Below are 285890 nucleotides of genomic sequence, written 5' to 3' on the forward strand. Positions count from 1 at the left end.
CTTTCACTATAGTATTAAACTTTATTTCAGTTGATGGTTTAAGGTGTGTAAATAGTTTGAGAAAGTTGAAGCAATGAAGGTTGTATGCTTAGACATAATGAAGTGTTAATATGAGGGTTAGGTTCGAGTCATGCACTTCGAGCCACTCTTGCTGAATAATTTTCTTTATTATTTTTATTATCATTCTTAGGCTTTATTTATTTATTTATTTAACTTTCTTTTTTTATTTTCTGTATATTATCTCAAGCTTTATCATGTATCCTCAAGACGTTTAGCTATTAATAAATGTCTTCATTTATCCTAAAAGTGTTTGGTTGTTTCTTTGAGCTGCAGTAAACAGAGGTCACTGTTTGGGACAAGAACTTACAATTATGAGACTGATTCATTGATTAAACTGAACAAGGGTTAGTGCTCCCTCCTGACACTAACAAATCCTAACCAAAAAGGAGGTGGTGCCCCAATAACGAGGTAATTAAATAATAAAGTATTATTACTCCTACAACTGTCATAGACAAGAATTAGCAAGACATACAGATAATTACAAACCCAACGTCATGTTAAATAATCAAAATTTTGCCTTAAAGGTGACATATGATGCTTTTTGTTATTTTGACGTCAGATGTTAAACATGGTCAAAGTTCCAAAACTTGAGGTGAATGTATGTAAAGAAATCCCTTCACGTCAAAAGCCAGGGCTTCAACCTTCTCTTAACACTTAATTTGCGAAGTAACCTCTACTTCCTTATCGTGGTGACATCATATTGTTTGTGCATGCCAGCTGTGTCTGAGGTGATAGAGGGGTCGTCCACCAATCGGAAGATTGGCAATTCGATTCCCAGCTCCTCCAGACTGCATGTCGAAGTATTCTTGGGCAAGATACTGAATCCCAAATTACTCCTGATAGCTGTGCCAGCGGAGTGTGTGTTTGTAAATGAGCATTAGATTAGATAGCGATGAGCCTTGCATGGCAGCCTCTTCCATTAGTGTATGAATGTGTGTGTGAATGGGTGAATGTTGACATGTATTGTAAAAAGTGCTTTGAGTGGTCGGAAGACTAGAAAGTCCATTTACCATAAGCAGCTGTCCATTCTGTGGCCTTTGTTTTTAAGGTTGTTCCACAGGTTGTTGACATTGTCTGCTTGCATATTTTGGATCAGATTTTGGCTCAGACATGTATGGATGTACTTTAGAAGTTTCCTTTTCGAGTAAACAATGAGAAAATCAAGTGAAATTCTACTACTACTGTTTGTTTACATAGCCCCTAGAGCCAGAAGTCTGCAGAGGGGCAGCTTCCGTAAGCTGGCCAATAAGAACAGATTGGGCTCATTGGGAGGGGGGCCTTAAAAAGACAGGAGCTAAAACAGCCTGTTTAGACTTGGGGCTCCTGCAGTATTCTAAAAAAGTCCTATTCTAGGCATACTTTTTGTACTTTGGTGTTAGTGTGTTGAGAGTTAGTTTAACTTTGACTACTTGCTGACCACAAAAGCCAAAACCAGGAGCACTGCATCTGCAGAACCACAGCGGCCTGCTGCATCCCCACCCTGTAGTGACTCCTCTTCGCACTCGGATGTAGCTGCCATGCCAACAGGTGTCACTGACCCCACCAATTTCAAAGACAAGCTGCTTTTTTCCCTTTGCAATGAGATGGCAGTTATTCTCAAGACCGAACTCCAAGCTACCTTGAACGAGAACTTTTCATCCATCAAGACAGAGCTACAGGCAGTGAAATCGGAATTAACCAACAGTATTACAAACATTGATGTGAGTATTTTGAAGCATAATATGGGCGAAATGGAAATCTTGCTCACCACCTGCACCACTGACATCGTCACGCTCCAAGCTAAAATGGAGCATCTGTCAGCTGATCTAGTAAAATTGGAAAATAAATGTGAAGATCTTGAGGCAAGATCATGGTACAGCAATATAAGGATAGTGGGTATTCCCAAGAACTCAACCAACTCCTCCACTGCAGCAACTATCTCCACTCTGCTCAAGGAGGTTTTTAAGCTTGATAAAGAGTACTCTCTTGGACTGCGCTCACAGCAAGACGACCTGAGCCCAGGCTGCCTTCAGTGATATTTGGCACCAGCTCCATGACATACTGGCAGTACAATTTAGACTGTTATATCGTGCCTCTGTGTTACCCATAACAGTGCTGAGAAGGAGTTCAAATTACCAGAGGATGCCAAAGTATTTATTACAATGCTGAACAGGAAAGAGAACTGAGAAAATATAAACAGTATAATGCTGATGATGTACCTCTCAGTTAATATGGTCAATTATTCATTCTTTATTCCACATACCAAGTTAAATGATGTTGAGGTGGATTTGCTTATTTGTGCCTTTTTGTTTATCATTGTTAAATTCGCAGGAGCTTAAACCTAAGCCTAAATATAACAATAGGTCAAAAGCCGTAAGCATGCCTGTAGCACTGGTTTCTACATCATGTGGGGATGGAATTGATGCAAGTGCTATGTTGGGAGGGGCGGGGTTGTTTGATGTTTGGGCTGTTCTGTCCGCTAGTGGTTTCTGTTGGGTGGAGGCATGTTAATTTTGCTCGAAAAAAGTATTATTGGATTTTTCCAGTTTAATGTAGATGTAGTCTTTCTAGCTTTCAACGTCATCTCACAGTCTTCATCAGGGAATGGAGTTGTTTGATCAGTTGTCATCATGTGACAGTATTAGAGGGAGACTGTTACCCTTTTTTTCAACAATGTAACATGTCCAAAGACAGTTCATATATTTTTTCTTATTCTGCACATTTGCCAATTAAATAGAATAACCATGAACTGTCTTTTGTACCACAGTTCTGATTTGTTGTTGATTTTTTGATTATTTTATTTCACTGATCATGTATGATTACGTTCATGCCAATGAGCTTCCTGTTCAAGTGAAAGAGTCTGAGCAAATGGTAGACACCCACTGTGTGCAGGTGGTTAAGGTTAAGTAGACCAGCTGCTGCTGCTCGAAGAGTTTATGTTGACATGAGCATTTAAGTTATATAAACAGATGTCATATTTTCAAATGTAACTTACATGTACAGCAAGACATTCCATTGTCTCAATGGTTGCTTAAGTGATTCAGGTAGAAGTAGACTCACAGGTCAGTCTCTAAATGTTTCGCTCATAGACACTGAGGACAATCTCCCAGGTTTCATTGTTAAAACTGGTTGGAAACAATCATAGAGTTTCTGCATTGCAGAACCAATCCAAATTCTTCATATTGGGGCAGTGACATGCAGTTCACTACAGAGGAGCAGAAGAGCATTATTTCCGGTAAGGAGTGTCCATGACGAAATATAAGGGGCGTAGGTTTGTCAGTGGTTGCTCTCGGCACCATTCAAGCTACTACTGTGCATTTAGAAATCCTTTGGTTGGCTCAGATCTCTGATTGTGAGACTACCTATCAGGTGGCCAATTGCTCCCAAACTTACACACAAAATTCAGCACTGATAGCATTGCTAACATTGTCAAATTGATCTAATAGAAATTTATATCATCAAAATGCCATCAAATTTTAAAGAAATGTTTGGGGTTCATATATGTGCATGTTACCTTGATTTGGTTGCAATTGCAAAATGCATTCAAGTAGTACGTACACAGTAAAATGTGCCAAGCGTTAGGTGAGCATTGCTATGGAAGCTCCGTATTCATGTGAAATGATGTTTTGATCTATCATTAGGCCATGCAGTGGATATCAGGCTGTGCCGTCATAAATCTACAGGGCCTCATGACAAGCGACACCTTTCTCAAGCCCTGACCCAACTTAACTTCACTTACTTTACCGGTTTAAATAACTACAATCTTTTACTGTACCTAGACCTTACCGTAGCAGCCATGCACAGATATTGTAGAACAATATTTAAAAACATTGCCATTGTCACTAAACATAATCAGTGTTTTTTTAGAGTTGTCCTATCATAAAACACTCTGGTAAGAGTGGGGTTGCTGAACAAACATCAGATCCGAGACCTCAATACCAGGTCAGGTATGTACACTACTCGACATTTGTCTAAACAGAAAGTGGTTTCTACTGACAAAACATGAAGAGGAGGAGTTTTTGACTGCAGGAGAACAGCACCTAGTTATTGGTTCAGATGTGTAGGTGACACCTTGGTGGCAAGGCAAGGTTATCCAAGCCAACAACAGAAACATCAAGATACACATCAAAGAGGATAGAAACCTGCATATCAAACCACCCACCAACATCTCTCAGTGTTTGTTTCAGATATACTAGAACAAAGCTAGTAGTTATCAGAACCTTTCACCACCAGGCCAAGATATTGCCAACTAAGGTCTTGAGAGTCCATTGAAACTCAGGAGCCTTTTCATTATACTGTATCCTAATATTTTTAAAAACACTCCTCAGTCATAAAGACCCTAAAGTAAAGCAATGCATCAAAGTGCGCAAAGACCTATACATTAGAGAGACAAACCAAACACCAGTCCATATTCTACCCAATTATTGTCACGGTCACAGGTTATCATTTTGGGTTTTAATTGCTTGCAAACCTCAAGAAAGCAGGTCTTAGCTGTTATGAGCCCTCTAGATGGCATCAGGGACAAGAGTAGAGATGTGGACACATGAGAGTGGCATGCTGCAGAGGAACTTTTTGTTGAGACCATAATGGACACTGAATGATGCCCTCATCCCTGAAGTATTGTGGTTCAGATTCTGTCTATGTCTTTTTGTTAACCTAAATTAACTGAAACCAATGCTGAGGTCAGTGCACGGTTAACAACACAAGAAGAGGACAAGAGAAGCGGACAAACCCACGATGGGTGGGGTGGCTGTGGAAAGCTAGTTGAACTTACCAGGATTCAAGTAAGGCCTGCATTTTTTTCTTGTTGTTGGCAATTGAAGGTATTCAATGTATGTTGTGGCCTGTTAGTAGCTGATACAACTGCTAGGCTTAGTGGTAATTACATCCCCTAGACCTAACAACAAAAAGCCCTAGTAAGTCCCAGAAACTGTAGAGGGGTGAATTAAACTGTGGCAGCACATACATACATGGGAAAACCAGTTGTTGAATCATGTTGGTTCAAAATAAATATGCAAATCAGAACACGTTCCATGGATGTATTCCTTAAATTGATACCATCAGACCAGACTTTTTCTGCAAAGCTGCATTCTTAATCATTCAACCTGTGTTTTTCATCAGATAATGATAACATAAAATCTTATGTGAAATACGTTTGACTAAAGTGACATAAAGTTATTGGTTTTGGCTAGACATTGAGTTGTTCAATGTAATTTGATGGCTAAAAAAGACTAAAATGTCAACAGTTTTCATTGACTAAAACTACACTAAGATAGTTACCATTTTCTTCGGCTAAGATAAGACTAAAATGCTAAAATGACTTTTTTCAACTAAAACTTGACTTAAGAAAACAGGATGAGGTTAACTAAATATGATAAAAACTAACAAGGACATTTGACACACGACTGAGACTAAATAAAAAAATAGCTGAGAAAATTAACACTGGTTCAAATTCTGAAAACTTAACACTTAAACATCTCTATTAGAAAAACATGAAGGTTTTGATTCTTGGAATAAGACTATAGAAAAGGTACAGCGGTCATGTAATTTGCATGCTTACAGTGCATGATTAAAGAAAAAAGCTGAGGTATATGTTAAATTGTTGACATCTCTTTGGTTGACTTAAAAGCTTTGCTGGAGGAAAGCAAGCAGCTTCCTCTCTGATACTTAGCTGTCTTCCTGCATGCATGCTGAGCTAAACTGCTGGAAAACACAATATAGGCTGCATTGAGTAGAACTTCCCATTCTGCACCCTGTACTCATTTAGCTTCTTATGTTCAACCACTAAAAGGAAACAGAAAAAGGCGGGGGAGAAAGATGAAATTGATGATGAAATATTGATGTGCAAGAACTATTTTCCCCCATAGCACTTTGATGCCTAGATTGTATTTCATTTCCTCCTTTGGGTTTGTCCTATGAGTCAAATTGTCTTAAAGTCCCCCAAGCACTTTTCTTCACTGCTTTTTTAATTTCACTGTTGATTGTTTTAAGCTGCACCAGGCAGGGATTTAGTGTTAAAATGTATCTTATCAGTCCTGGATGTCTTGGTGCCATAAGCAAACTCTCAGTCGGCATCTACATCTGCCATGTATGTAGATCTACATCTACATCTACATACACGGCATCCTGTTGCCCTGGGCCTGCTCATCTTATTCCTGCTGCTGTGTGACAGCTGCAGATATTTAATCTACTCAAAGGAAAAAAGGAGACTGTACAATTTGAAGGCAACGCACTCATCAGGAATGACATTTCTGAAAAGCACCACATTACACTGGCATTATTGGTAAGACTCAACTGCCACCTTAATCACATTCATATGTTGATGTGCATATCTATCTACAGTAAATGAGAAATTGCTGAGCAAAGTGATTTTGGAGGGGTGTGTGAGTGTGTGGTGGAGGATCTAATCTATAATGAAATAGCCTGTTTACTGGATGCTCACAAGAGCCAAGTGATTTGTCCTTCTCCATGTGCACCCAGTGCATTGGTGCCCAAGGCAATTCCCGTCTATACAAACGACCGTGACTGTATCTTATTAGCCTAAAGTACAAAGAGGAGCTGTAGCAGAAGAGTGTACCGTCTCCACAAACTGCCACGAGGCACAGTTGATGCATCCTAATTGTGCAAATGTAGTTTAGGTTTTGGTATGGTCACTGAAATCTCCTCCACAGGAAGAGACAGGTCAAAGCTATTGAAACACAGACGGCAAACAGAAATACTGGTGATTTTTTTAAATAGTGAAAATAAAAGAATACAGTAATTGTCATAAAACACAGGTATATAACAAAAAAAATGTCAAAAAGGGAACAACAGAATAAACAGACACATTAAAATAAAATATTAAAATATGGTATGAAGAAATAATACTATAAATGCACAAATAAATTCAGAAATAAATCACAGATAATGTTAAAAGGTAAACAAATCAATTGTATCACAGGGTTCCACCTGTTGCATCAGGGTAAACAAGATAATAATCAGGAGTTCATGATTGTAAAAAAAAAAAAGGAACAAACTATAATGTCTTTCTCCTGATAACAAAATGCCGAAATACCTGCAACATACACATATTTGGAAAAAATGAATGAGCAGGACAAATGTGGTGCAGCAAAAAAGTGATGAATATCTGTATTGTTGTTTGAGTTTTCTCTGAGAAGTTTTCCTGCAGTAAACAGATTGCCATATAAACTGCAGAGAGCTATGATGAGAGACGTTCCAGAGTTGTGCAGTGAACTGTGCAAATTTAAAAAGTGATGGCTGAAACCTAATAAACATCCCAAGAAGGAAAGCTTCCAGCAGAGAGTACTAACTATGTGCATTCAGTGATTTATCAGCACACACTGGGTCCCTGTCAGATGTATTGGGTTGGTTGACTACTTGGATTCACAAAAACATAAATTAAACCTGGCCCATGGGCTTCCAAATGTATGGTTTTCAAATACTAATGCACTGCTTCCTGCATTCTTGCTGAGAATGAGATCATTTCAGTCTCATGGCTATGTGACTAACCTAGCTTCACATATACATTGGAAGCAAAGGCAAACAGCTAGCTTTGATCTGTCCAAAGTGGAAAAAAATAAATACACCCAAAAATACACTCAACACTTCTAAAGCTCACTGATTAATACTGTATTTTGTTCAGTCGCTACACAAACAGAAGATGATTTGTGGTTTTAGGGGGAGTTATGTGCTGAAACTACTTCTTGCTGAACAAAATACATTTTTTTCTTATAAATATAGAATGGTTTATTGGAATAAAAACCACAACCCAGCACATCTGGTTATTTACTGAATAGAAACAGACCACAAATATGTTTTTGTGTGTATTTGTGCAAACCCTCCTTAATCTGTTCATTTCAGCAAGGCCCCAGGCAGTATGCCCAGGAATTTGTCTGAATGTTGTTGGGCATTCAGTGGAGCCAGAGGCACAAAGTCCCATATGGGCTAATTGAGGTGGTACAGTGATGTAATGGACACACAGACCTGTCCTGTCTGACTGTAATAAGGAGCATCAAATCACTAAAATACCTACATACCAACATAATACATACATGTGGAGTTGTCACATTGTAAATAATGCAATTTAATAAGGCACCTTAGGTAACACACCAGCCATGATATACTATATAAACCATTTTACTACTTTATAGAAAATGAAAACTAGACAAAAGTGCCTTTTCATGACTATTCTTAATCTTAATCTAATAATCTAATAAATACCATATTTTTTGGATTAATTTAATCACATTTTGGTTACTGGTCACACATTGTACCTGCTCACAGTCATTCTCATTCACAGATCAAACTGGTACATTTAGCATATAACAGCCCCAATCTAACAAATTGGAATCAGCAGTCTGATAAAGGTCCTTTTTGCAGAGTGAGAGACACAGTTGAAAGCTCTGGAAAAAGCTAGTAATTGGACCTTGAATTAAGATAATGTCATACCTAACATACTGATTGCTTTATGTTGATTTTTCCAAGTATCATTAAAGGTAGAGTCAGTGATTCTGGAGGAAGATTGTTCTGTAAATGGGCATGTAAACACAGTGGCTCAGAGCAAATCACACAAGACTATTCCAGCCAATCAGCAGCAGAGGGCGTTCATGCTTTTGCACAGGACAGGGGGAAGTCATCAGAGCAGCTGTCTGTGAGGACATGACAGTCTCCTGTCTCCAACACCCATTGAATGGTGGGGGAGAGCTGGAGACAGAGAGGCCAATTCACATAGAAAGTGTTTTCTCATGAAACAGATACGCTTCCATTTCATTAAATGTATCAATCCACACTGAATCAGAGACAGTCTCATGAAGATCCCCCGCATTTTTTTATGCTCCGAGTCTGTTTCTGTCACGTTTGGTGAAGTGTAATCGGAGCAGGCAGCTGTTTGAATCACACAAATATCCCACTGTATATGTGTTTTCAACTTATTAACTGCATTGATGAATCAATAAATACAAACACCGTTGTTTTCTCCCCATGGAGCTGACATGCAAACTCTTTTGGTTCAGTAAATTTCTGCTGTCAGTCAGCCTGGTGAAGTCAGTTTGTTCGGCCGCTGTCCTCTCAGCTCCCCAGGAGCTGCAGCTGACAGACGGCTGCTCCTGTGGACAGAGACGCTGAATGCAGGTCGAGTGAGAAGTGGGGAGGCAGCAGAGTGGTCAAGAGTGTGGATGGACTGTTGTGCTCACATGAGATGAAAGATTTTTTCAGCTCATTCTAATGTGTTACGCATTGCTCTGGATTCTGCCATATTTCTGAAGGAGCATGAAGGTAGCAGTGTAATTCTTTGGGTGTTTAGTTCAGAATTCTCCAGAATGACTGACTCTACCTTTAAAATGAGCGAAGAACACAAATTACAATACAAGAAAGAAACTTGGTATAAGAATTGCTGTATCTGTTTGGAAGCATTGAGTTTAAAATGAAGATATGGAACAAAATGGAGCTACCAAAGTTACAAGCTGCTTATGTGATGGGGGGTGGTGCATTTAAAATGTGAGTTAAAATAATAATTAAGTGAATTTAAAATAAGAATGAACAAAACCAACTACACCACCTAGATGTGCTACATTGTACATTTCTCAAAGAACCTCAGTTCAAATTTAAAAGGTTGGGATATGTAGCACAACAAGCTAGCAAAGCTGTAAACGAAACCGTGTTCCCACATATGGACACAGTGGAGAAATAGTTACAAATCATAGTTAGTAGAAGGATTCATATGAGCATTTGTTTTGGGGGGATTTTATGCAGCCTAGTATTCCTATACACACTTGACACCTCATGATTTACATCTAGTGTCAACAGTGTGTCCTTTTTCTAATGAGGTACATAAAAGTAAAGGTAGATTGTGGAATCACTGACTCTTGTAGGAAATGGGAAACAACCAGCGGTCCAACATGTCCATGTCCAACACTTTGACTTATCCACATCCTTCCTAAATTTTGTAGCTCTACATGAATGTCACACTACTTCCTCCTTTGCTCCTGACAGACAAAAATTCATATGTCATAGGACCACTAGAGGTCCTTGTCATGTAAACTACAGGTTATATTAGGCATTTGAACTGACAAACACTGTCATTTTTCTTGTGCATAATGTCTCCAAGATTCACTTTAATGTTTACTAAACATAATTTGTGTTTTTATTGCTGTTGTGGATGTTGTGTATATGCCCTGCAGCACCCGTTACTGAAAACATGTTCCTGCTTTTATTACATGCCGTACTCAGCTGGTGGCCATATAAATACATATATAATCAGCCATCTGCAGCAGCAGTGTAACAGCACAGGTTACCCTTTATATCTGTTTCTGATCTGTTTCTGAATATGACTCTTAACTCCTCTCTCACCCTATCACTTCTCCCCTCCTATCATGTCTCTCTGTTTTGATGCTTTCCGAACACAGTTTCCATCATATCCTCTCCTCCTCTCTAACGCTGTGCATCCTACTCTTCCTCCCACCTCCCATGCTTCCTCTCCTGCTCTCTGGCTCTCCTTCCTGCTGGCTGCTGCTGTCCTGTGCTTTGCTGTGATTAGGATTGACACATTCCCTCGAGTTATGCTGTTTGTCTCTGTGATTGCTAGCTGCTCTGTACTGCAGTCACCCCTACTGCCTTCACCAGACTATTTACACCAGTAAACAACAACCAGTATTACACTTGCTGGTTGCTGCCATGAGGACATTCTCCCCTTATTATTTGAATCACTGAAGTGGGCTTCAATCTATATATATAGGACAATATGACACTCACCTCTTGCCTAATTTAACTTAATTTATTTATTGGTGTATAGTGTTGTTATATACACATACACATATATATAACATACACATGTTATGTTTATTTCATGTCTGTGTGTTTTTATGATGTTTTGCTGCAAAAAGAATTTCCTCTTGTGGAACAATAAAGATCTGCAGTGAACTGTTAAATACTGTAGAAATTAGCTAAAACAGTCTGTTGCTGATAGAGACTGACAAGTCTTTTTAAGGCCCCCCTCCTGAGGAGCCCACTCTGTTCTGATTGGTTAGCTGTTCAGTGAAGCTGTGTCACAGCTGACTTCTGGCCACTTGGGAAGCTATGTCAACAAACTATGAATCAACTATCCATGTCAACTTCTCAAATACATCCATACATGTTCGAACCTAAATCCAATTCAAAACATGAGAGTCCTTTTCCAAACAGTTTCCATGGACAACTTCTCAGATGTGTAACAAACAGTATGGAGAAGAGGAATGATTACAGGGACCAATATATGTACTGAAAATTACATATGTGCATGTGAATGTTGTTTAAAGATATAGACTTGAAAAAAATCTGGACCTAAATTTATCTTGTACCCTATTCACTACTTTTTTTTATTTATTCAGACTGTAAAAATGAAAGAAATGCAAAACATACAATGCAGTTGTGTAATGAGAAAGATAAATTACCCATAATTCATAGGGATTTAATGTTAAAAAATAGGGGTGAAAAACATTAAAATAGTTGGCAAGAACATGTGTACCTGCACATTACTTTTAATATAATATTATTTATTATTATTAATATAATATAATGTGATTCCATCTTTACATAGCATTTTGAGCCCTTGAGCCTTCTTTCTTCCATTTTATTTGCATTTATTTATACTATGGGATGACTAAAAGGCTTTATCATTGTTTGTGCAATAAATAAGAACCTTATCAAATAGGCTTGGTTCCTGTTAGCAGGCTTTGAGATTAGCATCTGCCTGCAGCTGGAATGTAAAGCATCTGGGCCCTGCTGCTTTATCATCACTACTGAATCACCATATCAGTACCTCAGGTCCTGGATCAGAGCCAGACTCTTTTAGAAGTGTCTCTGAATGGGGTCCAAAGACAGTTCTGTGATTTGGGCCATAGCAGGATAGGGTTTCTGGTGGTTATGGCGGGAAAAATATGATGTTGTACAACAAAGAAAATATTTTGGGTTAAAATTTCAGTAGAAGAAATCAGTCACTAACTGATATGTGAAATTGTAGAGTATGTATTCTCTACAATAAGTTACATCCTCACATACATGTTTATGTGTTTGAGGAGAAAGGGAGAGGGAGAGAGAGAGAGAGCTATAGTAGAGATACATACACAAGACTGGTGAACTGTAGATTAATGCACAGAGCAAGACTGTGATGGAGAGGGGTCCACCACGCAGTGGAGAGAGTGGTGTTGTGAGGAATGAGGGGAGTGGCAGCAATAAGCTATTCGAGTTCACTGGGGTTCAGGTAAGGTTTTCATCCTTTCTTGTTGTTGGCTACTGAAGGCATTCCAGTGTATGTTGTCGCCTGTTAGTAGCTGGTACAGCCATGAAGTTCAGTGGTAATTAAATCCCCTGGACCTAAAATAAACCACTTTACCAGCATTACCTGAGGCGTGACACAATATAATTGTCCTCTCACCTGCATTTTCACTTTAAGTCATTATGCTGCACAAGCTTGGCATTTTCTAATCCCACTTCTAATGTGCAATTTGTTGGCAACGTGAAAATGATTGTACTTGTAATATAATAAGGTTTGGAGTACACAATGTTAAATTCTTTATGAACTTTTAGTTATTAATGACAAAACCAATTATTCAATAAAAATATAAGGCAACTCTGATTATAGATTACACCTCCCTTTACATCTGTTTTTAGAAAAATACCTTATTTAAGATACAAAGACACGAGTCCTACTTGGAAAGTTTCCCTGAGATACTATTAGTTCAGGGACAAGAATCCTCAATTTTACAACCTTTGCTCCCATATACAGTGTGACTTGAATGGAAATCTGATCACATTTTAGGTCATATTTATGCAGAAATAGATCAAATTCTAAAGGGTTCACAAACTTTCAAGCAGCACTGTAGGTAAAACATGAGACACTTCCTTTAAAGAATAACATAAATCCAACATTTGTGCAGCTGTCCAGGTATGTTTTCAGGTGTGGCTGATCTTCATTCTGTCAGTGGTTATAATGATTTTCTCTGACTGTTAGCATTTCGTCTGTTTGAGTTCCTCATCATGATATCCTGAGACATGGGTCAATCTTCACTGTTTGACAGATGATTCAGTCCCCAGTCCGATACTGCAGAAAAGGAGACCATTTTGACAAATTTTTTCACTTGTCAGGAATGAACTTCCTCCATGGCAGTAAAACACGTTACACAAGTAATGAGAAACTCCCATGAGTTGGACTAAACAATTTTAGGGCTGAATTGCTCTAAAAGAAACACAGACATCAAGAAACTTACTATCCTAGTAACACTACAGCTAAACAACCCATAATGCAACTGTAACACTTACTGTAGGAGCAGCTGTTACACCAGCACTCTTTCCATTCAAACACAATATCTGACGTTGTGAATATGTCCCAATACAGTATTTTGAGAAGTTGGTGGAAGGGTGTCAAAGGGAAGGTCCAGAGAAAATATTTAATAATGCTGTGGAGGGCCTTACTTTTTTATACTTTTTTATAAATTGGAACAGAGTGTTCAGCCCCCCTCACCACCAGAATAATTTTCCTAAGTACACAGATTGCCAGGGTGACTTTTACAAAAAAAATAAATGCATGTGAAAAAGGTAAAAAAAGAGAGACTTTTAAAATCTCAAAATTATTAAAATTAAAATTTTTATTTGCCAAGTACAGATCATTTTTGTGTGTCTATTTTGGGATCTTAGACATTCTGAGGCCCTGTGCTTAACCACACATGGTGGGGATCATTCTGTATGTAGGAGAAGAAGCTAAGCTTTGTATGTTTTTCCTATTTCCTTGTACTTCATAATGTCATGGTGTCCTGTATGTGCTAATATAATATATAATACACCATGTATGGAATGAGTTGTACAAGAAATATGTTCTTTCGTGCGGTCCTTGGCCCCGCTGTGACTGAGTGCAGCCCAACTCATTCTACTGACTGTGTGGTTGGGGTGATCTGCTCTCGGCGATGACTGTCACAGTGTTGGTCTGGAACAAATGAAGCCCACCATCCTCATGAACCCTTGTCTCTTGTGTCTCATTAACCAAACCCCCTACATACAAGACTCTGCCACCCTCTGTCATTGTCAGGCTTTATCACAGGACACAACAACATTGAAGTAACATTGAGCTCAGGCTCCAGCTGTGAACAGTACTCTGAGGAGAGTTGACATAGAGAGCCTCTGACTCTTGTCGTTCAAACAATAAAGTCTATTTTACATTAAACATCTCCTTCTCATCCTCTTCCTTAATCCAGACTGAAGGATGGAGCAGCTCCACAGGCTTTAAGAACTACACTGTAGGGTAGTGCTGAAAATAGTAACCGCAGGGCATGACAGGATACAGTATGTGACATAATGTGTTGCAGCCTGTACAACTGCCAACAGTCTGTACACAATGTGGATCCACTGGAACAGTATTCCTTTAACATATGATGGATTAAATATACAGAGAGAGTTTATACCCTTAATTCTGTATGGATTCTGGTCATCATCAGCTTTTATTTTTACAATCATTTAGATCAGGAGAGACAAGTGAATGGAGAAAACATAATGTTTATTATACAAGAAATAGAAATGATAGTCATAAGTCTTTGGTGCTTGGACTCCACAAGGACATCATCCCTGAACAGCCATGAGATAGATCCCCCCATGGAATCCAGACACTGGTTGTGGTGCTGATGAAATGATGGGACTGATGAGACTGATGATCCTGCAGAGACTGGGTGAAGATGAGGAGGTGGAGGGGCACGCATAACAGCTGCATGCCAGACTAATGCAGAGACAGATCCATATATAAAAAGACAGTGATCAGATGATAGGTTAACAATGAAAGTGTGTCGCTGTGCTATTGGATAGAAGCGATTAGCTGGTGACTACTGAAACTCAAACTATGTCACTGGGCATTGACAGCCAGGAGGTAGAGTAAGCATGTGTGAGAGATGAGTATGCCAGAGTAGTATGAGCAATAGAACTACACCTGGCATACAAAACATAGTCTTCCTGACTGAACTTCCACTAAGCTCCATTTGTCAGAGGTGGTGGTGGTGGTGGTTGTGATGAGCTGGTTCATTGGTTGAGATAAATTAGGTAGAGCCTGCCAAGCACAGTTTTCCTGGCTAAGAAAAGACAAGAGTTACAGTATAACATTATGAGGGCATGGGGTATTGCTATTAACTGAAACAGGACTCAAAGGGCTCTATTTTCATGACGACCAGCACAAGCAGCACTATGACAGTTTGGTATTTTCCTGATCTGTAACTATAAAAACGCTTCTAGCTGCAGATTTATGGTGATGTCTTCACCATAAAGCTCTGCATCTCAAGACAACAATATCATTTTCTGAAGAAGCCAACTGTTCATTTGTTGAGGTGTTGTGGTCATACTTCATGATTGGCTCAGTTGTTTCAGATCAATCAAACCAGTCACTGGCTGAATCACCACACCCTCCGATCTACAGTATATTCCACCATATTCCATCACTTTTGCACTTTGCACTGCTGCACATACATGAACCTAAGTAGGTATGCCTGCAGATGCCCACACAATCCGTGCGCCCAAGACCTACCACTTTGTGCTTGTCAGTGTGCTTGCGCAATTAAAATAGGGCCTAAAGTGTTACGTTAGTGGCATCAGAAGTCATCAGTTAATTACACCCCATAACACACAATGTTGGAATGAACAAACAATGTACTGATGATTTTTTGTCTAAATCGAGACTATTTCAGCCACGTTTTTCAGTCATCTGTGTCTCGTGCGTTTGATAGAACAGATATGCTTCTATTTTAATCAACACAGCTGTCTGTAGTGGCTGCATACAAGCTTGGGTTTCATTCTCATTATACCTGCGAAACTGCAACTCAAAGTCTATTTTCTTCTGTTTTACATATGGAATTCTAAATCTCAGAACACTGCCAAAACGTGGGCAACCTACACTCAGTAATGTGCTTGAATGCATCCTGTGTGACACTGATGAAGAAATGAAGCTGCTGCTGCTGCTGTTGAGCTGCTAATGTTTTGCTTCCACCAGAGGACAATTTATTGAGTCTTTAAAATCAAAAGGGTTCATCTCTGGGTGGCATTAATATGCTAAACAAATTCCATGGAAATCTGCCTTTTAGAGGATGAGAAAGTTGAGTGTGATAGTTCCTTCTTTACTTTCAGCTACATCTCACAGTCTTCATAAGCAAATGGAGTTTGCTCAATTGTTGATGAGAATGTTGGAGACTGTCCTCCCAAGAACTGCATCAGTCATTTCAGCAAATAAGCAAAAATGACATGTTTACATTCAAGTGACAAAACCTTAGAGTAGTAGCAATATTTCCCTAACTTTAAGCAGGTTGTTTTTGTGACTAAAATGAATCAAACCTAGCTGTATAAGATCAGAAAACTGTTTTATTTTTTGCAGCAATAATTTGTAAGGTTAGTTTTATAAGGCGCAGACAAATCATGTCATCCTGTGTGATAAGGCGTCGGAGCAAAAAAATGTTTTTATATGTTGTTGCAACTGAAGTGCAGATGCAAACTCTGCATTTTGTCGTTTAATTTGGAAGAGTTGTTGAAAAGTTCATATTTAGGCTAGAGTGTGATGTTGGAGGAAATTCCAAAAATGGGGCATCAAAAGGGTTCATCCTCTGTGGTGCATGACTATAAAATCTGCATATCTCATTTTTAGTTATAGTTTTAGGAAAGAGGGTCACCACAATCAATAGGATTTATTAGGATTATTTCTCATCTTTTGCATTCAGAGTTTACCAATTAACTAATTACACTCTGAAAACTGTGTTTTTCTTTTCTCTTTCAGTCTCTGTCTACTGAGGTTTAGCTGAACTATTGTAATTACCTCTGCATCCTGCTCTGTCTCGCAGACATAATTGCAGAATTAAAACTCCAATCTGCACATTATCACCTCTGTTCTCTCTCCCACAGCTGGCTTCTACCCAGAATGTGCTACTGCCAGCTGAATTGTTGACTGAAGGTAATGTGTTGATCATTGCTTAAGATGTCTGCACACATGCTGGCAGCTTAGATTTGTTTCCATCTCTCTTATTCTCTGTCTCTCTGCCTCCAAATGCACCGAACATACACTCCTATTCCTGGCAACCCAATCCCTTGTCTGCACCTGTCTGCTCAGTGGGTGATGCCACATTTTCCCTGAGTGGGGAAAACAACAGAAAGTTAAGGGTAATATTGGTTAATGTTTTTTCTGGAAGAGCTTCTCCACACATGCATCATTTCTTTTCATCCATATTTGCAACTGTACAGAAATCCCTCCACTTTCCTGTCACATTTAACCACAGCAAAACCAGATATGAAGTGGTCACACTCTGCATGTTTTCTGCAATATGAAGCTGCAACTGGCAGAGAAGATACAGTGAGAGCTGACATACCTCTCACCCTCTGCAGAGCTCTTTCTGACTACACTGAATGTACAGTGGCTGAATGTTGTGCGTGTAATCCTCAACTCACTGATTTCATTTAATTATCACATGCCTTTTTGAGTCTTTGCGCGGGTGGAATGCTAAAGTGCCCTGTGTGTGTATGTGTGTGTGTCTCTGCCGCCTGGTGTTTTATTTCCTCTCTGCCTATTGGCAGTGCAGTGGAACAGATTGTCAGCTTTGCATCCCTGCTTTGATAACGCAGCATTTGTGGTATATATTTTTATCAGTAGCGGAACAGACTCTGGCTCTGCAGATCTCATGATGTAAGCAGAGCCTGACAGGACACCAGTGGAGGAAGTTCATGGTTTGAACAACACCATGGTCGAAATTATAGATGAAATTGGCATGACGTGTATCTTAGCCAGTACATAAAAACTGCACTGCGAGAGTGAACGTTCTTTCAAAAGCTCAGTACTCTGTGTGGGTGCTGATTTTGTGCTCTAATCATTTATTTTAAATATGGTTTGAATATGTATCTGCAGGGCCTTCACAACTGTCATACAACATCATTCAACAGTATGATGATAGATGGAAGTCATAAAATGCTGTGGCCAATCAGCAAGAGACAAGGCTTTTTAGCTTGTTAGGTTTTTGAGATGTCAAGGGGAAAAAACTACAAAAAAAAGAAAAAGTTAATAGTATTTACATTTTCTCCCTATTGCTGAAAGAATATTCTGGACTGTGCCCTTTGGCTAATTTCTTCACCCCAAAAGTATATTTCATCAGATTTCCTTTGTGAGATTTATGGTAAAACAAACAACAACAAAAAAAAATCTAATAGTTACACTGAAAACATGGCTTCCATGTGCACCATGGCATGAGTCATATGTACTTTGTGATATGCAGAGGATGACAATTCTGTCTCTGTGTCATAGGTGTACTTTCTCCATCATAGTCTAATGAATAAATGGACCAGTATTTCTGTTTGGACAAACACAAAAAATACAAGGATCTATTTTTTATTTATTAACTTTATGTCTCCACAGAGACATGTAATCTCCAGTCCCTTCCCACATAACCAAAGGTAGAATTAGTGAATTGAACCCCAGTGATTATAAAATTATTATAAGATAAAGGACTTAATACATTCTGCAAACACTTGTGAATGACAAATCAGCCATTCATCTGGCTTAATGTATTCAAAGTTAAGCATTTAAGTTCATTCTGTGCTGCACTACATAAAAATTTATATAGCCCTATCATACATGCATGCCAATCTAAGCATGGCTGTAGGAGGCCAATTAAACTTCACAAACGTGCATCAAAATGTTTGGGTTTTTTCTTTGGGTTTTTAACATTTTTTCCCCCCGGTTTTCTGAGGTGTTTCTGGGGCATTTTACCACCGTCCACAATTTGATTGAGTTTTCTAGCTGTGAGCAGCTCCATTTCCAAAAGCTAGCACAGTTTGATTTTATTTATTGAACAGGACAGTGTGCAGTATTAAGCATAAATGATGCACTGCACCAGAGTTAGCTTGAAGCTAATTTGCATCTGTAGTCCATTACAATCAAAACATACAACAGCACAACAACAAACAGTACAAAGCAAAAAAAAACAAAAACAAAAACAAACAAACAAAAAACCCCCACAAAGTACACACCATACAAAATACAAAGCCATACACAACAGCACATCACATACAGTGAGAGTAATAGAGAAATGGGGTATAAATGAATGGAGAGAAGATGGACAGTTAAAGAATTAAGAAGTTGGAGAGGAAAACACACACACACACATGCACACACGCACACACACACACACACACACACACACACACACACACACACACACACGCACACACATACACACACACTCACATAACAAATGCAGATGCTTCCACATAGTTGCACTGCATGGTACAATTAAGCAATTAACATCAAGTCATGCTCTGTGACATGTATAAAACTACTGAGCAGGCCCAGTTGATTCTGATTTTGTATCAACATGGCAAGAGGAAAAGATCTAAGTGACTCTGAAAGAGGATTCATCGCTGGGCACAGATGGCAGGAGCTTCAGTCACAAAGACTGCTCAACTGGCTAGTGTGTAAAAAAGGAGCTGTGACTAAGGTGACATCTGCATTTAGATCTATAGGAAAGACATCAGTAAATAGGGTTGACAGCACACATTTGATGTCCATGATACTTGTGCATTAGTGCAATATGTCAGGAAAAACAGAAGAGCAACTCTTCCTTAGGTGACTGAGAATGTCAATGCAGGTCATGGTCAGACTGTGTCAGCAAGAACAGTCTGTCTACAATTACATAGAGAGGGATATTATAGTTGGGCTGCAGTGCATAAACCCCTCATTACAAAGATGAATGCACATTTGATAATTCAGTGGTGCAAAAACCAAAGGCACTGGTCTACAGAGATGTGGAAAAAAGTAATATAGTCAGATGAGTCACCCTTTACCATATTCTTGACAAGTGGACGAATGCCTGTGTGGCGTTCACCAATAGAATGGTACAGGCCTGAATGTTTGACCCCTACTGTGAGGGGATCTGGTGGCTCTGTTATGCTTTGGGGGCATTTTGCTGGCGTGGTTTGGGTTCACTTGTCCCCTCAGAGGGAACGGTCACTGCAAATCAACACAAAGTTGTTCTGAGTGATCATTTTATCCTATAATGAAACATTTCTGTCCTGATGGGAGCGGTCTTTTCCAGGATAACAATTTCCCCATCCATAGGGTATGAGGGGTCACAGAATGATTTGATGACTATGAAAATGATGTGAATCATACGTTCATACTGGCCTTTGCAGTCACCACATCTCAACCCAAATGAACACCTATTGGGAGATTTCGGACATGTCAGTCCAAAATCTCACAACAAGAGGGTTATAGGTTCAAACCCAGCGGCCAGCTGGGGCCCTTCTGTGTTGTTCTGTGTTGTTTATGTTCTCCCAGTGCCTGCTTGGGCTCTCTACGGGTACTCCAGCTTATGAGTGTGAATGGTTGTCTGTCTCTATACTAAATTTATTTGTTAGCTCTGTGACTGACTGGTGACCTGTCCAGGGTGTACCCCGCCTTTCACTCAATGTCAGCTGAGATTGGCTCCAGCTCCCCCATGACCCTCTAGAGGACAAGCGGTATAGAAAATGGATATCACAATCTAACAGATACAATTTTCTTCTCCAACTTTTTAATTCTTTAACTGTCCAGCTCTCAAAGCTGTCTGTCTCCTTTCTGATCATTTAAACCCTGTTCCTGTTGTTAGTCTCACTGTTTTGGACAGCTAGCTTTTGCTTCAATGTTCCCAAACTATCCCACAATGCAACCTACTTCCTTTGACTCATCAAAATCCAACATAGAGGTATTTGCAGATTGTGAAACAGCCAATGTTGACATTCTTCCCCAAGCCTCTTCTTTTTTCACCCTGCCAGGCATCTGACCCAGCTCCATCGTTCACAGCTGTCTCTCATTACCTGATTTATCCATACCTGACTGTTGTTTCCCTCAGTTAGCTCCAGCACATGTGCACCAGTCACTCCCCCCACCCCATATGTCAGACTGTGTTTGGTGTGCGTGTTTCTGACCTCATCCTCTGCCTCTTTGCCTTAACCTTCTGGATTTCTTTGCCTGTTTGGACTTCAAAAGCTTGTTTTTGCCCTTTGAATCTAGGAGCACCCCCTGAATTCAACCTTTTCCGCCTACGTGTTTGAAAACTGGATCCTCTTACCTGTTGCCCTGTACCCTTGGTTGTGACAGCTTTTGCCTCTGCAATTGGCATTTTTGCCAGCAGCCATGACCTCATGACCTTTCTTCTAGCACCATCCTTAGGAGAAACTTTTTAAGCCTCACAATGGTAAAGATCAAAGAGGAGCAAACGTGTCAGAGAGTGATTTATTCTGTCCAACACATATTGTGGGCTATAATAAGCCTCCAGGGCTGTTAAGGCTTGTAGTCAAGACTTTGGTTGGACATGCTATGTCTTGGATTTGATGAAACTCAAACAACCAATCTGCTGTCCTTTCCCACAGCTGCTCCCACTTGTAATCCACAAATCTGACATTCAGTGGCTGCGGTTACATGCACACTTTTTTTCATTCTAATTGAAATCATTCCGATTGAAGATTTCAGGTCAACTTTTTACATGGGATGTGATCTAATACGTTCTGGTGTTTACATGTGCTGACGCATTTAATCAGAACAGCTGTGTAACATGCACAAAAGCGATGAATACGTCAGGGCGATATGTTTAAATGTTACTACCGGCCACTGTCAGCCCAACAACATGGGTGGGGGGGGCTCTCTGCTTAGCAGCAGCTGAGATTGTCACTACAATGAGAATAGCTGGTCCACCTTAAGTCAGTCCACTTTAGGCGAACTAGTCAGGTTAGGCTAACCCTTTTTCGCTAGCTTCACTTTAATCAGCTGGTGGCAGGCAAGTCATAGGGACTTGGCTTGGGTCTTGAGGAGCTGTAGCATTTATTCACTGACAAATAGCCTAAACTGTACACACACTGCACTATCAACAGCTATACTGCTAACTTCATACTCACACACACTCTCTCTCTCTCTATCTATCATCACATCGCCTTATGTTACACCTACATGGGGCAAACATGCGTCAAAAGAATATATGTATTCCAACCAAAGCAAAACAATCGGATTAAGCGTTTACATTATTATTAGGTGCTAATATTTTCTTATTGAACAGATTATCAAAAGGTTTACACCACCCCTCTCAACTCCATTGAAATTGGACCAGTCTCCTCTGATTGAGGCGGTTACATGAGGCATTTTTATTCTGATTGGGCTTTTATTCCAATTAACAGTGGAATATTAGGGTCCATGTAAATGCAGCCAGTGTGCAGGGTCCTGATGCCTTTGTTTTTTCACATTAGGGATACATATGTGCTCTTTAGGGATACATATGTGAGCTGAATCTGAAATTCAGAACATCTTATGGCCCAAAATGTCATTTTCAACAGAGCATGCATTTCCTTAACAAAATGATCCGTTGCATTTAGTCTTATTATGAGCTCCCTTCGTGACATGAATAAATGAAAAGCAATAAGTTTCTATTGCCCTCTGGGAAATTAAATGAAGCAGTCAAAGGTGCAATAAATCAGCTGCCTGTTTAGTGGCTGCCCGGTGCTGCAATGGTTTTGACAGGTAATTAGTTAATTGTCAAACCAAAATTGGCTTGAGAGAAACATTTGACTCATGGTAAATGGAGTTTTTATGTGCATCCATTTTTCACCACATCAAGTCAGTTGTATCTGTCTATATTCAGTGTTCTCATGTGTGTGTCTGTGTGGTTACTGTAGATGGGGTGTGTTTTCTCATTTCCTCCCACCCAATAACTCAGGTATCAGCAGGTAGTGTTTTTAAAGTCTAAACAAAAGCATAACTGGCTTGAAACCCAGTCTACACAAGACAGATGGGCTGATTTTGTCTGAGCATGAGGCATATGTGTGCTGGCTTATGAGTTCAAATACTGAATATTTCAAACACTCTATTCTTAGCTGTTGGGGTAAGAAACAGCAGTTTTATACTGTGTGTATTACTGATGGTACAAAAGTTCATGATAAATCCAAGGTGGTGTGTAATGATCAGAACAATGTGAGGAATGAAGAGAGCATGTTTGGTTAGGAAAAGAGCTGAAAAGCATAAAATAGTTAATGTACCTTTATTTTTTTCACTCTTATGTTTTCACTCTTTTATTAATAATCATGTATATTATGCTTTACAGTCCAAACACCAGAGTGTGACAAAATATTCGTAACTAAAGGTCTTCAACCACATATCACAGTCTTTCTCAGTGTCTTACATTTCAAGCCTACAGCATGTGAGTGTGTGATTTCACCAATGAAGATCGTGACATGTGGTTGAAAGCTCTGGAAATGCTAGTAAACTGATGTTGGGTTCAGATTTTTTACTCTTATTTTTGGCAAATTCACTGCACTATACTTTTCTATTTTTGAAAAATGGAATATGTTATTTCCTTCCTCCTGGGCAAACACTAGTTTCCATTCATTGCACTGCATCGGTAAATTGAACTTACAGAGACTTAAGTAATGTATTTTAGTGAACATCATAGCTGCTTTTATTGTTATGTATGTTAATACATATAATTTTCATATGCTGCGTGCTAAAGTAGTGCAGATGTTTATTACACAAGTTTATTACAGTTCTAAACTTTAATATTAGAATGAATGGAAACCAATGACATGCAGCTATACTTCTTGATGTATTGGTTGCAAATTAACAATTGAAGCCGATGGAACCTATGTATTTAGCCTATACACCTGTTTTTCTTTCAAGCCTACAGGAGATGAGTGTTTCATAAAAAAAAAAAGGAATTAAAAAGGATGTTCTGATATTTCTAAAATGACACACTAATATAATGAGATGTGGGGTGTGAAATCTGCTTAAACAATGCAGTGAGTGCACTCCAAACCTCACCTTGCAAGTACAGAATGTTGTTTCCCATGTCACTGACTAAAGAAAAGATTAAAAAAAACAGCACTTGCACATAGGTTTGTGTGGCAAGAAAACAGACTGCCATGTATACCAACAGCATCATACAAAAAACAGTGTTCAACAATAACTTTCATACTCAGGTGTCAATAAAACTCAACACTTCCTGCACAGATTTTTCACATTAAAAGCCTACCAGCCACACAAATAGCATAAACCTTATAGTTCCTGGTAGATTTTTAATTTGAAACATCTGCAGGAAATGTTTAGTGATAGTAGTTTAACAGTGCTAAAAACAGCAAACGTGTAGAAGTGAATGGAAATAATCAGTAAATAAACACACTATTGTGATTATGACATGACTCTGTTGTACTGATGGAATTACTGCTGTGGAAATGAACATTGTATTGAATCTACTATGTGAACTATTAGAGTACAGGTTATTCCTCAGTGTTCTTTAATAGTGGCCAGCCCTCATGTGCCCTTTACTGGCTATTATTTGAGACTTTGTCATTTTTGATACCAGCTTTTATTTGATATTTTACAGTATTTAACTGCAGAGAGCCTTATACCATTGTGTGCAGTGCAAAATAATTTATAAAATATCATATGCCAATAGTAATTACAAACCAATTGTACTGTTGAATTAATATCACAGATCATATAGAATTTTAATGTAGCACTTAGGCTCCATATCACACTCCCTCTCATTTCCACTGTGTTCTCATACAATGGTTAGCAGAAAGTAACAGACAGAGGAAGAATGGTTCAATGAGCTGGGGCTGGAGAGACTGTATATCAAGCCTCATTGCCCATTGTAGTCAGTTGTACTCAGGGGAACTGTGCAATCCAAGCAATTCATTTTTGCTGTAATAAATCAAAGGTATATTTCAGTGGACTAAAATATGTCTGTGTGAGTGTAATCGGTATTGTGCTCTGAGGCCTCCTGGCTTTAGGACACTATGAGCTTACTAGTTACAGCAATTTGCATCTTCTTCCTTGTCGGCATGAGTTATATAAAGCTTTCGCTTGCAATATGCTGATCTCAAACATCTCTCGCTCTCCCTGCTTGCATTTAATTGGCTCTGCAAAGCCCTTTATCATCCCCCATGGCCTTTGTGCTGAATCACCCTTCATAATCATGACACCATGTTTTCGGAGTGCTGTGATTAGCTGGAGCTCACAGGTGCATTTCTGTAAAGGCTAAGACAGATGCTATTTCCTGCACCAGGCCTGGAGCAAACCCCCATGGGTGTTGAGGTAAACATCTGGATTGTCCCCTATGTTTTGTTCCTCACATTAATTCAGTTCAAGTGCAGCCTTGCTCTCTATGAAGATAAATCACCCACCTATCTTATTTCATTATAGAGTGTCAGGTCACTCCTGTCTTCCATCTGTTCCTCTTAGAACCAGCTCCATTTAAAAACTAAACACCAAGACAGCCATTCAAAAAACAGCCTTTGAAGTTTTTAAAGCTTAAATGACTCACTATTCTGTCTCCGCTGAGAGCTTTAGGGAAGACGCGTGGTAATTTATTTTCTGTTGTGTTGACACATGAAACCATCAAACTGTCAGAGTCCTTAACAATGAGTGCAGTTTGTGAACTCCTTAGATTCTTTTGCTTAAATTGATTCATTCAAAACACACACATGCCCACACTTTTCACAGAGTCACTTGGAGGCAGCAATAATCTTATTGGTCTAGTTGGATGTCAGTGGTAACAATGGTTACGCACTGTCACTCTAGCTCCATGAACATGTGAAGCCCTCTGTGCTCTGTGGGAAAGGGCTCTACGGTCTCTGTGGGTTTGACAACTCATCTCATAGGATATCAATACAGTATAGTATAAGTAACAGGGCTATCAATGCAGTAGTGCCTAAAAGTGCAATGCCACTGATTCCCATTTAAAAAGCGTCAACTTCTCTCCAGAAATGCTAAGTCAATCATTTTTTTCAATTAGTCATTATGGTCTCAATCGCTAAATTCAGGCCCTCTAATAAATGTGCTGGTGGTCATTTTGGAAATGACTGCTCCATTAATAAGATTTGAAGACTTATAGTAGCTTTGATGTCTGCCGTGTGGGCATTCATTGACAGCTGTGATTGATAGTTCGCTCACCTGCTGCTCTCCCGGGCTCCAGGACTCACACTGAGTCAGACTATTGTCGCAATATTTCACTAAGTTTAATGTTACGTGATTACGGTACCTGCCCTGTTAGCACAATTTAGCTAAAGTTACTAACGTTAGCTCTAGTGTGCAGCACTCAGTGTTCCCAGTAAGCTTGCATTAGCTTGGGTTGGAGACAGTGGGGCGTGTTACCAGAGCGTGAAAGGCAACACCCTGCAGTCATTATTTAGAAGGTCCTGGCTCCAAAAAGGAAAGATGGCGCTGACCATAAGCTGCAACTCTGGGCTTCACACTGGCTCCAAAGCAAACCAACGGGTGACGTCACATCTCACTACGTCCATCATATACAGTCTATAGGGTTATCCCAATATTAGAACTACACTGACCCAAGTCATCCAGTAGTTTTTGAGAACTAGCAGAACATCAGTGATGTGGGTTATAGGGTTCAACCTGTCTTCATACAATTAGGGTAACTATGTGTGACCTTTACCCTATGCTCTATATTGCCATTGACTTCTCCCCAGTGCCTTTGTACTCTGCCATGTCAGGGCTCGAGGTCACACAAGCATTAAAAATGGTGAAATATTTTGAGAATTTGCTTGGGGCCACAAAATAAATCAATGCAGATTGCTGCATAGAACATGCAAATGCATGCAGTTGACCAATGGCAAACAAAAATCTAGACACTGCTGACCTTTGAGGGAATAAGAGATTTCAAAATAGAGGAAGCTATTGTTCGGTGTACCATCTACTTTTATTTAACCGGATAAGTATATATACTTATCCACAAAAAAGGTATGGTTCACAGACAGTAATGACACAAATATGTCTCTTTAATAAACTGTGTGAACTTATGGCTTGTGAGAACTCTTGTATGATGGTGAGGACTCACAAGCAGGACATAGAGGCAAGGCAGGTCATGTGAAAGGCATTAGCTGTTTAGGCAGAAACAGGTTTGGCAACAGATAAGCAGTCAGCAAAGTAAACAAAAGTCAAGAGAGGGAAAGGAATGTGGGCAGTAGGGAATCAGGTGACAGGGATAAGGCAGGAAGAGTTAGTGCTGGGAAAACCAGATGAAAAATGTTTAAACATGATTTACGAGGAGTCTGAATCTGTAACATTGCCATGTTAGCGACTGACTCAGGGAATGTAGGACACAAAAGATTTACATAGAACAAATGTAATTTTAAAACTAAAGTTAATACAACTAGACAATGGAGTATGTAGATCAGCATTATTAGCCATAAAAGCAATTCATGAATGTGTGGCCAATGGGCTGTGGAGTGTTGAAGGTGCAGAAAAGAAGACAATGCGGAGGATGTCAGCTGAAGGAAGAGAAAGAAAGATTAAACACATGGACCAGCTTTCATAGCCAGGGAGCCCAGGTGAGCTAGATCAGCCGATGACCCTTCACTCTGAGCCAGCCAGAACAGCCTACACACAGTGGGATAGATGTCAAGTGCTAGCATGTTCCCAGCTGGCTAGGCTGTTGGCAGTTAGCTCACCAGCCACATTAATTCACCAAGTAATGCTGCAAGGGCTCCTGAATTAATGTAGCTTGGAATTTTGAATTGCATGGAAAAAATGTGGCTCTCCTTTTCTTATTTATTGTTGAACTCTAACATCCAAACACTTCTTTACCGCTTCCCCCTGCCATGTCCCCCTGGTCAGGTAGTGTACAACTTGGGCCTTACTTTGTTAGTTCTGATCAGCAGTTCTGTTGGTCATAACAACATTGTCCTTATCAAAGTAATTGCTAAGATGTGGCTACATCTCTACAGTGAACACCAACAGGCCAAGAGACATGAGTGGTTAGTCAATCAGACACGTTCTAAGAAGGACAACAGTTTATCTAGACTAAGCACGCATCTACAGTAAGTGTGGTAAGTCAAACTTGAAGGAGGAAGTGAGTAAACTGTGATGGATGTTTACAACAGACAGTTTGGGTTATAACTGTACCATTCACCTTTGTTATCTCTTCCAAGTTTGTCTATCCTGGAGGTTTCCCACCTATGTAATGCTCTTGATTTTGGCCTACTGGACTTCCTTTTAGCTCTTTTTACTTCACTAGGTACAGTCCCAGATTGCAAAATCAGATTCAAACAACACTGAAATGTCGTCAGTGTTGAATCTATGTTGACACCTGACATTGAAACCAAATTAAAATTGCTTGTAGTGATTGATGTTGAATAAACATAGACTTTCAACTATAACTGACACTGAATCGATATTGATTCAACCATCATCTAAAAAAAGTCTGCAGCTAAATTTTAGCTGATTCAATATTGAAACAATGTTAAAATATTCAATTAACTTTTCTGTGCTTCGACATATTTTGCTCAACATATAATTTAAAAAATACTTGAAAAATTACTAGTTATTAGCTATTATCATTAGTTACTAATACTAATTATTAGCTTGTTCGAAATTACCTTTGCAGATGTTTCAATATAAATAATGAAGAAACATGAAACTATATTAAAACACATTTGAACTCCTAAAAAATATGACGGAAAATGTACTTTTAATTTTCAGATTCTTAATTTTGAAAATGTAGACTTCACATTTACAACACAACTACTACAACACTAACAAGTATGTTGTCTAAATGTCCTGTATAAGTAAATATAATACAGATGAATACATTCTTTAAAGTTTGTCTTGCTCTCCTTTTAATGCCACCCTCCCACTCTGGAGCATGACGGAGCCATATTTTGAAAGTGTCAGTGAAGGCCAGATGGGACAGCTTCCTGTCAAATTGCCGAGCTGCAGCTGAAAAAGACAAGATAAAAAAAAAGAGTGATTAAGGTCAAAGACAAAGATAATTGCTAAGTCTGCTGTACTTAAAGAGGCACACCTGTGTGGAGGTCAGTGGCAACCGGTTTATTTTTTTGGCATGCATCTTCCATCTAACACTTAACAAAGTTAAGTGTCTTTTCAGTACAGAGCTGGCTGCAGACATAGGGAGTATGAGCAAATCCTAGGAGTGCATGACGGAGAAAGGAAAAAAGTTGTTAATAGATCATATTTACTAGCATTTCTGTGTTCAGCCAACAATTTTCATGCCTATTTAACCAAAAACAATATCACTCACTCCTATAATATACAGTTGTTTTTAAGTCAGATACCTTTAGCTATGATTAGGAATATGTGCATTGTATCTGCAGCCTCCTGTTTTGATGTACAGCAAGTAATTTTAAACATAGCTCAGAAATTCATTAATTATTCAACTGAAAAATATTCTGATACACCAGGATCCAGTGACATCATTTGTATGCTGATGTTCTTACATTTATAAGGAAAAGTGTGACACTTTGGAAAATATGCTCAGAGTTAGATAAGAAGATAAACACAACCTTATGTCTGTACAGTAAATAAGAAGCTACAGCCAGCAGCCAGTTAGCTGGAAGTTAGCATAAAGACTGGAAAGAGGGAGAAATAGCTAGCTGGCCTCTGTCCGAAGGTAACAAAATGACTTCCAGCACCTCTAAAGTTCACTAATTAATACTTTTTATTTTGTTTGTTTAATCCATACAAAAAGTGTTTTGTAGGGGAACTATTTCAGGACTGTCTCCTGGCTGTAGCTTCAGATATTAGTATCAGACTGTTATTGATCTTCTTGTCTAACTCTTGGCAATAAAAAAAAAATGAGCTGATTTTGTAAAATGTCAAACTATTCCTTTAACACCACAAACAATGACTACAAACAATGACGAAAATGATGAATAAATACCTCAAATAAAAGAAAAAAAAATAACATTGTATGCTTCACCAAACTAGTATTTACTGAAGACCACTCATATTAAGAGATGTCTTTTGCCCATCCCAGTATGATTTTAGGTTTAAAGATCTGACAAGTGAGTTCCATACTCCCTTAACTTAACCTCCTAAATAGTTTACAGGGGAGGAAACTCACCAAACATGTAGTCTTGCACAGTGGTTTCTCTGAATGGCTTCTTCTTTCCCGTGCGAGCCCAAATGAAATAACATGCTAGGCAGTTTGTCAAAGTTGTGGACAGCATCCTTCGAATCACCAAGTCAGATGCGCTGCTTCCTACCAAGGCCAAGCGAGCAACCTAAACAGATGAGAGGGAGAAAATGGTTGTTGGTCATGATGTTGCCTACACTGAGATATGTTTAAGCCACTGCTTATATTGTTGTGTTGAACTACAATATATTGATCTGTGGGACTTTATGCTAGTAACAGCGCAGCAGAGCACTCCAATTCATGAACACACTGACCAACTTCTGTTTCTACAAGCTTAGATATTCCAGCCAGTGGTGGCGGTCAGTGAGGTTCACTCCAGACAGACGTTTAAAAGGCAATAACTGCATTTTTGCTGCTAAATGTAAAAGTCTGTTTTTGGTCATTTATTTTTTAAGTGGCTGTAAAATTATATTGAAAGGGCCATGACCCATATGCAATGCTATTTTAACTGTTTAGTTTTTACTGTGCTGTGACATACAAAAAGCTGCAAGCAGTTTTATCTATAGTTTTTCTATTTTTGTATGAGGAAATGTTAGCAGGGCTGCACTGTTGTCTTAGAGCTACATTTTTTTCATTATTATACACATTTCATTTTTCTCATACACTTGCACACATCCTAAAAATCACTAACATGAAATTAATATTACACTGAATGAAAAGTGGGATTCCACATGGCAGCGAGGGTCTTCGTTGGTTCGTGTGACGTAAATTTGTGTTAGAATTTTATCTTTATCCTATCAATACTCGAACTGTTTGTTTTTTTTTTAAAAATAATTTTATTTTATTCAGTCATTCATCCTGTCCCCCATCCTCCTCCCTCTGCTGCTGATGTGATTCACTACTTGCAAATTCCACTGGTAGAGAGAGGAGGGGCTGGTTTCTTCCAACTGTATGTTTACAAGAATTTGAACTAATTTTAAGATACATGGCAAACTAAGCTAAACAGTTAGACTACATACAGATTTTCTTTTAGTTTGTTCATAACTAGGGTGCTATTAGCTTAACAAGTGTGAAGCCCTTGAAAATATCGCTTTTCTACATGTTTATACTTGTTGAACAGGTGATTTAATTAAGTACTTATTAGCTTTATTTGTTTATTTATGTTTTGACATAGTCAAAGGCCAAATTAACTATTCATCTGTTTACACAGTAACAGCATGCTGGATAGAAAGAACAGGATAATGTCATAGCTCCAAAAGTAGTCTGTGGGGTGAGTTATTAACAGTATTTGGAGCCCAACTGTGGCCACAGATGACTGTGCAGATGTGGAAGTGACTGCAGGGTGGGTTACTGAACAGACTCTCATGGGAGTGGAGGGGGCTGGAAATCATCATCTGTCTGCATCCAAGCTTCTTATCTGTGTCACTCTGAGCCTCTCAGCAAGTCAATGCATCACATATCTCAAATGTTGAATCATGTTTTGTTGTTGTGTCTGCTGGACTTCAGTGCAAATGATGTGAGAGGCTGTAACTACGGTGGCCAAGAGAGTTCAATACACTGTAACCACACAGGCAAATAGACAAACCAGAAGCAAATGATAACAATATCCTCACCACTTTGACAACACATAGCTTATGTCTCATTTATGGTTTAACAGTTTTGGAAAGTTACAGAAATGGTCAGACACAGCACCACCCTCAACCCAGAAAAGGTGTTGGGGTGGGGGATGGGCAGTTTTGATCATCGTACACCAGCCTTACACTAAAACTAAAGGTTTAGTCAATAACCTGCTCAGGAGATCACATCTTCTCAGGAGATGAAAACTGTCTTGGTGTCACACACTGAAGCAGCAAGTGCTGTTACTCCAAGTGCTCCCGATGCTACAATGCAGAGCTATGATTCAGCTTGCCCAAGCTGCAAGTCTCTGAGCCTACAAGTTGCTGCCTTGGAGAAGAGAATCAGCAACTTATATCATATCAAAGAAACTGAGGAAATTATTGACTCTTTTCTGATAGATAACCTTTGTAGCTATTAGCCTGCTCACCCAGTCCACTAAAGCTACAGCGGACGGAAAGATCAAACCAACAAGAGAGCTCAGCGAACCAGCACACTCTTCCCTTGCAAAACACCAATGTGGGTGACTCAGAATTTCCAAATCTTAGTCCCTAGCATGGACAGCATGGGGATGTCAAGGCAGGACAAAGAAACCCACCTCCCTTTTTCTGTAATGTTAGCTTATAAATGAAACTAAACTTTGTTAATCTCACACTTTGCTATATTGTCGGATACATGATGCTCACTTAATATATGTAAGTGGCATGTTGTCAGTTTGTTTTTGCCATGTAGTGGCATTGTGCAAAGAACTTATAGGCATAGCCTTAAAAAAGTATGGTTGTGTGGTTATCCTTGCTATCAGAAAATCTGATGTGATGTAGTTGCATGATTAATGCTGCAGATGATCAGTGAGTAAGTTAGACCATTGCAGTTACCAAAACTCCAGGTTTGACATTGCTTTAATAAAACAGTTGCTGCCTGCTATTGATACAATGAATAGTAGGCAAATACTAATACTTATGAGATCCTAAAACAAGAGTAAAAATCTGTTATGGTTTATGCACAGATGGCTTTGGTTCTTGCATACCTTATATCCCACAGGCACACCTAAATGAATATTTCTGGCTACACTACTGACAGAAACTAAAAGCAGTTTTCTCAAATTCAGTGTTTACATGGGGAACCTCAAGCATTAGCCAATTACTTGAACGAGTTGAATATTGACTGTAGGACCAGTTCAATAATGAGGAAGTACCCTATATGATGGCAAGTTGCCATTATGGGCTTTATAAATAAATAAGAATCAATGCCTGTCACATCTTACTATTAGAAATGCCCACCCAACCTTTTCTTACAAGAGGCAATGATGTGTGGAATAACTGTCAGCAGAGATAAATCGAAGGCAGGGTGATAAAATTAATCTAGGGGTTTAAAAATTAGGCAAAAGCGTGTCTGTAAATAACATCACCATAATCCAAAACAGACAAGGAGACAGCCTCAATTATCCGCTTCCTACTGAACATAGGAAAATTAGCTTTGTTTTTGTACAAATATCCAATTTTTTGTCACAGCTTGCTGACAAGTGTGTCAACGTGAATTTTAAAAGTAACTTTTTGATCCAGCCAGACACCAAGATGTTTATACTCCAAGACCCTCTCAATATTGTGTCTATTCAGGGTGGTAATATGCAAACTATTGTCCAAAATATCTCTGGCTCTAGAGAAAAGCATATATTTAGTCTTTTTTGAATTCAGAACTAGTTTCAAATTAAAAAGTGCTTCTTGCAATTTGTCAAAGGCTTGTTGTAGGATTTCTGTGGCTGAGTGTGCAGTATCAGCAAAGCACTATAGAACTGGATCATCTGCATAAAGATGGGCATTACAATTTGTTATAAAGGTTGTAATATTGTTGATATAAACTGTGAAGAAGATAGGACCCAATATTGAACCTTGGGGAACCCCTTTGACAGTGGTAAAAATACAGTCCGATCATTTCCCAAAATCACACATTGCTGTCTATGAGACAGGTAGTCCTGACACCATTTACAAGACTTATAATCAAAACCAATATCACAATATCACCAATATCTTGTAGCATGGCATGATCAACAGTGTCAGATGCTTTTGTTAGATCGACAAAGAGTGCAGCACAATAGTTCCCTTTGTCAACAGCAGATACAATATCATTTATAACCAGAGTAGTAGCACTGACAGTACTGTGCCTGGCTCTGAAACCAGATTGGTGTGGATTTAACACAGAATTTTTGAGGGGAATTTGAGCTGATTATGAACCACTGACTCCAGGACTTTAGCAAGAAAGGGCAGTTTGGAAATTGGTGGATAGTTATTCATTCTTCATTTTATTGTTCATTCCACATTTCATTTCATATCATTTTTAGCACCACCCTTATGCAGTGGGACCACATGTGCAGATTTCCAGACCTGAGGGACAACACTAGAGACAGAAAGATTAAAAAGATAGGTAATTTGTCCAGCAATAAATGGGACACAGAGCTTTAAAAAATAAGAGTCTAGTTTATCCTCTCCAGTTGCTTTCCTGCAATTGATAGCTTGAAGTGCCTCCTTAACAGCAGAGGGAGTGAAGGCTTGTAGGGTGAACTGAGAGGAGAGCACGTGAACCAAGGGCTTATTATTTAGAGCAGATCCAGAGTTCACTATATCAAATAGATTTTCAGCAGTAACAAAATGTGTGTTTAAAGCATGGCAAATCTCTGATGTCTTACTTATTGAGCAGTCATTAAACGTAATATGAGAAGGATAAGATGTAGAGGATTTCTTTTTATTTATATTTACTGCTTTCCAGAATTTAATTGGAATTGTAGAAGTGCTAGATATTAATTCTATGTAATAATTGGCTTTTGCTTTTCTCAGGGAGGATGTGTATTTATTTCTGAGTTGTCTAAAAATCAGCCAATGGGTTGTTTCACCAGCATACCTTGCTAAAGCCCAGGCTTTGTCCTTTGCCTTGAACATCATTGATATGTTACTGGATATGTCATTGATAATTCTGTGGAGAACCAGGGGCTTGATATATCTTTAAAGGTTCTATATGTGGGAATATGTCAGAAATTCCCTCTTATTAGTGACACCATTAAATAAGCTGTAGTCAACATCCTGGTGCTTGTATTGCAGGTGATGTCTTTTTCCTTGCTTACACTTCTCATAATTACATAAAAGATCTCCAACATTTTGTTTTGCACCATGTTTCAGCAAAGCATTTCTCACTCCCAGTCAGTCAACTTGCAAACCGCAAACTTTTTTTTTTTAATCAACCATGTTTACTAAACATCGGTACATTGAGTGAGCTGTGGCCAGGGAGCAACACACTGTGGTTGGGGAGCAACGCACTGCGGTTTTATTGTGAAATGTGTGGTTATTACAACCTCTGGACTACCAACAGAAAAAACAAAAGGGGTAAGTTATGTTTTGCTATTGTTATGACCCGGCTCCTTAGGCCATGACAAAAAAGGGGAATACAATCGGCTGTACTCAAAAATCAATCAATTATGTTTATTTTTAAAGAAATTACGACAATATTAATCTTAATGTGTGAGATGGTCAGTCAGTAAATCAGTAGTGTTGGTGAGTGGATGTGTGAATGTGTAGTATTGAAGAGTGCAAACCAAAGAGAAATGAAGAACATGACTTCAAATAAATAGGTGCATCACATCCTCTTCCAACTCTGTCTATTCTGTACAAGTTATAGTTATCTAGGGAAACCTCAGAATTATGTATACTCTGTTTAAGCCAGGTTTCTGTCAGAACCAGGATATCAGGGTCAGTCTGTGATACAAGAGTTTCTCAGTGATTTAAATAAAGACTTCTGATGTTTAAATGCATCAACTCAAGGCCATTTCTGGATTTAAAAGCACGTGGATTAAATAAGACTTACCTGGAGTCACAGGAGGGCTTAATCAAAGATGGCAACCTGGAGCTTGTTTGGGGTTTGGGTTTTATGTTTATTCATTTTTCAAGGTTATAATAACTTGTACAGGAAATAGGCAGTGGTTTATGAGGGTTATGTCTAATGTTGATTTTTACTGGAATAATATGTGGGATTTTAATGCTGTTAATTTTTGATGTTGTTGACGCCAACGTGAACATCGACTGCAGAGGCAGAGTTATGTTGTTCAATCAGCTGCAGAGTGGTCAATGTAATGTCCTTTACACAGGCACCTGGATAGCAGTCCAGCTACTGCACACCACCACATGCCGGACCATAGAGGTGTCAACAACAAGCACCAAGGGTGGGCGCCACCCCTAAGTGTGCATACCTCACTACAAATGGGACACAGTGATAGTGAGATGGAGACCGACACCAAGACATCTGTTGCTGGACATGAGCTGCTCCTGGAAGTGCAGATGATAAAGAGGGACCAGGCTAGGGATCCGTGGAAGTTGGGGGCATACCTACAGTAAAGGAAACTCCTGTACACTCAAGATGTTAAAATGGTTGGCCAGTGGGAGGTGCAGAGGTGGAGGAGGGGGAAACGGGCATTTTGCAACATGTTTACCTTTGCGGGCTACAGACCAGTGCTCCGGTTTACATGGAGTTGAGCTCACTGGGGCTTTCACTCCACCCCTGCCAAAGAAACACCTTGCATCTGCTGGGACATGACAGAGAGTAGAGGTGGCCATTGTTTTGGACTTTGCTCCCAGGAGAAACCATGGATCCTCAGTTTGGACTGAAACAGCCTCAGCCCCACTCCTGTGGTGATGGAGCCAGTCACAGTTGCAGCAGCTAGAGGAGCCCAGGACTGCAAGGTGAGTTGCCTGGGCCATGGTGACGGTGAAAAACTCCAGGGTTACCCTTGTCTTTCTCTCTAAGCTTGGCTTCCGGACAAGCAATGCTTTTCTTCAACTTTGAGACAGTAAGGTGATAAGATCCACACTCAGCCATCACACTTGCTTATAGAGCCTGGTTGTGGTCGCAGCACAGGCCCAAAGACTGGGCCTCCTGTGATGAATCAGCCTCTGCTGCAGGTTAATAGCCGTGGTTTCCTGCTGGTTGGTGGTGACAGACAGCTGAAATTCTCCCACGCTGCTCTCAGGGGTACGGCGTCACTTAGGCAGACAGCACTCCACAGTCAGCCTCCCCCAGCCAGATTCTGAATAATAAAGTGTTTTTGTCAGCAATGGATATCAGAAGGCTCCACACTACCCATAATCCTCAGCCGCTGTTGCTATGAGATGGAGATAAAGACAGTCCTGGACGTGAACAGATCCAGAGAACATTCCATATATATCTTAATTATATATTTAAGTTTCTGCCAGCGGTTCAATACTAATAGCAAATAATAGGAGAACTTCACAAAGATTTTTTAGCTTCTTGTTGTCCAGATCACCCATGTTTTCTCCTTGTGTGAGGGAGCCACATAATATCCGGTCATAAATTCCCTTGTGGAGGATGAAAGTTAAAATATTTTAATTTTTGACGGCAATGCTGTCTACCATTACCGTTGCCATTGCCGGCGCATTGTTTGGTGGCCTCACCTAATTTTACCTCCCTGCTCTTGTCCACTAAAATGCTGCTTCCGTCTGCTTGAATCCATGTGAATGCAGCATTAACCCTGTCAAATGTGTTTTGTGCTTCAAGACTGAGCATTGAGGATGGTTTTTTTTTTTTGGGGGGGGGGGGGGGGGGGGGTTGGGCTCAATATGATATTTATAGTTCTTCTTATGTTATTCGTTCCCTGTTTAAATGGAATAAACCCCGTTTCTTCAGGTTTAATCATTTTTGCAACATTTTTCTGAATTCTTTGTGCCAGAATATTAGTTCATATTTTCAAGTCATTGCATAACAGACTGATTGGTCTATATCCCTTGCATTTAGTTGGGTCTTTCCCCTCTTTATGTAACATAGAGATAGTAGCTACCATGTTTGTGGAGGATCCCCTTTTGATAGTGCATAATAAAAGACTTTCACTATTATTGGTGTAATCTGTTCTGCAAAAAGTGTATGAAATTCTCCAAGCAATCTGTCTATTCCTGGTGATTTATTATTTTTAAGATTTTATAGTTTTCAAAGCTTCCTGCTGTGTTATTGGTTTTATCATATCAAGTGTATCTTCCTCCCTCAGTGATGGTAGATATATTATTAAAAAAAAGAAATCTCATTTCATTCCTTATTGAGGGGTTGTCTCAGTCTGCATATAAATCTCTAAAATAGGCTCCAAATGTTTCCACTATATGTTTTGGTGATGTCAAAGATTCCTCTGATTTTGGGTGTATTATCTTTGCATCCATTCTACTTGACTGGGCCTTTCGTAATTGGAATGCTAACAAATGAATTGCTCTTTTACTCATTTCATAATATCTCTGGCTTGAGAAGCGTAAAGCTCCTTCTGCCCTGTATGTTAAAAGTTAATCTAGTCTCTGTCTATTTTCTTTTTTTTCAGTTCCAAGAGGATTTCTTTATTGGAAGTCATTTTGTGTTCCTGAGGCTTTCTGAGTCAACATTCAGGGCCCTATCTTACACCTGGTGCAAAGTGGCACCAAGTGCGACGAGAGTGCCTCTGCAGTCGTCATTCTCCCATCATAGCATTTGCACCCATCTGAGCACCCATGGGCGTGTTGGTAATGAGGTGTGGTCAGGCACGTTGTTGGCGCATTGCTATCTTGAGGCAGCGACAAGTAATTGCGCTATTGACCACCAAAAACCTGGTCTGAAGTCAATGGTGCAGTGTTTCACTGTTATTTTAAGGGCGCATTATCAAGACAGTAATATGCACCTACACCTTCAGGTGGGTAAACAACGCACGTACACTCTGCTTGTTACACACACGTGCAACAGCACACAAATATGCAAAAGATTACAAATAAAAGGATATGAAAGATTATTATTGTGTACATAAACATATTTTTAAAAATACATGTCATAATGGTTAGTCATGATATTGATCAGAATTAACTAATTGCAGTAATGACGGATGAAATTGTCTAATTATTTGATCAAATCGTGGCAATACACATAGCTATTTAAACAGACCCATCGGGTGTCTGTCAAGACCCAGCACATAAATATCAACAACGGATCAGACACGGCTCGACTTTCCTGCTACGTCAATATATGAGGACATGAGGAACACATGGGGAAATAAATGAGGTGAAAACAATGATTAAATTAAAGAAGGAAAGAACTCTGGACAGCTTCTAGCTGCTGCCAGCAGCAGGATCAGCAATCTTGGAGAGCTGATCAAGTCCTCACAACTGTGTTGATGATTCTTTACATGATTAAAATGAATGATTTAATTTTTGAGCAATATTTAACAAATATTCTTCAACAATTTTGAGATTACAATGAGGTTTCCATACTTTCAGCAATTAAAACCCGGCTTATTTTACCTGTTACTTGGGGGGTGGAGGGTCCAGGAGGGGCCAGTGTGCTCATTATGGATCAAGCGCTTTCACTTCGTGCACAAGATCCATTTCCTTTGCAGAGAAGCGCTCCTTCTTATTACTTGGAAAATGTGCCATTATAATAGCAATCCACCAAGGTGCAAGATAACCTGGCTTTTAAAGGGAATGGGATATGACACTCTCACTGGTTTACTGCATGTTACACCCAAAAGACACTCATTAAGAAACTAAGTACAACCCTTTTGAACCATACGTCCTGTTGCTTCAAACCATTTTTCTGCTGTTAAACTACCAAAAGTGGATTTGGACACACCCTAAATGCACTTGAACCATGCACTTCAGACCATGCCATTAAATTGTTGAAATAGGGCCCTCAGAGCCTGGCAACAGAACAGATCCTTCACTGGATAATGCTCGGCTTTTAAAATACAAATATAAAACATCCCTCACTTCAGCCCACACAGCAATGTTATAAGAACGGAGAACAAACTTATGGTTACTTTGGAAAAAAATCGCCAAATTTATATGGGGAAAAGTTGCTGCAACCCAGTCAGTCCACCCTATGGATTCTTTGGCACACTGCCTCCTAGAAAACAGCGTGCATCTCCAGTAGTAAGAGCCAGGTAGGTCCCACTGTTTACTGACGGTGTTTAATTGATTTTGGGCAAAAAAAACTTGACCTCACAATGTCTTTGTTGCTTTTCACAATGCGTGGTGGGTCAGGATCTCTCTTACAAAACAATCTTATGGCTTCCATAAGATTATAAAGACAGGCACGCTTAGCCGGCAGAGCCACTTTTTAGATCTACAAGTGAAAACCGTGTGGAAACCCATGAAAAAAATCTCAGATCTCAACGTCATGATGTATATTTCTGGTTCATCGATGACAACTTAAAGTATCTATAATACAATGCTCATGAATTTATTTCCCTTTTTGATACACTGGATATAATTTTAAAATGACAGGCAATCTGGGATGCTAGAGGGTTATTATCATCACATCGGTGTTTTTATCCAATAACTTTAATAGTTCTCTCTATAATATTCTTTTTATGTTATTTTCTGTAAAGCATTTTGAATTGCCCTGGGTATGAAATGTGCTATATAGAGAAAGTTGTCTTGCCTTGCCTGAAAGGACCAGTGTGTAGGATTTAGTGGCATCTAGCAGTGAGGTTTCAGGTTCCAACAGACTGAATAGTGCTTTTGTTTTCTGTATTTATAGTGCTCCTCTGTATGTTGTGTATGTGTTACTAAATTGCTGAATATGTTTCTTAATTTGCTTGCTATATTCATTTGTAACATTTTTCTTACTGTGTGTTTGACTGTGTTGACCTCTCTCAGCCACCATATATAACAATAATTGCTAGCTAAACAAAATGTAAGTCTTTAATATAATACAATGCAAATACTGTAATAAAATGACAGTAAGAGGAACTATGGAACAGCACTTACACCGATGATGTTATTGACTGGTTATTACATCATGGCACGATAGTCTTTTTTATGTTAATAACTATTATGATGACTTTATTAGTTATTATGTGAATAAGCATAATTACATACTTACATTACTGCCTCGGCATTACTTAAATGCATTATTATATTTTGTTTTATTATATTGTTGGTATTTTCCCATCATATATTTATGCAATGTGTTCATTTAAAAATGTCAAAGTTGAGATTATGCAGGCACTCATTAGACCATGTGGCTCTCTGCCAAACCTACAAAGCTAACTATACATGTGTAGGGCTGCCTCTCTACTGCTCTGCCAGATCTTATAAACCCCCCAACCCCTAACCCTAATAAAACCTTAACAGTGTAGTTATGTCTAAACCGAAGAAAAACTGGTTTGTAGGGCGAACAATGGAGGTTTTGCCTCTTCTTCTCTTTGCTGATATGTAAACAACATTTAAGAGTGTTAATGTGAATCCAGCAATAATAGGGAAGGAAATAGAGGATCAGTTTCTATTCCTAATTCCAAATATTCTGATTCCTGAGAATAGGTTTATCTCTGACAATTTCAGTATTTCTTATGAGTAGATTTCTTAACAGTGTATAGACAATAGTCTGACTGCATGTGTTGTTGCCCCATCTGACTTATTTTTGTTCTCAAATAAAATGAGAGTACAATGTTATTATTACTGATAGAAATTATGACCAAAACAAAATAATCAGATGAAATTTATTACATGGTTATCCATTAACCTTAGTTTGATCATAAAACGCTCATGTGAGTCATTTTTTTAATGGTAATGTACGTCCATAAACAACCACTTTTATAGCCTAGCTTTGGTATGAGGCCGTGTTTGGCCTGCACCACTCCTTTAAGAAATATTGACCAATGCGTAGGTCAGGAAGAATACACTCTAGTTTCAGTGACTCATAACATACACACAAAGCAATACAATATGTTCTTACAATAAGCCTGATGTGACATAAACTGTCACATTCTCCTCAGTATAGAGCTATTAAATCCACTTCATACTGTACCTCCTGTCCCATCCTGGACATGAATAACCTTCCAGCCTCCATCAGCTTCCCCATGGTAGCTGAGTCATCTCAGGCTAGAAAACTGTTCCCCTGCTCATCTGCATTTGTTTCAGGTGTCAGGCTTGTAAAGCCTGCAGAGTGGGGAAGAGGGATTTTTATTTGGAAGGACTGGATGTGAAGCCAGTGCTATGACATGATGTTTCTTGTAATGCTATAGGAAGATTGTGGCTGCTATGTAATCACTGCTAGGCTCTACAATAAATCTGCTTGATTGGGAGGAAAAGAAACAAACATGTAATCCAGCCTGAGTCACTGCCTCAGCATGACCAGATACAGAATTAATTTCGTCTCGTTGTCTGCCATGAGTGCTGTTCAATCAGGGTAAGCCATGATGGCAGCAAGAATATGAGGTTTCATCAAGGCAATCACTGACTGAATCACTAACACTGACTCTAAAACCAATGAGGTTTTGAATGAAATATGTCTCTACCAGGAAAGCTTACAGGGATCAGGCTGTTCTAAACAAGGGCAGTTCAAACAAAACCACAGTTCTGAGTACATTTTTACCATCAGCAGTAATCTGTCATTTTACCAGACCAATGGAAGCTTTGTAACAGCATGATCAGTGGGTCTGATTATACCTTTAGACCTTCCTTGATGCTTTGAGTCATGCAGGGTCCATTTTAAGCACTGTTGCATTCAAATGTCTGTTGTCCAAAATTCTCACCACATTGCATGTCAACATGCAGTTTGTGTTCCAAGCAATGAGGGGCGCCTGATGACTCAGCTGTTTTACCTCCACAGGGACATAAAACCAAACATTCAGTTTATGTGTTTACGTTCTATAATTTTGGTGTTGTTTACATCCACATACTTATGCACAGTATCACTTGGACCTCATAGTATAGTATAATACATTTGCACTCAATTTGAGTTCAATTCCCAACAATTTATTTAGAAAGCGGGTAACTGTTGCCATGCCCCAGACCCTTGAGACCAAAAAGCCCAGCATTCATTGTGTGTCACTGTTGTAACATGATTAATGCCAATTTGTTTGGAATACGCGTAATTAGCCTTAAGACTTAATATTCTGGGTTTTCTTTTTCTTTTTTTAGAATTCTTAAAGTAATTCTGTGGGTTTGAACCATGTTTTGTCAAAGTACATCAGTTGTGTACATGGACCCAGTAGGATTCAAGGTTTAGGGTTTAGAGGGTTAGGCATTAACCCTAATGCCTAACCCTCACATTAACCCTATCCATCCATCCATCTTCCACTGCTAGCTATGTGTGGGTCATGGCAGCAGGCTTAATAAGGTAGACCAGGGGCAGGATGTATAAACGATGCATACACGCAAAAAACACGCACACAAGGTGGAGGTGGAAAATGAGGTAATAGATGGAATTGTTTGTTTAGGTTGATAACCAACTGCACTGATTGTGAGATTTTTATGCATTTACACAGTGATCTGTAAAGTACCAATCAAAGGCGTGTTTATAAACTTAATATTGATTGAATTATTTTTGTTTGAACAATTTTATCATTCTTCTAATGTGCAGGAGGCATCATTTCACTGTTAATATTATTTTTATCCTTAAAGGATAAGTCTGGCGATTATCTATACTTTTCTTATTGTCAACAAAGGCTCATGAGCACAACCAAACCAACAATGAACTCATCACTTACAAGTATTTTGCCTGTCTCATATATATCATATTCCTATGTTCCTTAGACCTCTGCTGTTGACCAAAAACTATTAAAACCACACCAATGACCCACACCGCTGCACTGGTTGAGTGTTGAAGTGTTACCCTCTGCCCTTTATCAGTTCCACTTTTGAGCCCCTTCAGGGAGCCACCATCTTTTCAAAACTGGACCTCAGAAATGCCTACCATCTTGTCAGGATCAAAGAACGAGATGAATAGAAGACTGCCTTTAACTCCCCTTGGCCACTTTGAATATCTTGTCATGCCCTTCGGTCTCACCAACGCCCCCACAGTCTTCCAGGCTCTGGTCAGTGATGTCCTTCGGGACTTTCTCAATCATTCTGTGTTCATTTACCTGGATGACATTCTCATCTTCTCCGGGGACTTGGAGGAACACACTCAGCATGTCAGACAGGTACTCCAAAGACTCTTGGACAAGTTATTCGTTAAGGCAGAGAAGTGTGAATGTCATGTCAACTCTGTGGCTTTCCTGGATTACATCTTGGAGAGTGGGCAAGTGAGGACTGATCCGCTGAAGATTCAGGCAGTGGCAGAGTGGCCAAACGGTCTTCCCTTAAACAGCTTCAGCGGTTCCTGGGGTTTGCTAATTTCTACCGCAGGTTTATTAGGGACTACAGTCGTGTGGCTTCCTCTCTCACTAAACTCACCTCATCTGCATTCCCCTTCACTTGGACCCCTGAGGCGGATGCAGCCTTCACAGAACTTAAGAGACGTTTCACATCTGCACCAGTCCTCATCCAGCCAGACCCGTCTCATCAGTTCATTTTGGAGGTGGATGCCTCAGACACAGGGGTTGGAGCTGTTCTTTCACAATGACCCTCTTCGGACCAAAAACTCCACCGCTGTGCTTTCTTCTCGCACCAGCTGTCCCCTGTCGAGCATAATTATGATGTGGGAAATCGTCAGCTCCTCGCAGTAAAACTCGCCTTGGAGGAATGGAGACATTGGCTGGAGGGGGCTGAGCATACCGTTATAGTCTGGACTGATCACAAAAACCTGTCTTACATTCAAGCTGCCAAGTGCCTTAACTCCCATCAAGCCCAGTGGGTGCTGTTCTTTGGTCAATTCAACTTCACCCTCACCTACTGCCCAGGTTCCAGAAATATTAAGCCCAATGCCCTCTCACGACAATACATCCCAGATGAGGCCCCTACCAATCCTGACACTGGGAGATCAAGTCTCTTGTGAGGTGGGCCCAACAGACTCAACCAGATCCAGGTGCTGGCCCACCAAATCGCCTTCATGTACCAGATTCTGTCTGTTTCCAAGTCCTCTAGTGGGCGCATGCTTCCTGGTTTGCCTGTCACCCTGGAATTAGCCGGACCTTGTCCCTCCTGAAGCGGCATTTCTGGTGGTCTACCATGGATGCAGACACACGTGCCTTTGTGTCTGCTTGCACTGTGTGCGTTCGCAGAAAGGCCACCCACCGACGACCAGCCGGTCTGCTCCGTCCCCTGCCTGTTCCAGGTCGACCATGGTCTCACATAGCCTTAGACTTCGTGACCGGGCTGCCACCTTCCCAAGGTAACTCAGTAATCTTGACCATCATTGATAGATTCTCTAAGGCTGTGCATTTTGCAGCTCTCCCTAAACTCCCCACAGCATTGGAGACTGCGGATCTTCTTGTATAGCATGTGTTCCGTCTCCACGGCATCCCTTTGGACATTGTCTCGGACAGGGGCCCCCAATTCATCTCTCAAGTCTGGAAGGCTTTCTGGACCCATCCCTGGTCTGGGACTTCCACTGTGAGCACCCTGACTGGTCTGGTGGGTCGCCTGGTGGCGCCCGTTGAGGGGGCAGTACTGTTATGGTACCTTAAGAGTCCCTAGTGTTTCCCTGTTTTTTCCCCTTCCCTGTGTTCCCCTGTCTGTCTTCCTCTCTGTGTTTATGCTCGTGTGGGTGTGTGTGTTGGCCTGGGCATGGCTCTCCTGGCTCCCAGCTCTACACTCCTGTCTGCATTCAGCTCATCACCTCTCCCAGTCTGCTCACCTGCCTCTCATCAATTCATTAGCTTGCAGTGTATATATACCCTGGGTCTTCATTCACTCATCGCCAGATCGTTGTTTCTACTCAAGTGGTAGCTTACACTTCTTCTCACCTATATATAGTGATATCTCCAAGTTTGGATTTTTTGCTCTCCAGTGCTCCTGGACCATTGCTCGCTGGCCTGCCTGCCTGCCTGCTTGCCCGCTCTCCAGCCCACTACCACCTGCTCCCTTCTGCCAACCCTTGCCATTCTCCCTCACTCCTCTCAGCCCTCCAGTCCTCTGCCTCAGCCTGCTTCATCCCCACTCCATCCACCTCCATTTCCCCACTTCCCTGGCAATAAAGCCTTATTTCATTCACCGTCACTCTAGTCTGTGTCTACGTTTGGGTCCACATTGCAAACCCTAACATGAAGTTCCCCATGAACATCCCCAAAGAGTGTGATTGCCGTAGTTTGTTTAGAAATGTCTCCAGAGATTAATAACAGCAATCACATTTTCTCAGGAGTTCCTAGTACAGCAGACGCCACTGCGCATGTGTGGGAATGTAGTTCCATTTACTTTGGAGCTTTGTTAGCTTGTTGTGCTACTTATCACAACCACTTCACTTTGTGCTACGTTATAAATTTCAAGAGGTTGTGATATGTAGCACAAGTTAGCAAAGCTCTGTAAACGGAATCACATTCCTGCACATGCTCAGTGGCGTCTGCTATACCAGGAACTTCGTTCACACTTTATTTTACAGTACACTAATAACACATAATAATAATACGTACTTTGCATCAAATTAGACAAAAACTAGAAATAGTATGTTCTTTATTAGACAGTTAACAAACACAGTTATAACCTAGGCACCATACATCTAAATTATGGTGTAATTAGAAACAATGCTGTGTCAGACTCAAAATATACTATACTTAGACACTATTATACCACATTATTATACCACCGCTCTCAGTGTTTTGTCTGACTATTATAAAGTCTATTCCCGATATAAAAGGCTATGGCATTAAATTTCTCTAATTACAGCCTGTTATGTAATTACACTATCGAAGGCCCATGTTGGTAGCATTAAATGTGGTGTCTAATTAAAGCATAATGTGGTAATAAGGGTAGAATTGCATCTAACTATAGCATATTTTGGTTCTGATATGGTATTTTATCTGATTTATAATTGGACTATGATCTTGTAAAATGGTGTCTAATAGTGTATGAGGATCTCCTATTTGGTTCCTAATGAGAGTATAATTTGGTATAATAGTGTCTAAGTAAGTGTCTACGTATATTTTGGGTGTTATACAGTATTGTATGCGGTTTCTAATTACAGCATAATTTTGGTGTATGGTGTCTAATTAGGGTATAACTGTTTATTTACTGTCTAATAAAGAACATATTTCTGGTTTTTGTCTAATTTGATACAAAGTATGGCTTATTATGTCTTATTAGTGTACTGTGAAATAAAGTGCAACCAGAACTTACAATCTTATCACTGTTATTACTCTTTGGAGCTGCTTTGGTTTCTAAACAAACTATGGTAATTACTCTCTTCAGGGACGTAGGAACATGTCACCCAGTGCAGTGGTGTGGCTCATCGACATGCTTTTAATAGTTTTTGGACAACATCAGAAGTCTACGGCACAGAGGAATAAGATGTATCAGGCTTTGGATACACACACAATACTTGTAAGTAGGATGAGTTCATTGTTGGTTTGGCTCTGCACATGAGATTTTTTGACAATAATAAAAATATAGAAAATCGTCATCCAACTCCTTTAAGCTCGACATGTCCGTTTAGATATGAGTGGTACCAACTAACTATTGATTATATTGCTGATGTTTAAAAATAATGAGACATCACTGCTGATAATGGTTTACAGGTCCATGTGATGAATTAACAATATGGATGTTAAAAACAGCCACACAGCTGTGTGTAACAGTGGTGTGTAATGACAGCTATGAACATTGCTGAAACAACAAAGCGAAATTGCACTTCTTTCCTGTTTGTTCATTGACAGGTGTAAAGACTGGTGGAGCAGGGAGCATCTTGATATAAAAACAGTTGATTCAGGGAGTGTCTTCATCTATTTAAGGCTCATGGTGGGAGTGGAAATGAGGCTCCTGCACATGCGCCCAGTTCCACAATGACTGAGATTTATTAAACACAACCATGGGTAAGCACAGCTAAAATAAATCTGATGAAAAGAATGCGTATGCATATTTCATGCTTTGTGCATATACAGTTTTTGTCATGAATATAGAGTTTTATGCATCTGACCCCAGGTGTCCTTCTACCTGATAGGGGTGTGCCTGAATCCAAATATATTATTTGGCAAAGCACAAACAGTGAGTTATTTACAAACATTTATTCTGTACAAATATTTAAAAAATTATTTGTTTTCGAGAAGAAAAAAAAAATCATGTCAAATACCAGCACACAGGTCGCTTACATCACTATCTCAGTCTCTCTGTCCTCTGCTGCGCTGTTACGTCTCTCAGCAGGCTCAACCAGGGGAGTCACATCCACCTGCTACATGACTCACATTTCCTAATTTGGACATCACTCCTGGAGTTGGGGGTGTTCCCAAGAGATAAAGCTGAGCTACTGACAGGAACGAAGTGCTCCCAAAGGACTCTATAACCTGTTGTTCCCCTTCTTCTTTCCATAAATTTAGGTTGTAAAATATAGGCAATAAATGAAAAGTGCAAAGCAATAATCGCCTTTGAAGTTTTGCCCTACATGTTACACGCTGTGCTGTCTCTGTGTTATGGGTGTATAAATACTTATAGGTCTGTCTGTGCAATTGCAATGAGGAGAGTTCTAGCTCAGTAGTCAGTACAGTCATCTATGATCTGGGACACTTGAGTTTGAGACCCAGTGTGGGGACCTTCTTCACAAGTCAGTAGTAGATAGATTAGTTTATTCATAACAATTTATTTTAACACACCATTATCCTACAATTGAAAGTGTAATAAAAACAAAAACAGAATTTTTATGCCTATTTCAACTTTTATTTGAATACAAATACAAATATAAATAATTTTGCCTCAACAAATATAGATACAAATACAAAGGTAACACTTCATTTTACGGGTCCGCAAATTTCAACGTAATTAGGTGGTAATTAGCAAGTAACTTCTTTGAAATTTCTTTGAAATTACCCCCAATTTTACCTCAAATTTCATGGTAATTAGGTGATAATTAGCAAGTAACTTGAAATTACTCCGAAATGACCTCAAAATTTGTCTCAACTTTCATAGTAAGTAGATATAATAAGCAAGTAAGTTATTTGAAATTGTTTTGTTGAAATTACCACAAAATTACCCCAGCATTCACTTTACCTCACACACCCTCAATTTTCATGGTAAATAAGTGAGTTGTTGCAGCTTAATTTCCGAGTAGTGTCTGTCTAATTTCTATTGAGTGGACCCCTAAATTGAAGTAAGTTGTTCCTGTCTAATTTCCAAGTAATTTCTGCTTAACTTCTGTGGAACATACCAGCTTAACTTCCAACTAGTTTCTGTCTAATTTATACTGAGCGGACCCCTAAATTGAAGTGAGTTATTGCAGCTTAATTTCCAAGTAGTTTCTGCTTAACTTCTGCAGGCCAGTAAATTGAAGTATGATTTTTAACCATTTACATTCTCACCAATTTCTGTATAATTTCAGCAGTTCAGTCCAACTTTGTAATAAATTTCCTATATATCTGTTTTTAAAAATTGTAGCCTCCATAAATTGCTAGTTACCAACAAATGCAACTTCATAATCAAGAATCAAGTTACAAATTGCCCATTTTAAAAGTCCTTGCTTCTTTATTGAGGCCTGATAATAATGTCTTCACACTACTCAACAAATGTCACTTTTATATTTTGAGACAGTACATTAACAAAGAAATTAAATTTATACAAGGTTTCTGACATGAAAACACAGCATTTGTGTTGTGCTACTTTTACACATTAAAAAACACTCTGTCTTAAAAAACACTGATGTCTTTAAAAAGGCATCCAACCACTCCATCATGTTTTTTGGCCAACTGGTGGTTCCACTCGATGAATCTGAGGTTCATCTTAAGAGCTGTGGCCATTCACTTCCCCCTGAAGCGGTAGATATTCTCCGTATAAGAACACCAGGCTCTCTCAATATGTTGTGTATGAGACCCTGTCTGTAGATACACAAAGTGTCGCCTATGGTTGACATGATAATGAATGGAACCATCTTGTGACAGACTTTGATAAGCTCTCCAACAATCTGTGATAAAAACAAAACTAATAAAAACAAACTACTGAAAATTAAACTGAAGCTAAACCAAATTCGACATGAAATTCAAAAATAGTATAGAAATAACAGGCTAATTCAAAAGAGAAAAATATAATACCTACAAGGAGAAAAGACCTCCAGGCCACGCAAAACACACACGACTGCTGACTTAGGAAAAATAATAGAAAATATATTTATAAAAGCATTCTGTCTTTTTTCATTTTCCTGATACCTTCTTTTTATACATGCAAAGCATCTCTTTAGAAAAAACATTTCTTTGTTTGATGCAAATCTTTAACTAAATGATACCACAAAAAATGAAATTAATAACAAATGAATGTACAACCAAAACTGCAGAAAATTAGAAATTAAGAAGTATTCAACTCTCAGGGCTTGATACACAAATCAAATGTATCCTCTGTTGGATCAAAATGCACTTATTATCAGTTATCGATTTTTGACAGTCTTTGTTTTCCCTTAAGTTACCTTAACGTTATTAGTCTTATTTGGTCTTGGGTTCCTTCACCTCAAATGTTCCTTTAACGTTGTTTGTCAACTTTGAGTTTCTTTATGACATCAGTTGTGGTCAGTTTTTAAGTCTGTTTTGGGACTAAGAAGAACAAAATAATCTGAGATCTCAGGAAAAATTAAAATAAAATAGAATGCTCCTTAGTTCGGTTCCCTTTGATTTGGTTCCTATTGCCCCCTTGGAACGGCGCAACATCCACATGTCGGCATCCCGCCAAGATGAAGGTATCCACGAGTGTTGGGACCATCTGGATGGCAGACGAAGCAGTTCTACTCACAGATAGAATCGTCCCTCAAGAAAACACAAAACAGCCCGAACACAAGTGTGCAGAGCAGTTATCACACAGTCAGAATTTCCTTGTTTCAGTGTCCATCAAATTAGAATTACAAGAATTAAATCTGCAGACACACAGAATTAACCCTTACAATGACTCAAATAAACATGGTAACAGTTTCTATAACGCCCATGTCTATAATGCATTATAAATATACTTATAATGAGTTATAATCTGTTTATAAGTATTCATAATGCATTATAACAATGATCATAATACATTATGAAGCATTATATCATCACTTATAAAAGTATCATATCTATCATGTTATAATGCATTATCAGTGCTTTTCACTCATCAGGCAACGAGAACCCCTGCCAGGCCAAAAAAGTATTTTTTAATGCCAAAAATAACGCCAAATATCCATTCATTCAGAAATCAACAGCATTTGGGAGCCTCTGTGCAGCGCTGTTCCAAAACGTGACTTAACCTCTGTGTTGTTGCCTGGGAACTCTTGGGAGTGTTGCTCCTTTTAAGGAATATGGCAGTGCATAATATGTGTGCGTAGTGGGTGAGTGAGTAGTTGAGTGAGAGAGCGAGCGGCGGGAAAGTGAATTGAATGCGAGCGGAGCAGAGGAAAAGGTTGGCAATAAGTGGTCAGTCTGATAGTAAATGTACAGTACAGATTACAGTGTGTTAGTTAAGAAATGCTGTAGTTTATCAAGACCAAGAAAAGTAATTTCTGTTGTTTCCCCAACTGCTGGAAAAGTGAAGGGGGTTAGCTCCAAAGTTAGCAACAATGGGTTAGCCTAACCTGAAGACACTAAACAGAGAAATAGAGAGTGGAGAAATGTCTGGCTGTTTACTCTCCTGACTTCTACTCAGCGCACCCCCCATTCCCCCGCCAACATAGGGGAAACACTAGTTACCCTAAGTGCTAGGGGTGCACGATTCAGGAAATCTCATAATTCGATTCACAATCGATTTGCGTTTCAAAATCGATTCGATTTGCGATTCGAAATCAGTTTTCAATTCAATATACTCATAGATTTGATTCTAGATTGATGTTTTGAGTTACATTATTATCAGGCCTCAATCAGGAAGCAAGGACTTTTAAAATGGGCAATTTGTAACTTGATTCTTGATTATGAAGTTGTATTTGTCGGTAACTAGCAATTTATGGTGGCTAAAATTTTTAAAAACAGGTATATAGGAAATTTGTTACAAGGTTGGACTGATCTGCTGAAATTATACAGAAATTGGTGAGAATGTAAATGGTTAAAAATCATACTTCAATTTACTGGCCTGCAGAAGTTAGGCAAAAACTACTTGGAATGCAATAACTCACTCCAATTTAGGGGTCCGCTCAGTATAAATTAGACAGAAACTAGTTGGAAGTTAAGCTGGTATGATCCCCAGAAGTTAAGCAGAAATTACTTGGAAATTAGGCAGCAACAACTCACTTCAATTTAGGGGTCCACTCAGTAGAAATTAGACAGAAACTACTTGGAAATTAAGCTGGTATGATCCACAGAAGTTCAGCAGAAATTACTTGGAAATCAGGCAGCAACAACTCACTTCAATTTAGGGGTCCACTCTGTAGAAATTAGATAGAAACTAGTTGGAAATTAAGCTGCAACAACTCACTTATTTACCATGAAATTTGAGGTAAATGCTGGGGTAATTTTGTGGTAATTTCAACAAAATTTCAAATAACTTAATTGCTTATTATATCTACTTACCATGAAAGTTGAGACAAATTTTGAGGTAATGTCAAAGAAGTTACTTGCTAATTATCACCTAATTACCATGAAATTTGAGGTAAATTGAATGTGAATTTACCCGTACATTGAACGCTTCACCCTCCAGCTTAGTTCTCTATTCAGCATCTGCATTACTGCTGACATTCCACCAGTTCACCTGTCAGTCTCATGTTCCATCTTACTGTCATTTAGGAACAAGAGCTCAAGATACTTGAACTCCTTCACTTAGGGCAACAACTCACTTTCAACTTTGAGCGAACAATCTACTGTTGTTCAGCAGAGTAATATGACCTTCAACTTGGTGGTCCTGACTTTAAACCAACCCTATCCCTACTCTCAAAGTTATTTTTACACTTATCATACAGCTAACTTTTTCATGTCTTGTCAAATAATCCAGTTTGTGGTAAAGGATTTTGATGATCTCAGATTCCATCTCCACATCTGTGTTTCAGAGTTTTGAATCAAATGACCTTATTCTCCCACCCAAGACTAGAATGATTCACTTCCATCAAAATTAAGCAGCAATTTTAGTTCTTCAGGTGATCTGTCCCTGGGATTTGATGGTGAGTGGTATGGGCTTCAGGTTTTATTTGGAGACTGAGTGGGAGGATTGGGGCTCCTGTTGGCACTGAGCACCTCTGCAGAACACTCTTCTATCAGAATTATTGTCAGAATGTTTCAAATGGTTCCTTCATCACCCGCCAGCTACTTTTACTTATTTCCAGTGTCACTTTACCTTTTTCCAGCCAGCACCCTTCAGCTATCACAAACCATTTAGTTTTCTCTGTGTCTCTTACTCTATGTCATTCTCTTTTTGTGTTTCTCCATTTTACTTTTCCTCTTTTACTCTGTTCATCATTCTACATCTGAGTTTGGCATGAGTTTTAACTTGTCTCTTAGTCATCAGGCCAAGAAAACAATGCTATTCCATTCAACTTTTCAGCTTTTCATCTTCCTCCTGACTAGTCCTCAGTACTTCTCTCTGTCTAATAGATCCCACAGGGTGACTTTAAATGTCCTTGGTAATGATGACTCACTGCCCCATCAGAGAGCACTGCTTCTATGCTTTTTATTACAAAACACTGTGATGAATTCTAATAACAACTTTAGGTTAGTGTGGGTTTCTCCTGCTTGTATTTAACCCTTGATGATAACAAATAATTTATTAAATGTAAATTTGATTTTCAAGTATCAACTCAATTAGATTACACATCTTTCTAAACCCCATTTCACAAAGTAACTGTAAAATGTGATGGACAGCTTCAGCATTGAGAGTGAAAGCTGGAAATCCCCACGCAAAAAAAGAAAAAAAGTGTATGAATAGTCTCTCGGCAAAGAAAAAAAAGGAATAATCTGAAATGCTGATGGCTAAAGGCAGTAGATTCATAACTTCTAATCTGTTTGCTGGCTATATTAAATGTTGCTTTTCATGAGTTATTTAGATTAACATTATTTATTCAAACAATTTTTACTCAATCAGCAACTTAGTTCCTACATAAAACGTTAACTAAAGCTAGCCAGCAGCTAAGCAAGCTACAGCTAGTTAGTTGAAACAGATGATTGTTTTTTGCAGGAGGTTACAACATTTACATTAAGACTGATTTTAGATTTGGTCTACAAGAATTCCAAAATCATTCAAAGCTGTGATGGTGTGATACCACAGGAGGGCAAACACAGTGAGGGAGTGGTGAGCTTTAGTTAACATTTTATGTATTCTCAATAAAACTAAATTGCTGATTGAGTAAAAATAGTTTAAATAAATAATGTTAATCTAAATTCTAGCAACATAAAACATCACCAACAAACACATTAAATTGTGAATCTGCTGCCATAAAGCCACCAGCATCTCAGAGAGTACTGCTGTTATTTCAGCTGACTTTTTGTACACTCTGTGGGTGGTGTGTGAATGACGTGTGAGCTGACTTCCAGCATGCAGTGAGGAGCTTCTCATGTAAACAGCCTTCAGTTTGTTCTGTTATTGTTGGAACAAGTGTTGTAGTGTATCTAATGGTTTTCTTGTCTCCAGAAAATATTAATTTTGCTTCAATTCTATCATACTCAAATAATACATAGAAGTACTTAATCAAATAGTAAATGCAGAAACAAATCACAAAAAACAGAAAATCACAAAAAACATAAACTGGTCAAAAGTATGCGGACACCGGGAGCACCGGGGATGTATTCTGGAAAGTGGGTTTGTTATTGAGTTTGTTAACCCTGAGATGAGGGAAGCTCTGGGTTTTCAGTTCCAGAGAGAGAGGTAACTATTTGCTGTGATAACTTACTCTGTTAACCTAACTTACTTCAACAAACGCTGAGTTTGTATGTCTCCTCCTGCAGAGCCTGAAGCAGCTTAGATACAACGTTTCATTTCCTCATTCATTTAGTCCTTATCAAAGCGCATTCATTAGCCGAGGTTTACTGTATGTTAGAAGCAAAATCCCAGTTTGATATTAGTTTGTTACTACAGGACTATCTTCACCAACATTACTGCTTTTATACATCAGACCAGTACATCAGGGAACTCTGGCTTGCAACACATCCCCGACCTTTTTGGGGGGAAACAAATGACACTCGTCATGGACTTTAATGTAAAATAGTAGTACAAAACAAAACCAGTAGGAAACATACATTTGTTTAGAAATGACCCAAAGACACCACGTCGAGTAAACATATGTCCACTCTGCCTGCCATTTTCATTTACCACTGTTATCTTGCAGGGTGAATGCAAAGCAAAGGATAGGCATTGGGTCCAACACAATGACAAACCAGAATAGAATGAGGGATGATTTTTAATTGGATAGATGGTTGTAAGAGTGAATGGACTTGAGATTTGTAAAAAAAAAAAAAAATTGGGCCAATTAATTGTCATATTGTAAATACATTTATGGTCCATCTTACATTCAACCAGAATACTTCTTTACTTATTTAGAAGTGGTGAGGTGACTTCTTATTTAGTCAGTCAAAGGTTTTCTAAATTAACTTCTTAGTTAGTGTGTCCCAAGGCCGAAATAGCACATGTCACTGTGAGAGGCTGAAGAAGAGGCTGTAGAATAATTCATTAGTGAACAGGAAGGAAGATTTTACGGTTTGTTTTGTCTTCGAGGGAGGACAGACTAGAAGTAATTTCAAAATCAAATCAAATTTCAATGGTAGTGAGCTAGGAGGGCCTGGGACTGTTGCTACCCAGAAGGATCATTATACGGTAATTATTTTTACCATGACTGTTCAGTTTGGTGGCTTCACTGTGATGGCTTCATTTTCTGCTATACTGATGCTAAAGTCTAAAGCTATTGACTGTGTCTGTCCATGTGGCAGGCCAAGTGTTTTACATTATTACAAATAATTTTCTGAAGGCAAAGTTTTTTCCAGTAAGCAAGTGCACCGTCAGTGAATATAGATTAATTGTCACCACATTTAGTTTTGGACTGTCCTGTTTCATGGATTGTCAGACCCAAGTACCTCTGCATTATCAGAAACACATCTGTCAATTTGAAGGCATTCCTGACACAACATAGCAGACAATAGTCTAACACAGCCAAGAGAATTTGGATCTGCTTTCACCTGGTATCAAAATCATTCTGGTCATCCAGGTACACTACAGCCCAGTGTAACCAAATAAAAACATATTTTTCCACTTACCATAACACTGAGCTTGGAACCTCCTGTGGTCCCCCTCCGAATGAAGACTCAACAGTAATAATAAAATTATCAATTTCTTGCAAAGATATGGCACTGACATGAAAGGTGGAACAAATGTGCCTCAACATCCTAGTTGGATCCCTTTGATTGGTACACCCCCACTGGCTGGCTGAAGTGCAATTTGAAAGAAAGTAGGCTACCCACCACCTGTCAGCTTTGACCAGAAGCAAAAATCAAAGCTAAACATTGGGAGACTACCACGAAGAATTGAATGTGAGCAAAACTATTTAATTTGTGTAATTGTTACAATAAGACTTCTGGTCAGGAAATAATGCTGTTGACTAGTTAATTTAATAGCAACCAGCGTAAACATCTATAAGTATGCTTTAATACTTGAAAGCCTTGCGTTTGGAAGAAAATTTCTTTCTTCATGAATGGTTAGTCTGAGTTGATGGCATTCTATTCATCTACATCAGTTTTGCTATATAGTTGTGAAATGTAAGTGAGACAGTAAGTGAGACAGTAAGACAAAGGATCCAAGGTGAGGTCCTGTCAGACAATGGACCCCATTGCAAGTGAGGACAATTCACAGAAGATTGGGAATTTAAACACACATCATCAAGCCCACGATTCAGAAAACAGTCAAAGCAAACAAACAATCCAGACTATAAAACCTGCTTAAGGCATGAGAGAGCCAAGGAGACCCATATCTTGCTTTTTTGAGTACAGAAATGCACCTTTGAGTGGAGTGAAACTGTTTCCTGCCCAAATGTTGATGAGTTGAAGACTGAGAACAAAACTGCCTACAACTGTTCAGCTGATAAAAGTTACAGCTGCACAAGAAAGTGCAGAGACAGTTGAAGAGGAGACAATTGAAACAAAAACACAATTTTGACTGTGGAGCAAGAGAACAGCCTAAACTACAGGAGGTTCAGAGGTAATACATAGCAACCAGCCATGTCCAGCTATGGTCTTTTGTGATACAAACACCTGATGACAGTGTCTTTGGGAGAAACACACGACATCTGCCAAAAAGCAGAGAAGAAAGTTTTCCAGAACCGAACAGTACAGATCAGAAAGACCTCTAGTGCGTCCAGTAGTGATCCAGCAGAGACTATCTCGCTTAGGTTTTCCCTGTGAAAGGAACTGTAACACCTGACATGGCTACAGTAGTTCCAGTAAAAGCATCACACAATTAAGCTTCTAAAATGTTATTCACTGTAAAATTTAGAAAGTAGAGAAATGTAAATATGTGCAGTTGAGTTAATGTTGTCACAGTGCTGGTAACATATTTGTTCTGGGTTGAAAGCATCTTTGCAGATATGTTTATTATTGTAGAAAGGAGAAAAATAATACAGAACCTGAAAGTTAATGGTTTAAGTTAAGGAGAAGGATCTCTATGCCGAAGAAAAGAAATGCCATAGTGTTGTTTGACGTTCTGCTTGAAAGAAAGGAGATATAACTAGTGTACTCTTGTGTATATGTGTGTGTGAATGATTAGTTCATACTGATGTACAAGTTGGCACCTTGCATGGCAGCCCCTGCCATCAGCATATGAATATATATGTGTGTTTGTGAATGAGTGAATGGGGCTTGTAGTATTTAAGTGGTTGGTTGTCCACACACATACAGTTTATCGATATACAACAATACGTTACAAACTTAACATTTAATTAGTCTTCCATTCTTTTCTCACTTCTTCTCTCTCCCCTGCAGCATACATGTAATTTCCTGAAGGATAAATGATATAAACTGATATAAAATACCACTGAAGTTGGTAGATGTACATGTGTATAAATCTAATACAATTATTTTATAAATTGAATTTCTGTTTCAGTAGTTTGAGTCATGGAATAATTGCTATGAGTTATTTTCTAATGCTTAACACACTGTCCCACTTTATCTACAGTCAGGTTGTGTTGAACAGTGCTTTGAATCCAGTTTTTCATTAAATCTGTTTAGAATATATACAATGTTTTATATTTATGGCATTAACACTATGAAGATTTTAGTTAAGTATTTTTCTTCATCATTGCTCAGTCAGGAAAAATGAATATTAAAGCCGGAGGCAGGAAAGTAAAATTGTATGAAAATTAAGATGACCTTTTCATTAGTTGTTTGTTGCACTATTCTTCACTGCTGTCAGTGAGGTGTTGTCATTGTCTGAAATAATAGTCATCTTATCACACACCATTTTATCTCATCGTTTGGACCTGACTATAGTCTTTGTCTGTGTGTGTGTGTGTGTGTGTGTGTGTGTGTGTGTGTGTGTGTGTGTGTGTGTGTGTGTGTGTGTGTGAGAGAGATAGAACAGTGCAGCAGATCTGACAACTAATTTTCCAGATGCTATTTCATCTGCCGCAGTATTGGTCAAGACATAATATCAAACTGTCAATGTCTTGTTTTATGTCTTGCACTTCTAGTTTTTGTGCTAAGCAGGCTAAACACATGCTGAATCTATCTCTGTATTGGACACACAGATGAAACTCATATCAGTCTTCTTATCTAACTGTAAGACTGCATATTTCACAAAATATCACACTGTTCCTTTAAAGAGAATTTCTAGTTAGCTGGTTAGATTTTTCATTTTTCATATGAGGCAATCAATTACTGAGAGATGAGTCGTTGAGGCCAAGTATGAAATCCAATCAATGTGTTTCTTCTTTATTGGAGTGTGGGTTCAGAGAGGGCTCTAACTCAAAGAGCATCCATACAAAAAAGCCTGATCAAGGGTAGATTGCATTGTGACTGTGACTGAGCTCATAGGGCACCTATGAGAATAGGAAAAGACATAGATCAGTGTGTGTCACAGATGTGAAAAAGGGTGTTTTATGATCTGTCAAATGTTGTGGGCAGTAAAAGCAGCCATCTTCATGAGATGAAAATGATAAGTGATTCCTGTAAGCAGAGTTGCAGAATAATCAAGCTAATTTTAGATTTTTGTCTTAAAACAAAACTGCATTTAGTGATGCAGCATTTCAAGGTCCCTCAACAGAAAGACATAAACAGGGCAAGAAGTTCATGGCAGTTGGAAATTAGACAAGTTTGTAGATTGTTCCTTCTCAACAATGGCAGCTGTAGTTAACAGCTGTAGTCACACCAAAGAAAACATCAAAATGTCTATAGAAATGTATCACTCTTGGGAAAATGATCAATATAATAATTTATGTAATTATCAAAATGATTTTCAAAGCCACCTTTCAAGCTAGCAAGTGTTTGATACAAACTGTGATTGGAACAAACTAAACTCATGAGCATGTAACAGTTGTATGATATGTGCCATGTAGAACAGCACTTTTTAATTGTAAAACAATGGAATATTCGGTAAAAGTGTTGTGACTATTTTAGTATGACTGTAAGAATACACTGAATGTTACCTTTAATTTGAATGGCTTGACTGTTGGTCCTCTCACTAGTCTCAAGGCTTGATCTCAGCCGGAATGCAATGCAGCTGTGCGCGGTGGAACCAAGGTGTCAAGGCTTGATCCCAACAGGCACGGCTGTGTCACATTCCAGCCACCGGAGCTAACTGTGGCCACTCTAGTCAATGCTTGAGATCTCAACAGATGCGCCACAGCACAGAGGTGACTCCCCACTCTGCTAAACATACGCACCTAGTCTGTTTTTGATGGAAGACACATCAAACTGCAAATAGCAAATGACCCAGGCGCGAAGTCAGACAAAGAAACAGCACAGAGCATGCAGTCAATTTTCAAAATAAATCACTCTGTGCAGATTCACGATCATATGTCAACAATAAACACAATTAAAACAGACAAATAAAGAGACCATTTAACTGTGTAGCCTACTTGCCCCTTGTAGAAGCACGAAAATCAAGAAAAATGACCAGATCAACAAAATCTGAGCCAGTCAACATAATTGGGCAGTTCAGTTGCATTGCTACTACAGTAATTATGGTAGCCTGGCATTAGTTCAGCTGGAGGGGTATGAAGCTGTGCGGAGGACGGAACAAACCTGCATCGCAGCCAAAATGTGACACAGCCATGCCTGGTGGAACCAAGGCGTCAGGCTGTCCAGGAATCAGTGTTGCTGTCAGTGGTGGGATGAGCAGCTGATTGGTGATGCTGACAATAGAATATTTAGTTGGGATGTGTTTTTCTGAGGTGGTGTGGTGACTGAGTGTGTTCTGTTTCTGTCAGTCTGGGATTCATGGCAGTGCTGACTGGTCCTCTCAGCCAGCCTGCAGTCACCTAACCTTGAGCCTCTTTCCAGCCCACCTGTCCTGCCCACTAACACATCCTGACACACACTCAACCACTGAGCCCACTGAAAACACAGAAACTCACCTCCTTCACACACCTGTGGTGCTGTCAGCAGGAAACCAACCTCTGATTTATTCCCATCTGCACAGAAAATCTGTAATTAAAGCTCAAAGTCAAAGTATGGGACTGCTGTCATTTAATGACAGAGCGAGATCAATTTGGTGTTGTCTGCATAATTATACTATTTTGCATAATTTAATGTAAGCATGTAAAAGGTTAAATAAAAGAGGCCCAAGGATTTAGCCTTGGGACATTCCACACTTCATGTTGGTCCGTTCAGATACATAGTTGCCTATGTTAGTTCCTGTCCGGGACAAAACTTAAAGCACTTTAGGACTGAGTCTGAGAGTTTTACCAGTCTGCTCAGCACCGGCATTGTAAAGTCAAGGCTACAATCCAATAGGACTAAAGGTTCTAAAGGTAAAAGTTTTATCTTGATCCAAATACAAATTAAATCCTGACGAGTTCCTTATGCAGTGATATTTTGAGTGGAAAGTTAGACCATTCAAATAAGGCACCTGCTGTGGATTTGGGAGTTTTACCAAAAAAAAATGAATATATGGAGAACAACACAAGGAATGTGAACTAAAACATGAATAGTTAGGAATGATGACAATTATGATTCTTATGTGTTTCTCAGGAGAATCTCACTCATCTTACAATGACCCGGAGTCTGAAAATAAACAAATTATGCTGAATGAATCAGTGGCTTTTTTTGCAGTACCCGTCCAAAACAAATAGGCCTATATATAATAATAAGTAACAATAATAAAAAGAAATAACTACTAACATCACAAAAAAGCTTCTGATATGGTTGGCTGTGTATGTGTTTGCTGACTTTGCTCCTGCCTCTCCTGGTCGACATCCTCCTCTCTGATACTGTGAAAGGAAAATTATGAGGTTTCAGTTATCAGTTTAGTTATCAATGACTGTCAGAAAACAGCAGAGGCTGCACACACAATGTACTAACACACACACACACCTCTATATACTCAAGAGTGCAAGCGGTAGTTTAAATTTACTGACATGGTGACAGACCATTAGTCCAGAAATATTTATTTTAAACGCTAATATAATATATTTTGATGACAGATGACACAGACTGAACGGTAAAGACAGTACTAATACGTGCTATGGTTACATTACATTAGCCTAAGCAAGTAGCCTTTAGTCTTCAGCCATTGCAAACGTCCTATGTAAACATAGTTGGCTACACAGCGGTGCCAGCTGTCTCAAACAAAAATAATGGTAAGGTGTATTTCAGGATAAGGATAACAAAGATAACACTTTGGATACATTGTTAATGTAACATTAACATGAGCTGAAACTCACCCACCTTGAACTCTTCGAATAAATCTGGATGTCTGTCTTTGAGGTGCTTCGCTAAGTTGAAAGTGTTTCCTCCTTTCATCTGAAAAGTTCAACGGCACCGTTTGCATACTGGTTTTTGCAAATTTATTATTAATCCCTGATGATCTGCCTCAAACGCAAAGTACTTCCATGCACGACTCTTACTGTTTTTCTTGTCGAGACGGAGCTGTCACTGCACCTGCACTTGTCACCCTCTTCTACCTGTTGTTGCTCTTCATCCATGTAGGCGTTCTTCTTCTCCCACTGGCATTTAATGGCAGACTAGAACGCTTGTAAGCATATATGCTGCCTCTGTCAGTTCCTGAAGAATTGCATGCCCTGTACCTACGGTACTGTAGAAAAACAAGTATCATCACGTTTTCAGAATTTGGGCATCGACTTGGTACCAAAGTATCGGTTCTTGTGACATCTCTGATTCTGACTATTTAGCACTCCCTTCCCAAAAAATGTGTGAGTTTATTAAATACTTGCAGCAATCCCACCACAGCAGAAACGAAAAGTGCATCTCCCCATAGAGAGAGAGACGCTGCGTGCATTTATGCAGCTTCATTCACAACTTCATTTATTACTTAAATCTCCTGACACGCCGACAGGATTGGTCAGGATCTAATGGTAATTAATGCTGGCACATCAGGACACACTTCAGGTTCTTATTATTGATGCTCACAACCCCCTCCAAGTAAGTGTCTTTATAATTTGTTTAAATGCAAATATGTTTAAGACAATGCACTAAGTAAGCATAGTATTAATTTAAATTAAATTAATTTTCCCCCTTAAGGCCTTTACCATTTCAGTTGATATTGTGCTTTAGTGGTGTGAAATATCAGAAGATAAGATTCATATCATAAGATTTAATGCATTTTAATTTAATCAAATTATCACAAAAGTAGTTGTCACACAGTGAACCTGGTGCTTTTGGGGCCCCTGAAGATCTGAGGTAATTCAACCTTCCTGACTAAAATACTCCATGAGAGTCATAGAGGGGTGGCTGTGACTCAGGAGGTAGAGCAAGTCGTCCACTAATTGGAAGATCGATGGTTCGGTTCCCGGCTCCTCCAGTCCGCATGTCGATGTGTCCTTGGGCAAGATACTTAACCTCTAATTGCTCCTGATGGCTGTGCCATCAGTGTGAGAACGTGTGTGAATGATTAGATTTCCTTTGGTGGGCAGGTTGGGACCTTCAATGGTAGCTCCTGTACCCATTCAGCATGTGAATGTGATTCGTAGTGTAAAGCGCTTTGAGTGGTCGGAAGACTAGAAAGGCTCTACACAAGTACAGTCCATTTACCATTTACCATATAGTTGACTTCTCCCCCAAGATTTTTATGTCAACAGGCTTGAACTTTCAACATTTTATCACCGTTGTTCATCTTGTACAAATGCAGTCGAATTTCATGCTCATACAAGCCTTGAAAAACTGTCAGTGACCTAACAATGTCCATGAGAACTTAAACAGGACTTTAATTTCTGAACCTTGGATGCCTGAAATAACTCCTCCTATTTTGCAACTTTGCAAATCTAGTTTATGACTCAGAGTGTCAGAAATGACACACACATATATATATATATAAATTCAAGATTTAGTTTATTGTCATTTTCTTGTGTATTTGCATACACAAAATACATAATGCTGTTCCTTCCAGCCCACAGTAGTGCAACAACAAGAGAAAAGATAAAAATATACTGTATATCTAAAAATTCCCTTTAAAAAAAATGATAAAAACATATAAATCCCGAGAGAAAAAAACAAAAAAGAATGAGCAGTACAGTTCATAGTTGAGGTAGCACTGGACCTCAGATCCATCAGACAGTGGTTTCGTTTGGTTGCTAGGAAGCTGAGCGGGAGAGGACAGACTATGGGTCTCTGCTGTTGTTTGGCCAGATCCACGAGCGGACACAGTGCAGACTTCAGCAATGATGTAGTGAAGCTTAGGCAGAGGATAAGAGCAACCAGAGGTTTGCATAAAACTGTGTGTATATTCATGACTAAAACTGTGTACACACAAAGCCAGAAATAAGCAGACGCATTCTTTTCATCAGACATTGTTTAGGCATGGCTCTGTTTTATAAATCTCAGTCATTGTGGAACTAGGCGCACATGCATGATTTTGATTTCTACAATTACCCATAAATGGATGTTCAGTCAGAGACACTTACATCAAGGAGTGACATTTTATAGTAAATGGTTATACAGTTAGATTTGGTGGAAAAGGCTCTGCTGTTTGAGGGAGCTCTGAAAGGATCCCAGAAGCAAGAAGATTCTGCTGAACGAGCTAATCCCCCTAACAAGCATATATGAACATTAAGTCTTAGTTAAAATCAACAATATGAAATACTACATAAGGACAAAGTTGGGGTAGTGGAGGAACTAAAACAGCAAATGTTGGCAAGAGCACAATCGGCAGAATTGTGACAGTGTCAGGTTAAAATGTCCGAGCTTTACACCTTGCATTTGCCATCCATGTGCACCCAAACCAGAAAGAACAACCAAAAGCTATACTCTGATTGCTGGCTTATCCGATCACAATCTAAATTTATTTGGGAGAAAATTATTTAAGAATACTGCAATCACTAAGACAAACATCTTTCACAGCAATCCTAAAACTAAGCAAAATGAATTTGAAAATGAAATTTCTAGTTTGGATTTACTATCTCTGATGATCTGGATTGTGGCTGTAACACATTTACTAGTAGAATTAATTCTGTTTGGGAAAGATTTATCGTAAGAGTCCAGAAAAATCTAAAAATAAAAATAATCTACCCTGGTTTAATGAAAACCTGTGGAAACAGATGAGGTCATGAGACGCAGCACTAAGGAAAGCAATGAAATCTGGAAGAGGCACAGATATGCAGATTTATAAACGTCTGAGGAACAAAGTCATCCAAGAGCTGAGATTAGCATTTTTATCTTAACATAATTAATGAGGCAAAAGGAAACATTACACTGATCTGGAACAATACTGATAATCTCACCACGGGGGACCCAAAGTTTTTAGGAGATTTTCAGCTCAAAGTACAGGGGGAGTTAATTGAAGATCATCTTTCTATTGCTTCTGTCTTAAATAATTTTTTCCTTGAGTCTGCATATGAGTTAGGTAAAAAATGTACAAAAAGGAAACTGGATATTGTTCCTATAGATACTAAAGGCCAGGTTTTCGAGCTAGCAGAGAACACTGAGACACAAGTTAACAAAATCAACTCCTTAAAAAGTTCCAGAAGTAGGGATGCTTTCCAATTTGACACAGTGTTTGTTAAATCACACAAAGATACTTTAACTCCTCCCATTGCTCACTTAATTAACTTGGCTTTTCAATACAGCTCCTTCCTTGATGACTGGAAATGTGCCATTGTAACACTTATACTTAAATCTGGAGACCGCCTTGAAGCCAGCAATTATAGACCAATAAGCATACTGCCAGTACTCTCAAAGGTTGCAGAGAAAGTTGCTGTTGAACAATTAACAAATTTTCTTAACACGTTAACAAGTATTACCGGCCTCAGGCATGAGTTACCTTTGAAAAGATGATGTGTCCTGTTTTATACAGGAAAAGCAGAGACAAGAGACGTTAGTCGTGTTCATTCATTCTCTGTCTTTATTAAATAGATTTAATTTTCCTTCTCTCTTTTAAACTTAAACCATAGATTTATTGTTCACAATAATCTTCACATAACAAATTCCACAATTCATACATTCACAATACACCAATGATGAACTGTCACTGGCTACTGCTATAATAACAACGTATAACTTCTACACACCAATCTGTTGTCATACCCTTTTACTCCTGCTGTAACCAGCTTCTAAGATATACTTTACCAGTAACTTTAACACTGTTTTTAAGCTTGTTTTGTTTAGCCTTTTCTGTTTTACTGCATACATGAACACTTCAACAAAATATAAACAATAATATATGCATTATATAAACACCCTTGGTCATTCAACAGTATGAAAATATCACATTTAACCATTTTACAACATTAACATAGTGCATTGACCTGAATGAGCAACCATTAACACTAACCATACAGTAATCATAATGCTCACTCCCTCAAAACCTGCAGTATTCACTTGATTAAATTTTACAATGAACCCTTGGCCAAGCAGCTATTTTGAGGCATATGTCCAGGAGCTACAGTATTAAGTAATGAAAACACAGATATTAAGGCCACCATTTGTGTCATCATTTAGCTAGCAAAATTCTATTTTTTGTTCCATTTGAATTCAAAAAGTTTCTAACACACAGTTTACTACCGTAACTTGGTCCAAACCACATCAGAAAGGCTTAAAAAGTCCTTAGGGATAAATTGTAACAAGTTTATACACATTACTAACCTGTTTGATACAGGAAAAGTATAGACAGGAGAGTTAGTTGTGTTTGTTCAGCTGGCTGTTCTCTGTCTGGAATGGAAGCCTTAAGCTGAAATTATATTTTCCACGTCCGCAAGGGTCTGCTAGGGTCTGGGTGACGTAAAATTCGTCATTAGAGGGTCTACACGTAAGCTCTGTGCGGACATCTGCCTACCTGCGATTTGTTGTGTCTGCGCAGATTTACGCAGCCTACAACTAGCACTTGCTTTGGTGGCTACTCCCTCTTATGGTGGAGCAGAAAAAGTACACTTTACAAAATAGCTTAAACCCATAATAATAAACATATTTAAATCTGGCCTTTTTCATAGAAAAATACATAAAATAGCAATTCCAACTTAACAATTGTGACCACACTAGCAATTTTTGTCTAATTTTTGTCTGCTTTAGAGCAAATCATTCCACCGAAACTGCTACCTTGCACTGAGGAGTGATTGGTGCTCAGTCATGATGTTTTAATCTCGAAACTCTCTAAATTAAATTTTTCATCTAGGATAGGATGCAAGTTTGTGACATTCTGTCCAATAACATAAAGTGTAAAATGGGTGTCCCACAAGGGTCAGTGTTAGGTCCCTTGTTATTTAGCCTGTATATTAATGACCTTTAGCAGTGTCATGATGTAGAACTGCAAATGTATGCTGATGACACTGTTGTGTACACATATTCAAAAACAGCTGAGATAGCGGCTGTCCAGCTAATAAGTGCAATGGAAAGGATCACACAGTGGCTTCATCAATCATGTCTCAGTCTGAATGTTAATAAGACAAAAGGTATGTTTTTCACTAAAAACATGGTACTACCTCAGAATGCAGATATTTTCATCAAAAGTGAATGGATTGACATAGTTACTGATTTTAAGTACCTTGGCGTGTTACTGGATCCAAATTTTAATTTTTAGAAACATGTTTAAAAAATGGTAAAAAACCATAAAGTACAATCTGTCAAACTTAAGACACATCAGAAATGGTCTCTCTGGATGCAGCCAAGATATTTATGCATGCTATGATTCTTTCTCATATGTCTTATGTATTACATGTTGGGGGCAGGCTAGTGAGGCAGCTATAAGATCTCTTGAGTCGATATAAGCAAACTCTAAAAACTCTAAATATAAATTTTAGATTATATTCTAATTTATGCCTTGTTTATAAAATTTTAAATGGTTTGGTCCCTCCTCCATTATGTGACTGGCATTTTCATTCTGTGGACTCTATAAAATCCTCCAGAATATTGTCTATATGAGATTGTACCATACCATATCGTTACACTGCATTTGGACAGTCAGTATTTTCTGTAAAAGTCGCCACTCAGTGGAATGCCCTGCATGATCATGAAGAGCTTCAGCTCCTTTGGTACTTTTAAAACCAAATTAAAATGTTTACTAAAATTTACTCAGCTCTGTATCCACTGATTTTACATTTTAACCTATGGTCTCCCTGTGAACAAAAATATTCTTGATTTTAATTTGACAAGTATTCATTAGTCATTCTAGTTGACATTGTGGCTGTGTGATGTGCTATGATGTGTAATATCTATCCTGTATTATTTTGTATCCTATGTACTATGTTTGTTCCGTATTATTCTTTATCCTTTGTATTATATTTTTTTGACTTGTACTGTGCTGTAATATATTTTATTTGTGACAAGAGACTGCATATGAAAACTAGCTATAAGCTAACTCTGGTACAGTGCATCAAATGGCAACATTTATGTTTAAAACTGGACATGGTCCCTTTCAAATAAAACAAATAAGAAAATGTGGTTGCTAACAGCTAGTGTTGCACTGACTGAGTTACATTTGTAGCCTGTATATAAAGATGAGTATAGCAAGGTGTGATGTCACCCATTGGTTTCATTGGAGCCAGTTTGAAGCCCAGAGTTGCAGCTTATGGTCGGCACCATCTTTTCCATTTGGAGTCAGGTCATTCCAAATAAGGAGTGCAGAGTGTTGCCTTTCATACTCTTGAAGCTTATTGGGAACACCAAGCACTGCACACCTGAGCAAACATTAGCTATTTTAGCAAAATTGTGCCAACGGGGCAGATATAATCAAGTAACATTAAACTTAGTGAAATATTGCAACATTAGTGCAACTCAGTATGAGTCCTGGAGCCGGGGAAAGAAGCAGGTGAGCCAACTGTCAATCACAGCTGTCAGTCAACCTCCACACAACAGACATCAGAGCTACTATAAGTAAATGGTAAATGGTAAATGGACTGTACTTGTATAGCACCTTTCTAGTCTTCCAACCACTCAAAGCGCTTTTACACTACGAATCACATTCACCCATATTCATACGCTGAATGGGTACCAGGGCTACCAAGCAAGGTCCCAACCTGCCCAGCAGAGAAAATCTAATCATTCACATACATTCACACACTGATTGCACTGCCATCAGGAGCCCAAGGACACATCGGCATGCGGACTGGAGGAGCCAGGAATCAAACCACCGATCAGTGGACGACCCACTCTACCTCCTGAGCCATAGCCGCCCAAGTCTTCAAATCTTATTAATGGAGCAATAATTTCCAAAATGACTAGCAAACTTATTAGAGGGCCTGAGTTTAGAGATTGAAACCATATTGACTAATTGAAAAAAAAAAAAAAGATTGACTTATATGATTGACTCTAGGGAGAAGTTGAGGCTTTTTGAATGGGAGTCACAAAGTGAAGGAACATGTCAGCCAGTGCAGCAGTGTGGCTCACTGACATGTTTAGTAGTTTTTGGACAAAAATGGAGGTCTGTAGCACAGAGGAATAACATATGTCAGGCTTTGGATCCACACACAATACTTGTTAGTAGGTCATTGTTGTTTTGACTCTGCACATGAGATTTTTTGACAACAAGAAAAATATAGAAAATCTCCAGTCAAATTATTTAAGTGAGAAAATAACCCTGATGCTGTCTTTGTGACATGTGGGATGGATAGTCGAGATGTGAAAGATTCCCATTGTTACATTTTGCAAGTGTTCACATGAGAGGACAACTGATTACAGAGTTGATTTAATGAGGGTTAAAAACACAGACAACACAATATCCTGTAAACTGATTTAGTCTTCTCAAATGACGGATTTGACTGATGTCGGGTGTCCCTAGTGGATGACACTAGGCACTTGTCGGATGTATCGGAGTGGAAAAATCAGTGTCCTTGTCATAATTATGACCTGTGATGCTGACATGAACACTATTTACATCGGAAACTCATAATTCTGATATGACATCAATGCAGCATTAGCTTGGACTTTACAGTATAACATCACAATATGGGTATGTGTAGTTTGAAGGATTGGGGTGTTTACCAGGCAACAAGGGTGTAATGAAAGATGCTGTAGAGTTACATTGTGGTGCACAGTGTTTATGCAGCTTAGCTCATAGTAAGGACTAAACGTTAGGATATTTCAGTTTCTGGTGGACAGATTTTGATTTTGTTCTTTTTGTTTCTGTCTCTATGTTCCTAAACTATATGGAAGTACAACACCAAATTATGAGAGTCACCCTTTAACCAGGTAAGTTGGAGACCACAATAATAAAAAGGCCAAAAGAGCAAGAAATACAATCACCAGAGAAAATCAACAGAGTTATCAGCTTCCTCAGTGTAATTTCCTTCTGCAGAAAACATAAAGGCTTTCTTTCCCCTCCCTGTATGAGCACTAGCAGAAACATGTTTTGGAATGTGATTGCAGCAGTATGAGATAACAGCTCTTTGAAACTTGCAGATATCCAGTGTGCAGTCAAACGTAAAAAAAAAAAAAAGTGAAAATCTGAATGTCCAGCATGACTAACACATGAGCCTCACGTCTGTTTCCTCTGGCTGTTAGTGAGTAACTCTGCCTGTCAGCCCTGTCTGTGTCAGAATAAATCATGCAGCACACACACACAATGACAGCTGAATCTGTTGATTTAGCATTCTGTCAAACTACAGCAGATGTGCTCGGACCAAGCAAAGCTAAATTACTGAATGGCACAATCTCTGAGAGCCAGTTAGTGCGCAAAGCATTAATATCCCTGTTGTCCAATAAAAGTTCAGAACTTTCGCAATCTGCAGTATTACTTATGTAAGAATAATCTCATTATTGTCTGGGAAACAGCTGCACGGAGGAATAACTTAAATTGAGTGCATCTCAAAGGAGAAGTCGGAGTAACCAAAGGCATAGCTTAATCCTCCACTCCTCTTTTATTGCCTTTTTCCTTCTTTATTCTTCCTGTCAGAAAGGTGGAGGGGTGGGGATACAGTCCAGGAGAGAGGATGTGTGGGACTTCTGAATAGAATTATTGAGCTGTTTTGTAAGTAGCTTAGTGGCTGTGTTTCCTCTGATGGTCTGAGTGCAGCACAGTAGTGAGATCAGGGTTTCAGCTGGGTCCCTGCTCACTACGTGGACTGACTGCTGATCCTTCTCTCTCACTCTGAGTCAGACACATGCAGTCAGACATTTTCGAAGCGTCTGACATTAGCTGAAATGGCTGACATGTAGATTATGTTTACCTGACAAAGACATTTAGAAATTATAAGTGTGAAATATGACTCCTTTCTGCCAGGAGTAAAGGTGGAAGTAGTATGACAGGAGACCATTGTTGGGTTTTAGTCTCCTACCAACAGTCAACATTGGTTTCTTTAAACCCTAAAATAGCCCCAGTTTGAGCCTCTCATGTATTAGCATACAATCAGGTGACAAAGGTATCCATCAGTTTCTCTTAAAGAGAATTTACTGTTGATATTTGAAAAACCCAGAAGGTTGTTTTAAAACACACAGCTATTTTGAAGGTATTTCCGGAATCCCCAAAGACTCCTCTAACCATTTGGATAAAAAAATATTTCACCCACTGAATGAAAAGATTTTCAACCCATTTCCCAAGTTGCACCTCTGTTCTCAAATCAAAACAAATATGTTACCTGGATAGGAAATTTTACTCTTTTTTAGTCTCACTTTTTATTGTGCAAAGGACAGAATATTTTTTCATCTAAATGGTTAGAAGAGTCTTTGAGGATACTGAAAATACTTTCAGAACTGTGCAATCTGTTTCTAAACAACCTTCCGGGTTTTTCAAACATTTCTTACCTCATCTCATCTCATCTCATCTCATCTCATCTCATCTCATCTCATCTCATCTCATCTCATCTCTGTGTGACCTCAATGTATGATAAATACAAGGCACAAACTGGCGCTGAACCTAACCTTGATTCTAACCTTGAAGCTGCCCTGATCAATATTATTTTTATATGAAGGTATACTATAGTGATGAGTCCACAGAGAAATTAACACTAACTCAGTCCCCCCCCCCAAAAAAAATACCTTCAGAGTTCAACTCAAAACTTTGCTATTTATTTTAAAAATTGACATCAAATATAGATATAAATATGAAAATGTATATATTAATTTATAAAACAAATTATCTGCATAGAATAACAATAACAGCAACAACAGCAGCAGCATCATAAAACTTTCCTAAAACTTTCCTGACAGCAGCATTACAATATGATAAAATAATAACAACTGCGGGCTCCAAAGATGAACAAAAAGAACTATGCACATGAAAAAGGAATAAAAGGAAGTAGCATCATCAAAACAAACAAACACACACACACACACACACACACACACACACACAAACTAAAAATATTTTTCACACACCCAAAAAATACCTTAAAGTGCAGTTGTTTCCTTTTCCCCAAACTATATACTGTACACTATGCAGAACTGTATTACTGTTGGATAGTGTGCAATACTAAATTGCGTGTGCATTCTCAGCAGCTGCAGGAGGCTTTACAAAGGGGCACGACGAGATTTCCTGGCAGCAAAATCACTAATCAAGTCATCATAAGACACCCTATGTGCCACTTCAGCAGATATGTTTTAATGAGTTTCAGTTTAGAAAAACTGGACTTGCCAGCAAGGGATGCACAGGCTTCATCTCTCAGTTTTCTCTACTTCCGTTTTTTAGTGCCAGATTCATGTTGTTTCTTATTTGCCATTATGCCTCAGTCAAAAAAAGCTTGATAAAGCAAGCTAATATGGCAAACTTCAAGCGAGAGGCAGGTAGTAGGCTACAAGTGAACCGAAGCAAACTTTTCGAGGAAGGGGTGGGGGGGCTCTTTTTATATATTAAAATGGTAAAAACATCTAATTTTGAATTGAGTGATAGGGTACATACAATGAAAAAACCAACGGTGGGCCTGTCCATAACTAATTTATATATTTTTTCAATTTGTGTTCAAATATAATAATGTGATAATTATTGTGACATTTTTATCAACCTTAATTTTAGGGGCCCCCGCCGAGTACTTGAGGTCCCACGCACTCTGCGTACTCTGCGTATGCGGAGCGGTGGAACTGGTTTTGGTTTAGTCTCACAGCTCTCATCAGCATAATACCCAGCAGAACATAGCTGTTTTCAGTGAAAAAGCTCTGATAAAGCCACTGTACACTACCTGCTCAACACCAATCAGCAAACAGAGACAGTTAAAGACTAGCTGTTGAACATAGTGGATGTGGCTGCATTTAGCAGCTAAAGAGATATTTTTCTCAGGAGATGGTGAAGAGCAAACCAGAGCAAAAAGAAGAGTGAATATTGAACTTATATTTATCAGGTGGACACAAACATGGCTCTAAATGAATGATAATGTTGCTCTGTGTCTGCTGTAAGTGTAAATAACTAATAACAACTGTTTGCTAACATGTTTGCCATACAAACTTTAAAGGTGATAATATGTCAGTGTGGCAAGACAAAACTTTATGCCCATCTTCTATCAACACATTACATGTCCCACCAAAGGGGTAGTACTCTGGACCTTTGTTATTCTGCATACAAGGCAAATTTGCTAATTTTCTTCCACCATTCAGTGTTTCAGATTACACTGCCATCCTCCAAACGCAAGATATTTAGATACTCACACACTCTCCTGCCAGGCTCTTGGAAGCAGTCTAAATTATTTTCTCCAGCAGTCAGCATTAATATGACTGCCTGTTTGTCTTTTTGAGTTCCTTATCATCTGTGACAGTGGTATTTGACTGCTTAACATATTCCGTTTCTGCAGTAGAGACATCAGAAGACGCTTTGGACTCATTTTCACTCGTCATGAATTTATTTCCTCCGTTGCAGAAAAACATGTTACACAAGCCCTCAGAAACTCCTGCAGGTTAAACTGGACTAATGAAACACTTTGAATGTTGACTGACTCTAACATACTCCCTATAAACAGACTTTAAGACACTAGCTAGCATAGCAACATTTAGGCTACAAACAACCCATAATGCTACACTCCATGTATAAGTAGGTTTTACACAGGTACTTTAGCTATTCAGAAAGAATATCTGACAACAACAACGTTCTTTACAAAATGAAAATAAAACTAGATAAAGCAAATAAAAAGAAATTAGAGATAATAAAATGAATAAGATCAAATAAATGAAAACATATATCAGAAATTTCCAAAAGCTTTTACAAAGAGAATAGTTTTATGAAGAGATTTAAAAGAGGCTAGCGAATTAGTGTGTCTGATTTCAGCAGGCAGAGAGTTCCATAGTGTGGGAGCTCTAATAGCAAATGCCCAAGCACCCTTTGTCACTAACCATGACCTGGGAGTAACCAGCCGGGCTCCATCTGTGGATCTTAATGGCCAAGAGGGCACATACCAGGTCAATAAGTCAGAGATGTATTTAGGGGCAAGGCCATTTAAGGCTTTAAAAATGAGCAAACATACACATCACAACACAGGTAGCCTAAACAACTTTTTTTTACCTTGTTTATTATTAATTTATTATTTATTATTGTTTATTTTAACACAACAAAATGTTCTAACTAAATGACAATGTTGAAACTGAGTTTGGACATACAACTGAAATTACCGTTGTTATTACCGTTGGGTACTGGTACGGTATTCCAGGCACCAGTACCGGTTCTGCCATTGGTTCAAATGTGAATGGTACTCAACCCTACTGACATGTTTTTATTATTCATAGTAGTGCATCAGCCTCACTGAGAGTTGCAGACATGAGAAACAAAGCATTTTATGTGACATCAGTGAGAAGCTGCATTTCTACAGCTCTCAGTGCAGTAGTCCTGTTCACAGTTAACAGGTCAGGGTTGAAAATGGGTCATAATCTTTCGGGTCAAATATTTTGCGTGTCTGCTTTGTGCAAAATACATCCAACAAACATCCAACACATGCTGTCAGCAGTAGATGATGTCATATTTGACTTGAATTTCTGTTTCAGTAGACACTGAAACAGTGCTGTGTTGAAGGACATGTACCTGTGCAATGAAATGACAACCACAGAAACATATAGTCCAATAAAATGTGTTTCCATTATTACTTACTTGCCTTGTTTTCTCATTATATAATTAAGTCATTAGAAAGGCTGCATTCAGTTAGTCATAATATGAATATGCTTCCATGTGCACAATAATGCTCCTGTACTGTGATTATGATTGCATATAAGCAGAAAAACTGAATATTACCCTTAACATCCGCCTTGATACAACCAGAAGAAATCATGTTTGTAGTTTTGCTTGTTGTCTTGACAGCTTTGACTTTGCTATTAGAGTGCAATTATTACTGAGCTAAGCTAAATATTTTTGTTTATAATACAGTATATGTAGAATTTAACACATTTACCATCACAATTTACTGTCATATTAACCAGTATTTTACTTTAGGTTTAGTTTTATTGAAGTAGCTGTGGGGGCACAGCCAAAGAATAATCACTTTGTATTCCCAAAGACCTTCAGTGTCAGAGAGTCAGCTTTGAAAGACAGAAGGAAGGGGAAGTGCAGAAAATCAGACAGATTATATGTACATTTAAGAATAGAATGAGGCCTCTGCTTTGGACTTGTAACAGTTTTCCTGCAATTCTTATTCTAAAATTTGCCCCAGCTACTGCCCTGTTCCCAGCATCAGCAGACATTTTGACAAGTCAAAGCAGGAAAGTATCAGGTGCAATTAATATCATTAATGATGGCTGAAACCCATTCAGTTTTTCCAAATGACCCTAGTATAGTGCATGATGGTTTACCAGTAAGCTTGAATGAAACAGAGTCATCGTTATTGTTATCGATTCCACCTGTACTTTTCCTGCTATGACAAATCAAAATGTCTGCTGTGTAAAAAGGTCTGTTGGCTGCAGACCAGGGTACATAATTATGCAAACAAATATTTAGTATTTTATAGAGATGTCAATCCAGGTGTATTTTAATGCATCTGCATCACAGCTAAAATAAAGCCAATCAAATGCAGATCATTTCATTACTGCACTCTACTGTGTTTTGTCTCCCTCAGCCTGCAAGTGTTGCAGCAATGCTCTCTTACTACAGCTTGCAATGCAGCAAGAAAATGAGTGTGTACATGTGAAAAATGATCTGGGTACACTGGTGTGAGTGACTGAGTTTGCAGAGGGAGGCCAAATGCACAGATTTGTTAAACTCAATTGCTAACAAATCCGTTATCTCTCCTCTCTTTTTCTTGTACAAAACATTCAGTTAGTGGCTTCTCATTCATTCAGCGCTGACCGCCACTTTTGCAAGTTAAAATGACAAACCTCATGATGGCAGGTCATATCAGCTGTCAGGAGTATCACTAGAGATTTATGGTTAGGGGGGCTAAGCCGTTATTGGGGGGGCTGGAGGAGGAATTTTTTTTTTCTTTAAATGACCCCAAAATGTCTGTTTGTCATGAATTTTTAGAGTAGCAATAGGTGTAAAATCAACACAATAGATCTGTCTCTTCATAGTTTGTATTTGGCACGGATATAATATGACTTAAATGCTTTCCATCCACTTACAACAGGCACAGATCAAGCAAAGGTACTGAAGTCAAGGAATGCTATCTCCTCTCTCTTAGATATGTTGCAGGTCCTAAATATGTTATTGATACACAGATAGACAGATGTTTAATGTGTGAACCTCTAAAACTAAAAGTTTATGCTTTGTATGAGTAATAGGCCTACATCATAAAATTCTGTCTTAATTTGATCTGAAAGCTTAAACAACTCCCACTCGCTTTCTTCTTGATCACTAACCTCCATTAGACCTGCTCTTTAAGCCCTGTCAGTCTCCTCCATCTTCCTCCTCTTCCTCTCCTTGCCTGTTTTCAGTAACATGTTATTTTATCAAACTCAGATTTACAAGAACTCAAAGCTTAATTAGTGATCAACCAGTTTAAATTTGTATTTGTCTGAACTGGCAAAATCCTCTCAAGTATATCCATCTACATGTTGAGGAATTGAGGGATACAAGTATGTAAAGAGCTGTCAATAACATTATTTATGTCTCTTTTGCTCGTTCACACTTTGGCTGTCAGCTAGTTAGTACGGTGGAAACAGCTTATAGTGATCATGTCCGTCTGGGTCAAAAAAAAAAGTAATGAAATGGCTAGCTTCGCTATTTACTGTAGCTGTTTCAAAATAGAGTACAGCTGTTTCAAACGCTTGTTTCGCTGCTGATGCCTTCCTGACTCATTTTAAGATGAGAGAGAGAGAAAGAGAGAGAGAAGAGAGAGAGAAGCAGTGGTCGAGCGAGCAGTGGTAATGTGAAAGCTGGTGAATGACAGGAAGAAAACGTCATTTTCTGATTGTTTCACAGTGGTTACAAGTAAAAACACCCACACCCCGCACCTCCGCACCCCTGATAATGGTGCAGCAGCCACTAATTACAATATCATATGTGTATCATGGGAATAAGGTCAAAAAATAGAAAATAAAAATAGAGTCACCGTAATTTTAATTTTTCCTCCATGTTTTCATGTATGAAAAGACCTAAAGTGAACACTGTAAGCAGACTATTTGATTACTATCAGCAAATTATTTAAACAGCAGATGTATATGACTGATTCTGTCCTGAGCTTTGTGATACATATAAGAGGTTGATCACTGTAACTGTGATTATATAAGCAGTTTCCACTGTATAACATTAGTGTTATATAGCCTATCCTCTTGTCTTTTCCTCACTTAAACCTAAAGTTAGCTGAAGTTAAGCAAGTAACAAACGAGTAACAACTTGATAGCTCCCTATGTTGACCATCATTTGCCACAAATTCATATTAGAGCCATGTAAGTTCACTCTATAACTACTTACTATTTCACTCTGTATATTATGTTTATCTTGGTAAAGTTTAAGCCAACATCTTGTCACAACTTCAGCAGTTTCTGACTACCGTTCCAGTCTCTACTGTGGGCTCTGAGTGGGCAGCACAGCTAATGGAAATGCTGGATTAGAGCAGTAGCAGCCTCTCCCAGGTCCTAGTGCCTGGCATTTTAGGTACATTGTGAATTTGGAGATGCAATGATCGACTTTAATGAAAAATGAATGAAAAAAAACTATTGATGATTTAAACTAACAATGTATATTTATTTTGGGGGGGCTAAAGAAGATTTTAGGCCTAGCGACGCCCCTGTCAGCTGTCAATAATTAATGTTAAGCCAAGCCTGTGTCTGTACTCGACCAAAGATTGTTTATGAGGTGAAAGAAGCATCACTCTCTAACCTCACTATACAGTCTCGTGTTTCTGCAGTCCAGACAATTCCAACAGATTGATGTGTCTTCTCTCTAGCATCACATCAATATCAGGAGTCCTATTTTCTCATTCATATCATATCAATAATTTCAACTCATAAGTTAATAGTTTTGAATCAGAATTTGCAGTATTTTCATTAAATAGCTTGAGAAAAATATTTTTATTCAAGTCTGTTTATTTCAGTGTGTGAGATACATATTTATTCAACATATTAAATCAAAATATAAGTGTTGGATTGGACTAAGCAGATACCTGTTATTAAAGGACTCAAATCATAATCCGGGCCAAAAAACCTTGAGCGCTGAGGTTTTATATTTATAATGACTTTACATCACATCCGTTTTCACTTTGACATTAAAGGGTATTTTTCTAAAACATAAAATTTATACAAATTATTTATTTTACATTTTATACTGATTTCCTGGAAATTTTCTGAGTATTTTGCAGGTATTTAATGGTTAATTTTTTCTGACATTTTAAAGACAGGGTGGTGCAATTTGGTATAAATTATAAGGGTATCTGTACTGTATGTCTGTATTTCTTCCTGCGTACTTAGTACTTTGTACTTGGTATAAGTATATCAAGAACTACTGAAAACCCAACTCAAAATTCCTTGTATTCGTCAACATACAGTATTTGGTTAACCACGTTGATTCTGATTCTGATATTTGTATGAAAGGCTTGTCTTCATGAGGCATTTTACATATTTATGAAAACCAACCTTTCCTAAAAGCACGTGGTTTAAATGCAGTCACATGTTTTCACATGATTGTTTATGGGTTAGTGTGAATGTGTGTGTGTGTGTGTGTGTGTGTGTGTGTGTGTGTGTGTGTGTTCATGTTCCTCGGGGAGCATGTCTTTGATCATCCGTGCAGCCCTGACACTCACAGATTGTTCTGTTCACTTGCCTTCAGGCTGTTTGCTCTGCCAAATTTTCATCCAGTCTCATAGCATCACTTTGGGCTCAGACAAGATTTCTTGGCTTGAGAGCAGCTATGTCAGGAGGACAAATATAAAGATGCATTGTACAGCTGAGATTAGGCAAACTGGAAGCTAACATCCCACTAAGGAGAAGGATTTCTGTGGCCCTGCACTGCTCTGGAGTGTTTTCTTGCATTACACAATTTCTCAGAGGATTATACAAATTCTAAAACTAGTCACTGCTGGCACATCAATTTCAGCAGTGACCAGTTTCATCAATGGTTGGTGTTTCAGCAATGTTTCAGCAATGGTATTAGCTATACACAAACAAATTTTTAATAAGCAGATATGATCTTAATTAAACATTTATGGGAGATTATATCACAACATCTGAAACAGTGTTTGTAACAGCCATGAGAAAGAAAGAGAAAAGTCTAAGATTTTTTTCCAAAATACCATCATTTCTTCTTTCTTCTTTTAAAATAAACGCTATTGTTTACCAAGTACAGGATGTATTTTTTCATTTTGAATTAAATGTTTTATTTCACCAGGACGTCTCTTGAGATACATTATCTCTTTTACAAGCGAGCCAAAATGGCAGCGTAAGACAGGTGTCAGAGGCACATAAAACACATAATTAATTTGCAAAAATCACATCAAACACAACAAAACAGGACCTGAGATGTGTTAAAGACAAAAATGTGACTATTTAAAACAACAACAACAACAACAGCATTTCCAAACAAAGCCAATCTTGTAAATTTTTCCTAGTCCAGAGTGCAGAGTATGAAGATGCAGTTTTGAGACTGAATGACATTGGCCTTGAAAATTATAGATCTAGAGCAGAAATTCCCAGCCAGAGGTACTGGTACCCCAGGGGGTAAAAATATAATTTACAATTTGATACTCTGATTAAAAACAGATATGTTTATCCACATTTTGAGTCAGTTGAACACCACATGTTTTAATTGAGTATCTCTACAGCAGCAAAAGAGCAAGCAGAGAAATTGAAACAGTTACAGCTAAAAGTAATTTCAGTCAGCCAACTTGCGCGGAGTAGATTATTATTTAAATGTAGAAAATGTACAGCATTAGTATTTGGTGTCTAGGCTCTGACCTCTTCGCTCCCCACAAGGAAACATTGATCTCACACAACAGGGAGTGGGAAGTGATGATATTAACTTCCCTTCAAAACCATAATACATTCAGAGCCCAGTGCCAGCCATTGTGAGGAATCTGCTATGTGTGGGCCAAGGCACCAGCTGCTATGTGGCCATTCCCCTGACCATGAGGGGGAGAATCTAAACCCAGCAATCCACCTGATATGCAGCAAATGGCTGACACTCAGCTATGCAGTGAATAATAAAATCCCAAATTCAAGGCTTGGAGCAGATGTGCAACAATTACCCCCCAAAGTGAAGCAGTACCCAGGAGGAATTACGCTGTAAAACCAATACTCTGCATATCTAAAATGTGAGTAACTGTATCACCACTGAAAGCAACATAAAGCACATGCCAGACGAAGCAGGAAATTAGCCCACTTGCCGCAGGAATTAATTCACAATTAATAGCATGTAGCCAGGAGAAGCATAAGAGCAGAAACCAAATGTTAGCAAGATATGGCCACAAGCAGATTAACAGGACTGTGACTGAGGGAAAGCAGCTATGGGAGAGCCTTCAAGGCTCACTCTTACTTTAGGACCACAGTGATTTTTTTTCTTTTAATTATGTGTTTATTTATTTGTTAACCATTACAATACCTTATAAACAAGATGCAAAAGCACTAAATGTGCCTTGCCTTGCCATAAACACCAACAAGAATGAGGGAATTATTAGAAGCAATGTTGATCTTCAAAACAATACATTCAAAACTTTTAGGCAAGTGCGGAATAGAGACAGAAAAAATAGATATAATGTAGACAGCCACACCACTTCCTCTACCCACCCTGTCAATTCTAAATAAGGTATAGTTATTAATAGCTACCTCTGTATCAGCCTAATGCTTTTCTTTAGCCAGGATTCAGTAAGAACAATGACATCTGGCTCAGTCTGAGATATTAAAATACTTATGTGGTCCATTTTATTTTTTGTAATAAGATTCTTATATTTAAATGCATCAAGCCCAAGCCTTTACTTGACTTAAAGGAATGAAGGTCTGTTTGGTTTGTGGGGAAGCTACGTATACTTGGAGCAGAAAGATGATATACAGATGTGAAAACAGGTGTTACTTGGATTAAATTATTAAGGTTGCTGCAGTTATTCAGACTATTCAGTGCAGACGATGTTCTCTTGGATCTGTCAGTGATTCTGACTTGGATCTCCATGGGTGTGGGAGTGGGAGGTTTAAAAGCAGAAACAGAGACTAGGGGGTGTAATAGTAGGAAGCCCACCTAGCCTGGGGGAAGCTAGTGTGATTTGTAGGGGAGGGGGAGGTTTGCTGGTGGTGACCGGAAATGACCAGGTGAGGATGCAGGATAGTCAGGGCAAGGGAGAGTTCCAGATGGCAGGACATCTCAAGAAGAGGTTAAAATTGCCAATAAAAGCTATGTTGCAAGTTGTACAGGTTAACTGCAGCCAGGTGTGGAGGCTAAGAGCATGGCAAAAATGACCCATGCCACAGTTGTGTGGGGAGGTGGGTCTGCTGATAAAGATCTGTCTACCATGGACCACAAGGGAGTCAATGAGTTTGCTGAAGTCCAGTTTTAGTAATTCAGAAACTGGTTGGAAATGACATTGCAGCCAACGTGATGATGAACATCCTGGGCGAGTGTGTGTTTAGCCAAGATGGTTGGAATCTTTTCCGGAATATCACACACCTTAGTGCCTGAAAAGCAAAAAGTTGCAGCAGTTTTTCTCCTAACGTTCCTCGCGATCGAATCTCCAATAATGAGACTCCAATAACTGGAGGGGGAGCTGTTGGTGGAGAAAACTTCACCCATGGTGATGGAGTGGATGGAGAAGGGTGGACAGACAGGGGGGCAGGAGCCCACTGCAGCCCTGGTGTAAAAAATGGCATGGAGCAGCGAGCCCTGGTATGAGAGGAGTGCTCAGGAATGGCCGATTTAGGGGTTGGAGGCAACAGAGAGCTGTGGGACCCGCGGATCCCTCAGCCAAAGGAGGGAAGTCATGAAGGTCAGGGAAGTCATATTTGTCCTCCAGCTGGATGTTATAGTCAGGAGGAGCACGAGAGGAGCGCCTCCCTCTCCTGCTGTGAGCACTGACTGGTAACCAGGGCTCCTGATGGGATGGAGTAGAGGGCTTTAGGCTTAGCCCCAAGCCGTATCCAGAAGACATCAGGGACAGTGACCGAAGCAGGGGCATGAGCAGCAGGACAGTGAGCATTGACATCAGACTCTGGAGGAGAAGCAACTTCAGTAGCAGGACAGGGAGCAGTGGCATCAGGCACTCGGGCACAGGTTGTGTCTGTTTGTGCTGGACCGAAAGTGATGGTGTTCATGACCTTCTCGGCTTCCTGGATCTGGCAAACTGTGGATATTCTTTCCTCCAACTCCGCTATCTTATTGGTCAGGTTGCAGCTGACACAGCTGGATGGGGAGGTGAGTGGAGCCATGCATTGTAAATGGGGTGGCAGGGGAGCAGAAATAAAAGGAAGCCAGTACATGCCTAAAAGTGCATAAAAATTTAGCAACCAGTTGTAGATGGAAGCAGCCGCTGACAGGGAAGGCACAGGTACTTACACACAGGAACTCTGACCCAAAACCCACAGCCTTGGTATTGTTTTAGCAGAAGTGACAGAGGTGATCCGCAGAAAAGACATCAAGCAGCAAGCAGCAAAACTTACAGAGATTAGGCTTCAGTTTGCAGTTTGTAGCTCGTCTTGACACCCAGTATCTGCAGTCCTCGTTGCTTAGTTAGCTCCCTCGTTGCTTAGTTAGGTCCCAGTGATAAAAATGCTAAAAACAAGTCAGCTTGTGCTAGTCTCAGCAGGCTGTCCCGACCGGGAAATGTAAAACTTAGAATCCAAGTGTCTGATAACTAAAATCTTTTGCTTTGTTAAAATATGTAGATAAAAACAACCAAGACCTAAAAGTATAGCACAAAGTGTGACTTAAAAACTGGATAAAAATGCCGAGTTATGACAGAGCTTAGAGATACATCAGACAGAAAAGGCTGGGAACCACCGATTTAGAGGATTTGGTCTGATAGCTGTTAGAAAATAGAGAAAGCATTTCACAAAGGTAAACAGGTAAATGTTTACCAAGGATGTCTTTAAAAATAAAAGGTTCATCATATGTTAGAAATTTGGATTGAACAAGATTTTTTCTTTATGCAATGGGAAAACATTTCTTTAAAAACCTAATTTGGGTTTCAGTTCCAAGATTGTCAATGTGAGTATAGAATGATAATTTGTCCTCCAGCCATATTCCAAGATATTTGTATGTAGAGACTTTTTTCAATTCAATTCTTTCTTAAATTTTAAGATTGATGTCTTCTACTTTATGCACAGAATGTGCATGATTTCTGGAGAAAGTTATGCATTTATGTTTAACTGCATACATAACCGTGTCATCTGCATACAAATGCATCTTTCTTGGCTGTACGCTCTTTCCAATATTGTTTATAGAGATAGAAAAAAACAGCTTGAAATGATATTGTTTACTGAACAGGACCATACTAGTGTTTTGCATGTTTTAGATGTTTTAGCCATTACTACAAATGACCTGGGGTCTCATTCATAAAACAGTGTGTAGGATCTATACATAAAGTGTATGTGTGCACAAAAGCCTAAAATGGCATCAATCAATCAATCAATCAATTTTTATTTATATAGCGCCATATCACAACAAAAGTCATCTCAAGGCACTTTTCACATAGAGCAGGTCAAGACCGTACTCTTTAATTTACAGAGACCCAACAATTCCCCCATGAGCAAGCACTTGGTGATAGCGGTAAGGAAAAACTCCCCTTTAACGGGTAGAAACCTCAAGCAGACCCCGGCTCTTGGTGGGCGGCCATCTGCTTTGGCCGGTTGGGTTGAGAGAGAGAAAGAGAGAGGGAAAGGGGGAGGGGGGACAGAAGAACAACAATCATAACAACAACAATAAGTATAAGTATCAATAGACAGGGAAGGATGCCATCAGGACTGTGAAGGACCGCGAAGGCTCGGCCCAGGACCTGGGGTTCCTGTGAGATGAGAAAGCACAAAAAAACTCCGGGGAAGAAGCAAAGTTAGTGACATGCATTGATGTTACATGAATGCATACAGATGGAGAGGAGGAGGAGGAGAGAGGAGCTCAGTGCATCATGGGAAGTCCCCCAGCAGTCTAGGCCTATAGCAGCATAACTAAGGGCTGATCCAAGGCGAGCCTGGTCGGCCCTAACTATAAGCTTTATCAAAAAGGAAAGTTTTAAGCCTACTCTTAAACATAGAGAGGGTGTCTGCACCCCGGACCGAATCTGGTAGATGGTTCCATAGAAGAGGAGCCTGATAGCTGAAGGCTCTGCCTCCCATTCTACTTTTAAAGACTGTAGGGACCACCAGTAGGCCTGCATTCTGGGAGTGCAGTGTTCTAGAGGGATAATACGGTATTATGAGCTCTTCAAGATATAATGGTGCCTGACCATTAAGGGCTTTGTAAGTTAGGAGAAGGATTTTAAATTCTATTCTAGATTTTACAGGAAGCCAATGTAGCGAAGCTAAAATGGGAGAAGTGTGGTCTCTTTTTCTAGTTTTAGTCAGAACACATGCAGCTGCATTCTGGACCAGCTGGAGAGTCTTTAGAGACTTGTTAGGACAGCCTGATAATAAGGAATTGCAATAATCCAGCCTAGAAGTAACAAATGCGTGAACTAGTTTTTCTGCATCTTTTAGGGACAGGATGTGCCTGATTTTTGCGATATTACGTAATTGAAAAAAGGCAGTCCTTGAGATTTGATTTATGTGGGAGTTAAAGGACATATCCTGATCAAAGATAACTCCCAGATTCCTTACGGTGGTGCTGGAGGCCAGGGTAATGCCATCCAGAGTAGCTATATCATTAGATCATGTGTTTCTAAGGTGTTTAGGGCCAAGCACAATAACTTCAGTTTTATCTGAATTTAGTAGTAGAAAAATGCAGGTCATCCAGGTCTTTATGTCGTTATGGCATGCTTGGAGTTTGTTTAACTGATTGGGTTCATCTGGCTTCATTGATAAATATAATTGGGTGTCATCTGCATAACAATGAAAATTTATGGAGTGTTTCTTAATAATATTACCTAAAGGAAGCATATACAGGGTGAATAGAATTGGTCCAAGTACGGAACCTTGTGGAACTCCGTGTCTAACCCTTGCCTTCACGGAGGATTCATCATTAAATAATCATAAGTATCTGTGTTGATATAATGTGAAGGCTCCAAGTCCATACAGTCTAATATACTCTATGTCAATGCCAAGGTCACCACTCCACACTGTAACACCAAGCATAAATGTAACCATGGAAACCAATCAAAGTGGTGGAAGAAGTACTCATTTCCTTTATGTCAGTAAAAGTAAATATTGGTGAAATATTGGATCATTTGAACATTTATTGAAATTAAACCATGTGAGAAGTTTAGAGGGAAAAATCACTATTTGGTGGAGTTGTCAACAACTCACAGACATCTGAAATGTGACCACAACTACACACTGCTTTTTGTAAGACATCAAAAGCCAAAAATGTTGGAAACCACTGGTTTCATCTTTAACAGTGTGTTGTATTTTAAAAGCTTGTTGGATTATCCATTGTGTCAAATCTTCATCTGAAAGCTAAAGCTGTCAAATAAATGGAGTAGAATGTAGTGGAGTGTAAGTATAATATAATTGTTGCCCTGGAATAGTTTCAAAGTTTTGAATTTTGAATCCGATATAATGTCTGATCTGTAGATAGTGAAAGAAATGCAAGTTGTCAATCTCATCCATGGGCTCTAGGGTTATTTTTTCACTTTTGATGTCCCTTTTTAGCTCAGCTAAACACAATCCTGTACCTACAGTATGTTTCGCAGATGAAACTGATACTGACTCCAAACATACAGTATTTTCTCTGTTCCAATACAAGTGGTGATGACCCCTGGTGTCATCTTTTGTTTGGCCTTGTAATTTACCTGTCTGTGCTGTCTCTGCAGGTGTTCATTAGGGCAACTGGTGACACCTGAGGGCCCACAGGGTTGCTGGGTTGTTTAAGTCTGGGCTGCAGCTGCGGCAGTCTCTCTCCCTCATCTGACTGCTTGTTGCTGCTGCTTGCAGCACTCTGTTTTTCCCTTCAGGCACCAGTTTGCTTTGGTTTATTTGTGTTGTCTTAGTTTTGTTATGCTTTATTTTCTTACACCTTATAACACACACATCTTACACTCTGCACACCATACACCATTGATGCGACTGATATTCACACCTCATGCCTTTATATATTTAATTCTTTAATTTGGGTTTAATAAAATGTATTTTGTTTAAACTTTAATGTGGTGTGTCTCCCTTTTGTTATGGCCACTTAAGCCAGGTCATAACACATGTACAGTAGCACTTTATACAGCTATATATCTCCTTATTTGTAGTAAGATGGACTGCCATGTTTAGTTTTTGGATATTCAATTTTCAGTAATTATAGTCACATTACTGTACATTAATGCACAAGTACAAAAATGTTGTGTTTTCCATTGGAAAATGAAAGCATTGATGAACTGTCATCATAATAATACTAACTATGCGGGTGTATTGTATTGTGAAGTCAGGATTTGATGGTGATGAGAATAAGTTGGTGTGAGTTGACAGAGTGTGTTGTCTCCTGACTCATCTCCGCGGCACTGTTCAGCTCCACTCCTCCTCAGCCACGCAGGAGACGAGCTGCACTGCATGACAGGCCACTCGGCACAGTCAGAACTCACGCCCTCATAAAGACCATTAGCTCAACATTGCTCTGACACTTGGATTACACTGGTGTTGAATTTTTGACAGCAGCGATACTATACTGCAGCAGGTTTACTGTCAGATCGTCAAGAGCTGCTGCTGTATTATGTATTAAGAGAAATTTTTCAGTCTGTGCAGACATGGAATGAATTTTCCCCCAAATCATGACAGCAGTTTGGATTTACAGTTTGTTGTATTAGGAGTAGTCATTCAACCTTGCAACATGCAGAGGCAGTGCTGCCTCCTTACACTGCGCACTCTGCAGTCATCTACAGTAGCAACATGGGAGTGATACTGAGGGGTTTAGTTGTGGTTTGACTGAACAGTAGGATGTGAGAAAGGCTGGCTGTGTGCAGAAGTGGGATTTTTTAACAATAACCACAGCTGAGTTTCCTCTGATCTATCCCCTGCAGGGAAGCTGCTCCACTCACAACATTACAAAGTCATTCAATTACTTTCATCAGGTCCTGCGCCTGCAGCCCCAGCCTAACAGTAGCATCACAGCATTAAATTACACGTGAAAAAATGCTATTTTGATTGATTCTATTGTGCTGCTCCCTGGTAAACAAATAAGTCAACATTCATTTCAGTGAACACACTCCTATTTCCCTAAACTTTCACCAGAGCCTTCATTTAAATCAGTGCTACAAGGTTTTGTTCATGTTTTCTATTCTTCTTCTTTACATATACAGCACTACAGCTGGGAAAGCTTTTTTTTTCTTCTGGCTTTTCATTCAGAATACTAAAATCCAAGTAGTACTTACTGTAGGTATTTTGTGTGTCAGTTAGTTTGCAACAATTTGGTTTTGACATAGGGCCCCTCTACAAGACATGGACACAAAATTAGCTGATGATGCTAGACCCCCTTAAGTTAATTTTGGTGCAACCCCTGCAATTTTGCAGTTACACACTCATTACTGTGATGCAGGGGACCTGAGGCTTTTGGGGCCTCAGGGCAGTTGCCCCCTTTACCTGATTGATAATCTAGTCTTATCCTCCATAACCCTGCAAAAGATAAGCATAATACCTTGGTAATGAATGGATGGATAGATGAATGTATGAAAGTAGTGGTCTAATGACTGTAGAATAAGACCAAGCAGATGTGTGACTGTAGAACAAGACCAACCAGATGTGTTGGTACCACAGTTTTGCCTGAAGAAAGACCTGTGTGTCCATCAACAGCCAACAAGTCCTCCATCCTTGTCAAACAACCTATACAATCTATCTAAAAGTGTTACACCTTGTTGTAGATTCTCAAATTTAAAAAATTCCAGAATAAACAGAAAGTCCAGTTGCCTTTGACTTAAGGTTTCTAGATATCTTATGGCCTGGATGGCTGAGAATCTTTACAGAAACATTGCTCTGCATTTTGAGATGAACATCCTCAGAGCCTCAGAGTGGTGGAACATAAAACAACAGCCAGAAAACAGATTACATTAACCAAATACAGTATGTTTAACTTGAGATGCTGACAACATGGACTCCCCCCAAACCTGGCATGGATGCCTGGGTTCCACAGTAGAAGGCCACAGAGCAGAACATACTCTACAGAAGGCTCAGAAACATACTAAATCAGAATAAATCAGAAGAATTAGACCATTGTACCATTGATGCTTCTGAGTAGAATCTACAGCAAGTTCAGCCTTTGACCTGGGACTTCTAGATATTCTATGACCTGGGTAACTGTCAGTGCCGTCCAGAATAGTTACAAATGACCCTTATAAAATGATTCATCTGCTCTTCTGTCGCCTCTTAAGGTTTGGTTGAAGTTTAGGCAACTTAAACTACTTGGTTAATTTTAGAGAAAGACAGTGGTCCTGGTTACAATAAACCAGCATTGACTGTTGTTAGAAAAAGTTGTGCGGATAGTGGTCTCCAGATGCTTTGTACATCCAACCAGGCAGCCAGACCTCCATAAGTGCTTTTGGTATGTTATAACAATATCACACTACTCATTATGTCCTTGTTATCATTTTACACACTGTGTCTATCCTAAACTTAAATCCTTGCTGTGTAAAATGAGACAGTGGAGTGTTTAACAGTTAGTTTATGTTGTCTGAGCCAGTGGTAGGACAAATTATATTTATGTAGATTTCTATGTCTCTTTAAATGTGTTAATTTGACAAGTCTGTAGAGGTCTTTCCTGTCACAGTCAGATTCTGAAAAGTTGGGCCATATATTCATTTCCAGTCGACTAGATTATTGTAATGGACTCTTTGCTGGACTGGCAAAGCAAGTGCTTAATAAACTCCAGCTTATTCAGAATGCTGCAGCCAGAGTATTAACCAAAACCAAAAGGTGTGAACACAGCACTCCTGTTTTAATTTCTTTTTACGGGCTCCCAGTAAAGCAAAGAATTGATTTTAAAATACTTATTGTTTTTAAAGCTATGAACAGCCTAGCTCCCTCCTACGTTGTTGACATGCTCTCTGAATACACACCAGACAGACCCTTGAGATCATCAAACAAAGGTCTCCTCACTATACCAAGACCACCACATGACTACCACATGAACTCAGGTCTGTTACAACAGTGTCTTCCTTTAAAAGCAGACTAAAAACATATCTTTTTTTCGCAAGCTTTTAGTTAGGTTAATGGGTAAAACCTTAATTTTAGAAACAGTATTATTATTGCTGTTTCTTTTAATAATGATAATAATACCTTCTTACCCTCCTTTCTTATTGTAATACCTTCTCACCCTCTAATTTTAAGTGTTGTCTTATGTGTTTTTATATATGTAACATCTCCTTATTTTATGTTTTATCTTATTTGTTTTATATATGTAATATTAATGTAATGTCATGTATAATCTTTACTTGTTTTTAAGCACACTGAGTTTACGCCTGTCGTATGAAATGTGCTATATAAATAAATTTGACTTGACTTGACTTGAGGGTGGTATGTATCCTTTGTCTCGAGAAATATGATGCATTGTACTTCTGATTGTATAATTTGATTACATTATTTCATAACCTGACAATGGTCTCTTTGTGTGTTTATTGAGTGATCAAGCAATTCTCAACCACATCTTTTGTTTACAGTTGTATACATACAGTTGTACAGTTATCAACTTAGCAACTATACACAGGTTAACAAATTTGCCATATATTTTGCAGTGATATTCATTCTCTTCAGAAAATAAACCATATCAAATTTTAGACATGGCAGCAGCATGGCTCAGGGAGATGACAGTGTTGATCAGTTGCTCCACCACTTTGGGCCAGTGTGAATGATTAAAATAAATATTGAATGGCTATCAAATTGATATCAAATTTTGTACAGAATATTCACAGTATCCAAAAGGATAAATCCTAATGACTTTGGTTTTGCATCTAGCTCCACTACTATTAGATGAATTGGTACAAAATGTGATACCTTCAATCCATAGTTCCCAGATGATAGAAGACTTTGGTGATCCCTGGCTTTTTGTCTAGTGCCACTAGACTAAAACATTTCACTAGCACATTCTTTGGTTTTGAGTGAAATGTCTCAAAAAATGTTACATGGGTTGCAATGAAATTTGATTTTCAGACATTCCACACAGGATGAAATGTAATAACTTAAGTGATTCTCTGACTTTTCATCCAGCGCCATCATCAGGACAAATTTCTAATTTGTTCAATACTTATTGATTTATGACCAAACACCCTCAAGCTAATGTTACTATCAGCAACTGTACCATGTTCAGTGCTAATGCAAGTGATGGAACTCAGTTGGTAACCATATTAAATATTATACAACCAAAAAATTAGCATGTTAGCATTGTCATTGTGAACACGTTGCGTATGCAACAGCGTATGCTGACATTAGCATTTAGCTCAAAGCACCATTAAGCATAAGTGCAGCCTCACAGAGCTGCTAGCATGGCTGTAGACTCTTTCTTGTTATGATCCTGTTAACTTTTCTATTGTGTCACGCTTCCACTAAAAGTTCCACTTGCAAATGTGATTATATACATGTGAAGACTGTTTGCCATAACATCAGCTGAGTGAGCTCATTTATATTGAAGAACAACTTTGAATTTGGTAATTATAACAGCTTCAATGTGACATATCATCCTCAAGTCAAACTTTACAGTTTTGCTCTATACTGGCAATTGTCTATAATACATGTGGACTCTTTTAACTGCTAGTCAAGCTTGTAGTCTTGTTAAAAATGAATGTATGGCATAACTGCTACTCTAATATTTAATGTTAATCCCACTATATACTGTATGTTCTATTTCAGCAAGATCAAAGAGACCATTAAGTGCAAAGAGCCGACACATCAAGAAGTTTGTGCTCTTTAATTAGTAGAAGTTGTTAGAAACATTTGCTTTGCATATCACTTAATATAACAGTCCAATCAGCATTCACTCTGCATTTTTCCTTTTCACACTGATGGGCTTGTAGGATTTAGCACCCCTCTTTGATCCAGCACTGTTTCTTCCAACCAGTGAGATGAGAAGTGAAGGCAAGCAAAGGAAGAAGGCACGCACAGTCATATCTTTTTCCTCTCTAAGGACTTGGCTCTCTAAGGACATGGCTCTCACATTAATAAAGGAACACAAGAAGGAAAGCAGAGGAGATTATGTGTGTCAGAGGCAAGAGGAACGGGGATATTGTTAAAGAGTTGTTGCTGTTGTTACATAGCAATCTGGTGTTGTAGGGGCTAAAAATACTGCCAGACTTCCTCAGTGTCTGCCTAATGTCAGAGTGAGACCATATCTAAATGTTGTGCTTTATTTTAACTGCTGATTGTTTGGCCACAGAGTGTTCAGGCTCCACTGGGACATCTCATTCCTCAGTATCCACAGAGCCTTGTCTCAAACTCTCAAATGATGTGCACACTCCTCTACCATGTACCACTCTAAAGTTTCAGCACTCCAATAGGAATTACAGTACAACCCAGTGATTACGTAGCTTGTATTTGTTGTTCTTGACTGCACATCATCACTGCTAACTGCAGGCTCATCAGGGAGTTAAATCCAATGGACGTTGCCTAGTTGCCACAGTCAAACACAATCTGACATATAGGGTGAGTGTCTATTCACGGGTGAACCTAGTCTGTGTAGATAACAATGCATACACTCATGTATCACATCACACGGTCAGTTGTGTTGTAATGCCTGACTATGAATATCAGGACACTGTTTGGATTTCACCGTAGGAGCTTGTAAAGAAATGCAGCATTGCTACTACCACTGTATGCTCTGAAAAGGGAGATTACAGTTCAGCTGCTGTGCAAGCAAAAAATCAAATACTGTAATAAATGAGTATTAAAGTAACTTGGCACTAAATCATCCTTGACTTTAAGCTGTGTATCTTTGGTCCTCCATTTACCCATGTAAGTGAAGGGGTTTGAGTTGATATTTCCTCCTGTTCAGCAGTTTTATAGCTCTTTCTGCAGAGTTTGCTCAGTGTGCAGAAGCAAGGCAAAAATGGAAGCTATTGTAGATGCCTGAAAATTGAGTCTGTTATTGTAAGAGGAGACGAGGATGTACAAGTTCTCTGGAAATGATTCACAATACAACTGACTGAAAGCTGTGTCCTGAGTCAAGCATCTTCCATCCGTATTTAGGTGAGAGTTTGACCTTATGTGATAGCACTCAAACACAATTTCGCCCTCCCTAATTTTGACACTGCAACACAGCCAATCCCTACTGGTTTTGGATGGATTTGGGTTGCTAATATTTACTATCTCTGTTTTATTGCTTCAAAATTTCATCTCTTTGCATCTCTTAACCAAACCACCTATCTGCTTAATGAGATCAGTATTAGCACTGAGCACAATTTTAATCTGCTGGTGGTGCTATAGGAAAAGTCAGGGGTTCAACCAAGTCAGTAGGTTTAATCTTCTGGTGACCATGAATGTCTGTTCAAAATTTCATGGCAATCCATCCAACAGTTGTTGAGACATTTCTCTCTGGACCAAAGTGGCCGACCAACCAACAAGCATTGCCATCCCTGCTAGATACAACATCCAGCCCTTGGACAAATGTTAATTGTTTAATGTAAACTGTACATTTTGACCAGATTATGAAAGTGGACAAAAAGTCATTATGATTTATCACATGCGGACCATGAGTATCTGTCCCAAATTTCATGGCAACCCATCCCCATCCAATAGTTGTTGAGATATCTCAGTCTGGACCAAAGTGGTAGAAACAGTCTGGTCTGTTAGCAGCTATGTAAACAGAATAGAGTAGAACTAACTACAGTAATTAAGAATTCAATCTGTGAGATGAGAAAAGTTTGTCATGCAACTAAACCCTTTTCCTGGTATAAAAGATGTTCAAGAGTGGGATCCCTCCAATAGAGGGGTTGGAGTGAATCAACAATTGAAGCTTATCTAGCAAAGTTTCAGGAGCAGGACCACACCTCAACTGCACCCCTTCCAACATTCCTATAGATATCCACCTAACCCTCTCCTCCTATTTCGCTCCCGTATTCTGCACTAGAACCAAGAGCATGCAATATCGTCTTGAGCTCACTCAAATAAATGAGATACTACTTATCAGCTGTGACTCAGGAGGTAGAGCGTGTCGTCCACTAATCAGAAGATTGGCGGTTCGATTCCCGGCTCCTCCGGTCCGCATGTCGATGTGTCCTTGGGCAAGATATTTAACCCCAAATTGCTCCTGATGGCTGTGCCATCTGTGTGTGAATGATTAGATTTCCTCTGATGGGCACTTTGAGTGGTTGGAAGACTAGAAAGGCGTTACACAAGTGTAACCGGTGGTTTCTAGCGTTGTGTTATGAGGAAGAAGCTCAGACCAGGGTGTCTTTGGACGTGACCATTTATTCTGGTAACTGACAACAGAAGTAAATAACAAAATCCTCTGGTCAATTGTGACAGCTAACTTGAGCTCCTCTCCCATGGAGTTCAACAAGAAAAAGGGCAGCCATGTTGCAGTAAACACATTAAAACACAGAAAACGTACCTGATGACAGACGTAAATAAAAAAAATCCTCCGGGCAACTGTGACAGCTAACTTGAGCTCCTACACAAATTAAATAACACAGAAATGTGTTAGCATACTGCACAAGAAGTTCAAGCTAATAAACAAACTTACACCCGTAATTCAAAGGGAGTACACAATGTCGCTTACCTCTCCCATGGAGCACAACAAGAAAAAGGGGAGAGGTTACGGCGGGGGACATCATTTATAGGGGGGGCACCCACAGAAGTGAACATAGGGGTACAATGAACTGAGCCTTAAATGCTCAACATATTGACCCTGGGGGAGTAGCACGATGTAACTATTTACAAATTTTGTGTAATTATAATACATATGCTGCATAGTTGATTCTGTTACACAAGTACAGTCCATTTACCATTTATCATACAAGCCACATCCTCCATCTACTCGCCTTATTTTGAGCATGGATTTCATCTCACTATCCACATTGGACAATGATCTATTCAGACGAAATCAGAACGACCAAGTCCAAAGTTTCCACCAGCCCATGCCAACAGATCCAGCAACAGAAGCCAAAAACTTCCCTGCCGCCACCGTGCCTGAGACCCCCCTTTCTGTGGTCCAAAAGTCATCCAGGAAGTGGACGAGTCTGGCAAGCTTGGTCTCTTCCATGGTCTGTATCCCACCCAGTTCATCTCTCCTCAACATTCAAGACTACTATAGTTCACCTGATGAATCCTCCACATCTTTAAACCAACCTCCCCATCAGCAAAGAGAGGACAAGGCAATTCAAGGACCGTCCATCACCAGCGCTGCAGTTCTGCAACTCCTTCGCCTACAAGTATAGGCGAAGGAGTTGAGTCAACCAACAACAATGGCCTCACAACTATTGCAGCCGGCTGCAGCGTCAACACGCTCCAGCAAGGTCCCCCGATGGCCAGCCTTCTTCAAAAATCTCCAACTGGACTATAGGCAGTCTTCAAAAAACACTAAAAGATAAAGGAATTCCATTTCATCGCACAGACAACAAAGCAAAGCTTTTCAACAACCCAATGTCAGCCTGTCATGCCCACCACTCTGTCAACACCAGCTCTCTTCTGGGTGATGTCATAACGCACACCCCAACAACATGCTGTGACATTGGCGCTCACATTAAAGGGACAGTACAACTATATCCTCCAGCTCAAAGACAGCAGAAAGTGAAGCAACAAAAACACAACAAACACATGGATGATCAGCCAGACCAAATAACACCAAGGCTTCAGCAACCACCTCTTGTCAATATTTTACACAATCACACACTTCAGATGGAGTACCCATCACCAGAATTCCAGGACCCTTCACCAGCACCACTAGTTTTCCTCACCAGCACCAGTAGCCTACATCATCCAGGGCAAAACACACGGCACCCTCCGCCATTCAGTTCATTCAGGCAATTACAACAGCCAACCTTAGAAGGGAACCTAGCACCAGGATGCCACTGCTGTTTGCCACCTACTTCCAGCAACCACAGCAGCCTGCCTCAGCCGACATTTGGCACCTGGATTCCAGCGCCCCCAGGTGCCCTCCTCCAGTGCTCTCATCAGCCTGCCTAAGCTGGGGCTTCTGCCACCAGGATGCCAGCACCCCCTGCTGCCCACTCTCAGCAACCATAGCAGCTGGCATAGCAGCAAGTTCCTTCCGCACTTAATTCCACTCTTAAATAACACTTAATTCACTTAATTCTTAATTCACTCAACCCATTCTGGTCAAGCAGGCAACCATTAACTTCACCTTTTCTACAGCTAATCCTCCTGTTTGTCATCCTAACACTTTCATGTTCCATCCTTCTCCAGTCCCTGCCAATCTACGTAAACAAATCATTGATGCTAATTACATAGATTGTGCCCTCCTTCTCATGCCTTCCCTCCACCAACCACCTGTTGATAGATTCCTTGAAGAATATTAAGGGTGCCTCCACCTGAAAGGGAGAACACCCACCCATTCCAGAGAGCTTACACCAACAGAGTTTGCCTATGCCTTCTCTCTCTACAGAGAGGTTCTTTGTTCACAATTTCCCACCCGCTGCCAGGAACTGGATGATAACACGTCCACCATTCTCAATCTGGCCCTCCATTTTGGAGGCAATGGTTTCTATCAGTATTGCATCCACTTTGCCTCTGAAGCTGCAGTCTGCCTTTAGCAATTCAATGAGGCCACATACTGGAGCCCATTCAACACTGAGATTTATTGACGCATCTTGTCTTCAGCAACCCCACCAGCACCCATACCTCCAAAGCCCCATCTGTCATCTTTCCTATAACTTACGGCATAGATTAAAAACTTCACTACGTCACCATTAACCATACCATTGCCCTCAAACTCACCTAGCTGCATCAGCTTCTTCTCCAAACTCATAACCGGCAGTCCAGGCTTAGCCTCTAGCCATCTTCAGATAACTTCACTCCTCAAGGGATCTCTACTTGAAGAGCCAGCTAAAAATTCTCCCCGCCTTCCTCTTCCTGCCGACTTGCCATCCACACCATCAGCTCGGATATGGCACTACTCATGTTGCTCAGACTCCTCGGACCAAATTCACAGCCTCAACCATCCACTTTGATGCACACCGCCATGCTTGCATTTCAGACTTGTCTTATTTCACAGATGACACCATGGTATTCTACTTAAAGCAAACTAAATCCAGTCAGCCCATCTTTTACTTCAAAGTCCAGTTGCCACTGGATCATTTCAAGACCCTTGCAAACTACTTGCTATTCTGGAAATCTCAGAGTACAACATTGACAGATCCTCTTTTCATCTCTGAATTAACCATCACTTCTGCCACATACTCTCGTTGACTGGCATTTCTCCCATTCATTACTCCGGACACTCCTTCAGGATTGGAGCCCCCACTTCAGCTTCCTGCAATGGCATTCCAGAACACTTTATACAACTCAGGTTTTGGGGGTCCATCGCTGCCCAGGTGCTATGGCGCATTCCCTGCAAAGCTTACCCACAATGCAGCCAGCAAGTGGAAGAACCACATATATCAATCATTTTTCTCTAATAAATCTAATAATAAAAAGTCTAATAAATAAATTTAAATGCATCTTGTTTATGGTGTGGTCCTTGCTAGTGAACACTATTTAATAATTTTTTTTTTAATAGACTTTTTTAGCATACACTTTTGGAGCCTGGTGGCAATCAAATGAATGGCATTATGCTTTAAATCTCATATATTCAGTTTAATTATGAGATATAATGAACACTTTATATCTCATCTGTTTAATCTGTACAAAAATTGAGTGTAAACAACAAGTTGTGGTATTACAGTGGTTACCACATATCTACAACTTTAAACCATGAATTTTTTTTGTGACAATGGCTGCATGTTACTGATGTTTCATGCTAATATTTCATCCAGCTCCTGCAGTGAAATGGGGCTATATGAGTACAACAAAGCAGACTTGTGTTGGGTCTTTGTGGGATTAGGTTCATGGCTGCTGAGAGTAGCCTCACAGAGCATTCAAATACAAAGTGAAACTTTGGGCTCACATGAAAAAGAAATCAAGAAGCAGAGAGAAGAGCAAAGAGCAGATAATAATTATCCTTTGCAAGCTGACAACTGTTTAATCCAGAACTGAGGAGAGCACATATGGGAATTACTGATAGTGTCATCTTGGGGCTGCAGTGGCAGCTTCACTGAGAGAAGTTCTCTTTTTTTAACAAAATGATGGAAACAAAATTGGTAATGAGATGATTATGACTGTAAAGATTATTATTGGTGGTAGGGTTTGCATGTCAACAGCCTCAGTTGCAATTAAGGAAAAGTGACCTACACTGAATGAGCACAAGGTCAGAACTACAATGAGGTTTGTGAATTGTGGGGAAAAACACAAATAAAACATCTAAATAAAACACATCTAAAACAGAGTAAAAGTAGCATGATTGGAGACAAGTTATAAAGTCGACAAACTGACTCAATAATGTCAGTTGATATCCATCTTAATTTGCTAACCTTAGCTAACATTAGCCACCCTAAGCTAGTCATACCAGACCGAGTAAAACTGTAGCAACAAACCCCTGCATGTGTTGAACTGAGCAAGAGTTCATTTCATTGCTAATGAATTCAACTTTTCATTTATAAGAGGAAGAATGTGTTATATCATCATGAATGATGCAATATATTTTCAAAAATATTCTGAAAAACAACACACTTTGTACTATTTATTAAACTATTTGTACTATTTTCTTTAACATTTTATTCAACATTTAACATGTCTTGGTGTGACACTGGATCCAAATTTGAACTTTAAGAAACATGTTTAAAAAAATGGTTAAAACTATAAAGTACAACTTAGCAAATTTTAGACATATTAGAAACGCTGTCTGTCTTTGGACGCAGCAAAGATATTTATGCATGCTATGATTCTTTCCAATATGTCTTATTGCATCACATGTTGAGGGCAGGCTGGAAAAACAGCCATACCTCTTGAGTCCTTATACAAACAAACTCAAAAAACTCCGGACAAAAAGCCAATGCATTTCCATCACTGTAGGGTACTGGAGAAATACAATTTACTGATAATTTTAGATTATTCTAAAATTTGTGCCTAGTTTATAAAATTTTCAATGGTTTGGCCCCTCCTCCACTATGTGACTTTGTGTACACTCGCTCAGTAAGTTCTATCAGATCCTCCAGAATATCCTCTATACAAGATTGTACCAATTTTCGTCACACTGCATTTGGGCAGTCAGCTTTCTGTGAAAGCCACAACTCAGTGGAATGCCCTACCTGATGATATGAAGAACTGTAGTTCAATCAATACATTCAAGGCCAAATTAAAAAATCTACTAAAGACCAATGAGCTCTGTGACTGCCGAGTCTAAACTTCATCTATGGTCTTTTCATTAGCGCAGGTGGACTTGCTTTTGATTTGACAAGTTTACATTATTAATTTCTAATTGACATTGTGGGTGTATGTGATGTGCTGCTGTGTGTAGCTTTGTATTTTGTATTGTGCATAATGTGTTCTGTGTGTTTTTTGTTTCGTACTGTTTGTTGTTGTGCTGTTGTGTGTTTTGATTTTGGGGGACTGCGGATATAAATTAGCTTTGAGTTAACTCTGGTGCAGTGCATCTTTTATGTTAAAAACTGTACACTGTCCCAATAAATAAATACAGTCAATCAATTTTTGAGATTACAGTAGTAGTTTCCATACTTTCAGCGATTAAAACCCCATTGATTTTACCTGTTACTGCATGACTGAGCAAAACAATTTTAAAGAGAACCAAAGCTGTAATTAGAAAAATAAACCTTTTCAAAAAACAAATGAAAAGATTTGCAACAAATTAATGAACAGGATCTTAAAATGGTGGTCTGGGGCTGGCTACGGGAGGGTCCAGGAGCAGAGGGGGCCAATGTGCTTGTTATGGATCATGCGCTTCCACTTCATGCAAGAGCAGATCCGTTTCCTCTACAGAGAAGCACTCCTTCTTACTTCTTGGCAAATGCGCCATTATAATAGCATGGTGTAAGTACACCTGGTTTTAAAAGGGAATGGGAGATTACACTGTGATTGGTTTACTGCATGCTATGCCCAAAACACACCCATGATTAATTAAGAGACAACCCTTTAGAACCAATGCACTTGGCGCTGTGACCATTTTTTCTACCGTTAAACTAGCAAAAGTGGATTGTGGACACATCCCACATGCACTTGCACCATGCGCTTTGAATCGTTAAAATAGGGCCCATAGGCTCCTTGAAGCTTATGACGAACTGCCAAAAATGAGCCAATGAGATGCAGCAGCGAAACAACCAGCATTTGAAACAGCATATACATAAATGTCAATTAGATTGTAATCTGCATGAGAAATTAAGAAGAAGAAAAAGGTTGTGTTTAAGGTGGATCTTAAACACAAGCTCAGAACCAACCACCCTCTCCAACAGCTTGGACAGGAAAGGGAGGGTGGAGTTAGGCCTGTAGCAGGCAAGAACTTCTGGGTCCAGGGTGGGCTTCTTGAGGACGGGATGGATGACTGCGACCTTGAGGGCAGAGGGAACACTACCGGTTTGAATGGAGAAGTTGACAATTTGGGTGATCAGGGGGCTGAGAATGGGCATGTATGATTTGTGCAGAGCCCAGAATGTCTGAGGCGTCGTTCCAGGATGTGTCCAGCTGTTTTTGTTTTCCGCAGTTTGTGACTGAACCAGGGAGCAGAGTGTGAAAATTTGACACTGCTCAGAGATGTATTGTAGAGCTCCACTAGTTCATCCACTGATGCAGAAGCTGGGCAGGTGATGTGCTGGAGGTCTGTAGTCATGATGACTGTGTCAATGCTTTTCCAGTTCTGGAAAGTCATGTGACGCTTAGGTTTAGTAGGGGGCAACAGGAATATCAAATCCATTGAGACCACCTTGTGGTCGGACACAGATCGAAGGCCTGTAGGTTACTGATGGGGGCGGAGTCAGTGATGACTAGGTCAAGTGTGTGCACCCTGGTGTGAGTAGGGACATCACCATGCTACTTCATTCCAAGACACTCAATCAGACTCAGGAACTCCACTGAAAAATAACAGTAGGGGTTGTCGACATGTATATTCATTTTACCAACACTGACAGTGTTGATTGACAGAGCAGAGTGAGGTGAGGAGGTCGTGTACCTCGGTGAGGAAAGATGAGTTTGGTTTTGGGGGGCAGTAGAGGAGAAGCACTCATGGAGGTGTCATTTTAGAGCAAGGCATTCAATAGAAGAAAGATCAGGCATTGGCAGGGGAGACAGTTTGAGTTCAGCCCAGTGTATGATTGCTAAACCACCACCATGGCCAGAGCTGCAGGCTTTTTCCATGTAACTATAGCCAGGAGGGCATGTCTCATTAAGCACTGGGTAGTCCCCTGGTTCATGCAAGGTTTCAGTTAGGCACATGAAATCAAGCCTTTTATCCAAGATGTGGTCATGTGTGAGGAGGGATTTATCGGTGAGAGATTGTGTATTAAATAGTTCTATGGTGGCAGGAGACAGAGCTGAGGATGGAAGTCTCTGCAAACTCCACAGTACCATGTGATCCCCTCCATATTTTGCATCTCATCTGGTATAGGGTAGTCCTGTGATGTTTCCAACAATGATGCCCAGGTTTGTTTTGCTTCCACATTCAACATTGAAACCACGGTGCGAGCCTCTATTGATGTAACAAGGTCTTTTTCATAAAATCTCAAACTCCTGGCAGTGAGTTAGAAGCCCTATGTTGGGTGTAGTTGTGAAGCTGTGTAAACTCTGTAGCTGTGGGGCAGTGTAGGACATCATAATTAAAGCAGTTTATAAAAGCAAAATGCGGAGCAAACCACATCGTTTTGGCAGAGTGGCAGCATTGGTAACAGCCACAGTCTGGAGATCATTACAGCAAACATGAGGGGAGCTCAAAGAGAAGAAAAACCCCAGTCACCAGAGCCCATTAATGACAGCCCAGCTCTGGGTAATTTCTGCGTTGAAAGAGTTCAGGGGAGCCGGACAGGGCTTTGTTGCACACCTGAGCCAGCAGGCTGGAGGATGACACAGCCGCTGTCCTCTGGAGAACAGGGATCCCAGTAGAGCAGGTAGGCAGCACTTTACATTGATTAATCCAAAGTCTGCCAGTTTGGTAGAACATATTTCAACTCAGGGAGTGATCAAAACACACAGACAGGAACCTGAAAAGCTTAAGCAAAATGCAGGAAGGCCATGTAAATCAGTCAACTGTCAATTTGGGAAAGAGGAGCGACAGCCAGAATGCACCAGCGCTCCTTTGTGATGCAGAGTAGCCTCTCTCCTACCGCAACACAAGCACCAAAACAACAAACAAACCTTGGAAATCATACACTAGGAAACCAATTGTGCTTTCCTTGACAATCCTCAGTTTCTACTTCAGGCAAATAGCGGTTGCTGTCACACATATTATATAGTGTGACAGCAAATAATAGATTATTTTCAATCAGTTCTTTATGTGGTCAGGTTAAAATATTTAGTCATCTACAGGACATACTGAGAGATATGTACTAAGCCTGTAGCAAATTACCATCAGGGACACAAAATTTTGCATTGCCACAGTTATTTGTGAATGAGCCCAGTGTTGTGCGCTGCAAAACTGCTGGAATATTGTTTGAAAAGAAGATATTTTTGGAACTTCAAGCATGTGTTCATCTCGTAAGGTGAAGGAAATATGAGTTAAATATCCTAATGTTGACAGTTCAACAACAACATCAGTGATTGAATGAGTTATGAAAAATCAGCAGGAGATTTTTGTTAAAACTTCTAAACTCCTTTGACAAGATTATTTAAGATAATATCACCGCTTACTTAACTATAACTGGCTGCTGCAATTTGCACAATTAAAAGTCAGGAAAATTAGGCGGGAGAGATCTGAGGGTAACAAAATGGTAAAGTTTGTTGAAAAATAACTGGTTTCATTTTTGTTTTTTCGTTGTCAAAACTGAGAGCTTCACTAAAGTAACTTCATAATGCACCTTTTAATTTGTGTTTCTTTATTGTTCTCTGTTTCTCCGTCTAATTGTTTCTCTCTATAGTCTCTCACCTTCTGTGTGTGTCCGTTAAAATACTGCAGCAGATTTTACACCTGCTTTCCCCAGATGTTCAATTTCAGAGTTTCCTCTTCTGCTCCATTTATCTATGCTGAAAAATGAGGTGCAGTGGTTATTTGTATATATTTCCACTCAACAGGAATGCCTTAAAATACATATCGCACAAAACTACATAATTTTCAGCGGGGTCATGTTTCTTCCATTTTTCTTCCTTCAGTTGACGAGGACAATTAGGCTTCAGGTTAGGGTTTAACACCTTAGGAGGGCCACAAATCTTTAGTAAATGTGCACCACTGACAACAGTTTTCATAGGAACTATTTTTTCAGTAGAAAGTAGTTGCAGTAAAAAGAGTGAGATTTGTGGATTTTTCCGTGTAGTCAGGACATTGCTCCTGAAATGTTGCTGAGTTAGTCAAAAGTAGTTTTTCAATGTTTTGAGCACCGCAAACAAAAATCCATTCATCTCCATTCTATGAGGGTTGAGGCATACTGTACATCTCAGTAATATATCTCAAAACTTTGGCACATAAATCAAAACTATCTCCATGGCCACATACAAAACAGTTGAAAAATATGTCTGTTAGCAATTTGGTTGAAGTGACCCTTTAAGGTTAGGTTGAGGTTTTGGTCCCTGGTTGATTCCGCACAGTCAACAATCTTTTTTAATACACTGTGGTGTAATAATGGTGTTTAATTTAATGTAAATAAGATAATTTACACACTTGTGGCTACCTCCTCTATCACTCAAGTATTTCTTTTGTAGTCTGTTCCAGATTTGTCTGATGTCATCAACATGCTTAATGTGCTGATGAAGACATTGGAACTGAGGAAAAATTATATTCTTATTTTTCTTAATTTTTAAGCTCTCATGCTATCTTTATATTACCCATCCAAAATTGATAGCCTTATGTAAGGTGGCTGAGGGAGAGACTGCCTGGTGCAGAGATAAAGTGTGGCTTGGAGGGCAAATCAGAGAGAAGATCCAGCTTGATTATTCTGTTAGAATAGCAGAGAGACTGCCTAACCCCCCTCCTGCCTTGGCAGCCTCCAGAGCAGATTCATGACTGCAACCCTGAGATGAGTGGTAAACAAGTCAGGGAATCTGGGGAGCTCCTCACTGCCTTTTCACACTGCCACACACACACACACACACACACACACACACACACACACACACAAACTACAGCCTATAAATGGACAGATATGCTCAGCTGTAAACATCAACTCCAGCTCACCAGTTGCAAACATAAACACAGATCAGCACATAATCTTCCCATTAATAAAACTTCAACATGTTATGAAGAGCTGGATGTTTGTAGCCAGACCCAGAAGAGCTCTTCTGCCACAGGGGACTGATCTGCACGAGGCTAGTATATAAAAGCTAGTGTATAAATATATGAATGAAGTACATAATCAGGGGGAGGACACTGGGCCGACATGCTGGCTCAATGTTTAAAGCCAAGTCACACTCAAACACACACACAAATAGGAACGCAGCCAGTTAATAATCCAGCACAGAGCTGCTTTCAGAATGTTAAAGGGTCGATTCACCCAAATAACGGTATTATCTTGCCATGGAAATGGCTCCAGTTTATTTGTCCAGGTTTTGATATATCCATACCGGTCTAATGGAGGTTAATGGAGTTTGGGTTTTCTTTGGTATTAATTTGTATTAACTCAATGGCAACATCTCAGAAATAGTGTCCCACTTACTCTGGATTATCTACAGATCTCTCTATTACTATATTTAAGACTAAATATTTTAACTTAACCACACAATTAACTGAACCAAAATTATGTGTAGTAACAATTTTGTTGCTGTTTGACAGAAGCAGACATTTGAAGATTGTCAGAGAAAATATGGCTTTCACTGTTTTTTAGTGTATAATATAAAAAAAATGAGTGGCTTGTAAAATACATAGGAAATATGTTGGTGAATTCATGATGATTAACTTACTTTTATTTTATGTTTCAATCTTTTTGGAAGAAAATTGTTTTAGTTTTACAGCCCACAACTTGTACACAACCCGCTCAGCACCAGACAGCAGCCAAACACTAGCTAGTCAGCATATTGCAGCATTTAGCAGCTAAAGAGACATATTTTTCTCAGGGGTTGGTGGAGACCAAAGCAGAGCTGAAAGAGTGAATATTGCAGTTAAATTCATCAAATGAACACAAACATGACTCCAATGAATGCTGATGTTGCTCTGTGTCTGCTGGATGTACGAATAGGCAACATAATTTTTATTAGGTGATAATGTGTCAAGATTGTGTTTACAGTTTGTTGCTTTGCCCCAGAGTGGCCAAAAATAAATTAATGCAGCTTTAAAAACCTGGCAGCACTGATTGTAACAGCTGTAATATTTCCAAACTGCAAACAGTTGTTCTATACATTTTCAACGTACACTGAAAAACCTGATTGGAAGCACAGGAAATGTAAAAAAAAAAAAAAAAAAAGAAAGAAAGAAATATCACAAAAAATTCAAGTCTCGCTCAATGATACGTCTTGTTCTGAAATATGCAAGAGTTGGGTTGTTGCTGAAATCAGTGAAATATTCAGCCATGACTTTGAAAATCTTTTAGAAATCACTAAGCTACTCTTTCTGTACTCAAACACAACCAACTCCTCTCTCTAACTCTGTTGAGAGAAGTGGCTTTTTGGCTTCATGCGCCACTGAGCTACTTTCATGGGAATGTAGACGGGGCCCCGTCTCCTTCGCTGTATCCAGTTCTCTTTATACGTCCATGGTTTGCACCCAAATGGGTATCTGCACCTGCAAACAAGCCTATACAAAGTAACAAATCAAACCCAACAATTACCAGGCAACCAACATAGTGGTTGCCCAACACAGTCCTCCCTGTGGGGGGCAGCTTTCATAGGAGTATATGAAGTACCTTAGCCCCTATTTCACTGATTTGATGGAGTGATTTGGTGGATTTGTTATTCCAAGATGAAAAAGGAGACAGTGAGTTGAAGAGAAGGTATTCGAAGAGGATGACAACATGGAGGAAATGGAGGAAAGGCCCTTGTGACTTCTCTCATACAAAGGCAACACCACCTTCCCCACATACCAGCCACAGCCACCACAGGAGCAGTGGTCCGAGTCTTGCCCTGTTCAATCTGCAGTCCCACAGTTTATTTTCACAAGGGGACAAAAGGGAGGGAAATGCAACATCTGCACAACAAAAAGGGACTGTAAAATTAATATTTCCACAGCTTTGTTTGTTTGAAATTTGTAAACCAGTTGTTTTGTTTTATGACTAATATACTCAATGAAAAGTTGATTGTGTACAATTGACAGAAAAGGAGAGCGTGGGGTTTGCAGGCAGTGCTGAATGATGGTTTTAATTGTTATGAATGAAACCTACTATTCAAAAGTGTTGTTGCATCCTTCACTTTGAACAAAATTCATAGAAATAATTATGGCTGTTCTCCTGTTTTATATAACATGAGATCATAATATAGTGTGATTGTGAAAATGTTTTCTCTATAAAAGAATATCGTCAACCCTAAAGAAAGCACTCTCTCTGCTCTCTGAAACATTAATGAAGGATAAATAACCCATTTATTAATGACTGATAAGAGATCTATGGATGCAAAATATATCTGTGGTTCAAAATTTTGGATAGGGACTAATTATAGAGGGATACTTGAGCTTGAAAATGACCTGTTCCATACTATGAGGGGTCAGAATATGTATGTAAGGGTTAATGGGGGAATGAATGATCTCAGCAAATTTGGCAATGTATCAGATTTTGATACTTCTTGTGTATAAGTGGATATATTGGTGACAATGTTCTCTTGGTTTGGTGTCTTGCATTCAAAGTGGAAAAATACCCGACTCACTTCTCTCTGACAAACACGCATGTGCACACACACTGCTGCATGACCATCATGCAGAATAAACTTTCACCAAGAGAATCTTAAAGATCTCTGCCAGTCACATCCCTCTGAGAGAGGACATTCAAAAACAGCACACAGTGTCCTCTCACTGAGCAGAGACAAACTGCTCCTCAGAGAGTTACACATAGTCTTGATCTGGAAGATTAAAAACTTTACAGCAGTGCTGATCCACGGGAAGAGAGAAGCAGTGTGGTTTCAGACAATGTGGAAGCAAGGACAACCTTCAGTTGTTATCTGTGTCTGACTCTGTAAGAGCTCAGTCATCTGCAGGAGGCTGAACTATCAGCAGTATCAGTCGCAGAGGGATGATATATCTGCTGTGTGGAGGAAGGTTCTGCTGATAAGGTCCCACAGGAATTTGTCAAGTATTAAGTAAGAATTATCGACATTTCATAATAAAGCTGGAGACATACCTGAACAATTTTACAATCCTAAAATGACAAAATACTACGCACACCATCTTACAGTGTTAACATGAGCCCAGAGTCTATGTAATGCTGATCAGTTTAATCTACCTTTTAAAAAAGCAGTCTTGGTACATTAAATTAAGCTCACCAGGTCCAAGTTGACCCAGGTTGTAGAATTTCAAATGTGTAATTGTCACAGTGCTTTGAGTAGTTCTTAAATCTTGGGAGGCTTCTTTCTTGGTTACATTCCATCATATCACATAATGGTGGTTAAAGAATATGTTCTAATACCACTGATGTTACTCACTGTTTAAATCTTAAAGATTAATACTTTGACAATATGAGTAACAGAACACCAAACTATCTTAACTTTTTTTTATGGGAAAATTCTTTATTCACAAACAGGTGTTTTTAGTTTCCCAATCCTCTTTCTCGCTTTTTTTGATTGAGTTTAACTCAATATTTCACTCTCTTGCTCATACAAATAATTTTTAAAAAGCAACAGGCTCTTTGAATATAACAGACATTTGATGAAATTTGACAAAACCCTCTGAGTTCAAATTAATTGCCCTTTTCTTGTGTGTCCTTATTTTTTAAAGATTTAATTCTGATAATTATTTAATTTTTAACTTATTTTGAATATTTTTTGTCTCTTGTTTCATTGATTTTTGCTTTTATCCCTTATTTTATAAATATATATATATATACATATTTGTTGTTGTTGTTGTTGTTGTTGTTATCAGCACTCTCCTGTATTATGATTTGTACTTGTTTTGTGCATAACATCCTTTGTACCATTTTAAAGTTTTGTATTTAAAAAAAAACAGAAAAAAATGTTTTACATGGTAGGAAAACTTTCGGAGAGAACTGGGTGAAAAACAAAATCCTCATGATCTAACTAAATTGGCTTAAGTTCATTCTTTAAACCAAGATGAAGTCCTTTAAGTTGTCAGAAAATGCAATTTGAACATCTATATTTCCTTGAGGTTATATTGTTTTGTCAAGATGTCAAGAATGAACTCTGAACTTGAGTACAGATATTTCTGTCGGAGGGCACATGTGTATGATATGAACCATAGTGCAAACCTGTAATGTATTCAGGCAATACATGCCTCTTATTTACTGTGGGGATTTTTTTTTTTCATTTACACAAAGAAGTCTCCATGATACACATGTATAAAATATGTTATTAATTGATTCATTTTTCTTTTAATTTATCTTAATTTTTTTGTCTATTGATCTTTTTACTGCATATGTTTGGTATGTATGTTAATCAAAGCTTGTCTCCAGAGTATTGCATGAAGTTCGCAAAATCAAAAGCATTTGTAATATTGGCAAATATTCTACACATTAAACTGTTTTTCTTGGTCTTATGCAACATAACAGGATTCTTTATTATTTTATTCTTCAGTTTGCTTTATATTAGGAGAAAGTTAATTATTTATGAGTTTTCCATGAATTTGTTGTCTTTGTACTTAGATTTGTATTCATTTGAATCAAACTCAATTTGACTTTGCCTGTATGCCAAATGTTACAGAATGTAGTACCAAGCATTTGGAAAACAGCTGATCAGTGGCAGGTGGTGTAGCTGATGATGTGGCCAAATTCACTGTTGAGGAGTTGTGCTTGGGTGTAGGGGAAAAAGGTGAACCAATGGTTGTGTGGCTATGCCATCGATATTCAGGCCAAACTGTAAATCCACCATGGGCACCTTGTACTTGTTGACATAGTCATTACAGTATATTTCCCAGTTGGATTCAACCACTTCATGTGAGAGAGAAGGTACTGTGTGTCTCCATTGTTTGCTATGCTGTTGGTGCACATATGCTGTGTCCCAAATGCACACTACAAGCTAACTGTATAAAGTATACACTCACCAGCCACTTCATTAGGTAGACTTGTGCAATCTAATGCAATCCAATAGAACAGCACTGCCATAAGTTCTACATTTACAAAGCTTATACATTTTCAGTTTTCTTGACACTGTCAGAAAGGTGCTAATTCTACTCTATGTTTATTATTGAGGTTGTAGTGGGTGGTGGTGGTTTACTGGAGTCCATTATATTGAAAGGTGTTCCTAATATTTTGTCCACTCCATTGACATACAAGAACAAATACACTGACATACAGGAACACTTGGCCCTCTTGGCCGATGCCAGGGCTAAGAGGAGTGCAGTCTTGAGTGATAGTACTTCCAGGTCCACCTGACCCAGAGATTCAAAAGGAGGACCCGTTAGACCGTCTAGCACCATTTGAAGGTCCCACTGAGGAACAAAGTGTTAAGTAGGGGCCCCACAGGGAAGTGCTTCACCAGTAGATGGCTCCTGGCTGTGAAGCAGTCTAAACTGTAATGGCCCGCCATACTCATTGCTGCAAACACCCCAAAAGTGGATGCAGCATGACCATTATCGAATAAGCCTTGCAGGAAATCTAGGATACTCTGCAGGGGGCACAAACGCGGATTGAGGTTCCTGGCCTTGCACCAGTCTGCAAACACCCACCACCGAGCTGTGTAAGCCCTGGAGGTGGACGGGGCATATGCATTCTGAATAATAGAGACCTCTTCAGCTGGGAAACCCAAGCTGCTCAGTCTCAACCTCTCAACATCCAAACCATGAGGTGTTGTTCCAGAATGGGACGTGAGATGGTGCCTCTCGCTTGATGTAGAGCCATGGGCAGGTCCAGTACCAGCCACGGGCCTGCCACCGCTAGTCAAACCAGGTCCAGGAACCACCTGTTACCCAGATTCTCTGGTGTCACAACTACAACAGATAGATGCTGCGTCTGGACCCTGTGGAGCAGCTGTATCATCAAGCCAGGGGACCAAACTAGGTGGGCTAATGCAGGGGACACTGGGCATTCTTCTTGCTTGCGAACAGGTCCTCCTCCAGTGGACCCCTTTGGACATCCTGTTTGCCCCCATGTTGAGGGACCTTGGAATGTGATGGGCTTTCAGGCAGCAGAGATAACCATCTGCCCAGGTCAGGATGGATACCACCATCCTGTGCAGAGCCAGGGATTTGACACCCCCCTGTCTGTTGAGGTAGGCCACCACAGTGTTGTTGTCTGACCTTATCTGCTGACTCGGCTGCAGGGTGCTCTTGCTGGGGTTGATGGAGAAGCCCAACTGCATGATATGTTGGATGACCAGCACTGTGTGGGCTTCCACCTCCTGTCTGTATGTGGCCAGTTGCCTATGTAGGTCAAGATTCTCATGCCTTTCTCCCTGAGAGGCGCCAGTGCCGTCTCCACACATTTGGAGTACATGTGGACTGAACATGGATTGTATAGGATACTGGTCCAGTTTGAGCAATAACGGTGGCAGGAGGCCAGTTAGGTTCGCCTCAGTAGTTCCTTGTCAACACAGATTCTCCTGAAGTGAAAACTGTCCTTAGCCTGATGTTCTCTGCCATAATCTGTCTCTCCTGTTGATGTTGAACAATGTCCTTCACTGCCAGGGGCTTCAAAAGGTCAAAGGCAGTGCGCAGGTCTCTCTTTAGCATCAGGCTAGCAGGAGATGCCTTGGTGGATGCATGTATACTGCTGCAGTATGTTAGCAGAAAGTTTTGCAGTCTCTGATGTAGTGTTCCTTGCCCTTGTGATGTTTTCAGTGCATGTTTCAGGGTCTGAACAAACCTTTCTGCCAGACCATTGGTTATGGGGTGGTAGGGAGCTGACATAATGTGTTGCACCCTGTTAGCCAGTCATTTCCTGTGAGACAAGTTGAGGTCCATTGTCATAACCTAGCTGTGCAGGAGATCCAAAACAACTAAACATTTCTCCTAGTTTCTCAATTGTCTTCTCTGTGGTGGTTGATCTCATGATAGCCACCTCAGGCCATTTACTGTGTGCATCAACAGCAACAAGGAACATTCTGTCCTCTACTGGTCTTGCAAAATCAATGTGCACACAATGCCATGGCTACTGTGGGAATTATCAGGGGTGAAGAGGAGCCAGTGACCAGGTTGTTTTGGACTTGGTGGCAAGATGAACAGCTGTTGGCCATATCTTCAATCTGTTTGTCCAAGCCTGGCCATCAAAAGTAGCTTCTCACTATTTCCTTCATTCGTACTATTCCACTGTGTAGGAAACCAAGGATGATTCATAGATAATTCATTGGTAAAACAGCCTTTCTTTCATTTCAAACTGAAAGACATGTAGAATGCCTCACCCCAGGACCTTACCCCAAAAACTTAAACACTGTGACAAGATGGAGACTGAACAGACCTGAGAAACCATTTCTGACCAGTAACTGAATTATGGCCTGAACTAAAAGCATAAATGACCTCTGGGGTCATTTGAACCAAGAGAAAGGATCAACAACTCAGTAAACATGGACAGAGAATTCCCCTCTTTTGGGCCTCTTATCTTACCAGACCAGAGCCCTAAACTCTAACTCACATTCCTGAGGACTTTTGTTAAGTCTCCCTGCAAATCTGAGCCAAACCTGAATTTCATGTAAATTAAATGTCTAATCATTATGTAAGTTATGTAATGGTGTTTTTCATGTAAATACATTAAGAATGGTATAACTTTGATAGTTGCGTGATTATCTACTAAGGAGATATTAAACTTTGATTTTATTACCTTTTTACCTCATGTGACCCTACTGCCCTCAACTGACGAATTAAATTCCCTTTTGTTAAGAGTTAATGAATGTTTGGTAACCATGCAATTGTATGTCTAGATATCATGAAGTGCTATTATGAAGGTTAATGTTTTATGTTAATAGAAGAATTGACTTATTACGAAATGAATGTATATTATTTAACTGTTTACAATATATGATACAAGGTGACATGAAACATTCAGATCTAGGGACTCTGAAGTGTGAATTTTTGCGTCAACAGTTATTCGTCGTCTCAAGTCGAAGTCAAACCACACCTTAAAATTCCCTGAAACCAAAAAATTCAATATTCATCAGTAATTCAGCGTGAAAATGTTTAAAACACAACCAATACTCCGCCTGTTTTGTCCAAACTTAGAAAACAGCCTCAGAACTCAAGGAAAATTTTTAAGACATCTTTTTTATTTGTTGCTCAACCAAATATATACATACTTAATCTTTTATTTAAACAAGTTGAAGCTGTTTCTGTTTTTATTTGTAACATTAAGTCTCATGTTTCCATGTACAGTGTTTTATTTTTAAGTGGCCCACTCACTGATCATCACAGGCTCCAAAAATCCATTCTTGACCAGAATGTCCAAGTCAGCTTCCACTTTGGTCTAACTTTCATGAACACAGGCTTGCTACCAGGTTTGACATGCAGCTTCACTGTGATGTCTTTCATGCTGCCTTATTCTTCACAGAAAACCTCTTTGTGTTTCTCCAGTATCTCCTGCAGATGAGTGGAACCGTGTTACAGCTTCCTCGCCAGTCAAGCCATATTTCCTTTAGCTATACATGCCCCATTATAGCAGGATAATTTCCCTTGGTAACGTAAACCAGAAGCCTTGCAGTTCAGCCATTGCACTGAACAGTGAATTTCCTTCTGGATTTTGTGTGACACTAGTGATGCCTTCAATCCAGTGTCTATCTGCATTTTCACCGAATGTCCCCTCCAACTTGGGTTTGGCCCAATAGCCTTCTGAGCTCTCATCCACACTCATAATCTGCACAATATTTACTACAGCAGGCAATTCTCTCTTCTCTCATTACCATGCTTAACTCATTACCATCCTTAACTGTGTTTTCACAATTATGACAGTCCATATCTTTATACCAGCATGCATATGCAAGGTGTCCAGATTTACCACAGCAAAAACATGGGCATTGTGCATTTGGTTTTGCACTGCTGAGTTTGTGCACTCTCCCTGTAGCATTTAGTTGCTGTGCTTCTTTGATGCCATTTCTATTGTTACACTAGTATTAATGGTTTTTTCAAGAGTCAAGTCGCTTTCCGTGAGTAATTTCTTCTGTGCTGCTTTATATCTTAATCCACACACAAGTCTCTCAAAGTGTCATTTAAAGCATCCTTAAATTCATACTTTTCAGCTAATCTGCATAATGCTGCAACAAACATGGTGACAGACTCACCCTCCTCCTGGTTGTGTCTGTGAATTCTGAATCTTTCTGTGATCACCAGGGGCTTGAGTGAAAAATGGTTTGTCAGTGTGTCCACAATGTTTTGTACGCTTTACTGCCTGGTTAAAAGCCTTTGGGCCTATTACACTCAGAAAAGTGGGCGCTATCTTCTCAGCGTCTATTCCATTAGTCGCAACAAAATAGCCAAAGGCGTTTGGTATAAGAACTCCATTGCTCTATGCTCTCATTGAAGGGGCCAACTGAGCCAATAACTTCAGCCATTTTGAAGCTCCTGGTTATATGGCACTGCTTTTCCCTTGCAGAAGGCTCCCTTCTGGACTCTATCTTATGAAGTCCACAGTACTACTCACGGCGTTTTAATTGACAGTTGTCCACTGTTCCACTCCTCCCCTCTTCACCGGCTGTGCTACGACATCCACCTTGAGCACACATGGCGTATGCTCCATAAACCGGCACCATCTATCACCTGGGTCAGCGCGAGATATCAGCAGGGAAAACAGAGAAAAAGTTCACTCTTCCATCAAAGGTTAGGGTTAGGGTTAGGGTCATGTGTCAGACATGCATCAGTTCAGATGTCCTCGTCGCTACTTTTTGTTATATCTTACAATTTCCTGTTACCTGTATAACAATTACAACCTGGACTCTGACTGAACGTTTCATTTTGCAAGCACGTTATAGTGGCATGGCTAACAACAGAACTTAACATAGGCTAGGTTACCCATAATCCCCTTTGTGCTCCTCAACAGGGGAGTCATGCTAGCCCAAAATACACAACAGACAGAAGGAAAAACCAACCCACAGCATCATGTTATCTTACACTAGTTGGTTACTTATCTCTACTTCCTTATGTTAAAGTTATGTTATGTTCTTATGTTCAAATGCAGGGCCATGCAGAGACCTTTAGAAGGGCAGGTGCTCAAAGTTAAAAAAAAAAAGGCACACGGAACAAGATACAAAAATATCATACACCAACATAACTTATAGCATAACTTGTTGAATTATAGCAACCCATATTCAAACAGCATGTAACATGGAATCTCTACAACATACTATATCATTGTCCACCACCTGATGAAATCAGAGGGGGGGACAATTTTATATGCCAACAGAACAATTTTCTTTCAAAAACAAAAATCCCTGAGGCTGCTTCTTTAAAGACATTTAGCATACACATATTTTTTTCTAAATAAAGAAGTGCTCATTTTGGCCCTGGAGTGGTTCAGATGTGTCATTTTACCAACAAAGTTAAACAAAGTCAACTTCAAATTTATAGTATTGTTCTATTGTGACAACAGATTTATGTTCTCATCAAAAACATGCAATACATAAAATACATTCTTATGTATTTTCTTAGTATATAGAAATATATAAATGACCACAAAGCTCATAATCTGATACAGGTACAGATCAGTGCTGAATACTAGAAAGATTGAACACTAAAAACATTCACAGATCTAGGTTGTGTAGATAGGTTCACATCAAAATGCATTAATGCATGTATCAAATATGACTTACATACTCTTATCTTTATGCATGACATACAAATAATAGCCTACAAAGATGATCTCTTTGCTGCATTCTTGTTGAGGAGATAATTTCACACAACCAGAGAGACATAAGAAATTAACTACCAAAGAGACAGAGGGAGAGAAAGTGTATCTGGCTCACCTTCTCTGATGTTTTCTTCTTTCTGTCATGGAGATGAAGTATCCATGACATGACGTCTCACTGCATTTGTGGCTGTTGTTCATCTTGTTTGTTTGTTAACAGAACTTTGTTGTTGTCCCTCACATAGAAATCAGTCAACAGGCTGTTAGAGACAACTGAGAAAGTCAGTGAAGGTCTCATTGTTTACGTTACATTACTACCCATTTACTCATTGGCAATGAAAAATGACTAATATAGTCTAATAATAATAAATAAATTCTATAATATATAAAATTCTATAATAATAAATTCTACATATAGAACCTTTAAAAGTAGTTCGCAATTTGTAGGTCAGAATTTCTTTTAATATATGCTACTGTATGAATCTAAATATCACTTTACTGCATATAGAGTTTTAAAGATGAAATCTGGAAATTATCATTAGACCAACACAATGTCAATATTGTATTCTGGTTGTTGATTGGATTGGTTAGGGAGGACGTCCTCTCTCGGAGCATCATTTTACATGTTTTGGCCAAGAACAGATTAGCATGAAAAAAACACATTTTATTGATATAAGAAATGCCACCCTAAAAATAAAATACTAATTACTAAATGTAGAAGTTCTCAAAACTACGGTTACAGATACAAACATAAATGTACAGTTTACAAAAGTACGGTTACAGATACAAACTTAAATGTACATGTTTGCAAAACATTGGTCACAGACACAAAACCCTGTTTTCAACACATTTTTGAACCAACAAAGCAAAAAGAAAAGGCATAACTTAAATTTTGATTCACATTACCTCTACTGGAAAGTTGGAGTCTGTCTCCCGGTGTTTCACGAAGTCAGACAGCCAGCTCAAGAGGGAAACAATGGGGGAAACAGAAACATTCCCACCTGCTGCACTGCTTCGTCCCTTCAGCCTCTTCTTTGCCTTCACAAATCAGTCCCTTAGATATTTCCTCTTCTGCCGACATATACTTTCTTCTTTTCCCAAACTCTGGGCAATTTTCCTCCACGAGTTATTGCACATTTGGGTGTCTTCATATTGTTTTAAAGACAAACTGTAAAGATGATAGACCTCCTTACACAGCCTCTCTTCAAATTCAGCCTCCATGTTTGCTTTCCAGAGCATGCGCAGATGGTTCCCTTGTAGCGTAGAGTCGCACGGATGTGTCTCTGCGGACACAACAAATTGTAGGTACACAAACGTCCGTACAGAGCCTATGCATACACCCTAGCAGACCCTCGCAGATTTGCAGATGCGCAAAGTATAATTTCAGTTTAAGGAGGATGGGGAAAGAGCTGGGCCTTTAGTCTTTTCTTAAAGATTGAGAGGGACTCTGCGGTTTGAACAGAGTTTGGTAACTCGTTCCACCACTGGGAAACTACAGAACAGAAGAGTCTGGCTAGTGATTAGGGCCTTGTTGTGGTAGTGGTATGTAGTAGAGCATAGGAGGGAGTGTAGACCTGAATGAGGGAGTTCAGGTGGGTGGGAGCTGTTTTAGCTGCTGTTTTAGTTGATTTCATGTTTGTATTATTAACCCATAACATAATAACAGAGTGAGCACTGTGCTGGCTGGATTTTAGAGTATGTGCTGTATTACAGCGTGGTGTGGTAAAAAGACAGCTGACATCTTAGTATTCACCCATAATGAAACACATGACAAGAGCTTTCAGAACAGACAGTGGATCACCAGGAGAAGAGGAAATATTTGATCTGTTTGAAAACTCTTTTATCAGTGACAGAAGAAATTAATGTTGCAGACACTGTTTCATTTGTAACATAAGACATACAGAAACAATATTTCAAAGCAGGAGAATAAGTCTGGCATTATTCTATATTTCTCCTATTGTCAACAATGTCCCATGAAAAGACCAAATCCAAGAATGTGTCAACCCATCTCTTAACACTTGCTGTCTGTTCTTCTCAAATCCAAAGCCCATTGCTCCCTACTGAACATCTAAATCTTTAAAAAACAACTCACAAATACAGACGTGGCTGAAATTATTGGTACCCTTGCATTTTATTAAAATAATGCACCATTCACCCTGAACAGAGTTGAAATTAAAAGATATTTTATTATCAATGCATGTTTATGTTTGGTATGCACTGGAACAAAACAAAAATATTGTGAAAATAATTGAACTCATGCTCTAAAATAGCCTGAGCAAAATAATCGGTACCCTTTAGAAATTGTAATAAATAATTGATTTGTAGTGATACTTTAAGCAGACTATTGTGTTTTAATTAGTATCACAGGTGTTTTCAATCTTCTAATCACTGATGCAGCCAGTTTAAAAGGAGAAAATTACTCACTCTGCTGTTTTGTGCCACTATGTGCATTACTTTGAAAATGGAAAACAGAAGGAAAACTAGAGGGTGGTTTGAAGACATTAGAAAAAAGGTAATAGCCAAGCATGGTCAATGTAAATGTTACAAGACCAAGCTCCAAAGAGCTTGATGTTCCTGTGACCACTGTTGCCAATATTATTAAGAAGTTAAAGGCCAGTGGAACGGCAGCCAACATTTCTGGACATGGTTGCAAGAGGAAAATTAGCCCAAGATGAATTAGCCCAGAAGGATTGCTCAAATGGTTGAGAGAGAACCAAGGAAAACGTCAATACAGATTCAAGTTGATCTTCAAGTTCAAGGTACAATAGTTTCAAGTTGCACCATCCGTCACTCTCTGAATGAAAATGGGCTCCATGGCAGAAGACCCAGGAAGACCCCACTTCTAAGAGAGAGATACAAAAAAGCCAGACTACCCTTTGCCAAAATTAATATTGACAGGCCACAGTCCTTCTGGGAGAATGTGCTTTGGACAGATGAAACAAAATTAGAGCTTTTTGATAAATCACACCTGCCCTATGTTTAAAGAAAAAAAATGAAGCCTTCAAAGAAAAGGACACCATGCCTACTGTGAAACATGGAGGAGGCTCAGTGATGTTTTGGGGTTGCTTTGCTGCCTCAGGCACTGGGTGCCTTGAATCTGTGCAGATCACAATGAAATCAGAGGACTATCAAGGCATTTTGGAGCAAAACATACAGCCCAGTGTCAGAAAGCTGTGTCTTAGTTGCAGGTCACGGGTCTTCCAGCAGGATAATGACCCCAAACATACATCAAAAGGCACCCAAGAGTAGATGAGATGAAAACGTTGGACCATTCTGAAGTGGCCTGCTATGAGTCCTGATCTGAATCCCATTGAGGAGTTATTGACTCCAAAGGTTGTGCTACAAAATATTAAGTTAATGGTGTCAATATTTTTGGCCATGCCGTTTTCATTTGTTTTATTAAATAATATGTTAAGTTGTAAATCAAAAGCAAAGTTTCAGTTATATTCAATGCGAAAGTATTGTATTTCTTGCAGCAGGATGGTGTGTGTGTGTTCATGGTGATGAAGGAACATGTCACCCAGTGCAACAGTGTGACTCATTGATGTATTTTAATCGTTTTTGGACAACAAAGGAGGTCCATCACATAGAGGAATAAGATACTGTATATCAGGCTTTGATACACACACTATACTTGTTAGTAGATCAATTCACTGTTGGTTTGGCTCTGCACATGAGAATTGTTGACAATAAGAAAAATATGGAATATTGCTAGTTTCTCCTTAAAGTGTTCTGGAAGAATAACACAGAATTCTATTCACAAAATGAAAATAAATAGTGGTGCAAGCCAAGTTTCTAAGGAGTTTGTATGCAATGCATGAAGCCCTCTCCCCTCTAATTTGTAGAGAGACTCTAATGATACACGCTAACTCATAGTGTGTGTCATTCCCATCTTGGGAATTAAAGAGAAATCAACCCTTAAGCAGTCCAGAGAAACTTCAATAGAACATGCACATCTGAAAGGTTTCACTACAGGTGCATTCTGTGTCCAATGTTGCAAAATCTGGAATGTGTATGAAATGAACCCAAATTGAGCAAATCTATGTACTAAATGCCATGTTGCTGTAGGTTGTTTTCCACACTGCAAGTGGTGCGGTCCTTATATCTAACAGCTCTGGTCTGAGGTCCATATGCAGTCTTGAGGTTCGGAGGCACTGCATAAGAAAGTGGGAAAAATTACTTAGGGCATCCAAGGTTACAAAGTAAAACTCTTGTTAATTTTCTGTATAGACAATGTTAGATGAGTGACAAGTGTTCAAGGACATGAAACTGTGTCTGAATTAACAGTACAAAGGAATATCAACTGTGTTGTGATCAAAAGTCAAAGAAGTGAATAGAAACTAAACTTTTTTGAAGACTGATAATACAATATCCAGTTTTGATCAATTCACAGGTCAGTTTTGGATAAATTCAGCAGCTATGCCATGTTTTTAATCCACAAAAAGTTTTGAAATTGCAACAACTCTGATTTATGCCTCTGACTGGCTTATTTTCCATAGCAACAGTAGCTGAGACTCATGGGTATTGTAGTATTTACAGCTATCCATAATGCCAAATCGAGGGAAAAATATTTGGGATTCACTGAGAGGGCACTTATTTTATTCATTAAAGTACACTGGTTTGTAGAAGCCAGTGTATCAGGTGTTTTTTTATATATGTTTTTGGACATTTTCACCTTTAGACAGCTTGTAGAGAAGAGGCAGACAAGAAGCCAAGGGAGAGAGAGGGGCACAAGTTGCAACAAAGGTCCACCACCAGAGTCAAAACGAGGACATCGATGTTATGCAGCATGCACTGTAACCATTCAGCTACCAGGGCGCTCCATCTGCTGTATTACATTGGAGATACTTGAAAATGTTTCAAGAGGAACTTTACCTGTAACATTATATGATTCAGTATATGGATGACAAAAAGCTCCCTCATTCCTTTTCATCGTTTTTCCTCTCTATCTCTATTATGCCAAAAATGTTCAAGAAAAATATTACTGAAAACAAATTAAATGTATATAAAACTGTAATAGTGCATTATCTATGTAATAAGTAAATTATTATTCAGTGGAAACAGAAAATCGCTGTTTTTGTGGTGTATTTAATTCATGTATTATAATTCTGGAAGCACTTTGGACATCATGTACAGTATATTCAAATATTCCATTAATAAATATCAGCTTAATACAACAGTAACTCCTGAACATCACTTAAGGTGATATTTACAGTACCAAAGAGAGGAATTAAAGAGTTCTCTCATGCAGGCCAATGAGATTATGCCTGTGAGAGTGACTGCAGTAAAAAACTATTACAACCAGCTTTAAGCAACATTTATCCTGCCCTCATTGCTTCTCATACACTAATTGCATAGTTCAGTTGAGTGACATACCATCCTTTCACCCTCAAGCAATGAATTTAATGTCCCTTGGAGCTCACATTATGAATGTTGCATATGAAGCCAGTGAAGACATGCTGAAAGCTGAGCACCAGAGTGCATTTGGTCAGGACTAGTTACTTTTATCCATAATATATTCATGCTGAGCTGCAGTCATCCCTCATTTGACACTAACAGCAAGGTACACGATATACTGGAGCATTTAAAGGACTATGCTGTTGGTTTATACAATTTTAAAACCTTTCATGACAAATCATGTTCAATGCAAAGTACTTATTTGGAGATTTGCAGGTATACTGTAAATCTGTATTTAGTATTTATCTACTCCTAAATGGTTTTACCAAATATATTATGTTCTCTCTTGAAACAGAGACTGGGGTCAGAGAAGGACGGTGATTTTAGTTGAATTTTGCTAAATTAAACTTGTCCTTACCTTTTTAATATTTAACTAAGACCACCATCTTTCCCTTAAATTAACCAAGTGCCTACAGAGCCATAAACGCTTGAATCATGTTTTAGTTGTCACAGGCTACACTGTATATATAGAAAATCAAATGAAATATGTGGTCAGAGATTATTTTGCAAATACCGTATATTCAGTACACACATTTGGCAAACTTTGCAGACACGTTTTGTAAAAATGTATCCTCATTATGTTGATAAAAAACATAATCCAGACTGCACTGATTTTCCTTAGTAGCAGTGTTAGTAGAATTTAATCTTCATTTTTAAGAGACAGGGTTGATCAAAAGACACTGAGACATTTAGGTTAAAACAGGATTAAAATGTGGTTGAAAAGAGAGATTTTTTTTTCAGTGTTTTTCAGACATTTTAAAACCCCATGGGCAACAAATGTACCCCTCCCCCATTTTCAACAGTTTCAGTGTGATTTAGTCTCTAAAATCTCTCTAAACAGTGTCCTCTGACTGTCCAGCTGTCAAAATCCAGATGAGAGAAGGGAGGAACTGTCAGCAATAAACTGTATGAGCGAACGAGTGCTTTTTTGCCCAGGTTTTTGCCTGAAAGGCTGCACTAACTGAGTGAATGGTGGAGCTTGCTGGAGCTGAAAAACTACTGCATGTTTTTCAGAGAAAAATACATTTCATTTAACTTAATTTACAAGAGACAATTTGTGATCATAATATCCTCCTAAAAAGAGACTAGAACATCAATCGAAGATAAGGCAGTAAAGGACAGTGCTCTTTTTAGCAAAAATCCATATACAACCAGAACCCTGTTTCCCAGTGATTGGTCTTAGAAGTTAAGAGCATTTCTACAAATGCTATTAAATGTTTCCCAAAACAGTACTTTACAGCAAGTGCACACTCTTAAGAGCCTCAAGTTTATTATGTCAAATATCACTTAACAACGAACACCAGTTTTCATGATAAAAGTAGCCTATACAGTAGACTTATCAATGAATAAGGCCCTAAACATGGTCCACACAAGTATGCAAACACTTCAAGCTACATAAGATTGATTTCACGTGTCATTGTATGTGTCTTAGCATCAGGCCTGGACTGGCAATCAGGAGCACTGGGACATTTCCCAGGACATTACCGCCTGGCCTGCTAAATAGCCCGGTAGGCCCACTGCAGGCCGCAGATTTTTTATTTTTTTTTTTTGACCCTGTGACAGCCAGGCGGTAGAGGTAGAGAGAGAGACAGACAGAGAGAATAGTTGGCAGTTACATGTTTCGTTTGGCAGTCAGTGCATTTGGAGCGGCTAAATGACTTAGCAGCAAGATGGAAGGTGGAAAAAAGAGGAAGGGTGGAGCGGAGAGGGAAAGAGAGAAAAAAGAAAGGTAAATGAACATGCTAGCTAGCTAACGATTGCTACCTAGCTAACGCAGCTAATGTTACTGATGCGTCATCATCATCCCCTGTCGATGTTAAAGCATCCAAGAAACTGGACAATCAATAATAAAAGTGGTAGTTCCCTTTCTGATTTCCTCAAAAACATTGAAAGCATAATTGGCATATCTAGTCTAGTTAATGTGGTCAATATTATTTGAAAATTCATCCATTATGGTGAAAATTTCTGTCAGTGAGTTCATACTTTGAGCTCATAATTTAAAATGATTGAGACAACACAACATCTTCTGTCACTATTCAGGCTACTGTAATTTGTTGAAACTTAAAGATCTATGTTATTTAATGTTTGTGTTGGTTAAAGGGCTATTTTAACCTTTGATGGGTAACTGTTAATGTATATCAGTAAACTGAGTAGGGTATTGTTCTCTTGCTCTATTCTTTGAATAGATGGAGGAGAGAGAGTTGTTAATTGTATTATATTGGTACATTAAAAGATACGGTGTGCTGTGCTGTTGCTTTTTTCTTTTTGACGGTGGAGAGAGTAGCACTGGTGTCACAGTAGTACAGAAGCCCACTACTTCATGTCACATGTTAGAAAAATCAAATGTATACAGTTTAGGGTCATTTTATGGAAAAAATAGTTTACAACAGGTGTACTCAAACTTCTGATGGGTGTATATCAGTAAACTGAATAGGGCATTGTGCTCTTGCTCTGTTCTTTGAATAGGTGGAGAGAGTGTTAACTGTATTATAATGGTACGTTAAAAATATGGCGTGCTCTTGCTTTTTTTCTTTTTGAAGGTGGAGAGAGCAGCATTGGTGCCACAGTAGTAGTAGTGGTTTTCTTTGAGGTTCATAGCAGTTGTTGGCTCATTAGTTTGTGATTCACATGCATTAAAATTCACCAGAATGCAGGAAATCAAGTCTTTGTAACTAAAATTTTCCTAGTGGGGGACCCCCTGCTTAAAAAAAATATTATTATAAAAAATATTTCCTGGCCTGAATGATTTTCCCAGTCCGGCCCTGCTTAGCATGAAGATACTTCTGGGAAACAGGGCCCAGGTCTTTTAAGTAGGGTTTGTGCATTTAAGGATACATTCACATTATAATACAATACTCAAGTGGAAATGGTTCTTGGTCGCTCTGACAGTTTCTACACACCATACTGACCCTGAAGCTATTCCCTGTAACCCAACTGCACTGTAAAAGATGGAAGACAAATTGACAACCCTCGTTCTATTGCATTTAATATGCAGCTAAACTGAAGCTTCAGCAGTCTCAGTTATCTACATCGAGTAGGTATCTTCTGAAGTTTAAGTCTGTTTAGCATGAAATTTCATTTTTTTATTTCCCTGGAATGTTGTTCCTTGCCAAGCTGCACCAGAGGGATACATTGTCATTGCTGGTCTTTAGTACTCACGCAGTCTGTGTTTTAATGCCACGATATGAACTGCTGTGTACAGACTGTGCTTGATGACAGCTCCCTCACACCAGCTAAGGTGGGACAACTTACTCCTTTATGATTCTTTTGGTTCATGTAGTTGGATGACCTCACATAATTCCCACAATGCTCCACCCAACTTCAGCCTGAGCTGAGGTCTAATCAGATAGAGTGATTGGAAACACCTGTGAGCATGGCCTTTACTAATAGGACAATTTACAGTCAATAGCATTTTTAATTCTTTTGGTAGACCACTATTATCTTATCCATCCATCATAATGTGCTATTTGCTACATTCATTTAAATAATGCAGCAAATAGCATGGACATAGTTTGAATTTTTTTTCATTTTTTATGTATTTATATGTATCTATTTATTCATGTGGTTGAATAAGCCCCAACTTCATTTAGATCAAATTAACCAAGTGCCTACAGAGCCATAAATGCTTGAATCATGTTTTAGTTGTCACAGGTGGATACACTGTATATATAGAAAATCAAATGAAATACGTTGTCAGATTATTTTGCAAATACTGTATGTTCAGTACAAACATTTGGCAAACTTTGCAGACATGTTTCATAAAAATGTATCCTCATTATGTTGATTAAAAAAACATAATCCAGACTGCACTGAGTTGCTATAGTTTCTTTTTTTTAAAATTTGTTATGTATTTATATGTATCCATTTATTCATGTGGTTGAATAAGCCCCAACGTCATTTAGATCATGTGTGCTTTTACTGTTGTCATTACATTAAATTCTTGTTGTTCTTGCAACTGTACGTTCAGATTGGTTAATAGTTGGGAAGTCTGTATTATATCACCACAATATGATAACTTTGACAAGTTGATTTCCATACTGTGGTGACATAAATAAAAGCAAATGGCTACTAGGACGTTGGAAAACACATTAGAAACTATAAAACACCCACATGTGTTTTTGAGAAGTGTCAGCAGTCATGTACACATGATTTGTAGGAAATGAGCTAAAACATGACAAACGCTGATGCAATGCTTAACTGCTGATGAATGGGGTGAAAATACAACCCTCAGGCGTCATGGTAATAATTACCCCACTCTTACCTCATTTTGCAGATGCCACTGTACTAATCCCTGTCTAATCCCTGCCAAATACTAATGCACTGGGTTTATTAGCTAATGGACAGCAACGGTTTCGTGCCAGTGCATATGATCCTGGCTGCATCTTGAATAAATAGAGCCATTCATTACTGAAACCTCTCTTTCCTAGCTTTTCTATATTTTGGTTGGCAGTGTGGTGAAAGTGACGGATCAGCTGAGAAGATGGAACAAGTGCTGATGTCCAGCACAGAAGCTGTAAATAATTAACCCTGATTTTTTCACATGTGCACCTCTGTGCCCTTTTACAGCCATGTAATCTTCTACCTTCCTGTGCTTTTGCCGCAGAGGGCAGGAGGTCCTGCCTGCTAGCTTTATGAGCTGTTAGAAACCCAGGAGCTAGCTTGTAAACGACCTATTAAATGAAAAGAGATCGCAAGGGACTGCATACCTGCCCGGAAGGAACCATAAAATCTAATAAGAAGGGAAAAATTTGGAGCATGCAGGAGGCTCTGCTGAGGATAATTGCAGCCAGGGAATTCGCTCTTGCCACTCCATCCCATTCCTGCTCAGGACTGCTTCAAAATATAAAGCTCACACCGTGAGCAGGAGAGGAAAAAAATTCTATTTCTCACATTTTCATTCACCAGGCAATAAACTGAACACAGCCTCACTGGTCCAGATCCCGGCTGGACGTGTTCAGCATGAAGAATATGGATGAAATGCTAAGTCTCCTTCGGCATGAGGAATGGGGTCGTCAGTGGTGAGCGAGGAGAGTTGATTATATGTTGCATATATATACAACCAGGTGCCATTACCTTGACAGTTTGAATAAATGAGACGGCCGCAAACGAGATGCTTTTGCTTTGCCTTATATTTGCAACACAGGCATGGCAATGTTGTTTAATGCAATGGTCGACACAGGGCAAGACACAGCCAGTGATTGTTCTGTCAGACCACTCATATTGCTTGGTATACATTTAGAACACAAAGTGTCACACATAGCATACACAACAGGCAGCACAGACAGAAAGAAAACCAGAGTAAGACTGTTGGTTCAAACATGGAGGGTTGCCTCTGCACATCTGCAAGTGGAGTAAAGGGAGGAGGAGGAGGAGGGAGGGGAGCGGGGGGGGGGCACAGGTCTCTGATTCATATTCTCTTCCCTCTATGACACACACCCAGCTGTATGCAGTAACACTGATCACCTCACTAAATCTAACTGGGACTGCGGTCGCGCCTCGTCTGCACAATCCATTCTGTCCATTTGATCAAAGAGGCAGTGAGGGAAGCGGTAGGGGGGAGGGGGAGGAGAGGGAATGTGTGTGTGTGTGTGGGCGGGAGGACCCTCCTCATAAATACTGGGTGCACTCTGAAAGGAGATGATCAACAGGAGACCAGAGGGAGGAGGAGGTCTGCCTGCTTTCAAAACAAGCTAATACTGCCTCAACTGGGAGAGGGACAACAAACAGAGAGGGTTGAAGGATGATTCCATTTCATTACAAATTGGGTTTTATTTGCATGGTTTTGGCCGTCCTTCCTATTAGTAACAACAACATTGTAATCACGGAGTTTATTGCTGCAGTCTGGGAACATGGTGACATCACAAAATGGGACGGTGTTGTAACTGACTGAGAAAACACTCATTCCTCTGATTCACCTCTGATTTGGAATAACGTCTCTGATGATATACACAACATCTTACAGCAGACCCTCCATCAGACACACTCAAAACAATGTCTGATTACAGGGAACATTTCCTAACATGTCCATTTCCTTTGAACCCTTTGAAACCTCGGCTTCTTTTGCTCCATTTTCGGTCACTGTTACAGAGATTAATGTCTTAGCCAGGCTGCCATATATTGTTATTCAGAGTAAGTGGGCAACTCAGAAATGCCATCAATTTGCATGCAAGTTGTGCTGTACTACTATACTGTGTTTTAGAGCTTTAGAGTTTTAGTGTTTTTTATGAAAAAAATAGTTTTGTGCAATTTAATAATGTTTGTGTCCACATGTTTTTAACTTACATCATATCTTTATATGAACGGACAGATGAGAATATCAGTGGTCCAGGATAAATGAACCATGTTAACAAGACATTCTGAGCTTTAGTAATGTCAAAAGAAATACAGTGCAGACTGAAAAAGATAACATTATGGATTTAGTCACTCCTATTGTTATTCTTTGTCTTTTATTGCAGATAATCTAGTGCTAAATTTTGGAACTACCACTGGAGTCAGTGTGAGTTAGCCTATATTGGTTACATTCTGGAAGATTGTCAGCATGACAAGTCCTGCTGACCTGACCTGAGTGTGCTGTCACTTATGGCCACTGAGTCAGACAATATCCAGGCGTTTGGCTTCAATGACTTCTCTTTAAAGAGGGCCAGCCACTGGTCTATAGAACATTTGTCTCTTTGCCATACAGTGCTGTGTTTTGCTGTTTGGTCGCAGCTCTGCAATACCTTTGATTCTTATTTGTATATTATTTCACAGTTAGCAGTGGGGTGATGGTTTATCTACATTATCCATGTGTGGTGTTTGTTTTATCCTTATAAATAATGTATGATGTTGTAAATAGAGTAAACCATTACTAAAATATGGTTAATGTAATATACCAAAATAATCAATATAGGTTAATACATCGTGTGTGTTTGGTTTCTTGGCCCTGTGTTGTGTGCTCTAGTCCTGCATGCTGGGAGAGGGTGTGCTCATAAGGGTCCTTGTCAAACATAAAGCCAAAAGCCCATGGTCCATGCAAACTGTCCATGAGAAAACAAAGGTGAACCGCGAAAATATTACCCAAAATGTCATCATGTTCCCAGATGTCAGTAATTAACTTGAGTGTATTCAGTATTATCATGGCTGATACTGTAGAACTGATGGCCAGAGCTCTGAAAATAAGACCCAAGCTGAAATAAACTAGAATTACCTTTTAACTAGAATTACTTCCTCTACACATAAAACCAACATAGACATTACTCTGCATAAGTATTAAGATGTAACATACTGTATATCACTACCATGCATTGCATTTGGAGTATGGGACTTCAGCTGAGGAAAAAGTCCTATTTTATATACTATTTGCATTTGTCAAGAGCTGTTAGCACTTTATGGGCTCAGGAGTCCAGGTAGTTTGATTCAAAATTGATTGCACAGTGAAAACAATTCCCCGTCCTCCTGCATCCTTCTATCTCTCCTCCACTGAGTTGTACACACTGTGTCCTGGAAACAGGCAAACCCTTTTTAACATTGAGATACGAGTTGATTTCTCGCATTGCTGCCAACCCAAACTGTGGAAGTAAATAGCCTGTCAAATTGCTTCGCTCATCTGTGACAGTGTAGGGTCTGTGTATTGTTCCTCTTTTTCAATTATATAAAACATCTGCCAAATCCACCCGAGCAAAGAGTATAACCTCTGTGTATCAATATTCCACTGAAGATTGAGAACAAGCTCACGTTTTGGAAGATCCTTGCTGTGAAATACTGTAGCTCCAAATGGTCTGGGGATTGGTTTCTGGAAGACAAACTGAATTTAAAACCAAAAATATAGTGCAGTTTTAAAATCCAGGGTAAAGATCATTACTCCTTGGCTGTCAGTGTGTCTGTATCCAGGAGTATTCTCGGGACTGTGAAGCTGAAGCAGCCGTCACTGGAAAGGCCCCGAGCCAAAACTCTTATCCCACTGAGAACACTGCTGCTCTAACTGGTCCAGCAGTTTGTCCACTGAGTCCTCTTTGTTCTCCAGTTTCAGGTACCGTCTCCCGCTGCCCAGGTCTAGCCGAGGCCAGCTTCGATGAGTCTGCTCCTCCACTGCATCCACAACCTGCCCAGGAATGTTCACACAGACCTGTGAACTGGGCTCTCTCCTTGTGACTGCTGACTGATTTGTTCGACCTTCCTGTCCAGGAGTGTGGAGGCCTTTCTCCAGACGTACTGCAGTTTGGGCTATGTAAGGGTTAGTCCTGTAGCTCATGCTGTGGCAGCGCCTTGGCTGAGCAGCTGGGATATCCACCTCATCCACCCCCAGGGTGGACATGGAGCTGGCAGACACCAGGCAGTTGTTGAGATTGATGAGCAGGGCAGGCTGGGGGTTGAAGTTGGCACTGCCCCCATGCTCAGCACCAGACTGTCCGTTAAAGTCTGTCTGGCTGGAGTTACATGAGTTGGTGTGGATGGAAGGCGGAGGCTCTGACTCCTGGTGGTGCAGGGCTTCTGTCTGGAGGACAGCTTGCTGGTAGATGCCCTCCATGCTGTCCTCCTGGTCACTGGGCTGTCTGGTCTGGAGCAGGGGCTCAGAGCTGGCCAGCTGCTGCAAGCAGAGGATGTTGAGGTGGGCAGCTGGTAAACTGCTCACCCACTGGTAGTGTTTGGCCATGGAGTTGGCTGCTGCTATTTCTTTAAGGTCCGCTGAGGGCACAGCGGCGGACACAGAGCAGATAACACTGCGCATCTGAGCCAGCAGCATCTGAGTCTCTCTGTCCCTGTTCTCATACAGGACTGTGTTGGCACAGATGAGGATGAAGAGTCCCACCCCCATGATGACGGGACCCAGCAGCTTCATCCGCTCGCTGTGGATTAGGCTGGCTGTGGACAGGAGGCCTTTAGCACCAAGACTCCAGCCTGAAGATTGCGACTCCCCTCCAGTGGCTCCCAGAATGGACGACCTTGAAATCCGGTAGGGCCAATATCCTGCCACAGCTAGAGCAGTGCCAACAACCACCACAACGACCCCTAGCACCAGGAAGGCTCCAGGCATGGAGCGGATACGAAGCTTGCCTTGAACAACCCCGTCCTTCTTCTTTCTGCCTCGTAAGGTGAAGCGAGACTTCCGCCGGCGGGAGGGTGAAGATGGTGTAACGCCTCGGGTTTTCATGGCACCGATCAGTCCAGAGCTTTTGCTCCTGGTCACACCCTGTCAGAGGACTGTGGGAGTGGAGGAATCTCAGAGTTAATACAAAAATAATGATTTAAGTTTACATCCACTCATTCAAATACATATGAATCAGTTGGCTTACTGGTATAAGGATGATCACAGCAATTATTTCATTTTTTTATCAATAATAATCTATTTCCAATCAAATGAGTCAATTGCAAGCCAGTGTTCAATACATTTGAAGTAATAGTAGAGAAACGCTCCATTTATTGGCTTTTTTTCTGAGTGAGATGTTCAGATGGATATCAATCTCATGTCTGTGTGTTCAGTATCGAGCTGCAGCTCCTCAAGTTATTACCTGTTTTGTGACAAAATCATCTCAATTTAGAAGCTTTCTTTCAACCATCATTTACCATGAGATGCAGTCCACAGACAGACCTGTTATCCTACTGTAATATACTATATGTGAAGTACGTATGTCATACACCATACTGCCTTTGTTTCATTTATGTATTCATTTTAATTTAAGTGTGGCAAGAACTTCTTATGTAAGAAGCCTTATGTCCACTTGTGTGAAACTTAGGGTAGACTGGTATCCCAGCATGCATTTCACAACAAACAGTGGTGATGGGAGAGGACAAACAGCCTAACCCACAACTGTTATATTATTTGAACAGTCTCTGACCTCTGGTGATTAACTGGTGCCACAGGTGTCTCTGTAGCATTACACATATAGTAATATATACAGTATTCGCTTTTGGGAGACAAACTTTGCTCTCAGAGTTGAAATCTATTTGTTGCTGTCAGATTGGTGTGTCTGAAGGTAAAGTTCAGGTTCATGCTTCATAATGAGCAGTGAACAATGATATCCAATAATGCTATTATTATGAAAATGAATGATGAAATAACATTTCTTAATGAGCTGTAATAATGAATCTTATTTATTTCACAAAGTGGTGTATTATTTACACAATGTAATATGAGTATTTCATTTTTATTTATTTAGTATTTCCATATGGAAAAATTTTCCAATTGATAAATGGACTGCACACTTAAAATTTAAATCTTCATTTCTCACCTAAAAATTCTCAAAATTACATTTGGTTGCACACAGTTGTGGACAGTAACTAAGTACATTTACTCAAGTACTGTACTTAAGTACAATTTTGAGGTACTTGTACTTTACTTGAATATTTCCATTTGATGCTACTTTATATTTCCACTCCACTACATTTCAGTCTGGAAATATTGTACTTTCTACTCCACTACATTTATTTGACAGCATTAATAACTTTACAGATGAAGATTTTGATTGTTTTGAAGTTACCTTTCAAGATCAGACATAACTTCTGTTAAAAGGGTAGGCATTATAGGCTGCTGCTTCAGCATTTTTTTCAGACTGCAGAAAAAAAAATTAAGTTGGTTTATTGTGCTGTTTTGAGCTGCTCTATTTAATTATCTGTCTCTTTTTACATGTTTATGTATATATAAAAAACAAATTTGTATGTGCAGAGTATAATCTCTGTGTATCAATAAATTCTAAAGGTTTGACACAATGGATAATATAACAAGCTTTTAAAATACAACACATTGTTAAAGATGAAACCAGTGGTTTCCAACCTTTTTGGCTTTTGACATCTTACAAAAAGCAGTGTGTAGTCGGGGTCACATTTCACATGTCTATGAGTTGTTAACAGCTCCACCAAATAGTGATTTTTCCCTCTAAACTTCTCACATGCTTTCATTTCAATAAATGTTCAAATGATCCAATATTTCAGCAAAAATGAAAGATTAGAGAAAAGTCCAAAAAAAGAAAATTTGAACTTTGTTTTTTCTTCTTTCCTCTCCCATTAATCATCTCACGACCCCTCAGATTTATCTGGTAACCCTTTGGAGGGGCCCGACCCCTAGGTTGGGAACCACTGGACTAAACTAGCTAACTGTATATAACGTAGTTCAAACAGTAATATGCTGCTTACACACTGATGCTTCAGTATTAATACTGTCAATCAATTGAATAATACAATAATATATTTTAATTGTAATATTTATTATATATCAGTCACAAGGGACAATTTTGTGGAAAACAGGTACTTTCAGTAAATTTAGCTGATAATACTTCTGTACTTTTACTTAAATAGGATTTTAAAGGCAGGACTTTTACTTTTAATGAGTATTTTTATATACAGTAGTGGTATTAGTACTTTGTAAAGGATATGAATACTTCCTCCACCACTGGTTGCACAGTAACAGTTGTAAAAGATGATAAAAGTCATACAACACCACTGTTTGTTGCAAAATAAATGTTGGGATATTTGTCTACCCCAAGGTCACATGCACAAGTCAGCTCCAGAGCATCCAAGATGAAATAGGGCAAAGCAAGAACTGATGACGTTTCACAAGAAAAGATGGGAACACAGATTTGAGAAAGGCCTTTTGTGATAGAGATGACAGCGACTTGGAAATGGCTTTGCTAAATCCACAGCATCCTGACACAGAAGCATACTGGCTTTAGTGTAGATACAACCAAATACTTTCCTTCTGAAATGCATTTCATCTGTCATCATGATGGAGACATTACACATGAGTGGACGCCTGGAATCCAGCCTTATTTAGCGCACTTAAAACTTACTTTACTCAGTGGTTGTTTACCATGCACATATAATGTTAATCACTGCTGAAAATAATTAGAGTAAAACTCCTCGAACTGTTCCAAACCTTCAATGTCTGTGGGGAGCTTGTAAATTCAGCAAGGTAGAAAACAAAAGCTGAGAAATACTGTGCTGTTCTTCTTGAGTTCCCACATGGTCATAAACAAAGTGGAGTGAAATGGAAAAACTGCTTCAAAGGCTCTCACTGCAATTACTGTAAGGTCCTGAACATGTAACCACAAGTGTAAAAAGTTCTCACCGTGCTTTCTGACAAATAGCTCACTGCTAGCTCATTTCTCCTTCTTCTTTGTGTAAATATTCATGTATAGATGGGACCAGGCCTCATCACACTTCTTTGTGCTCTTTAAGTTGGACTCATTCATAAAATATTATATGGGACACAACAAATTGAGTGATAGTAAAACTATCTTTAACTAAATAATTTCTTTGGAGACTGACTACCCCAAGAGAAACAACAGGATCAGTCATTAATGCAAGTGCCCCAAAATGACAAATCCAGTATTTAACTGACAGCACCCAAGCAGCTGTAGAAATTATGACAAAGGAGGAAACCAGGTGACGTTATTATCTAACAACAAAGTTCATGCAGGGAGGAGGTCAGGTGGATGGATGGGTCAACAAACCATTAGATCTTAACATGAGAGACCAGTGTTTGTTTCCTGTTTCCAACCACAAGTCAAACCATAACCACAGCGTTGACACATCCTAAAATGATTCATTTTTCCACAGTGATTTTTAATAGTTTTGGAAGGCACAGAGAAAGGATGTCCTGTCAATAATTGCTGATAGAGACATCATGGACCAACCACGTATTTTGTTGTTTAATTTTGAGGGCTTGTTGTTTCTTTGTCATGGTATGTTTTTTTTCCAACAGTGACTAGTTATTTCCCATAAAGACTATAAAAACAACATAAATCTTCCTATTTAAGTACAGCCCTAATGACTAATTAGTTCACTTATCAGTAGAAATCTCAAGAAAACAGTGGAATGAATTGAGCAGATGTTGAAAAAAAAGCTTTGCCTTATGCAGCCAGTGTTGGGCTGGGTGTCTTTCCAAACATTTTTGATACCAGTGCCAATACAATACCTGATACTCAAAAACTGTACTTTTTAAGCACTGTAGTTTGGGCCTGGAAGCCTGTTTTAACTCTTTTTTTATCATGTAACAAAATATGCCAAACTTCATCTAAAACAATATAGTCTTAAAGCTGTACTGTTCAATATTTTTATGTCAACAAATAACTACTGCATAGAAAATGATCACAACTCTGTAGTTCTCCTCAGCTACAAGGAGTATTTTATTCTTTTTAGCAGCAGCAGCTGTTTTCAGTGACAACTCTCTGATAAACCCACTGTACACTACCTGCTCAACACCAGCAGATAGACACAGTTAGAAACTAGCTGGTGAACATAGCATTTAGCAGCTAAAGTGCCAGATATTTCCCTCCGGAGTTGGTGGAGACCAAAACAGAGCTAAAAGAGTGTGGACTTACATTCCCTAGGTGAACAGAAACCCAACTCCAAATGAATAATAATGTCACTCTGTGTGTAAATAAATGTCTTTGAGAAATTGTGTGAACTAATCTGCACATTTTTTTATATTTGTCCAGGCATAAAACTGGCTTTCTAACACATCCACTGGTCACATGATGACAACTGAGCAAATTCAATCTGCTGATGAAGACTGAGAACCTGTTGAAAGCTCCTAAAAAGATGAATAAATCAATCTCAAGTCAAGATTATTTTCTCAAACTACTATTCCCAAATAAACAGTCCAATTTAAATTGCAAAGGTTTAAAGTATATCAGACTTCATTCAAATCATTTTGGACCACCCTCTATGTCCTTGAAAACAGAAAAGCACAGTCAATATATTCAAAAGCCAAACTCAAATTCACTTTGACCAGTGTGTAATGACTGAGCAGGAGCATGTACAGAAAACCATCGAAGTCTGAGTGAATTCTGACCTGCGTGTTGGTCAGAGTCTTATTTCCTTGTTCTTTGATATGAACAGATTTAGTAGTTCACATAGCCTAACTGATGACACTTTACTTTGCATCCCCCTATTTAGTATTTACGCTCACTATATTAACAGCAGATGTAAGCACAGTCAACAACTATGACGTCTCCTGTGGACGCCCTTAAGTGTTGTAACAGATAATGAATGACAATATGAAAAAACACAGTTGTAATGATATAAATAAAATGTCTTCATAGGAGAAGTAATAATTGCTGACAAATATTGCACATTAATAAATGCAAATATGTCCTTTTATCTGCTTATTACTACATTATAGTGAGATATGATCATATATTAAATATTTGAATACTGATTATAAAAACTACATGGTAAAGTAAAGTGTTTTCATTTCATTAAAGTGGGAACAATTGGTTGATTAATCAATTGGTCAATGACAGAAAATTAATTTGCAATAATCATTAGACTCAGTAAAATGATAACAGTCTTTTTTTAAGCTAATTGAGTATTTGCTGCTTTTATTTGTGTTCTATAATAGTAAACTAAATATCTTTGGGTTTTGGACTGTTGGTCAGACAAAATAGGAAAACACTTGATGACATCACCTTGGAATGTGGGACTCTGTGACGGTCATTTCTCACAATTTCCTGACATTTTGTGGACCAAATAATTAATAAAGAAAATAATTTGAAGACTGATCGATAAAATAATCATTTTAGTTGCAGCCCTTAACTTCACACTGAATGTTATTCAGGCAGAGATCCTGTAAAGCTGCTGGTGTTCAAACAAAGCGTGTGCTGAATCTCAAGTACGTCATTGTCACCTGTAACAGTCAAACAGAAAACACCACCATTATTCCTGCAACAGTTCATCATGTGTGTTTGGAATAAGACTGCAGTCACACAAAGAGAGGCTGGTTCACTGTGGATTGTAATCACCAGCTCTGACACAAGTTTCTGTTGGCACAGCAGGACTGCACCTGAGTGTAAACACACATCTGCTACAGAAAATACTCGTCCAGTCACACAAAAATCATGGGATGTGTGCTGGAAAACACTTATAATCGCTTTTAGCTCGAATGAAGCATGCATCCAGTGTGCCATGAATCCATCATCATACTGCTCATCTGCTGGTTTCCAGCAGAGGAAGCTGGATTGCAGCCAGATCACTCCAGGGAAGCCACAAGTTGTGCTTGATGATTGGAGCAGAGAAAGTGCAGGGAGATAACACCGTGTGATAACCTTACAGCAGGGTGTGGAGGGGTGGAACCATGCCAACAAAAATGTCTCATTTTCTGTAATGCCAGTGCACCAGCAACGCGCAGTTATTTAGTATGAAGCGGAGGCAGAATGAATTTTGCTAAAATAACAGCATGTAGCCATTCCAGTCGACAGGAATCAAACGGGTTATCTACCTTAATGTCGGGCAGCCTCCGACTATCTCCCCTAAAACTGTGTCTGCTGTGTGTTTGGCTACAGACAGGAATGTGTCTGACTGACCGTGCTGCTGCATTCCTCCACTTCCACACAACAGTGGCAGTCAGCAAACAGCAGCTTACCAAACACACTGACATTTATTAAACATAAAGTCATAATTATAATCATTCTACTCAGCTGCTCTGACTGCAGCACGACCCTCCACACACTCCTGCCATCTAACTTCTCGTCCAGCAGCTGGCCACTTCTGGAAACTTGCCTGTATTTCTCGGATCCTGTTGTAGCTTGCTCATAGTTTGAGGACACATGAGATCCTGTTCATTTGGGATGACTTGTCCCCGGGTAGTACAAAATCCCAACTGCTATCCCTCTTCCGACACAGCCACACCACGCAGAGGAAAGGAGAAGAACACAGCGCTGTTTCCCACAACTCCTCCGGGCCGTCAGACACTAAGTTCATGTCATCAGGAGGAGACTGAGATCCAGCAGAGTCCAGCCCGCAGCCCCGCAGCCCCGCGCAGCTCTGTAGTCTGTCTGCGGCCGTTTCAGCTGCACCGACACCGTCAAGTGAGCAGCAACCGATCCATCCCTTCACTAGACCCGCTGTGATTTTCAAACTAAAAGTATTCACAAGGTCCAAACACACAACAGGAGGATAATAATGTCTCCATTTCTGGAAAAGTCAGAAATGTATGAAATTATGTTAACTGAACTCAGTGGTGGAAATCCAACCCGCCCTCCTCAGCAAACAGGATCTGGCATCAAACTGAAGATCTTTGTGGACTTTTCACATTTTGTTAATTACGCTTAAAGGACAGTTTCACAGTTTTTCCATCTTAAAACAACAGTCAGGAGCCCAAATGAACACTGAAACATGTTTTTCTTGCTGTAATTATTCTTCCTGATCATGCTGACTATTAGAGGATCTCTTCATAATGTACTTACAATGTAAGTGATGGGGGACACAATCCATCTTCTGTACAAAATGTAGTTTAATATCAGTTTATCGGAAGCTTATATGAAGCTTCAGCATCCAAATGAGTCAAATCAAGTAGATATATTTCAATGTTACAGTCTTTTAGTGCCAAAGTCTCTCTTTTTGTTACTATACCTCCACCAGATTGTGTGCTCACAAGATATTAACTTGTGCAAACAACAGCAACATAAATGTTGAATAAAGAAACCTCCTCTCTGCCTTACATTAAAGTGTTTAATTATCTAAGCTGAGAGAGAAGACTCATACAGCATAAACAACATCAATCGTCTGAGGAAGACACATCACATTTATACAGAGGAGTAAACAAGACACACATGAAGGGAGTCACAGCCAGAAGAATTGAGGGCCTCTCACACTCTCACTTCAACATAGTGTCTGCTGTTTGTTCACAGAGGATGGACAGTTAATTCAGGGTTTAGCTCTCAGTATGTCTTGTAATTGATTTCTTCCTTTGCTCAGACCCTTTCTATCTTCTGTTCTCAGTCAGCACTGAAACAATCTGTCACCTCCACCGCCTTAACCAGGAGAGAGTTCATGATATGATTCTGATGAGTTAATCTGAGTACATAAAGATCATCAGCATATTAAATCCATGCTTCATCTTACATAAGAATTCTTTTCTCTTACTAAGGCTTGTGTGGCAGAAGACATCAGTAAAGTAGAGACACTTTAAGCCAAAACTCGTATCCATACAAACAGCAGATGAGAAGGCAGCTTCAGATACTGGACAGTATATATCAAGTGGGATGTCATAATTAGTGGCTAAAAAGATTATTAGTCTGTTGAAGTGTTTCCTCCACATGTAGTTTCAGTGAGGTCAGGGCACTTCTGTCAGAAGGGAGTGTAATACTAGGACTGGTGCACCTGTAGCAATGTCTATCAAGTACCTTGGTCAGTTTGCTGCCAATATATGTCAAACAAAGCAGTCATTCTGCTGCAAAATGAACACTTTTGCCTTTGCTATTTTAATGATAAACCTTCTCTATTTCTATTACATTTATTCATACACATACTTAAGCAACATTTTTCATGCCATTTGCATTGCTTTTACTGAAGTAAAGGATCTGAAGACTTCTTCCACCACTGTCCATAGTCATAAGTGAGTTTTATGAGTCTCAAAGTTATGTTTCTTCTTGCACACTATTCCTCTGGTGAGAAATCAATCAGGTCAGCAGTTGCTTTAATTTTTCTTTAACAGAATTGATCTTTTTGTAATCCTAACTAGTATTAAAAGGTCTTTAAAACTTAGACTCCCAGAAAAGCTAAATAAAGTATGTGCATCAGTCTGTCTGTGTTTATGTCTGCTTTCATGTATCCAGAATAGGATCATTCATCTCTTGATGAATACTGTTAATTGAGATTGTTTTTACATGTATGTTTATAAATGAACATGATTAAAAAGTACTAGGTATATGCGGGTGGTACGTATGATCATTGTCTAACTTGACTCAGATTGCATTTGTCTAAAGTGAACTTTGCCAGCTTTAGCTGCATTCAGGCTCACCAAAAAGAAGATCTCTAAAGTATTCATTCATTAATTTTTCAGCTAAAATCTCTGGACATTTTGTTTCCCAGGCTGAAGTTCTAAAATGTGTTTCAAAGCCTTTTCTGCACAGCCAGGAATACAATTCTGGGGGAGAAATTATGAATCTATCTATATATTATTTTGTTGCAGTCACCCTTTAACATAGAAAAGTCTAAAAACACTAGAGTCAGCTTTAAAAATACCCACTACATGTGTGTTTTTTAAATTCTCCCCAAGTTCCTAAAACCTCACAAATTCACCACAAAGGAAAATAATGACCTCAATGTCCACATTTTTGGCTGCAGCTCTGACTGAACATGTTCACTGCTGGTTGTTCAACTTCTGATGATAGCACATGGGTAATTTTACACATTTGGTTCAGCGGATGTCCATTTCTTCATCTTTTTGCTGCTGCTTCTTTTCTTCTTCAGCAAGCAAAGGTCCACAGGCTGACAGTACTAGTACAACTTTGCAGTGTCAGTGAAATGTTTTGGTGACTCTTTGCCATTGATGCAGCATAGGGAATGTACATTCATCTCATTTTGTGTTATTTTTGTGTTTTGGGCTCATGCTCTTCATTTCTGTGTTATTTAATATGAGGAGTTTGCCAATATGTGTCTCTGAAGGGGATTTTGATCCAAACATCTGACTCTTTTTACATATAGCTTTAATTTATTCTTTCATTTTATTTTTTTATTTTTATTTGATATAATTAACTGATACAATTAAATATATTCTCAGTGTGGTGAATCAAAAAAGAACACAACTATGAACATTTTAACATCCACACTGACTGATCTCAGTAAGCTATCTCTTGTTATTGTATGTTGCAAATCTATGAATACAATTAAGACCAAAGAGTCAGCAGAAACAGAGATGGCTGTTGGTCTCCACCTAGTGGATGAATTACATTCACTGCTGACTGACTGGATTTAAAGTCAACCAGCTGTGATTCAATTTGGGTTCAATAATTATTTGTTTTCATTTATTGCTGTCCACATCTGATAGTAAACAATAACAAAAGACACTCAAATGAAAATCCAGTTCAAAAAATTTTGAACACAGTTAGAATTGTGTATATATTTAGATCCAAATTGTAGATCCACCTGGATGTTTCTGGAGGGAGGAAAGTTGAGCACCCAGAGAAAACCCACACTGAAAATCACACAGCCAGAACCTGCATGCATTTGTGCAGAAGGATAGAAGCTCTCTAAGTGTTCTCATTATGGCAAGAACTTTTTAATTATGATATGTTAAAAATGATTTAGGTTAGATTAGACCTTTATTGTCATTGTGCTCAGAACAATGAAAATATGTTTAGCAGCTTCTTCAGCAGTGCGCAGCATAAAATAAACAGTAAAGGTTAAATTTGTGATTTGTACTATTTTATTTTGTTATTTCACAAAAATATAATCAAAATGAACCAAATCAACCAACTGTACCTTCTCTCACCTCCTCACACCAACAAACACATGAAGATTGATCTAGGATCATAACCTTATTGGAATAAATATGATTACCTCTGAACATAAAAGAGGCCCTGGATATTGGAAATTTAATCAGTTACTCTTAGAAGATAAGGTTTTATTGAGGCCACTAAGATTTTTATAGAAGATTTTTTTCACCAAAATGTAGGTACAGAAAAGCCTTTGGATGTATGGGACGCTAGTATGTAGTAGTATATAATACAGTTCAAGGAAAAAGAAAATACACCATCTTAAAGAACAGGAGAATAAAACAAATCAAACCATTATCTGAACTTGTAGATGATAATTACAATAAAGAAACATTTATCTCCCTTAAACAAAATGAAAAACTTCTACAAAATTAAGTGGAATGGATGGAAAAGGGAGAACAATGTATTAACCTACATGAACCTACAACACAGGAATGTAGCCATAAAAATCATCACAAAGCTCATAATAAATAACATCACATTTATGGAGCCCAAAGATATTATCAAAGAAGAACAAATATTTTTCTAAAATATTTTCATTTCAAAATCCCCCAGTCCCACTTTTCAGTGCCAGCACAGAACCTTTTTTCCCATCAATGAGGCCACGATTAAAATCTGATCACAGAGGAGGAACTGTCCATGGCTCTTAACTGCTTTAAAATCTTTAAGAGCCCAGGCCTGTATGGAACATCAGTTAAATTCTATCAAACCTTTTATCATCACATTAAAGCTCATATGTTGGCATGTTTTAATAGTGCATATATGGGAAGGAAACTATCAGGAACTAAATAAGAAGTGCTGATTTCACTAATTTCAAAACAGGGACACAATGGACAATATAAAGACCTGACAAATCTCAAAAACTGGAGGTCTATTACATTACAGTGTTATGATGCAAACATTCTGGCCAATCAGATAAAAAGGTATTACCTAGGGTCATTCATCCAGGTCAGTCAGGATTCATGAAAGGAAGAAGTGTAAATGATAACAGACAGATTTTTAGAAATAATAGAGTTTTATGATAGAGTACAAGAACCTGGTATAGTTTTTATTGCAGATCTCGAAAAGGCCTTTGATAATCTACAATCAGACTTTATATACAAATGTCTGCACTATTTCAATTTTGGTCCGTCCATAATTAATTGGAAAATTTAGGACAAAAAGTACAAATAAAAGTAACATCAAGGATCTTTTTATAAATAATATATAATCCAAATTAAAAATCTATGTGGATGACACAAATTTTACAATAATACCGACTGTAAACTCAATACTGGCCTTAACTGAAGACTTGGATTAATTTTCAGAGATGTCAGGCTTGAAACCAAACCATGATAAATGCATAATCAGGTGTACTGGATCCCTGGAAAATATACAGTTACCTACAAATTTTCCTATTAAATGGACAACTGGACCAGTCAACATATTGGGTATATGTATCCCAGAGAAGCAGAGCAATGTTACAAAAATACATTTTGAAAGTAAACTCCAAAAAATAGAAAAATGCTATCTTCCTGGACTGGAAAATCTATGACTCTCCCTAATAAATTAACTTCCTTACCACAGTTGATATATATTAACTTCCTTACTTACCCCTCCAGAAGAATTGTACAAAAAATATCTGTATTTATATAGAATAATGAACCAGATCAAATCAAAAGAGCATATTTATATAATGCAACCTAAAAGGATTAAATTATTACTTAAAAGCATCTATCATATCGAAATTATATCATAACCAACACTGGTTCTCAGCAAGATTACTTAAAAGCTTCCACTCTACATTTGAGAAAGGGTTCTTCCATATGTAAAAATGACCCTCTTCAACCAGTAAAAAAATGACTTATTGTAAACAAACAATTACTAAATAAAAACCTTATATTTGTAAATTATTTAATAGATAGAAATAGCAAGATTACTTTTCATAAAATTTCACAAGTATATGGTCCAGTATGCACACCACTAAAATATCATAAAAATATTGCATCAATATCTAATGTCTGGAAAAATGCCATAGCTAAAAAAAAAAAACCAAAGACAACAAAAAATGTATAAATATAATAAAGTCAAAGACAAGATAGTTATACATCCAATAAATACCTTAAATAAGTGGGAAGACTCAATCAATATAATAATTCCATGTAAAGATATATTTAACATTATCTATAATTCAACCCTAGATGTATCCATACGTATAATACAAATACAGATAATAAATACATTTTTACCCACCAAAAAGATGCTGTCTATTTGGGGCCTAGAACAAACTTGCTTGAGTAGGTTTTGCAATGATGGTGAGGAATCAATCTTGCATTTGATGTGGTATTGTCCTATTGTTGCTTTATTTTGGGATCAAGTCCAAAAGTGGATACTGAACTATAATGGAAAAAAATATATATATATATATATATATATATATATATATATATATATATATATATATATATATATATATATATATATATATATATATATATATACTATCAATTTACAAGCTGTAATTTTAGGAGATTTAAGAAGCAGTAAATCAGATATTAGTAACATTGTAATCCTGTTTGGAAAGGCATTCATAATAAAGCAGAGAATATGCACAATATATGAGATTTCAAAACCTCTTAAAACACACTGGATGATAAAAAGATTAACTTCTAGAAGAAAATTACAAAATCTGAAATCCTAAAGGGATGGGAACAACTAAGCCTTGGGGAAGGATGGGAATAGGAAAAAAAACACAACAAAATAAAATGGCTTATGCCCTCCTTCCCTGCCCTCTGCTGGCATAGTGCTGCGGTTGATAAGGTCATAGAGGACCAAGTGGCTGTTGAGAAGTGTAGGTATTCTTGTGTCACTGTCTACTTCTACACCTCCACACACCTCACCAATCACTGTGTGATTGCCAGATTGTTGGTTTCAGAAAGCTACGAAACGTTGATGGACAAAAATCACAATGGCCACAAACACACACAAAAAAGACATCATCGCCTCCTCCTAGCTGCATCCAGCTGCTTCCCTGATGATCTTGCATGCCTTTGTAGTCTTTTTTCACATTTATTGGTACAAATGCAAATAAGGACACACAGTTTCAAATTGAGTCTTCTCAAAGACATTCATGTAGTTGCACTCGGTTGAATACAATACAAGTGACACAAGTAGTTGTGTTAACAAAACAAGACTAAAGAATGGTGTATACACCATCAGAACTGCTTTTCAGACATTCAAATAGCTTCAGAAACCCTCTCCCTCCACACACCTTTCCAACATTAAATTAGGGGGTGGGGGTGTCCAACCATTTCTGTAACTTTCTGAAACTGCCAATCTGACATTCACACCTGCTTCAGGCTATTTTGGCCAGCTGTGTAGAAGTGAGAAAGGAGCCAAGGTTTAAACTTCTCTCTTGCTCTCTTTTTTCATCCTTTACACAATAGTTTCTGTCAGGTGAACAACTGAATACAGCACTATGAAGAATCTGTGTACCTTCGTCTCAATAGATTTCCTATACTGAAACAAAAATCAGAAAACAAAATACCAGGCTTTTTTTCGCTGCTGAGAATACTGTGAAAGTATTATTGCTGTTTGCTGCTTGTTTGGTTGTGTTTATCACGCTAAATTGATTTGTGCTTGTCCAACTGCTTGGACTGCTCTGTCTTAGCTTGCCATTGTGTGTTAGACCGTGGCTTGCATTTTATTTGTTGAAATCTGTGAAAATAAAAGCAAGAATCACTTCTCCTCACAATCGCTGAGATCTTTTGTTCTTTGGTGTTTTCACCCTCTCCTCTCTACTAACCCACTTGCATGTACACACATGCACGTTTCGATGCTCACACACAACTTTGTTGTCAGACACATATTGCTAAGCAACAGAGACGCTCAGCTTTGTCCAACGCCATTGTAGTGACCAGAGGACCATGGTGAGTGGTGGTCATGGATCCTGGATAGCAACACAAATGACATGACAATTCCAAGTCATACTAAACAATCAATAACAGATAACCGGTAATGTATTTTTGTTAAAAGTGGAAATTTTTTTGAATAGATAGAGACTTTATGTTGTATTACCTTAAAGAATTTATGTTGTATTACCTCGTAAGAAAGGGCAGACTATTTTGGTTATAATGGTAACAACAGCTTTAAGTTCAGAACTAATACAAGCTATTCTTTACGGGATGTAATGAAGTTTAATTATATAAAATGGTGTAATTCTTGTAACTTTGTGCAACATTAATCACAGCATGTTTTTTGTAATATGTATATTTTCATTTTCTTGCCCTTTGTAAAATGTTCACTTTGAGAAAATGAAGACAGTGATAATTAGTCATGTGACTCAATGTATTTATCACACCTGTGAGTACTCAGCAGTTGTACTGAGTGAACCTGAAGAAGCTACAGGAGAAACACGTTGTTCGCTCTTAATAAAGTCACAGTAAAGTCATTACAGTGTGCGGTGGTTAATTTTGATTTTCACAAGCTATTCTTTATTTGAAAAAAAGGGAGATGTATTATATGTTCTGTTGTATACAGTTAACACCACAAGAGGTCAGTCTAATGTAAACAAGCCGGAGCCTGGTAACCAGGGGTGGTATAATGATGCAACTGCCAAGTAAAATCATTCTGACAAGACTACTTGTTGTGTACGTCTCGTTGATACAGCCATGAAGCAAAAACAGACAATCTTTAAAGTTCTTACAGCACATTGAAAGGCACTGAAGGTTATGCCTAATATGAATTGCAATGAAATTTGTCCTTGTATCCATGTGTCCATGTATTTATTTTCCACTCTCAAGACTAGACTAAAGACTAAAGGCAACCGCAGACCACAATAGAAACTCCAGCAATTGATGGCGCTCAGTGGCTTTGGCATTTCAGTGTACACTCTGGAAGTGCCTGACAGGCGAGATCCAGGCATTCTTCTCTGCTCTGTTTGCCTGTGGACTAGTTATTGTATCATCAACATGGCTGTAAATTGCTTAGCCACCCTCCAAGGTACCTGAAGGACTTTGATATTGGATACTAGTTTAGCTGAACACAATTCATAAAAAGTTGAGTTAAAATACTATTCGGCTGAATGTGAAAAAAGAAAGGGTGCTTTTGTTGAAAATGAGATATTGTTTGTTTAAGTTGAGACAAGGTAAAACACTAATAATCTAACAGAAAGGAATGGAAAGAAAATGTAGATATAGAGTGTTAATTAAAACAAACATCTTCCTAAAGACGGCTATTGGACTGTACAGTACAGTACAGCACACAGAAAGGGGAATGTCATGTTATCTGAGTTGTGTTATGGTACATCACGGCCACCTGTGGCGGCTGTGGCTCAGGAGGTAGAGCAGGTTGTCCACTAATTGGAAGATCAGTGGTTCGATTCCCGGTTCCTTCTGTCCCCATGTGGATGTGTCCTTAGGCAAGATACTGAACCCCAAATTGCTCCTGATGGCTGTGCCATCAGTGTATGAATGTGTGTGAATGGTTAGCTCCCTCTGATGGGCAGGTTGCGACCTTGTATGGTAGCCCCTGTACCCATTCAGCATATGAATGGGTGAATGTGATTTGTAGTGTAAAAGCGCTTTGAGTGGTCTGAAGACTAGAAAGGCGCTATACAAGTACAGTCCATTTACCACCTGCTGGACAGATACAGATAGTATCCTGTAATAGGGTTTTTTTCAAATAAAGGTTACTGAGTGAAACACAGGACATGTGGTCCTGGGCTCTCACTTCTACCTTCCTTTCTTTCCATCCTAACATAACAGTGATGAAAAAACTAGGATACATTATCGCCAGTTTACTAATTCTGTGGTCAGGGGTTGATATTTTTAATGGTTGGACCTTTCTGTTTTGGCAGATATGTCTGATGAGATTAAATTAACTATAATCATAGGGCAATTAGGCTATAGTAAGCAAGTATTGGCTGTCGATAGGATCTGTGGCCATGTGAGAACATTTATATTCAGTTAATATTTCCAAAACCATAGCCTATGTTCTGTTAGGCTAATATGTAGGCTACAATGTTTTTTACTTCTTGCAACTAATCATTGTTAGCAGCTTTTATCAGTAGGCATATTTTCAGCCAAATAATCAAAAATGGACTGTGCATTGCCAGACCTATTCCACACTTCTATTAGTGTAACAGTCTCAACTCTCCTATGGAGTCTCAAGCCAACAATATGCCACCATCAACTTTTATAAAAAGGTAGGTAGAGTCCTTGATATGTGCTGTTGTAGTGCAGTAAAAGTGCAGTATAGCTTTAATTATTCATTTGGCCACAGGATTAAGCTACTGTTGACAGATTAGTGGATGTGATATATTAACAGAGGATGCTAATATAGGCAATCATTTTGCAGCCAGTTTAGAGTTTGAGAAATTACATGGGTGTGGGTAGACTATTAAGCGTGATAAAATAGTTGGGAGATGACCCTGCATATTGTAGGCAGACCACTGTTGTCTTGCACTTATTCTGTGCGGGCCATTCTGTGCTTATCTATGGACTAGACACAGCCTTTGTATAAGGGAATTCTCAATGTTGTAGCTGTTGTTAATAATGTTGAAGGGTCAGAGTTAATATTAACCTAGATAAGGGGCTCCTTATCAAGAAAATTAAACTTGTGAATGAAAAAACAGAATTTCAGGCTTTTTTAAAAAATTCTATTTCGTGTCAGAAAATGCTTTGATATCCTTTTTCTTCAAATTGAGGGACAAAACCATTTTTTTTAAAAACCCTCATTTTTCATTTCCTGATTTTCATTTCAGAATTGGAAATCGATTGAGACAAAGGTACACGGATAATGAATGCATTCCAACAGGGCCTGTCTGAATATGTGTAGGAAGGCTGATGGGAATGTTATTGGTTTTGACAAATTAAAATTTAGATCAGATGATGATGCTAGATGAAAAGTGATTACACTTCATCCTAAGGGGAACATGAATGTATGAATCAAATTTCATGGTAATCCATTCAATATTTGTTGAGACATTTCACTTAAAACCATAATTTTAACTTCATTGTGGTGCTGGAGGAAAAGTGAAGGGATCACCAAAGTTAGCACATTGCAGCCACAGTATGATCCAAAAGGACTCAGTGTGAAGCATAATGAGGCCTTAATCACAAGGCTATTCACATCATGTCACATAAGAGTTGCTGAGGTCTTAATGTCACATGGCGGTCTTGACAACCATTAGTCACATGAATCAGAGCCACTTGAGAAGGGTTGCTTGTGTAACAGAGTTAGTGATTACACTTGCCATTACTAGCTGTGTCTTGCTATTATTACTGAATGTGCACTGAATTTCATTTATCATTAGTCACCTGTCTGTTTTAATATTATAACAGCGAAGGAGGGTTCCCACACCAGGTCTCGAACCCCAGTCTCCCAGACCAGTCACCCTTTGGCTGCCTGGTTAGCACAGTCATAGCTTGTGACTGGTGCCATGGGTCATTACACTACCTTCTCCTTCAGGAAGCAGGTCCCCTTACTTCAGCTTTTACCGGCTCCCTCACACCTGTGGGCAAACACGGCCTCACGGTCTAACCATCCCACTTCTAACACAAATGTAACAGTGAAGGAGGGTTCCCACTCTGGGTCCCAGTCCACAGACAACTGCACTAACCAGCGCAAAGGGTCAACCTGTAGGCCAAGGGTCATTACAATATTATGTTATTTAGGTTTTATTTTGTTATGTTTGTTATCTTGTTACTACAAATTGGGAGGAAAAATTAGAAAATAAAATACACCTCTCTAGTGCCCTATTTAGCATTTTTATAATAATAATAATAATTCTACCATTGTACCAAGACAGATTTTTACTTGAAATGGTAGAGATGCAGAAATGGACAGCAAGAGTAAATTCTGTGATATATCTCCTAAATCTTCTGCCTCAATGACAGGCTGTTGTTGTCCAAAATGTTCAGTTTCACTTTTTGTGGGAGTGTTTTTCTTCCAGATACTTTAGTTCCTGATTCTGTGCATTCATGAACACAACTGGTGCAGGATGAAACATTTTCACATCAGACAGACTTCAATTCATCATATTTCTCTTTTGACTCTTTATGTATTCCTGCTGCATTTAAATTTTTGCTACATGATGTGGAATACATCTGAAGGATAATATTCACAACATCTATTCTGGAACAACTGTCACAAGTTCTGAACACAGCAAACACTTCATGTACTTTCTTTTCATGTGGCAGTCTCTTTGATCCACTGGCTCTATCTGTGCTCATACATTTTTCAGTTCTTTTATGCAAATAAAGACCTTGTGCAACCTTATTTGGATAATCCTCTTTACACGGTGAGAAAAGGGTTTTTAAACGATTAGTTTTTTGCATATGTTTTGGTCCTTTGTTCATATTTTACCAATCAGGTGGAAGCACTTTTATTTATTAGTGTAGTTTAATATTTGATTTGAATATGAACATGTGTTCATCATCTTAACTTAGGGTCCACTTTAATATGTTTTCATTGTTTTTTTGTTTGTTTCGATTTCTGAGGTCCACTTCCTAGTTGAGGATGGTGCTCTCATGAACACATGCATATGAATGCTGCTTACTCCACCAGTTGTTGGTAATATGGACTGTTCCAAGTGGGACTGTGGGAGGGAGGAAGCAATGGGTTTTGTTTTTGTATTTTGTTTTCCTACCAGCCTGAGTAAAATGAACTCTAGTCTGAATAGCATGTTGTAGAGTTATTGTACATTTTAAAGTGTCAATGGAAAAGTAAGTGTTACCATCATTTTAGTAGCTTTAATTTTCTGTTTGATTTTACCCTAGATATTGGAATGACCTAATAAGGGCCTAAACCAAGAGTCCCGCCACCTGAAAATTAGGAGGAGAGACAGAAGGAAGGCACTGGAACCATAGATATAAAACACTAGATGCAATGTGTCATAGTGACTTGTCATTCTGGGATGGAACCGTACGGCAGCCATCTTACCGGGGTCCAGTTTAAAACTTACTGTAATTGGAACCTGTGGTGAAAGAGGCTTATATTGTCTTTATAATCCTTGTATTTTTCTACCAGTACTGTTTTTTATTCAAATTTATGAGTGTAAAACAACTGTGTCTATCTAGAATGAACCAAAAAAACAAAGATTGTAATAGAATTTTTATTATTATACCGTAGCTCCAAGAGAACAAATCATGAGGATAATGCATTTATATTGCAGACAATGATTTTATTTTATCGTGCCTGAATTTAATATTCTAGATAGATTCAGTGTTATGGCCTATATTGGCAGACAATTACTCTCTCTGTCTCTCTCTCTCTGCATGTTCCTTTAACATCTCAAGCCTCTGACATCTCTGCACTTAAAATGCCTGACCATTTCCAGTGTCTACCTGCATGTTTTGAAGTATACCTATTGTTTTTGATGGCCGAATATGCACCAAAAGCATTATGAGGTGCGTCAAATTGTTTTGACGTCCCAACTTCAACCTTGTTTCGATTTTGGAGCGTCAAATGGGGACCCAGCAAACAAAGCTGTTCTCTCTGCAGCCGAAAAGGAGAGAGAGATAGTGCAAGCCAGCTAAGCACCAGCATTCGAGAGAGAGAGAGAGAGAGAGAGAGAGAGACAGCGTGGCGGTGGTCAAGTAAGGAGAGCGAGCGGTAGTGAGAACAATGCTTCTGAATGAGAGAAATAAAACGTTTATTCTGATTATTTCACAGCAGTTATGTTTTACAGCACAAATAAATTACCATCAAAAACTCAACAGACGATTTACTGTGGAAACAGACACTCATTTTCCTCCTCTGCATTTCTCCTTTTCATTCATTCATTACATCCAACTGATGCAGCAGTTAATACAAAGAACAAAATGACAAATCTGTGTTGGCTCTGTGGTGTTGGCATTTCAAATCTGATGCAGTGAGCCATATGAGCATCAAATGGCAGGGCTTTTAACCTCAACCTTGCGTTAAAAGCCCTGTGTGTGAGTTTGGTAAGACCACTGTCACTTACCTGGGGAAACAGTTTGGTCATGGGCAGGTCCATCCAGTAGATGCCAAGGTCACAGCTGTGATGTCCTATCCAGCTCTCACTACCAGACGTGACCTCCGATGTTTTCTGGGCATGACTGGTGACTATCTCACTGTGTAATTATAAGTTGAACTGGACATATGTGGTATTAGATTCCACATTTGTTGTAAATTTCAGAGTTATGGATTGTCGTAGTGTTGTGGGATGTGTTTCTTCCTGTTCTCACCTGTGTTTCTCCCCAGATTACTGCCCTTCCCTCTTCCTGCTGCTGTAGTGATTGTGTGAATGAGCACACCTGTGCTGACTTGCTCATCAGGGCCTAGAGGATAAAGACCAGGAGGAACAAACAGATGATGTTTATTAGTGTTGTGTTTAGCCTTATTTTAATTTAACTGTCAACTTGTTGTTTCATTTATGTTTTTATTTAGTTCCACTTCCGTCTTGTATAGAAAGTAGTTTTCAGTTGGTGTTTTTGGGTCTTTTGTAAACCTTATTTAAGTTGTGAATAAATTCTTGGTCTGTTCATACTGTATACTTCCATTCTCCTTGCTTCTTTGTCCCCGGGTTAATTTTATGTTACTCTCTTCACCCGCTGGATTAATTTGGGGGATGTAACAAACTTCCAGCAGTTACAGCAGCAAGATGTTTCTCTGAAAGACTTGTTACAACAAGGTTCAATAGTACAGGGAAAGGGTGCAGAAGTTCCTGATGGGGTGAGCTATGCTCTTCAGGGTGGGTTGCTGTGTCTCAGAGCTGGGGATTCTATCATATTTCAGCTGGTAGTGCCGGTACTGAGACTGAGATAGAAGGTCCTAAAGCTAGGACACAGCATAGCCTGAACAGGTCATCAAGGTTCTAAATTTCCAGCTGATTTTATTGGCTTGGAAGTGAAGTACAGAACTATTGTCAGTCTTGTGCAGGGTGTCAGCTCTCGGAGGGATAAAGGGGTTCCCAAGTTTCCGCATCAGCCATTACCTATTATGGATGTTCCATTTGGCCGTATTGCCATGGACATTGTTGGTCCATTACAGAGAACACAGGCAGGAAAGAAATACATCCTAGTGGTCTGTGAATATGCTACAAGGTACCCAGAGGCCCTCCCTTTACCTCTGCTAGACAGGTAGCATATGCTCTGCTAAAGCTAATTTCTAGAATGGGTATTCCTTCAGAGATTTTGACAGATCTAGGCTAGATTGCGAGGAATCAGAAGCATTCGGACAACCCCCTGCCATGTGCAGGTTGGTTGAGCATTTCAACTGAACCCTGATGAGCATGCTCAAGAAGTTAATTTCTGCAAATGCAAAGACTGGGATAAGTGACTTCCCTATCTAATGTTTGCTTACCGCGAAGTGCCACAGGCTGCAATTAGGTTTGTTCCTTTAGAGCTGATGTTTGGCCGTCAGGTCCCATGTCTACTTGATGTTCTCAATGAGTCCTAGGAGGGGCCCAAGGGAAAGCCAGAAAGTGTCCTTTCTTTTGTGTTACAGATGAAGGAGAAAATGCAGCAGATTGTCAAGCTGGTTCAGAAAACCTGAAGAAGACACAGCACAACCAACTAGCCTGGTATAATCAATCAGCAAGACAGCGGTCTTTCAAGCCAGGTCAGCAAGTCCTCCCCACACTAAGAACAAGTTGCTGGCAAAGTGGCAAGGTCCTTATGCTGTCACCAGGAAACTGAGAGCCACCACCTATGAAATAGAGATGCCATGGAGGAGCAATCCCAAACATACCTTTCACATCAACCTGCTGAAGGAAAAGTGGGTAGGTTTATTCCAAAAACCCAATCAGCAACCAGTCTTGATTCCTGTCACCTCTCTTCCACTCAGCAAGTGGAGCTACAGTCCATCATCCCCCTCAATTTGTTCAAAGAGAAGCCAGGAAGCATGAATCTCATCAGCCATGACATCAAGCTAAAAAATTCAACTCCCATCAGACAGAGGATATACCGATTCCCTGCAAGATTAGTTCCAGACCAGATGCCCATGGTCTACATCAGTAGGAAGGTTTTTCCAAGGGCATTGTGCTACTCTGTTTTGGAGCTAGAATGTCTTGCTGTGAAATGGGCATTTGACTGTTTCAAGTATTATTTGCTGGGAATAGAATTCAGCATAGAGACATACCACTCAAGTGGTTGGAGTCAGTGGACACAAACTCCCTCATCGCCTGATGGTTCCCATCACTGCAGCTGTACCACTTCCAAATCAGCCGGAAGGCAGAATGTAGTGGTAGACTACCTGTCTCACTGATCATGAGCCTCTTGAAGGTTGTGTGTAACACACTATGGTTACACACAGGCAACATATAGGGTTTTTTAAAGCTGAGCATCCACCTTCAACACATTCTAACATTTCAGTGAAACATGCTCTCTCCATGTCTCCAAAAGCAGATTAAACTGTGAGACAAATGTCCTGCAAACTGAGTTGAGTAATCATTCACACTGTATATATAACTGATAGTAGTAGTAGTAGAGATGAGCAATTATTTTTGAAATTGGTGCCCTGTGACTGGAGAAAACTGAGAAAAAGGCTGTAGATTCCCCATACAACAACCAAAACGCACTGCATGTGTCTCTTCCAATCAAACCAACCGACTCTACTGAAGGTGTGTTTAAAGACAAAGTTAACAGAGACAAAGTTAGTGAGCAGCAGCGGCATATACATATATATATATATATATATATATATATATATATATATATATACATATATATATATATATATATATATATATATATATATATATATATATATATATATATATATATTTTTTTTTTTTTACCGGTGGAGCTATTGGCATGCTGGAGTTACGTGATGTGGATCAATGCAAACTTACGAAGTGCTGTGCGGTTCCGCTGGATGCAGCTGCAAGTTACTGTACTCAGAGTTGGCAAAGTCCGATATAATATTCTGTCAGAAAACAAAGTCAGGTTTACCAAAGCACTGAAAAGTTTGTTGCAGCACAGAGTTTTCTATCTGTCTCCATTCTTCCTGACAATCCTTAGCGGGCACCAGTCCAGAATGGAGCCACCTGTCTGGGTGCAGGCGCTTCTCTCTCAGCTGCCGCTGTTACAGCTCCTGTGGTCACATCCTCCTCCATACTGTGTTTTGTTTGACTTCACAGCAGTATATTCGGACTCATAAGTTGTAATGGTTACACCACATCTCTGCTCTGATATTATATTGTAAAGCTATTGTAGTTTGTTTGTGTTAGTGTTTGTTAGGAATCACAGAGAAACTCAGTAGTTGAAGGCAGGCTGCGGCTGTAACATCACTCTGATGGTCGCTTCCTCTCTCACACTCTGTTTTGTCTGATTCAACACCTCGATATTCGGCCTCATAACATGAAACTAGTTTTCTTGAAAATATACAGATTTTTAAGTATTTAGTAGTATGATATTTTAGTGTCTGCTTTTCTCTTCCGCTAATGTAACATGGTAGATGGAGTGTTTAGGGAAACCCATGTTTGACAGTCTGTGAAAGCACCGCTACAGAAAATGTAGAAATGCAGTAGTAGTAGTCCAAGGCAGAGCTCCATAGTCCCCCGGATAACATGTTTTGTGTCATCCGGTGGACTTTTGCTGACAAATGAACGGAGAGTTCTGGGTGCAGGCAACATGGAGGGAAGTTAAACATTGTATATTTGTATATACAACCCACATTGTAATGATACATTGCTGGTTGAAAATCGGCAAAGTTTCCCTTTAAATGTCATAGTTTGTCTAATATTATTTGCATTGTTTTCTTTTGCTCATAGTGTCCCAAACTATATTCAGGACTAATACTTTTTTTTTTTAATTTAGTGATTTTATTTTACCAGCCTCTATGTCATTCAATAACTGAATCATACATATATCATGTATAGATTTTTTTTAAATCTTTATTGTGATAAATTACATTTGGATAATTCCATCAATAGATTTTGATGATTTAACAGTAATTTTCACATTATAAAATAATTTCATGTACAGTAACATTACACAGTCTTGATCATGATCCAGCTAACTGAAATATCTGTACATCTGCAGGTTTTTTGTCATGACAGCAGATAAACTTACAGCCAGCTTTGAAGAACTGAACAATCACATCAAGCTGACCCAAGTTTGAAGAACAAAAAAAGCCCTGGAAACAAAGTGATATTTGGCACAACTGATGTTCTACTAGCAATCAATGGTACTGAAGCTTATAGGATATTTTAATTACCACAACACTGAGCACTAACGCATTACTCAACACTCATTTGGTGATGAGAATTGTGCTAATTAATAAAATTAATGCATTAAAGCTCCAACTGAAGATTTTTGCCTTTCATTCTTGCATCTATCTGTAAAAAGACATGTATCAGCAGGGACAGAATGAATGCGCTGAAAGCAACACACACTGCATCATTTTTCACCACTTGCTTCATTTGATTACATTCATGTCATCAGAATAATTGATATATGGTATAATCATGTTCGAACTGTACACAGGTGAGCTTCAATGACAGTGCAGTGTATAAGGGTGTACTGTACCAACAGCCAGGGATGTCATGTATAGGCTGTTTAACACGGACACAAACTGTAAAAGGTCAATTCATTATATACAACATACGCTGTAAGATTTTATTATTTCATTTTATGTTATGAATTTTCTGTGTCTATTAACATTTTGGGACCATGTGTGAAATAAGTGTTCTCGCTTTAACACATTATTCTTTTCATTCAGTGTGTTTTGTAGATTCATGAACAAATCAAAAATTTATTAAAAAAAATATCTGAAGAGGGAAATGACATAAAAATGCCAATATTTTCATTTGTTGTAACCTTGACTTGTGTGCACCCACAGTACATTTCTACAGGTTTAAACTGGAATAAGAACAGTTATCATAACTTAGTTCCTTTATGTTCTTAAGAAATAATCCATACTGTCAGATTTTCAGCAGACAGCTGTAAACAAAATACCACAGGGAAGCAATGTTCAGTCTCAGCAGTAAATAGGTTCTGGTAGGTTTGATGTCATACACTCCTGTTCTGTGGAGAACTCTGCTGGCTGCCAATGACACTCGATCAGAGCGTCGTACAATTCTTCACTGAGCTCCATGAACTTCCTGTTGGCTTCCACCACATCCAGCTCCGGGCTGGGATCTGCAACACAGGACAGTTGGTTACTAATAAGCAAGTCAGAGGCCGTCCTGTGTATTACAGGTTAAGATGCTGACTGTGAACCGCAACGCCCCTGGTTCGAGTCCGGCCAGGGACCTTTGTTGCATCTCTCTCTCTCATTTCCTTTCATCTCTCTACTGTCTGAAATAAGGCACAAAATGCTTTAAAAAATAAGAGTCAGTAGTCCTACATTTTGTTTTGCATGTTTTAGCCCATAAATTACCAGGCTTTTGTAGTCTATAGCAGTAATAGTCTCAACCTTTTTCCACAGTATGAGCTTTGAGGTTGATTTCGTAAGTTCCAGGAAACTACTTGTTTTGGTTAATTTCAATATGCAATGAAATCAGCTTGCAAAGACATGAAACCTTCTTGAGATGCACCATAAGGTAATATTCAACACTTCCTGTTGAAGTTATGTTTTTGTTGTGTGATAATGCAGTAGAAAACAGGGACTGTTTGTCAAAACTTTGGTGATGCATTTGAAAATGCTCCACTAAATGGCGCTGTCCCCTTAAAAACACTGCTTTGTTGAGCTCAGTGGATTCATTAAAAAACACTGTACCAGCAGACTAACACATCAAATGATAATGTGAAAAGAAACATGTGAATTAGATCCTTTCCTGCAATGCAAGGTTTCTGTCCAGAAGAAACAGCTGCAAGTTGGTGGCATGGTAATAGAGTCACCATTTGACTCTATTACCATGCCACCATATTCTAGGTCTGACATGAAAAAATGAAGCTGACATTACATAACTGTAATCAGTTATCTATCTGCAGCAACTTTTTACTCGGCAAGTTGATTTTTATACTGAAACCAATACTGCTGCAGAGTGAAAATCCCTCCAACATATCCTCCTCAAAATATTCAGCAGTGATGTAAAGTGTTACAAATTTGTGATGTATAAGATAAAGAATGCAAAACCAGGAGTGTGCTCCTTTAAAGCCAAAGGAGGTAATAATTATGTGATGCTGTGATCACACCAAGAACTTACTACTGTTTTTAATTTAGCCATTAGGACACAGTGCTGATCAAAACTAGATCATCGGGATCAAAGTATGAATTGGAGCTACATGCAGCTTGTTAATTTGAACATAGTTTTGTTCAGCAGTTTTCCTGGCAGGTTTTTAATCAATGAAAAAACAAACATTGTCTGACTACAGCTTGCCAAAAGATTTACCACTTGACTATTTCATTCCATTTTGTACTGACTTTCAGACACATACAATAAAACATTTGTTAGGACTTTTTACTTTTAATCATCAAAAATAAAACATCTAACGCAAACACCTCAGGTCTGGTCAATCAATCAAAAATGTAGTCAATACATAAATCAGAAGTGAAAATAACAGTAATAAGCAGCCCCCAATCCCCATACAAACCTTCAACTCCATCATCCGGAACAGCTTCACTTTCCTAAAAAGAGAAGAACATATTTGAATGATCCGTGTCTGCTAATAATGATCAATGATGGGGGATAAACACTGGCTGCTTACCTGTGGCGGGGGATACTGTGTGTAATCATACTGCTGATAGTTGTAGCCGTACCCTGCTCCAGTCTGGTCGTAGCCCCAGGAAGGGTAATAGCCAGGATAGGCCTGCTGCTGGTACTGGTTGTACTGGTCATAACTGGGTCTGTATCCAGAGCTGGACTGCCACGACTTTTGCTCTGACTGCTGCTGCTGTCTGTTCCTTAAACTCGAGAGAGAGTGACAGACACACTGTTGAACTCTACCAGTCGTTAGGTTTCAGGCTCCAGGCAGACATGACTTAAAGAGAGACTCACTTGTTAGCAGCCAGGCTCAGTCTCAGAGGTTTAGCACCCAGTCCTACAGCACCCTGACACTCCTCCAACGCCCGCTTCTGAAGCCGCTCGTCTGGGAACTGAACAAAGCCGCAGCCCCTGCAGCAACACACACATACACTCGAAGTGTGAGAGTTCTATATGAACACACTTCACTGGGATAAGTTTTGAGAAAGTAACCTATATTAGTTACATATTTTCTCCATATTGTGTGGCGACATGTTAAAACACACTCACTTGGAGTTGCCCATGCTGTCCAGCACTACTTTTCCACCACGGCAGGAAGGGTAGCGGTTGTAGAAGAACTCATAAAGCATCCCATCATCCACCTCTGGAGTTAGATCTCCCACAAACAGAGAATACATCTGACTATAACAAAAGGGGGGGGGGAGAAGATGTGATGTCTAAACGAAAGGAGGGATCAATGAATTTTGTAGCGCACGTCTTAAAGTCATCTTTGATATCCTGCTTCACCGTTCACCGGACTCACCCGCTGTCTTGTTTCCCAAAGGTGGCTCGGTTTAACTTGAATCTTGTGGGCTGCAAGAATACAGGACATTTAAGTCAACAATATTTCACATGAGTCTTCAGATGACAAATAAAATGTGTCTACTGTGAATAATAAGTGTTCTTCATACCGGATTGGCTCCTGGTAATGCTTTTCCATTGATTTTGCGAAGACACCTCTCAGCTGTGGCCTCATCTGTCATCTCCACGAAACAATAACCCAGAGCACCCCTGGGTGATGACACACTGTTTAATGTCAGAGTAGAGTCACTGCAAAAGGGACAACTTCTTGTAGATTTAGTACTCACCCTGTCATCTTGTTGCGTATGATCCGCACATTGACCACCTGCTCCCCCATGGTGGAAAAGGCTCTAGTGATAAACTTCTCATCCATGTACGCCTCCAGCTACAGAGTAGCAGAGAAAGAGCATTCCGTAAAGGGTTTAATACAAGGCTGAAGTTGGCTTTCACTTAACCACCTCCATAGGGTTCACTGCTAATCTGGTTCAGGTTTGACAAATCTAAGTACAGTGGTGATTGAGGTGAACCTGGTCTGAAGTGGTGTGAAATAGGCCTTTTTCCTGTTTTCACTAAGACTAAATGTTTCATAAATCCTAAAAGGGGGTTATTAACAGTCTTTAGAGTCTCTATGTTAATCTAGTCCAGGTTTGACTAATCTAGGCACATTGGGGTTTAATGTAGACCTAGACTGCTGTGGTCAAGATGGAGGAAAAACTGTCAAATCACCATTTTTACTGTTTCACAAGTTTCCTTAGACCAGGGGTCAGCCATTAGATTCAACCATGGGCCAGTTTTTTTGTTTTTTTAATTTCTATTAATTAATTTAGGAATATAATTGAAAGATGAAACTGTTTCTTTAAGGACTGCATCCAACAGCAAATGTCATTCTTCCCATTAGTAAGGGAGGAACAACAGCATAAGAGCAACTTATAGTAATACAAATTTGTAAATAATGGAAATGAAAAGTTCAACTTTCTTCAGGGGCCACATTTGGCCCACAGGCCGCCATTTGCCTACCAGTGTTTTAGACCAATTAAACCTGGTGTAGTTAATAGCAGATTGCATTACATTACATTAGTCCCCTGCAGTGGAGGAGCGTGAACCAACTGAAAAAGTTAAGACTTCACTTGAATCCAGAGATACGTGTTGCATCACTGATGTACAGAATAATCTGAATTATCAGGAACATTTTAGTTAAATTACTCGATATTAAGTGTTATCCGTCAAACAATGCAATATTAAAGAGTCAGTTATCTAAATGAAATTGTGAATACTCCATTCATACAACGTTATTTGTTAGGATAGCTGACACAGTGGTCACACTAAATGATTTATCGCCGTAAAAAGTAGCAAACAACTCACGTTGCCCATCCATAACGTGCTCATAGTGTCGCCGAAGAAGTGAATATTCCAGAGTGAATTTATAAGACAATGCAAATTGTAAATTAAGCGGAACCTTCACAAATACACATGCTAGCTAGCAGAGTAGCTAGGGAAATGACGCCAACGTTACGTGCTTACGTCATTTAAACGAGAGCTATACGTATTTGCGTCCGCAGCCCATTTGCGCATCGATTATACACTGTCGATTATAAATGTTGCATTTGTTAACTTACTCCCATGCTCTTCTGATATTTGTGTATTTTATTTAAATTATCGAACACCTTTATTTATTTTAAAGAATGTGTCTCAGCTCAAATTGTTTGAAATGCATCTTTGATAAATTTGACCGTAACTTAAATGCATCGACGGAATTGTTAAGTTTTTCGTAATATTTGCAAAGAAAAAAAATCAGCAACCAATTCCACAGAGCTGAATTAATTTAGATTTATTCTGATAGACCTCAAATATCATATACAATCCATGAAATCCATTAAAAACACAAATACAGGTTTTTACAATGTGTTGATGATATTTTTATATAAATATAAAAATGGCTTCTGTTTATGAAAATTCGCTGTATATAAACAAAGTGATGTCAAGGCAAAACGTTTATTTTATTCTTACTGAAATAGACCTTCGGTGATGATAAAATGAATTCATACGTTTTTCCTGTATTACTGTATTGGGCGGTCAGTTTTTTTAAAAAGTGATTGACCACGTGTGGATGCAGAACAAATATGGATGCTTAAATCTCCTTTTGTGGACATGCTCATGAAACTCCTATTCATCCATTTATCTGTGTAACAGAACTATAAACTCTTCATATTTGTATTTTGTCATGTTAAATTACTGGGCTTTCCTCTTTTTTACTGAAACGATCTCTCTTACTAATGATATATATATTTTTTTTTCATTCATTTAGCATTTGTTTATGTTTTCAGCTGATAATGGTCAAATGTGTCTCTGTAGCTTGATTTGCTGTGGGTGGCCAGAGCCAGGATTTTAGTCAAAAATAAAGTCTTGGATTTGTGGTATTTTATTCAGTGAACTATTCATGTATACTTTCTGTAAATTGTATATCCCTATATGATGGCTTTATTTATTTGTAGACAGTCTAAAAACACTGGAGTCAGCACATAAGATAATCACCATGTGTTGTGTAAACTCTCACCAGTATTCCCAGAGACAATATAGAGGGATGAACCTCAGTGTCCAGTGGAAGTGGTAGTATTGCATCAGTTGTGGATCTGATGCAGCATACACATGCACTGTTAAAGTTCCACGTAAAAAAGAGGGAAACAAACTCCCAAAGAGGAACGGTGCCATAATAGTAATATGTGTGTGTTCACTGGAGTTTATTGACAATTACAGAAACCACTGGAGGAAGTCTGGTTCTGGAAGGAGAGCGCTGAAGACTGCTGAGGAGAAACACAAGATCATTTACATGTTCCACCACAAACTATATAAATGACTCTGGCTTCATACCACTGTTAGGACTTGTAGAATGTTGTTTATAGCTTTAAAATGATACATTTATACCTATACAATCCCAATGTTCCTAATATATGACACTACAGGGGAACCTACAGACATAAAAACACCAACATCAGCTGTACTGGATGAGGTGTTAACATCATTTGCAAGACACCTTTTCAAACCATTAACACATGCATTTCTGTTGGAAATGTCCTCCACTAGGCTTTGTTGTTGTTCGAAACAGGGCCGTACACAGGATTTTAGAAATACTGAGGTCGTGATTTTAAGGCCCCCCTCTAATGTCCAACTCCCCCAAGAAATGTAGAGCTGACACTTAAAAATGGTTTCTTCCTTATTTTTAATGATTTGGATTTTTCATATTTCATTTCCTATAAGATTTGAATAGTAGAATTCCCCCCCCCCCAAAAAAAATGCAAAAGCATGACCTCTGTGTCATCACTGGAAGCAACGACCCTGCTTCCAAATGTATGTAGTGTTGTAAAGCACAGTAAAGTTTGCAAGTCATGTTATACCTCACACATCTCATTCTACACCTTACTTGAGCAGGTTTTTATGTCACAGTAACATGTCATTGGCTTCATTATTGATTAACGTTTACAAGCAAAACAAATGCTAAAACTGTAGTATAGATATAATGATCACACCCAAAAATAAACCAAAGTATACTGTATGACTGTGGAACCTTCAGGCTATTTTAAACCTGCAGCTTCACCAACATGATGGAAAGGAAACATCTGATCTTTCATCCTGTTTCATAACATAAAGATAGAGTACAATTTCCGAACATACTTCAAATAAGGTGCTGCTGACTGACTGTCACTGCTTATCCAGATAAAACCATCACTTCCACCCACAAATTATATTACATCTGTAAATACAAATATCCTTTTTAAAATGTACAGGCATTACAAGGACATGTTCATGAGACAGATTTCACCTACACTATACAAAGTTAAACATGAGCATGAAAAAGTCATTCTTGATGTTATGAATAGTAATTTGACAAAAATGAAAGTCTTATTTCAAGCTCCTCTTGCTAGCAACGTCATGACAACGGAGCAAACAACTCAATTTGCTAATAAAGACCATGAGATGCAGTTGAAAACTCTTGAAAAAGCAAATATGTTTTTTTTTTTTTTACATGTGGGCACAATACTGCACAAACAAGATATTATTTAATAACTTGTTTGCAAGTTAGCACAACATATGCCAAGTAATCTTGTTAGCACAAGTCATTGTATTAAATAGCTTATGCAAAGGCAGATAATATCTTATGTGCATAAGATATATAATATATTGCTTGTAAAGGTTAGTACAAGATTCTATCATGCACATAAGATATCTTGTTCGCACAAGTTCTTGTTTGCACAAAATAACTTGTTCACACATATTTAATTTTGTTTTTTAAGTTTGTTTTTGTTCACAAGTTATATTGTGCACACAATATATAATTTAATATCTTGTTCCCAAAAGTTACCTTGTTCGCACAAGTTTTAACCTCATATCTTGCTCACAAAAATGATCTTGTTTGCACTAGTTATTCTTGTTCGCATAAGAAGGATCTTGTTCATAGAAGTTTTCTTTAATAACTTGTTTGCACAAATTATACTTGTGTGCATAAGGTATCATCTAATGTCTTCTTCCTTGTTATACAAAGTTACATAGTTTAAACAGAAGTTCATCAAAGATTCAAGATTTTCTTCAAAGAGCTAGCATGATCAGAGTACATTTAGATAAATGTTTCACTAAATTAACAAGAGTTTAAACCTCATTTAATCACTCACTCACTGGCTTGTGCTACTTGTTGGTATGACCTGATACATGAGATTATGTTTGCTAAAACACCACTGAAAACTAACACCACACAACCTGAATGTCGCTGAATGAGAAATCATACACAGTACAAGAAGGCATAGTGAGTGATTCCCCTAAAAGAAACATCTGAAATCAGCATCAGAGGAAGGTTTCAATGCCCAACCAGATCTTAAATAATCATATGAAAGGTTCAAATGTCCATGCCCTCTCCACTGAGGGCAGGCGTGTAAGGCAGTGATCCAAGAGTGGACTCGTTCTCTTCTAGACTGGAGCAACTTTATCCCAAAACCTCTGAGGAAACCCGACTGAAAGCATTAATGAACAGGTGCATGGTGGACTACAGAATTCCAGAGCCTCTGTGGTTGCTAAGTTTTCAGGTCAAAAATCCCAATTTAATGAAACCATTATTTTGAGATCTCATATATTTTCAATATGGACACATTTTTTGTGCTTCTATAGATTTTTAAGTCTGCAAAAAGAAGATGCTGACTGAATTACCTTGTAGATAATAGTCCTGACCACAAAAATGTGAAAAATCACGACTGATGAATGGCCATAAAAATAATAACAATCTTGGATAAGATGGATGTAGCTGTATAGGTTGTTGTAAGTCAACTGGAATTGGTGTATTTCTTATATCATTGTGAAATAACTGCTGCTGCAGCTTTTGTGTTGACTGAAAATTCGTCACTTGCCACTGATAGGTTAGGGCAAAAACAAAACTAACAGCCAACATGAACACCATGAAGAAGAACAAAAACACAACTCAACAAATTTTACACTCAGTAGTTGTTTTAAATTGTTATCTCAGAATAAAAAAGGCATTCAACTAAATAAGTAAACCATTCATTAATGTTGTTCTCAGGCTAATGCAATATTGTAATTAAAGCTTTAACCAGGGATGAATGGTTTAAAAACTTTAATGTGAACAGATTCAATTGGCATCTAAAGAAAATGAAAATTAACTGATAGTCACAAGAAAACAGTGACGAATCAGAAGCTATGATAGTGGTTGCTAAGCTGTTAACTTCCCATTTTCAGGATGACCAAAGAAATGCATTACTTACAACAACCTGTGGAGCTGCATCAATCTCTTTCACACTCGTAGCCATTTTTGTGGCCATTTTTCGGTCACTATTTTTTATAAATGTATCTAGGTAGCTAGCTATGCAGGAGGAATTCCATTCTTAATCCTGCCTACAAAGCTCTGATTGGCCAATTGTTTCTAAAACCATTGAAAACATTGTAAATGAACACCACACCAGACCTCTCTGAATCACCGAACGCAGAGATGTGGGTGATGGTAGCAACCACAGACCCACAATGCAAATGGACACATCATTAATTATGCAGGCAGATAATTTCATGGTTCTCCAAAGTGCAAAAACAAGATGGTGAAGAAAGCACTAAGCCCACTGCTACAACAGAATCATCATGCATACTTTCCCAAGTTAGATTAATAGGAAGACATATTATTCACTCCTACTCTACCTCCACCTGTTACATACAGATTAGCCAAATATTTATACTTCATACACAAGTTTGTAAGGCCTGGTACATTCAAAATCAACATGTACATTATGTAGAGTGCGCTCCATTAATCAATTAGACACAACATACAGTATATGTTTCAACATGTGCATGTTTAAGTGCCACATCATTGACTGAGACTGTTTAGGGTTAACTGACATTAATCATCTGTTTGGGATGAATACAATTACACTAAGTATCTTTAAAGCTGCACTAATCAATATCTTTATATTAACAACGGATCACATGACTATGTGTAATGTGAAAAGCGTCACTCATAGTGACTAACGAATAGAGAATTATCACCCAACTCTGAAACACTACGGGTCTTTTTAGCCCATTATAGGTCATTGTTTTGGTTTTACAGCCCACAGATCTGCTCTCATCAACTTTGTTTCCAGCAGCAGCAGGCAGCTATGTTCAGTGACAAAACTCCGATTAACCCACTGAAACTAACTGCTCAGCACCAAACAGCACACAGACACAGTTAGTGACCAGCTGGTGAAGAAAGTGAAACATTTAGTAGCTAAAAAAACAGATATTTTCCTCAGGCATTGGTGGAGACCAAAATGAAAACATGAATGGGATGATAGTGTTGCTCTTTGTCTGCTGAATGTGTTTGCTAGCATGTTCTTCATATCAGCTTTATATGGTGACAATGTCAGATATGTTCTTGCTGCCCCCAAGTAGCCGATAAAATTAATTAATGCAGCTTTAACTATAAGTTGTGTAATGAAGCACAACAGAAAGATACTTTCGTAATAAGAATGATTAACAAATAAGAAAATGAGCACTAGCGTAAGTGTATAAAAATTACAATTGTTGTGGAAACTGAAAACGCTGAAACGGTTGACTTAAGCGGCATCACAGAACCTCTGTATAACTAACAACCTAACACCAACAACAACGACAACGCAAAGATACAGTATGAGGAATGTGGGAAATAAAATGTAACCCTTGTGAAGGAGTGTGTGCAGATGAAACATGTTGCAGACGAATGCATGAAAAACTGAAGCCTTGAGGGCAGTACGGAGGCAGAAGATCAGTCTAGAGTCCAGACCTGGAGAAGAAGAGGGTGAAGATGATGAGGTATATGAGCCTGCTGGGCCCAGCTGCTCCTCACACACACATACACCATACTCAGTCCATCTTCTCCTTGTGAACCAGTTTGGGGGCGTCCACAAAGTCTTGGCCATTAAACAGGATGATAGTGGCTGTAATTGCACTAGCAGCCCCCCAGAACATCACGTAAGCCAGAGTCTCCGTCCAAGTGTCACCTGGAGGACGACAAACAAGAGTCACTTTGAGGCATAATATACGCACACATGAAGGCTTCTCTATCTATTTTGGAGCACTGGTTATGTGTAGGCATTATAGAAAATGTTAGATGATCACAATGTTAAGTTATATTTATGTGTAAAATCCCAAATGAGATATTCTGGGGTCAGCCCTAACCCAGTTTTGACATTTAGAGCCAGAAGAATGAAGAAAGATATGAGGGAAGATATGATGGCCAAAGTTAGAAAAATAAGACTCGCTTTGTAAAAAAAAAACAAAGATGACATGAGTGCAGATCGATCAGTAAGGAAGAACTTACCAGCCATGAGAAGACATACAATGCACATGGAAAATGCCACCAGCATAATGATAGGCAGCTGCAAAAAGAAGAGATTTAAATGATTACTTTGACAGTCACATTCACTGCTGCTGCTGGGAACAGAGAGAACACTGACATACTGACCGTGAGGAACTTCCAGTCCTTCTGCACTCGAAGAGGAGTGGGTCCATCCGACTCATCGACAGCAAAGTTACCCAGAAACAGGTCAATGGAATCCTAAAACACACAAAACCATACTGACACATGGGGTCGGTACCACAAAGCAAGTTTAACTTAGTCTGGCTCTCTTTGGGTTACCTGCTTCACTGAGCCTAACATTTGTGATCCTGAAAAACCAGTATACTTTATGTTTTCCTATCCTATCCAGCTATGACCTGGATATTTATTACAAGTTCGTTATTACAATTAACATCATTAGAACCATGAGTGGAGCACTTAATATGAAATGAGATTCAGTTATAGCGGCAGCAAAAAGTGACCAGGTTAACAAGGTTCAAAGTTAGCCAGCTTCATGATACTGGAAAACATGAATTAAACCCAAAGATAGCTGGCTAACCCACTAATACTGGCTTTGTGAGATACATGAAATGTATGCTCTTCTTAGGTTTGAAGCATTCTCCACTCAAGTACGCAAACACACACGCTTCGAGCTACGCAAGATTGATTTCACGTGTTGTTGTGTTCTGGAGTGTGTCACCTGAAAAGCTATACGGTATCTTTTATGTTTTCTTTTTAATTTCTTCAGTGTAGTCAGCACAAAAGTACAAATTCCACTACAGATGCCATGTCTGTTTACTACTGTGGTCATTGAAACATTATCTTTAACTAGCTACATCGCCTCCCAGACAACTGAAATTGATCGCCTCCACCTGCACATAAGAGTGCACATTGAGTATGTTCACCAAGGTCGTATTTTTGTGTCGGCCGGGCCATTTGTGTAGTTGCGTGGGGCATGTTTCAGGCCTTAATCTCCAAAAGACTATGATGGAACTTGAACACTTTACCACAATCTTAGTAAATTGATGCGACTTGATCATTTTATCACAATCTAATTAAAAATATTCTGTTATAGAGAAATGTGTAGTTATTAAACCAGGTGATACCTTGTTCTCTTCGCTGCCAAATCCAAGAAAGCTTTGTGATGTTTAAGGCATCTTTAGACATGTGATCATGTAACTTAATTGCATGTCAAACTGTGCGAGATGGGTCTTATATCTTCTGTGTATGTGCAATATCAATTTTAGGCAGATTGGGTCATAGCAGCAGTCACATTGTGAGACTTTGGTCCTACATCTCTGACACTATATTTTTGAATTTTGCAGCAGGCTGCCGATGGTCTCCAAAGCTCCAAACTGGTCATTGGTGAACTTTGTTTTGCACTGATGACTACAGATTTCTCCATGTTTCTCTCCCAATTGTAAACTTTCATCTCAGACAGCCCAAAATCACACAGTGTGAAGAGGCCTTTGGTCTATTGCAGAGATGTCTAAGCAGTCTGTGATAGAGCTATGATGTTGAAGCAATGTATTTTTTAGCACTGTACCCATTCCTTCAATGATGATATAGCTACAACAAATCATGATATAGACATCATACTTGTCTGAAGCCATCAGAGAAGTTGTTTTTGTAGTAGCGGATCATGGAGTTCCAGCCATCCATCAGCAGCCCCAACCGGGTCCTCTTCCCTGTCCTGAAGGAGGAGACAGGAATGTTAATGAAACAGCAGCCATGATAATAATAATTACAATAATAAGACTGCAGGGGAACACATTAGTTGACTGATGTGTGGTGTGAGGTGTTACTGTACCTTGTGAAGTCTGTTTTCAAGGCTCCCGTTCCTGCGTACTGCACAGCGCATGCATTGGCATTGTCAGCCCATGCTGGTTAGAGAGCACACACACACAAAAGAGTGAGGACAAGCTCAGAGGCTACAGTTACTGCAGCTACTAATCACACAACACATGCTAACAGTCAAGCATAGAAGAACATTACCATTCTTGTAGATCTTTTCAAAGTCAGCCTGCTCTTCGATCCGCTGGCCCACATTCAGAACCCCCATTCTCTGTGGACACACAGGGAGAAATACACCACTCAGTACAATTTAAGCTTCTCAATGTGAGCACAATGTGGAAATCCATCTTTGGGTACTTCCCATAGAAAGGTTTAGTGAAGCTTTATTGGGGAAGATAACCTGACGTACATTTGCCAAACCAACAGCTAACTTGATAGCAAAGCATACATTTTAGCCTGAGGGAGGCACTAGAGGACAGGAGTGTCCTCATGGAGTGTGTAAAATAAAAAAGATTAATCCTCTGAGGAACATGTGCTTAGTCACTTTCAAGGTTCCTGAGCAATGAAAATCCAGTCATTTATTTTCAAGATAACATTCACAGACTCCAAGTCCCAATATATATCCATCCATCCATCCATCCATCCCCGACCACACACACACACACACACACACACACACACACACACACACACACACACACACACACACACAGGGCTGTGAAATCAGTGTCAATCAGTCAAGTGTTTGAGACTCTCTGCTTGACTTTTTCGGCCCTTTAAGCAGACTTATCATAAATCCCATACTCTTCAGACTTCGTTGAAGTGACTATAATCAATATTTTTGACAATGTATCTGATGACAGTGTGTAATGTGTTGTGCATGGCTCATAGTGATGAACTTATAGCTTTATAGCTAACTTTATAGCGAGTTTCAGCTCATTGTTTAGCTGTCCCGCTGCAACTTAAATGTTTTGGTTCACTCTCATAGCGTCTTTTTCGGCCGTAGCAGGCAGCTGTTTTCAGAGAAGAAGCTCTAAAAAGCCGCTATTTACTACCTGCTCAGCACCAAATGGCAAACAGACACAGTTAGTTGTAGACTAGCTGGTGAACATAGTGGAGCATTTAGCAGCTAGAGAGCCAGATCTTGTTGCTCTGTAACTGCTAGATGTGAAAATAAGCAACTGTTTGCTAACAAGTTCAACATATCAACTTAAAGGTGATGATGTTACTCCGGACCAAAGTGTTGAATGAATGAGTAATGGGCTGAATGAGTATACCACTCTCAAGACTTCTACTTGTAGGGCAAAAAATTAGCAAACCTTTGGAAAACAACGTGTTTTCTGCAACATGCCTGTTGAAGAGGCCATTTGGTTCAGCCGCTGTCCGTCTCATGTGTTTACCTGGAGCTGAGACTGTAGGGAACGTCGGGCCAACAGGCTCTGGATGACGTTGGTCCTGTCCAGGCAGTCCATGCAGTTACTGCGGAAGACTCCTCTCTGCTGGGCCACCGTCTTTCCCTCAGAGTTCAACATGAAGTAACTGCACACACAGAGAACAGGTTTGCTTTCTCCTTCATTAGGCCTAGACCGGGGACTTCCCATGATGCACTGAGCTCCTCTCTCCCTCTCCATCTCTATGCACTCATGTCCCATTAATGCATATTACTAACTTGGCATGTTCCCCGTAGTTTTGTGCTTTCTCGTCTTGCAGGTATCTATGGATCTGTGGTTGCCAACCACCTGCTGCCCGCATGGTCCTGCTTGACACCCACTGCCACTTATATTATTATTAGTCATATTTCTATTATTATTATTGTTATTGTTGTTCATCTGTCTCCCTCTCACTCTCTCTCTCTCCCCTCTCCCCCTCCTTCTTTCTCTCTCAACTCAACCGGTCAAGGCAGATGGTTGCCCACCTAGAGCCCAATTCTGCTCGAGGTTTCTTCCCATTAAAAGAGGAGTTTTTCCTTGCCTTGCCTTGCCTTGACTTGACTTCATGGTATACAACTAGATATCAGCCTCAGAACAGCTGCTGGTGAAGTTACCAGTATTCATCCTGCGTCTCAGCAACATCATCCACCAAGATCTGAAGACGATCCCATCTCATGTGGCTGCACTCTTTGTGGAAGTCGAAGGCTATGTAGCTAAGGATAGAAGAGACAATGTCCTATTAGTCTGATCAGGCAGAAATGTCCAGATCAACTTTTTTTTTTAACCTCAAAACTCATGTGTGGTCTCCTCTTTCAGATTCTGTTTTCATTTAGGGAGCATCGTTATATAGACAGTAGAGAGAGATTATTAAAATGTCTATGTTCACAACACAGTGAAGGTGGATACTGAGTGACACTTACTTGAGCATGCCATTGTTCATACCAGACACCATCTTGGAAAAGGCCTGTTCCAGTGGCTTTTCTGAGCCTTTCTGATTCACCTGAAAAAAAGAATACACACATTGGCCTAGATAGGCTTTGCTTCTATTTAATAAATAATGGAAAAAGGAAGCTTACCAAGTTCAGAATGGTTTGCTTCCCATAGATGAGGAGCTGAGAGTCAAAATGCCTCTGGAAACCATCCATCTATACATTGGGACAAGTGGTTAGCATCATAGCTATCACTATTAAAACAAGCACAGAGAAACTGAAAGGGCCTGCTCTTACGTGATTGGTGGTTTTGCTGATGATGGGTTTGGGTTTGTATTTGAGGTTGGGCCTCTGACTCCAGTAAAAAGGCATGGAGCCTCGTGTCTGTGGGACCAAAAACAACCTTGGAATGTCATTTCTGAAATCTTGCACCTCTCAAACTTAAATACATCTTAAGTAATTGCACAGAGAGGTGTAGAACAAACCAGGTATACATTTAAGCCTCAAACAGTCTTTAACAGTATGCCATAGCCCTCATACTTGCCTGCACAAACGAAGCCTTTGCTCCCTCATACAAAACGATCTGCTCAGTCTCCACAAAGTTAGCGGCGTGGCCTTCAGAGTCGATGCCTGTGGGGCAAAGAGCACGGCAGCAAACATCCATGATCACTTGCGACAGCTGCTTCCTCAGTGAAAACACCAAAACACTGCAGCCAACATTAAAACATAGCTAGAGCTGCCAACTGACAGTGATTTCATTATTCATAAATCTGTAGATTATTTTTTAACATTCTGAGAAATAGTCCAAAACCCAAAGACAGAAGAGTTAATATTGAACATTTTCGTTTGATCCATATACTTAAACAAATACTATTGTTGATTCGTTTTCAGTCAATCGACTAATCAATTAATCAACTAATTGTTTCAGCACTTAACATAGTTCATAAGTCTCATCTTACAAATCCCTGAGTCTTAACAAAACAAACCCAGTGACAACGCTCCAACATGGACCCAACTTAAAACTTACATTGCCAAGATGGTGATTGGGTTGCATTGTTGGTAATGTAGGCGCCAGGTTTGACAGGGAAGAAAAATATATGCACTAAAAAAAGATGGTATCTCCATTCATCCATCTCCATCACATTCTAGTAGTGCAATGCTAAATCTGTGGAGTACTCTTAAGAATGAGCCTACAGTCCCTACACTATTGAATCTTGACCTGATCTGGACCAAAGGTACCAAAGACATTTGCGTTTGGTTCCTCTGCTTTTCTCACTCCTTCTCTGTTAGCAGTGAGGTAGTAAATATAAGCAGTGTTTTTAAATCTAAACTCAAAAGGTTACATCAAAAGTTACGTATAGAGATACAGCATACTGTTTGTTAGAGGTAGAGACGTCGTTTTTGACTCACACACTATTACAGAAAATAAAATGATGACTGTCTGTGAAGCCTGCTTGGTGCAGTTGGAAAAGAGACTGCTCCAGGGTCCTCCTTCAGGAGCTTTTACCTCTGACATAGTATCTGACGCCAGCCCGGAAACAGCTTCTCCTGGATATGAGGATCCATTCAAAGATCTTCCCATTTATACGGCATGGCTTCATGACAATGACTGGATAGGTGGGTCAAGGAAAGGATTTCCTCAAGAGTTTGTCCAAAGCATAAGAGTGAGATTTATCATATTGTATCTTTAGTTAAACTTTCAGTGAAAAGGATACAGCCGTGGACAACAGGTAGCGCAAACTTATGAAGCTATGGGGAAACCCAGACAGTTAATGTAAGATGAATAGAATAAGTACAAAAATATTCACTTTCATGACTGATACTTAAAAAGAAGCAAGATGCTTCAACAGTGGACAGTCATATATGTTTACCTCTGGCTGTGCAGCCAGTTCTCTCAGGAGATTTCCATTCCACACAAACCTCTGATCTGCCTGAAAACAACAAGCAATATGATTCACTCATCAACAGGTTATCCATCAGTTAAAGATACAAAAGCATGTGGCAACACCTATGTACTTATCATTTAGAGCAAAGTTTTGATGAGTGAGCCCACATAGAAATGCTTCATTAAACAATAAAATCACCCTCTCCAGCAGGGTCATCTCCTGGAAGTCGGGGCTGGTGTTGGCCAGTCGCTGCAGTGTGTGTGTCAGGTCGTAGTCAGTGCAGAAGTAGAAGCCGTCTGTAGTCAGCACATTGTTAATCATGGACAGGAAGGTCTTGTTCTCTTGAGACTAGAGAAGGGCAGAAAAGAACGCAAAAGTCATGACAATGCACTTTACAGAGCGCTGGGAAGTGCACACATATATGCTGTACTGATACTGTATGTGTTAAGGACACACAGATCCAACTTTTCCCCTCAAATTCTGATGCGAAAATGGCAAAAAATATGAGTGAATACATTTTTGCATGTAAAAATATTTAAATTTGCAGAAAACTAACCAAGACTGAGATAAAAATTTACATTTCTTTGTGCCCTACTTCTTTTTCACTCTTCTGGTCAGTAGTGGAGTCTCCCAGCTCCAGCAGCAATGATGATATTTAGTTTTTCATGCTTCTTAACAGAAGAAAAATTTGGGTTTAACCGATCTTGGTGAGTCGACAGGAGGATGGTGACTTTCGCTGACAGGCAGTGTGTTTGAGGTAGGATCATAACAATTTTATATATTTTATATTTTTCTATAATTTTGGGGACATTTTAAGATATTAGATAGTGACAGCAGAGACATGACTGCCCACATTCAAACAGGGACACAGCAGTTCATGGTTGACATCTTAGTTGCCATGTATTCATTTATTTTTACAGGGACACTAAAACTTTGTTGTATATGAGTGAAAACAAGCTGAGAAATTATAAAAAAAAAACGTCCTCGATCTGTTTTTGGCGTCTTCTGTTTAAAATCAAAGACTAATCGTTTCAAAAATGACTGGGAATTCTAAGAAGTAAATCTGCTATTGTTACTTTTGTAAAAATACAAGCCTTTCTAGAATGAAAAAGTGTAGCAACAGTAACTAAGAGGGGTCTGGGCTTTGTGAGTATTACATCATGGATAGCTTGTGTTGCTGAGGGCTTAGCGTAGCCTTCCACCATTCCATTCAGTCTTATGAGGAGGAGAGCAGCAGGGTTACAGCGGTGCCTGTTGTATCAGAATGAGTTGCATGCTTTCTGAGCTTTGTGCATCTCTGCTGGGCTAATAGGATCTGGCTGCTAAGCCAGTTAGCACAGAGAGTGAAGCCTGACGTTACACCTCCATTCTTCTTGTTGACTGATTCCATCTGCTTTCTTACATTCCTCTCTCTTGATCAGCTCTTTGTCTTCCTGTTTTGCCAGTGACTCTACTTAGACTAGTTTGTGTTTGCTGCTAGGTTACAAAACAAAAAATACAAAAAGTACTGCTTCTTGATAAAAGCCACACGCGCTAGTCTAATTGACTCAACAGGCCATTGTTTCCATGCTATTTCTACACTGCATAAACAGCGTTTTACCATGATCCATACAGTTTCCAGCCGAGGCTGCTCTTTCAATTAGTGTAACAAGAACAGAGGCAGCAGCAGATTAATAATGCACTGTCTGCTTCACTGAAATTAGATATTGTGATTCCAAAGAATCATCTTGAAACTTGAGGTCTCACTCAGAGTCACTGGATGCCAGTCACAGACACATACAAGTTGTCTGAATTTCCAAACCACTCAACAGAATGGAGTGTGACAGTCTTATCTATTAGACTGTAGCAGTAAACTGATAGTATGACCGATCCACCAACACATACTGTAGGCCTCATGACTGCTGAGCTGCTCCAAATTACAAAGTTACAACTTTTTTTACTCTTTGAGAGACTTGGAAGGTTTTGTTATCATAGTTCATTTTCATACATCTGAACTTGAACTCGGTTACTAAGTGTAACTTACACAGGCCAACTGATCCAGTCTATCCTCTGTGCTGCCCATTTATAGTCCAGTCGACCCAGTTCAACAGACCTTTGTTACACAGCAGATATTTTAACTCATCATAGCAGAAAGAACACAGGTGGAAGTGATGACATTAATGATTACTCTGTTTTATTCAAGTGTACAAAAGGAAGCCATACTGGTGAACCATCATGCATCACACCAGGGTTATAAATTTGGAAAAACTAAACTAAACAGCCATCATTTATGTTATTTATTGCACCTGTGCTTTTCCTGCTTTGACAAGTCAAAATGGGTCTGTCCCAACAGTTTGTTTGGTTGAGCCTAATTATTTATCCAAACAAATCACCTGAGCTCAATAGTACCATGTACAGTGATGTGTACAGGATGTCCTTGTTAATCAAGCGTGTCCCAGTGAGCTCTGATAAATCTCCATATTCCTGTAGTCTTAATAGGTACTTGGCACTGTGGCATTCATTGGAAAAATGTCACACAAGTAGACACTTGACTATTTGCAGATACTGTAGTGTGGGTATTGGGATGGACCCAATGTCTGCTGTGAACAAGGTCTATATCAGCAGTGACCCTCACAAATAGTTAGCACAACCTCACTGTGGACACAAAATAAATCTAGCTGTCACCATGGCAACCTGCTACAGGGCAAAAATACAGCGAGGTCCCTGAAAAAAACTTTACAATATAGATATGTGACATTGATAATTGTTACTTTCATTTGGGCAAGCAAAGCAGGGAGAAACAACTGGTTCACCAATCAAAAGCTGACTACAATCAATCAAATCAATGTCTTTGGAAATCCTCCCTGTAATACATTCATCAGATGATACTGACTTTCTTCTGTATTCATTAATAATTTACTGTTAATTAAAATGAACAACATTTTGAAAATACTCTTTCTCACAGGGGTAGCCAGACTCAGATGAAAAGGTCAATACTAATATAGAACCGTGTGTCTAGTACAGACACAGGTATAGGAGGTGTTTAGCCTAGCTTAGCATATAGACTTGCTGACCTGGATCTCAGACAGATGTAGCACGGTCTTCTTATAAGAGATTATATCGAAATCCACAGCCTTCCACACAGCATGGCCCAAGAGGCTGCCCACGTTCCTCTTCCTGGTGATGACGATCAGGTACATCCCTGTGTGCGGCGAGAGGTCCAGTCAGAGCTGGTGTATGTTATACTGTACAGGCTACAACACAGTGTGCCATCACTGTACTACCTACCTGCTACTAGACGGATGGTTCCCATGATGCCACAGATAGGCCTGGTGACTGCTGAGGGAGGAACATCTTTTTTCCCTGTGGAAACAAAACACCACAATGATAGTTTTTTTTTAAATTCACAATTCAAGCTGGATTCTCTACTTCCTGCTGTGTGCTTCAACTGAAATGTCAAACTCCCACATAAAGTCCGACTGAAATTACATGACATCACATGTCACGGGCAGACAGAGTGTTGTTAGCAGTGGTATTGAAAAGTAAGAAACACGGCAGCATCTAAGGACTCAAAGGTAGTAAGAGCACAGGATTGCATATACATTTGTCTCAACCATTAGCTTAATCTTTGTAGTGTCAAAGGTGCAAACTTTATAAGGTTTCTACCTGCAAGGGTCATCTCATTCGAGACCCTGTCGATTGCCAGGACAGCATCAGCCCCCTCATCACAGGCCTCGATGAAGAACTTCTCTGGGGTTGTGTGCCTGCGAGAGAACGAGGGAGACGTCACTCTGACTGCTTTGCAACAAAAAGTTTTACCATTTGCAAACTGTTGAGTGTGTGGATAACAATAGAATATGGAGAATATTGGATGGGATAATATTATATCAGATAGGATATTGCTGGATACTGAATAGGTATTCTAAACTCTCAAATAGTGGCCTGGCCTTTATCCACCTCAACTGCAGAGAGAATGAGGCCTGGACGTGAAACAGATTTAATTTTTATTGTCCCTTTTTTATATATTTGATCATATTTTAATAAGGACCCCCCTTGTTTTCTGATGTGCTCCCTGTTTTCTCAACAGTTCCTCCATGTTTACATGTTGTCTTGCTAAATTAAGTATAATTTCCACAGCGCTGAAAATAAATTCTCTTTTTAACACAATATCTCCTGTTGCCTCCGCTTCGCAGTTTTTAATAACTTTACGGTGTATAGAAACAAAAAGAGGGACTTTGTCACTAAAAAGACTGTAATGTTGAAAGATATCTACTTGATTTGACTCCTTTGAAACACTGAGGCTTCATATTAGCTTCAGATACACTTTTAAATATATTTTTGCACAGAAGAAGGACTCTGGATTTTGGCCCCCCATCACTTACATTGTAAGTACATTATCAATCTTTTAATGGTCAGTATGAACAGGAGGAACGATTATGACAAGAAAAAACGGTATCAGGTCAGGTGCCCATGGTTCATTTGAGCACCTGACTATTGTTTTAAGACAAACTTGAAAAATTGTGAACCCGTCCTTTAAAAAGAAAAGGTCAGGTAATAATAAGGGCGCTCCAATCAGGATTCCCCATGCTCGGAAGCATGGATGTGTTCCTCCAGAGGGGAGCACACCTTGCAGCACACCTTGCAAATGTATCGTCTTTTCCAGTCACTTGGTACCACTGCCAGACCGGTGAAGCCATTTTACTGGTGCATAGAGAAATTGTCTTGCATGTTTTGCGTCATCTCATCGGCTCTTCTGATCGACCTTTATAGAGACCATCGATCAAACTATTTAGAACGAATATGGGCAGATAATGATCGGTGGCCGAACGTTTGGAGGACCCATTGGTGAGAGTAAAGGTCGTCTTTATCAGTGACATTTGTTCATGCTGGCCACACGCCTAACTGTTATGAGCACCATCAAGTTTATCATAAAGAGCTCGTTCCTGACAGCACCTGTTTTCAAACTGACTTAAAGCTCCAAGTTGAGACATGTTTAATCTGGATGCTTCTCGAAACACACTACACCCAGAACACAAGGCACAATGACACTCCCAGAAGCCTCCTCTGTGATCAGCACACAGCCTCACACTCAAAGCTACCAGACCTGTTAACACTTCAATCACTGTGAGAAAGACAGAAACTGATGGGACTGAAGAGGATCAAAATACAGTGCAACCACTTGATGTTTCAAAGTGAAGAGGCAACGTAAGCACAGAGACCACTGTTTAACCCCTGCATCATATTCTTGCTTGTGTTCAAACAGGAGGGATCCTCACAGAGTGAACTGGTAGCATGATGTTTTCCATCAAGTAAAGTATTTTGGAACATTCAGGTGCAGCCTGAATCCCTGCTGGCTCTGGATGTGCAGCTCTATAGCTGATTGCAACCTCAATCATCCACAATCATCTTAGCCTACGAAACACTGAAATTTGACATTCCTGTAGGTACATCAACAGCAAAAACAGCCGCTGTATAATTCCAGCATGGACCTTGTTTCATGTTATCCTCTTACTCTCTCTCCACGTTTCCTGTCCTTTGTCTACTATCAAACTATTGAACAAAGTAGTATAACTAACAGTTATTTTCATTATTGATTAATCTGTCGATTATTTTCTTGATTAATCTATTAGTTGTTTATTGAAAATTGTGAAAATGTTGAACACTGTTTCCCAAAGCCCAAGATGACATCCACAAAAGTCTTGTTTTGTCCCAACCAGCAGACAACCCAAAGATATTCAGTTTACTATCATAGAAGACTAAAGGAACCAGGAAATATTCACATTTGAGAGGCTGGAATCACAGATTTTTTCCATTTTATTTTTAAAAAAAAAGAAAAAAGATTCAAAACGACAAATGGATTACTCGACTAATCATTGAAACTTTAGAATAAAAGGTAAAATGTAAAAGAAATGTAATTAAAAAGCAAGCACTGAAATGAGCAAAAAGGAAACAAGGTCAATTGAAAGAAACTGCTTATTATCAAAAGTCAGGCTGATATAACAGCAGCTTTCCTTCATTCAATATGTTAAATGGACCAGACATCATAGCAGCAGCTTGAGTAACACACAGCTTTAAATCCCTGCAGCAGAAAAATGTGACCTCCTGTTTAGCCGCAGTGACGTTTGGTGCTCTGGGTGATGTAGTGAAACACTCAGCTGCTGTTGCAACACAGCCACACAGACACACTATTGTTGTTCACAATCTAGACCACACTAAAACTGCCTGTGCTACACCAACACAATGTAGCATTACTGAGCATGCTAACTGTTAAAGGGCCACACTAAAGTTTTTGCATGTTTTAGCCCATTTACTAAAAACCCTTTACTTTACTTTAAATTTTCCAAAGCATGCTGAAGTGTTTCAGATTTTTGTTTTTTTCCTACATTTCAAGAAACCATTGGTTTTCATTTATCTCTGTATAACGTCAAAATCAACTTGCAGAGACCTGAAACTTGCTTGAATTCATCACAGTGTGGCAGTGCAGGGTGATTTAAAAACTTAAAAAGCAATGTATCATCATGCAGTAATAAGTTTGAAAATAAGAAAATTAGACATGTTGTTCATTGTAATGAACAAAGCTTCAAGGCTTCTCAAAATTATTAACACACCATGGATCAATGACTGCCTGGAATGTTAGGAAAACATATTCATAAGTCACAGTAGTAAGGTAAGGTAGTAATGTAAACACCCTATGGGCTCACAATTTACAGTGCTGCTTGAAAGTTTGTGAACCCTTTAGAATTTGCTCTATTTCTGCATAAATATGACCTAAAACATGATAAGATTTCCATTTAAGTCCTAAAACTAGATAAAGAGACATCAGTTAAACAAATGAGACAAATGAGAAATGTTCGTTTATTGAGGAAAATGATCCAATGTTACATATTTGTGCGTGGCAAAAGTATGTGAACCTCTAGGATTATCTACACATTTGAAGGGGAAATTAGAGTCGGGTGTTTCAATCAATGGGATGACAATCAAGTGTGAGTCTGGGAGGTCCTGCCTTATTGAAAGAAGAGAAATCTGGGTCTTCACTATCAAAGTCTATGCTTCACAACACAGGTTTGTGGAAGTGTGTCATGGCTCGGACAAAGGATATTTCTGAGGACCTTAGAGTTGCTGATGCTCACTACGGGTTACAAAACCATTTCTGAAGAGTTTGGACTCCACCAGTCAATCGTCAGGCAGATCGATTTTGAAGACATACAACACCATTGTTACCCTTCCCAGGAGTGGTCGAACAACAAAAAAATCACACCAAGAGCAGGCATGTGATACACCAGGAGGCCACAGGGAACGCCAGGGTAACGTCTAGGAAACTAGGGCCGTATTCAGACCAAATCCGGCGGTGTGGCCTTCAGCCACAGGGTCAAGTGGAGGTGTGGGGGGGTTGTGGGTGTGTTTATTTGTGCTCTAGAACGTAACCTCTGTGAAACAGCATTGGTGCTCTCAGCTCTCTCTCTTTTTCTCTCGTCTTTTTTTTAAACTGAGTCGAGAAGCTGACAGCAAAGTTTAATTTTACTTTTAACGTTATAATATAAACAGAAATGTCCTCCCCTCCACCTAGTAACGTCTTTGTCTTCCCTTAGCCTTCAGCCGCAGAGACGTCGGGTTGCGTTTCTCCAAAAGTTGACTCTGGCTCAACTTTCCGGCTGCAGTCCGGTGTGGCGCCGCAGCGGCCAAAGCAGCCGCAGACAAAACGCACTACCCCCATTCAAATGAATGGGAGGACTAGTGTTTTCGCCGTACCGCCTGATTTGGTCTGAATTCAGCCTAAAGGCCTCTCATGCAGTGGCTACAGTCAATGTTGATGAGTCCACTATCAGGAGAACATTGAACATCAATGGTGTGCATGGCAGAGTTGCAAGGAAAAAAGACACTATTCTCCGAAAAAGAACATTGCTGCCGTCTATGGTTTGTTCAAGACCACGTGGATAAGCCAGAAGGCAATTGGAAAAATGTTCTGTGGATGGATGAGACCAAAAATGAACTTTTTGGCTTGAATGAGAAGTGTTATGTTTGGCAATGAGCAAACACTGCATTCCAGCATAAGAACTTTAACCCATCTGTGAAACATGGTGGTGGTAGTATCATGGTTTGGGCTGCTTTGCTGCCTCTGGACCAGGACAGCTTGCAATCATTGATGGAGCTTTGAGTTCTGAGTTGTACCAGCACATTCTACAGGAAAATGTCAAGGTATCTGTCTGTGAACTGAAGCTCAACAGAAAGTAGGTCATGCAGTAAGACAACGACACTAAACGCAAAAGTCGTTCTACCAAAGAATGGTTAAAGCAGAAGAAAGATAATGTCAAAGTCAAAGTCCTGACCTTAATCCAATAGAAATGCTGTGGAAGGACCTGAAGCATGTAGTTCATGCGAAGAAGCCCATCAGCATTCCTGAGTTGAGAATGTTCTGTAAGGAGGAATGGGCAAAAATTCCTCCAAGCTGATGTGCAGTTCTGATAAACAGGTACTGGAAATGTTTGGTTGAAGTTATTACTGCAAAAGGGGGTCACACCAGTTACTGCAAGCATGGGTTCACATATTTTTTTGATCATTTGCCTCAATAAATAAATTAAAAAGTTGGGGTTTTTTTGTCTCATTTGTTTAATTGGGTTCACTTTATCTAGTTTTAGGACTTGTGTAAACATCTGATCATGTTTTAGGTCATATTTATGCAGAAATACAGAATATTCTAAAGGGTTCACAAACTTTCAAGCAGCACTGTAAATCTGTGGGGTCACAGGATCTAATAAGACAGTACATAAATTATATGGATTTTTCTGACTGGATGTATGGATAGCTCATAGACGGCTTAGCCAAGGTAGCCTGGTTACCCTGATAGACTGTAAAAAATATGGACGTAGCCACTATGACGTCACTCACTGGTTTCTGAAGAGTGGTTTTGAGCCTCAAAGTGGGCGGCTCCGGCCGTCGCCATCATGGCAGTGCCTGACTCCGCCTAACTCCTGGCTAAATCAAAATGGGCAAAGAGGTGGAGCTGAGGCGGGCCGAATGAAGCCTGGTTGCTGAAACAAGCCACTTAGCAGCTAGCAACCTGTCACTCAAAGCGGCTGTGTTCTTAATTATGCATAACTTTACAGCTTAATAAAATTTAAACGGGTGAGTTATAAAAAACAAATCATCATCTGTACAGTTTTCATGAAAGGGGAAATTAGCAATAGAGACCAAAACCGTTAAACTGTGAACATGTTTATTTCTGCTGTAAAGTTGGGCATTTTAACATGGGGGTCTATGGGGATTGACTCCCTTTTGGAGCCTCAAGTAGCCATTTGAGGAACTGCAGTTTTTGGCTTCATTTTTAAGCCCCAGAGGTTGCTGCTTGGTTACCCTGCGGTGTCACTGTGGTCAGAATGACAAAACAAGAGACCCATAACACTGACTGAGTGCAACGCTATGATTACAATATGCATATCTCCATAGTGAAACAATCCTGTGTCTCCTCGTCCCCCTCCCCTCTCTGTGATGGTCAGCTTTGAGTGAAGCTGGTTGGAACAGCTATAAACACATTTGATTTCTGATGTGGTTGGGCAACAGGTAGTAAGAACCAGTTCTGAGAGAGAAAAATAAAGTTAAAAAGTATTACAGTAAAAGTAATGGTTTGGTCCCTCTGACTGATATATTATTCTATATGACATCATTAGATTATTAATACTGAAGCATCAGTATGTAAGTAGCATGTTACTGTTGTAGCTGCTGAAGGTGGAGCAAGTTTTACTACTTTATATAGAGTTAGACCATAATTTAGCATAAAGTAGCTGTCAGCAGGTGTCCTTGCAGAAACAGAACAGTTGTTTTCCTTTTCCACTGTGGCAAAACTAAACTGTTTCAGTAATGGAGCTGGGGCAGAAGTTCAGTCAGGAAGACTATCTTTGGATCTTTGTAGTTATACTTCTCATACCATCATGCCTTTCACATTTCTCATGCATGCTCACTCAATTTCCTTTGCTGTCATTATCACAGGCTGTCAATTGAGCATCAGCGGTTCACATCAGCTGATCACATCTATTGGCTACACACCTCCATTGTCAGCCTATCATCTTGTGGCTGTCTTTTTAAATATGTTTTTCTCCCTCTCTGCCTTTAGTGCTTTCATGCTGCTGTTATGCTCACCCCACCACGTCCCCATTACTGCCAGTCTCTCGTTTGCAGATTCATCACTTCATCAACCTCATCAGTCTTATCAGTCTCAGCCACCACCACCAATGTCTCGACTCCATGGGATTTAATTGGCTGCTCCTCAGGACTGATGTCCCTCTATTACACAATGTCCCTGTAGAGTCTAAGCGCCAAAGACTTTTGACAAGACTAATTATCAATATAATCTGTACAATAAACAATTATCTTTGCTTCATTCACTTGTCTCTCCTGATTGAAATAGTTGTTAGCCAATCAGTCACTGTAGGATGTTTACATTTTTTAAAACAAAAAAGACTAAAAACCCCCCCCCCCCCCATTTTATTTCGGACGTAACGGTCTAAATGTCAAAGCATCTCCACTATGCCAAGAGTGCATTCAAATGGAGAAATACAAAACCCCTTTAATTTAAAGTCATGTTGAGGCTCAGAAATAAATGATTGTAAATACCAGAATCAGCCTTACAAAACTCCGCATGTTCACATTTATATAAAAGGAGCAGCGCTTCCTGTACAATCTCAGTTTAAATGTCTAGAGTGACTGAGTAGCACTCTCCATCCTCACAAACTCACGGTCAAAACACTGACGGTCCACCGCCACAGGACAGGTGGGGGGAAGGACTGGTTGAACTGGGTAGTTAGCACTTTGAATGAGGCGGAGTGTATGAACAAGGGTGTGCCTATAAGAGTACAGGGCGCTGCCAACTTTCAATAAAAGTTATGGAGGGCTATAGCTAACGTTAAAATACACCACGTCAGTGTTGGGTTGAATGAGGTTCATTAATTATCATAAGAGTAAAATAAACACCTTACGTTTGATTGAAATTTGTGTCATAAAACAGATGTCATATTCTTAACCCTGAATGGAGCTGACGATAGTTTTTTTCTAGCATGATATAATTGACGACAAACCAATAAACTATTAACCCTCTGCTGCTAGCTAACTCACTGCCTCCATGTTAGCACTGAACGACTGAACTCCTCATTAGTGCTTTTGGTGAGGAGAGACATTAGGCATTAGGCAGCCTTACACACCGTGTACATGTCTACATAATGATGCAACCAAGATATATTCTTCATAATGAATGAGTGTGGAGTGAAACTTGACTGGTTCCTGCTCCTCCAGCCGCTGTGTCATCTATCTGAACGCTGCTTCTCAACCCCAGCTCCCGCTTTTACCTCAGCCTTAAACTCTGCCTCATGTTTGGACTTGGAAATAAGAAGAGGGGTTTTTTAAAACCGATTAACTATATTATATGTACTTACAAATTGTATCTCTCGTAGGCGGTCGCCATCTTCGCTCCGTCTACCTGACCTCAGTGACGGCAGCAGAGAGTCTGTGGGTGTTGCCAGATACAAGTTACAGAACCGGTTTAAAAGCAGTAGTGCTTATAATGCAGCTTTTCCTTCCAACCTGGCACCCATGAAAGGGGTGACGCATGACGCCGAGTGTCATATGTTGTTCAGTCCGATGGTTCAATCACAATACAGTGCTCCTGTATCTGTTTGGATAAATCTGTACATTGGTATAGACTGGTAAAAACATGGCAATTACCCAGGATTTTTTAAAATTCAAATAAGGTGTGAGCGGTGTCTCTGATGATATCGCACAGGTGTTATTCAGTTAATTCAGTTATTGTAAAATACTTTGCTCCTTCTGTCACCACACAGATGAAACGACAACTCATCTTTTTTGGGGACTATACCTTTAGTCAGACTTTTTGGTACGACCTTAATAAAAAAAAAAATCTTAAACAGAAAAGTAGATACTCAACTCAAACTCAAAATTGAATTTACTTATTTATTGGCTGATGAAATATCTCTCAATAAAATGTAATCTTATTTCTTTATTAGCAAAACTTCATATACACGCCAGCAAATTTGCGAAACAGAAACCCGACGTTACTGTCTTCATGTTCTACTGAAATCCTACACACTAAAATACTGCACAAACTCTAAAGCTGTGATATCTAGAGCCTTGTGTAATTAATTGAATTTGTAATCGATTTAATTGAATGTTGTTTATTTTTGTTTTGTGTTTTTATGTCTCTATTGATGTGCACTGCCTCGAGCAAAGATTGCCTTATTGCTGTTATTGGTGATCCTGATGTAAATTCCTTTGTGTAAATAAAGTTTAAATTTAAAAAAAGTAATTAACAATGGTTCAATCATCGCATGTACGCCACCTAGTGTTTGCTTGTGGTATAATAATTCAAATATTGATTATTAGTTGTCGTTTCTGCAAAATTATAACGGTAAACGTCTTGATTAGTTTTGAAGACTATATTATTAGGTTTATCCTGATTCAGAGTTGAGAGTTTGATACTATCCGGTAAGATGTGTCTTATGATACACAAAAATGCACAAACTATACTGTTCAAATGTTTAAACTCTATCAGGGTATGTCAACAGGCACAGTGAAGACACTTTTTATTTAAATTAAATTAAAATTAAATTTTAATTTCAAACTATTCACTAGTAACAGTCAAAAATAGATGTAGTTTTGTTGTTGTTGGCTCACAATTGGAAGAAATTTTCCAAATCGTTTATTTGTTAACTTACTCAAAGTAACCTCGTCTTAAGTGCCCTCAAAAGATGTGAAGAAATACGTACATGAAAATTACACGTTAAAGGCTTTGTTTTTAAAAGTATTGTTATACTTTCCCCTTCTTTAGATATACATTTAATTCGTGGTATGTACAGTATTTATAATAGTTTGTTGTACCGTTCATGATTATGGTAGACGTCAGAAACAGGCAGTGTTTAGGGCACACTTAAAGCACGCGGTGCTGTGGAGGACCCTGGTATATAAACCAAGGGCGGACTCCTGTTCCGTCTCTGACTTGCTGCTTTCTCTGCAGGAGGACGTGTCTATCTACCTTCAGGCATTTATAACGAATTCTATTACCCCGTAGGCTATAATGGAAGGTAAGTTGAACGCACGTCGAGTTAATGGCTTGTGCAGGAGTCAGTGGGTGAAATGGGACGATTAGCAGCGTCTGCAGTAGTATTAACCTCAGCACGTGGTTTGGCTCTCAGACTGCGCTGTAATGGAGGAAAAAAATTGCCTTCAACCTGTATGCTTTTTGTTCTCCCAACAGAGAGTGGAACGAGGCTCCTTGAGTCTGTAAAACCGAAGGAGCTCTTGGTGAAGCTTTTTGGAGACGGCTGAACAGAGTGAGTTACAACATAGAGCTGTGGGGAAACTAACTTAACAGTTTTTATTCAGATGCATTTTAAAATATGAATTCCTGGTATGGATGAACAATGCTACAATTTTTAAACACTACAATTTCTAACTATAGAAAAAGAAAGATCTATTTGTTAAAATGCATAGAAACCAATTTTGGTCAGCCTGGATTAAAACAGATTGTATGACACAGATTGGGTACCAAAATGCCTTCATAAGTAATTTAAAATGGGAAATTGTACAAATTAAAAATCTTAACATTTAACCCCCTGTTATAGTGAGAAATGACCAACTACAGGACCTCAGGGTCCTTATTGGTAGCTTTGTACATCTGTGCAGTTTGGTTTTATATTGCATGTGTTTTTAAAAGTAAACTAACAATAAGTCATATTTATTAAAGCATATAATAACTTGGCTGTGTAATGGGAACAACCTACTTTTGTGTTTCAAGATCACACTGGAGATGGGCTCAGCCGCTACCTGAGGGGACACTGAGGGGAGATGATATTCTCTGTGCACTGAGTGATGCTCTTACCTCAAGTGAGCAGTTGGAGCTGCAGCCATGACTGGATGGTGAGTGTTGGGTGATGGGATGCAGCTGAAATGTTGAAACCAGTATGCTACCATGATGATTCACTAGACTAGAGTCTCTGATAATACCATGAAGCTCTTTCACAGTGCACTGAGCATGCATATTACTGATTCTTAGTACAGGTTGTAAAGATGGAACTTCTTGTAACATTGTTTTTGTCCTCATTAGGTGTTAAAAGTGGGATGAATGAAGACACACTGCTCTTCTAAGTAAGTCTGGGACCTAAAAGCAGCTCTTCTGTCTTGTGTGGAATGATGATTTCATAGACTAGAGTCTCTGAACAAAGCATGAAGTTGTTTTCACAGTGCACTGACCACAGAGACCACACCAGTGCTCTTGTATGTCTTAACCCATTTAATGCAGATCATCATCAGCTTGTATTGCTGACCTGCTTTATAAATTTCCCAGTCCTTAAGACAGCACTGTCTGTTTCACAATTAATGTGGTATGTAGATAGTTCAGATTTTATGCATTAAGGTAATGAGCTATCGAACTGATTTCTAATGTACAATAGAAGGGAATGGCTTATTCCTTAAACTCAACCAGTCTTCATAAACTAGAAACCTCCCTCCAGAATGTCAAGTGTAACTATAGTAAATGGGCTAAAACATTCAAAAGTGTGTGTGGTTGCTTGAATTAAGTGTTTTGGGGGTTTTTGGTCATGTGATGGTATTAATGGTATCATTTTATCTTATAGCTCCCCTGCACACTGACAGAAGCCAGCCTCAGTTTCACAGCTGTGTAAGTACCAACTCATCTGGATTTTGAGCTCTACTGAGATGGGATTCATTTTCAAGAGTTGGGTGTAATGGGACAGAACATTGGTGCAGTAATAAGATCCTTGGTTTAATAGATTCCCCACTGTGCCTCCAGGGTGCAGATGAATTTTGAAATCAAAGGTGAATACTGGGCTGAAATCACCCAACCACCTCCTTAGAGGAATATATTCCATCCAAATGAGGATTCAAAAGGCTTTGGTCCTGTAGCTTTCTGTCTGAGTTTGGTCAATGATGATTCAGTTTTTCGGTTCGACTGATGTTCACTGAAGTTTACTCGCAGCGCACTGAGACACTCAGACTGTTAAAGTTTCTGTTGAAGAATTTGTAGAAGTTAAATATGACTGATGAACTCATTTTCTTTCAGGTGTGACTGCGGCAAGCCTAGCTGGATGACTGAGGATACGATGAATTGCCCAGGTTGGTATTGATGTGACAGGAAATAGGCTTGGCTGAGTTTCCTCACAGGACTTCTTGTTAATTAGACTGCATGATGTTAACCTGAAGATTCACTGTCTCTCCACAGGTGCTGCAACTTGAGTTGGGACTGCTGCAAGCTTCACCAAAGTTCTTAGATGGGTCAAGTGATCCAGGAAATGAAAGTATTTGTAACTTGGAGGCAGGATATTTTCCATCATTGTCATTCATTTCAATGTCAGCCTCTGAAAACGGGCTCTTTTAATATGTTGAAGTATCCTGTGCTTTCAAGAGTTGGTTTTCTGTAACTTTTTCTCCTTTTGGTTGTAAGCTTTCCCCACCTGTTAAAATGTCTAACCCTCATGCAAATGTATTTATGAAAAATACAAATAAATGGTTGGCAACACAAGGAGTGGTTTTTGTTGATAGCAGGTTTGATTACAATAAAATTAATCACAAGAAGCCCAGCTGGGAGGTGCTCTACATTATTGTGGATCTTTTACATTGTTACTGTAGGTGAACTGGACTTTGGGGTTGTCTAATGTGCTATAATGTTAAATGTAGTGGTAGAGAGTAACCTTAAAGTTTTAAACTGAGTAAAGTGGAATGTGAAACTTCTGGCTAGTTCATGTTACTTGCTGAACATTTAGTTCATTGTCTTAGGTAAAGCTACCAAGATGTATAGAAAATGGATGAAACTGGCTCTACTTCAATCAGTTCTAATCCAAGTGGGCCTTTCTGTGTTATGACTTTTCAGTTTTATATTTAATCTAAATTTGAATGCAACATTTCCATTTGAAAGTATTTTACATTGTTCAACTTCAGTAAATGCTCAGAATACAGTTTATACCACTAATTAAAGGTACAGTATTTTATTATGGTAAACTTGTACTATGTGGCTAATGCTATCTGGAATGGGTTGGTCTACAGAAATAACATTTGACTTCTTGTTTACGCGAGTACAGTCACGAAAGGAAGCCAATCTGATGGTTATAAAATGACTCTTGTACACGTGTCTAGCTGCAATGAAATCATCTAGTAGCATGTTTCCAAGAGCTGAAGCATATGTAGGCCTATAGTTGAAGAGTACTGTGCTGTGTATATACGCACGCACAAGAGGCCTGTATTTTAGTACTGTCGCTGAGGTCAGTTAAAGACTACATATACCTGTGTAAGCTTGGAATAAGTTCAGCATAGTGAATTTTGTTGTTGCATAATAACTCGAATGTGATCAGAATATAACAGATACAAACGGTCAGCCATGGTTTTATTTTGAAGGTTGAAACCGAACCGGTAGTCCGTCGTCTTTGTTCTTGTTATTAGGTAAACGTTTCAGTAACCTGCTGGCGAACCTTTCTCTGCTGGCTAGCAGTGTCGCCAGCTGGCTGAGGTTGGAAGCTGACTTTAATTCGAATGTAAGGGATGAAATATCTTTGCGAGTTTTTAACCCGGCATCTCGAAGTTACAGAACCCGATCTGTGTCGAGTTAACATTCTCTGACGCCAACCAGGAGAGCTAGCAGGCAAACTAACGTTAGCTAACGTTAACGTGAAGGTGAGCATTCAACGTTATATATTATCAGAGTAGTTACCGCACCTTAGAGACAAATGTCTTCCCTGGATTATAAAGTTAAATTGCCTATGTAGTGACAAACCCCAGGTTAGCTCTGACAACTAACTAACGTTAGACCTGTGTAACAGTGGCTAACTCTTGCTGATGTTGACGTGGAATTGGAAAGAAGATTTAATGCTTGAACTAATTGTCAATGTATTTCCTTTTGTTTACAGGTACGAAGAGTTAAGCAGTGTGATTCGAGAAACACTGAAAAAAGTTTAAAAAGTTTGTCTAGCAACAACGTTAACTAGCTGACGTCATTAAGCTGAACCCTTGGCTTTGGTCAACTCTCTTTATTTAGTTAGCAAGTGCTAACTTCTGAACGAGGCAACCTAATGTTGAGTTATTGAAAGCAACATTGGTAGCTCCAAATGTTGCCAAGCTAATTCAAAGACATGTAGACCAGAGACGTGCGTTATCAATGCTGTCGTTTCATTTAGGAAACTGTGAGTAATGTAAAAGGGGGGGTCACCCCTAGGTTCTGTTGAACTGCTGTAACACACCCACAGGTGTGTCTATGGCTTTAGGACGTCATTTTGCCCTGGCCTGAATCCTTGTGAACAAGTATTACAACTTAAGTGAACTTGCAGTACATACATGCTTTTCCAGTAAGCTCACAGGGCTTCCCAGCTATCAAAAGTCAGAGGAGCAGAGAACCAAGTGTCTTCTGATCTTAATTCAACTGCAACAAGCCTGGTGAGAAACCATGACAGCTGTGGTAGGCAAAGCATGGGGGTGGGTGCGCTCCTGGGGCAGCAGTCAGTCAGAGAATACCACTGCAGTGATAGCCCAGGGCCAGAAGCATAGCGGCAGCGGTGGGGGCGTCAGAGGGTGGACCTCTTGGATCTGGGGAGGGTGGAAACGTAAAAGTGACCAAAGCAGTCCGGTAGAGGAGTACTGGGAGGCACAGGAGAAGCTTCAGCCCATGGAAATTGATGGTCTTGGTGCAGGGAAACAGGAGAGAGAGGCAAACGCAGAACAAATTTCTAAATGGTGGAATAAATATCTTCCAACTACCTACCTTTCCTGGCCAGGAAAAACAGAGCCAAGCGGACCAAGACGAAGGAAACATGATGGTCAGAGTGGAGATGTGTGGGATCGTGATATTGACGGGGACTTTTCAGACTATGGAACGCCTCCTCCATCACCTACGCCTCCTTCTCAGCTAACGTCTCCTTTTCGACTCTTTGCGGAAAGCTGGAAGGTGGAAATTCTACCAGAGCACTATGACATCTGCTTCAACTTCCTGCGCCACTTGTTTGACCTGTTTGTAGTGGGCTTCCTGTGGACTGTGTCCCCTCCCACCAAGCTGATCTTGGAGGTTTTGGGGGTCCAGGGAGCACTGAGGCTGTGGTTACATGGCATGGCCATGTTTTTCGTCTCCACAGTGGGAATGGCAGGATTACTCTGGTTGATCCAGGAGTATCTCCCTCAGTTTGCTTTGATCTATGGCATTGTGCAGGCATTGGTGATCTCTGTCAGTGTGAAACAGAGTGTGATCCTCGGAATGGCGGAAGAAAAAGAAGAAAAGAAAGAGGAGGACAGGGAGTCATGTGAAGTGAAAGACAGTAAGGAACATAAAGAGAAACTTGTGACTGCGAAGGACAAGATGAAGACAAGTTAAACTTTAGGTAAGCCCTTCATTCCCATGATTTTATGTTACATTCTGCTGCCTGATAAAAGTAACCAAAGTCAGATGTTTTTCTCTGACAGGTTGTATTCATGTTTTGTTTCTATGATGGCTGAATTGAAAATACACTCCCAAATAAAAAAACCTAAGAATATTACCTCACTATGAAAAACTGCAGAACAAAAGGAGCAGCTAACAAGACAGACAGCTGAAGCTGTAGCGTTGTCACTGTGGGTCAGTTAGGCTTTAATCAAGGACTGAATCAGGGCTGCAACTAACAATTCTTTTCAATATTGATTCATCTTTGGATTAATGGCATAGTCCATAAAATAACAGAAGGTAGTTATAAACGTCCATCACATTTTCCCAGAGTCCATGAGGATGTCTTCAGATTGCTTCTTCTGTCAAATCAACAGTCCAAAACCAAAGATATTCAGTTTACAATGATAGAAAACAAGAGAAAGCCAAAAAATAATTGGAGAATTATTTGGCCATTTTTGATTGAAAATGACTTCAATGATTAATCGATGAATTTACTGTCAATCAACTGATCGAATACTCGTAGCTCTATATCTATGCCTTCACTTTTGTTGAGGCAAGCTGAAAGTATGCATGATTCAAACCTCAAATCTCCAGGATGCATAATGAAGCTGGATGAGCCCTGCAGACCCTTCATCATGCACATCATAGCTCTGCATCTATAGTTGCCCAAATATATAAATCAACATTTGAAATATCTGTGTTTGTCTTCAAAATCCCAGTACTTTCTTGATTGTGTGAGGGCTTTTCCTCCATAAGAGATTTGATGTAAATTAGAGGTAGATGGTTAAATCATATGTCAGCTGATGAGTAACAAAAAATGGCAGTACAGAAATGCCAAACTGGGTTTGAGGAAATTTAGAAACTGTCACCATTAGATAGTATGTCTACCAGAGAGCACTGCCAAATTTATTTTTTATTTTTCAACTGTAAAATGTATAGATAAATGTGTTTATCTTGGTTGCAGTTCTTTCAAAAAACAACAAAAAAAGAGATTACTATCAGTTGATATGTCATCAGATTGATATGCATATTAGCCTCAGAAACCCGATATTGATTGGGCTAAACAGAAATATAATTAAATTTTAGATTTTATTTTATATAGATTTTTAGCTGTATATCAATCTATCTGGTGGATTCTGTAAGTCTTTGTGGACTATTGGACATAAGGGCAATGCAGCTAAATAAAGTACTGGTATTTAAGTTGAGTGTGCTAATCTATACCTCTGCTTCACTACATTGTAGATATTGTGCTCTTCACTCTAGAGCTACAATGATTAGCCTGAGTCATTCTTCAAGAGAAAAATGTCCAAATTCTCTGGTTCCAGCTTCTCAAATGTGAATATTTTCTGGTTTCTGTGATAGTAAACTGGATAGCGTTTAGTTGTGGACAGTAGGTTGTGACAAACCAAGACATTTGAGGATGTCATCTTGGGCTTTGGGTAACAGTGATTTTATAAACCAAACACCTACTCATTTAATTAAGAAGATAATTGACAGATTAATCAATAATCAAAGTAATGGTTAGTTGCAGCTCTGATTTACTCCAGCATATTCATCTGACAGCTACACTTACAAGTTACTTTGCAGATTCAGATTTCATGGTCAAAACATATGATTGACTTATATAATACGATTCAACTACCCAACACGATATAATTATATAAAAGCTCTGTCTCAACCAGTTACAGCAGAACAATGCCATCTTTGCCCTGTACACAGCACACAGCGGCACTTTGTCGGCCAGTTAGGTTTACTGAAGAGCTTTTCCACTTCATGTCGAATTTTGTTAGTGAAGGATTCACAATGGCATTTGCATTTAGTGGTTAACTTTGATTTGATTTGATTTATGCATATAGAAGAGGATGAATCCAAGGGATAACTTGTAAAGTGAGAACACTTGATTCCAACATGGTCCCTGATGTCAGAAAAACAGTACAGACGTCAACACATAACATCCATAGAATCTTCTAAAACAATAAATAAAAAAATTCAAAGACAACCTTAATATAAAAACAACAGACATGAAACTTCAATCCCTGTCCTAGTATCTTCCTTTTTAGTCACAATCAATACATCCTAAAAGCATTTCACAAACAAAAACAATAAAAGAACACAATATACACACAGGACCAGAGGGGTATTCCATAAAGGGAAAGCCTGGCTTATTTTGGAAAGCCTGGCTAATTTAAGTGAGAGTTCCATTCCATTACTGTAGCTTATATGATTCCCTGCTCAGTAACCATGGCAACTTATACCGCAGAACTAGCCTGCTCCGTGGCAGGCTAACTGTCAAGCTTAATTTAGCTGTGTGTCAAAGAATGTCCAACGGGCGGAAACAGAATCCCAAAAGACGGTTCCATCGAGTGTCTTTTCTCGCTTGGATCACTTGTCTGTGTTCGGAACCATAAGATGGAAGAGCTGTGAGGGACCTTTACAAGGGTTACAGTGATCAACCACTTATATGGATCAAAAAGCTTTGGACAGAATCATTCCTATACAAAATTTATGCTGTTTAAATAATTTGCCTACACTAATCAAATAGCCTGCTTAAAGTGTTCATTTTTGGTCTTTTCATACACGACAACATATGGGAAAAAGATGTAAAACTATGATAATTCTTTTCCCATGATACATGTATGATATGTAGGCTATTTAGTGGCTGCAGCACCATTATCGCCCCCTTGAGGCTGGTGTTGTGTGCACATTGAAATCATGACGGAGACAGAAAGTCATTTTCTCTCAATGACCTCACCTTCTACATGAGTTCTGGAGGTACCTTTAGTAGATGATGAATGATGTTATTTTGCATAACCTGCATCTTGTTTTTTAGTTTTGTTGTCAAGCCACTGTACCATGCAGGACAGGCGTAATGGAAATGGCACTGTATCGGTGTTGTTAGAAAGAGTTGTAATGCAATGTCAAACTGCCTCATTCTGCAACACAGGGACATGAGTTTACAGGTACTTTTGTATAGTATTTTCATAGAAATAAATTCACCTCAGAGTGACTGATCCAGAGTAATGCCAAGGTATGTGACTCAAGTCAGCGATATGATTTCATTGCCATTGCATGTAACCTTTATCTTGTTTGACTTCTGCAGCCTACACTTAGTGCCAAACAGAATTGACTCACTTTTGCCCAGGTACATTGATAACTCCCTTACATTTTCTTACTCTGCTAAGAGTGACCTTAAAATAGTGGATATCTTTCCCAGCCACAAGTAAACTTTGGCTTAAAGGGATAGTTGACATGTATAATTGGGTGGGCTATTGTAATGTAGGGATTATAAAGATAGCAGACTGTGTTAGGTGGACATTCTAGTAGAACTTGTGGGTTTGCTGCATGTCAAGACACTTTGAGGAAGACGTGGTGATGCATTAAGCCCATATTTAGGTTTATAACATCCACTTGGGGATCATGTGATATGATAAAGTGGCTCAACGTGTGGTTATTTAAGTTTGTGTAGCTAATTCGGACAATGTAAGAAGAACAGGTCAAATATGAACTGCTCTCCCAGCTGGCAAACACACACACTCACACACAGTAAGGCTATTTTAAAGCTATTTTGGTGGTGTAACCATAGAAAAAGAAGTGTGACATTGTCTGAGTGGTGTGAAACCAGCTGGGACAGAGAGGAGAAGGGTTCCTCTGGGAGACGCACATAATTTAGTTTATTAGCTTCAGGCCTCTGATCTCCCACTGCTTCCTTCTTTCACACACAAGTGTCCACTATGTTGAAACTATCATTTGACAGATATGACAGATAATGGAGTGTTTTTGTTGAATTAATCATTATTATAAAATACTTAACCCACGAACATTCCATTCATATGTGTGGATGGGTACTAGCTTTGATATGACTTTTTCATCATCACTAGTCTTTAGAGCTGCAACTAACTAATTATTTTCGTTATCAACGAATCTGCTGATTATTTTCTGGATCAATCATTTAGTCACTTAGACATCAGAAAACTGAAAAATGTCCACCACAATATCTTTATAGACCACAAGGTGACATAATACTGCTATACTTCTTTTTATTTGTTTTGTTTTTTGACTGAGATGCATACTGGGTACTGGAGGACATTTTACTGAAAAACAAAAACACTTGTCAGTGTTACACAATGTAATGATGACACTGTCTCTAAATGACTTCAGTCCCAATTTGCCATTTCTGTACTGTAATTTGTACTGGAAAGAATTGAGATATTGGCAGATATATACACAGATTTTCAGTTTTGATAATATTGTACTCAGCAAGAGATTTGGGAACATAATGACATTGGTTTTCCAAAGTCTGACAGGTCACGAAACAGGAGCAGTCAGACGATCAGACAAGTTGGAATCAAACCACAGTTTATCGAGATTATCTAAACCATTTTATTTGGAAGTGAAAGTGAGCATGTCTGAAATGTTGCTTACAGTATATCGTACTTACTGGTTGAGCAGGAAGTGCATCTGGAAGCTGATTGATGTTTACAACGGACACTTAACAATTCGCTTTTGTTTTCTCTCCTGAATATTTGTCTGACTTAGAGGTTTGTTTCCAACCTGTCTGATCTGTCACATTTTATTTCATAAAATTGTAGTTGGTCCACATCCATTATAAAAGCTTGCAGGGAAACTTTGGTAGTTTACAGAGGTAGACAGGTAGTTTAAATGGTGAATGGACTGCATTTATCTAGCGCTTTTCTAGTCTACCAACCACTGAAAGCACTTTACAACACATGCCAACATTCACCCATTCACATACACATTCATACACTGATGGCAGACGCTGCCATGCAAGGTGCCAACCTGCTCATCAGGAGCGATATAACACTTTTTATTCAAAGAACTTTTACAAATGTTTGTAGTGCTCACTCAGCCATTCACACACACCGATGGTGCGCAGCCATCAAGAGCAATTTGGGGTTCGGTATCTTGCCCAAAGACACTTTGACATGCAGACTGAAGGAACCACCAAACCACCGACCCTCTGATTGGTGGGCGACCCGCTCTACCTCCTGAGCCACAGCTGCCCCACAGCTTAAATCTTCAAAAGTAAAAAATGTTTTGGTGAATACTTCTGAGAGAAGGAGAGTAGGTATAGTTGAGTATTGACTGAAGCAAGTGAAGGCCAGCATTAGTACACACTGGTCAGAGTACTGTGTTTTCCACATCAACTGATTACTACGCATGTTGTCTCTTCCACAGGTGGTGTAATGTTGCTGTCTGTTCAGGAGTCCAGCTGCACCGGACCTCTCCAGGTGATGACATCACAGCAGCAGGACCACATAGACACTGTTTTACTACACCACTCTCTTCTGCAGTGTGACTTTAGAATTGTATTGCACATTCATTACAAACTCCTATAAGTTGTACTTATGTCACTTTATGTTCAACCCTATTCATCTGCATTATATGCACGTCTTTTCTCACTTGACCTTAATGTTGTCACCAGAATGTTGACAGTGATAGCCGGACAAAGTTCAGTATGGAAAGTAAACTACAGTAATAATATGATCGGGGTAAGAAATAATAGGGACCCGAACATTCAGGAAATGCCTGTTAAGTCAAAAAGAGAGAACTCATTGCATTTGATCCTGTTTACATGTTTTTTTTTCTCATGATTCACCATGAGACAGTCACCTGGTTTGTGACCAGGTGATAGCCTTTGGTGCTTTTCCTCGAAGAAAAACAGAATAAATTTGGCTCAAATAACCAAACAAGAAGAAGGGGAAAAGAAATGCAAAATGACAAACCACTGCATCAAATCAACTAAATAACCAGTGTAATTAAAAGAAAACATTGTAGGAGATTAAAAGAAGCATTGTTAGAGAACAGATAGGCTTGCAGTGAGTATTCAGCAAGGGCACATAAGTTCAGACAAACCTTAGTGCTACAAATTCCATCACGGTGCACCTGAAAGTCAGGTCAAAAGTGTAAGAAATGCTCTCTGAAGAAACAAAATTCTTAGTAGGCATTCAGACCAAAAACAGCCTTTGAATAGCGTTAATGTTACAAAGGAATCCACCAGGACTGTGCATCTTCATGTATGTCAGCATGTCGTCGGATAACGTCACGTTGCAGCAAATGTTGCCTCGCTCAACTTTTTTTGTGGGACGACCCTGTGTGATTTTGACGGAGCCCTTGTGTTGGGGCCCCTGCTGTGCACTTGGACTGTCCCCGTTCAAATGAATGAGAGGACTGCAGACAGTCAGAATGCAGACTTACTGTGATCATGATACCACGGTAAACACGGAAATGTCAGAATAACCACTGTGCTTTATTAGAGCAAACTGCTCCCACATTAATGAGTACAGTAATGGTTTAGATGTTGCCTCTGGAAGTGAGTCCAGTGACAACAGATCAAGAATTAGACTCTGAAGTATATACTGTATTTAGTGAATTTTGGAATCATAAGTTCTATCTACGTGAAGTGCAATTCTACCTAAAGGCTAAAGTAGGTCTGTCTGTAGGGGCGCTTTTGTCATTTAATTCAACTGAAGCTTCTATGTTGGACCAAGTCAAGCATGCGTTTCCTGTTTCTGTGTTCTTGAATGTGTCCATCATGTAGGCCATGTACAACTTTGACCTGTTAATTAGAAATGCACCGATTGCAATTTTCTTGGCTGATTCTGTTTTCCGATTTTTTACAAGTCTGACCTGCCGATTCTGATTTTCTTTCTTTATAAGAATTTAATAAGAAAGAAAGATTTTCTTTCTTTATAAAAACTATAATTGACAGCATCCACAAACATTTTTGTAACTTAAATGGAATATTAAGATATAACATATAAGTTCAACTTTATGTTCATTAACTATTTAAATAACCTCTTTAAAATGGTTCATGTTCACCACAGTGATGGTTTTTTAAGTGTCTGATTAAGTTAGTTCCAAATGTTTTCAAGGTTGTTCCTCTGCGGCTTATTCTGGACTTAAAGGTATACAAATTGCAAACTTGTGTCTTCACTCATGCTGAAGAACTGACCAACGACACACTGTGTGTGTGTGGCTGTACTGTGTGTGCGCTGTGTGTGCAACGTGCATGCAACGTGCATGTTGTGTGTGTTGTCTGTGCCGCAGCAGCTGTGTGTGCAACGTGAACCATAGTGCAGCTATGTGCAGAAAATATGATGGGCAAAAAATCGGATATATGAGACTGATCAGGGCCGGTCACTGGTCATGGCTGATCAGCTGAAAACCGGCTGTTTTTGATCGGTGGCCAATCAATCGGTGCATTTCTACTGTTAATTCACACAGTAGACCACCAGAAACTCTGACGCACTGTGTTTGGAAACAGAAGCAGTTATTCCAGCAGTGTGTCATCACCTAGTTTTGTACAATATTATAAACTGCAATATCGTTCATACACTGTCTGCAGTCTGTGATTGCTCTGCTTATATCACCCACATCAAACCTGTGACATCACATTCCTCCCCAGGGCGGAGAGGTGGGAGGAGGGTCGAACAACCAGCAACCAACACTGCTGATGTATAAATTAAGACATCTGTCAATCAAGCACACACACACACTACAAAATATGCTGTTATATAAGCCATAACTCTCGTTAACCCAGCAGCAAATCTCAAATTGAACCTGTGTATTTCAGGGTTTTTTTTTCTGGAAGCAGCAACTATTATCCATTAAAGGAACTGGAGTGTAGGACAGTGGCTTCAGCAGTGATGGTTGCTGCTTGTTCTCAACTATGACTCATCAAACTGTCATCATTTGTGCTGGTGAAACAGTTTTGTACTTTATATATTTTCACATATGGAACTAAAATGACAGCCCTGTGTGACCTGTGGAACGGAAGAGGCTTTCCTGAAACCTCACCACATTAAGATTCTTCAAATATGAACATGACAGTATCATTGTTGCTTGTCTTAGGAACTGTCTTGTTTTGATATTTTCAAGCATTGACACATAATACCAGCAGCACATTTTGATGTTTTTTCTGTACAAACTTGTTTTTTTGCCTTATATCATTTTCTGTGCCATGATAATACTTTTTATTGTTAATGTAGGCCACTCTCTTTCTCCACAAGGACTTATTTTTATGGAATTCTCCTTCACCTTTTAGATCCAAAGGCACAAATTAGAAGACCAAACATGTCGTTTGGTTTTTAGTGTGCAGTAGCCTGTTTTGCACTCTACACTTTCATTGTATTTAACCACATTTGACTTGCATCAGACATATTCTCTAAAAAAAAATATGGACTTTTAGTTTGCTTACCTGTGTCACAACCTGTAAGATACGGAAGTCAGAGGTATTATATTAAAATGAAATCACTTGAAATTTAATTTTCCATTTGTGTGCACCTGATGTATGACAACATTAGAATTAACAAGAGAATGAATTCTGGCAGTAATTATTCATTTTCAGACATGGAAGTTGTAGTTTGAAGTTGTAGTTTTTTGTCACATGTATACACAAATGAGAAAATGTCAATTTGATTATATGATTTCATTTTATTACTGGCAGCCAAACAATGTTTCAACTATCTTGGGCTTTTTTTTGTTTTGCACCAGATTTCTATTAACAATCCCAAGAAAGTGACGCAATATCTACAAGTCTTCATTGCCTTTTATTCATTGTTTGCCTATATGGAGCTTTTATGGCAGTACTATTGACACTGATAATCCCATATAAGGGAGCTATTTTTATATGAGCAGCCTAACAAGTGCTGGATCACTGTTGCTACACACACTCCTATCCTGCTTCCTTACATAAGGAGGACAGAGGTCACAGATACCTGATATGTAATCAAAACTTGGAAGGAGTAAAGGAAAAAAGTATCTGCTGTGACCTTTTTCTGTACATTTCATTTATGGCCACCTTAAACCCAACACTACGGTGAGGTTGAAATGCCCCCACTGGCTCAATAAAATGGATGCTCTTTTATTAGATTGTCTGATGTCTTGGTTTTGATTTCCTGCATATTTGCCAGTTCTCATGTTATTTGTGGAGGGAGACCTGTGGAAACACTTAGAATGGAATGACTCCAGTCAGATAGATATCACAGTGGGCCGTGTTTCCGTTCTGTAAGGGAGTGAGTGGTCTGAGAATAATAGAAAAGAAACTATAAATACATATCAAGAATCACTGAAGTATTATAATAGAATCACTTGGCTTACAGCTTAACCTAATTGGCAAATATGTATCTCCAAGTAATACAAGCCAAATAATTATTAGTTGATTTTGGTTGACTTATTATTAGTCAAATGAAATACAGTTTCAAAGAAAAGTCTCTCACATTGTGAATGACCTCCACTAAACATTACAGTTACTGAAACAATCTGCTCAGACAGTATTAGCAGCATGTTGCAACAAGGTAATTAATCTAGCACATGGTCATAAATGGTGGCTAAGCAAACAAGTTTACATTTAACAAGTGGATTTTTAAGAATCAAGGCTAATTATTAGTTACGTCATTCACACACACAATTAGGCAGGAGGTTATGGCTGCACACAGTTCAGCTGAAGTAACTGAAGTAGTGGAGCAGTGTCTGATTGGCTCTGACCTAATTACCAATTAAATGACAGGTTCACAATTTTTCAAGTCTGTCTTTAAACAACAGTCAGGTGTCCATATGAACAGTGAAAGAGGTTTTCCTCACTGTAATCATTCCTCCTGTTTATACTGGATATTAAAAGATCCTTCAAATGTGCTTTCAATGTAAGTGATGGGGGACAAAATCCACAGTGTGTCCACACAGTCATTTTGTGCAAAAACGACTTTAAAAGTTGAAGCTTATATGAGTCTTCAGCAGTCTGAGTTAGTCACATCAAGTGGATATCTGACACATTTACAGTCTTTTAGCATCAAATTCCTTTTTTGTGTTTCCTCAGACAGTGTTTCCCTGTTGAGCTGTGGTGAAAGTATAGTAACAAAAAGAGACTTCAGCACTAAAAAGACTGTAACGTTGAAAGATATCTACTTGATTTGACTCATTTGGACGCTGAAGCTTCATATTAGCTTCAGATAAACTACTAAATACACTTTCGGCTTGTGGATTTTGTCCTCTATCACTTCCATTGTAATTGCATTATGAAGGGATCTTCTAATGGTCAGTATGAACAGGAGGAATGATTACAGCAAGAAGAACATATTTCAATGGTCATTTGGGCTCCTGTTTTAAGACAGACTTGGAAAAATTGTGAACCCACTCTTTAACACATTTTTACAGAGCCTGAGAGACATGGTGACAAAAGTAACTACTTCATGCTAGGCTCTGTGCATTTTGAGTGGAGGGGGACTTTAAATATATATACTACATTGAAATAAAGTGAAAAAATAAAGAGGTTTTGGTCACTGGGGACCTGCCAGCTCCAGGCTTTCAGTGCATCGACTGTTTGCTTGCAGGCCAAGACTTGGCATTCACTAACTAGTGTCAGTAATATACAACACACACAGTTCAAAACTTTAATTCACATTAAATCTGCTCTCATTATGCTTAATAGTATATACAGAAAGGTGCATTACCAGTACAAGAACAATGTACATATGTAACAATGTAAATGTGTGTTGACAGTACACAGAATGGTGGCATAACTGAACTGTAAATTAAGTGTAATCCACAGTACTGTCACATATCAAACATGAAACTGTTGAGGAGGATGATGATGATGGTTGAGCCTGTTTCAGGTGAGTTTTGGTCATAGCTGAGACATGAGTACAAAGCCTGGGCCAGCAGTCATGCACCTTCACCTCTTCTATCCTGTACGCAACATTAGCTCTGATCCAGTTACACATGTACAGCCTGGTCAGGAATGGACCTCTAATCATAAAATCGACTCACCTCACAGCAAGAAAACATGTCAGTCACTCTGCAGAGCACAGCAGGAAAAGCACAAACACCCATTGTCTTTGAATAGAGTTCGCAGTGGAACTGTAGATTTTTTTTTTTACGACTGACATGCAGCTGAATTAATGATAACCTTTGGGTGCTTCATCCAGTGAGTTCAGTGAATGTGTGCATGAACTGAAATAAACTTTTCTTATTTGTCTGTTTCTTATTGTCAATTCAACCATCTTATACCCTCACTTCACTCATTTACACCCTCTGCCTCTAAAACCAGTTATTCTGATGCATCATCTCTAGAATTGTCCACAGTGGAAACAATTGATTTATCTAAAAACAAAATCAATCAAGCAAATGAAAACCAGAAGAGGATTTAGAGGTTAAAAATAAAAACTCTCATTCTGTTAATGAGGTTTCTTCAAATCTAATGCTGTCTGAAAAATTTAAGAACAAATGCGCAGTGATTTTAAATTAATCATTACAGCAAACTGAAAATTGGAGCTATGCAAAAATAATCAAAGGTTTAAGAACAAAAGCTTTGGGTGAGGGAAAGAGAGCTGAACTGGCAGCCTTTGAACAGAATCAGGAGTCTCTGACCCAGAACCCCATTCTTCATATGTAGTTCAACTAGTCCAGGTTTACATGATGTTAGCTAGATTAAATGATCTTATTAGTTTTCATCAGTTTTCCCTTTTGCTCGTAGCAGTAACTATGATTTTCATTTCCAATTCATCTGCAGGTCATTTTCTGGATTTATTCATATATCATTTGGTCCATAACAGTGGATGTCAGTAGTGGTATAAAACAGTAAAGCAGCAAATGGTCACATTTGACAAGCTGGATATATATTTATCGAATAATCAACACAAAAACAGTGAAAAATGCAGGTCAAATTTTCCCATAGCCAGAGGTGATTAACTGACCAATTGTTTTAGTAGTCCAAACTGAATTGGCAATTCTTTTTTCATATTTGTATTTTTTAAACAAGTTTAGGTATTTATTGTGAAATAAACCATGATAATTGCACTGACAAATCTTGATATTTCAATATTCTTTGTTTTCTCTTCTAAAAATTACAATGATTCTCCATTGGAGCCTGTAAGGAGATTTGTATTTGAAAAGGACTTCATGTAAAGTTGATCTTTAACAGCCATGATCCAGTGAACAGTAAATAACCCTGAACTTTTTGTGGGTTTGAGCTTATAGACGTTTTGATCTAGCTGTGAAAAACTGAAGAATCCAGACTGGTGTCACATCAACAGCTAAATGAAGCCAACTGCATGTATGAAGAACAGGGCCCGAGGCTGTAGACTTTATATATGCAATACTGATTACTGAACACATTATACTGATGCTGCCTAACAGCATGTGTAGTAATGATGGAATTACACTCTGTGCAATATGATCCCGCAGCAATCATCACAAAGGTTGACATTAGTTTTAAACCTGCTCTACAAATCAGACAGAGCAGATACTCTGCAGCCAGATCAATGTCCAGTCTTCAGTTCTCACACACTGGTTTGTAATTGCAATGTTACTACACACACTGTGGTCAACTGCATGCCAAGTATTAGCAATTTAGAATTAAGACTGGCAAATAAATAAAAAAATAAAAACATCGATGTATTATATACAATTATGTCAAAAGCATAATAGACAGCTGGACAGCATTTTATGGCCTTTCCATCTCCATCTCTTCAAAGCTCCTCACATACAACACTGTATGCTGCGCTCCACTCACACGCCATGAGACTGCATATTCAGCAGGAACTACAAACATGGAGTCTGAGCAGAGATTTCTCAGCTTCCTCAGCTAGCATCATTATGTTTTAACCACTTACACTTAACAAATCACACACACTTAACATTCCTGCTGCTGACCAGTCTCCAAAGCGTACTTCACTGCTTTAGTGTTTTTAATAAGCAGCCACTGGTTTGCATTAATTGACTACAGTATGAAAATCACACTTTCAGAGACCTAAAGCATCTAAAACACCACCACATGCTTCATGGAAACAGTCAGCAGTAACATATATATATGACTTGTGGTAAAAAAAAAGGATGAAACATGGCACAGTCCTTTAACAGCACTGCATGACCCTCAATCTGTATGTTGAAGGGTTAAACACTCACAGCTGCTGTCACTTCCTGTTAAGTAGGTTAGCTGGCACAATGTGGAGCATGATCTTAACTGTTGAGAGGAGAGAAGGATTTTCAATTACGCTAATTTAATAATCCATTCTGCTCTGGGTTTTTTTTTCTCTGACATGGTGACATCAATACGCAGCAGACCCGTGTGTAATCTGTTTTTTGACACGTTTTAGCTCATTTATTACAAATCACATATTCTCCACACCAGTGCTGCTGATGTTCCCTGCCCTCCAGCCAGCCATTGCTTGCTTGGCTTATTATTGTTGTTGTCAAAGCTGTGTCATTGTGTTGTGGTAACGCAAATGTAAGTTCGCACTGAAGAAACTGAATAAAAAATTAATCAGCATAGATTTTGATAATTAACTGTGCAGGTCATCAAGTAAAACAGCTAATATACTGGCATATGTGTGTGAACTGAATATCAAACACCTCACACAACTTGTGACAAGCATTTTCACTATTTTTTTTTTTTTTTCAAAAATTACATAGCCTGACTGAAATTGCATTTTTGGTGCCAATTTATATATATTTAGTTAAGATTGTCAGTGCTCTGAACACTGAATGTGCTTCTAAACAGTCATTTCTTGTTATTTATTGGTTGACATATAGACAGATACTGATAATCTGCAGTAACCTGGTATGACCTGTTATGGAAATAATCCTTAGTTGAAGCCCTGATTGTATTACCACACAACTCTGACAACAATAGAAGCAAACAGGATTTTCACAGTGATGGATTCCCAAAATCTAACCAGCTGGTTGATTTTGATAACATGGTGAAGGGAATGAAAACCAATGGCTGCCTGCAAGGAAAGAAAACATAAAAAAATCCTACAGCATGCTTTGGGAAACAGTCATCAGTGATGTGTGTGATTTGTAGTAAAGGGGCTAAAAGATGCAAAAACACTGGTATGGCCCTTTAAATTCTCTTCTCAGCACTGCATGACCCTCATTTTTTCATAGCTCCTGTATGATTAAGAGCTACAGAATGAACTTCTACTTGCTGTTATTTTATGTTTGGTAGTTGGCACAATATACAGCATGCTCTTAGCTGTTGAAAGGGGAGCAGGATGTCCAATTAGGCTAATTCAATAATCCATGTTGCTCTGTGTTTTGTGCAGAGGCTGTAATCCTACTCCAGCAGCTGGGAGCTTGTGTGTGTGTGGAACGCAGCATCAGGTCTGTCTGTACCTCAGTGATGGAACTAAACTAAAAAACAGAGTGCAGGTTTGTACTGTATCACTGTCGTGGTGAGAAACCCCTCACACCCCACCCCCCCAAACAATCAGCCTGCAGTGCTCCTTAGTGGGCATGTGACCCGCCAGAGTTTGGGGGCACTGTGGTCCCCCCGCCCCCCCTCTGTCCATGATCTCTCCTGCCGTGACCCAGGATACAGTGAGCGCTGCCACACCCTTCATCATCATCTTCTCCCTCGCTTTCGGAGGATGACTCTCCGAACTGCCGGGGCTTCTCATAAATACAGCAGCCTGAAACACAACGTGCTGGGTTAGTGTCTGTCGACGGTGGATGTAATCACTGACTCCTTGCTCGCAGTTTGAAAATCAAAAAACACATCTTCTCACGTTTGCTCAGAAGTAGTAACTAAAGGGAGCCTGTGATAAAAATAGCTTCTCAGCGGCTGTTTGATTTTATAAATCACACTGTGCAGCAAGAGGATGAAAAGACTTAGATGTGAAGCGGGAAGATTATTTACATGTTGATGTGCAGCGTTATGTGTGTGCCTGCAGGAATATGGAAGAACATCAGGGCTATATTTTACAGGTCTGTCATTTCATAGGAAAAGAAATCATAGTTTGGTACTGGTTTGGTTATTCTCTGTATATGTAAAATTGTACACTGTCTTTATACAAATGTTACATTTCTGCATCTTCAGCTGACCTGCGGTGGTCTAATTAAGACTCTCTTTATTAGAATTATCATTTTGAAGTGTCCCAATGGAACTCTGTCCTGATTTTCTGTATAATTAGTACCAAATGGCATCATTCTTTTCAGGATAACTTTTTGGGAAATTTTAAAGGAATTATTCAAAAATTACAGACCCATAAAATAATATTACAAAGTTATACTTATTTGCATTCTAATATTAAATATTAATAAAATTCTGAGGAGATAAGTCAGCTAAAAGAATTTTGAGATTATGACAACTTTTTCATGTGGTCTTCTTCCATACAACATCTTAAGAAATAAGTCTGCTGTTATTCTAGATTTTTCTTATTGTCATCAGATCCTTGTACACTTGTATAAAGCACTGGCACTGTGTTGTTGTTTTTTATAGTGTATTCCTAGATTCCAGATGAGATTCCAATTAGCTGGTTTTGGATGTAGATTGTTCCAGCATTTCTGACCCTGTCAGGATTTTGGCTAGATTTGCTCTCCAAAGTTTAAAATCAGTGGTTGGTAGACGTGTTTTACACTGAGATTGGGGACAACTGTTTTGGATTGACGACTTAAGATTTCACCACGTTTCACTCACAACTGTCATCTTTCTTCTGAGTGAGCCCAAAGTCACACAGTGTGTAAGGGTCTTTATTGGTAGGGATAAAAATTAGATACCTATCAGATCAGGTTCAAACGACAGCATGTGAAATTCAATAATCAGACATTTGTTGAAAGAGAAGCAGACACTATCTGCATTAACTGCAGAGAAAACATCTCAGTGTGTGCTAAGAGAGCAACTCACACTTTGAAGACCTCCTCCCCAGGTGCTCGTTGTCAACTGTGTCACTGGACCACTCCACCTTCTTCTCAGTCTTCCTCTTCCTCAGCTTGATTGTCAGGCTGCGTCCCTCCTGTAACATGTCAGGTCTGTTGTGAGATGCTGGGCATCGAATGTAAAGCGCTGTCCCCTACCAGCGAGAAGGTCCTGCTCATGACTGAGGGGCTTTCTGTGTGATGTGAGCGTAACCCATCATATTCTCCCCTTGAAGTAATGCATGTCAGGAACTACAAACTCTCCTGTCTGAGCAAATGCACAGAACAGTGAACAGACACAGTTTAACTTCACTTACATTGCAAAGTGTGGACTTAAGTTGTAAATGTCAAATTATTTGGAGGTAACATTTATATCAAGTCATTCATTTATCATCTTGAACATGGGGTGCTCAGCTGCATGCAGCACGCTCTCATGCACACCCTGAATGACAGGCACACAGACAGGGCCGGTAAAAATAGTCCACTGGCCCACTGGGATTTGTCCCAGTATGCCAGTACAACACTAGCCGTAACTTACTGTTGCGGCTGCAAAACGGTGGATAAATTGTTTTGAGCATCACACAACCCCCACGATATGACTCATTCCACTAACAGAATTTGATCCATTCGGTCTGATGACATTTGGAAGTCTAGAAGAGCTGCACGATTAACGGCCAAATGGCCAAATGGCCAGCACGGGAATGTTGCCCCCGACATGAGATTTAAAAACTCTGTATACTGTGAAATAAAGAGAGGTTGATCTGGTGGTGATAGGCCACCTCAGCTGCTGTCATCAATAATAAATATCTTCATCCTGGTGAGTTTATATCATTTTAAAGTTACACAGCATGTAGATATCTATGTGTATAAACAATAACATTAATGCTGTATTTTTGCCTTTAGATGACATTATTTTGAGTGTGGATGGAGCAGCTAAAATGTTAGCATAGCTCTGATCCATCTGAACTCCATTCAGAAAACAAGCATTTTAAAAGTTGTTTGCGTTTCGTCTTGTGGACAGACCTGACAAAGCATGAATTCAACTTTTTACAAATTGGCATCATGATGTAGTTATTTCTGCATCCTTTTGATCTGTTTAATCTAGAGTTCATACTGGCTGAGCTTCAGTAACATCACCATGTTAGTTGAGGACTAGTCGGTGCTGCCGTTGTTCACTGGCTGTTTGGGGCGAATAAACACAAATCATCCTTTGGTCAAACTCGTGCAAGTAACGCAAGGCCCTTGGTGTGTTTGTTGCACCACCCATGGGCACCACTATGTTTTCTTGGGCAGCCATGTTTCTGCAGGGTTCACGCTCAACAGTTGCCATGGTTGCTGGCACACCCCGCGGAGGGCAGGACAGCCACTCAAACCGGCCGTTCTGAACAGAGCTGTTCAGACAGGATGAGAAGGCTGCTGTGGTGCTTGATCCTTGTGGTATTTTCACCAAAACATGTCAGATACATTTTTTCAAGACCGGGGAACTGTGTTAACTTGTGGAAAAGGGAGACAATATATGGCCCCTTTAAAAAAACAGCCCCTGATCAATAGTAGATGGACAGCTCTGATCAGCAGCTGTATTATACAGTAATATAGTGTATTTGATGCGTGGTTGAATATAATTACTGCTTTGTTTTACTGTCCTCCAGGCTCATTTCTGCACATAGCTTGGGTGTGACTGTGTTAAATGCTAATGATGTTCTTGTTGCTGCATTGCCTGGCAGGAGTTTTTCATATCAGTACCAACAAGACCCAAGTACCTGAACCTGCTACAGACACAGCGAGGCGTCCCCTCTAGAGGAGTTTCTCTTAGTGTATCATTACATGAGAACATTCTGTCCATTCCAAGACACACGGCTACTGTAACGCCATCTGCACTTAGCTAACCTCCAAACAGGCACTGTCACTTTTAAGGAGCTTAACTAGCGTTAATACATCACACCCCGTCAAACTCAGAAGCCACGTTATAATTTCAAGCTGATATCATCCCTAGTCAAAAAGTCCTATGTGATTTTCATTTTTTCCAATAGAATCCTTGAGGACTCCCATACATTTCTAAAAATCCTATAGGAATTCTGTAAGACAAAGTTTTGGTTCTTTTGGGATTTTCTCTATCCTATTGGAAATCTGATTTTTTCTATTGGTTCCAATAAAATCCCTTAAGATTCATATAAATTTCTAAACATCCTATAAGACTTTTTGTCCCTTTTTTTAAAAAATGTTAAGTTCTTGTAGAATTTTCACATTCCTGTCGGGAATCTGTTTTTTTTTTTTTTTCTATTGGATCTTACATATATTTTAAACGTCTTACAAGACTTACTCATTTTTGCAAGAATTAGCAATAGGACTCTTATTATTTATTCAAAATCTAACTTTGATTAAAACCACACTTGATTCCAGTGATCAGAATTAAAGATTTGAACGGACTGTAACGTTAAGTCCATCATCTTTGACCGGATGCATGTGGTGGTTGTAAATAACTGTGAACCAAATTTAAGGGATTTTCCTTGAAACTTTGGAATATAGTCCATGTCTTTGATTTGGAATGTTAAGGATTAAGCTCTGCCAATCACCATCATACTGATTAAAAATTCAGTACATTATTACAATTTAATGTTCACAATAAAATTACCAGGCTTATAGACAGCGTTCATAAGCAGCGCGGCCTTCATTTGACTGGAAACAGCTAACTGTTACAGTACCGCTGCATAGAAAAACGGTCCAAACATGTTGGCTGGCAGCTCTGCGTGGTTTACCTGCTGGGGCGGCGGTGGGGTGCTCGTCTCAACAGTCTCCGTTATCGTCTCACTTGACGTCCCGGGAACCTCCGCCATCCCTGCAGCTGCCTTGCTAACGCTAACGTTAGCTAGCTTTTAAGATGTAATAGAAGCTGAGTCAACCGTCAGTGAAAGACAGTGTCTGCAATATAGCGTTATATTATCAACAATAACCGACTTCGGCTTTTTAAATCACAAACTGAATGAAAATTGAAGGCGGTAGGCCTGAGTAACGAGATGTGTTGAGCACTCTGGTGAGATGTGTCCAACACAAAGTCAAGCAACGATATGAGTCAACCAGACACAAAACGGAAGTGTAATGTTTTCACATCAAAACTAATACCAGCTGTATGAATCATGGTGTCGCACAAACTAAAAAGATGAGTTTAAATCACGGTGTTGTATCATAGCATCATGTATGCAATGAAACAGCGCGTACGATATTAACGTACCAGTTTTTGGTGAACATTATTTCCATAAGTGATTTTATTTTGAAATGCAGAAAGGAAGCATTATTTCTTTTTTAGTTTAACTTGACGGCTTAAAGTGTTGAGGGGAAGATATTTCCAGACGGACAGCGATAATTTCCTGTTGTCCGTACAATTACTATGGTCCGTCAACAAACAGTATCTTTACGCCGAGAATAAAAGAAATAATAAGACTATAACAACGTAATATTAAATCACACAGTTATTGTACGAGATCAGAAAATGATGTAGTGTTAACATGTAATTAGCAACATAACGGAAATGCACTTTGTCAGTTCTACCAGGAAGGACTAGTTGAAAGGTCGTGGCTGTGGTGTCAGAGCATTCTGTATTGAAAGCACAGTAAGTAAACCTGTTCAAATATGAATTGTCATCGCAGATAAACTTATTCCACGTGTAGCTAATTTATTAGTTAGCCTCTCTGAACCCACTCCTGATTTTTACATGCCATGTATGAAGGGTTCCGTGTGTTTGTTGCTGCTGTAGTGTGTTAGTGAGGATGTGGAGGGCAGGTCGTGTCCCGAGTTGGAGGCTGGCAAGGAGACTCTGCTCCAGCAACTTTCCAAAACCTTCATCCTCCTCTTCATCACCGTCAAACCCATCCCTTCTACGGCCTCAAGCAGAGAAACAGAGGCGGAGAAAAGAGAGGGAGAGGGCCATACTGTCAAGTCAACACAATGTGAGTACACATTTATATATGTGTGTATTTGTTGTGTTTGTTGGTTTATGTCTAATTTCCATTCAACACAGTAGTCCAGACACACATTTAACAGAACCACTATAAGAGAAGAACTTGTACTTGTAACTCAATTTCATGTGTCTGCAATTGTTATTTCAACTGATATTTTTGTTTTCAGACTGCTGAAGATGATGGGGTGAAATGGAGTGAGAAACAGAGGATAGAGTATACTGCTCAAACACCTCCGGGGACAAAAAAAGGTGAATGACTTCCCATCACAGGTTTTGTTCTGTTCCAGCACCAGCTTGTTTAACTGTCGTCTCTCTCTGCAGACTTGGCAAAATATCTGCTTATTTCTTTTGCAGACACCAGCTTGCCGTTCCCGTCCTCGTACAGTCCAGACTACGTAGAGTCCAGCTGGTATCAGTGGTGGGAGAAGGAGGGATTGTTCAGCCCCGAACAGCATGTGAGATATTTCAAACAGAACAACACTGACATCAAACTAGAACTGCTTCTCGAAATGATGCTGTTGTATGTGACAGGTGGATTATGAGATAACTGTTCACCAACAGTATGTCTCATTGTTTCTTCTGATGATTACTATATAGCATATTTTATAACAAGTAAATGCATTGAGCTTCTTGCAAGGAGAACTTGTATGAAGTGGAACTTACAAGTGATTTAAGAGAATTTGCAGAATTCAACAATTTGACATGCTTAGAATTTTTGCTGAGGTACAAACAAAATTCACAAGTTCAGAGCTGTCGTATGAGTCATGAACAGTCTGACTTTCTCCACAGAGGAAAAACACTCATTTGACCTGAAATCGTGATGTCTTCATCTGAATGAATTAGAATTTAAATATGATACCAAAATGAACTAAAATGAAATATAAGCATAAACAAACCATATATTCTGTTCAGCATATCATCATCATCATCATCATCATCATCATCATCATCATCATCATCATGGCTGCCAGTTCACTGAGAGGTTTTTTAGATGTGATGATGTTGTGTCGGTAGTAGTTACAACAGTTGCCTCAGGGTATTTCTGCAGGTCTAGTATCATGTTGTGTTGCAGCTGACAGTGTAACATCACCTGCTGTAGGCTGTAATATTCTCTCCTCTAATTTCTCTGTGACTGTCACATGATGCCTCTCATATTAGTAATGAGTGTTTTGCGTTAGAAAGACATTTTTTAGCATCTAACTCAACGTCAAAGCATTCCCTCTTTATTTCTATCACAGTGCAGCGCCGCTCTAATGGATTCATATTCTCTAATTGTTTCAGCTCCTCTAATATGACTACTGACACTGATAATGTGTCTGCTGATTTCTGACAGCAGGGCTTGGAGCTCTGCACTGTCAAATTCGTCTTTTTATGCTAATTCTATTATGCTAATTATCAAATCTCATCCTCATGAACAGGTGACCTTCATCAGGCTGAAACCAGAGATTTACAAAACGTTTGTGCAGTTAAGAGTTTGTTGAATCTGATTTGAAACACTTGTACGAGGAAACCTCACAGAAAAAAGTCAGGAGATTAAGGAGAAGAATATGAAAGTGTCCTTGCATGAGGCCCAGTGTTGTATATATGTACTTTTAAAAATGAATGTGCAAACACACTTCCTCCCAGTGACAGTAAAGAACCCACATCAAGCCCGCAGGCATAAACCACACACACACACACACACACACACACACACACACACATATATATAAATAATCACGCGCCTAAGGAAAAAGAAAAGTTTTCAGTGTTGAGAAGTAGACACACAACTGACACGTCTCAGGTCATCATGCAGTTTGTTCCAGAGACAGGACCAAAATATCGACAAGCACTGTCAGCAGATCTGGATCTTAGCAATCAATCAGACTGACATCAGGCCTGTGTTAAAACAATGCAGGAGACTATGTCAGTACCTGAAGCAACACGCCCCTCCACAGTCCCTCCACAGCCCCTCCACAGCCCCTCCACAGCCCCATGCACAGTGTGAACGCAGGGCTGATGACTCTAGCAGATGACTGACAGCTCTGACTAGAAATCTACTGGGATGCCTATCCATTAGTTTAACTGAATTGAATTTGATTTAGCAGTTAAGAATGGATAGATAGAATAATTCACTTTAATAATTATTAATAAATATTCATTTCTTATTATCTCACATTAACATTCAAATCATATCTATCTCTTATCTCTTGCTTATTTTTATATTTTATCTTCTCAATCAGTAGAATCTCCAACATTCACAAACCAGTTCAACAGCTGTAGAATTCATATGAACGTAATGGCTTAATAAGGTATGAATATATACTTCTGCTGACTCTTTAGTCCACTGAGTACATGAATGATAATTAATAATTAACATTAATTATTAATATTGTTATGGGTTTACAAGTGCATTAATCAGACAAACCTTTCAATGACAGACTGTAAATATAAAGAAAATATACGTAAATATAAATTGTGTAAATATAAAAAAGACTTAGATCAAGAAAATATTTGCAGCCATTTAGTTCTTTGCATGTTTGCAACAGCTGCTCATACCTTCAAAATAATATATCTAATAATACAGTTGCAGCTTATTTTGTCAGTTTTTACATATGATGAGGATTATTTGGATTGTTTTTTTGTCAGAAATTAGACTCACACATAAAGTGTGTGGTGTATGACATCTGAGTTGTCCTATGTGTTCAGGAGAAATTATCTCACGCTGTGGATCAGACCTTCTCCCTGTGTATCCCTCCACCAAATGTGACCGGTACTCTGCACCTGGGCCACGCTCTGACTGTAGCTGTAGAAGATGCTCTGGTTCGATGGTAACTGCCAACAACAGATGCAACATGCTGTGTGAAATAGGTTCAGTCAAAGGTTGTTTGAGAAGGCTTATCTGGTGATGGAACAGTAATATACAGCATGTTTTGTTCCTTCAGGAGAAGGATGCAGGGCCACAGAGTGCTTTGGGTTCCTGGATGTGACCATGCAGGTATCGCAACTCAGGTAAGACGACTCCCTTTCTCCTTTTTTAACACAGTTTGGGTTTTAATTACTTTTTTTCATTTTTCTGACTGTGACATTCACCAGTTAAAAGAGTCTTGCACTGATTGAACATTGCACTTTTACAGTCTTACAATGACTGACAGTTAAAAAAAGTATTTTTTTATTCCATGCATTCTTCTTCCTTATCAAATCCCTTTGACTACATTACCCACAATGCAACTTGACCACCCACAGGTCAATCAGAGATTCATGTGTGTAGCTAGTAGTGACTAATGTAGCCTGGTGCTGCCAGCCTCCAGCAGGTAACAGAGATCTGCTAACCTCACTTCTTTCTAGCTCCACATCCCCAAATTTTCTCCGTTTTCAAACTTGTACTCTTTAGCCCCAACTGATGCTGACTCAAATGACATCACAGGCAATTTATCAGATTTCACACAGTTCCCTCTGGAGACACAAAAATCTTTATACAACTTTTTCCACATATGCAGTAGTACTCCCAAACACCTGGAAACACATGCTGATATGGAAATTGGTGGAGTTCCCCATTAATTTTCATCTGGACTATTTCTTTAGTAGTTAGTAGTTCCCCTGAACACTGTTCACACTGAGGTCTGTGGGTTATCCACAGTGACCAGGACATTGTATTTGGAAAGATACACTGCTGTTGAATTCTTTGAAATGCCATATTTTAATGCAATAAACATCACAAATGATATTCCATTCATCTCCATTGTGTTGGGGTGATGACAGAAATGTCAAAGAAAGAAGACATTTTAGTCATAAAATCCTGTTAGCAGCCTTTTAGCTCATAAAATTTAACACTGAAATGTGGCTAAAATATTGTAGCTGAGAGTGTCAGATTCAGATGTTGTTAGCAGCATGGATCTTTGCAATGTTGGTCAATCTGTCCACCACTTTGGTCCAGACTGAAATATCTCATCCACTGTCAGGTGGACTGCCATGAAACTTTGTACAGATGTTCACATTCCTCAGAATATGAATCCCATTGTCCTTGGTGGTCCTCTGACTTTTCCTCTAGCACCATCATCTGGTCAAAATTTCACCTTATTTAATACTTTGGGTTATGACCAAATACTGTACCTCGAAAACTGACACTCCCATCAGCCTCAGCTGTGCTTGTGTAATTAGCAAATGTTAGCATGCTAACTTACTAAATTGGATGGTGATACCACCATCACAGGCTGCAATATGAACATTCTTGTTCAAGCACTCATTTTTTTCATTCAAGAATAAAATAGATAGAGAATGTTGATTTATGACTTATTTTTCATTTCTCATCATCGGTGCAACTCCTCACCACTGTAAATATGAATAAATACCTATATTCACTGTGATATGCTTAAAGTAGTAGATTAAAGACATGATCTCATTCATCGTGTCTGTAGGCCTGTATAATTAGGCAGCTAGGCTGTAAGACATCTCTGAAAACCATGCAAATGAAAAGCTCTGTTGTCAAATAAATAACCTGAAATGTGGTGCAGAGTGAAATAGAGCTGTCATTTGATCAGTAGATGGTAAATTAAGGTCATTTTCAGCTGGATTTACATGCACTTATAATATCTAAAGCAGAATATTTGATGTTTGCCCAAAGAGGACAACAATAAGATTTCACTGTGAAGCCAAATAATGCTGTTGGAGAGCTAGATTCCTACTCTACACTCGCCCTGCATCTTAATGTGATCATATGTGTTTATGTTAGACAGTGGTGGAAAGGATGCTGCTGAGGGATGAAGGGAAGCGTAGACAGGACTTCAGCAGAGAAGAGTTTCTACAGGAGGTGTGGAAATGGAAGAAGGAGTGAGTCTCTACATCCATATCACTGCTCTTTTGGTGTGTGTGTGTCGTGGAAATTGTCTGAAAACACTTAACACACATATGAAATAATACAAAAAACACTGCTGGGTTGAAGATTAAATAATTATTATTGTACAATAAGGTAACAGAACACACAAAGATTTGCATCAGTTCGTCTCAGCGAGCAAACAGCAAACCCCATTCTATTATAGTTGGAGAGGGAACAAATGATCTGTGATTGGTTAAATCATACAAACTTATGTACTACAGCCAATGGCAAACAGCCACGAGATACATTTACATGCACATGTATGGTAACTAGGAGCCACATCACCTAGAGACACAAATCAAGGAAGAGCCTCAAGCCATATGTGGCCTTTGACCCCTCAACATGTCCTGTTTACTCCAAGACACAGAATAATACCTTATTTGAGCCTAAGCCAGGATGGAAAGTGAGGAGTGTGGGCCTCCTAAGACACGTTCCTTCTCTCAGGAACATGCACACATTAGCAAAGCAGAGAAGTAATGATCATCCCTACACATCTCTGCACATTAAAATGATAAGACAGTCCTTTCGTCTTTCTTTATCTTCACGTGTGTGTGTGTGTGTTGTGTGTGTGTGTGTGTGTGTGTGTGTGTGTGTGTGATGTTTGCTATATTTATTTTTATTGTCTCTGTGTCTGTGTGTTGCAGGAAGGGAGAAGGGATCTATCACCAGCTGAGGAGGCTTGGAGCTTCTCTGGACTGGAGCAGAGCCTGCTTCACTATGGATCCAGTAAGACAGCAAGCACATGTGTTATTCACATGCAGTTTTAGCTTATATTCCAAAAATGCAATCTGCTTAAGAGCATCCCCCCACCCACCCACCCACCCCCCAACACACACACACACACACACACACACACACACACACACACACACACACACACACACACACACACACACACGCATAGGATGCTCCAGCATCCTTCTATCTTTACCCCTGTCAACATCACACAACATCACAGTCTGGGGTAACTGTGACACAACATATGTAACTATGGTTGTGTGGAATTGTGACAGTGTGTCAATGTAATAAAGTCTAACATTGTGTTTGTGTTGTTGTTTGCTGTTTAGGGTTTCAGCAGGGCTGTGACTGAGGCTTTTGTCAGGCTGTGTGACTCTGGTCTGATCTATCGCTCAGAAGGACTGGTCAACTGGAGCTGTGCTCTGGAATCTGCCATCTCTGACATTGAGGTAATATTGTATTACATATACACTATATGGAATATGAGGAAAAAATAAAAAACATGCCTGTTTGGAACAGGCCGATTGCTTATTGTTTCTCAAGAACAGTATATATTTATATGTATAAATTGACAAATGTATCAGTTAAAATGATATGGATTAAATCAATTAAATGGTTTTAATCCAGGCAGAAACTTGACCAGTGAGACTAAACTGAGGTTGAACTGTAGAAGCAACCGCATATATATATAGTAATTAAAAGGACATGGACTTAATAAATTAAAAATATACTGCACACTAAAACATGTTTTTTTAGCTGTTAATTATATGTCATCTGCTGTTAAAAATCTGCCCTGATATTTTGACGTAGACTCGACCGTTCCAGAGTTCTCTACGTTATGAAATGTATATAAATGGTAGAATGATAAGGGCCACCTCCCTCAGCCTCGGGCTCATTTTCATATATATATGCTAATCGAGAGAGACAGTTTTAGCTTCAACAGCTACAGCGGTGCTGGCCAGCTGGAGGGGGTCTCTATATCTGTGTGTGTCTGCAGGAGAAAAAGCTGCTGACAGCCACAAAAACCACAGAAATCCTCCTTGTTTCTCATCATGCAGCTCTTCAATTCTCTGGCTGTCTGTTCCTGCAGTTGTCAGCTGGTAAAATCTTGTTTAAAAACTTTAAATCGCAGTGTAACCGGAGCTCTGCCGAAACTGTCTCTCAGAGCATGTGCATTATTTCTGTTTGAGTATAAGATGATAATAAGATGTGAAGTGCTTTGTGACTTTTACCCATCTGAAAGAATAAATGAAAAATATAAAGGATGAGGTGACTGATAACTGCCAACTGAAGAAGCAGCCAAACCACCGCTTTAGAGAGCTGAACGTTGCCCACAAGCATCCTTGTGCCTTTCATACTCAAACAGAAATAACATAGATAATAGATAATATACATAGAACAAATAAACACACACAATACTCACTGTATGACACTGTATGACATTAACACAAAACAATGAATGCACGTTAATTATCACTGATTATAAAAAAAAAAAAAAAAGCTCATAGGAAGACTGCATGCTCTTACTTTGAAATGTGGAAATGACGTTGTCAGCAGGTGATCATGTGCTATCTGAAAATGACCGAGTGATACGAGTGGATTTTCGTTCAGACCGGCGGAAAGTTTTCTTTCAAAACTCTGTGTGTGTAAAAAGCAAATCCACACGTGTAGAACTGAGATCCACAAATGTTTTTTCAGTTCACAAATAAAAAGTTCACAAATGCCTGTTTGGAAAGTTGTAAATGTTAGGAAGATATTCACAAATGCTTTTCATTTATTTGTAAATTAATTTAATGTATTCACAGATATTTTATTTATTTGTGGAATTTGTGTATTTGCAGATCCATTTTATATTTAATTTTTTAATTATTATTGTGAGTTTACAAATCTTTTTTTGTATTTGTGGAAGGTGTTTACATTTACAGATTACTCATTTACACACAGATTGTCGATCTGTTCACACAAATCATTATGAAACAAATCTCACCCCATAACTGTCCGTATTTCCGCTTGTCAAATCCATGGACAGAAGGAGAAGCAAATCAACGTTATTTATGAGGTATTTTTATATATTTCTCAAAAACCGCTCCTCCAAACAACTTCACACATCAACATTGCACTTCCTTGTTTCCCCAGCAAGCCACCTGCTAGGTAAGAAGTAGATCAGATGAATGGTTCTCCAGATATATGAAGGACAAACTTACATACATACAGACAGGCAGAGATTCCTTCCTCCTTCCTACTGTTTTATAGCTGGTAGTAAAATAGTAAAGAATCATATTTAAGTGTGTGCATTTATTGTCAGGTTGACTCAAAGGAGCTGTCTGGGCCGACAATGTTGTCTGTTCCTGGTTATGAACACGAGGTGGAGTTTGGAACAATGCTTACCTTTGCATACCCTGTAGAGGGCCATGGTAAGTATTAGTGTCAGTCTGGAAATGTGATACATATTCTGCTTTGGCTTGTTCTGTTTTTTGTGAGGTTTTCTCTTGTTGTTACTGTTCAGATGGAGAGGTGGCGGTGTCCACCACCCGTCCTGAGACTATGCTGGGAGATGTGGCTGTAGCTGTTCACCCTGACGATCCTCGATACCAGGCTAGTAGCAATAATTGATGGAATGTTTAATGACCTGAGGAGATTTTGGAATATCACTGAATCCAGAGAGGTGTACAGCTTATCAGAGAGTATGATTATTGACAAATAGTATTATTAACAACACTATGATGTCTGTCCATTAAATATGAAGCTACAGCCAGCAAGCAGTTAGCTTAGCTTAGATGGAAATGTCAAGCCTGGCTCTGTCCAAAGTGCCAGCACCACTAATTAACACATTATAACCTGTTTTAACCTGTTCTACTTTTACGAAACTTACATTCATTTTCAGTTTTTGCTGACATTGTCAGAAAGGTGATAATTCTACTTTCTGTTTATTATTGAGGTCTTAGTGGGTGGTGCTGGTGTACTGTAGCGCATTGTATTGAAGTGTTCCCAATATTTTGTCCACCCCATTAACATACATGAGGGGGGCGAAATATTAGGAAATGCTATTTCGTCACATTCCTGCAAACATCCTGCAAATCTCATACTGTCATAAAGTCCTGCTCAGTGATCTGCATCATCACGCTCTAATGCAAATAATAATGATAAAAAGTAACTTTACAGCTGGCTGCAAAACAGTGTCCTGTCTGGTTAAAAGTTTGAGTCTGTTTCTGTTTGTCCTGGTTTCGATCATATAGGGGATACAACATTTACATAGTACATGAAAAACCTGGTTATCATATACCTGTATACACAATCCATAGTATCCTGCTTTCTATTGGATAACTCCAGCTAGCATATCCAGGTAAATCTGAAACCAGGATATGATGTGTAGCACATAACAGGGATGCATGCAGGTGTTCATGTAAATGCACTCAAACACAAAGGGCCTTATCTTACACCCAGCGCAAAGCAGCGCCAAATGCGACGCAAGTGTCTTCGCTAGTTTAAGACCGACTAACCATTTTTGAAATTACAGTGATCATGTTTCTATACTTTCAGCAATTAAAACTCCATGACTGAGCAAAACGATTTTAAAGAAAACAAAGCTGTAATTAAAAAAATAAACCATTTCAAAAGACAAACAAAAAGAAATTTGCAACAAATTAATGAACAGGATCTTAAACTGGTGGGCTTCTTCCTCCTCGGGTTTGCAGGCGAGGAGCACCAAGATGGGGCTGGCCATGGGAGGGTCCAGGAGCAGCAGGGGCCAGTGTGCTTGAAATGGATTGTGCACTTTCACTTCGTGCGTGAGCAGATCTGTTTCCTCTGCAGAGAAGCCTTCCTTCTTACTACATGGCAAATGCGCCATTATAATAGCAATCCGCCAAGGTGCAAGCGCTTCTGGCTTTTAAAAGGAATGGGAAATGACACTCTGATTGGTTTCAAAAAAATAAAAGTAGCACATCTCAAATTTTCTAGTCAAGGAGGACAAAATACTAACATGTCACTTGTTTATTTGGCTCACATCACATTAGAAAAATGCTTACGTGTTTCAGCACAGAGCCTTCTTCAGAATGTTTTAAGTATACAGGTTCAATTCAGTCATATATACAAGGGCAGAGTTAGTACACAGCTGGGAGTTGGAATTATTTGGGAACCAATCACTTTTCTTATCCTATGGTTCTAGATACAGGGACCAATCATAAGTATACAGTGAAATCTGATGTAAATCCCATTACATACAAAATGAAACTTCACAAAACACTGTCACTAACCATCACTGATTCCCTATTAACAACATACACTAGATGGCAATAAAGGGACGCATCTGGCTTTTAAAGGGAATGGGAGATGACACTCTGATTGGTTTATTGCATGTTATGCCCAAAGCGCACCCATGATTAATTAAGAGACCAAAGACAACCATTTTGAACCATGCACCTGGCACTGCGACCATTTTTTCTGCCGTTAAACTAGCAAAAGTGGATTTGGACACACCCTAAACCACTTGCGCTATGCGCTTCAGACCGTGTGCTTAGATTGTTAAAATAGGGCCAAATGTGTGCTTTGTTGCGCACCACCCCCATCAGTGATGTCATGTGGTCCTACATCACTGTAGCAGAGAGAGAAGTTAAACTCCTGGAGGTCAGCAAGAACAAGATCTTCCGGAGGTGTTACTCATTAAAAGGACAGTATAAATGGTACAGCAGTATTTTTGACAGTTGATAAATGTCTGTCGTCTCATGGTGTACATGTACAAGTGAACTGGGAACTAGAATACAACAGGACATTTGTTACAATACCGTTGCTCATATGTTCCCACTTTGTGAATGTCCCTTGATATAATCTCTGTTGCCACTTTGATCCAGGCTGTTCATGGAAAGCAGTGCCATCACCCCTTCACCAACAGACTGCTGCCCATCATCACTGATACACTGGTGGACATGGAGCTAGGAACAGGTGACAGCAACACTACTGTCTTCTCTGACACAGTTTTCTCAAAAACTGAACATTAGAGGCCTCACAGCAGGTTATCTTCAGAGACTTTGGATTGTGTGATACACTGTTGCTTTCATGTTTTCTGAGCTGCTCATGTTGATCAGTTCTCTCTGTTTGTTTCCAGGTGCAGTGAAAGTGACTCCTGCTCATGACCACACTGACTTCCTGCTGTCACAGAGACACTCACTGCCACGCCTCACTGTGATTGGGGGAGATGGGATGATGACACCACTCTGTGGACACTGGCTGGAGGTGCATACACACCACTGTCATTATCTGTAAACTTCGTATTCCCATGTCAAGTGTTGATGGGTTAGAATTTATCTGCATATGTCTGCTATATTTGGTTGCAGTCGACAAAACATCCATACTGCACCTTGTACAACCCCCATCCATGATGGAAAAGGTAGGCTTGATGTATCTTCATCAGAGCTGTTGTTATTATTTTGTGTCTCCTCATGTCTTTTAAGGGAGTAAAGCGTTTTGATGCCAGACAGCTAGTCGTGGACGCCCTGGCTGAGAGGAAGCTGCTCAGAGGAAAGAAGGATCATGCCATGACTTTACCCATCTGCAGGTGGAGGAACACACATTTAATCTGCCTTTCTCTATGTGTATTTATCTCATCACTGTTCATGCAGAGTGTTTTTTTGCAGCCATTATTCATCTTGTAAAAATAAACAGCTTCCTCACAAAAGACAGCACAAGATAACTTTAAAAAACTGAACTCCAGTACCCAGAAATGCAAGATGGTTTCAGTAAACTGTACACAACGAAGTCTATCCAGACTTAACATTTGCTGCCCATTTCTTACCAAAACCATTTTCTAAAGCGTACCTAGCTAGGCTAGGTGTGTTGATCCTGATGTGGTGGATGTGTTATAAATATTCTACTCAGCTCAGTTTAGCTTTGACTGCTGCTATATCACCTGTGACCACAAGACTACTGACATATCTGTTCCTGTTTTCTGGAGAGATGCTGGACAGGATTGATAGACTGACAGCCCCTGTAATATAATACTGATATCAAATTAGAAAAATATCACACTCACTGGTGAGTAGCGCAACATGTGTTACTATATGGTATGATAAATTAAATTAAATTGGACACTTTTCCTTATGTTTTGACATGATGGACAGAGTGTCTCTACTCAGATTTAGTAGTTGTGTGCATAAGTTTCACAGTTTAGGTATGAATTATGCATGCAAAGAACTTTCCTGCTGTTTTTCCTGCAGTAATTTGAATATAGGCTGCCGGTGTAGACACCTGTTTTGAATTGATTTTGATTTGAAAGCACATTTGTTCTGTTACACTGTATAAGACAGAGGAAATGTGACTGAACTGCATGTCCACTGGATGGGCTACATTGTGTTCCAGCTGCACTGAAGCTCTGTCACATCTGTCACATCTGTTCCAATGTGTTTTTTGGTATTTTGTTCATTTTGGTTTGGGCTTCAAATATGCCAGTCACAGAACTGTCTCCCTCTCTCTTTCTCTTTTCCTCTCTCTTTCACAACATAAGCAATCATTTCCTCCTGACTAAGAAAAATAGTTTATGAATGAACTACGTTTGTAGGGGAAAAGTCATCTTGCTTGTCTGAGCATTTACAGCTAAAGTGAGAAACCATAACTGACTGGAGACATGTCACAAGGGTCTCAGTATTCAAACCACTTGTCTAAAACATGTAAAAACACAATTATGAATTGTAATACCATCAGTGTCCTCTTGCTTGCCTTCAACTTCCTGAAACAGGACTGTAGGTACCATACTATAATGTCTTAACATGTGGTCTCTCTTTCCTCTGTCATTCTTCTCTCCTTCCACACTGTCTCAGCCGCTCAGGGGACATCATCGAGCCTCTTCTAAAGAAGCAGTGGTTCGTCCACTGTGATGATATGGCTAAAAAAGCTATACAGGTAAGTGGAGTTGGTGGCTGTGAGATATATAAGTCAGTGTTTATGTTTATACAGTGAATATAGTAGTCAAGTGAACACTGGGACAACATTTATTAAAGTTTGACTCATTCTTTCACTGTCAGGCTGTGGAGGATGGACAGTTGGAAATCATCCCTCACTTTTACACCAAGACATGGAAGAACTGGCTGTCCAACATCAGGTAGATTGTCCTGAACTTTGACTCGGATATAGTTCATGGATTTGAACAATGGTGTGAAGAGAAACAATGACGGTGTGTGTTGTCATTAGTGGTGTGATATGTGAGCGAAGTGACACCATTCTGATGATGAAGGGGTCCTTGTTTCATCGTATGGGTTTGTTAACAATGTACCTCTTGTTGCTTCACAGTGATTGGTGTATTTCCAGGCAGCTTTGGTGGGGTCATCAGATCCCTGCTTACAGAGTGGAGCTTCCTAATTCTACTGACAGACAAGAGGTTGGGCCATGTGGATATTAAAGTCTTAAGAATAATACTGATGTGTTTAATATCATGCGTCAGTCAGTATCAGAGTGTTCCAGACAGACAGCGGTGTGTGTTGTGTGTGTGTTGTTTATGATAGGAGCAGTGGGTTTGGGGAAGGACCGAGGACGAGGCCCGACAGAGAGCTGCTGTCAAATGTGGAGTGAAGCCAGAGGACGTCAGTTTGACTCAGGGTGACTCTCCTCTATCACCTGTCTGATCACCAATGTTTGGTCATACTGTTTAAGGCCCTGAAACTGACGCAGCTAAATGGAATTCAGCCATCATTCATTTTACTATTTAAACCTCCTTCAAACCTAAACTACAACCTCTACTGCCACTACTACTTCTGCCCTTACTGCTACTAATGCTAGTGTTACTGCTATACTACTTCTGCTGCTTCTGCTACTGTAACTGCTACTGCTCATGCAACTACTTCTGCTCCTCCTGCTACAAAAACCTGCTACTTCTTCTGTTGCTAGTGCTACTGAAACTGCTACTTTAACTGCTGCTGCTAGTGCTAGTTCCACTATAACTGCTACTGCTACTACTTCTGCTGCTAGTGCTAGTTCCACTATAACTGCTACTGCTACGACTTCTGCTGCTAGTGCTAGTTCCACTATAACTGCTACTGCTACTACTTCTGCTGCTAGTGCTAGTTCCACTTTAACTGCTACTGCTACTACTTCTCCTGCTAGTGTGTTACTGCTCCTAATATTGGTACTGCTACTACTTCTGCTGCCAGTGCTGCTGCTGTTATATCTGCCACTGCTAGTACCACTTACTGCTGGTACTACTTCTTTTGGCAATGTTATGACTACTGCTGCCCCTACTGGTGCTACAGCCAAGTTTCTACTTAGTGGTACAGACAATGAGATATTTAATAAGTGGTTTTAGAATCAGTGGAGGTGTAGCTAACTTTACTGAACAGGTTAGAAAACAAACTAGATTAAAGCTTCCCTCTACTCTCATAGTTTTATCATTGCCATGCCAGTTATGTAAATGTATAGATTTGTTTCTGAATTGTTTACATGTGCATACTCCCTGTGTCAGACCCTGACGTTTTGGATACGTGGTTCTCCTCTGGGCTGTTTCCCTTCGCCATGCTGGGCTGGCCTCAGCAGGTATCACACTTCCACCAGCAGCACACAGTCCTCAATAAACAGCCCTGTCCCCCATGTATTATACTGTAACTACACCTTCTGTTCCCACAGACCAGTGACCTTCAGCGCTTCTACCCTAACTCCATCCTGGAGACAGGCAGTGACCTCATCTTCTTCTGGGTGGCAAGGATGGTGATGCTGGGTACAGAGTTGACTGGCCAGCTGCCCTTTAAACAGGTACTGTTAGGTAGATAATGATAAACCCAAAAGCAAAACAGTATTATATTATATTACTATTATAGTTTACAAACACTAATGATTAATCACAGTTTCAGCCCATCCTGCTTTTCTATCTCTCTCTCCTGTTCCCATCATGCCTCTCAGGTTCTGCTTCACTCTCTGGTGAGGGACAAACACGGCAGGAAAATGAGTAAATCTCTGGGAAACGTCATTGACCCCTTAGATGTTATACATGGAGTCTCCCTGGAGGTGGGTGTAGTGTATCATAGTGTATTATATCCTCTGTAATGGGGTCAGAACACTGACATTTACATTTTGGCATTGAAAATAAACTTGGCATTCAAAACAAAACCTGAACTGAAAAAAGAAAACATTGGCATTGAAACACTTGTATTGGAAAACGTTGTATTGGCACTGAAACAAGTTCCACTTAAAAATAAAACACGGACATTAAAAAATTACAATCTTACAATTTTATTATTTTATTTTATTTTGATATTTTATTACATGATGATGTGTTTTTCAATGTCAATCTTCAGATTTTTTCCTCATATCCGTCAGTGACAGATTTTTTTACGCTATCAGTATTTTTTCAGTGTCACCGGTTTCCTGTTTCAACTTTCTGTCACCGTTTTGGCGTAGTTAGTTTTTCTTGGGGATTTTACATATGTCACCTTAAAAACGCGCTTTACAAAATTTACCTGATTACCATCTTCCTCCCTCTTATCTACCACTGCAGCTCAGGGAAGCTCTGAGCCAGCAAAAAACTGCTCTTGTTACACACTTTATTTGGATTTGTTTCACATAAGAGCTGGATTGGCCCAAAAAATGCATTCTTTATTTTTATATTCAAAAGTAGGACTCTATGAGAAGTAGTTGAAGGCATCATATATTCTCTGGGATGTGGGATGAATACTGTCAGAGAATGAATTAGGTTGTTAAGTGATGAAATGTTCAGTCCAGCTGACAGTAGTAAGTTGGATATAGCAGTCCATTTTATCATATTGTTGTGAAACAAACAACAAATTATTCTTTTACTTCCCAGAGGCTTCAAGAGAAAGTGAAGGAGGGAAACCTCGACCCCAGGGAGCAGGTGGTTGCCATGGAAGCACAGGTCAGCTCCCCTCTCTCCTATCTATGTTTCTTTCTGGCTGACTGAGCATGCTCATTACTTCCTCTCTTATCTGTCTGCTCCATCTGCTTCCCCACAGAGGAAAGACTACCCCAAGGGGATCCCTCAGTGTGGGACTGATGCTCTGAGATTTGCCCTTTGCTCTCACAAGATGCAAGGTGAGTTACTCTCATCTCTGCTCACTTTATCTGACTCAGACAACCATTTTTCAGTGAATGAATGTGTGGAGCTGTGTGAACGGGAAACACAATGATTAAGAGAGACAGATTAGTTGTGAGGGAGTGCAGTGAAAAAGTTAGCAGTGATACAGATTGGGTTTTCCAGATTCCTTGTCACTTATTGGTGGCTTGTTCCAGTTCTTGAGGTGAATTGCCTTTTTTCTTTCCATCCATTCCATTCAATTGTCTTTCCATCTTGCATGCTGCAATGGAATGCAGCAACTGCACTGCAAGAATGCTACAATTTCTCCATCTTCCATGAAATACTCTGGTTTTCCATAAAAGACATTTTTCCATAAAAGAGTGCTGGGCGACAGCTATGCTTGAAATCTAGGAAGTGTCCGTCGGCACTAGTACCAAACAATTTGGTCCGTAACCCAACTGTAGTCTAATTATTGGATGGACTGACTGACATTGGTATCATTAAAGATATGCTATGCAGGATTTTCCTAAAAAACAATATAGACTCATACAAAAGTAATCCCTCTCAATCATCACTTATGATACTAGAAGTGTGTAGTGGTGTATGTATCTGCAGAGACTCTACCCTCTGCCTGTATTTTCTTATTATTTTGCTGTGTTCAGGATGCTTCTGGGCATCAACCTTTGGGCAGTGGGTGTGTAGCCCCCAGCCATTAACAACACGCAGGGTGTGAGGTGGGGACTCGTAGCGTAGCAACCAGGTTACATCGCTGTCTCTGTCTCTCTCCTCTGCTCCACTTTGCTCTCTGTCTCTGTGTCATGGATGATTAAAGAGCTGCAGGTCTGTGTGTCTGTTGACCGAGGGCAGGGCTGAGCTACACATACACGCAGAGCAGGAAGGCCACAGCAGACAGGATGAAGCTCTGCATTCACACAAAATCTGCCAATGCAGCACCTTCCTGCAGGGTTGTGCGGAGGTGTGGGTGTGTTTATTGGTGCTTTAGAACATAACCGCTGTGAAACAATCAGAAAACATTTTATTTATCTGATTCACAGCTTTGTTCTCACCAGCACCGCTTGCTCTTTTCATTCACTCTCTAGCTCACTCGACCACCGCTTCTGTCTCTCTCTCTCTCTCCCTCTCTTGCTCACTCGCTCGCTTGTTGAGCCAGGGAGGAGGGGCCAACTTTGAATGCTGTGTGTTTACCAACACCAACTGACAAATCCTGCATTGTATACCTTTAAGGTTTCAGAATACTTCAAATGAACCAGTTCATACAAAGGGTCGTGTGATCACATCTGAAGGCAAAAGTATTTCTACATGTTCCAAATGGCCACACTCAAAGAGGACGCAAAAAGCTTCTCAGAAAATTATTAATATTGTACAGAAGTGTATTGCATTCACCTAAAAAAAAAAAACAACAACAGACAAACGTGGTTGAGCACAGCTCCCCCAGTTTCCAGCGTTGAGAAGGTGTTGGAGAAGACGGTGTCACTGTTAGACCTGACAAGCACTTCTGTTGTAGGATACTGTTGCCTTGAGCCTTGTCACTGTTCACCCTATCAGTGTATTCACCTCAACACTCTTTTTTCTGTCTCTTCATCAGGAGAAGACATCAGTCTGTCCATCTCTCAGGTCCTGAGCTGCAGACACTTCTGTAATAAAATGTGGCAGACACTGAGATTCACACTGGGAGTGCTGGGCGACAGCACAACACCAGTGGGACCACTAGAGGAGGTACAACAAAGAAACAGCCTGTTCAACTTCAGACTTTCTGAGAAAATAAGATCTTGTTGCCAAGTTGCTTAGAAGTTATTTCAAGTATATAGTTGTACTTTGGAGATTGTCTACACTTATATTTACATTGATAAAATATTAGAACAGTGACTTTTCAGAGGTCAATACAATTTCCACGAACAAAGAATAGCATCACTGATAAAGACCTGCCAGCCTCTACAGTAAATGTCAGTGTGCCACCAGGGCAGGTTTGGCGAGAAATCTGCTGAACCACACAAAGAGAGATCACTTTGTGGTGCCAAACAGGAAGACAGAACTGTTCATCCAGCACAAAGAACAGTTTAACTTCTGGCTGCAACAGATGGCAAAAGAAGGGAGAGGCTAGTTGAAAAAATCATGTTGAATACAGAACTCAAATGTTTATCCCTGTAGCCAACCAGTCAAATACTGTATAATTAAGGATCTTTAATCAGCACTGACATGTGCAACATGTTTAGTTGCTTTCAGTTAATTCAGGTTAAGAAATGGACAGTGACACTAGTGTCACCAAAACCATCAGGATGGTACAAAGACTATCCCTGGTTTTGACCATGGTCCTATTTGTCTGTAGTAACTAATACCAGAAATCGCAATTTATTTGACTGTGGTGTTGCTGTTTAAAGGAATAGTTCAGCATTTTGGGAAATACACTTACAAGTCAAGTCAAATAAATTTTATTTGTATAGCCCAATATCACAAATCACAAATTTGCCTCAGGGGTCTTTACAATCTGTACAGCAATATAACATCATCTATCCTTAGACCCCCGATTTGAATAAGGAAAAACTAGATGTGTACAGAATAGACCAAGAAAGCAAAATTACAGAAATACAGCATGGACAAACAGGATGACAAAAAGCAGAGCAGAGCGGTCCCAGGATGGCTGATGGTCCAGCAAAGAGACGCCTGAGAGGAAAGAGAGAACAAGGAGCAGAAAGGGAGTGAGAGGGGGGGCACACAGCTTGGACGCTCATGTGCTTGGGGACAACGAACAAACACTGTACTTCCTCTATTTTCCAAGAGTAAAATATGAGGATTGATATCAATCTCATGTCCCTGTGTTCAAGGAGAAAAAAGTAGTATAAAGTCTTTTTGTGGCTCCAGAGGGAACTGTGTGAAATCTGAGAAATCGTCTCACGTGATGTCACTTGCGTCAGCGTTGGTTGGGGCTGAAGGAAGACTAGACACAGGGGGAAACAGCTAGCCTCCCAGCTAACGTTAGCCCCAGTTCTTAGCCCCAGTATATATATATATATATATATATATATGCTAGTTTGTGTATATATACACAAACATGAAATACATATACACAGCATGATAACATAAAAACACATGTGTAGCTGGGGATGCCGGTAGGGGATCACCAGTACAACCATACTTAACAAGGTTAAGAGTCACACAGTTTTTCCTTTCACTTCTCTTTCAGACAACTCCTCTGAGCAGCATGGACCGGTGGGTGTGCTCCAGACTCTACAGCACAGTAGTACAGTGTGAGCAGAGCTTTGAAACATATGATCTGCACACTGTCACGTCTGCCTTGTACTCCTTCTGGGTCCACAGCCTGTGTGATGTTTACTTGGTGAGGAGAGGAATACAACTTTCACATGGTATCATGGTTACATTTTGAAGCCACTAAAAAAAGAGCACAGATTAGAAATTCAGAATTGGGATCTTTGCAGTCGCATTAATCTTTTTACTGTCAGTCTAAAAAAGGAGGATGATAGAATTAACTAATTTATTCATGGAAACAGGTAGAACCAATCACAGGGCATCAAAGATTGATGTAAACAGATTAACCTAAACAAGAGCAGAGAGTTTGAGTTTAGCTGACAATAGAATGGAAATATAACTGCTGTTTGTCATTTCCTTTTCTCCTTCTGTGTGTGTGTGTGTGTGTGTGTGTGTGTGTGTGTGTTGTAGGAGTGTGTGAAGCCTTTGCTGGGCCAACAGGATGAGGGGCCAGTGGTCCACACTGACACAGAGCAAAGTGGCAGAGCGAGGCAGGTAGCCAGCAGCGTCCTCTATCACTGTGTGTCTGTGTCTCTGGCCCTTCTCTCCCCATTCATGCCCTTCCTCACAGAGGAGCTATGGCAGAGACTCCAGCCATTCAGACCTGGAGCTGCAGCCCAGACCAGCCTGTGTCTCCAGCCATACCCCCGCTCCTCTCAGCTGGTACCATTACAACCACACCACATTTACATATGGAAATATTTGCTTTACATAGGGCTCAACCTAATCTGAAAACAACACAATCTTGATATTCTGGGGCTATTTACCTATATTTTAAAAGGTTTAACCTATTAAAGGGTCAGTTCACCCAAATTACAAAAGAAGAAAATATTTTCTCACTTCCCGCTTAAAATTGTCAAAAATTACATTAATTCTAAAGAGGTACTGCACACTTAAACATGTTTTTTGAAGCTGTAAACTAAATTTGACTGTACTGTGAAACACTGAAAAGGCGGGGCCTTTACTGATGTAGAGTTGACCACTTTGGAGTTCTCTATGTCATGAAATTTATATAAATGGTAGAATGTTGACGCCAACTTCCCCCGGCCCCCACCCTTGAGTGTGAGTCATTTCCAAATATATGCTGGTCAAGACAGTTTTAGCTTCAGGAGCTAACAGCAACACAGACCTGCTGGAGGAAATCTCTCCATCTATGACAGTCCATGGGAGGATATGTTCCTGGCAGCCACAAAAACAGCAGAAATCCTCTTCGCATTTCGTCCTGTAGCTCTTTAACTATCTGGCTGTCTGTTCCTGCAGTTATCAGCTAGTAAAATCTTGTTTTTTAAAAGGTTAAATCGCAGCGTAACCTGTGCTCCACCGTTACAGAACCTGTCCACTGCGGAGCAGCAGCGGACAGGAACAGACAGCCAAAGAGTGAAAGAGTTACAGGATGAAATGCGAAGTGACAGAGAGAGGTCAGTGCTGCTGTTAGACGCTGAAACTAAAAGTTAACCACAGACAGGTTTATTTAAAAATGACTTCTGGCTCGTTTAAATTTGTTGCACTTTTTTGTCTTCCTCTCATTATTATTATCATTATTATTGTTATTAATTAATACACCTGTATATGTTATTATTTTTGGCTTGATTTTCCTCTTTCCATGTGTTTTAGCTGATCTGTTCTTTTTTTTACCGCTCCATCCTGACAGGCACACTGGCATTTCCCCGAAGAGGAAAGAGATTTCCTTCTGGTCCAGGAAGTGATCCGAGTGGCCCGTTCTCTAAGAGCCCAGTGTGGCATGACCAAAGAAAAACCTGCCAGTAAGTCCTTTACTGTGATACAACCAGTTTAAAACAAAAATACTGCCAGTTAGTTAATTAAATCCAGTTTTGATACAAAAGCCAAATGGATTAGCCTTATTGATAAATGAATAAATACATGGTTAATAAACATGTTCATTTTAATGTTGTGTGTTTCAGTGTGGGCGGTGTGTTCATCCAGTCAGGCTCAGATCCTCCTTCACTTTGGGTCCAGTGTTTGGACTTTAAGCCGAATCTCCAGCCTCCATATCTACTGTCCTCAGGGAGGAGAAGGTGTCCTCTCTGTCCCCTCCACTCCTCCCCCTGAAGGGAGCCTTGTTGGTGTGGTGGACCACACATGTCAGCTGCACCTTCACGTTCAGGTATGCATCATAAACGTCTTTCTGCTGCAGCCTAATTTCCAGGTAAACAGGGCTGCCAATATTACAGTGACATTATTTGATCCAGTTGAAAATTTATCTTTGCATGACGTATGACTCAACTAAAATTAAAGCAAAAATCATTACTGCCACAATATGAAATTGAGTCTGCAATGTGCTGAAGCTGAAAATAAAAACTCAGAGATGATCGGGCCCTCGCATCCTTGTGCACGTCGGGGCACGGCGCAGTCGTAGGGCTTCTGTCACGGGCATGTAGATGTCATATCACATGATTTACATGTGTTTCCTATGTATTTTCTTAGTATACAGAAATATATAAAGAACCGCAAAGCTTATAATGTGATACAGGTCCAGATCAGTGCTGAATACTAGAAAGATTGAACACTAAAAACATTCACAGATCTAAAAGTGTAGGTTCACATCAGAAAGTATTAATGCATGTATCAAATACATGATTTACACACTCTTATCTATGTGCACAACATACAAAATATAGTCTACAAAGCCGACATGTTAACACCAGGGGTGCAACGGATCACAAAACTCATGGTTCAGATCGTATCATGGATTTGAGTCACGGATCAGATCATTTTTAGGATCAGCAAAAAAAAAAAAAAGAGGAAAATAAAACTTTATCCATTTATTCTATAACACACTTACAGCAAGAAACAGCAAGGAACTTTTGCTCATGGTCTTATATGAAAACATTCAAGACAAACAACATTTAATATGTCTTATGTTTAAATAAAATATATAAAATATTCAATGCTCAATTATTGCAATATGAGACATGATACCTTCCTCTTTTAAATACGGTAGTGAATGAAACAGCCTCTGTCCACATCATCAAAACATGATGATAACTTAGAAACATGAACACACATCTTGTCTTGCAGCTTGTTGAACGAGCCACAAAACAAACATTCACCGCTGAGGTCAGTTAGCAGCTAGATGCCCAGCTGCAGCACATCAAATAGCGTGTAAACATACCTACAGATGTCACTTGGGACCTGTTAGATCCTCTGCACAAAGATGTAAATTACTTTGTTGTTAAAGTCCTCCTTGTCAGGTTTATTCCTCAGTTTCATAAGTTTCTTCATAAAACAATGTTGAAAATATTTTGAAGTAAGAAATATCCATGATGACTGCTTAAGCTACCATGCTAAGTGCTAGCAGCTAGCGGGGGAAGGGAACTATGAGCAATCATATCATGTCAATCACTGTGGCATGAGCTTCTCAGATATTCTGTCAAACTGTCGATAAAAGTCTTAAAGTGTAGATATCCACATGGTGTCATGGTGTCCTTTTAATAGATGCAACTGGTGCTCACTCATGATGCCCTGGCAGATGGTCATAAATAGTGGTGTATCATAACATAGTTGATCCATGATCCGTACGGATCACCCCCCACGGTTCGGCACACATGTGAACCACAGATTAACTGCAAAATTAAATGTCTCATTGGAGACAAAGTAAACAAACTGCTGTAGCAACACGTCATTGACAGACAGCATGTTGCTAACAGGCATTTTGAAGAACAACGACCAAACCAGCATCTAATGGATCCAAAGTGACACATTCAGGTATGTTAACACGCTGTTTAATGTTCTGCAGCTGAGCAGCTAATTAGCTATCTAGCTGATAACGGAGGTTAGTGGTGCACATTTCCCCAATGAATGTTTTTTTGGTGGCTCGTTCAACAAGCTGCAGGACACGACATGTGTTCATGTTTGTAAGTTATCATCAACTTTTGATGATGTGGACAAAGGCTCTTTCATTCACTACCATGTTTAACGGAAGAAGGTATCATGCCTCATAATGCACTTTAACAACTGAGTATTGAATATTTTATATATTTTAAGATTTTATTTAAACATTGGACATCTTGAATGTTGTTTTCATTTAAGGCCATGGGCAAAAGTTCCTTGCTGTAAGTGTTTTACAGAATAAATGGAAAGCAACGTTATATAAAAATAAAGTTCATAAAATTATTAATTATCAATATGAAGAAATGATCAGTAGATGCAACTATCATGTAATCTCAACATTTCATTCTAGCTTTGGTGAGGCACTGCCTACTCTGCCTACCCCGACCACATACAACACCTTCTTATTGACACTCGTGTCAGGAATTCCTACATTTTCAGTATGTTAAGGTATTTCGCTTCCATGAAGGTGATGAGGACGTTGATCCTGTATCATACAGTATTTATGAAATGATTTCCTCTCCCAGGGTGAAATGAGAGTTGACAAACAGATTGCCCAGCTCACTCAGCGCAGAGTCAAGCTTGTTCCCAAGCTGGAGGAGATCCTCTGCAGAGTGCAATCACCACACTACCTGACCAAGGTTCCAGCTCACATCAGGCAGCAAATGGACAGTAAGGTGAGCACTGGGCAATAAGGTGCAGGGGAACCTTCATCAACTGATGGGTGTAATCACACTTTCAATAGGTTTTTCTTGGTCTGAACTAGTGGAATGGTGTGATTCACATTATCCCATTACAAGCCGACCAGACGAACAACATCACATGACTGACAGAGTTCAGTAACTAACCTCACAAAAGGTAGTAAGTAAGGTCTAAATAGATATTTGTTGTTGGGACTGTACCACATCAGTAGTTTTGCTTCATTTTTTAACTTCACTGGTAGCATATACTAAATGACAAAACCTCATCTTGAGGAGAAAATGTGGATATGATTGAAGAATGAATTATTGGTTCAATTAACCAGCAGGTTGTTTGTTTCAATTAGTAATATTTAACAAGCAACTACAATGTGTGTCTGTGTGTGTGTATATATGTATATATGTATATGTATATGTATATATATATATATATATATATATATATATATATATATATATATATACACATATATATATATATATATATATATATATATATATATATATATATATATATGTGTGTGTGTATATATATATATATATATATATATGTATATATATATATATATATGTATGTATATATATATATATGTGTGTATATATATATATATATATATATATATATATATATATATATATATATATATATATATATACATATATATATACATATACATATATATATACATATATATATATATATATATATATATATATATATATATATATATATATATATATATATATATATATATAAATTAAAGGAAAAACTGGTCTGAATGCTTGACCCCTACTGTGAGGGGATCTGGTGGCTCTTTTATGCTTTGGGGGGCATTTTGCTGACGTGGTTTGGGTCCACTTGTCCCCGTAGAGGGAAGGATCACTGCAAATCAATACAAAGTTGTTCTGAGTGATCACCTTTATGCTATGATGAAACATTTTTATCCTCATGGGAGTGGTCTCTTCCATTTGAAGAATGGTGTTCATCCCTCCAGAAGAGTTCCAGACTTATAGAATCAATGCCAAGGCTGAGGAACACCATTCTTCAAAATCAAAAAGATATTCCCTCATGTGATGATGGTGGTGGAGAGCGCAAATGATTCACATCATTTTCATACTCATCAAACCATTCAGTGACCCCTTGTGCCCTATGAATTGGGGCATTGACATCCTGGAAGAGACCACTCCCATCAGGATAGAAATGTTTCATCATAGGATAAAGGTGATCACTCAGAAAAACTTTGTATTGATTTACAGTGACCCTTCCCTGTATGCCGTAGGGTCACTGAAAAGGGTTGCTTTTCCTTTAATTTGTCACCTGTCCGTATATATGTATGTATGTGTGTGTGTGTGTGTGTGTGTGTGTGTATGTATATGTATAATATATACATATATAATAATACACACACACTGTAGTTGCTTGTTAAATGACTTACCAAATGAATCAAACAACCTGCTGGTTAGGTGAACTAATAATTCATTCTTCAATCATATCCACATTTTCTCCTGACTTGAAGATATAAGGTTTTATCAGTGTAGTTTTTTTTTTTGCAAATTTATAACTGTATGCTCAAGGACCTCACATGGCTGCAGTGATTCACAATTGCTGAAAAACCTATTTTATAACACGTTTTATACTGCCATTGACTGCCGACTCCTCACTCCTCTTAACCAGCTGGTAGCATGTGATCAACAACTGCAGCAAAAGGCATTTCCAGGAGTGGGCTAGGCTGAAAACAAGGCTTTTGCTGGCCACATTTTGGCCTTTGTTGTGGCTCAAAAACTGACATCCATAGAAAAGTTTGGTCTCATCTTGAACCGGAGCATCTGCAGATAAATTCCATACCTGATATGTTATGATCCACTAAAGTTAGGCACAATACAAAATGAATAAATCCCTGTTTTTGTTATCTGGCAGAGATCTGCACTCTTTTAGTTTCATATAAATATATAAATATATATAATATATATAAATATTTAATTTCTTAATTATTGATTTAATAGTAGTCATTTCTTAGTTGTGTACTACATGGCTGTCTAATTGTGTGATAGATGTGAACATGTGTGTATTTATGATTTTTAACTCTTCTTTGTGTTCTTGTGTTCAGATGTTAGCCTTGCAGCAGGAACTGAAGAACATTGAAGATCAGCTAAAGGTGCTGCAAGACACGCAAACAACAAAATAAATAAAACCAGTGGTTCTTACAGTAACTGTGAAGACTGCTGGATGTCAGAACCACAGGTGATGATAATAACGAAACACTTGATGAACTCTTAGTAATGTTGTCTGAGCAGAGAAGTCATTGAATGGAGGAGACATTGCAGAATCATCATTGTGTATTGCAGTGCCTCACTGCAGTATTGTACTGTGTAATTAATAACTCAGAAGGAGTTGTGGCAGGCTGCAGGCATCCATGTAAAGGGAAATAAATGTATTTTGTCAGTGCACAGGTGGCATAATGGAAGTTTTCAGCAGCCTGCTCATTGCTCCTGATCATCTAGTGGTCGTGTCCATCATGGCCTTTTAAGGACATGTTACAAAATGACATTTCTGTTAAAAAATCCTTCATATTTATCATTGTATTTAAAACTAATGTGTCTTTTCTTAAACTTGACTACAAATGTTTCTTTGTTGGAGGACTAAGAATTTTAAAGGCTGGAGGAATCTGGGTTTTTGCTTTTGTTATTGCTTTAATTCTAGCCATTTATCTAGAAAACTTAATGTCTGTCTGGTGGCAGTTACTACATCTGTTTACAAATGGAATTTGTTGGTTATATTTAATAATTTAAATAAATACAATTAGCTGTATTCACATGATTGAGCAATATCTGCTTCAGTTTCTTTATGGTTGATTTTAAAGGAGCAAACCACCAATTTTATAGTTATAGCTCAAATAAAAAGTTGATTTCTTAAGTCGAGTCAAGTCAATGTTATGTGGCACATTTCATAAGACAGGCGTAAACTCAATGTGCTTAAAAACAAGTAGAGATCATACCTGCTTAGTCATGTGAAATACTATTCAGCCTTTGAAAACAGTTGTACAATTGTATAATATTTTACCTTCTATAGCTCTGGGGGAGCTTTGACTTTAAATAAAAAACAAAAAACCTGAATTCAGTGTACAAAAGAGCTTAATATTACACAAAATCAGGAAATGCACCAAAAAAACATAGTTAAACAAAATAAGAGAAAAGTTAAATATATATATTAAAGTTTAAGACAGTAATAATGACCTTTCTTCATGTGGTGTTCAGAGTGCAAGAAATATTGGATTTCTAAAAAAAAACACAAATGCAGCAAACAAGGGTGGGGATTTATTTTATTTTTATTTCATTTTTTTATTTTCTATTTATAGTTTTTTTTGTTGTTGTTGTTTTTTACATACATTGTTACATTCTATCAAATGTAGCCAACATAATATAGAAACTGTAAATGCACTGAAAATAATTATTTTTGTGTTGGAAAAATAAAATGATGTAATTTAAAGTAAAAATATAAGGCTCACTGATGAAAGTGATTTAAAAAAATGCAAATGTTTTTTTTACTACAGAAAGTACAAAAGTCTGCAATGTTTCTATATTTTTCCATAAAAAATGTACAGGATTTCAATGTCCTCATCATATTTTTGTATATGGGGTGTTTTATAAGGCAATAGTACCGAGTGATAACTTGTTATCACATGATAAAGTATTTTCTTGTGTGAACAAATTACTACAGTATCTTGTACGCACAAGATAATTTACTATGAATTCATGTGTGTGAAACATTTAACCCTTTATTAATAAATTGTAATCATTTATAACTGCAGAACCAATGACTAATCAGTGAATGTGACTATCAAGCAATTATTTATTATTTACAGCCCCCAAAAATGGTGGCTGTGTGCATCTGAAGTTGGCGGGCTGTATGTTAGAGACGCATAGGAGTTTATAGTAAATTACCTTATGTGCATAAGATAAAAAGTTGCACCTTACGGGACTTAAGGGGCTCCGTACAGTAGCCTTTGTTTCCAAAATCACACTGTCATTATAAGAGAAACCCAATAAAATGCAGGAGATCTGTAACGTGTGAGAAAACAACCCTGGTGATGTCATCAAGGTTATCTCAGCTACTATAGGCAGTTTTAATATGCCTGAAGACACACAAATGGATGAAGACACACGGTGAACCAGCTGTTTACACATCAAATTCGCCACCTGCCCACCAGTCTGTACAGCTGTCAATGACACAAACAGGAAAGAAGAAGTGCGGTTTCACACATTGTGTCGCAACGGCGAGGTTCTCAAACAGCCATAATAGCTGTCATTACGCACGACCATTACACGTGCGGCTCTTTATACCATCCATATCATTAATTCATCACACGGACCTGTAAACCATCGTCGGCACTCATAATCTCAGAAATGTAATCAATGATTAGTTTGCAGCGCTCATATCTAAGCCGACTTTACAAGGTGTGCCACAAGTAAGTAGCCTATAAAATAAAAAGAATAAGAGCAAAATAAAATGTTGACTCCTGTGTAAATTAAAAGAATGAGCAAATAAACACAAAAGTATTTAATTAACGTTGACCTCATAAATGCGCCTTTGACTGGCATTTTACAAATACCTGTGTAAACACCAAAACAAAACAAATCAACAAAAAATCACCAAATCAGTGTAGCTGGTTATCAACCTAAATAAACTATGTTTTACTAAAAGATTCTGTCTCTCACCTTACATTTCATCTGCACCTCATCACATAACCCTCAGACTCATCACTTAGGAAAAACGTGTACGCCTGGTCTAAAGTATGCGTTAGGTGCGCACATTCTCACCGCACATTGTGTTTGTAAATACCAGTTTATGTGCGGGAAATGGCGTATGCGTGGTTTTTGTGCGTTTATGCATCTGGCCCCAGATGTTGTGCTCGCTGACTCACTCTCACATCGGCTAAGGGACATCGGACATGCTTGTCGGACAGTGAATACTTTAATAGAACAGAGACATCCGTTATTGTTATTAGTAACACGTGCTTTTCTTACTATGACAAGTCCAAATGTCTCCTGTAAAAAAAAATTCTATTGGAAACACAAGTTTGCATTACAAATTTGCGGTATGGCGATTAAAAGGTGTTTACAGTAAGAGATGGTGTAATGAAACATGCTAATGCTTTGCATGATGGGAAGTGTCGGTCCATCGTTTTTTGGAGCTTCATCCATACAGGGACTAACAGTCAGGACATTTTTGTCTCTCTCACAGGTTCCTAGACTATAGATATGACATAAAACACAGACCCTCGTCTCTTTTAAAAAGGCCTAAAAACCTTTCCAATCAGGAGGGCTTTTTCATCTTAACTTTCATTCTTATTATTTCCTTTATTTGTGTGTTCTATGTTATTAATACTATAGCACCTTGAGTTTCACTATGAATGAAAAGTGCGGTACAAATTAAATGTCATATTATTTATTATTGTTATTATTAAATCACCAGAGAGATGTACAGCAGTGTGAGGTTAAGTAGTTCCAAATGAATTACTGGCTATCCCTTATCAGATATCTGTTAGTATGATTATAGAAAGAGTCGGATTCGGCTTGGCTCGGCTTAAATCGGTTCTAAACGAATCGATAATCCGGAAGTGCACTCTGGTGTGATGGTCATCATACATCAGAGGACTGTAGCGGCATCCTGTGGAGCCAGCTGTGAGAAGGAGCCACGGCGGAGGACACGGCTACTGCTGCACAGTGGCACCGTGCATACACAAATCACTTAGCAGCCCGCTGCTCTAGCGGGGTAAAAAAAAGCAGAGCCGGGGTAAGAATGGGACGCAGAGGTGGAGGTGCAGGCAGCACCGGAGCCGCTGTGCATAAACACTGGGATATGCTGGGAGTGTGACACTAAGGGAAACACAACTCTAGCTAACGTTAGCTAGCTAGCCAAGTGGCCGCTCCGTGCTTCAGCTTAATGTGAGCCTCGTTCCGTTTCAAGAGGAACCGACTCGCCCTGAACGGCATGTGAGAGGTGAGTGACTCCAGCTGCTCCATCATGTCCTCGTCAGAGCGCTTCTGAATGAGAAAACATCCACTGCTGCTGCTCGGCGTTAGCAAGCATGCTAACGGCATGTCAGCACAACGGGTTAGCTTGCTGTTTGGATATTCTTTATATCCGTGACGCTTAGAAATAAAGACAGACATGGCCGAACACTGGCTGCATCCCTGCTGCATTTAACCTGCACCATGTCCTGTGTGCTAACTTAGCCAGCGAGTTTATTAGCTTGAAAGAAGTATGTGAAGCTCAACAGCTGGGGTTCATATCAGCAGACTGCACAGCTGCATCGCTGCTGACCTGCTATTGGCAACGTGGACATTTGAATCAGTGGAAAGAAGATAGTATTCAGTGTTAGCCAACCGAAAGTCCTAGTTGCCTTCCCCTGTGTAGTCATGTGAAGCATTAGCTGGATGGTACACTGGTGCCGCAGGCTCCTCTGTCCTACCAGTCAGCTCCACGTTGTCTGTCGGAGGGAGGAGGGGGTTAAAGAAGAATAGCTTTAGCTGGTACAGTTTGTGTGAAGAGCAACAGTTCCCTCCCTACTCACAGGCAGCCTCCTCTTGTCTGCAAAGCTTAACTTGCTGCAGTATCGAAAGGGAGGCATGACAGATCTGTAGGCTACCCCGAGGTCAGGTATGGTTAGTTTTACACTTTTCCTTACACACTGTTCCTTAGCTCTAGATTTAATCTCTTTAGACGACCTAGTTTCTCATGTTCCTGACATGTCTCCGCTCACTTCAGGGATTCAAAGTGCTCTGTGTCTGACTCATTTCCTTTCCCCCATGTTTTTACTTTTCTACTAGTTTAATTGATCTATTGTTGCTGTATGTGTGTGTTTTCAATGTGAAGACAACACTTTAGATCAGATGACTGCTATAAAATGTTCATGTTCCTCTTTTTGTTGAATTGACATGACATTCCTTTTTTTCTTGTCTGAGTCTGGAGCTGAAACAATTAGTCAATGCATCAATCAACAGTAAAGTATTTGGGAACAATTTTGATAATAGATTAATCATTTTTAAAATGTAATTAATTTTTCAAGCAAAAATGCTAAAAATGATCTGGTTTCAGGTCCTCAAATGTGAATCATTTTCAGGTTCTTCTATGATAATAAACTGAATATCTTGTCAGTTGGACCAAACAATACATTGAAATATTTCAACTTGGGCTTTTGGAATATTGTGATGAAAATAATAGTTAGCTGCCTGATTCATTCAAAAGAGTTTTTGATGTTCAAGTCAGATATGTCAGGATGGTGTAACCATATCAAAATGCAAAAAACTTGCGTTGACATGATTTTATATTAGTCCTTTTTTTCTAATAAAAGTGGGGAAACAATGTTGTTTTTCAGGATATTAACTTTTTTTTATAACTTCTGTTTGCAACATGAAGTTTGGTGTAAGGAGCATACAGAAAGCCAGACTTAAAGGAAGATTTTAAGGTCAGTTGCTAATATTCTGCAGGTGAACAAGGCCTGTAAAATGTGATTTTATTTTTGAAATGTCAGATACAAATATTACTGAAAACCTTGTACTTTTCTTTGAAACCAGTTTCTTAAAGATTTTCATTTTCATTTTGAATATCCTTAAAGAAGTATAAACTGCTGCCAGTGGCGATCCTGTTGTTTGCTCAAGTTGCTGTAGATGTGGATCTACAACCTGAACAGACCCCCTAACCATAACCCTTTGTCACTCCTCAAACATGTGACCAGTCTCTGTACTTTAAGCCCTTTTCAAACATCTGATGGTGTGTGTTTGAGGGGGGGGTGATGGTAATAATGAGATAAACAGGTCTCGCATGTTACAGAACTGAGTTTCTCTTCTCCTGGAGCAGTAGACCACAGCCAGAGATCCATTACTGATCAGAATGTTTGTTCCTTCTAGTCAAACATCCATCCTTACAAGATTATTGTGTGCCTATATTTATCAGCACTAATTGGTTTAGGCTTTTCTAATGCTGAGGAGCTCCTGTGGAGGAGTTAATGTGACCTTCTTTATCCTCCACTCACTCCCTTCTTCCATCAGATTACCTTTACTATCACATTCACACAGTTGACACTCAGTAGTAGTTTTATTTGACTGGAGAGCTCAGTGTAAGCATTTCACTGTTTGTACAGGAGCTTGTTTGTTCATGGGAAATTGGACTTTGACTGTACAGCAGACTAATTGAAAGGGTCATTTTGATTTTCAGATATTTAGCTCTGAGATTTCTGCCTCTTCCCCAATACAGTGATTCAGCTGTGTGTGTGTGTGTGTGTGTGTGTGTGTGTGTGTGTGTGTGTGGTACCTCTACAACAGAATAGTCCCATCCAACACATCCTGTTCTGCAGCTTAACTGGGACTTGAATGTGAAATGACACTAAAGTCGAGATTTCCCCTTTGATTTTCATGGCTCAGTAGAAACCAGTCAGCATGTACGCTAGGTACCAGGGTTAAATCAGATGTCATCGAGATGTGCTGATACTTAATATAAACGCTGTGGTGGAAAGGAACTAAGTACATTTACTCGAGTACTGTACTGTACAATTTTAAGGTACTTCATTTCAGAGGGAAATATTGTACTTTCTACTCCACTACATGACTTGACTTTTTAAGTTACTTTTCAGATGAAGGTTTGGTTTCAGAGGGACCAGTATGCTGTTACTCTGTCATATCATGTGTGGGGCTGGGTAATGCTTGACTTATGCACTTAGTTCACCATACGAGTGAAAAGCAATCGCAACTTCTGTGGTGTTTTAAGAAAAAAAAAAAAAAAGAGCTCAGTTCTCTTACGGGAATTGTCAGTAAGAATGTATGAGGAGGTTAAGTGTGTAGCAGGAAGGCTCCCATGAACTTTGATATGTTTGTTCATATCAGTTGTTCAGTAAAAGGCTGAAGATCACATGGAGTAGAGCAGGACGTCCTGTCAGCCCCTCTGGACTTCTCAGATAAAGCGATTGTTGGGGTTAGTGAGCGTTTATCTCCTCTACTGATGTGGCATCTAACAGTGCTGCTTCCATCTATGTGATAAAGTGATGGGTTCCATGTTGATCCTGCTTAAACCTAAAAGGACCATTAATAGAATATATACATATACATTTAGTCAAGTTATCTCCTCCATGGTGTTGGTTTTATTTATTTATCTTTTAGTTTGATAAGTTATTACACATGGTTCAACAATAAGACTTGCCTGATTGCTTGGGGCAAGTAAAATGCCACATCAGGCTGGTAAATCTAGAAACTCACTTGCCCAATTGGCAAGTGGTTAAATTTTTTTTTTTTGAAGTTTCCGGTCGTTGTCGTATCATAAATTATGTTCTGGTTCTCTGGCACACAGCGTAGTCCCCTCCGCTTGCACGCATGCAAGAATATTGGCACGCACCGTTGGCCAATCAAGAATTGAGTAGGCTAGTAGTGTGACAGGGTTGTTCCTGCATTGAGAATTTCAAGGCAGCCACCTCCATCAAAAACAGATCCTTAAAATGTCTTCAAATATATTTTTTGTAATTCATGTCTTAAAATATCTTCATTATAGGGGCGGCATTGAATTTTTTTATGTTAGAAAAAAAGGATAAATATTGCAATGTTATAACGGGACAAGATCACAAAAAAAATTGTTTTTTTTTTTTTTTTTTAATAGAAATAAAATCCATTTAGTTCATTTTCACATATCAGCGCCCACGCTCATCAAATAAAAAAACTAATTTGTAAAATACTAAGCATGTTATCAATAATTAGTTGGAAGAAGGACGCTATAATTATAAACTGAAAGTGTCTGCTCCATGAATCTGTAGCGGAATGAGACGTCTGTCCTCCCTCCTGCTCTCTGCTGTAAACACATGTAACGTTAGCTGTTAGCGAGTAGCTGCTCTCATGGCTCCCTCGGTCTTGCTGCTTGTTTTCGGCAGAAACTCTCCCACTCTCTGCCTGCTATCGGATGGTAGGTGGATCGCTCCAGCTATTCCTTAAAGGAGGCTACGCTACTTGTATAACACATTTTAATTTAGAAAACATCTTAAAATACATTTAACAAAAAATCCCTGAGCCAGGTGGGGGTCAACTCCACTGGCAGACAGCCTGCTATAGTGCCACTATATTGTCAACTATTTAGACCTATAGGTTCATGTTTGCACCCTTCCACTGTTTCAGCAGCTATGTATATATTTACCCATGTCTGTCTTATGTTATTCATCATACCATTTAATGTCATCTCAAACATATAGTGAGAACAACAGTTTTATTACCTCCAGACCCAACAGATGTTGTTTTGGCTATAGTAAGGCTTTTTCAGTTACAAGAGCAAGGCTTACATCAGCATCATCTTTTCAAATTAGCTGAACATCTTTTGGTGATCATTTCAACATCATCCCTGTTTGTTGTAACAATATAAACCATTAAGCCTAAATGCAGCACTAGTGGTAGGCTACATCACTTGGAGGTTATGTTTAATTGTTTAGGCAATTTCTCTCTGCTTAAACATTTCAAGGAGCACAATTTCAATTAGGCTACATAACCTCCATGTGATGCCAGAAGAAGGTATGCACACGCATGCACAGATGGTTTTTAAAAGTGAGGTACTACCTCTGCCTGATTTCGGGCCAGGAAAACGCTGTGTAAGGCGTGAAGCAAACGTCCCTCAGTATTATGTGAGCACTGTCAAATAGAGAAATCAGTGGAGCATGTTATTTTCCACTGCCATAAATATTCTCAAGAACGAAAAACATTTAAGAGGGAAATCAGGAAGCCTGGAGTGGAAGAAATTAGTCTAAAAATGTATCTGCCATCAGGTTAGGGAGTCTTTTCCATTATTTGAAAGAAACTGGACTGATTAAAAGAACTTAGTGTTGAGTGAAATATAGGGGATGGGTCATGCCATTTTCAAATATGCAAGACATCTATGATACTTTGTCCTCGTTCTGTTTCATTTACTTAAAGATTTCACATGACAATTAGTCTTTGTTGTTATTTGGTAACTGCTAATAGAACAATTTGCATAGGAGCAAGTAAAAATTGACTTTGGGCAAGTAGATTTCTGACCCACTTGCCCAAATAGGCAAGTGAAAAAAAGACATCAATGTTGAACCCTGTTACATGTATTTGTCATGGCAGTACTCTCATACAGAGGTAGAGGGCAGAGATACTTGCCTCCAGTGCTGTCACTCCTTATAAGGGGTGGAAGATGTTTGGCAGTGGAAAACTTTAAAGGGGATGTTGAAGAAGCAGGTCTGTATGTACTGTATATCATCTCCCACAGACCACTTTTACCCTTCTTACCTCAACTTGACAGTGCCTAGTCACTTGTTGCTTTGAGCTCCTAATAATGCACAATTGATTAAGCCGATGATCTGATGACATCACATACACATGCCTTATCACAGCGGGACTGAAGGCCTTCAACATAATAGTGAAACACAAACTAGACATGGCAAAAATATCATGATTTTTTTTCAGACAAGATCACATTCCACAATTATCACCATTCTTTTTCATGTTGGTTTTTAAGACTATTTTGCAAGTTACTGAACAGTATTCCAGATTCAAAAAAAAACTTCTCTATCACATGATAGAAATTTGTCTTAGGTTAGAGGCTCACAAATACCATAAAAACATACACCCATGAAAGATGCATAAAATTACAAAACACAAACAATTCAATAAATAAATAAGAGCAGGGGTCTCATTTATAACTGTTGTATACGCACAAAATGGGGCCTGAAAGAAGTGTACGCCACTTCCCACAGTTCCCAACAGTTGTGATCTATAAAAACAAACTCGACTGGAGAACACGCGCATCTGTACGCAAACTCTGACCCACGTGTACGAACATTTAGAAAACGGGAAACTGGCGACGCAGATGGTGAGGTTGTGAATTGAAGCCAGAATGTATAATGATTCCTCTCACGCATTTTATTTCACTTAATATCAAATGTTAATTATAGATCCACATTATCATAAACATTCAAACCAGCAGTGATATCTGTATTTGCGCTTGTAGACTATTCCATAAACACCTTTTAATTTGAAAAGATATAAGCCGACTCAAATCTGCCTCACTCGGAGCGCAGAGGAGAGGGTCAGTTGTGGAGCAGCACAGCAGCTGCAGGAAAGTGTAAATATACTGATCCTTTCCTCCTCAATCACCTCAACTATCGATGAAATCATCATCATCAGTTATAGAAATCCAAGATGACATAAAATAACTTGACTTCGACAAATGTAACTTCAAAATAATTGCAGAACAGAGCACTGATAGATTTTAATATCTTCTAATACTGTGCATATATCACCACATATGATTTTAGTTTCCAAGTAGTTTGTGTGTAAAATCACTGTAGTGAACACGACTGTCACTGGAGACACCGCGGTGGCTGCCACACAGGCTTTGTCTTCTCCAGTCACCTCACTACCACATCTTCACCATCATAATGCACTGTGTAAATTAAACACCTGTATGCTAGATTTTGGAGTAAATATCAATGAATACGGTGTTTATTGTATTGTAGATATTTAGTGTGTGGTGTAAAAACTACTTAAAACTGATGAACTGGGAACTGGCCTGCTGCAGAGATGTTTGACTGTATGATCCACAGGAATGTTTATTGACATTGTATTTGGCTGTTTTGGATTACACACATAACTTCAGGAAGTCCAAAAACAGGGGAAATAAAACTGTAAAAGTCTGTTCATGGCTGTCGCTTTCCTTCACCTACAACTGCCTGAGTGCAGGTGATGAGCAACGCTGACTCTTCACTCTGATTGGTCAGGTGCCTCAAGACAGAGAGACTGATTGGTGCGGCGAAAGAAACACATGAACATCAATATTCATGAATACTTTTGCATCGACCATTTATGGTTGAATGTGGGCGTGTAGAGGGCGTGATATTAGGCTGACCCACGTGTGCATATTTCCAGGTGATTTATAAAGGGAAATATACGTGCATTCGTGCATACACACAGTTTTATAAATTCGATTATTTTTTACCGCATGCCATTTTTGGCTTTTGTGCGCACATACACTTTTAGTAAAGATCCTATACACTGTGTGCAAAGCTGCATTAAAAAGTATGGACAGTCTATTTGGCCTTGTTTATAATGGATATTGCAGTGGGAAACCAAACAGTACAACTTAACTAATTTCACAGCTGAAAAGCAAACAGTTGTTGTGTAGAAGCATTAGTGTGTCGCTTCGGATAACCAGCATGAAGTCCACCTTTTAAAAAAAAAAAAAAAAAAAAAAAAAGCGCTAACATCACACTAGCTTAGTTCTACCAGTTAGCAGGTGAGCTGACCACTAAATGGCATTTACCTGCAGCCCAGCTGTCAGTTTAATATGATGTGCAGCAGGTGAGCCTCCTAGCAGGACATTGAAACTGCTGTAGATATCACAAACAAGTTACCAAGCATCAAATCTGTGAGCTAATTGGAGAGCTGGAGACGTGATGATGCTCAGCATTTACTGTCAAAAACAAACAGTTTGGGCTCCTGATGTGAACAGTACAGATAGTTTGCTCTGATATGAGCTCGTTCTTACCTGAGATCCTTGTCACCAGAGGTCATTTTCTTCAACAGATCGGAGACGTGGTACGAGGTGCTTGTCATGTCGGTGCTGTTAGCCTCCTGCTAGCAGACTGTGCTCCGTCACAATACTGAACTAACACAGTGGTCACTGTAGCACAATACTAACGATCTCTCTGTAAAGGCAGATTGTGGAGACATTTTAATTGTTCATGATCTAATATTGTCATATCACACACCCCAACAAACATTGAACTGTAATGAACGATTAACGCATTAAAACACTTCTCATGTTGCGAACCAGGGCCTAGTGGAAAGGCCAGATCTACATGTAGCTACTTTACATCTTCAATCCATGGGAAGGAAAGCACACATTACAAAATACAGTTAAAATAAATATTACTTACAAAAGAGAAGCGAGAGCAATCATCTAATTTTGTGATCAGAATTTAGGACTGTAAATGTTAATTATTTTCATCACCAGTTTATCTTTCAGCTGTTTTTCTGTGTAGATGATTAATCATTTCATCTATAAAATTGTGAAAAATAACCATTACAGTTTCCCAGAGCGCAAGTTGACATCTTCATATGTCTCATTTTTCTCAACCAGCAGACCAAAACACAAAGATATTCAGCTTTTTATGATATAAATATGAGAGAAGCTGTAAAACCTGTCGTCTGAGAAACTGGAACCAGAGAATGTTTGTGTTATTTTACAATTTTGCTTGTTAAGTATTGTTAACAGTTAATGGATCATCAAAATTCTAGTTGATTTATTTCTTGTCAATCAACTGGTCCAGAAACATTTAAGTAATTTATTTCAACTCATATAGATCAACATTTTTGCCAAACTGCCCTCATCGGAAATGAAAATGTTGATCTTTATATGTTGAAATAAATGATTGCAGAGTTCAGCATTCAGATTCCCATTTGTTTCTTTGTCTGAATGTGTACTTTTTGCCTATTTTTTTTCAAATTTGAGTCAACTAGTCTAGATTATCATCCTGCCACTTTTACTAAAGTGTCTTCAAAGGCACATCTGTTGCTTCAAAAGCATCTCTGTGAAAATGGCACAGTATCTAAAGCGGCACTTCCTTGTCTCTGTTGAACAAATTGTATGCTGTAAACATACACATCATATGTCAGAAGGTCATAATCTTGTTGGTGCTTTTACTAGAAATGTGACTGCTTTTATTCACATTTGTAGTTAAGGTTTGTACAGCACATGTCTGAAAAGGGCTTTTGTTTCTGCTTAATCATTTTAATGTCCAGATGAGCTGCATTCATTCTGCTGATTTATTTGTTTTTCCTGCTCTGTTTTCAGGATGATGGCTGAAGGATAACATCCAAGGAGTCACATTCCCTCAACCCAAAGTGACCCCTCTTTCCCCCCCTTTTTTTTTTCTCTTTCATCTGCACTTCTGCGACCCCTTGCTGAACTTCTGCGAGTCCTCTCTCAGCTCATTGCCCCATCTCTATGGGATTTCATGGAGTTGATGCATTCCACAGCAAGATCATGTGAATTGATTTTAAATTGGCCAGTCCTCTTCCTCCTGACACCCTCCTGACCAAAAGGCAGGATGACTCTAGAATTCTAAATAATGTGATCGGATATCAACTTCCTGTCCATCTGAGATTGCAACCTTGGTCTGTAGAATTCTCACTCTGGTTCCATCACTTGTTCCCTTTTCCACAACCCCATCCCTTCCTAGTGTCATTGGGCCATGGTTCGAAAGAAAGGTTCTCTTATACTATGCGGTGCTTTCCTGTTTGTCGCCTGGAATGCTTTGCTTCTACTTTATCTTTGGGGTCGGCCTCCAATAGGCCGCCTTGGGGAAGGCGGTGGAGCTGAACCAGGAGGAAAGGAGGAGTGGGGCGTGGGCAGAGGGAAAGGGAGCCCGGTCAACCTGGCTGGGGAGGTGATCCGGCTGGCAGAGGAGGTTGAAATTCAGCTTGAGACCCAGAAAAAGCTGCTGAAGCAGATTGAAAGTCACAGGGCAGTGTGGGCTCGGCAGAAAGATGTTGGGAAAAGAGAAACAGAAGATACAAAAGAAGTCAAAGTAGAGGCTGTCCACCAGCCACCGAAGCCTCCACTTCCTCTAAAAGACAATGTGCATGACAGGGACCAAACTGAAGAAAAACATACAGAACATAAGCCTGTTCCTACAGTAGCTCCCAACATTAAATTAGAACAGCACCAGGTCAATGAAATAAAGAAGGAAATTGTTGACAACAATAAATTGGTGACTTCTGTTGCAAACCCAGAAGTCGTCATTCCTATTCTAGTTATTGCCTGTGACAGAGTGACGGTAAAACGGAGCCTTGACAAACTTATACAGTACCGTCCTTCTCCGGAACTCTATCCAATCATAGTCAGCCAGGACTGTGGGCACGCTGAGACAGCTCGTGTGATTGACTCCTATGGCCATCAAGTGACACACATAAGCCAACCAGACTTGTCGGACATCAGAGTCCGGCCAGAGCACAGGAAATTCCAGGGCTACTACAAAATTGCCCGACATTACCGCTGGGCACTCAACCAAGTGTTCAACACGTTCTCCCAGTCCACTGTGGTCATAGTGGAGGATGACCTGGAGGTGAGTGCTCTCCTCTGCTTAATTCTCATAGCATCCACGCATTACAGTAGGCATTATCATCCCTGAGAGCTGGCTTATTGTGTCATTTTGCTTTATTGGGTAGTTAGACAGTGGAGATGCATAGGAAACATTGGAACCCGGAGGGGAGGGAAGGGGGGTATTCGCGGGGCTCGACTACAACAAACACAACAACATAGCAGTAACCACCATTTCGCCATTCTGTGTACATCAGCGAGGAGAACAATGAAGAGCACATTTCGGACAAATAACGTCTGAAGTGTGTTGCCTTTTCAGTGTACATCCAATCCTCCCATCTTCAAAATACAACAGAAAAGTGAAGCAGAACTGACCAGTTTTGCCCTACAGGTTCTCAAGGGTTCATGCCATAGGAAGCTCCAGGTTACAGGTCGTTAAGTCCTGCAAATGGCAAAACACCATCAGACCAGTTGGTCAGGATGCTCAGATAGCTAGTTCTTGTTTTACTGTGGGTTTCTATGTTGGGATGTGCAGGCATTGTATCTATTTACTTTGGTATGGCCATCCACAACCAAGTAATTTTGATGAGCTGAGTTACTACTTAGGTAACATGTAGTACAGGTAGTAGTAACAAGTAGTAGTACAACAACTTGGGTTTATTTCATGTACACTGTAATTTGCACATCATGATGAAAGATATATTTATTGTCCTATTTAATACTAATTCTAACCAGGTTTTGAGTATGTTGTCAGTTCACTTAAAGTGGCAAATTTAAGACAAATCAGTAATGCAAGTCCAGGTGAGATAGACTTTTAGTGTGGTGTTGATAAACACTGCTAGTTGCAGGAGAGGATCACTCACCTCATCACATCCTGGGAATCAGTCTTTGGCAGAGAGAGCTACTGATGATATTGGCAATGATTCTGCAACCTGAAACCCAAAGCCACACCTCCCATTCACGTTAGTGCTGCTAGTTCACATTAGCTTAAGCCATGTTTCCACCGCAGAAACTTCCACCAGGGACTAAGAACCTTTTGAAGAACTCACTTCCTCCACCTGTCTTTCCACCAGAGGAACCAAGGTCCAAATAAGTTCCAGGGAGATTATTTTACCCCCCAAAAGTCCCTGCTGGGTGTGTAGTACTTTCTAAAAGTATAGGAACTTCGGGTCTGAAGGGTTGACTGTTGCTGATTGGTCAAACACAGACAATGCAGCTGCTTCAGCTTGTGTACCACTTCATTCATTAAAACAAGGAAGGGCTGTAGTATTGATTTAGGATGAGGGGACAACATTTCTCTTCATTTGCTAAGGTTAAAAGTAAAGTTAGGCTTTGTTGTCAGCTACCCAAAATTGGTAGGTGTATTTTTGAACTTTGGACAGAGCTAGGCTAGCTGTTCCCCCCTGCTTCCCGTCTTCAGTATTTTAGCTTAGTCCAGTATGCTAAGCTAGGCTAACCACGTCCTGACTCCAGCTCTGTACTGAACACACAGACATGAAAGGCAAATCTAGCGAAATAGCTAAGACTGGCCAAATGCCACTCACCAGCCAACAGGTCTTTGTCAAACCAACTCTCAAGAGTAAATTCAGCTTTGCTCTTAAGTTCCCCTTCAAGTAGGGTTGGGGTTAGTTTAGAGTTGCGTCCACATACTGACACTATCCATATATATTGTTTATTCACTGTCTTTGTTCCACCACACTGTTCATTGCAGCTGTGTGATGCTCTACATTGAGTGAAACATTCTAAAAAGATGCAATGGTTGTTATGGCTGCACCATTCCAACAAATGGAAATGTTATAGATGTCATGTGCATTAATTAGTGCACATTTCCACAGAATTCAGCCATATTCGATAACTTTTGTAGCTCCAGCAGAATAGAAACAACAAAGTGAAACTGTAGGTTTTAACAGCGCTTGTATACACAGCATGTGTTTGTAATTATGATCCCACTGGTAGGTCTGGAAGGTTTGAAGAGGTTAGATAGCCTTTTGATGGTAAAAGTGTAATTATATGTGGTTTACATTCAAATCTGGGTTAATGATGATGAGTTGCTCCCACTGGTTCACCATTTGTCTCAAATATTCATCACTGAACTAAAAACTGTTTTCTCAAAATGTGCAGCCACAGCTTATTCAGAGTTTATGATAACTTTGCACTCCGCAGTACCCATCTCTAGATTGGTTTCCAGTCAAAGCCATTGTATAGTATGTACATCATATTTTAGTACATCATACAGGATGATGCATGTATTGATCACAGCAGAAACTGTGACCAATACTTGGGAAAGATATCGTGAATGGACAGCTGTAACCCCAGTTGCATGTTGAGACCGGCACATTGAACTGATTATTGGACTATCTGTGATGGCACAAAAAACCTGTTGGTGAATCTGTGAAACCCCTCCTCCCAGCTGTTAGAAAAGGATAACAAAATGTTTGGCTGCTTAAAAAGTGCCACAGCAGCAGGAAAAAAGTTGAAGGAAATTCAGAGTAACTTTGACTTCAACGAGCAGTTTGAGGGAGAAACTGTGCCCTGTAAGTCCACAATTATGTTACCAGTGAGAGGGGGAGATCTGGGTTTGCTGACATGTAACTGTTCTCCACTGATTTCCTCTTTTTTATCACTGACAACTGAGGGACTAGTTCCCCTAGTTTGGTTTTGCTGAGTTAAAGTTCATTTAACCTCTTATACCCTGCTACCCATCGGTGGAAACATAAGGCTTACATTTTGCAGCCAAGTATTGTTCAAATGAACAAATTTTATCTCTTTGTATTTTTGGGACATTTTTGCCTTTATTAGATAGGAGCAACAGAGAGCTGACAGGAAATGAAAGGTGAGAGAGGGGGGATGGCATGCAGAGTCCTCCAGACTTAAAGCACTGATATTGTGATTAAATGGTCAGCCCTTAAAACTTTATTTTAAAAGGTTAGTTTTGTAGGTTTTTTACCGCAAGAAAGGTCTATACAGATATAGGATGCTGTATGTTGCACAGACTGTAAAGTTCTTTGATGCAAATTTGTAATTTTGGGCTATATAAATAAAATTGACTTGACTCAAAATTTAGTCAACATCCAAGAGCTACTTAAAGAATAACTTGACACTCCCTGAAAATCTTGTTTTCACTGATCTCCAGTGGTTTTACTTTCTAACTTTGCTGCAGTGATGTACAGGTGTACTCCAGGACTGTGTGACATCACTCTTGGGTGTGGCTACAGGTACATAGTAGTGTAACGGAACGTAGTTGGTCTGTGATCTGTACGGATCACCCCCCACAGTTCGGCACGCATTTGAATTAACTGTAAAATTTAATGTCTCATTGGAGACCAAGTAAACAAAATGCTGTAAGTACAAGTCACGGACAGACAGCATGTTGCTAACAGGGATTTTGAAGAACAACAACCAATCCAGCATCTAACGGTTCCGTAGTGACATCTGCGGGTATGTTTACACACTGTTTAATTTGCTGCAGCTGAGCAGCTAATCAGCTATCTAGCAGCTAACTGAGGTTAGTGGTGCACTTTTCCCTGGTGAATGTTTGTTTGGTGGCTCATTCAACAAGCTGCAGGACCAAACGTGTCTTCATGTTTTTAAGCATTCAAAATCTAAAACTAACAATACCTACTGATAACATAGGTGTAAAAATTTACTAATATAATTATCTTTGTTTTAAAATATATTTTTAATGAAAATGCCATTTAAAATCGTGTCCCAGATTTTTGTCAACTCAGATTTCTACAAAAACATAATTTAATCAGGCATAAAAAGGGTTAGTTATATTTTAAGGACCCCTGTCTCACTTTCTGGTTTCAAAAAAGGCGAGAAAGCTGCTCAAGCACTGGTAAGCTGTCTAATTTTTTGATAAATTAATTAAATAATGTTGCTATCAGGTGTGTCTCAACCATAGTAGGTCAACTCCGTTGCCCTTCTAAAACAAAACTAAATAAGAATTATGGGTTAAAAATGTGTATTTTCATTAGCATTAAGAGAACTCTCAGCAACTTTGAAAAATAAAATGGCTACTCAGTACGGCTGTGCTGTGAATTGAAAAAATATAACATTTTTGTCAACTCCGTCAGATAGATGTCAACTCTGTCAGATATTTCATCTGATGATCTATGCTGACAGAGGTGACATAAGTCGATTCTCTTTAATAATTGAATAATGTGTTTGAAATTACTACTTTATTTTCCATTAAGTTATTTAAATACCATTACTATTTTTTATTTGATGCATATCAATGACTGAGAAGGCTATTTACTCAAAAATGTTTCATGTACAAATGGCTAAACAAAGCCTGTCTTTGGAGGTGAAGAGGGCCAGAAAGTAGAGAGTATCAGAGAAAGAGAAGGGAGAAGATAAATAATCAGTCTGACAAAAAGACAGAAGAACTACAAAGGGAAAGAGAAAAATGGAGAAAAAGGCTTGCAGAGGGGATAATAAAACAAGAAGGAGACACTCTGCAGATAGCAGACACACCACCAGGTAGTCCATTAGATGAGGGCCTTGATGAACCAGGTGTTAGCAGACAGTCCCTTGCAGGAGAGAGGGCCAGGAAAAGACATAAGAAAAGGTGCTTAAGAGAAATCATTCACAAATTTACAGATTTTTTTGTTTATATTCATAATGATTTATAAAATGAATTTATGTCAATAAAAAGTTTCTATGGTACAGCTTATGTGTGTTCTTTGTTTTATAAATGATATATGTAGTTTATCACAAAGACAAATTACATTATCAACAGAAATTTTAAGAGGGAAACATTATAATGGTATTTATGTCTTGAATAAAAAGATATCAAACTTTTTGATTATACAGCTAATTAAAGAATCTTGTATTAAATACAACAAAAATCATTAAACATTTCATTCATGTTTTATATTGTGATACTATGACTTTTTGTGTGCCTGACGGAGTTGACAAAATCCAAATCTTCAGCTACAAAAAATACTATTAAAGAAAAAATAAAATCACTTGGAGGTTGGCCTGTTACAAGGTTTAATAGCCAAGACTTTGATCTTTTAAAATATGTTTTCCCAGCATAATTGAAGAGCAATAATCAAAATCCCCCCCAATAAGGTTTTGTCCCAATTTTCAAGAATGAGTGACTGTATATTATCATGAGGTCAGAGGACCGTTCTCTCAAGGTAAAATTGGTAACTGTAGGTTGCAGAGTAGCCAACGTGCACACCAACACATCAGGCTGGCTGATTGGTTCATTCTGTGTTCCTGCTGGGAGGTGGGTCATAAGCGTAGACAAAAACAAAAGTAAACGCATTAAATACAAGTATAAAATAAACCATCACGCAACCCACATAGACATTCACCTATGTGCAGCCAAGAGAAGCATAATTCAAGCCTTACCCATAATGGTGTCCAGCTACGCAGTGAGTTTTGGTTTTGTGTGAAAAAGTTCTGAGATAGCAGCCATTATTGGACTGACTATTGTGAAATTACCTCTCATCAATTCTTCTGCTCTGTTTATACTCTCTCCCTCTTCCTTGTTTAGGTGGCACCAGACTTCTTTGAGTATTTTCGAGCCCTGTACCCAATCCTGCGCTCTGACCCAACCTTGTGGTGTGTTTCGGCCTGGAACGATAACGGCAGAGATGCCTTGGTGGATCCATCCAAAGCTGAACTGCTCTACAGGACAGACTTCTTCCCTGGTCTGGGCTGGATGCTGCTGAAGGAGATGTGGGATGAACTGGAACCCAAATGGCCCTCTGCGTTCTGGGACGACTGGATGCGTCAACCAGAACAGCGCAAGGACCGCTCCTGCATCCGGCCTGAAATCTCCCGGACTATTACCTTTGGCCGAAAAGGCGTCAGTTTAGGTCAATTCTTTGACCAGTACCTTCGCTATATTAAGCTAAACACTGAATTTGTGCCTTTTACCAAACAGGATTTATCTTATCTGCTAAAAGAGAAGTATGATGAAAGGTTTATCAAAGAGGTTTACAGCGCCCCACTGGTGAAGATTGAGGACCTACAACAGGGGGGGAGTTTAAGAGGAGCCGGTCCGTACCGGGTGCAGTACTCCAGCCGGGACAGTTTTAAAGTCTTTGCTCGAAATCTTGGGGTGATGGATGACTTGAAATCTGGAGTCCCTCGTACAGGTTACAGGGGAGTAGTCAGTTTCTTGTACCGGGGTCGAAGAGTGTTCTTGGCTCCACCAGAGGGCTCAATCAAGTACGACATCAGCTGGAGCTGAGAAACGATCCAGACTGTACAATGTGAATGGTGTTGAAGAGGGGAGAGAGCCTTACACAGAGGAACACCCTCTCAGACCAAAGAATATTATCGAAAAGGTTCATGAAGGAATTAGAGCAGCACAGATGGGGCTGCACATCAGTGGAGCTAGGAGATCAAGGAGTGTTGAACCAGGCCTGTTTGTCAGGAAGTTTCTAAAATCGGGTGCTCATTCAGGATCAGCTAGTTCAACAGCCACACGGACTTCACAAAGGGTTCAAACTTTTATGAAAGGAAAATTCCACCCCTAAATACTGTTTAAAAACAGCTATTGGCAATGTGCCTTGCTTTATGGGCCCATTTTGTTTGGTGTGTTTTTTACTCCTGTGAATAACTGGCCAAATGTAGAGTTAACATCACATCCAGACATTTTCAGCAGCTGTAAATGATGGTAGCAGGAAAGAATTAGAATCGTCAACAGGAAGCGTCATGTTTCAATGTCAGTGATAATGCACTGGAGGCCAAACAGCAGCAGAGTGATCATGTGTGGAACTTGGGAGAAAAACACTGCTAAATGTTAAAAAAAGATGAACCAAGATTTTACACACTGCATTCTTTTTTTCAGTGTTTGGCATAAAAAGAATCTGAAGTTGAAATTGATCCAACTCTTCAGATCATGTTACTGTGTAAATCTATAAAATTAATCAGAAGCAGAGTTGCGTGCAAAGGAAAACTAAAAGCTTCTTCAAGGTTTTAGGTGGTATACAAAGGCCATATTCAGTGCTGAACAGTCATTATATGACGATAGAGTCCTGATGGTTACCATTAAAGATGAAAGACTTCAGCAATGATACAGAGAGAAAGCATTGCAGAACAAGAAGAAACATCACCATCCCCACCCCAATATAGTGGTCCTGATCCAGGATCATCAAACTGTATCACAGTCGTACTTTGCTATCTGCTGGAACTTGGATATTTCAGTCCGTGAGCAACTCAAAGCATTTATCACAGGAAGAATATTGAAAATGCTCACATACCAGATTATAAGAAACCCAGTAGGTGGAAAAAATGAAAAATGACATCAGGCAGGTGCGAATTAACCAAAAACATGATTTAGTCAAACCAAGAAAGGTCTCATGTCAAATCAGTACAAGCCACATAAAATCAAATATGGCACAGGATGTCTTTTTCACTCTCTGACAAGAGTGCTGAAGGCTATTTAAAGAAGATTACCACCTATAGTATTGCTGTAATATATCATCTGGTAGCACTGAACTCTGGTTGGTGAGTGAAGATGAAATCCTGCACCATGTTTGCTAAGATGGTTGTCTACCATCAGGTGAGTTTGTTTCATACATTCCCTCTATAATGAATTTCATGAGCTGCTACAGTGACACAAATGACATGTCCTGGATCAAGGCAACGCCTTCTGTAGCATCACAAGAACAGTATTTCCACAGAGCTTAAAGTACATAACACCAAAACAGTAAGTTATACTATGACACAATAACCCTGATAATGTTTCATACAGGAGAAGTAACAAGATGTATAACAGTGTGACAGGATCAAGGGTGGAGTTTTTCTTGAATTACCAGCACTGCTGTCCTTATATAAGTTTATGAACATGGCCTTGAAAGCAGTGTGATGACGGCACACAACACTAAATCAAACCAGAAGGATGATTCTCACAGTATGATGGCCTCGGTCTGCTGCAAACGAACTAGTTTGTCTTGTCCAACCATGTCTAAATGCTTGTAGCTGTTCCAAGTGTCCCAACGCGATGAATTGTTCAAATGGGGATAACAGTGCACACTTTCAGTCTGTCCTAAAATGCATTCAAGGTTTTTCACTCAGCTGTTCTAATGAAACATGACAGAAGTAGTTCTATGACGAGGTTCAAATCATTTCACAGCTCTGCACACCTGGCCATTCACTGCATACAGTGATCCTCATTGACAGATTGTCTGTTCTGGAAAGTTAAGATGATCTGACAAGCACTTAGTTTGAAACATACTGAGGACTTTATAGTTGATCTTCTGTTTGAGCTGGTCTTAGAAGGTCTATTTTTTTAAAATGTCTTTTAATGTTTCCGAAAAGCCCAGTTGGATTTTCAATCTGATGGTTGAAGGAAAAGCTATGTTAATTCTACAACCCCCCTCTGCTTTCAAAGGGTTAAAGAATCTACATTTCCACCACACCATGGTGTGGGTGAATGAACATGGTTTCTAAATGTGTAGAAGGAAATTGTCAATATGAAGGGTGAAGCTATAACGTGTAAGGCTATTTTGAAGTAATTTAACTGTTGTGAACTTTTAGTTCTAACAAGTTTGCCAAGCTGCAAAGGAGATTCAAACATCGCTGAGTCTGACATTTTATTGATGATCACACCGAAACCTTGATACAGGGCAAGTTGTAATTACATGACATCCAAACCATGGTTTGGTCAGCTTAGGTTTGTTGAAAAACCAATGATTGTCTGATAGTTTTTATTTGTTTCTGCAACGAGACGGCAGGTGGGTGGCTAGAGAAATGATTATCACTGTACTGTATTTAGCTTTGGGAGATTATCCACAAGATTGATTGATTCCCATGTCTGTATGGTGATGTGTAAAACCACTGCCTGATGTGTTTATAACTTTAATACATTATAAATAAAATCAACTATTTTGATATTTGTCCACACGCTGAAGGGGTCACTTTCATTGACAGCAGTGTAATCCTTGGTAATGTAGAATGGTTCTTTTCCTGATTTTCTGCCATTCTCACACTAACCATGAGGAAGTGGTGCTATTTGGACCCCAGCTACGAGTTTGGGTCATGGGCACCTGGGCATATCTACAAGCAGGTGGAGCCTAAGGTCGTTTTCAAACCTATAGTTGATTTGCTCTGGTCTGAAACAGTGGACGAGTTGGTAAACTAGCATTTGCTTCTTGGTTCAGTTTCTTTTAACACAAAAGAATTTAAAGCAAACCAAAATGCATCACTAAAAGCCACATGAGAACGTTCACTACATAGTTAGTTTCTAGTCCAGGTTGGACCTCAGGTTGGATTCATTCTCTGGCTAGCTGCTAGCAAGTGTTGATTTCTTTGATTCGCATCCCAGCATGCAAAGCACACTGGAGCTAAATGAATCCTGTAGCCAGTTTAGAGATCGTCCTGTAGTCGGGTCAGATCGAGGTCAGGTCATGTTCCCACCACAAATTAACTGCTTTAGAATTAGTTTGTGACCAGACTGAGATTACTTACTCTAAAGGGTCTCTTTGTGGTTGCTTTGGTCTAAACTCAAATAGGACTGCTGTGTTCAGATCCACCCAAATGGATCGTACCTAGGAGAAAAAAAACAACCAGAGTCTGGTGCAACCGGACGGAAAAAGGCAGGTTTGAAAACATCCTTGGTGTCTGAGGACTGGACCATCCCTGAGTTCCCTGTAGTTTAGCCAGATGGAATATTTAGGATCCAGGGAAGCATCAGGGCACTTAAAACGTGCCAAAAAAAAAAAAATCAAGTTCAAACAAATTAAAACTAACACATACATTACCATTGCAATTTATTTAAAGACAATGTGCTTAGCCAGTTTTCAAGGACTCTACTGCCTCTTTTGAATCACATGTGATTTGGTCAGCAATTTGAAAGTGAAATGAAATGGCAATTCAGTCTGATTATCAGGCCACTAACAGGTGACCTCAGAGGAGTTGTCTTGGTAATGTTACTGCAAGTAAACAGTCTAACCTTACTCGTGTTTTTCCATCTATAGTATGGTATCGAATCCAAAATGTTACATGACTTGTCAGGTCATTTGGCATCATGAATATCTGCTCGGCATGGCTCACTAGTTTCCTCATTATGTGGAAACTAGAGCATGGCCTGTTGCACTAAGAAACTGGATTTTGGATTTTAACAAATCTTTACTGATCAGATATTCTATTTCTCCCACCATCATATATCTGCCAAAGTCATCCATAAGGCACATGTGTCGGAGTTGTGGTTGCCTGTCAGAATCACTGCCGCTTAAGCCACATTTTTACGTTATACTTAGATCTTGGTTGCTTTTAACTATCTTTTTTAACTGGGTGCTGGCTGAGTAAAACCATACATCTGTGAGGGAGTGAAATTACACCAGCAGTGGGCCCTGTTTTGGGGCTCGTATCATTAATAGACTTTCCAACAGAGTCTTGGACGGCAAATTTTACACGGACGTTATCCCCAGAGAAAGCCAACTTAGGCTAAAAACCTACCAGAGCTGATACATCTGCAGTGGGCCTGGTCGGAGCTAACAAGTCTCGAGTCTGCAGGTAGCCAATGGCCCAGTGGCTACCCATGTTGACTTCACCTTGTCCCCCCTCCTGGGCGTCTGTAGTTAAGGGTCACAGATGGCTCTCTCTCCCCCATTACCCGCTCGGTACCAGTGATGAAATCCCACTCTCTAACCTCTGGCTGAGCTTCTGCCGGGGCCTGTCCTCTCCCCTATTACACCTCCTGCTTGTGGAGTGGACCGTGTCTGGCCTGCCATCAGAAAGTGCTCCACACCCGCTAGTTTCACCCCATTTATGGGTCCCCTTCACTGGGCCCCTGGGTTCAAACATCCCTGTTTGTCACTCCTGCAGTCGGAGCCTGACAAACTGCTCCACTAGGTGTCAGCTCCAGTGACCTCCTCTCCTTCATCACCGCCACCTGTTACTATCCCAGTGCCTCCCCCCATGCAAGTGTCAGATCAAGTAATCAATCACTCAACCAGCTTGTAAACGATCGGCCATAATCTCAGATCAAAGCTTTCAACTTACAAAGACAACGCTGAGACTGAGCAACCTGAGATTTTAATATTTGGAGACTATCATCAAATTCGTAAAGCTTCCTGGTGCTATCACATACTGTCCCACAGGAGGCAAGACAACTGATTTTATTGAGCTAATCCCAGCTTTTCTTGACATCCATCCCTCTGTCTACACAGTGATAGCACACACTGGCACAAATGACATCATGTCCAGGCAATCCATTAAACTGTACTACTAACCTGACTCTCTAGTCTCCACAGTTGAAAGCCTGAGGAGGTGGTGTGTCCTGTCTGGTCCCACTCCCACTATGACCAAGAGCTCTGAATGTCGTCATTTTAGTCTACACTGGGACCTGTTCAAATATGATGGGCTGCGTCCTAACAGAAAGGAACAGGACAATTGATTTGCAATTTTATTAACTTTATTGCTTTCAGTCTTAACTGATGGTTTCCCCAGCAAGACCCTGCTCAGCATCCTGGCTGTGTATTTCATAGTCCTGCCCCAGACAATGCGGGTCCTGCTGGTGCTGGTTTTGTTTCCCTCACTAATTCATTCATTCCTGTTAGGATTACTGAAAGGCAATGTGCAAAACCAAAATCTACTCACAGACACAATCTCATCATAGTTAAAACCACTTCTTCAATCCCTGCTGTTCCCGCAGTGTCACCTCCGCCATCTACAAATACCCCAGTGTCTGATTCTGCTTCACACCCTTTTCTTTGTCCTTTAGGCTTTAAGAATAGAAAAGGTTTAGGCTTCATTCACTTAAATTTGCAGAGCATTATTCAACATGAAAAATTGGACCAGTTGAAAATCCTGGTAACTCGAACCAATCCAGATGTTATCATTTTATCTGAAACATGGTTCAAATATTCTGTGAGTGAATCTGAGGTTGCTTTGGATGATTATAATCTTTTTTTTTTAGAAAGGACAGAAACTCAAGGGGAGGTGGTGTGGCCATTTATGCAAGAGCTTCTTTTACCTGCACTGTTCTTAATGCAGTCACAGTTAACTAATATTTTGAGTTTTTGGCTCTGAAAGTAAATATTGCACATAATAATTCAATTACTATGGTTGCAGTGTACACACCTTCTGCTTCCTCCTAAGCTATTGATGATGTAGCTGGTCTTTTAGCTCCATACATAAATTCAGAGATGATCATTTTAGGTGATTTTAATTTAAACTGGCTGAGCTCTGCCTCTGATTATCTAAAAGAAATCTGTGAAATTAATCTCTCACAGCTAATTACTTATCCTACCAGGCCAAACTTAAATGACTTCTCTAAGTCGACTTTAATTGACTTAATTTTAACAAATAGAAATAACAAAATTACTCAATTGGGAGTACTTAAAATTTTGAATATTTTGTTCAGCAAGTCTTCCTGTCTGATCTTTATGAAAGTGACATTCATGATACTGTTAAAATCCCTGATGTTGACTTAGCGCTTGACCACTTTTGTAAGGCTTTTAACTCTGTGGTAGATGAGCATGCACCCTTTAAAAAACAAAGGGTGTAGAATAGGTCAAGTCCCTGGTTCTCAGCTGAAATCTCGTCCTTGCTGAAAGAGAGACAAAAAGCCTGGGCTCTTGCCAGGCATACTGGTGAGTCTGGTCACTGGCTTACTTTCAGGTGCAATAAGGAAGGCTAAAGCTTATTATTATTTGCTTTTAATTCCAAATTCATTTTCAGATCCATCAAAATTGCGCTCCCTTTTGTCCCCAACAATACACCCACCAAGTGTGAAGTAGATTGGATGAACGGATCTCTAAATATGCGAAGGACAAAAACAAAGACATATATACAGACAGACAGAGATTCCTTGACTTATATAGAGAAATTATATTGTTTCTGCTGTAACTGGATGTAATATTCATCTTAATGTTGATGAAAGTATTTTGTATTGCACTGCAGATACTGTACGGTCTGCTGTAGAATCTCCCCAGTACTGTTTTGCTGATTTAGAAGTCCTGCTTCCTGTTATTACATTGTACAAAAACCCTTGCTGAGGCAACTTTTTTCTAACAGTTTTAGGCTATGGTGACATCTTGTACAGGCGTGCTTCGGCTGGGACTTTAAAGCCCCTTGATGCTGCCTACCATTCTGCACTCATGTTCCTTACTGGTGATGCTTATTACATTCATCATTGCATTCTGTACTGTGGTGGTCCTCTCTCTCTCTGAGAGGTGGGATTTGCACATGCATTTGTTTATTTACAAGGCCGTTATTGGAAAGCTGCCTTCTTACATTACTTCCATGCTAGTTTGGTCCACTGGACCATATTACACTAGGACTAATGACTGGCTTACGCTCCATGTCCCTCATGTTCATACACAGCTTGGAAGAACTGCTTTTGGCTTCTTTGCATCATCCACCTGGAACACACTACAAAGCACTTTAAAAATAAATTAATTGGTAACACTTGGTCATTTTAAATCCACAATCTCAAACCTTTTAATTAATTTTGTCATTACTTAATTCGGTGCTCAGGCCCTATTGTATTTGAAGGAATTATTATTTTTTAAGAATTGCATTTTTGAGGGCCTAAATATGCTCGAAATCTTATGAAACTTTGCACATGCGTCCGAAGTAGTGAAAAATTTTATATTTTATGGGTCTTGTACATGGGTGTGTCAAAATGGCTCAAGGGCACCCCCTAGAAAATTTAAAAGTCAAAGCCCCCACCTTTAAATTTGATGTAGATGAACGAAATGTGGTAGGCACATGTATCATGTCCAGATGCACCAAAAAGCCTCCTGGAGCCACCCTAAGTCTAACAGGAAGTTGCGATTTTGACGCCGATTTTGTCATTTCCAGCCCACATACTTTAACAAACTCCTCCTAGAGATTTGACCTCAGCAACTTCAAATTCGGTCAGTATCATGGATCATGGAACACCCTTGATGCAGAGATGCAGTGAATTTCGATGATTCGCAATGAAACAGGAAGTTGTTGTAACTCAAATGTACATCGTCCAATCTGCCCCAAATATCTCATGCTTCACAAGGGTCCTGGCCTGATTACATCTACATGTCAATATTGACTCATAGTCATAGCGCCACCTACTGGAAACAGGAAGTTGCAGGTGCTTTACTTTTATGACCTCTGCTTAGCAGGTTGAACAGATCCATCTCAAATTTAGTCAGAAAAGCTGTAAGATGTTAATGATGCTATATTGTAAAACTTGTGAGTTTTCATTCAATGCTGTTGCTGTGGCAACGCAGCAAATTTCAATGTTTCACCATGAAAAAACAAACTGTTTTAGTCCAGACGCACAAAAAAAGGTGCTTGGAGCCATACCCTAAGTCCAACAGAAAGTCAGCCATTTTGAATTTACTTTGCAGTTTTCACACAGTTTTTGCCGTTTGCAGGCATTGTGTTTTAAGTTGGTTTTATTTGACCCAACCAACTTCAGATTTGGTCAATGTCATCTTAAGACCTTTGCGGAATGCCCATGACATGGCATGCCAGTAAGTTTGCATGTTTTGCCATGAAACAGGAAGTTGTTGTAACTCCACTGAACTTTGTCTATTCTGCCCCAATTTTCACATGCTTGATTGGAGTCCAGGCCAGAACACAGTTACATGTCAATATTGAGTCATAGTCATAGCACCACCCACTGACAACAGGAAATCAACTTTATATGACAAACATCATCCAATCTACATTGAATTTACATGGTGTGGTCTACACATGATACACAGCAACATTACGTATAATTAGTGGGTGTTCTCTAGCGTCACATAGTGGACATAGGAAGTGATATTCAACTCCTTTGTTCAACGTCCAGTAAGAGCCCAGGCCTGAAGATCTCTTCATGCCTGCAATGAAAGCCCTGTGGCACACCCCGATGTGCATGAAAGTGCAAGGGCCCGATCATCCCTGCTTGCAACTTTAATTAGGGCCCCAGCACCTAGCGGTGTGAAGGCCGTCTTGTAATTGAAGGAATTTTTCTCTATTATTATTCTTCTTCCAAAACAAACGCATTTTTGAGGGCCTAAACATGCACGAAAAGCTGTTAAACTTTGCACATACATCAGAAGTGGTGAAAAATTTTATATTCTATAAGTCCTGAACATGGGTGTGGCAAAATGGCTCAATAGTGCCCCCTAGAAAATTAAGAAACTTGAGCCCCTCGATACGGATTGTCGTAGAAGAATGACATTCTGTATGCATATTTATCATGACCAGACGCACCAAAAAGTCTCTTGGAGCCATATCCTAAGTACAACAGGAAGTCAAAGTTGCGATTTTGACGCTGATTTTGCCATTTCCAGCCCACATACTTTAACAAACTCCTCCTAGAGATTTGACCTCAGCAACTTCAAATTCAGTCAGTATCATCTACAGACCTTGGAGATGAAAAGTTATCAAAACGGTGAGTTTTCAACATTCCCAGGGGGCGTGGCTGGGTGGTGAATTTCAATCCTTCGTCATAAAAATTGAAACGGCCATAACTCCGGAATACATGATCCTATGAGACTCAAACCTTTTGTGCTTGATAAGAGTCCCACCCTGAACAGATCTCGATACGATAGAGAAAACTCGATACGAATCATAGCACCACCTACTGGCAACAGGAAGTTACATGTTTTACACTTTGATACCCTGTGGGTAGCACAGTGATTGGTTCCGCCCCAAATTTACTCAGAATAGCCTCAGGACCTTGGAAATTGTATATTCAGAAGTTGGTGGCTCTCTGTGGAAAGGTGTTGCCATGACGACACAGCAAATTTTGATGTCTTGCCATGAAATTTCAAAGCCTTATAACTTGACTCCACATGGTCTGATCTTTTCCAAATTTCATATGCTTGTTAAGAGTCCTGTTCTGAAGACATGTACAGGCCCATATTTCGTGACAGTCATAGTGCCACCCACTGTCGATATGCATCATACTTTGTCTAATTATTCCTAGTAAATTTGGCTGATGCATCTGAAATTGACTCAGCTAAGATGTAAGACCTTGGTGATGCTACATTGTGCAACTCATGACCCATAATCAAACGCCGTTGCCATGGCGACACATTCTTCACCACAAAGTACGAAGCTGTTTTTAAGGGGGTAGACATGCTTGAAAACTTTGCACACGCATGGCAGGTTTAAAGTCTGTAATATCGTATAGGTGGTGGGTATGGGTGTGGCAGAATGGCTCAACAGCGCCCCCTACAATATTTCAACGAAGCAGCCCCCGCAAAGTTAAACCTACATGTATGAAAATCGGCACACACATGTATCATGCCAGGGTGCACAAAAAATTCTCTTGGACCCATAGCTTAAACCCAACAGCAATTTGGCCATTTTGAATTTAGTGCTCAATTTTGGTGATTTCACATACCTTGTATTTTAACAAACTCCTCCTACAGAATTCATCATAACGACTTCAAAATCAGTGTGTCATCTAAACTAGTTTGTGTTCAAAAGTTATCAAAAGATTTAGCTATCGTTGAAGCGGGTGACTGTGCGTGGTGTTGAGTTTTGATGTTTCGCCATTACATAGGAAATTGCTATAACTTTAGTGTACATGGTTGGATATGCCTTCACGTTTGATAACAGTCCAGGCCTGAACACATCTACATGCCAGTATTCAGTCAGTGATGTAAACTGGCTCAATAGCGCTCCCTACAAAATTTCAACGAAGCAGCCCTGGCAACATGCAAAATAGTGGACAAAGGAAGTGATGTTTATCTCCTTTTTGCACTGTCTGAAAACAGCCCGGGTCTGAAAACATCTACATGCCCGTGACAGATGCCTTTCGACTGCGCCATGCCTCGACATGCGCAAGGGTGCGAGGGCCCAATCATCGCTGCTTGCAGCTTTAATTTATTAATTGTATTTATATGTTTGTTTCAATTGATTGTCTTCTTTCTTGGTTGACGTCATTGTAAATGAGGGCTTTGCCCTCAATGATTTTCAAATTTGAATAAAGTCATAGGCCTAAATAAATATAGTGATTTGAATTTCAGATAAGTGACAACTACAAGAGACAATACAAATGGCTATCTGGTGGAGATACTCCATACTGGCTGGGAAAAGCTTACCCATTTTGCAGTCAAAGGTTAGGCAAAAAAAGCAAAAACACCATGGTTGTGTGTCCTACAAAGTGAGCTGTGATCAGCAGTTATCTCTCTGCTTCCTCTCTGGTCATCCTGTTGGATTCCTGCTCTGCTTCCTGTTTTACAAACATGTTGAAGGTAGTTGTTTTAACATCCTTCGTCCACATAAGAGGTAACTCAGAAACACAGCAACAGTAAGCATGTTGACCCCACATACGGTGGGAAATCATCCACATGCAAGTCAAATTTTTAAGACTATTTGAGTTTTGAGTCATAAAGATGTTCTGAGTTTGAAGCACTTTGTATCTTCCAAGCTTTACAACACTTCTACAAGACAAGGCTGATGATCTCCTATAAACCATCCTGCTGCCAGAAATACTCACTAGAGAACTATGAAATGTGTATTCATCCACAGATGAAAGTAGTCCCCAACATATGCACTATTTCCTCCTGTTTGAGTAAAGTTTCCTAACATTAACATTAGCTGTTCTGGGAAATTACTGACTTTTTAAAAAAAATATAATTGTATATTTGTGATCTATAATTTCATGCCTTTTTTTCTCCATTTTTTTGTCTGCTACAGAATACATATCTGGTCTGTAAATGACCTGTCCTGTTTTCCTTTACGAAAAATTAGAAACCAAAAGGGAGAAATGTATTAAAATTAATTGCTTTCATGATGGCTCCTCCTAGTTTTGTGTTAATTCCATAAAATGCCATTTCCCCACATACCTTTTTTCTTCCTTTTAATAATACAAAACTATTAATATATATTTTTTAAAAACTTGTTCATATTTTTGACTGCAAAAATGGATGACTAAATGTGTTTTCAGTTCTTCAGGACTTTAAGATTTACATCTTCAGTAGGATTCATGGGGCTTGTGGACAGGGTGAGAGGTGGACTAACATACTGTTGCTTTTGGTGAGTTTGTTGAATTTGTTGATAATAATAAAAATATAAAACACACTTTACAAGGCAAAAAACAGATTTATTTCTCCACACAGCAGTGAACCATGTTTAGTCATGTCCTCTTCTCTACTATCCACTGGTAAAAAGTCAACTTATCTCATCTAGCAAAGCAGCTTTCCCTCATTAAGCTCAATATCAAAATTAAATATGCACTGACAAATACTGACATCAGAAACTTAAATAAAACTATATATATATATTTAATAATGAAAAAGTCTGTCTGATTTCTTCCTGCAGAGGGAGCTGTACCACCGCTGTACTACTTTAATTCTTTCAAAAAAGCAAACGTGACAGGATTAGGAAAAAATCTGCTGCCTGACATGCCAAGGTTTATATAAAGACAGTCTGCATCTACCATCAGAGTGAAACTGCAAATACAAAGTGACTGCGAGACCCAGGGGAGCATCTGGCTCATCTATCGCGCTGGTTCAACTGCAGGGAAACACACACAAACACACACACACACACAAAGGGGAGGTTAGTGGAAGGGTAGGTTTGAATGAATCCAAAGCTGATAGAATAAATGGAAGCTCACTGTAAGAAGAGATGTCGATCTCGTCGGGCAGCTCACTGATGTTCACCTCGAAGCGGTCCTGGACGTCGTTGAGTGTGCGGGCGTCGCCCTCATCAGACACAAAGGTGATAGCCAGGCCCTTTGTGCCAAACCTGCCTGCTCGGGCCACCTGTCAACAACACACTGCTTACTTCTACCTGCTGACCTCAGTGTTCAGTCTGGGTGAAGACATATGACACATTACATCCTGAGTGTTTGATTTCTGCCCTGTGAAAAGGCTCAGACATCAGTAGTTTGTTGTGGAGCTGGTTAACACATTCCTGGTTTAGATCTTTTCATGGGATTTGTTGACAATGAGAAAAACACAGAATATTTTATCAGTCTTATTCTTGTTACTTTCAATGTGCAAAAAATTATTCATAACTTCATAGCTGACACCAATTTCATTATAATGGTATAACTTAAAGGTTCAATGTGTAAGAACTGGCCACCTGATCCAAACAAATGGGGGGCAGCACATCATCCCCACCCCCACCCCCACCACACACACACCACCATCAGTATCACTCCCTGAATATAGCATAAAGCTTACTGTTTACAGTGAGTCTGTGCTATGGTGTATGGAGACATTACATTACAGTTACAGCATAACTCTAATTAACAACTAAATATTTACACACATGCCCCTTGTGTAGGTGTCATAAAATATCACAGAACTCACTGATGGTAAAACAACAGTTTTTCTGCCACACAGCATATTTTTTTCATTAATTGCTGCTATTTTACAACACAGTACACACACAGTAATCCAGTAGAAACCGAATTTATTGATATGGTATTTCAATATCGATCCAGCTTACTATGATGTGCTACGATGCCAAATGACCAGCTTTCACGTAACTGGTGCAACTCAGTGCAGTTGTTGGATCAGCTGACATGATCAGCTGATGTCTCTCTAGCCAGCATCTGCAGCAGCAGCCGGCTGCTCCCACAACGTTGGTGCAACTTTCCAAATAGGTGTTATTTGGATAAACTAACCACATATTACGAATCTACATGGTTGCTTTCTTGCCTGAAAAAATATTAAAACTTAATAAAGTGACATATTAACAGTCCTACAGCGAAAAATACAACAGCATTCAGCCTGGCCCCAACATCACTGCCAGTGATACTTCTTCTCCCTTTCATGTTGGACTCTGTGGGCAGACTGGACGCTACAGTGACTCACCATCACATCCCTGTGGTACAAAGTGGTATTACAAGACAGTACAGGCCGAAGCTAGCTGGTTAGCATGCTAACTTCAGTAGATATCTCTGAAATACAATACATATAGGTCTTTGAAATAACGTCATAACTGTTATTGTTCATATTCTGTTGATAATTTTAGTTAATTTGGGAATGTTTTAAACTAAGATTCTGGCCACTTCTTACACATTAAACCTTTAAATATGATGAGCTTTAATAGGTATAAATGAACACTGGGTTACAGAGTAGGGTTCACTTGTGTATGTCTGTGTGCTACTGTCGGTGTGAACACAGCCTTACCCTGTGTAGGTAAGTGTCAGAGTCTTCTGGCATGTCATAATTAAAGGCAATGTTGACTCTCTCAATGTCCATCCCCCGTCCAAACAGGTTGGTGGCCACCAGGATTCTCCTCTGAAAGTCCTTGAACTGCTGGTAGCGAGACAAACTAAAGACAGTGAAGAAGCAATTGGTTAAAGCATTCCCGCTGTCTGCTGCCTTTCAGTTCAACAAGACCTACACAAACAACATACATGTATAGATAATGTATAGAATATACATATACAGTACATAAATTTATGTACAATATATGAATTTGAAAAACTCCCATCAGGAAGACAATATAGGGTACCCACAGCAACGAGAAACATCTTTAAGAGATATTTTATTCCATCCTGTCTCATCTTACTAAACTAATGACTTTATTAGATATTAGTGACTGCTGCTGTTTTTATCATGTCTATTCAAGATAACTATTTATTGTTATCATTTTAGCACTTTCATCCCAACCGTTTATTACAGGCCCATTTATTTCTTGTCTTTATCTCATGTATTCTAACCCATGGTGGAGGAAGTTTTCAAGTGTAACGCTGTCTGTGATGCCAAAGACTAATTTCCACGAGTGGACAATAAAAATGTCTATTCTATTCTAACAAAACGAAATACATCCCTGAGCAATATCACTAAAATATTAAATGATTCAAAATTGTGTCATCTTACAATAATCGTAGTATTACTTGGGTCAAGTGTAGGCTATTTGATCTTATTTATAATTAAAAACAAACAGGTTAGATAGACATTGAAAATACAGGCCTCAAAGTACAACCTCAATGCAACAACACTAAAACAAAAGTGAGTACACCTGTGGTACTAATTGCCTGAACAAGGTCATAAAAGAACCCGTGAACACCACAACTTTCTCAATTTTAGCCTGGGTTGTGTCTAATGCAACATGGCTCCACATGGTAAGGAACTGCCTGAACAAGTAATGCCTGGTGCACACTAGATTTTCAAATCTTAACTGATTTTAAAAACATGGGAAACCACCTGGTTACCTGTTGTGTGTGCTAAGTGTTTGCACCAAAAAATAAAAAAAGAGAAAAAATGTGGATGAAGTCATGGCTGAGAAGACAGAATCAGCATGGCTTATACATTTTGCAGCACAAGCTGGAGGTGACATCCGGTTGGTGACGCTTCCCATTCAGCTTGCTCTCATTGGCTATTGCAGGTGTCTGCTCTATTTCGATCCCTGTTCCTTTCACACTAAATGATTTCAAGTGATAAACATATTTGATATTTAGGATTTGAAATCGGGGAGACTCCAATCCAGTCGGTAACATTAAGATTACGCCTGTAAACCTCTAACAGTACAGGATCATTTGGGCAGATAATCTGTTCAGACCAGCCTGGAAGTGGGAACACACCTGCAACTGTCAAGAGGGACGAATCAGACCCAAAATCTGCCTAGTTATCTTCTAGTGTGGGGCCAGCATAACAAACCACATTGTGAGAGTTCATAAAGATGGGAGAGGGTACAAGATCATCAGTAGACTACTGAACAGAAGCCAAAACACAGTTGCAGCAGTGATTTGGAGGTACAGAAGGACTCATACATATAACTTACCAATAACAGAGGGTGCAGTGGCTGTCCTCAAAAAATGACAGCACACACAATTTGCTATTTACACAACCTTACATTGAAAAACAGAAGGGCAAGTGCTTCTGACTTGACACAAGGATTATCTGTGGACATTGGTGTTTCAGTGACTGCTCAGACAGTGTGAAGGATATTGCATGAAGTCAACCTCTATGGGTGACGTCCAAAAAGTAAACAATTGCTCACAAAAGGGCACAAAACTGCAAGATTAGACTGATGAATGCCTGATGCCTTATGAATACTGGCAGCACATTCTTTGTTTAGATGAAACCAAAATGAATAAGTTTGGATCAGAAGGGGTCCAGCATGTTTGGCGTGAACCTGGCCAGACTACCACAGTGACTGATATGGGGTCGCATGAGTGCAAAAGGTATATTGGCGATGGCACTATGAGAGCAGGTTTGTATACCCAAATACTGAGTGAAAAGATGACTACCAGTCTAAAGAAGGTTGGCAGGAGAGGAATTTTACAACATGACAATGATCCAGGGGTGCTGGATTAATTTCAGAAGTGTGGGGACCAAAAAGTGCGTGTGGCCTTTACATACTTTCCACACTCCACATCTGCGGACAGCTGTGGACTTGCATACAGCAAGACTGCAGACTGTGCACACGCAAAGGGTTCTGTTCATACTTCCGGGGGTCTGCGGACACAGACGCATTCCACATGTGCGCACTAGTAAACAGGGCTGCAGCATGATAACTGTCCACAGTTGTGAGTATTAAAAAGCAGGCTAATGTGTTATTTATTGTTATGGCTCAGGTACCGTTCCTCCTGAGGCATCCCTCTGTGGATGGCAATGGCAGGGAAGTTTTGCTCCACCAGCAGCTGAGCCAGAGCTACACACCGCTGGACAGACTTCACAAAGATCACCACCTGGACAACAGAGTAACACAGTCACTCAGCTACTGTCAGCGTTTCTATACTCCACTTGTGCATCCATATAAAAAAAAACATTAAGGCCTCAGTACACTGATTGCACAGGTGTGTGATGATGACAAAGTGGGTGGGGTATGAACTTCTGTCTCAGGCTCTTTTTACTCTTTCTTCACACCACTACTTCTGGGACTTATGATTGAACGCTGACATTCGAGTTGCAACCAACAATCATTTTCTGTTCATCTGATGAGGATTTTATTGATATTTCATTTAGTCTATGAAATGGGGAAAAATTATGAAAAAAATGCCATTTACAATTTTTCCAAACCCACAGTGATATCTTTACTTTGCTTGTTTTATCTGACCAACAGTCTCTGCACATCTTCTGTCCCATATTAACATGCATGTAATGTTGCAAACATAAAATATAACTGCCAATATAAGAATTTGAACACACATCCGATGCCGCACTCACATCAGTAGAGAAGACTATAGAGACATGATGAAGACATACCTGATTGAACTCCAGAGCATCCAGAAGGTCAAAGAGCTTTCTGTTTTTCTCATTGTCCTTCAGCTTGACGTAGTACTGCTGCAGCCCATGCAGGGTCAGCTTGGTCTCATCATCCACAAAGATTTCCATCGGCTGGAGCAGGCAGGAGTTGCACAGGGTTAGGAAGGGGGTGAGAAGATTGAAGGGGAGGGGTGTGGGTGTTGGAATAAGGGAATGTGGAAGTGGAGTTTATTAAAGTAGGTCAGACAGAATGTGGCAGTGTGAGGGGAGAGTTGTACAGGACAGATTGGCAGAGATATACAACAGTTTGAAGGTTTGTGATACAGAGGGGATGCAAGGAAATGTACCGATAAGGAAGCAGAGTGAGAGAGGAGACAGAGAGAGGTGCAGAGGAAGCAGATACCAGAGAGGAGAGGAAGGTTGTGGGGTAGTTTACCCACAAAACACTCATCCAACAAACACAGATAAACCTAAACACCCAAAAAAAAAACAGGCGTGATCACCCTGCACTGTTGAGAAGAATGACAACACAGCAAATCCATTCTAAAAGGTTTTTCTGTTCCTCACAAAATCACAAATCCCGATCCCTGTGATCACTCTGGCTGCTCTGACTAACATTCCATCAATTCAGGTGCACAGCATGCACCGATGCAGACTCATCCATCTTTCCACTTATCCCTGTCTGCATCTTGGCGGTATGTCTCATGTAAGAACAAGGGAATTCATCCCATCAATACAACAAACTAATCGAACGCTGCTTCATCTGCATCTTCTAACAATTTAGAATTGTCAAGAATTCAATACAACCAATATTACACAACTTTAACTGCTCCAATAAAATTCCACAACACCAAATCCACACACATTTACTCCACTCCATTACTCTACTCCACTACTTTCTGCAATCTATACTTTCCTAACCCTAGAAGTGTTTGAGTGAATATTTTCAACAACAAAAGGGGTTTTTGTGTGAATGATCCTACACCGTGATGTGTCCCACATGAGTGACAACTTACTGTTGACAACAATAGATTCTGCAAGGTGTTTTCATATTTTCTTAAAGCTGTATCAATTTATTTTTTCTGCCAGTGGCAGCAGAAGAAACTCAAAAACCTATTTGAGCATATAAAATTGTCATGGCAATATTCACTCTCGTTCAGCTCTGTCTTTGCTCTCTACCAACTCCTGAGGGAAATATCTGGCACTTTAGCTGCTCCACTATGTTGACAAGCTTATCTCTAACTGTGTCTGTCTGCTGTTTGGTGCTGAGCAGGTAGCGTACAGTGGCTTTAGCAGAGCTCTCTCACTGAAAACAGCTGCTTGCTGCTGCTGCTGTTAGAAACCAGGCTGATGAGAGCCATTAGACTGAACTAAAACAGTAACATTGCAGGTCGCAACAATGAGCTTAAATATTCTAAAAAACTCTGTGGAGCTGAAAGGAAGTGCAGACTTGGTGATAATTTCCTGTAGGTTCACTAGTACGAGAAACACCTTACTCACAACATAAAGCAATTTGATCCACTGTAAATGTAAAACTTTTCATTAATGCTGCTAAGTGGTTGTTTGTGCAACCTAACAATTACAGTAAGGTGGAATATTTGTTCCACTCCAATGATGTGTCATGGCTCTTGTCAGACATCATCAGTATTTGCCTGCTCCAGTGTTCCAGTTGTGAGAGGATTTATTTGGCTCACCATCCACTGTGGCAACAACTAGCAGAATCTACCAGTAAGCAGAGTCTGTATGATGCCTTTTACATTATCATTTATGTGCTCCCTGTATTGGCTGGTATCTGTCTACCCAAACAAGCGGTCAGAGCCAGGCTGGAAAAAAAACATCTTAGCAGTAGAATGTATGTATCTACCAGACAGAGTCAATCAGTCAAAACCCTATAACACATGCTACTGTCACAAACCTCCTATCTTCTCTTTGATGCCTGGATTACAGCTGAAGACCAAAGCAGGAACTAAACAATCAGCAACTTTCTCGTTTTAGATAACTGGTTTGCCTGTGAGGTGTTGTAGGGTTTTTGTGTCCTTTGCATTGGTATTTTTTCTGAGGCAGTTAACAAAGTTTAAGTAACTCTGCTGCTCCAGCTTCCCCTACAGTCGTTGATGCTCAGTCCTCGATTGCATTTTTTAAGTATCCTGGGAGGGAGGAAGCTAGCAGGATCTGAGTGTGTAGTTACTATTTAAAATGTGCTCTCCACTTCAGAGAAGTACCATAAATGACTGCATATGCTCAACGAGCAGGTTGTGATCCACTACAAGCTGTCTGGCTGAGTTCTCTTTGTTTGTTTGGGGTTATTTATCTTTACGTTCTTAAATTAGCTTTTGCCTCCTATGATGGATTTGTGTTACAAGTTAACAGCACACTCTCCTTGGTGGTGAAACCTAACAGTTCAGAGATGAAGACTTAATTTACTCTACAACATTACATCTGCTTTTCTTTTACTGTATTTCATTAATGGTACTGCAAAAGCTAGCTGTCTTCAGCATTTTATAGCAGAGAGGTCCTCTTCATTTTGTTACTGTGTCTAAGTTTTGTAGAGGTAATTCAACATGTAATGATGATTTGGACACATTATTCTATACTATATTTTTAGTAAGTAATGTTTTTTGTATATCAAATTTCATTCTTTTATTTCTTAATTACTAGCCCAACTTGCACATTAAGAAAAAATATCTCTTTCTGGTAATTAAGCTCAGACCTTCTGACAGATGTTCTGGAATGAAAATACAGCATTAGTCATGATGAGCAATGTGCGTAATTCAGAATAGGGTAGCGTTAGCCACCCAGTTGCAGCCTTTGCTTTCCCGTATATAACACATTTTGTGCTCCTCATGGGTGGCAATGGTTTTATCTACAATATCTTTTCTGTTTCCTACTATTTTGTAGGGTTTTTTCTGGGAAAATGTAGGGAAAGATTGTTTTAAGATTGAACGATTGCATGTAGCTTGAATCCTTGAGTCTGACCACACATAGGATTAATCATGTGATCACTTGAGAGCTTTAGGTAGGGTTTTTTCCCTAACGATAATTTGGTAGTAATTATAGGGGAAAATAGAAACCATACAATTGGTATACTTCCAATTAATGAAAGATTTGCAACAGCAGATCACCTGAACATGCAAAAATGTGAAATCAGTCTAAAGGCAAAAATGGAGAGTAAAGTTTCCAATAGTCAATGGTTTAAATGTTTGGGAGTTTTTCTTTCGACAACATTGCAGTTTTCCTATGATTACCACCAAATGACATAGTTCTGTCCAGGGAATATCTTTAACATTATTAGGATAATCTGATAATTAAAGGCCCAATCAAGAATAATTAAACTTAAGAGTGTTTCTCAGAACTTTGATAAATACGGGTTTTGGGCTTGGAGATGGGCTCATGTGGCTACCAAAGAAGTGAAACTGCAGCCCACTAAAGATTTAAAGCTTAAAACCAAGGAAGTGTAGTGATGCCAAAACAGACAAAAGTGCCAATTTGTATAGCAAATGGACAATAATGAGATTTTACCTTAAAACTACAGTATGCAACTTGTCTTACAATTAAAACACCACTGCAGCAAAGGCATGATATTTATATTACACTATCAGACTGTGTGTGCCTGTGATTCCCTGCTGGCTTGACACTATCTTTTGAATAACTGTGGGTGTGTGACTCATTGGCATGTAGCTGTGTGGCCAGTGCTACAGAGCAGTGACCTCTGTGCAACAACAAGGGAAGCGGTCAGATAGATGTTGATGAACGTGCTTTTTAGATGCCTGTTGCTATTTCTGTCTGTGGTGGCTTTCTGGTGGCTTCAGACTAAATGCTATTTTGTTGATAACACTGCCTCCCTCAAGACAAGAAGTTGCATATTGTAGCTTTAAGTCGGGTTTAAGTGAGCAGCATGTTTACAGGCTGCGTCAGAGACAGCATTGGCCAGTTATAGCGGTAAGGAGCTCTGACATGACAGCGCTGTGGACAGACGTTTCCCCACATCCCCCACGCACTGAAGGGGCTGCTTGGAGTAAAACTTCTTTCTTGCTTGTAACTTGGATTCATGGAGGTCGTAGGACAACATGGACTCTGAGGCCCGCCGCTCCAGCAGGCGTGGCACAACAGGGGAAGGAGTAGTGGAGGTGTGGAGGGAGCAAGAGGAGGCATGGTGGATGCGAGTGGAGAGACGTATTTACATCTTGCATGAACTTTCTGCAGACCGGACGGATCTCTTTGCTCAGGGTGGCGCTGAACATCATGACCTGCTTCTCATGGGGAGTCATACGGAAAATCTCCTGGACATCTCTGCGCATATCTGAAGAAGAGGATAGTGACTCACATCAGTATTCACGAAGTTCAACAAAGACCCTTTCCAATATCCTAAGTCCTAAACACTGAACCCTCACAGACTTTATATATGCATATATGTATTACATACACACATATTTATTTATTTATTTATTTATTTATTAGGTATAATATATTTATTAGGGATGTGCAGAGAGCCCAGTATTTGTATCTATATTTGTTGAAGCAGCAAAATGATTTATATTTATATTTGTATTCGAATAAAAGTGGAAATAGGCATAAAAATCCAGTTTTTATTTTTTATTACGCTTTTAATTTTAGGATATGAAAGAGTTAAAATAAGTGTTTATGAATAAACTATCTTACGAAGGAGGTCCCCACACCGGGTCTCAAACTCCAGTCTCCCAGATTATAGACAACTGCGCTGACTACTGAGCTAAACCGAATGCATCATCAATGTGCAGACAGACCTCTATTTATTTATACACCCATAACACACAGACAGCACAGCCTGTAACATGTAGAGAAGAATTTCAAAGGCAATTCTTGCTTTGCACTTTTCATTTATTGCCTATTTTTTAACAACCTAACTTTGTGGAAAGAAGAAGGGGAACAACAGGTTATGGAGAGTCCCTTGTAAGCACTTTGCTTGTGTCAGTAGCTCAGCTTTATCTCTGGGGAACATCTCCAACTTTGGAAGAGTGAGTTTTTCCCTTAAGCAAGGTCTGCAGAGTCACAGACTTATGGAAAGTGTGCATACAGGGCTCAAAAAGTTATCCTCAAATACTTGCTGATTCCACAGGGGGACCATCATGAGCCCTAACCTGACTTAACTGGAGCACATCAGAGTGTGTGAATATGTATATACAGTATATCAAACTGAATTAGTGACAGTAAATAGAAAATGAATAATAAATGATGACTTAAAGGAAAACTCCACCCTTGGTTCCTATATACGACCTCACGTTACTGGATTTTCATACTTCCATACAAGTGATGACAACTCAGCCATCTCATTGACAACCACAAGATGTAGTCTACTATAAACAACGCTGTCTTTTACAGCTTTGTCTTGTTGATGTTCAATTTTAACATCTTAAGGAGAATATACTGTACATAATTACTTACTTTTGTCCCACTTCAGTGCACTGTCAATTGTTTTAGAGTGGATTTTTCCTTTGAATATGAGGCTGTGTATGGGGAGAGGCATATGTACTAACCGAGCTGCTCCAGCATCTTATCACACTCATCCAGGATGAAATGTTTGATATGACGCAGGTTGAGAGTCTTGTTGCGTGTCAGTGCCAGGATCCGGCCCGGTGTTCCAACCACAATGTGAGGAGAGTCTTTCTTCAGCACCTCTTCATCTTTCTTTATAGACAGCCCTCCAAAGAACACTGCCACCTGCAGGGAAAGACACATGTACAGTCCGTAAAGATGCAGGGACAGAGGCTCATGATTTGGGCTGCTGAGGAGAATCAGGTCACAGTGTTTACCTTGACAGTGGGCATGTACTTTGAAAATCTCTCATACTCCTTGCTGATCTGAAAGGCCAGCTCTCTGGTATGGCACATCACCAGGACCGACACCTGAAGCAAAACAATGACACTCACAATTACAAGATCCTCTTATGGCTTTTGTGACTGTAATGTAACTGCTGTCACTCCTGATTATATTCATTTATATTTTCCTGACCAAAAACATTTCCTGCCTGCATTTGCTAATTCAAATCAGCTTTTGTTGATACATAACACAAAGCAAGTTTTACAATCTGTCAGACAAGGCATCAATAATTTACTCTACCATTTATTTTAAGTCATTTTCATATCAACATTGCCAATACTGTGGTGTGTATATAGTGTATATAAAATGATATTATAATGAGGTTGTGGTTAAAAGCATTATATTATAACTGCCCTCTGCTACTGGGGAACTTTTTACATTGGTTGCACCAATTTACGTCACAGACGTTTCCATGGTAACTAGGTTATTTAAACTGATCTTTCTGAATTTACCTAATAAAAATATCTGTATTTTTTGGTCTGATTTTACATCTTATATAAAATCCCAATTTGAATGTAATTAAGTAGTCTGTCTTTTGAACTTAAGAGTGGATCCTTATAACACATTCTTGAGTCACATTTGATGTAATGTATGTATATTAAAAGAGTACTCCACTGATTTAGCATTGCACTCTTACATCATGTCAGACTCAGAATGGACATTTAAAAAGTATCAAACTCAATGCAGCAGAACCAGAGTATAGTCTTCATTCCATGCATTCGTCTTCCTTGTCAAATCCTGGTGCCTACATTACCCACAAAGCAACTCGACCACCCATAGTTCAGTCAGAGATTCAAGAGTGTTATGCTAGTAGTGACTAATGTAGCCTGGTGCTGCTAGCCTCCAGCAGAGATGAGGAGCAGGCTACAGAGGTCTGCTAACCTCACTTCTTTCTAACTCCACAGCCCCAGATTTTGTTCATTTTCAAACTTGTAATCCTCAGCCCCAACAGACGCTGACTCAATACATCACTTGAAGCAATTTATTAGACACAGCTTCCTCTGGAGACAAAAGGCATTCTACAACTTTTTTTTTTTTTTTTTTTTTACAAATGCAGTAGTACTCCCCAACACCTGGAAACCAACGCTGAAGTGGAAAATAGGTGGAGTTCCCCTTTAAACCTGGACCAAACCTATTTCCTAATAACAGGTCATGAAATGAAATGGTGTGTACATATATATATATACATGGTGCAATAAGATGTTGTGCTGCAGTATGGATGGAACTTATATTCTGCATTTTATTTCTAGAAGAAAGTGACTCTTAGTGATATTTGTGGACAGAGACATTATGGGTGGGTCACAAGGGAGGGACATATTGGGTGTCAGCAGGGAGGATTACCTGTCCCGTGACTGGCTCCAGCTGCTGCAAAGTAGCTAGAACAAACACTGCAGTCTTCCCCATGCCAGACTTGGCCTGACAGAGCACATCCATACCCAGTATCGCCTGAGGGATGCATTCATGCTGAACTGCAAGAGAAACACACATCCAAAATGTTTCTCTATTAAGGTAAATCTTTTTCCTTATCAGGAAAATCCAAATCTCAAGCAAACCAACTATGGTTGTTTTGTTTTAACTTGTATATGCAAGTGTACATTTATCCCAGACATTCCCAAAATACCTAATTTTTATACCAAACCAGTTTTATCAAGTTTTTCTCAATCATACAATAAAAAACTTGTATTTGCTTCCTACCCCTTTTCAGTATATTATACTTATAAAATGTGCAAATCCATTTCCATGTCTCACAGATAACTCACCCTCAGATGGATGCTCAAACCCACAGTCCACTATGGCCCTGAGCAGCTCTGGTTTCAGCAGAAAGTCTCTAAATCCAGAGGAGTGAATGGACACATAAGAGCCCTTCACTCCTTCCTTCCTTATCGACATGTCTCCTACATCCCCGACCCCTGCAGCCTCCACCTCATCCTCCTCATAGTCCAACAGCTCGTTGTCTACGTCGTTCTCAGTCATCTTGACACAGCTGCAAAACAAAAAATAGCTTTAAGGAGGTATTTATGACAGGACTGCTGTATTAAACAATATTACATTTTAGAGGGGTTCTACTTCTCTCACATTTGTAGTTTTTCAAGAGCGGAGGTAACTTCCATAATGTTACTTAAGTTGCTATAATAAAATCCTGTAACCATGTTTTTTGAGGGGGTTGATTGGATTCATTTACTGATTTTTATTTTATTTCATAAAAATCAACAAAACAGCACAGTACAAAATGAGCTTACCAACCCCTTCACAAACATACAGATGATAATAGGCTTTGCTAATTCTGACACATTTACATCAAACCACTATTTGCTTGAGGTGCTCACAGCTCAGAGGTATCTCAATCTGTGGAGATCTGTATTATCTCAGAGGTTTTGCATCTCCTGGCACTTCAGTACAGGACAGCTATTGGTGAACAGTTATTTTTAGATCTCTAAGAAAGTGGGACTGATATAGGCTACATGTGAAAATCCATTTATATGGTAGAGATGCCAAACCAGAAATAACTGTCTAATATTAGGTATCAATTGCCTTTAGCTTGCTGAGGATTCACGCAGCATGTCTGAGACTTAACAGAGGTGGTTTATGAAGTGATGGTTGTGTGTCTCAGGCTAATTTCTTTCAACTGTAAATACTGCTGCTGAATAACTGGCTGTGACATCCATCACTTAAATCATGTGTTCAGAACATGAAAGTAATGTGTACTGGCCTCCTAAATTACAGAGTTGTCAGAGTTCAACTCATGGATTTGAAGTATGTTGAACTGTTGCAAAATTCTGCCTTATTTTCATATTATCTTAGCTAGCTATCTATCTAGGCGCTCCTCCCACGTCAAAAATCCCTGTGGCTATGAAGACACACGCTAATTGGTTTTGTGACTCCATCAAACAAACTTGATAGCGTATGTTGTTAATTATTCTGGCATCTTTCATTCATTTACAGATAACAAACCATATTAACTTCTTTCTCTAACAGTAATTTTAACGTTCCTAGCCTGACGAAGACTCGGGGGAAAGTGTGACGGTAGGATATTTTAAGTGAATACAGGTAACGTTACGTTAATGTTAACGTTCGGTGTAAAAAAAAACAACCTAGGCATTTCAACAACTAGCTGCAATTAGCTCTACGGCTAACAAGCAACTCAACAACTCGCATGCTAAAGCAGCACACGGTTTAAATTTGAACTTCAGAATTATAGCGGATATATTTCTGTATGAACTACTAATGCTGTTGGTTTGAAATGACTTGAAGCACACAACATACCTTTAAGTAAAAGAGATGCAAGTGAATCAACGCCTCCGTTCAAAGCAAAGCGCTAACGTTAGCGTATGCACATGACGTCATCAGCAAGCGACGGCGATAACTTGAAGGACTCCGCGTTGTATATCGTTCTTTATTCTTGTAACGGAAAAGTTGGGGTGTTTCGGTGAAAACTGCGTATTATTTGTAGGTAGAAACGTTATTCACACATCAAACAGGTGAGTACGTAAATTCTGGTACAAAATGTTTTTTTCCTCTGAATCAGCCGTTAGTCTCACGTGCTGAGGTGATGTGCTTTCTTCAGTGTAAATTAGTGTTAGCTAGATTACCTCTTTACTTGTAAAACTGCATATTCTTATGGACACGCAGTCCTATTAACTATTTAATTTTATTTGGAAATCAAGTCTTAAAGTCGAATTTTTAAAAGCCCAAGTCGTGAATGAGACATAAACAAAAGTGAAGCCCTCAAACTCAAAACACTGAAGTGTAACCTGATGTTATTCTCAAATAAACCGACAGGTCTGATCAGAGAACGACGAACAGAACACTGAAGAACAACTTAATTTCATTTACAGTCTCAATTATGGATAAAATGACCATTTGGAGAAGGGAAGCAAAGGCTGGTGTGTGTCAGTTAGTCAGTGGTGAAAGAAGTACTCAGATCTTTTACTTCAGTAAAGGTAGCTATACCACCATGAAAAAAATACCCAGTTACAAGTAAAATTCCTGCATTCAAATTCTTAAGTAAATTATAAGCATAGTACTCATTATGCAAAATGGCCCAATTTAGAGTGTTATATATATATATGAAGCACAAAATGGAAATACTCAAAGTACAAGTGCCTCAAAATTGTACTTAACTACCGTACTTTATTAAATGTACTTAGTTACTTTCCACCACTGCAGTTAGTTTTTCTACTAGTCTGTCTCCCCCTAAAGTACATTAATGAAGCCGCTTGTCTTTACATAGTGATGTCATGTTTTGGTGGTGATCCCAACTTCTGCCCAGAGTGTGGGAACGTCCTTCCTCTCCCAGGGATACAGGACACTGTCCGCTGCCCCCGCTGCTCCTTCTGTATCCCTGTAGCAGGTACCAACTCTCTACCAAGTTCTGCATGTATTTAACCTCCTCAGTCACAATCTGTGTGACTGTGAGCAACAGAGAGACAGGCATTACAATCTAATCCTTTACACCCCATGCAAGTGTCTCTGTAGCACAGAAACCCCCACAGTGCACTGATTCCAATCTTATCATTCTTTGGAATAGGAAACATGTTCTTCTCCACCTTTTGAAATGATACAAAAACCACTTGGTGATCTGCCTCCAAGGGGCCCTCTGTAGCATTTCAACAATATTTTATATGAATCACCGGAGCAGAGTAACTGACATTTAGAGGGTCTGTTCAAAAAATTACAAAACATCTATTTTCTTTCTTGTTCCTACTGGTATCTATCCATGCAAGTAGTTGTGGTTTGTCCAGGTTTTGAGATACGTTTAAGATTTTTGCCTCCACCACTGTACAGTGGAGGTGAATGGAATTTTGTTTGTGCTAGTCACAGCATTAAAAAAATAAATAAATGAAAAACTTCAACAGCAAATTTTCCTTCCAGAAACAATGCCTCTGTGCTTTTGGATAATCCACAGACCTCACTGTGAACTGTTTTCATTGGAAAAAATAGTCCTATGAACATTTTTGACATCGTACATCATGGTTTGATAACTGCACATTTCCCTGACACACATACATACATACATGTATGTATTTTACTGTCCAGAGTTCTCAGGCCAGGAAATACGCTCTACGGTCATCTTTAACCCTGTGGAGCAGTCATCAGTGGCTCTGGAGGATGAGGAGGACTCAGAACTGAAGGGACCTGTGGTAAGAAGAGACAGTGCTGCAGCTGACTCCTGTGTGTGATGGTGACAATTGTACACTGTGTTGATGTTGTTATCTGTATGGCTGCTCTCATAGATCGACAGACGCTGCTCTCGCTGTAATAAAGAAGGGATGATTTACCACACTAGGCAGATGAGATCTGCAGACGAAGGCCAGACTGTCTTCTTCACCTGTATACACTGCAGGTGATGAATATCAACACATAATTTTCGGATCTAGTGCTTCTATGTGATCTTGTGCTGATCATTTTGATTTTGGTGTTACAGATATCAAGAGAAGGAGGACTCCTGAGAGGACATTTCACTCAGCTTCTCCATTCCTCTCCATACATCTGCTCTCCTGTTGGCCACTGTTGGTTTCAGATAGTTGGATACTTTCTCAACAAACAGATTGTAAATATAAGTTAGAATTAGAGCAAACAGCACCACCTTCACCTCTGGTTTATCTAATGAAGCTGTGCATTGCAGAACATCTCAGTGACTGTCTGAATTTACAGTTTGACTAGCTTGACAAAAATCTCAACTCACATAACTCAAGATACACTTACTAGCTTTTTATGGAGCTCTCATTTTATGCATCTTATGGTCTTCTTCAGTGGATGGAGTTTGCCCAGTTGTCATGGAGATGGGTTGCCTAGGAAGACCATGAGATGCTGTTGAAAGGCATTGAAAAGTTATTGAATGGATCTTAATTATTATTTTTTTTATTATCTTTTTGTCAAACTACTGATTCCAAGGTCAAGAATGAACTTTCACACAAAATAAAGTTTGTTTACTTAGAAAATGACATTTATACAACTGCAGTTGTTTATAATAAAATGTTAATGTGAAATCAACTCTATTCTTGAAGTAGCAGTATTTTTTTGGCCACTTAGGGACATCAACATTGACATATTAACACCTTATAAAGTTGATATGGCTAATGTGTCAGCTAATAGTCCCCTATTTCCACATCCAGCAGTCTGATATTAACTCTTTTAAGCTCTGTTTTGGTCTCAACCAACCTGATCTCAAACAACACTGATGAGTTTGTGGGCTATAAAACCAAAACAAGCTAAAAGAGACTAAAAAGCTTGGTAGATCTAAGGTGAGCAGCAGAGTTAGTGATAATTCTCCGAGTTCATCAGTATAACTGACACCTTTCACATTACACATAGTCATTTGATCTTTTGTGAAGTTTTAAAGCTACAATGTGTAACATTTGAAAAGAAATGGCATTGATTAGACATAAACTCAGGTTGAGGTTGGACAGGGCTATGCTGGGAATTACTATATATGAGATCACCAAGCTCAGCACCCCAGTAAGAATGATAAAGGCAAGGCAAATAACACATTTCAACAACAAGGCAATTCAAAGTGCTTTACATAGAGTGTAAAAGGCATCAAAACAGAATATAAAAGCAACACAAGTAAAAAGACATATAAAAACAATTAAAAAGTTAAAATTGGAAATAAAAAGCTAAAAGGAAATAAGACAGATAAAACGAGAATAAAAGTTATAGTGCAGTGTAAAATATTAACCCTCAAATTTGGTTTAATAAAAGAGCGGCAAACAGAAAAATCTTCAACTGTGATTTAAAAGAACTTAGAGTTGCAGCAGACCTGCAGTTTTCTGGGAGTTTATTCCAGATATGTGGAGCATAAAAACTGAACGCTGCTTCTCCATGTTTAGGTTTTACTCTGGGGACAGAAAGCAGACCTGTCCCAGATGACCTGAGAGGTCTAGATGGTTCATAATGTAGCAGCAGATCAGAAATGTATTTTGGCCCTAAACCATTCAGTGCTTTATAAACCAACAGCAGTATCCTTTGACAGACAGGAAGCCAGTGTAAGGATCTGAGAACTGGAGTTATATGATCCACTTTCTTGGTCTTAGTGAGGACTCGAGCAGCAGCGTTCTGAATCAGCTGCAGCTGTCTGATTTTTTAGGGAGACCTGTGAAGACAGCATTACAGTAGTCAGGTCTATTGAAGATAAATGCATGGACAAGTCTTTCCAAATCCTGCTGAGACATAAGTCCTTTAATTCTTGATATATTCTTCAGATGATAATAGGCTGACTTTTTAATTGTCTTAATCTGGCTGTTGAAATTCAGGTCTGAGTCCATGACTACACCAAGATTTCTGGCTTGGTTTGTAGTTTTTAACATTATTGATTGAAGCTGAGTGCTGACTTTTAAACGTTTTTCTTTGGCTCCAAAAACAAAAACTTCAGTTTTGTCTTTGTTTAATTGAAGAAAATTCTGGCACATCCAATCATTGATTTGTTCAATGCACTTACTCAGTGCTTGTATTGGACCATAGTCCCCTGGTGATATGGTTATGTAAATTTGTGTGTTATCCACATAACTGTGGTAGCATGTTTTGTTGTTTCCCATAATCTGAGCTAGTGGGAGCATGTAGATGTTGAGCAGAAGAGGCCCCAGAATGGAGCCTTGGGGAACTCCGCATGTCATTTTTGTCCGCTCAGATGTGTAATTACCTACAGACACAAAGTAGTCCCTGTCCTTTAAGTAGGATTCAAACCAGTTTAGTACTGTGCCAGAAAGTCCCATAAGGTAAAATATGTAACACCTTAAATACTGCAGGGCACTGAGGGAATCAAACACTATGGGGTGTAACAGTAAGTGTATTCGTCCCAAACCGTCATGGTTCGGTGCATGCAGTCGTGTGAAGAATACGCTCTGTGACCCAAACAATTACTGTCAAAATAGTTTAATAATCCCCTTACTCCAACGTGCGAGTTCCATTCGGAATGTTTTGACAGCACACCACTTAGCTATAGCATGCTCATGGGTGTATGGCAGCCAGCTTAGTCAAGGTCGCCTGGTTATCCTGTTTACCCTGCAGTGTTGCTGCGCCATTATCTCCATAGTGAAACAATACCACGTCTCCCTGTCCCCCTCCCCTTTCTGTTATGGTCAGCTTTTCACTCCACTTTTGAGTGAAGCTGTTCAAACAACTATAAACACATTTGATTTCTAACGTGGTCTGACAGCACATCATAAGAACCACTTCTGAGAAAGAAAAATGTAGTTAGAAAGTATGAAAGCAAAAGTAGTGGTTTGGTCCCTCTGATTGATATTTTTTTTAATTTAACCAGGAAGTCCCTTGAGATTGAAATCTCTTTGAGGGGGCCAAGACAACACACAAGCAGAAATAAAACACAACAGATAGGGAATACAAATATCATATACAGACTAAAACACAGACTAAATCCAGCTCAAATAAGGCAGTTGCTATTCTCAGTTAAATGGACTTTGAACATGGCTTTAAATTTTTCAGTATATTAGATTTAGCAGCATTGGTCACAAGTCAGCCAATGTGGTTGTGTTGGTCACTCTGGCACGAACAGCACGCCCAGGCTGATCCCACAAGTGTTCAATGGGGTTGAGGTCAGGACTGCTGGCAGGCCATTCCATCCTCTTCCAAATTCTGGAGGTATTCTCTGATAAACCCCACAAACCAACAAATGCTGGTTGAAGAATGGGATGCCATCCCACAGCAGTGTGTGACCAGGCTGGTGACCAGCATGAGGAGGAGGTGCCAGGCTGTTGTGGCTGTGTTAGGTTCTTCCACATGCTACTGAGGCTCCTGTTTGTTAAATGAATAAATTGTTAAATTGCCAGTATGTCTTGTTCCTTCAAACTTCAATCATCCAAGTGACCAAACACCAAACAAGAGTCAATGGCAGAATAAGCTGTTTGGCATTGGCAGAGAAGATTTGGCATATTTTTCATGGGTGCAACCCACATACTCAGCTCTACTGCTCATCCCACAAATGCATGTTCCTTACAAATGTGGCACCATTTAAAAGGGAAATAAACAGGCTTTCCAACGTTATAAGATTTATTGCCAAGAGGCATTGTTACAACAAAGAAATAATCTACCAAACACAAATTTCCTTACTTTTAGTGTTATGTTTAGTTCTTGCCGTGTGGTGCAGTAGTTCCGTCCGGTTTTGGACAGCTTGCGACTCCCATAGGCCAGGACACGCTCCCTGCCCTGCTGAACTTGTGACAGAACAGCACCGATGCCAACATGGCTCGCATCAGTGTCCAGTATCATGTTGCCTTGGTCTAGTGGGTAACCCAGGACTGGTGCAGTGGTTAGCAGGTGCTTGAGTCTGTCGAATGCCATCTGGCATTCTGCAGTCCACTGGAAATGAGTGTATTCCCAGTATTTATAAAGGTCCACTTCTGGGGTAGAAGGCTGCTGCTTGGCAAGCTCTAGGAGTCAGTTCAACTTGCCATTAGCCAGAGGCAAGATCCAGCATGCTGAACCATCTGGCAGTGGAGAAGATGTCAAGGGTTTCTTGGAAATGGTGCAGTCGTTTAGGGCCCTGTAGTTTATGCAGAGGTGGTACGTTCTGGTACGCTTGTTGTATTTCTTGATCGGCATCCTGTTGTTTCTCCCACGTCACGGCGTGGCGGCTGCTTAACTGGGATGCCTGGTCAAGTCACAATGTCATGCTGCACCAGGCTCGTGTGGCCAAGGTCACTGGGTCCAGTTGAGAACACACTGCTTCACACTTCAAATTTCAAGGACTGCCTTTATTCACTTACGTAATATTGCAAAAATCAGGCAAATCCTTTCTCAAAAAGATTCAGAAAAAATAATCCACGCATTTGTTACTTCTAGGCTGGATTATTGCAATTCCTAATTATCAGGCTGCCCTAACAAGTCTCTAAAGACTATCCAGCTGGTCCAGAATGCAGCTGCTCATGTACTGACAAAAACTAGCTAGCTTCCTGTAAAATCCAGAATTGAATTTAAAATCCTTCTCCTCACCTACAAAGCTCTTAATGGTCAGGCACCATCATATCTTAAAGAGCTCATAGTACCCTATTACCCCACTAGAACACTGCGCTCCCAGAATGCAGGCTTACTTGTGGTTCCTACAGTCTCCAAAAGTAGAATGGGAGGCAGAGCCTTTAGCTATCAGGCTCCTCTCCTGTGGAACCATTTTCCAGATTCAGCCTAGGGGGCAGACACCCTCTGTATGTTTAAGAGTAGGCTTGAAACTTTCCTTTTTGATAAAGCTTATAGTTAGGGCTGACCAGGCCCCAGGCCTTGGACCAGCCCCTAGTTATGCTGCTATAGGT

General features: G+C 39.4%; 9 protein-coding genes, 2 long non-coding RNA genes and 1 other non-coding gene across 19 annotated transcripts; 7 read left to right on the forward strand and 5 right to left on the reverse strand.

The window, feature by feature from the left end:
- Positions 1 to 114548: 114548 nt before the first annotated feature.
- Positions 114549 to 148087, reverse strand: tmem200b (transmembrane protein 200B). 2 transcript variants are annotated; one of them, XM_067611711.1, is made up of 2 exons: positions 147810 to 148087; positions 114549 to 127850 (listed from the first exon to the last, which is right to left on the reverse strand). In XM_067611711.1, the coding sequence occupies exon 2, from the start codon at positions 127798 to 127800 to the stop codon at positions 126574 to 126576; it is 1227 nt and encodes a 408-aa protein (XP_067467812.1). In that variant the 5' UTR covers positions 127801 to 127850; positions 147810 to 148087; the 3' UTR covers positions 114549 to 126573. The 2 variants fall into 2 exon arrangements, with proteins under 2 accessions (XP_067467812.1, XP_067467811.1); XM_067611710.1 differs by lacking the exon at positions 147810 to 148087 and adding an exon at positions 134145 to 134537.
- On the forward strand, positions 147837 to 148359 carry LOC137198082 (uncharacterized). Its single transcript, XR_010931576.1, has 2 exons — positions 147837 to 147927; positions 148070 to 148359. It is a non-coding gene; the product is annotated as an uncharacterized lncRNA (long non-coding RNA).
- Positions 148360 to 152208: 3849 nt separating this feature from the next.
- On the reverse strand, positions 152209 to 156819 carry LOC137198088 (tRNA selenocysteine 1-associated protein 1-like). Of its 4 annotated transcripts, none has more exons than XM_067611722.1 (9): positions 156660 to 156819; positions 155585 to 155682; positions 155408 to 155507; positions 155260 to 155309; positions 155007 to 155138; positions 154752 to 154868; positions 154462 to 154657; positions 154348 to 154381; positions 152209 to 152949 (listed from the first exon to the last, which is right to left on the reverse strand). In XM_067611722.1, exons 1-9 carry the CDS (start codon positions 156681 to 156683, stop codon positions 152789 to 152791), a joined length of 912 nt encoding a protein of 303 aa, XP_067467823.1. In that variant the 5' UTR covers positions 156684 to 156819; the 3' UTR covers positions 152209 to 152788. The 4 variants fall into 4 exon arrangements, with proteins under 4 accessions (XP_067467823.1, XP_067467822.1, XP_067467821.1 ...); XM_067611721.1 differs by having other exon boundaries at positions 154462 to 154663; XM_067611720.1 differs by having other exon boundaries at positions 155408 to 155522.
- Positions 156820 to 158011: 1192 nt separating this feature from the next.
- Positions 158012 to 180691, reverse strand: sacm1la (SAC1 like phosphatidylinositide phosphatase a). Its single transcript, XM_067611713.1, has 20 exons — positions 180579 to 180691; positions 172822 to 172919; positions 172444 to 172518; positions 172230 to 172357; positions 169375 to 169524; positions 169162 to 169221; positions 169006 to 169039; positions 168798 to 168899; positions 167835 to 167920; positions 167588 to 167674; positions 167438 to 167506; positions 167282 to 167361; positions 166976 to 167074; positions 166332 to 166470; positions 165133 to 165202; positions 164948 to 165020; positions 164737 to 164830; positions 163264 to 163356; positions 163120 to 163177; positions 158012 to 162799 (listed from the first exon to the last, which is right to left on the reverse strand). The coding sequence occupies exons 1-20, from the start codon at positions 180605 to 180607 to the stop codon at positions 162663 to 162665; spliced, it is 1761 nt and encodes a 586-aa protein (XP_067467814.1). The 5' UTR covers positions 180608 to 180691; the 3' UTR covers positions 158012 to 162662.
- A 1404-nt stretch (positions 180692 to 182095) lies between these two features.
- On the forward strand, positions 182096 to 184696 carry LOC137198093 (uncharacterized). The gene is made up of 7 exons (XR_010931577.1): positions 182096 to 182240; positions 182414 to 182489; positions 182954 to 183075; positions 183263 to 183303; positions 183792 to 183835; positions 184238 to 184290; positions 184397 to 184696. It is a non-coding gene; the product is annotated as an uncharacterized lncRNA (long non-coding RNA).
- On the forward strand, positions 183342 to 183410 carry LOC137199129 (small nucleolar RNA SNORD52). Its single transcript, XR_010931744.1, has one exon. It is a non-coding gene; the product is annotated as a small nucleolar RNA SNORD52 (small nucleolar RNA).
- An 837-nt stretch (positions 184697 to 185533) lies between the features above and the next one.
- c15h6orf47 (chromosome 15 C6orf47 homolog) lies at positions 185534 to 196463 on the forward strand. Its single transcript, XM_067611723.1, has 3 exons — positions 185534 to 185841; positions 186075 to 187532; positions 192770 to 196463. The coding sequence occupies exon 2, from the start codon at positions 186608 to 186610 to the stop codon at positions 187523 to 187525; it is 918 nt and encodes a 305-aa protein (XP_067467824.1). The 5' UTR covers positions 185534 to 185841; positions 186075 to 186607; the 3' UTR covers positions 187526 to 187532; positions 192770 to 196463.
- A 1505-nt stretch (positions 196464 to 197968) lies between these two features.
- Positions 197969 to 206268, reverse strand: ppp1r11 (protein phosphatase 1, regulatory (inhibitor) subunit 11). Its single transcript, XM_067611724.1, has 3 exons — positions 205981 to 206268; positions 203214 to 203322; positions 197969 to 201999 (listed from the first exon to the last, which is right to left on the reverse strand). Exons 1-3 carry the CDS (start codon positions 206056 to 206058, stop codon positions 201815 to 201817), a joined length of 372 nt encoding a protein of 123 aa, XP_067467825.1. The 5' UTR covers positions 206059 to 206268; the 3' UTR covers positions 197969 to 201814.
- A 124-nt stretch (positions 206269 to 206392) lies between these two features.
- Positions 206393 to 233962, forward strand: vars2 (valyl-tRNA synthetase 2, mitochondrial). Its single transcript, XM_067611712.1, has 30 exons — positions 206393 to 206831; positions 206976 to 207168; positions 207347 to 207428; positions 207534 to 207634; positions 209868 to 209989; positions 210104 to 210170; positions 211891 to 211988; positions 212679 to 212760; positions 213102 to 213221; positions 215078 to 215186; positions 215279 to 215367; positions 217623 to 217713; positions 217877 to 218004; positions 218223 to 218326; positions 219585 to 219666; positions 219789 to 219865; positions 220054 to 220141; positions 220266 to 220359; positions 221219 to 221289; positions 221380 to 221505; positions 221653 to 221757; positions 222554 to 222622; positions 222720 to 222798; positions 224388 to 224518; positions 225984 to 226136; positions 226478 to 226729; positions 227718 to 227829; positions 227989 to 228191; positions 230443 to 230592; positions 232722 to 233962. Exons 2-30 carry the CDS (start codon positions 206989 to 206991, stop codon positions 232797 to 232799), a joined length of 3243 nt encoding a protein of 1080 aa, XP_067467813.1. The 5' UTR covers positions 206393 to 206831; positions 206976 to 206988; the 3' UTR covers positions 232800 to 233962.
- A 2305-nt stretch (positions 233963 to 236267) lies between these two features.
- On the forward strand, positions 236268 to 255572 carry mgat1b (alpha-1,3-mannosyl-glycoprotein 2-beta-N-acetylglucosaminyltransferase b). Of its 2 annotated transcripts, none has more exons than XM_067611714.1 (3): positions 236268 to 236614; positions 245459 to 246731; positions 252213 to 255572. In XM_067611714.1, exons 2-3 carry the CDS (start codon positions 245859 to 245861, stop codon positions 252912 to 252914), a joined length of 1575 nt encoding a protein of 524 aa, XP_067467815.1. In that variant the 5' UTR covers positions 236268 to 236614; positions 245459 to 245858; the 3' UTR covers positions 252915 to 255572. The 2 variants fall into 2 exon arrangements, with proteins under 2 accessions (XP_067467815.1, XP_067467816.1); XM_067611715.1 differs by lacking the exon at positions 236268 to 236614 and adding an exon at positions 237031 to 237274.
- Positions 255573 to 264683: 9111 nt separating this feature from the next.
- ddx39b (DEAD (Asp-Glu-Ala-Asp) box polypeptide 39B) lies at positions 264684 to 278982 on the reverse strand. Of its 2 annotated transcripts, XM_067611716.1 has the most exons (11): positions 278893 to 278982; positions 277389 to 277612; positions 276970 to 277097; positions 275562 to 275654; positions 275286 to 275469; positions 273954 to 274072; positions 269773 to 269904; positions 269146 to 269255; positions 266746 to 266890; positions 265221 to 265368; positions 264684 to 265117 (listed from the first exon to the last, which is right to left on the reverse strand). In XM_067611716.1, the coding sequence occupies exons 2-11, from the start codon at positions 277600 to 277602 to the stop codon at positions 265101 to 265103; spliced, it is 1290 nt and encodes a 429-aa protein (XP_067467817.1). In that variant the 5' UTR covers positions 277603 to 277612; positions 278893 to 278982; the 3' UTR covers positions 264684 to 265100. The 2 variants fall into 2 exon arrangements, with proteins under 2 accessions (XP_067467817.1, XP_067467818.1); XM_067611717.1 differs by lacking the exons at positions 264684 to 265117; positions 265221 to 265368 and adding an exon at positions 266007 to 266437.
- polr1h (RNA polymerase I subunit H) lies at positions 278551 to 281622 on the forward strand. 2 transcript variants are annotated; one of them, XM_067611726.1, is made up of 5 exons: positions 278551 to 278652; positions 279860 to 279979; positions 280666 to 280769; positions 280863 to 280972; positions 281054 to 281622. In XM_067611726.1, the coding sequence occupies exons 2-5, from the start codon at positions 279862 to 279864 to the stop codon at positions 281076 to 281078; spliced, it is 357 nt and encodes a 118-aa protein (XP_067467827.1). In that variant the 5' UTR covers positions 278551 to 278652; positions 279860 to 279861; the 3' UTR covers positions 281079 to 281622. The 2 variants fall into 2 exon arrangements, with proteins under 2 accessions (XP_067467827.1, XP_067467826.1); XM_067611725.1 differs by lacking the exon at positions 278551 to 278652 and adding an exon at positions 278969 to 279107.
- Positions 281623 to 285890: the final 4268 nt, after the last annotated feature.

This window comes from Thunnus thynnus, chromosome 15 (assembly GCF_963924715.1).
Source record: "Thunnus thynnus chromosome 15, fThuThy2.1, whole genome shotgun sequence".
Lineage (NCBI taxonomy): Eukaryota > Metazoa > Chordata > Actinopteri > Scombriformes > Scombridae > Thunnus > Thunnus thynnus.

Coding starts and splice junctions, on each gene's coding strand:
- tmem200b (XM_067611711.1), bottom strand. CDS start 127,800: ATGAAAACCCGAGGCGTTACACCATCTTCACCCTCCCGCCGGCGGAAG.
- polr1h (XM_067611726.1), top strand. CDS start 279,862: ATGTCATGTTTTGGTGGTGATCCCAACTTCTGCCCAGAGTGTGGGAAC. Junction 279,980..280,665: donor CTTCTGTATCCCTGTAGCAG/GTACCAACTCTC, acceptor TTTACTGTCCAG/AGTTCTCAGGCCAGGAAATA. Junction 280,770..280,862: donor CAGAACTGAAGGGACCTGTG/GTAAGAAGAGAC, acceptor CTGCTCTCATAG/ATCGACAGACGCTGCTCTCG.
- LOC137198088 (XM_067611719.1), bottom strand. CDS start 156,683: ATGAGCACGTTATGGATGGGCAAC. Junction 155,139..155,259: donor TTTGGGAAACAAGACAGCGG/GTGAGTCCGGTG, acceptor CTTTTGTTATAG/TCAGATGTATTCTCTGTTTG. Junction 154,382..154,461: donor CACAGTATCCCCCGCCACAG/GTAAGCAGCCAG, acceptor TTCTCTTTTTAG/GAAAGTGAAGCTGTTCCGGA.
- sacm1la (XM_067611713.1), bottom strand. CDS start 180,607: ATGGCGACCGCCTACGAGAGATACAATTT. Junction 172,519..172,821: donor GAATGAGATGACCCTTGCAG/GTAGAAACCTTA, acceptor TTGTTTCCACAG/GGAAAAAAGATGTTCCTCCC. Junction 168,900..169,005: donor GCTACCTGTTGTCCACGGCT/GTATCCTTTTCA, acceptor CCACCTATCCAG/TCATTGTCATGAAGCCATGC.
- vars2 (XM_067611712.1), top strand. CDS start 206,989: ATGTGGAGGGCAGGTCGTGTCCCGAGTTGGAGGCTGGCAAGGAGACTC. Junction 213,222..215,077: donor CTGCCATCTCTGACATTGAG/GTAATATTGTAT, acceptor ATTTATTGTCAG/GTTGACTCAAAGGAGCTGTC. Junction 226,137..226,477: donor GCCTGTGTGATGTTTACTTG/GTGAGGAGAGGA, acceptor TGTGTGTTGTAG/GAGTGTGTGAAGCCTTTGCT.
- c15h6orf47 (XM_067611723.1), top strand. CDS start 186,608: ATGACAGCTGTGGTAGGCAAAGCATGGGGGTGGGTGCGCTCCTGGGGC.
- ppp1r11 (XM_067611724.1), bottom strand. CDS start 206,058: ATGGCGGAGGTTCCCGGGACGTCAAGTGAGACGATAACGGAGACTGTT. Junction 203,323..205,980: donor CCCCACCGCCGCCCCAGCAG/GTAAACCACGCA, acceptor GACATGTTACAG/GAGGGACGCAGCCTGACAAT. Junction 202,000..203,213: donor GGGGAGGAGGTCTTCAAAGT/GTGAGTTGCTCT, acceptor GTTGTGTTTCAG/GCTGCTGTATTTATGAGAAG.
- ddx39b (XM_067611716.1), bottom strand. CDS start 277,602: ATGACTGAGAACGACGTAGACAACGAGCTGTTGGACTATGAGGAGGAT. Junction 274,073..275,285: donor TAAGATGCTGGAGCAGCTCG/GTTAGTACATAT, acceptor CCTCTTCTTCAG/ATATGCGCAGAGATGTCCAG. Junction 269,905..273,953: donor GCAGAAAGTTCATGCAAGAT/GTAAATACGTCT, acceptor TGCCTGCTCCAG/CCGATGGAAATCTTTGTGGA.
- mgat1b (XM_067611714.1), top strand. CDS start 245,859: ATGGTTCGAAAGAAAGGTTCTCTTATACTATGCGGTGCTTTCCTGTTT. Junction 246,732..252,212: donor TAGTGGAGGATGACCTGGAG/GTGAGTGCTCTC, acceptor TTCCTTGTTTAG/GTGGCACCAGACTTCTTTGA.